The 283,913-nt window shown below is 48.5% G+C and overlaps 5 protein-coding genes, 1 long non-coding RNA gene and 3 other non-coding genes across 19 annotated transcripts; 7 read left to right on the forward strand and 2 right to left on the reverse strand.

Annotated features, from left to right (window-relative positions):
• The first annotated feature begins 10,514 nt into the window (after positions 1–10,514).
• Positions 10,515–44,357, forward strand: ARFGEF2 (ADP ribosylation factor guanine nucleotide exchange factor 2). Of its 3 annotated transcripts, none has more exons than XM_030963277.1 (39): positions 10,515–10,767; positions 15,993–16,023; positions 16,836–16,959; positions 17,573–17,719; positions 18,551–18,730; positions 19,151–19,373; positions 20,020–20,091; positions 20,360–20,508; positions 20,889–21,019; positions 21,552–21,786; positions 22,049–22,148; positions 22,371–22,510; positions 22,999–23,107; positions 23,619–23,820; positions 24,548–24,659; positions 25,236–25,441; positions 26,313–26,397; positions 26,489–26,660; positions 27,779–27,930; positions 28,118–28,246; positions 28,578–28,736; positions 29,842–29,989; positions 30,827–30,926; positions 31,688–31,728; positions 31,799–31,968; positions 32,585–32,736; positions 32,887–33,059; positions 33,468–33,628; positions 34,478–34,608; positions 34,717–34,846; positions 35,289–35,424; positions 36,248–36,386; positions 36,529–36,583; positions 36,834–36,948; positions 37,219–37,349; positions 38,356–38,524; positions 38,912–39,050; positions 40,113–40,230; positions 40,908–44,357. In XM_030963277.1, exons 1-39 carry the CDS (start codon positions 10,629–10,631, stop codon positions 41,082–41,084), a joined length of 5,382 nt encoding a protein of 1,793 aa, XP_030819137.1. In that variant the 5' UTR covers positions 10,515–10,628; the 3' UTR covers positions 41,085–44,357. The 3 variants fall into 3 exon arrangements, with proteins under 3 accessions (XP_030819137.1, XP_030819139.1, XP_030819138.1); XM_030963279.1 differs by having other exon boundaries at positions 36,834–36,933; XM_030963278.1 differs by having other exon boundaries at positions 19,157–19,373.
• A 459-nt stretch (positions 44,358–44,816) lies between these two features.
• Positions 44,817–65,533, forward strand: CSE1L (chromosome segregation 1 like). Its single transcript, XM_030963337.1, has 25 exons — positions 44,817–44,933; positions 47,052–47,147; positions 47,688–47,830; positions 48,826–48,927; positions 49,338–49,483; positions 49,774–49,864; positions 50,129–50,236; positions 51,129–51,221; positions 52,457–52,624; positions 52,719–52,848; positions 53,528–53,593; positions 55,132–55,334; positions 56,334–56,418; positions 57,148–57,209; positions 57,960–58,096; positions 58,254–58,357; positions 58,966–59,063; positions 59,923–60,073; positions 60,565–60,773; positions 61,284–61,381; positions 61,589–61,674; positions 62,758–62,839; positions 63,277–63,423; positions 64,230–64,461; positions 65,005–65,533. Exons 1-25 carry the CDS (start codon positions 44,828–44,830, stop codon positions 65,092–65,094), a joined length of 3,033 nt encoding a protein of 1,010 aa, XP_030819197.1. The 5' UTR covers positions 44,817–44,827; the 3' UTR covers positions 65,095–65,533.
• A 1,121-nt stretch (positions 65,534–66,654) lies between these two features.
• Positions 66,655–94,944, forward strand: STAU1 (staufen double-stranded RNA binding protein 1). Of its 7 annotated transcripts, none has more exons than XM_030963206.1 (16): positions 66,671–66,792; positions 71,300–71,366; positions 74,714–74,990; positions 75,784–75,908; positions 76,654–76,810; positions 77,676–77,814; positions 78,506–78,671; positions 83,463–83,561; positions 84,910–85,140; positions 85,693–85,836; positions 87,455–87,601; positions 88,410–88,482; positions 89,855–90,222; positions 90,939–91,061; positions 92,396–92,481; positions 93,153–94,944. In XM_030963206.1, the coding sequence occupies exons 3-16, from the start codon at positions 74,798–74,800 to the stop codon at positions 93,238–93,240; spliced, it is 2,139 nt and encodes a 712-aa protein (XP_030819066.1). In that variant the 5' UTR covers positions 66,671–66,792; positions 71,300–71,366; positions 74,714–74,797; the 3' UTR covers positions 93,241–94,944. The 7 variants fall into 7 exon arrangements, with proteins under 7 accessions (XP_030819072.1, XP_030819069.1, XP_030819068.1 ...); XM_030963207.1 differs by lacking the exon at positions 71,300–71,366 and adding an exon at positions 67,677–67,730 and having other exon boundaries at positions 66,738–66,792; XM_030963212.1 differs by lacking the exon at positions 71,300–71,366 and having other exon boundaries at positions 66,655–66,792.
• A 3,090-nt stretch (positions 94,945–98,034) lies between these two features.
• Positions 98,035–101,811, forward strand: LOC115911962. Of its 3 annotated transcripts, XR_004061326.1 has the most exons (5): positions 98,035–98,050; positions 98,439–98,549; positions 99,320–99,455; positions 100,250–100,386; positions 101,260–101,811. It is a non-coding gene; the product is annotated as an uncharacterized LOC115911962 (long non-coding RNA). The 3 variants fall into 3 exon arrangements; XR_004061327.1 differs by lacking the exon at positions 98,035–98,050 and having other exon boundaries at positions 98,057–98,549; positions 99,320–99,468; XR_004061325.1 differs by lacking the exon at positions 98,035–98,050 and having other exon boundaries at positions 98,057–98,549.
• Positions 98,286–98,370, forward strand: LOC115912192. The gene has a single exon (XR_004061336.1). It is a non-coding gene; the product is annotated as a small nucleolar SNORD12/SNORD106 (small nucleolar RNA).
• Positions 99,130–99,220, forward strand: LOC115912190. The gene has a single exon (XR_004061334.1). It is a non-coding gene; the product is annotated as a small nucleolar SNORD12/SNORD106 (small nucleolar RNA).
• LOC115912191 lies at positions 100,088–100,178 on the forward strand. The gene has a single exon (XR_004061335.1). It is a non-coding gene; the product is annotated as a small nucleolar SNORD12/SNORD106 (small nucleolar RNA).
• Positions 101,812–121,512: 19,701 nt separating the features above from the next.
• Positions 121,513–215,745, reverse strand: KCNB1 (potassium voltage-gated channel subfamily B member 1). The gene is made up of 3 exons (XM_030963276.1): positions 215,678–215,745; positions 214,180–214,842; positions 121,513–123,713 (listed from the first exon to the last, which is right to left on the reverse strand). Exons 2-3 carry the CDS (start codon positions 214,744–214,746, stop codon positions 121,692–121,694), a joined length of 2,589 nt encoding a protein of 862 aa, XP_030819136.1. The 5' UTR covers positions 214,747–214,842; positions 215,678–215,745; the 3' UTR covers positions 121,513–121,691.
• Positions 215,746–234,705: 18,960 nt separating this feature from the next.
• B4GALT5 (beta-1,4-galactosyltransferase 5) lies at positions 234,706–266,194 on the reverse strand. The gene is made up of 9 exons (XM_030963533.1): positions 266,064–266,194; positions 244,354–244,488; positions 241,816–241,929; positions 240,951–241,075; positions 240,445–240,561; positions 239,567–239,754; positions 239,228–239,350; positions 238,756–238,857; positions 234,706–237,643 (listed from the first exon to the last, which is right to left on the reverse strand). The coding sequence occupies exons 1-9, from the start codon at positions 266,188–266,190 to the stop codon at positions 237,496–237,498; spliced, it is 1,179 nt and encodes a 392-aa protein (XP_030819393.1). The 5' UTR covers positions 266,191–266,194; the 3' UTR covers positions 234,706–237,495.
• Between the last annotated feature and the right edge of the window lie 17,719 nt (positions 266,195–283,913).

A 283,913-nucleotide genomic window follows, 5' to 3' on the forward strand; every position in this document is an offset into this window, starting at 1 on the left:
ATCAAAGCTACGCCCCCACCCTGTGGCTGAGTGAGAAAGTTGTTAGTTTTAAAGCTGTTAATTTGCTATATCTGTCTCCTGTGTTTTCCTCAAAAATCCTCTAAGAATTTCATTTCCATAGCAAGTGCTGAGACAGGAGCCTATCACAGCCTAAGTAGAATGTTTACCAATGCGATGCCTCCACCGCTGGAGGACAATTGCCTTTTTGTCACCATGGTGTACAAGCTACATTGCTTCAAAACACTCCTCTAGCTTTAGTGGCAGTATTGAAAGCATTACTGCGTAAGGATTTTAAAAAGGATGTTACTTGTGACTGGAAATTAAAATTAAAGGAAGATTTTTCACTCTTTTTTATAAAGTGCTTTCCTTTAGCTGTAGGAAAATTCATTTTGGCAAAGTCCAAATTATTGCAGACATGCATGTAATCCTTACTTTTGAATGAATATTCTATTAGTTGCTAATGTAGAGTTTTATTTTAAAGACAAAGAATATGTAATTAGCATATTAAATGAGCATATTTCCTATTGAATCCTCCTTTAACACACAAGGTGTTTGTGTGGAAATGCTGCTGCTGAACAGAGAATAAACCCTGACTCCTGTTTATTGAATGTCAGCAGCTAATTTAAATTCCAACTTTGCATCTGTAGATATACAGAGTAATTCTAGAAACTTCAGTCAAAATAATGTAGTTAATAGAGATTTCCATATGTGTGGTTAAAATCAGGTTCTGGCCTGTGTGCAGCAGACATAAATCAACTTTCATTTGTCCCTGTATAATTCATTGCAGATAACTGATTTTGCTAAAGCCACTGCTGATTTATTCTAGCGAAGAACTAATCCCTTTGATTTCTACAAATTATTAATCTTCAAGCAAGATATATGGAGGTAGTTTGTAGTGAGCTTTGCAAAAATAATTTCTTAGCTTCCGATTCTTCAGGAACCTAGACTGCCAGTGGAGCATTTGCATTTCTCTTTTTAACATCAGCCTAAAAATAGGTTTAAGATAAAGATGCTCAGGTAACTTGACAGCAGAGTGACTTGGAACAAATAGAGGCTTAGAGGGAACATGGTGAACAAAGAAAAAGAACTGCTAGGAAGGGTGGATGAAATTCTCTGTGATTAGAAGATGATATAACACACACATTCAGTTAAACTCTGAAAGCACTTAATTAGACATATGGTGTGTGGTAGAAGGACATAAGTATTACGTCCATTTGAAAACAAGGAAACTGAGATGCCTGGTCTGAAGTGGCTGCACAAGAGTACTGTGAGAATGTGCAAAACAGAGCCCACTCAAAGGGGCCCCCACAATGTCACACGAGTTTTCAGTCAGCAACTCAGATTTTACCTGTGGGGTTGTTAGGCCACCTGTGAGTGGGATGAGACAGCAGTGACTGAGGTTGTGCTTCTCCTTGGCGTCCCTACTTACTTGATAACCCTAATATCCTAGAGAAAACGGAAGGTTAACACCACTTCATGCCATAAAGCATTCTGGATTTGAGAAGAGGGAGATACTATGAACTGTATCATGGCACCTGCACACAAGCTTTTGTAAAATGTTACATTAGTGTCTCACTTGGCAGAGGGACAACACCATGAGAATGGAGAGTTGCAGTCTTCCCATGAGCTCAAGGGAGATGGACAAAACTTTTTGAAAATGTACCTGGTACTGAACTCACTAATTAATTGGAAATGCAGCTTATTTCCTTTTCATAGGTTTCAGATTTGTGTAAAATCCTAAACACATATAATTGGAGAAGAAGCGTGGGTTATTTCATACATTCCGTATTCAAATCAAAACATTCAATTTTGGAAGACACTCTGGGTGAAGGTTGTATTTGCTATTACTCATTCCTCTGATACTTCTTTTCTTTCCACTGTCTGATTCACTTCTTTAATCATATTTCCCCTCTTTTGCTCTTCCTCAATCATACCCACCTACTTAAAACTAATCACATACTAAAAAGTGCATAATTACGTTTTCATTATGTTCTTTCCTGACATAATTTTTGATTATGCAATTAAGGGTTCTCACTGAGCTCTTGAACGGAGAGATTTTTGGTTTAATTAATCAAATGGTCCTTCTCAATTCAGAGTAGCTTTAAGCAGTTTTGTTTTTAAGTCAGGTGCAGAAAGTGTTTATATTACTCCTGACATAATGCTATATGATCTGATCTTTACCCTCTAAAGCCAACAATGGAGAAGCATAGCCTTGACAACAGGCTCAGGTATATTTATCTAAAGAAAAGAAGATATATCAAATTTCAATATGCTTGACGTAGGATGATTTTTAAAAATTTTTCAAATTCTTTTTTCTTCTATTGTAAATTGGAAGTTTGTCAGATTTTTATTAAATAGTCAATTAAACTGGGGTTGTTCCAAGTGACTTTTTCCCCATATGAGACCATTTACAAGTTTGAAACTCCTTTCACTTTTTTCTGACAAATTGACATTCTTACAATTTTTTTTCTTTTGGGAGAGTACTAAAAAAGGCTGCTGGAAGATTTGTAGATTGTATGCAAATAAGTATTTGCCCTGCGCTAATACAATCAAGCAAAGGTTCACTCTCTGTATTTTGTTCTCTGTAAGTACATGAAGTAAAAATAACATGAACAATAGTGCTTGTTTTTGTTTTGTTATAAATTGCTTCTTCCTGACTGCATTTGCATTATTTACTCTGCCAGTACATTGAACAGGAAAAGCCACCTACCTCTGTGTCAGCACAACCGAGGTATAGAAATTGTAATGAGGAGGTGGAGGGTGGAATTCTGTGGCTAGTTCAAAACTTGTGGTGTTTTTACAACTAAAGCTGGAAAGAATCTTCAGCATGGAACAGAGAGCTGAAGATCATAGAAAAAAAGTTTTATGGCTCATAAATAGACCTGGAATACATGGCATCTATCCACCTGCTCTTCTTTTCTCCAGTTCTAGTCTTTGCTTTTCCTGATGCACCTCAGTGGTGTTGATGGTATAGAGCATGATTTTGGGGCAAGGGATTGGCACTAGCTCAGCATCCTTTTGCCAGCTGAAGGGGTTTTGGTCAATTGTTCTCAGCTTAAGATCAGACCATGCCTGAGGGACTGACTGGGCTGGGGCCCACTCCATGTGCTGCGTGAGGAAGAGGAGCAAACATCACAGAACGTGCTGCTGCATCTCCTGCACCTTTGACACTTGGTGTTCCAAATGCAGCTGTGCAGAGGGATTTACTGTCTGCACCTGCAATTTTGGTCAGTTTTTTTTTAATACTGGAGTATATGAGTAAACTAACATGCATTTCTGAGATGATAAGTGAATTCTTCTCCACTAAATACTAAGAGTGATGGAGGTCTGCATTTGATAAACTAAAGATCTTTGCTAAGGATGGGTGGAGCCAGTTTCATATCACGACAGCACAAAATAGAGAGCTTGGTCATAATACATAATTTTGCCATTTATAGGCTCCCTGTGCGTCTTGTATCCAGTATAAAACTCTCTCCATGGTTATTGTAGTGCACACATTTTGTATCTATAAGGCTGAATTCATGTAACCTGGAAACATTTAGTCATTGGTGTAGCTTGGACTGTGTTTTTATTGTTGAATTTAACTGAAGTGTGAGCTATCCTTTTTTCCCTTTCAACATTGCTGCATGTTTTCACCACTTCCTTTGTGACACTGTGGTGAACAGGATCAGGAGCTGATCAGCTGATCCAGCTCAAATTAGCTGGAAGGCAAACAAACAAAAGGTCCTTTTTGAATCAGATTTGCTCCCTGACAAGCTCAGTGTGCAACCCCCAAGAGTTACTGCAGGCATGAGAGGAGGTGTTCAGTTGTGTGGTAAGGGCAGGGATGGGAGAAGGATGGGATTGCCTCCTTTGGCAGTAACTCATCTACAGATCAGTTTAAAGCCATTTGTGAAACTACAGCCTTGTACAATTACCGGCATCAACACTGGATGCAGTCCTTGGAATTATAACCACTTGTTAGACCTTGTGGAACTTCCATGGGCTGTGAGCTCACAGCGTAGGGGAGAAAGATGTTCTAGGAAATCATCACCAGCTCTAACAGAACTACAGCAGTCCCTCTAGGGAAGGGGAATCAGACTTTTTTGTACTACTGATATTTTCAAAACAGGCTTCTTTCTTTTTCCCTGGTTGATCTTTGTGCAGAAACATTAAAAGTGTAGCAATAAAAATGCCATTAAACTAACAGTGTCACTCATTAATCACAGAACATTTTCATTTGAATTACACTGTAAATGCTGTACAAATCTTAACAGAAAGACACTAGCAACACAGTTAGGAGGACGCTCATGTGCTTTGCCATGGAAGATGGAACTGTAGGCTCAATGCTATGCTGAGATTGCTTTTCAGGAGAAAAAGGAAAGATAATTTGATAGCAAATGCTTTGTTTAAACAAAAATTACTTACCAAAGTCATAGGTATCTGTCTCTGGCCTGCACAATGTTTGGCTTTTATTGCTCATAGGGACACCCTGGTGTGAGGTGAGTATAAAGTGTACAGGATTAAGCAGAAGGTTCTTTCCCGTTCTCAGGATGCTTTGAACTGCATTGCACAGACACTTTTACAGCTTTACATCCATTGCTGACCTCCGAGATGTTTTATTACATCAATAGTCCCAAGTGCTCAAATGGACTGCCACAATTCAGACTTTTCTGGGAGTTTTGGAGACTTCTGACAGCAGCTCTGAGCTCTGTCAGTCCCTGGGGAAGGCGGCAAAATGTCTTTTACGATTGCTTTCTCTCAAGCACAAGGAGAGAGAACAGCTCTTTAGAAGGCAGACAAAGCCTTCTCTTGGAGTGGCTGATGCTCTGGACATGGCTTGCACTAGGCCTGTATTGTCATCATTCCAGCACCAAAGCCCCCACAGGGTCCCATGTGTCCTATGCTCCTCTAGAGGGGTAGAAGGCAGTGGTTTGTGTGTGAAGTGTGGGCTTCGGCTGGATTTCTGTCTGGTATTCACCAGGGCAGCAAAGCACGCTTGTGTGAGTGCTCACACAAACATGCCAGCTGCAGTCACTGACCATGCCCGCTTGCTAAAGGCTGGAAAGGGGTGGGTAAGCCAGTCTGAGTCTCCACATTTCATTGGGATGATGATATGGAAATTGTTTTTCTGTTTACTGGCTGAAGAAATTACAGAACCATTTCTGTTTCAAATTGAACATGCTGCCTTAAAACACCAGACCAGGACAGTTAACAGGTTCTTTCCTCTGTGTCAGTTCAATATATTGCAACTCAGTTTTTGCACCTTTGCTTTTTGTAACTTTCCTTAAAATGGTGGCTGGGACTCAAGTGATGAAGTACAGAGACGAAGGGAAACTAGAGCAACAAAATAGTGGTTTTGGAAAGAAGGCCAAAAGATATAATATAAAGATGAGACAGAGATTTTCAAGAAGATTGTGGAAAAGTTTCCATTGACAACAGCATAGAAAAATATTTTTGCACTTTATAATCTTAACCACTCTGGAAGGAGAGAGAAAGGATCAGTTCCACAGACCCAATTTCTACACACACTGTTCAGTTTATTCAATATGTTTCTTCTGATCCAGTAACATTTAGTCTCATAAAGCATTTGGGAAATATTGCAAGGACAAAGAAAGTGAAGCTTAAATAAAATAAGAGTGACTGGATAGCTCACTGGACCTGTTGAGTTATGCATTTTAATTCTAGTCCAATAGGAAGAAGATACAATAAGCCAAACCAAAACAAAGCTCCTTTGTCCCAGTGAAGATTCCTCTGAAGAATACCCAACTGCAACTCAAGAATAAATGAGTTCAGTAATGAGCAGAGAGAGGAAGCCTTTCCTGCTGAGAGGAAAGGAAACAAGCCTTCTTAAATCTGAATCAAGGAGCCAAGGACCTGCCTTTGGGAAAGACATGAAGAGTCCTGCACATACACGAATAAGGTCTATACTGTATGGTAAAGCTAGGGACATTTCTTGATGACACTCTGAGTTTCTTACAAGAAGTTATGAGAAATAAAGATCAGATTAAAGGTCAGAGAGATGGTCACTTATCATTTTAATTCCTCATAGAGTTACTCATATCTTCTGACTGAAGTTACCCTGATCGAAACCCACTAAAATTGAAAACCAGGATCTTCACTAGCTTAGTATTCTGTTTTCTTTGTTTTTACTGAGTACAAGGTTTGTGTCAACAAAATCTACCTCATTATACACTTGCCTTGGTGAAAAGCAGAGTGCTGTGCAAAGCAGGCTGTTCTGTGCGCAGCCACTTCTGCGCCATTCAGATACCCACAACTCTAACTAGCACTTGCTTGTGTGGCAAATAAAGTCTCATTATCACCTCTCAGACAGGAAATTTGCAAGTGAGTGATTATCCAGCCCTGGGTCTTCCACCTCTCCAGCACCTCAGGGTGTGGGAGCTACTCAATTGCATTTGCATCTTTCCAAACAATTACACTTCTCGCTCTGCAGGCAAAAGCAGGAGTTGTCAAAAATATTTTTCCCAACTGCTCCTTCACTTTGGCCGCTATCCTTTAAAAATAAATGCACTTTTTGTTGTTTACAAAACATGTTGTTTCTAATGTTTCTCTGTATTTAGGTAATTGCAGACTTTTGTGGCTTAGATACAGTTCTAAACACTGTAAAAGGAAAATAGCTAGAAATTTTCAAGCCTGAATGTATTAAGCTCTTAAAATGACTGTGTTTAGGACTGCTGCTCATCAGAAACACATCCTGCTATCAGTGAGAGCAGTGGTTGTTCAGTAACATGGGCCATCAAGGCAATAATATTTGAATATGTGAACACTTTGATTTAAAGTCTGATATTCAGATTCTATTGCATCTCTGCTTGTCTGAACAGTTATATTCCTAACACATCCTCTTATGGTTACATATTATTTGTTATCATAGCAAGGAATAGAGGCTGCAGTTCAGCATCGAAGGGTCTGTGTCTGCACAGCACACGTGATTTATTGCGACACCTTCATGTGAGTCTGGTACCACAGCTGATCTCAGGATTGGCTCCTTCTGCCAGGACAAGTGAAAAAAAAATTCTAACTTGGTTTTGATTGAAAGGTCAAAACAAAATTTATTTAATTTAACAAAATTATTCTGTGGGATAAGCGTCTACCTTCTTTGGACAGGCTGCGGATCCTCTGAAATGAAAAAAATGAAAATGCAGATTTGGAGTATAGCCAAAGTATGTATTTCAGATTTTTTTATAAGAAAGTTCAAGTTCTCTTGTGAGAGAGAGAACTGCAAATCTGATCTGTCCTGATGGCTTTATAAGGAAAGAAGAATTTAATTTGCATTTACTTAAAATTGCATAAACCTCACTTATTCAAAATACTGGTATTATCCTTTGTAACTTACTTTAGGGTAAAATATTGGGCTAAAAGGCAAATCCCAGCAGCGAGCAGAAGTGCTGCAGTCAGGTTTGAGAGCTGGGCGGTGGCTGGCAGCAGTGCAGGCAGTGGCAGCAATGCAGGGCTGGCTGAGGTGCAGGGCTGGCAGTGTTGTAGGGCTGGCAGCGGTGCAGGGCTGGCAGTGATGCAGCGCTGGCAGTGATGCAGCGCTGGCTGAGGTGCGGCGCTGGCTGAGGTGCAGGGCTGGCAGAGGTGCAGGGATGGCAGAGGTGCAGGGATGGCAGCAATGCAGCGCTGGCTGAGGTTCAGGGCTGCCTGCAGCAGCTCCTGCCCACCCTGGCCCAGCTCCGTGGACAAACAGCGCCAGTGCCTCTCCTGCCAAGTGATTTTTCTTTTAATCTCATGACATTGCACAGTGCTGTTTCAATATATTGTCTGTTCTTTTTTCACATTACAGAGCTTCTCTGGGCTGGAGTGCAAGTTCTGTGTGAGGCTGCTGGCAGTAAGAGGGTCAGAAGACACAGATGGTCTAAGACTGGGATTTGAAGAAAATAGTGGGAATGAAAGGGAGAGCATTGTCTATACAGATAATGGTGAAATGCCTTGCTAATATCACATAAATACTTGTATAATTACTCACTTAGCAGTTACCTAATTATATTGCTCGCGGTGGGAGAATGCTTTACTATGTGGATTTATTGATTTTAGGGCATGTAGTGTTGAACTGGAAAAAATTAGAGAGTTGAGACAGTGAATCAAATGAGGACCCCCCTGGGAAATCCACTAATAAGTACATTACTGGACAGCAGGAAAAGTGGCTGGAAGCCAGGCAGAATAAATAGAATCAGTCCCAAACGAAATTATTAAAAATAGGCAGAAGAAGGGAAAAGACGTTCTATGCTAATGCTTCACTGGGAACTAAGCTACTATACAGACCAGTGCTGGTTTTCCAAGAATTTTCCTGTCCATTCTGCATCTATTTTTAGACTGTGGTTTCCTTACTAAAACAAGCTATGCAGCAACATACCAGTGGGAAAGGGCTGTGAGGTTAGTCCTGTCAGTCAGTACAGAGCACCTGGCCTCTGGGCAGATATCCAGAGAGCTTCTTGCCAAGGAAGTAGCTTGTACAAACTGTGAACTCTGTCCACCTGTTAGGCATTGTTTGCTCATGATTTATGTCTCGCACTACAGACGCATTTGCCACAATGAGCTATTTACAGCAGTTTAATAGTAATTCTTGTAATTGGCACTGAATCCACTGGCAAGCAGATGCATGCAGATACATGTATATCTTCTCCCTTGGTCTGCCTTCTCTCTCACTGGAAAGGCTTGCTTTCTTTGTTTGCCTGCAGCCAGCGACACACACAATGCAGCTACGCTCTGCAGCATGGTGCTGTGCTCAGTAGCAGCATTGCACTGGGCTGCGTTGCCTTGGAATTAGCCAAATTACTCACATCCTTCCCTCAGAAATCAGCTACTGTAATCCTAAAATACTTTGAGGAAAAGAATATTTGAAAATAGTTGTGAGAATGATATCAACCCCATTACTCTTTCACTGCATTTAGTTACACAGTGATGTCAGTGTAAGGAGAGCACTGAGCAGGCCTAATTAGACTTTAGAACTGTCTGTCTCTGGTGGTTATGTGGGTTGGGAGGCATTGAGGCATTATGCCATGTGCTGGGAAGCCCAGGTGCATTTGGTATTCAGGTGAAAGGAGCCCTTGGCCAAACCTCAGCTAGGGGAGAGTGCCATCCAGCAGCTGTGCTCTTTACTGCCACTGGCAGTCGGAAAGCTCACTGAAACTGAGGCCTGCTACTGACTCTGGGCTCTTTGAAATCCAAACCATAACCTCAGTGTAGCCCTACACCTATGAATTCAGATACTACTCCATGATTTCAAAAACGGGGTTTTGCCTGAGAGAAATTAAAAAAAAAAATCTCTGTTAAACCATCTGTTCAATCTATTTTCTGAAAACTAGCCTGTATCCATTTGCTTCTCTCCTGAGAACTAATCCTGTCCCATGATAAAAACCCTAAAATCAGAACGGATAATTTGGCTGACAATATGTGAAGAGCTCTGCTGCTTAATTAGTTCTGCAATGCTGCTGACAGTAATTACAGCCTCCTTTTGTGTCAATAACTAAGTCAGCAACTCTCAAAAAAGATTCAGGGCCTTATTTGTCTTTTAGTTATGTCACTTCTGCATCCCTGTAATTTCAGTGATAACAGTAGAATTACCCTTGATGTGCAGCAGTGTAAGTGAAAGGAGCATCTAGATGTGTACATTGGAGGTTGGGTTTGCAGTCACATTTCTGACTGGGAGCATATTTAGAAAATATGTGTCTAAAAATACAAGCACTGGTCAATTTTCCCTGGGAAATAATACTAACCTGATGCTTTGCATGGGTGCTCAGAACCTTTGTTAGTGGTTTTGGGGACAAAAATTGCAGTTCTTGATAAATCAACACTAAAAGTTCATTGATGACATTTTAAAGAGTTAGAGTCCTGCTGTTTGAGAAAAAGGAAGCAAAGCTGCAATCTAGAGAACTGAATGTGCTCCTGTATTGTCCATTAGATGTGGCCATGTGGATTTGAAGGAGACCTTTGTGGAACTTCCATGAAGTGACGTCTGTGCGCAGTGGTGGTTAATAGAGCGAGGAGGGTGTCAATGGAGTAAACATGGACACACGTCCTGCTGGCTTTGGAGCCCTGAACTGGATTTCAGCTGCGATGTGCTTTACCTAGGCAAAGGGTAAAGGGAGAAGAGTCAATTAGGTATAAGGTTATTAACGGAGGGTTAATTTCTGTGACTGAAAATTTAATTCTTAGTGAGTCCTCATTAATATATGACTTTGGCTCTTTCAGACGTGCTCTCTCTCCATGCCTCGTTACAGGACTGTGGGAGAATTAACAGGGATAATGCGAATGGCAAGATGCTTAGGTTAGAAGCGTTATTAAGCCGAACATTCCACCAAGGCGGCCTCCCGGGCAGCAATTTACAGCTTTTCTCCAGCATGACGGGCCCGGCCCTCAGCCCCAGGCTCCGCCCTCAGCCTCGGCCCAGCCCTTAGCCCCGCCGTCTGCCCCGCCCTCATCTCAGCCCCTCGCCCCACCCTCGGCTCCGCCCCTCGCCCCGCCCCCACACGCGCAGCCCTGTGGGCGGGGCCAGGGCCGGGTCGAGTCACGTGACGGTGCCAACATGGCGGCGCCGTGGCGGCGGCGCGGCCGCTGAGGGAGGCGCGTCCCTTCCGGGTGGTGCCGCGGGCCCGAGCGCCCGCCCGGCTCTTGGTCCCGGCCTCGTCATGCAGCCACCGGCTCACGAGCAGGACGCCCGCACTAAGAGCATGTTCGTGTCGCGGGCCCTGGAGAAGATCCTGGCGGAGAAGGAGGCGAAGCGGCCCCCGCACGGGCAGCTGCGGAGAGCCTGCCAGGTGGCGCTGGGTGAGTCGGCCCGGCCCGGCCCGGCCCGCACAGGGCACGCGGGGCGCGGCGGTGGAAGGGGCCCAGCCCTCCGGCACATGTCCCCTCCAGCTCGCGTCCGGGCAGGGTGCGGGAGATCCTCTCGGGACCTTGGAGCGGAGGGAGAGTTCTCCGTCCAGTACAGGACGTGCAAATACGAGGGGAAACCCCCCAAATACCTGTTTTAATAAGTTCTGGTCTTGGTGTGAAACAGGAGGGACTTGGTCTTGCCACTTCGGTTTTGAGAAAATTAATTGCAGCTTTTGGACTAGGAAACAAAGAGTTTTTAAGGCCCTCGACTTACGGAGTCCCAGAGCTTCTCGGGATGTTAAATCTGACCTCTGATCTCCAGGTCGCTTTCGGACTGGCTAAGGGCTGTTAGCATTGTGGCCAAGTACACGTAATACCTGTGATGTTTTCAGAGCTGGCAGCGCTTTTTGTGAAGTTGGTGGGCTGGTCTTGAAATCTGCAAGTACAAGCTTATGTAAAGGTCTCTGTGGTAAAAGTTCTGACAACATACGATGTGTCACAGAGAGGGAAAAGATAAACTGAGGAGAATAGTAGAGCTCTGCAGCTGGAGTTCTCCGTGGCCCTTTCTTAATTTGCAAAAGTGATATTTCTCTTTCAGCTTTGGTTGCTTCCCATCAATATTTTCCTTTGAATTGGGAACATTTAGTGTATCCAAGACAAGAAAAGACAGGTTGGGTATGTAAGGAGGCTGGGCAGGTGCAAGTTCTGACCCAGGCAGAGTGAGCTTAAAGAAATGCTGTCATTTTTATCTTCCTTCCAGCAGTCTTTACTGCCAGAGATCTGTAGGAGCTACCTGTGGTGTAAACACGTATGCCCCAGCAGTTAGAGACTGCTTTTCCTAATGAGTTCCTTTTCCTGATCTCTTCCTCAGCTGCCCCCACATGCACTGAACCCATTTACCGGGCTGAGAACCTGTTTTGCTGCTATATAAATGTATCTAGAGGCTGAGAAAGGGAACTTCCTTGTAAGATGCCTGGTGAAGGCCGGTGCTTGCTGAGGCATTGCAGGCGGTGATCTTGGGAGGAGTGTTGTGCAGCAGGAGTGCTGGCACCTGCCACTTGGGTTATGGCTGTGCCTGCGTGTTCTAAGGTGCAGCCTGTGGGAGGGGAGCTAATGCTTCTCAGGGTGGACAGAATAAACCTGCTTTGAGAAGGAGTCTGTGGGCTTTCCTGGACTAAAGCAGAGGTCAGCATAAAGAGATAACCTTATGTTGACCAACTGTTAGGGGCCTGAATGACTGTATGGGAGGATCTCTATGGTGAATATTACTTGATTATTTTAGGTTGCTAACAGGAATGGGGTTTCTTTTATTTACATGTGATTTTTCCCCCAAACTTTATTCTATTTTGATTAAGCTTTTTTTTTTCTTTTCTCGAGTGAAAAAATCAGTTTTATTTCCATATACTTAATTTTAATTAAGCATATACTTTGTATTAACTAAGACTATGACAGTTCCAAAAGTGTCAACTTAATTTTCAAGCTCTGTGCAATAGTAAATATGTGAGGAAGTGTGGGAAGAATGTTACTGGCAGTCTGAAGAATTCAGGCCAAACTTTGTAACCTGCAGAAACTGTCAGGAATGAAAGAAGCTTCAATGTTGTGAATAATAATAAAAAGTCCAGTTAGCACTGAATAAAAACAATTCTGTTTGAAAGAAATGTAGTTACTTTATGAAAGTGGTCATTGTGTCAGCTGTTGTCTGCTGCACTTTTCTCCAAGTAATACTTCAGATAATCAATTTCTACTTACTAAATCCCTTTTGCTGTGCAGTCTTCTCTATGCAGCGGTGTTTTTATTGGAGCCTTGTGGCATTGTACCCCTTATAAACCAGGCAACACAGGCATGGAGCATGTGTAGCTGATATCTGCTCCTGGGACGAGGGAATCGAAGATGATTTTTTTTTTCCAAATAGGGAGAAATGGGTGTATTCTACAGGTGCCTAATAGAAATGAACCAGTTTTTATGGCTTCTGCTATGGTGTTACTGCAGTAGTGTTTCTATTGCTTACCTATGCTTTACATTTGTTGTTTGGTGAGAGAGAAAGAAGTTTCTAACTGTGGGAATGATGCTCTTGTTTTCTTACATGAGTTCTGTATTAATTTGTACATGTAGCTCCTGAGAATTTAGGTAAATTACTATGGAATGTTGTTGTCTCTCTTGTGTAGGAAATATAGGTATTCTTTAATTCTAATTTTAATCTGCTTTAATTTTTCTAAATTTAAATTCTTCTTACCCTTTTTTCCCTGTAATTCGATCCTTTCACTGGGCTAATACTGATCAATTTTGGACTACAAAATACACATGACCTTGTAGAAATCAGAAGTAACATAGGTGCAAACAGGACAGAAACACAAGTGTGGAGGAAAAGGAACAAAACCACTTCACAGTGGTGTTTTTTTGCTTCTTTCCATGCCCTCCTTTGAAATACACAGTGTTAATGTTAAGTAAGCAGAGTTTGAATAGATTCCTTCATTCAGTCTCTTGCTTCATCAGTAGGTGTAACGGTTGTCTCCTGCAGTTGTAGTGCCAGTAAGCCCCAGGAGAGATTGGGAGAAATTGAGGGTTTTAAACAAAGAAGCTGTTCTGTTCTGCTCTGCTTTAGAAAACCCTGTTTTAAAGAAAGTTTGTTTTTGACAGACTATTTTATTGTATAAAATAGTTTACATGAAGCTCCACATACACATGATTCTTAATAAACCTCCTGAAATTATCCTGAAAAATTTGCAGTGGAATACTGACAGTCTGTATCCCAGCCGTTCATAATTCTGCACCTGGGTCACTCGCATAAACTATTACTCCTGCCCTACTGGGACTGTTTTTAATGACATACTGTGCAGCCACCCCGGTTCTGCAGCCTTCTCTGATAGCCTAGGCAGCTCCACATACAGATCTTCAAGCTTTGTGAACAACAGAATTTGTTTAGTTAGCTTGTTAACAAGTTAAAATCTTTTCAGCCCTGCCTTCACTTAGGAGTCTGGTTGTTAGTTTAGGAAGTCTCTGTGTATAAATGACAAATGTCCAAAATAAGCTGTGTTTCTTTGTTTGGCCTCTTGTCCAGCATGTTCAGAGAGCGCTGGGCAGAGAGCAGACTGCAGCTTGCCCTGGCCCTTTTCTGAAGGGCTCTGCACAGCCTCTTGTGATCCATACCTGTTGGGCTTTGCATTGAGTCCAAGACAGGCTGGGCTTGGGCAATGCGGTTGGCTTTACTGTCCCGGGGGAGGGAAGTTCTGGCTGCTCCTCCATGTGTTTGTGTTGGCCCTGCTGCCTGCTGCTCGGACCATGGCCCATGTCCTTGTGCCAGCACAAGCCATTTTTTGCCCAGGGGCTTGCTTGCTGTCACTGACACAAACCTGAGTCTAAGGCCACAGAGCAGGCATTGAGCTGCAGGCAGACAACAAATGTCCTCTGGTTTAATGTGTAGTTTTCAATACAAGTGAACTGAACCTATCCATAGAGAAAGGCAGCTACGCAATGTCAGCTTTATCCTGCTTTTATGGCCAGAAACTCTGGAAGAAATTGCTGCAAGGCCATTCTTGTTCCAGTTATGTTGCCTGGTAGGAATGCTGCTGGGTTTCTGTTAGATGGGCAGCGCAGGGATTGAAGATGTCTCTGACTGAAGGAGGCACCGTGGGAGAGACAGGGAGCTCTGGTACCTAAAGCACCAAGTGAAGGGTCAGCATTGTGCTGGCATGACCAGATGTTGACCAATATTGGGACTGTGTTCTGTAGCTACAGGAGGGAGCTGAGCTGTGCCCCTTACTCCTGTGACTGGAGAAAAAACAGCACCAGTGGCGGGCAGTTTCTGGAAGCTGGCTGTGTTTGGTTAGAGCTTGGCTGTTCTTGGCAGCAGACTTCAATTAGGCAACTATTTCTGTTTCACTCACTTGTGATGGTCAGACCACTAAATGAGTACTTCAGACGTGGAGGTTTTCAAACTGTTTTGGTGCAATCAGTAGCAGAAGTATACCTGCAGCTTCCTTTTGTCCTTTCATTTATTCTTTTCTGCCAGTATTATCTATCAAAATACTGTTGTGGTGAAGATGTTTTCACACAGCTTTAGAAAAGCTTTTATTATAATAAAACTGTGGGGAACTTGGTCAGGCCTTGGTTAGATCTTTTTTGTTGCTGTTTATAGAGTACTTCTGAGAGTTAAACTGTTGTTGCTCTAATATGGGATATTATTCTTGCATTATTTTTCCAGTGAAAGATCTATGACAAGTATCAGTAAAGATGGGCATGATCATGTCTCCTTAAGGCTATAATCTGTATGAATCTTTCAATTCAACATCTTTTTTACTTTGCAAAGCAATCAGTGGGTGGGGGGAAATGATCTCCTTGAAAGAAAGAGAAACTTAGTGGAAATTTTTGCATTAGAAAAGTTTCTTCATTAAGGAAAAGCTCTGTACACCTTAGTTGTACAGGGTGTCTGAAATACAGCATTAATTATGCTTTTGCTGACCCTGGAATCCTGCTGTACTTGGGATTGTAGCTATAGCTAAAATATGCCTTTCTCTGCCAAGACTTGGAGGCAGGACTAAGCGTTTCAAAGGTGTAAAGCTACCCAGAAGACTCAGTGTTTTAAGCAGCAGTTGCTGCATGCTATGGGAATGTGCCATGCTAAGAGCAAGGCACATCAAAACAGGGGCACAATACATTGGTGGGTCACATATGTTCTCAGTAGCTCTTTGGATTGTATGATGCTAAAGGTGGGGAAGGTAATTAAATCAAAAGGCCTGAATTGAAATTATGCTGAACTGAATTTCTTACTAGTCACTTGATTGGTAGGCCAGCTGGATCCTGGAATTAAAAACACAGTGATTTAAGAAGTGATGCTGTGCAAGATTTATGTTGTCTGTTAGGCACAGAAAACCTTGGTCATTTCTTACCAACAGCCTCCATTCTGTTGTCTCTTCTCCAGTTGAAGCCTAAAGCATCAGGGGATGGTGGTGCTGGCTTTGGGCTGTCACAGAGCTGCAAAGTTCCTACTGATCCTGCAGCTCCCAGGCCTCAGTGCTTGCACCTTTCAATAACTGGTGAAACTGTGATCTCTGAAGCCGAGGTGTTACAGGAATGGACTAGCAAATACTGAAGTGTGAAACTGGATTTAAACATCTTAGCTTTATTACCATGTTATTGATAATGATAACTAAGGCTTGCATTTTTTTTCTCTCTTCCAGATGAAATAAAAAGTGAGCTGGAAAAGCAACGGTAAATTATTAATTACTCTAAACAGAAGGGTGTGAAAAGAGCAAATGGAATAATTTTGGGGAAGTGTAAGAGTGTGTATGCATTATAGCAGTGAGTTTGTGAATACCCAGACCCACCTTTCTGCCAAGAGCATGTGGCCTCGCCTGTGTGTTTCACTTACACAATGTTTGTGGCTGTGGGTACTCAAGCCATAACTGCCTATGAATTTCACCAGGAAAATATTGTGAAATTTCTAAAAGGTGCTGTTTTTTTCGTTCCTTTTACTGGACTCAATAGCCTGATAGGAAGTTATGGGGAGCAGTACATACCCTCTGTTTGATAGCATGTGCTCTTTATTACCTAGATCAAGAAGACCAATTTAAGTATTGCTGCAATAAAAGTTTTAAAAAAGTTTTCCAGCACTGTGCTATAATTGAAAAAGAGCAAATGGGTCTCCAGATGTGTTTCTGTTTGCTTAGTGTTCTGCTTATGGGCACTGTTTAATCCATTTTGAATAACATGGGTAGATATATGAGTTGTGTAGGAGTTTTCCAGTATTTCAGATAGTGGGACAGTGTTGGATTATAGTGAAGGAAGAGTTAAGCTGAAAAAGATATGAAAAAGATCAGATAGAACATAAATAAATGTAAAATGGGTTTTGTGTGATTTTTAAAGAAAATTGATCATTGTTTAAGAAAGTATATGCAAAAAAGCTGCAGTACATTTGTATGCTGCTGTGCATTATTTAGCTTTAAATTCAGAAAAAGGAGAAAGTGTAGTTTACTGTGATATACATGCTCAGAAAAATTAATAACTCTTTGTATCTAACCTAGAGAAGGCACTGCTGCTCCACCAAAAGCAAATTTCATTGAAGCAGATAAATATTTCCTTCCATTTGAGCTGGCCTGCCAGTCAAAGTCTCCACGCATCGTCAGTACTTCCCTGGATTGTTTACAGGTAAGTGTTGTGGGTAAGCTTCGTCAGAGTGAGATGGAGAAAGCTGCAGTGACCAGATCTGGCACACGGCTACTGCAGCGAGGAGCGGCCCTGCCCCGGGGTGACAGCAGGCAGGCCCTGTCCCCCAGGGTGACAGCAGGCAGGTCCCTGTCCCTGAGGGTTGCACCAGGCAGGCCCTGCCTGGGGTCACACTCGGCTGGGCACAGGGAGGAGTGTGGCTGCCCTGCTGTAGCCCCTTTGCTGGGGCTTGGGGATCTTTACACCAGGCATAAAGGTGCTTCATCTGTTGTGCTCCACAAGAAGTGTTACCAAGAGGTTTCTTGTGGCGCTGATGTGACAGAGGAAGTCACACTCTGGTGTTAAAATTTTTTTCTCTGGTTATGGTATGAAGAAATGGCCCAAGTTGAAAAAGCTTTTCTGTCACACTAAAATCTGTTTTGCCCACATATATGAGCAGTCAAAGTATTTGCTTGCCAGACTGTAGATAGTGTTAAATTTTTACATTAAAACTGGTTAAGTGAGGTATGCTATCTAAACACACCTTTTTATGCTGTGCTAAACTGTGTTTTTCTTAGCAATATATGGTCATCTAAGCTGCATTCTTTCTGTCTAGAAACTCATTGCTTATGGGCACATCACTGGCAATGCTCCGGACAGCGGAGCTCCCGGAAAGCGACTGATTGACCGAATAGTGGAAACCATTTGCAATTGCTTTCAGGGTCCTCAAACAGATGAAGGAGTGCAACTGCAGATAATTAAGGTATTTTATTCAAATCATTTTGGTGCAGCATTCATTTGCTTTCTCTCTCTTTCATTTTGTAACTAAAAAAAAAAAGACAAAATATTACTGAGGGCTCATTTGCTCCATTTCTTACATTGTCCTATGTGTCACTGCTTTCAGGGAGGCTGTCACCAGGGCAGAATTGGTGAGGAAAATGTACTTCCTGTTGGGAAAGCAGAATGTAAAGGAATATTTTAAAAATGTTCTTTCTGAGATAAACCATCTCTCAGACAAGTTGGTGCTCCTCTTAGAGGCTCGCTATGCCTACCTCCATCAGGCCAGGGAATTGCTTTCAGCCCGATAGCAGGCCCTGGAACTGGGATGCAGTGCCATGGAATGCTGTTGAAGCCCGTCTGCTCCCCTGGCCATTTTGCCAGTGTATTTTCTCAACAAGGCGTAGTAATGTCCGTCAGTAGTGTGTATTCTGGTTCTGAAATCTTCTTGGGCTACTGTAGCTGAGGTTGTAAGTTTGTGAACCTTCTAGTAATCCAACTTGACGTTAGTGTAGGCCTCTTGGCTCTTGTGTGGAAATGAAGCTATGGAATTTAGTAAATTTTTTTGGAGGTGGAGTATCTCCCTTGGTGGAAATTTAGTTTTGATAAGACCCTCTAAGAGCAGCTCAGGAGAGAGCAGAGATGTGGAAGTCCTTTTGAACTTTCTTTGATTTGAAATGTTGTTGCTTGTGAAGCCTAAAAAAAAAGATATCTGTGTTTCGTAGCAAACCCAGTGATTATTCTGGAAGACATGCATGAGGAGCATTGCTGCCTACTTGCTTAGGTTTCATTTTTGCTGTGTTATGGACTTTTCTAGGCTCTTCTCACTGCAGTAACATCTCCATATATAGAAATCCATGAAGGAACAATTCTTCAAACTGTTAGAACCTGCTACAACATCTATCTAGCCAGTAAAAATCTTATTAACCAGACAACTGCCAAAGCTACCCTTACACAGATGTTAAATGTAATTTTTACACGGATGGAAAATCAAGCTGTAAGTAGCTATTACTTTGTCTCATCTCAAATGTTTAGGCTTGAAAATGACTGAAAACTTTTTTACTATTATTGTTTTTAATGAATCTGTCATAGTAGTTGCATATCTGTAGATTTGTCACGTTAGAAAACCTGTCAAATTGTGCAGTGAGGCATACTGACTGAGTTGGAAATAAAAGGTGACATGCTCTGCTGATAACAAGGTTTCGCACCATAGCTTCTGCCAAATGGCATTGGATAAACAAATGATGCTTTTCAAATAAACTTGAAGTGTGTCTTTTTAATCTTATTGGCCAAGTGATTGTAGTTTCACTGTTTCCTGCTAAGACTTGAGTTCACAAAGGAACATCGGTCATCATAGACAGGATTTCCCTCAGTGTATTCTGTGCTTAGATGAACCTTTCCATGTGTGTTTTCCAAGTTGCAGGAGTCCAGAGAAGCAGAGCGAACGCAGAAGCCGCAGTCCCCCGCGGTGGCAGGGCCGCGGTCCCCACGGCCGGGGCAGCGGCAGCACTGCTTCTGGGGAGGCAGAGCTGGCACCGCTGGCACCGTGCTGGCCAACGGGGAGCCCGGCCCTGGAGAGCCCGGCCCTGGAGAGCCCGGCCGCGGGGAACTGCAGCAGGCCCCCACCCTGCTGGCGGCAGGTGAGTGCAACATGGGGTCTGTTGCTTTCACTCCCAGCCAGCTTGTTGGGAAGTGCTCTTTGAGGCCCCTTCGAGGAGCAGTGGTGGGGTGACTGGCTCCCTTGGCTCCCTTGGCTTTCCTTTGTAGACTTCCAGAGCATGCTGCCATCCTCAGCTTGTGTCTGCACTATAACTGCTGCAGGAAGGTTCCTGTTCTCCCTAGAATTCCAGTTAAACCATGTGTACTTTAGAGGATTGTAATGGAATTTGACTTGAACAGGTTGACAAAGGGAAAGGAAAGGAAGAGAATTGTCATGGTATGTGGGATGTGACAGAGCCGCTCTCAGGTAATTGAAGTCCTGTGGTAAAAATGGTGCATATTATGAAGACCATATCATCAGCACATACTGCATCTTAATTAGAAATGTTTGTAACAGTTGATAAATAAAAATGACAAAACAACTGCATTAAAAATATCAGTGCTTTGATTCAAACAGCATAAAGAACATCAATGAGTATTTTTTAATGACTTCTCGCAATTATTTTCAATGAGAGCTGCTGAAGGAAACTGATAATTTTTTATGCTTCTGCCTTTGTCATGTTTTTCCTTTTAGTCTTCTTCCTAAAGAAAAATACTAAATTAAAAATTCTCTCTGTGTTTCATTAGAGGAAACGATTGATGGAGGAAAGGAAATGGTTCAAGGCATCTTGGAAGATGTGGTGGATTCAGCTGTGAAAGGTAGTAAAGTCTTCTAAAGTAAAATAGTTCCATATGTATTGATTATAGAAGCATGGAAGTAATTTTTGTTACTAAGTATCTTAACAAGAACACCCACTAAGGCAGCAAGAACAGGTTTTGATTGTATCACAATATTCTTTTGCTGATAGCTGAGAAACTTTCTAGTTTGCCAGTGCTACTTCTCTGCCACTCGGTAGTAAAGCTTCACAAAGTCATGGGATAGAAAACTCTTGCATGATTTTAATCATCTTTCCATTTTCCCCTTTAGTGGCTGAAGAAAAGCAGGTAACAGAACCTGTCAAGGCTCTGCCTGTGTTAGAGACTGCGGATACTCTTCTTTGTGGCTCTAGCAATGAAAATGTACAAACAAATGGGATTCCAGATGATGGGCAGTCTGTTTCCTCCACTGATAATCTGGTAAATAATTGCACTGGATGCCAATATACATCTACGAAACAAGAAATGTTTTTATTGTGACAACTAATAGAGTGAGATTTGGCAGAAGAAAGGGACAGAAACTCTAATGTATGTGTCCTACTCAGATTCAAAAAGGAAGCAGCAGCTGCAATTTAAGCATATATTGAAAATACCTGTCCTAAAATTTAATATATTAGTTGTATTATAATACAGAGTGGAGACAGAGACAAAGGGTCAGTCAACATGTGTGAAAAGATCCAGATCCCTTGTAATCCTGTTTAGGTTTAGTTTAAACTGTAGCTGATTCTCAGAGGAGCTGTGAAATCTCGTAATTGCTCTTTGTCTCACTGAGGGTCTGTGTTGTGTTTCTTATTTTCAAGGAAACAGATGTATCTGGATATCAAGCTGCTGCCAGATTTTCCCATGTTCTACAAAAGGATGCCTTCCTTGTGTTCAGGTCATTGTGCAAGCTCTCCATGAAACCGCTGGGGGAAGGACCACCTGATCCCAAGTAATGTGACAGGATTTATTATTGTGTCCTCTCCTGGTAGCTTTTAGAGACAGTTAAGTTGCTGCTGTATAGTTAAGCAGGTGTTAAGCAGGTGTTCAAAATCCACTTGTCAGGCCCTTGGTTTAGTTAGCTTGATGAATCTAGGATTTAAATACTTTAAATTATTAAAAATTCAGTACTTGAGATTTTTGGTTTTTGTATAATAGGCTTATTAATCTTACCAGTTGGAGTGGCCTTGACTATAGTATTTGTGAAGCTTTTGGTGGGAGAGTGGGGAAGTGCTTAAGAAGAACTGAGCTGCATTTATTAGGCTAGTCTAAGATGTTAATATTACTGAAAAAATTTCAAATTTGGATGGTAGAAGTTCAAAATTCACTTGGCTGATTTCCACCCTCTTGCCTCCTGCATTTAAATGAATCAAAATAGCAGTCATTTCTTCCTTATGTAGAAGAAATGTGCTACAGTGCTAATGTTGAATGTAAGTATATACTAAGAAAATATAGAAATACATTTAATGTTGAATTTTTTCTAGATCACATGAATTGCGTTCCAAGGTTGTGTCTCTCCAGCTGCTTCTCTCAGTGCTGCAGAATGCTGGTCTGGTTTTCAGGACACATGAAATGTTCATCAATGCAATCAAGCAATATCTTTGTGTAGCATTATCTAAAAATGGAGTCTCTTCTGTTCCTGATGTGTTTGAGCTCTCTCTTGCCATCTTCCTCACACTGCTTTCAAATTTTAAGACCCATTTAAAAATGCAGATTGAGGTGAGAGACTTTTATTCTATAAGTTGCATATGCTCTAGTTCTCAAAATACTGTTCTCAAGTTAAAAAGACAGCTAGAACTTCCATTTTAATGTCTTAGTTTGGTTTGCTTACAAAACTAATATATTACTACTGTATCCAAATTCTAATATGCATGAAATATTACTCTTGAAGAGAAATTACTGAACAGAAATTAAGCTGTACTTTTGATGTGGTTCTAACAAGTTTCAGATTATCAAGTCCTTAATCTTATTTATTTTGCAGGTATTCTTCAAAGAGATCTTCCTGAATATTCTAGAGACTTCTTCAAGTTCCTTTGAACACAAATGGATGGTGATTCAGACTTTAACTAGAATTTGTGCAGGTATTTCCACTGTGTAAAAGAATCACTTCTTCTGGCAGCAGATGAACATTATTTTGCAAAGAAATGTCACGTATCGTGTTTAAGTATGAAAATTTGAATTTGATCCTAGAGTGCTTGGGTTAAATGTCTGGATTCATCTGCAGTGCCTGCTCCAGCTGGCTGATTCCTTTTAAAAATTCTATTGACCAGAATCCTAATACTTCCATTTCCTTTTCTTTTCAGATGCCCAGTGTGTAGTGGATATATATGTTAACTATGATTGTGATTTAAATGCTGCTAATATATTTGAACGTCTTGTAAATGATTTATCCAAAATTGCACAGGGACGAAGTGGGCATGAGTTGGGAATGACACCTTTACAGGTAAGGAAAAGAGCTTTGAAGATAAGGTACTATTGTTTCATAAACAGTGTTATCTTTGCATTGTTACAAATACTTCCAGAGGTTCATGTTTTCCGTAACCTACTGATGTTACTTACTTTTTATTAGTTTAATAATTTGCAATTGGATGCTGAAGCAGTGCCATTAATTACTTGGTGATTTTGCTGCCTGTTTGCACTGTGAGACCAGGCTGCTTCTGGTCTCTTTAGTTTGACTGCCAAGGGAGAGAGAGCCAAATGAGCCTTCCTCTTCCTCAGTTAAATTTCTTTCTTTCTGAAGCTCATACACCAGTGGTACTGTCTGTGGGGTTTGCTTTACACAGACTTTATGCTATATCTCCACCATAAGCATTTTATTTTTAAGATTATACTTTTCCAGTCCTTAGAGGGAGACTATTGTAGAGACTGTTCAGCATGGTTTGTTTGTTTGATTTTTCTTTTTTTATTTTATTCTTCTTCTTCATGTTTTAGGAACTAAGCCTGAGGAAAAAAGGACTTGAATGTTTGGTTTCTATTTTAAAATGTATGGTAGAATGGAGCAAAGACCTTTATGTGAACCCCAATCATCAGACTAGCTTGGGTAAGATTGCTTCTGTATGGAGAGACTGATTTGTTTAATCAGTTCATTCTTGTGTTTGTTCACTGTTTGGAAGCTATTCAGAAGTGTGGGTGCCAGGTTTGTACCTTAACAGTTTGTTTACACAAGTGAGGTATTTTACAAACAGCTGTTAGTGCTGTTGCAGTAACTGATTCTCCAAGTGTCTGTTTTGAATAACCAGGTTCTGTGGATGAGATTTAGCCAGGCCCTTGTCTCCTATAAAGGCTGATGTAGAGCAAGACATGCAACCAGTCTTGGAGTTACTAAGTTGAAGTACATGAATTTCTCCATAGATGCTGCTGGATTTCTGCCTTTTGTTGGATTATTTTGGACTTCCATCAATAGAGCATCTTCATGTAGTATAGTGCAGCCTGCCAAAAAGTATACATGATAAAATAAAAATATTAACTCATAGATATCTACTTAAAAGTTCTGTAACTAAAAGCTCTTGACTGAACAAGGATAAGTTAAGTCTCACCTTGTTTGTAAATAGGTTCATATAAACCATCTGAACAGGAAATGGCTGAAGGTAAATGCCTGGACACTGGAGGGAGACGGAGTAGTGTCAGTTCCTTGGACTCCACTGTGTCGTCGGGAGTCGGAAGTGTTGGTACCCAGACTGCTGTCCCAGATGATCCAGAGCAATTTGAAGTCATCAAGCAACAAAAGGAAATAATTGAACATGGGATAGAACTGTAAGCCCAGTATGACAGGAAAACAAAAGTTCACTTTAAATAAAATGTATTGTTTCTTATGGTCTCACAGTCACACCTGTAGGGACACTTACAAATTGATGTTAATGCTCAAGACTGTTGCCTGCTGTTGTGAAAAAACAGTGGTGGAGGCTGTTGTAGTTAAAAGGAGTTTCATAAAATTCTGGGTGGAGTGGAAGGGGTTTTCACAGCTTTCCTTTTTACTGGCTCAGCTCCACAAGAGTGTGTACGTCTAGAGAGAAGTTGGTTTGAGGGTCACAGTTGTCTTGCAGCTCTTACATGATTTGTTGTCCTTTATTGAAATAGAGTATGAAGAATTAAATTATTGTGCAGCTATGCTTTGCTTGTCTTTCATTAATTTGAAGGTCTGCATGTCTGTAAATGCTAGAGAAAAGTCTTGAACAGCAACATTTTAAACATTTAATGTAGAGTGTCAAATTTTTCATGTTCAAAAAGGTGAGTTTTGTGGTTTTTCAGCAATAATTTCTAAGGTTATCAGCAACTCAGTGTACCTTATGAGGTGGAGCCTATGGTGTGATACAGGTAATAGATTTGTTGCACATTCTTTAACTTTTTTCCTAACCAGAAAGAAAAGATGTGGAGCTACAGCACAGAATCTTTGATTTATGAGGACTCTGTAAAACTCAAATTTTATAGGCTGTTATATTTTTAATTGTATGTCAATTTCCCCGTGTTTTTGTCTGAATAGGTTTAATAAAAAGCCAAAGAGAGGAATACAGTATCTACAGGAGCAGGGAATGCTTGGCACTACAACAGAGCACCTGGCACAATTCTTGCACCAAGAGGAACGCCTCTGCTCTGTAAGATTACATGCAGCACATTTATACCCTTGCCCCTGTACCTTCAGCCCTGCCCCTGGTATCTGTGTGCCCCTGCTCTGGAGTTCATATCTTAGAGAAATGAGCGTGCAAGGCTCCTCATGGACATACCTAATGCTGCAGCTACCTGCTGTTTACTTGCTGTCCCAGGCTACTCAGTAAAGTACTGTGTTATAGTAAAGTTCTGGAGGGTTCTCCATCAATGGAATGTGCATTTTGTCTGTCCCTGGAGGCTGGAGGGAAACAGAGCAATGTCCAGAGCAAGGGAGGATCGTGTGCTGCAGTGGCAAAGCATTCTCTGCTGTGTGTGCAGCTGGGCACAGTTCAGCTTTCCTTGGCACTGCAGTAATGCAGATCTTGCCTTTGGCAGTGAGGGAGGCAGGAATATGCAGACTGAGGGGGCATATCTGGGACCCCTGTCCCTCCCTTGGCTGCTCTGCCCATGCGGCAGCGTGTCAGCTTTATGGAGCTGACTGCTGTGCAACTCTTGGCATAGAAGCCCTCTTGCAGAGCTGGCACTTGGATTGCGCAGTAATAACTGTCTCTTGTGTTTTTTAGACTCAAGTAGGGGAATTTCTTGGGGAAAGCAGCAAGTTTAACAAGGAAGTGATGTATGCCTATGTAGACCAGCTTGATTTCTGTGGAAAAGACTTTGTCTCTGCTCTGCGTATATTTCTGGAAGGTTTTCGTCTGCCAGGTGAAGCCCAGAAGATTGATAGATTAATGGAGAAGTTTGCTGCTAGATATATTGAGTGCAACCAACGGTAATTCAAACCCTTTCTATCAGATCAGTGCCCAAAGAACATTCCCTGGCTGTACTGTTGTGTGGCCCTTAGGGGCAGGGGATTGATTAAGCCCGTACCAGGCCAGGAACTTTTGCAGGCTTGTGTGAGGAGGAGATCTTGCTGCTGATATTGGATAGGAAGGATACTGATGCTGTCATTTCTTTAAATCCCAAGTACTTGCTAAAAGGAATTACTGGAAAAGGAAAGCCCTAAGTACGTTAAAATCCAACAGCTAATACAGAGACAATTTTAGACGAATGTAGATCAGGCAAGTATAAAAAACTGTATTAAGCAGTAGAAATGGCTAGAATTAAAAAAAATTCATGACAAAAACAACTAATAGCATGTTACAGTGCTTTTGCTTGCCTGTTAGATGTGGAACAAAATGTGTATGTGTTATTTGATATCAAATAGGCAAAGTTGCTATTGTTCCTAGTGCAATCAACACTGAAGTTTAGTCAGGCTTAATTAGTTCCCTTTCCTTAGTCCAGTTGGTGTATCAGTGGGTTGGTTTTATATCAATCTTTATGAAACTCTGTGAATAAAAAATAAGCTGTCATTTAACTTCTTTAAGATTATACATTACTGTTCTTTGGGTAATCGTTAGGGAATGTACTTGAAAATCTCAGTCTAGTTTTCAATATTGCAAAGATGATGCACTTCCCCACCCTTTTTATTTGTGTTTTAAACTGCTAGGGCTTTGATGCATTTCTAATGGTTAGCTTCAGGCTTTGTTGGCTCTTTGGTTGAGTCCATAGCACTTCTGGGTATTTTTCTTATGTATGGAACTAGAGCTAATGGATTGAGGAACTGGGAGTCTATAAAACTGTTTTGTTTTTTCCTCCCTCAGGCAAACACTATTTGCTAGTGCAGACACTGCCTATGTTTTGGCATACTCCATTATAATGCTGACTACAGACTTGCACAGTCCACAGGTAAAAATTTTAAAAATCCAGACTTAGAGGAGTACAAAGGTCCCTGGAATTTGCATTCAAAATCTGATATCCAACTTATTCCTTCTTACAGGTAAAAAATAAAATGACCAAGGAGCAATACATTAAAATGAATCGAGGAATCAATGACAGTAAAGACCTGCCAGAAGAGTATTTATCCACAATCTATGAAGAAATAGAAGGAAAGAAAATTGCGATGAAAGAGACAAAAGAATATGCAATTACAACCAAGTGTAGTAAACCAAGTAAGAAGGAACTAGAAACTGGGAAGACCACAGTGCTCTTGAACTGTGGCAGGAACTAAGGGATGGCACAGTGGTGTGCAGAGTCCTCGTGAAAATGCCTTGGGGCAATACATAAAGTACATTTGGAATGGTTGATAGAGGTATATGGAACAAAGCCGGCTCAGTTACAATTTAACACTGCCTTCCGTGGTGGGAAGAGCTGTGTTGGTGCCTCTGGCACCACTGCAGAGCAGCACTAGAAACCAGATCTCTTGGGCTTTTTAAACACGAGTGTGAGGAATAACTCGAGAGGGAAATTACTTTGAAATTAACTTGTTTTTGTGTGCTAGACTATGAGCAAGGGCTTGATTTGGGCTGGTTTTTTGTCTTTCTCCATAGCTCAGTGGCTGGGAGGTGTCATAGTCCTTGTAGTAGCGTTTGAAAACCAGAGAGATTGGAGAGTTTGTCGTAATCTATAGTCACCTCTCCTTATACAGACCAAATGAGGGCTTCTTTGTGTAGCATGCAGTAGAAACCAGTATCCCCAGCTGTACCCTACTTTTACTCAGAATAACTGGTACTAATTTAATTCAAATTTGTAAATTCTGAATCTTCAGCATAGTGGTTTTCCCAGTATTTTTATGCTGTTTGCAGGTATTCTCAATCAAAATAGGAACAAAATTAATTTGCTTGAAAATGGAAGTTGCACCCTGTAGTATAAGGGTAAAAAAGCACTAAGTTATTAATTTATTTGCCATGGTGATGAGGGCTTGTTTTGTTTTGGGGATGTGAGCTTAAGAAGACGTAGGGTTTTCCATCCACTTTTACAGGCAGAATGACTTAATAGAGTATGCACCTCTGACTTGGAGCAGTTAGATAATAGCATGTGTTATATAGTAAAGGGCTGAATTAGTTGTTTTGCACAGAATAACGTCTTAAGTATGGGTGTGGTTTTTAGTGCTGGATTTCCTTGCTTGCAGCCTGGGGCAGCCTCCTGACTTCGAAGATTTTGCAAGATTTCTGTCTTTAGATTTTATTTGCAATACCTTTATTTAACATTTTGTGATGCTCAGTGTGAAGAGAAGGAATATGCTCTTGTAAGAAAAGCAAGCAATGTCTGTGTGTGGTGTTCCCCTTAGGTGTAGCTAATGAGAAGCAGCGGAGGTTGTTGTACAACTTGGAAATGGAACAAATGGCAAAGACAGCCAAAGCCCTCATGGAGGCAGTGAGCCATGCAAAGGCACCTTTCACCAGTGCCACTCACCTGGATCATGTCAGACCCATGTTCAAAGTGAGTGTCAGGTTCTCACTGTATCTTTGTTGTGAAGAGTTTAAAGCATGGGAAAAAGAGTGGAAAATGACTTTGAAAAGTTTACTAATGAAACACATGGACTCTTTGGATATATTTGGCTTCAGTAACCAGTGTTTTGGGCTAAAGCTGTAAGAGACCTCTGAATTTAGTTTCTTCCTCTGTTTAGCTTGTCTGGACTCCACTGCTGGCAGCTTACAGTGTTGGCTTGCAGAACTGTGATGACCCAGAAGTTGCGTCGCTGTGTTTGGAAGGAATACGCTGTGCCATCAGAATAGCCTGTATCTTTGGAATGCAGGTTGGTGCCAGACTTAGCCTGGGACTCGCTGAGGGCCATGTGGGCTCTGGGAGGCAGGTGAAGAATTACAAACAGCTTATGCATAGAAGATGAAGTGTCTCATCTGCTTCCTTGAAATGGTAAAAGGTCTTGATGTAATCAAGCATTTCTTCAACTCTGCTTTTCTTGCTGAATCTTCTATTAAGAGCGTTTGCTGACTGGCATCCTACTCTTGTTCAGCTGGAAAGTGCTCTGACCGTGCCAGCTATCCATAGAAGAAAAATTTGTAGTCAAGTTGCTTTCTCTGGTTCTTTGGGGACTTGATTTTCGTGCTTGTTTCTCTCCCTTGTAGCTTGAACGAGATGCTTATGTACAGGCCCTTGCTCGTTTTTCCTTGTTGACTGCCAGTTCCAGCATTACAGAAATGAAACAGAAGAACATTGATACCATTAAGACACTCATTACAGTTGCTCACACAGATGGCAACTATCTTGGCAATTCTTGGCATGAGGTAAATCTTTATTAGTTTAAATAGTGAACATGGTGTCATATTTTTTCTTCTACTATCAGCTCCCAGAACTTACTCAAAAATCTGAAGAAAGTGCATTATATTGTTAAGTTTTTGTGGTTTTTTTCTAATATGTAGATAAAAATAATGCACTGCATTTTTTTTGAAGACCCTGTGGATACTGTGTGACAATATTGTAATTTTTACGGCTGCATTTGATATAGGATTTAAATTATACAAAAAAATCTCATTTGGCTTCAGAAAATTTCTCATATAAACTATTGTATTCTTACTCATGGAAACAAAGATATTCTAGTTTACAGGTCCAGACTTGTCTGTGCAATGTTTGACAACATTTACATCATAAGCACATGAAAAATTAGGGCTAAAATACTTTGGTGGATGATTGGTAAAAATTAGCTATCAGGATTATATGCATTTTCTTAAAGCCTATTTTCCAAGAGCAATTTTATCAGCTCTAAGTCTGTGCTGTTGGTAAAAGGAGCATTTCTGCTGCATTATGTTCTCTGGCTCTAGTCTTGGACTACATGATATGAGCCAAAATGTACTAGAGCTGACAGATGCCTCAGACCTGGCTCACAGCACATTCTCCTGAGTGCTTGTGCTAGCCAGCGGATGTGGCTGTGGGAGAGGAAGAAGGAGGCAAGCACAGCTTTGGCATTTAAACTCTCTAGGTTGGAATGTTGTCACTCAAGTTGTGATAGCTGCAATGTTTCAGTCTTTTCATCTCTAGGACAATGTAGTCTCTAGAAGATCAGCTCCAGTTTTTTTATAGTCTTGAAAGTTGATGGTGTAAAAATAATGAAAAGGTATCCTTTAGTAGTTAGAGATCCAAGTTAGATTTTGGAGCACTGTTTATTTTATTCTTGTATTGGAATGATTCATGGTGGCTGATAGTATTGAATGCAATCAACTTAATTTTCAGTTTTATTAGTAATGTTTTAGCTCCATCAAAGCTCTTATAACGCAGTGCTGTTTGAATGGTTGGAGAACCTAGGAAGATCGTAAATATTAAACACAAATATATGTTAAGAATAAAAAGATGGTGGTGTGCAGAAACACAATGTTAAATTTCTTTTGGTTTCAGATCTTGAAATGTATTAGCCAGCTGGAACTGGCACAGCTCATAGGAACTGGTGTGAAAACTCGGTATTTGTCTGGCTCTGGGCGTGAGAGGGAAGGCAGCATTAAGAGCTATGCCTCTGCAGGAGAAGAGTTTATGAGCCTGGGATTAGGTGAGATTATTAATCCCGAACTTCACAAAACTGCACATACAAGTGGAGTAAGGATGTTAAAGAATCCTCAGTGTTATAACATACTTGAATATATTTACTTGCTTCCAGGGGAAGCTGTATTGGATTAATGAAACTGTGTATTCTAATATGTGTTTATTATTACCAAATCTGTTGTAACTGTAGAATTGGGTTAAGCTATTTAATAACTACGCCACATTTATTTGTTGGAATATGTTGTTGTCAAAACTGTTTTGCTGTACGAACTCATGGTTTTGTTAAAAGTATTAATTAATAGAAAAAAAAAGCCATTTATTTTTAGGAATTAATAGATGTTTCAGTTGGTTTTCCAAAGGAGTTTCATATCTTTACATGTTGGGCTTTCTGTTCCAGTTTGTGTTGTTTCTGCAGTGTGTACAAGAAACAAATCGTAGATTTTTGTCTTAAATTAGAGGGACAAGGCAAGTTGCATTAATCTTTGTAAAACCACTAAGGGAACAAATTAATTTTTTTAAAAACTTTGGAGTGGATGCTATAATGATGATTACAATCAATACAGAACTGTGTTCAGCATTAACTATTTGTAGCTGACTTAGAGTTCATCTTTTAAAATAGTATTTTATCTGTTCCAATTTTATTAACAATATCATATCACCTTAATTTAATAAATATGATATTTAGCTGTGTAATAATCTGGCAACAGCACTATCTGCTCCATATAAATTACATGGTAGCTAGAAGCAGTAGTCACTTCTCCTTGTCTACTTGTTTGATGTTGGAGTTAATATAAAGTCATTATTTCCTAATGGCAAATACTTTTTTTAAATGAATTTATGGCAGGGAACCTCGTTGGGAGTGGGGCTGACAAACGGCACATGGCGAGCATCCAGGAGTCTGTGGGGGAGACCAGCTCGCAGAGTGTGGTGGTAGCAGTAGACAGGTACTGACAATGTCGCCTCTGCACTCTTACCTAAACCATCATCTTTGTCATCTGCCTTTCTGAAATGTTGTCTAAAGACATGCTTCTCTCCTAAACTATTTGTTGGAATGGGAGTTCTTAGTAACCACTGGTGCAATGGTGCAAGTCTGCACAGTCATATATTCAGACTTGCAGTGTTTATTCTAACCATGGACATGTCTCTTACCACATCAAAGTCCAGGACATTCGGCAATGTTCTCCGCTTTATCAGTGTTCTATATGGACCACTATCAGCAGTCTGAACTCCTCTACAGCTGAAGGGCAAGAAGGGACAAGAGTGCATCCATAGTCTTTCTCCTGTCTGTTTTGACAGCCACAGCCAACTGTATTCTTAGAGGATATTAAGATCAAAGGTGGCTGATAACCAGTAAAGTCTTGTAGCAAAGCTTTCTGTCTGTTTATTGTCCCCATGAAATTTAACATGCTGTCACCCAAATGAGTGTTCCAGTATAATTTGGCCTGGGTAAACTTGTGAGCCTGTGCCTGTTGCTGCAGTGGGGTAGGAGCATGGTAGGCTGTGACTTGGTGCAGGAAAGAGGATGCTTAGACTAAGGAAAGATGCATGTACTGCTGCCAAGGAGCAAGAATACAAGAGGTGCAGAGTTCATGGCATGGAGAACTGTGAAGTACATCCAGATGTGCTGACCTTTTGCTGCAGCTCTGAGCTGTAACCGATTCTTGCGGATGTGCAGCTGAAACTCCAACTCCTGTATTTGTTGTAGGATATTCACGGGCTCCACAAGGCTGGACGGGAATGCCATAGGTACGTATGGTGTGTTCCAGGGCCCCTGGCACAGGAGCAGCCTGGCTCACTGCAGGCTTCTCCCGTGCAGTTGACTTTGTGCGGTGGCTGTGTGCTGTGTCCATGGACGAGCTGGCGTCCCCGCACCACCCACGCATGTTCAGCCTGCAGAAGATCGTGGAGATCTCCTATTACAACATGAACCGCATCAGGCTGCAGTGGTCGAGGATTTGGCATGTGATTGGAGATCACTTCAATAAGGTACTCTTTAAACTAATATTACACAATATGCATAAGTAGTGGGACTTCTTTAATCAGCTTTCTGTGTTGTTAGTGGTTTGAACTCTGATATTGAAAAAAATTCCATTTGAGGCACCTAAAAGAAGCACCTACTTAAAAATCTAAAGTGTACAAATATAAATGTTTATAGGAAGGATCTTTAATTATATACTCGTCATTATATCATTTGGTATTTTTGTAATTTGTCTTTTTCTTCAGATAAAATGCCAAGTTAGTTTTCCTCTGAAATGTACACAAGTGATCCTTGAATAACAGTTGTTTTCCTTGGGAAATTGAATCATGTTAGGATGAGATTTTTAACCAAAGATTCAATTTATTTCATTGTACTGTGTTTTAATTTTAGCACCTAGCTGGCTATTACAATTCTGCTTGATGCATTCAAAATCCGTGGGTCTGTTTAGATGGATGTAATGAGAGAAATTCCCCTTCAACAAGAACCCCTTCTTTCCCAAGCATCAGAATACTAGAATGTGCTAGCAGTGTTTAGTGGGCTGAGATGGAACTTGAGTGACGAATTTGTTACTCATATAAATGACACATTAATTGATAAGTGTTTGAAAATATGCTTTTCTTCTAGGTTGGGTGTAACCCCAATGAAGATGTTGCCATCTTTGCTGTAGACTCATTAAGGCAGCTGTCAATGAAATTTCTTGAGAAGGGAGAGTTAGCCAACTTCCGCTTCCAGAAAGACTTCCTAAGGCCTTTTGAGCATATTATGAAGAAAAACAGGTGTGAGGCACTGCAATTTCTGCTTTAGCTTTAGTCCCACTTAAGGATGTCACTTGGTATGGGTCATGGTCATGTACAGGGAAGTGGGGGAGTTACTTTGTGCAAGTGTAAAGTAGTCTTGCATTCTTTTCTCTTCTTTTTTTTTTTAAGATCTCCGACTATTCGAGACATGGTGATCCGCTGTATTGCTCAGATGGTGAACTCTCAAGCTGGTAACATTCGTTCTGGCTGGAAAAATATCTTTGCTGTCTTTCATCAAGCAGCATCAGACCACGATGGGAATATCGTAGAGCTGGCCTTTCAGACTACAGCACACATAGTTAGTAAGTAATGCTTGACAGATGCATGCACCAAAATTAGCCTGGCTGCTGTGAGTCAGCTTCAAAAGGCTCATCTGAATAAGGCTTTTGTATTTCCAGGCAAGTAGACATGCAACCTTGCAGACTGTTTAAACTCTGCAGCTGAGTCAGACCCTTTAAGTCTCTGGAATGCTATGGACAGGACAAACTAGATACAGCTATTCTGCTGTAGAACTTAGGAATGTGGTTAGTGAGGTGGGACAGGGAAGAATGCAGAAGAGGGCAAAGAACCATATTTAATGTAGAAGATCTGGCTCTTTTGTGTTTGTCTGATCCATAGCAGTATGCCATGGGTGACGTGTCTAGATTGATGCAGTTTATCTATGGATTTTAATATCAGTAATTTTTAAAAAGTGTATTTGTTCTTCACAGCAAATATTTTTCAGCAGCATTTTCCAGCAGCAATTGACTCATTTCAAGATGCAGTAAAATGCCTCTCTGAGTTTGCCTGTAATGTTGCCTTCCCGGATACCAGCATGGAAGCCATCAGGCTTATTCGCTATTGTGCAAAATATGTCTCAGAAAGACCACAGGTATATTTGAATTTTTACCCCTGCTGCATTTTCATACTCTCTTCTACTGTTAGATGGAGATCAATTACTAAGAAAGGGCTTTCATACTCAAACTTCAATTGCAAGTGTTTGTATTCAAAGCTTATTTGCATTAAGGAGAAATTTTGGTAATATGTAAGCAGTAAACTAGGGCTAGTTAAGTAATGTTAAGTCTTGTAAGTCCAAATGGGAAATAACTAAATTAAATAATCTTTGGGTTTTTTTTGTTTTGTTTTGTGTGGGTTTTTTTGTTTGTTTTTTTTTTTTTTCTTGTGGTGTTAAGATGACTTGGAAAGCAGTGCTTCCTGTTCTGTCACCCTAGTTATGTCTAGTGCAGTTGGTTACAAATGTGTATTCTTCTCCATCAGTCTGTTGTGTGAATACTGAATGTAATAATCACTGGCTAGGGAGAGCCTGGAGTTACATTGCAGTTGCATGTCCCCAGTGCACACTGCATTCAGTGTACCAAAGACTTGTAGAACTGGTTTCTGCCAATTTTAGATTTCCTTTTTATGAGTATTGATATAACAGTTGTCTGTCACTGTTAAAGTAGCTTTCTAAGAAGTCCAAACCTCAGCAACTTGTAAGGCCTTTATCCGGACTGAAGTAAAAATGAATTGAAGTATTTATTTCCATATATTATTTTCTAGTATTTTTGCAAATAATTACATCTCAGAGCTATACTTCTGTTTTGCAGAATTTGAGTGTTACAGTACGAACTAAGCTAACTTTCCAAGTTTCTCTGTACCACTGGTAGTATCTAAATTTGTTACATATAAAGATTTTTAAGATAATTTTTTCTTTAAATCTTTTTTCCTACTGATCTTCAAGGTATTAAGAGAATACACAAGTGATGACATGAATGTGGCTCCTGGGGACAGAGTATGGGTCAGAGGATGGTTTCCTATTTTGTTTGAACTTTCTTGTATCATCAATCGTTGCAAGCTAGATGTTCGTACAAGGTAATAATGCTTTTCTTTTTTTCGTTTTATCTTTTAATTCATGTAGTGAAGATATCACAGGAATACATTTTAACATCTGTTCCTATGCTTGTTTGGGTTTGTTTATAGAGGCTTAACAGTGATGTTTGAAATCATGAAGAGTTACGGGCATACCTTTGAAAAGCACTGGTGGCAAGACCTGTTTAGAATTGTGTTTCGGATTTTTGATAATATGAAACTCCCTGAGCAACAAACGGAGGTAAAACCAAAAATAAAACCCCAAAAAGCAAGCATTCCCTAGAGTTCTCTTTTTAAGAACTTGCATGTCTGAGTCAGCAGTTTCTATTGACATCGGATATGGCCACCCCATACTGCCCCAGACTTAACTAAACACATTCTGTATTCCTTCGAATTCTGTGGCATGAATGAAACTTTCCACAGTCTAGTGACCTGTGTGTGTGTCCATGTGATTATTTTCAAGAAGAATATTCTTCTTCTGTTGTAAACATGTACAATTTTCTGACCATTGTTCATGTGGCCAGCTGAGTGCTTCTGATAAGACATCTGTGGTCATGAGGTTTTAGTTCTGAGTTCTCCTCTCCTCAGAGCTGTGTCTTTTGTTGACCAGCCATGTATAAGCCAAGTGTTGTAATCATGCAAGAATCCCCATAAAACCAAAGACTTTTCATTTTCTGTCCCAGAAATCAGAGTGGATGACCACGACATGCAACCACGCCCTTTATGCCATCTGTGATGTGTTCACACAGTTCTATGAAGCTTTGCACGAGATCCTTCTTCCTGACATACTTGCACAGTTACACTGGTGTGTAAAACAAGGTACCTTATTTACCTGTATCTTTTGAATAAATGTAGTTTTAAATGGTCATTACTTAAGGGGAAGGTTAGCTGAATTTTGGAAGAATAAAAGTTCCCATTAGGACAATATGTTTTGCAGTAGATTGATGCAGTATCTTGAATATTTGAGCATCAATCTTTTTATTGAGTTAGGCAACTTTTTTGTTACTGTGTCCATAAGGGACTCATGGTGTTACTGTGACACAGCAAAAGCTTTTGGAGAATGGGTCAATCTTCTGAACCTTCTGCCCACAAACTTTTGTAGTTTGACTGCAGCGATACATTACCTCCTTTATTTACACATAGAGATACATGCATGCATTCTGATTTTTTTCTTTTTTATTATTTGCTGGCACCTGCTTCTTCCCCCTTCTCCCAGCCAACGAGTACTTCTAAATACAGCTTTGTAAAGAACATGTTTTCTTTCTGGCTCCAAGTCTTACACATGAAATCCTGCATCTTACTACCATGGAATATTGGGGGCCGATCTTGAAGTAAATCATAAGTTTCCGATTGCTGCTTTTCCTTCCTTTTTCTCACTCTATGCTTCCCTTCTGCTTCTGCCCTGTCTTTTGTTTTCCCTAGTTGTATTTCCATCTCATGAAGGCTATTTTGAAAGTCTTTTTTTTATTCAGTAGGTTCTTCAGCTTCATATTGTTGTAACATATTGTATAGGTAAGGTTTGAGCCAAGAGACTCTGCATTTCACAGTATTGGTAAAAAAATTTAATGGAGCAGTAATAGGGAATACTTAATTTTTCCTTGATATTGTAGAAGTTGATAAATATGGAACATTTCTTTTACAGATAATGAGCAGTTGGCACGATCAGGTACAAACTGCCTAGAAAACCTGGTAATACTCAATGGACAGAAATTCAGCCCTGAAGTCTGGGGCCAGACATGCAATTGTATGCTAGAAATCTTCAAAACAACTATTCCTCATGTGTAAGTTCGTAAGTTTAATTCTTATATTGATACCCAATTCTAAAGCAACAATATTTACCTTTTTTTTTTTGGCTTTTTTCTGTTTTTTTTGATTTTTGTTTGATGCTTTTTGTTGTTGTTTTGTTTCTTTAACTCTTTGAAGCTTGCTGACATGGAAGCCTGTAGGAATGGAGGAAGATTCATCTGAAAAACACTTGGTAAGAGTTAACTCAGGGTGATAAACTGACTTGAAGGGTTTTGTGTTAGGTTAGCTTTTGAAATTTTTTGTAGTCAATATAGTTGTCAAGGAATTGATAGTAGATTGTGTTTGGTGTTACTGTAAAAAATGATGTAAAGAATGGATGCAGAAAACCTTTGAATCTAGGATTAGAGAAGTCCTCTGAAAAGTGATAGCTGGTTGGGAGTTAGTGTTTCAGATTGTTGGAATTGCTCTGCACTCTCTTCTAGGATTTGGACCTAGATCACCAGTCTTTAAGCAGCATGGATAAAAATGCTTCTGAAAGAGGACAAAGCCAATATTCAAATCCAACAGATGAGAGCTGGAAAGGTGGGCCTTACACAAGTAAGGAAAACATACAAGCTTTTTCAATGCACCTTTATAGCCAGTCTTAATTCACTTCTGCAGCTCTCTACAGAAAGTTTTGGGGCAGTTAAACTTGGGATAAGTCTTTGCAATTTGTGATTATGTCTTGCAGTGAGATTTTCTCTTTAGAAGATAATTCACAGCATTACTAAATACCAAATTATTAAGGGGAATGTCATATTTTGCTAGTTTACTGTAAGTGAATAATCATTAATTGCTTCTGAAACTTGTGTTGCTCCATTTCATTAGACCAGAAACTATTTGCTGGCCTCCTGATCAAGTGTGTGGTACAGCTGGAGTTGATACAGACCATTGACAACATAGTGTTCTATCCAGCAACAAGCAAGAAGGAAGATGCTGAGCACATGGCTGCAGCTCAGGTACCATCAGACTTACTTGTAACCTTGTGGTGACAGTAAAGTACAGACTATGGAACACTCTGACATGTTCACAAAATAGTCTGCTCCTGACTTTTAGCATTACCCTGAATGTGTGTGTAAACTACTTTTAAGTTGTGATTTTTTTATCTGCCTCCAGTGTTGCCTGGTGCTCTGCCTGTTGTAGTATTCTATTACCTTACTTTTTATTATCAATGTAATAGATTATAGTTGTTTTATCATGAATACATACTATCAAAAATTGTTTTTGTTTGTTTGGGGAAAGCATTCTTTTCTGCTCATTAGACTGAGTGTCTTCATTTAGCCACAGCTGAAGCTCCGCTCAGTCTCTGGATATTTGCACTGGAAGTTGAACTTCAGCAAGGTCAATGGTCAAGATTTCATTCATTGCTGGCTTCAGAGATGTCCCTGTCCCTGAAAGTTCTGATTCTGGGTAGTAGTGCACAGTAGCTCTGGCTTTACTGTTAATAAAGCTATAAGCTGGAAGTTCTGGCTAGGGCATTCAGGTAGTGTTTTGGGGATGGTATAGTTAAATTCCTATTGAAATTAGCTAAAAATATTGACCAATTTAATTAAATTTGACATGAGCCAAAGCTGAGGAATTTCTACACTAGGCAGCATTTAAACCCACACTGTTTTTGTTGTTCATTTTGATGTTTTTAGAATTTAACAGACCTACTCAGTCAGCTTGTAGAGAAGAGGAAATGTTCTGTTCTGTATTGCTGTGACTGGAATGTTTCAATAAGGGAGTTGTTCCCTCACTCTTGAGTCTTATTTTCATATCAGTAACTAGGATAGATCATAACTTCTCTCTTCTTAAGTACTCCACTAAGAGGAATACGACTCTGATCTTTGACAGGACCACCCTGCTGTGTTGTGCTGCACTAATACTTCATTGCATCTATAAATGGAATTAGAGTTACTGGAGTTTACAGCATGTGCTCTCGCTCGCTCTCTCTCTCTCTGTCCCTCTCCCCCTGCTCTTTAGCGAGACACATTGGATGCAGTTATCCACATTGACACAGAAGACCAAGGAATGTATAAATATATGTCTTCACATCACCTTTTTAAGTTACTGGATTGTCTGCAAGAGTCTCACTCATTTTCAAAAGCCTTTAATTCAAATTATGAGCAACGAACTGTGTTATGGAGAGCAGGTGAGGTTTTTATTTTTATTTGATAAAAATGCTGAACTACACTTCTAACTTTAAGTATCATGACACAGCAATGTGCCATTGCAATCTAGAGTTTATTGGACAGTTGCATGCTTTTATTGCTTGTCTCCTTCCTGGTGACTTGAATAATTCTGTTTGCTAAATTATATGCTTTTTTTTGGTTAAAGTAGAGCTGCACAGCTGGTACTGCTGTAGTTAAGTATCTTTATAAATAAATCAGAACTCAATCAAAATCAAGGAGGAGGAAATACTGTTTGGACAAGAAGTCATTACTGGTCACTAATGCAGATATTATTGATAAAATTTATTTTTGGCTAGTAATGCCAGCTTTGGATGATCCCTCTTGTCCTGTGTGGGGCTGATTTCTAGGGTTCAAGGGTAAATCAAAACCCAATCTCCTAAAACAAGAGACCAGCAGCCTGGCATGCTGCCTGAGGATCCTGTTCCGGATGTACATGGATGAGAGCCGGCAGGAGGCCTGGGACGCGGTCCAGCGGCGGCTGCTCAGGTAGGACAGCCCTGCCCTGCCTGGGGGGACAGCCCTGCCCTGCCTGGGGGGGACAGCCCTGCCCTGCCTGGGGGGGACAGCCCTGCCCTGCCTGGGGGGACAGCCCTGCCCTGCTGGGGGGGACAGCCCTGCCGGGGCATGTGGCCACTCTGAGTTCACTTAGCAGTAAGGAAGCAATCTACCTATAATAGATGAAGCACCTTCTTGCCTGACATAGGCTTTTCTTTGTGGAAGTGCTGGTGTCTAAATAGCTTTCCCAGCTCAGTACATAGTGATAGAGGTATAATAGGATACGCTAATTGAAAAAGAGTGCAGTATAAGCTGCTGTACACCTGGAATTTAAACAAATGTAGAAAGTAGTTCTAAATTAATATAAAAAGATATTTGGGTGAGTTGGTACATAAAAGTTGAAAGTACTAGTTTCTTATCAAATGTGGAGATCTCCCAACTTGCTCTTGGTACTAATCAATGGATTCTGATCTACCATCACCTATGGACATGTTAATCTGCTTAGTCCTTCTTTAACTTTTTTAGAGTGTCCTAAAAATAACCATAGTAAGTCGTACAGTTTGTACCTTGTGTTGACAATCTGCAGCAGGGACCAAAAATTTATTAATACAATAATAATTCTTCCTTAATGTATGATGCTGAGCCGTCCAGATCTTTTTTAAACCAGTCCAGATTGGAGGGAGAGCTCTCTCGTGGTTCTGTTGCCTAAGCTGTCCCAATGTCAGGGTCAGGAAATAATGTTTGCAGGTTGAAAGTGACAGCACTTCAATTACAAAATGTTTATCAGGCAGATTAATTTTCCTTTTCCTTCTCTGTCACCAAGTATTTCCATTCAGTTACATGAAAAGTATTTCATTTCAGTCATCTGGAACAATTCCTGTACCAGAAAAAGGAAATTTGTGTAGTTAAAGTTGTTGCATGTGATTGAAAACTTTCCCATGGAAGTGCATCTTGCTTGAAAACAAAGTACACTGAGTGGACAAACAGATCATGTAATCAAAAACTTTACAAGGGTTTTCTTTATGGTTTGTGTGAACTGTGCCATCTCTGCAGTGTGTGCAGTGAAGCCCTGGCGTATTTTATTACTGTCAACTCGGAAAGCCACAGAGAAGCCTGGACCAATCTCCTGCTGTTGCTTTTAACAAAAACACTAAAAATCAGTGATGATAAGGTAAGAAGGGGCTGGAAGTCATGTCTGCTTTTGGGTATGTTTTTCATTCTTGCTTCAGCCTGAGTTCAGTCTTTATTTCCATCCAGGTTAGAGGTGGGCCGTTCCTCACAGTGAGTGCTCTCCTTGCAATACAGCAGTGGCAGCTCCACTGTCTGCAGGCATTCTGCATTGTGGAAATGGGGCTGCATCCGTGCAATTCCCAGTTGTGTAGGAATGCGGATAGAATTACTGAACATTGTGCTTTTTCATATAAAAGCACAATGAGTGTGCAGTAAGGGAGAGGCTTATGCTGTATTACAGCCGCACAGGAATGGTAAGGGTGAATTTCATGCCTGTAAAATTGGAATTCCAGTTTCCTTGGCCGCCTTGGCAAGAATAATTTTCACGATCTTGGCCCTTTGGAGGAAAACCAAATATTCATGTTGCTACAAATAGACTCTGGTACTACCTCTTGGCTGAGAAGTCACAAAACCCTGACTCTGTTTAGGGGGTAACACCAGAGCATGCCCTGTGTGTGCTGCTGCTGCAAACAACACGGAGCTCGGTGCCCTTGGGCCATTGGGAGGGCTTGGGTGAGACCTGGTGTTTTAACAAATTGCTGTAGCCATGAATGTGTCAACATTTTTTATTTTGCTGTAGCAGTCGAGAATGACATCCTGTTTCTGTGTCTTGGCCAGTTCAGGGCACACGCTTCCACATATTACCCGTACCTGTGTGAGATCATGCAGTTCGACCTGATCCCCGAGCTGCGGGCGGTGCTGCGCAAGTTCTTCCTGCGCATCGGGCTGGTGTTCAACATCTGCATCACGGGCGAGCAGGCACGCACAGCTGGCATGAGCCTGCCTTCCTGGTAGCTCCCAGTGAGGCTGTTACACCGGCCTGTATGTAAAGCTGTGTCCAGAGATGGATTGAAGTGGATGGGAAAAAACGGGACCCTGGTGTATCACCACAGGAGCAAGTTATTCTTACCACAATGACATTTGGGAACGAGGAAAATAATCCTGTTCTGTCCATCTTACAGAAGTGTCAGCAGTTTTGTTTAAATTATTGCTTACAGAGTCAATATAGTAGGCGTGCAGTCTCTTTGTTTCAATGCTAATCATTTGTATGATCCAGTATGTCTCTTCTAGTCTTTTATGCACTGCTCAGTCTTTCATCCCAGCTAGAGCTGATAAATCAGCTGGATATCTCCACAGACATTATGCCCCTTGGAACTAATGACTGTATTTGTGTAGACTTGTGGTGTTGGCAAATGTTCATAATAAACTTGACTGTGGTGGCCAGTGACTACCCGAAATCCCTCTGGGTTTTCCTTTGTGTCCTGGACCAGGCCAGGCAGGGCACTGGGCTGTTGAAGTGAACAGCCTGGAAGATATTCAGAGAAGGTTTTCCTCCTGTTTAGCAAATGACTTAATTTTTTTTTAATATCAGTACTACATCTTCTGAGACTTATTTTTAGTTTTATGGAAGATTTACATCAGAAGCACCAATAGCATCTACTCCTTTAGCTTATTAGGCTTCTGTTAAAGGCAATTTAAGAAAATGAAAAGGCATTCCTTTTCCTTTCATATATTGGCAGATCATAGAGCATACACAGGAACATCAAAAACAAGGCTCAGAAGAAATAAACCTACCTTTTTGACCCTTGAATATAATTTAGCAGTAATGGTGATTGATTAGCAAAAAGTCCAATCCTTAACACAACTTTGCCTCCTTTTACTACAGATCTGCAAGTTCTGATTTGTCATTTTGTGCAAATGAGTTTTGTTCTCAACTCTTAGTTCCTAGTGGCATCTAAAAACCCTGAATTTCCAGAAAACTGCTCTAGCAAAATTAAACAAGTTCATTCACGTGCTCTAAGGTAACAACACAATTCTGTGCTTTGAAGGCTTTCTGTGAAGCAAAATGTGACATGACACCACAGCTTTGTTTGCCCAAGAGAATTTTCTTTCCTTGAAATGCATCACGTTTCTGTAACAATGTTTCTATGACAGGATGCTGTCTTGACCTTTGAAATAATTTTAAATTTCAAGTTTCAAAACTTAGTTCTAAGCCAGGAAAGTATGGCAGGATGAGAAGTTGCACTTCCTAAAATAATGCAAAGTAGTATTAACTGCTGTGCTATCCAGAGCAGCAAACTCAAAATATTAACAGTATTGAAAGAAAAAAACAAACCAACAAACAGCAACAACAACCTACCTACTTGGGTGGAACTAAGTGTATAATATTACTTTGTTTTTTGAGTTGAGTTTCCTGGTAGGATGGACTCAGGTGAGGTTGTCTTTGGATATGCTGCTCTGAGCTGCTGGGAATGTGCTGTCTTTGGAGGGGTTTTTTTGTTTGTTTGTTTGTTATGGTTGTTGTTTTTTGTTTGGTTTGTTTTTTGTGATCTTTTTTCCAGAGGGTTTTTATGGTGCTCCCTCCTTAATACATCAGTTTGTCCTGTGTAAGCATTGTTTGGGAAAGGTTTTACAGCCAGTAGTAGTGACAAAGCGTTCACAATTTATTTTCACTTTTTATTTTTAACCAAAGAAGAATGGTAGTTGTGGTTCTTTGACTTTTAAATGTCCACTAGGTTAAATCTGTACACTGCTGTTTAGTAGAAGGGAGTGAATGGCTATATATGAAAATAGGAGAAGACTGAAAAATAAGCAATGCTGGTATTTAACTTGCTGCATTTGAAATATCCTTTTGTGTTGCATCTCGTGTAGCTGCTCGTTCCCTGGGAATGTCACTGCATTGGGTACTGCAGAAAATGAAGTATTTATTTTAATTCTATTTAAATCTGTAATAATATGCTATTCCTTTTCTTCTGGTTGTAGGTAGTCCTAAGGAAAATATTTGAACCATTATTTTTCAGATTTGGAATGTGTCACTGCCTCATGGAATGTGTTCCCTCATGTCCCGTCAGACACACCTGGCCCAGCTGCATGTGTCACAGGTTTGAAAGCCCTACAGTCGTGTCTTGAAAAAAGTCTCAATTTTGAGGTCTTAAATGACTTCACAGTTGCTTCATGGGCTTTCTTTAGTGTAAGGGGCAGCATTTGTAGTTTCTGTCTGCACGTAGGATAAGGATATTTAATCCATGCTTCTTTTCAGCCTTTGGTCTGAGACTGTTCTCTTTAAGAAAAGCTTTTGTTGTATTTATACCAGTTACAAACTGCTGAAGTTGGATATGTGATATCCAACCATCCCAGGGTCTGCAGAGCATGAAGGAGAAAGGGGCCTGGGATGCAACTGCATTGTCAGAGTCCAACCCTGTCCCGTTCCTGCAGGCCCTGTCCCCAGCACAGCAATAATCAAATAATCAGGGGGTGCTCAGCTTCTTCCACAGCACTCGTGGGTTTTCCTCAGAGAGTCAGGAAGGGCCAAACCCACCTCCATGCCAGCACAGCTCAGCCCTCACAGCTGGCTCTTCGGAGAGCAGGACTGTGCAGTACAAGGTGGCAGAGCAGTCACCCCTCAGACAGGCTGAGCAACAGAGGGATGTGCAGCTCACCCACCTGTAATGGCAGAAATCCTGCAGACTCCATTGCTTTGGTGTTATGAGTCATTTCAGGCCTCCCGAGGGAAGGGAGGAGGAGAGGATGCTAACAAGGAAAACCCTAAACCCTCCCTTTTGTGGTGATTAAAACCTCCCTTCATGTTGCCTCTGTTGTGTCCTACTGTCCAGGAAAAAGTTGTTTTTACAGCAGTTTGTTATCCATGTCTGGTACCTCACATTCTAAACTGCAAACAGAACAATCTAAACCAATGTCCACTACTACAACCAACACCCCCTCAGGTTTTAGCTCAGTCTTAATATTCAGGAAAAAGATTAAAAATAGTAACTCTGTCAAAAGTGCATCTCCCTTTAATCTGTGACTTCAGTTTGTTCAGCACCTTTGTTTAAAACGTATGTTTTCACATATTTAAAATGCCTGAGTTTTAATATCTCTGTATTAAGTGCATTTACTATCAATAATTTAAAGACTATTCCTTGCGAATGGATGTATAGAGTTCTGGGAGAATACCAAAATTATATAATATGAAAAACTATGTAAAGTTTTCTACATGAAAATACAATGTACAATAGTTATAATATTCCATGCTTTAATCAAGTGATAAATCAATAAAGTTTTACGAAGTGTTCCATTTTTGTTCAGGTGCTTCCTTAAGCGGCTCAGAGGCTTCGGCGCCACTCGAGCTTCTCTGCAGGGTTGGGGGGTTCCGGTTCGTGTTTTATACCGCACGCTCCGTCCTCGTCGCTGTTCCGCCGCGGGGCCAGGCCCGTTCCCTTGACAGTGCAGGCGCTCGGATCGGGCCCCGCTCGCCCCCGTCCCGGGGCTCCGGCCCGGCCCCGCAGTCCCCGGCCCCGCTCGCCCCCGTCCCGGCGCTCCGGCCCGGCCCCGCAGTCCCCGGCCCCGCTCGCCCCCGTCCGGGGCTCGGGGCGGGGGAGGCCGCCGCGCTACGAGAGGCGCCGCGGGGCCTTGTGGGAAGGGCCCAGCCATTGGCCGCCGCCCATTGAGCGCGGCGCGGATTGGCTGCCGGCGGCGCGCCCGGGGTCGACGCGGGCGCTGATTGGCCGGACCGCAGCGCGGTGTCACCGCCCCGCGCGATGCGGTCACGCAGCCGCCGCCGCGCCCTCGCCCGGCGGTTTGAATGTGAAGCTCAGCCGGAGCGCTCGGGCGCCGCCGCCGCTGCCGCCGGGGGGGAGCCGCCAGGTAAGGCCGGGACGCGCTGCCCCGCAGGGCGATAGGGCTGGGGCGGCCCCGTGCCCCGGCGGCACCGCGGCCGCCCGCGCGCCAACTCCGCGCTGCGCTCGGCGCTGGGCCCGCGGCGCGGCCACAGGCGCAGCGCACCATGCTGGGCCCTTCCGCCCGCCTCTCGCGGCCTGCGATTGGTCCAAGGCCGCTGGGCCTGTACAGCCCGCGCCCCTCATTGGCTGCGGCAGCTGTCAGTCCGGGCTGCCGCGAGGGGAGGGACCGAGTTAGTCTGAGGGGTCTGGGGCCGCCCGGAGTCTCGCCCGCCCCCGGACCCGGCCTGGCCCGGCGCGGCGCTCTCCTCGCCGCAGGAGGCTGCCCGAGTGGAGCAGGCGCGGTCCGGCGCCGGGACGGAAGGAGCCGCCCCCGACCCTTCCGCGTGTGAACGGCCCGGCGGGCCGCGGGAGGGCGCGGGGCCGGTCCCCGCCGCGGAGTCGCGGGCTGCTCCGGCACGGCCTGGCCCCGCGGTTCGCGGGCGGGAGCGCGGGGCCTGTCCCGCTGCTGCCGGCCCTGGCGCTGCTGTCCCAGGCCCGCGCTTTGGGGAAGAGGGAAATGCCCCCGGGGTCCTCAGAGCGCTGCCAGGATGGCTTTTCCCGTCGGATCTGGCTCCTGAACGTTGTTCGGCGCTGGGAGGTGTTCGAGCAGTGCTGGATGAGGGTTGCACTTGGGTGAAGCGCTTCCCGGTCCGAGCCCCAGGGGCACGGCCGCGTTCTGCTAGGTTTGGGTTTCTTTGTAAGTGAGCTGCATTAATTTGACTAAAGTTGGTGATTTGTTAAGCACACTTTATGAGTTTTCTGAGGCCTTTTCTCCAGACACATGGTACAGCCCAACACAAAGCATCATATCACTCCAGCTAAAGTACCACCAATGTTTTTCATACTGGAAAACAAATATGAAGAGCTAGAGGAAGAGAAGGAGATAAGCATGTGTAGGTAACAGGTCAAAATATATTGGTGGGTGTGAATTGGTGAACAAGACTATGGACAAGTAAACCCCAAAAGCACAGGGGAACATGGGAGAGAACTGTTCAGGTAGATTTTTACTTCTTGCAAAATATGTTAGGATCTGATTTGCTTATTAACATTAATTTAATTTAAGAGGATACTGCTGCTGTCTTTTAAAATTATATAGATGCCATAACTGACATAAAAAATGCGTTATTAAAACTCACTGCCTTTGCAAGCATGCTTACACAGAACTGTTTCTTGTGCTGGTGATCAGCACGGGACAGGTAAATTTCAGTCAATTTTACTAAATAGAAACTCCAGAGGAAAAATCGAAACATTTGTTTCCTGATAACCTTTGTAGGGAGTGAACTGTGCTGCTGGTGGTGGGAAGGACGGGCAGGATTGATGATGATGTCCAGAGGAGCATCTCCATTAAAGCACATCTTAACTGTCATTGTATTGCTGTAATTTTAATTATTCCAGTGCAGGTGTGAAGTAAATATAAAAATATGTGTGGGAGAATTACTAGAGAGGAGCGATATGGACTTATTGCAGAATTATTCTGTAAAAAGTGTTGCATTTAAATTAGCCTCCACCCTAGTCTGAACTAATTTTACAGGAAGGATAAACTAACTGGCTTTGAACAGTCTTTTGTCTCTTTTTAAAAGAAATATTTTCTTTTGAGATTTTTCTTTTATAAGGAGGTTTTGATTTTTTGTAAAAGCTTTGACTCTTCAACACCCTTTGAATTGTTTTGTTTACGATTATGTAGGGCAGGACTGTTCAGCTGTTTCAGTCAGGAGCAGTTTCTGGGGCTGGCAGCAGAACAAAAGCAGAGCCAAATTCCTGTTGTCCTGAAAGGGCAGGACATCATCTTTTGGCTGTACCTGTTCGTGTCTGTGGGATGCGTAAGCCTTTTCTGGACTTTGGGGTCCATAAACCAGACACTAGCAGCTGCCTGTAGCTTGAGAGCTGGGATGTTTGCTGTGCCTGGTGCACCCGGTTGGCACTGTGCTTGTGAGCTATTGTCCCAAAGAGCTGCTGTTGCTTCTGTGGGATCTGGTTTTAGATGGGTGGCTTTGGGATAGATTTTCTGATCTCTGGTTGTAACAAAACTACTTGTGGGTTTTAGGTTCTGCCAAAATGGAGCTCAGTGATGCCAATTTACAAACTTTAACTGAATATCTAAAGAAAACACTAGATCCAGATCCTGCCATAAGGCGTCCTGGTAAGTGATTCTCATGATTGAGAACAAAAAAAGTTCTGTTTCTTTTTGTCTCTCCTGTCTCTGTGTAGCAAACTGCAGTGGATATTTATGCAATAACCTCTTTACAGAACTTCTCAGTATCCTTTTAAAATGAAACCCAGAAAAAACTAATGAAGGGTAGATATAAATAGAAATAATTTTATCTGCTTTTTGTGATTTTGTTTTTCTGTATTCTTGCTTTTTTTTTTTTTGCACTGTTGTTATTTGAAACAGTGCTGCTGTTCCCAACAAGTGAGGATGTACTTCTCTTAGGTTGTGGCTTTTCCAAGGGTGAGGAGGCAGTATTTCCTCATCCTGCTGGGGATCCAGAGCTGTTGTTGACAGCAGGAGCGCTGAGGAGCTGGGGAGCAAAGAAGCTGCGATAACTTTTGTCAGACATGTTCCTGTGAAGCTCTGGGAAGTGTTTGTGTTGGGTATTTTAAACAGACATTTGAGGAATCATAGGATTCCCATTAGAGAAAGCAACTGAGCTTTTGCTAACCGCAGTGTATTCCCTTACAGCGGAAAAGTTCCTTGAATCTGTGGAAGGAAGCCAGAACTATCCGCTGTTACTCTTAACGCTGCTGGAGAAATCACAGGAAAATGTCATCAAAGTTTGTGCATCTGTAACGTTCAAGAATTATATTAAAAGGAACTGGAGAATTGTAGGTATTCTAGTGAGGATGTGTTAAGAACTAATTATCCTTTTAAGGTACAATAAGCAGATCCACATCCCACCCAACTCAGTGTCATCTGTGAACCTACTGAGGGAGCCCTTGATCCTCTCATCCAGATCATGAGTAAAGATATTAATCAGTACTGGCCCCAGTACTGAGCCTGGGGGAACCCCATTTGTGACTGATGGTATAGATAAGCATACGTTGAACTTTTGAAATTGCTAACTTTTGATTTAAGTGTGTGGAAAGATGGTAAAAGGGGTGTGAGAAGGGTAGTGGTACCATCAGGTTTAAGGTATCTCCAGATTGAGTGTCTCCCCAGAGGTACTTTTCTCTTTTAATTGCTGGATGATTTCTAGGTCTCTGAACTTCAGTGCTGTCATTACAGATAATGTGACTGGGCTGGGACAAGCCACCTCATTATTTTATTTTTTTAGTAGCAGCTTTGCAATTTTCTACCACTCTGCACTGCTGACTGACTGGACTTGGAGCTGATTGGTCTTTTGAACTGGTTAGATAACTTAAAGTCAATGTTAGGGTTTTGACTGTGTAACTTGCACCTTCATGTACGGTCTCTAGAAAGGATGGCTCGAGACAGCTCACACAAAATCAGTTTGTGGGGTTGGCAGAGGTGCTGTTTGGTGTGGTGGAAGAGGAGACTGGGTTAAATGTGGGGATTTTATTGCCATGTGCACCCACCTTCCCTGCTGCTCAATTGCTGACCTGAAAAGTTACCTTTAGGGAAGAGAAAAAAATTTCTTCAAAGTTTTACAGAAGGATATTATTTCTTTCAGCTTTTTTCAGATACTGCTGTTCCAGATTCATTGAAGGCAGTGTCTCTAACAGGTTTGCTTCTTAGGTTCTTCAGCATGGTAATAGTTACATAAATCAGTATAAACAGTTGGTCTCTGAAATGCTGATTATCTCTCATTGCCTGGAGAATGCCCATATGCCCATAACTTAATTTATTGTTTTCATTTTAGGTTGAGGATGAACCAAACAAAATATGTGAATCGGACAGAATAGCCATTAAAGCCAACATAGTGCCCTTGATGCTTAGCAGCCCAGAACAAATTCAAAAGCAGGTAATATGTCATTCCTGGTTGTATCCATGAAACTTCGGGAATATTCTAAGCATGTCTAGAGGCTATGGTTATTGGCAGAGCTCAGTTCCCTTACCAGTGAGCTCAACCTTATCCAAATAACTTTGAGGATATTGTTACAGGTATTTCTACCTACTTTAACATTTCTTTAATATGATTATTGTGTAATCTTATAGCTAAGTTCTAACATTAGGCAGTTAAACAGCAATTCTAGAAGGTAAGATTGTATAAGCTTAAGGTGAGATTTTTGTATTTGTGTGGAAAGTAGTAGATAATTTAATCCAGTGATTTTTGAATCGGACGAGAATAACCAGGATTTTCTGGGGTGTTGGCAGCATCTGGCACAACTGCTGCGTGCTGCTTCTGTCAGTGAAGCTCCGTTTCTGTTGCAGTTAAGTGATGCCATCAGTATTATTGGGCGGGAAGACTTCCCTCAGAAGTGGCCAGACCTGCTGACAGAAATGGTGAATCGCTTCCAGAGCGGAGATTTCCACGTCATCAATGGGGTTCTGCGCACCGCTCACTCTCTATTTAAAAGGTACTGCAAATAAGGGTGTTTGTGTATGGATGGTAAAAGTTCTGTTCAGCTGGCATGTTTTAGACTTCATTTTGGACATTTACAGAAGTCTATAGTTGTGACTTCTACATACATCTTTTAAGTAGTTATCAAATTGTACTCCCGGCAGGGTTTTGAATCATGTTGCTTAGTTCTTGTTTACTTTACAGTATTTTTTCCAAGGTTCAGCACAAAACAAAATTCTGTGTGAATTAATTTGGTAATAAATGTAAACTATTCTATTTTTCATGTGTTTCTCTCTTACTTGTCAGGTACCGCCATGAATTTAAGTCAAATGAATTATGGACAGAGATCAAGCTTGTTCTTGATGCCTTTGCTCTTCCCTTGACAAATCTCTTTAAGGTATTTCTTGTTGAGTCATTTCTAAAACAAGTTTCATGTTCTGAATTGCTTGCTGTGGATACCTCTAATATTAAAACTCAAGAATTGTTGTTCAAAACTCTTAAAGGGGTTTAAATTCAAGGCATGAAATGAGACCTAACAAGACTGATAAGAGGATGAAAAATAACCATATATTCTGGTTTAAAAAAAAAACATTCCGTGACACTTTTCAATATTTTTTGTTGGTGTGGGTTTTGTACTTGACAATCTTGCGTCTTTTTCTAGGCAACTATTGAACTTTGCAGCACGCATGCAAATGATGCCAGTGCCCTGAAGGTTCTCTTTTCTTCTCTCATTCTAATTGCGAAGCTGTTCTACAGTTTAAATTTTCAGGTGAATCTCCTTGTTCTTGGGATAGTTTTGCTTTGTTCTGAGGAATCTGGTACTATAGAAATTATTTGAGGCGGCCTTTAAGGCCATGCTTTATGGCAAAAAAAAAAATCACCCGTGCATCTGCTGAAGTAAAAGTACAGTGAGGAAGGGTTATTTAAGACGTTAGCTTGGGCCTTTGTAAGCAAAAGTTCAAGAGAGTCTGAGCTGGCACTGCTTCAAGGAGGTGTTGTGTGGGGCCTCTGAGTAGGAGCTGGGAGAGGCAGGAGGCCAGTGCCTGAGTTTCTATTCACTGTACTCCCTTTATAAATGTGCTTTTTCTGGCAGGAGCTGGTTGTGTAGGTAGGAGTCCATTACGTGTAGCTCTGTGGCACTGTAGGAGCAGTAATTCTGGGAGCACTGTGGGCTGTCTGGGTTTGAAATCAGATCTACATTTTGGACATTACTACGTGTGCTCTATGGGAAATGGTAAAGCTCCCTTGCTGAGGTGACATTTATTTAGTGTCTCAACATGAACGCAAGCCTGTGAAGTGTGATTGTGCCTGGATTCCTTGGGCTGCTCTTCCATAGGGGGCAGAAGAATCAGCTGGAGTTAAAAAAGACTTGCACTCTCTTGTTCTGAAAGTGAGAGGTGATAAGGCTCATTCATTATAAAAATGTGAGCTGTTTAGAGTCTAAGCAACTAGTTTATTTGGAACTAGTTGTACTCCAGGGCTCTGCCAGAAGAGTTTTTGTTTGGGAGGAGGGAGGGGCACTGTTTCAATTTGAAGATTGTTTTCCACAGGTTACTGTCTCTCAGTAGATTATAAGGTGAATGCACTACTTCCAGTGTAGGTATGTTATCTAAGCAGTGCAGCCAGAAATTAAAATGTAGATATATGCTTTTCTTTCACAGGATCTTCCTGAGTTTTTTGAAGATAACATGGAAACATGGATGACAAACTTTCATAGCCTTTTAACTTTAGATAATAAACTCTTGCAGACTGATGTAAGTACTGCATAAACCACCTGGTTTGCATCTGTAGGGGAGAGGGTGGATTGACAGCTTAGGTCTAATTCTGAACAATGCAGTGTTTTTTTGTGGGGCAAGGAGTGGAATGACTGCAAGAAAATGGAGTTTAGGAGAAGTTGCTCCACTGTCTAAGGAATTTGAGGTTCAGTTCTTCAAGCTATATGACAGTTACAGGTGTACCCAGCTGTGCGCAGAAATCAAATTACCAGTAGTCATCACTGAGTTGATTCTTTTAAGAACGGCTGCTGTAGTGACCTGACCATTAGCATCACAGGGCTCAGGTTTTCTGTATCTGTCAGCTGGTTCTAGAAAACAGGGTATCTTAAAGAACTTGAAACAATTGAACATAGAGGGCAGGGCATCTCTTCAGTACTTCAGTATTTGCTGTCTTGGTCTAGTTAACGAATCAGTAATTTCACTGGTGAAAGCTGATACCAGGTCAGCAAAGCTCCAGTTGTTTTTGTGCGTGTTTTCTGCATTTTAAGTGGTGATGTCTTCCATCATCACATCATCACAGCACAATAGTTTGCCACTTGGTGGATCCAAAACAACTCTATAAATTTCTTGACAACACATAGGGAGGCATATTGAGTGTATGTTGTGCTCTAGTTACCCTTCTGCTAAAAGAAGCTTTGGTGCTCTTTTGTCTTGTGTCTGTGGGCCACTCCCAGCACAAGCACTGATGCAGCTGAACTGGGACAGGCAGTAAAGCTGAAAAGTTAGGGTGGAGGGAAGAGGGGCAGACAGAACTGGGGTGGTGTTTGGTTGAGTTGTTTTTTTTAATTCCAGTTCAATTTCCCAGTTCACATTGTGGCTCCATGAACATCTGTGATCTGGGGAAAGGGAAGGAACTTCTACAGCTACTCCAATTAAAGAATCATGATGTAGTGGCTTCTAAGTGTATTTTTCATTGCCTTGTGTTGTCTTTTTTGTATTACATTTGTAAATTAATTTTGTGTGAATTACTGTGCCTGTTTTCAAGTACACAGTACCTGATATGAAATGTAGGTATGATTTCTAACTTGAAAAGCAGTTTGGGTACAGATCAGCAAAATACAGTAGTTCTAGGGACAGTGAGAGGGATTTCTTTCACCTGTTTAGGACATGGTAAAATGGTGATGTAAATATTTAATGTAAATACATTGATATATCTAATGTTTAAGTAGTGTTGATATTTGGATGTTTAAGTTCTTAGTTTTGTTTTATGTGAGGATGAAGAGGAAGCTGGATTGCTGGAGCTCTTGAAATCACAAATTTGTGATAATGCTGCTTTATATGCTCAAAAATATGATGAAGAATTCCAGCCCTACCTGCCACGTTTTGTAACAGCAATCTGGAATCTGTTAGTCACAACTGGCCAGGAAGTGAAGTATGACTTGGTGAGTTGCTAAAATCTGATCTTGTCAAGTTTTATAATAAATCATAAATGATTCAGTCGTGGTAAAGTTTTGCCTTCTGTTTGTGGTGCTGTAGCTGGTCAGTAACGCGATCCAGTTTCTGGCCTCAGTTTGCGAGAGACCACATTACAAGCATCTGTTTGAAGACCAGAATACATTGACGAGCATCTGTGAAAAAGTTATTGTTCCCAATATGGAATTTAGAGGTAATTTTTTGAGACTTAAATTTTGAAAAACTTAACAAAAATCTAACTAATTATCATGACATGTTGCTTTGCAGGACTAAGAATTGAGGATTCCCTCTTGTGTACCTTAGTGCTAGATTCAAACCCAAGTTTCTGCAGCAGATTGCTGTCCTGTGGGCTTTGTAGAGTTGTATGAATATACCTAACTTTTCATGTTGAAATCCCAGTGGAGGAAGTCTAGGTCATGTGCCACCAATACATTTCTACAATTAAAGTGAGTATCTGAGTAATTCAAGGAGCCTAAATAGGCAGGAATGCAGGAATATCAGGCCTACCAAATGTTTAGTTCTCCAGGTTTTGATGATCATACTGATCCTATATTTAAAATACAGTGAAAATATATTGCAGTGATAAGAAGCTTCTCTCTCTTAAGTCTATGACCCTGAAAGCCTCTTCAAATACACCTGGTGTTGAATATGTGTTGAGGTTTTTCTTAGAATTAATATATCAGCCCATGAGTATGAAAGACTAATTTGTGGGACAGAAGCTAAACAGAATAATCTGGCTGGATATTTCTCGTTAGTTAATGTTATAGAAAGGTCCTTGGAAAAAATAACAAGTTGATAATGAATATACCGTTTTACTATAAAAACCAGAGATTTCACTACTTCAACTTCCGTTTTGTATTTTGTATTTTCAGCGGCTGATGAAGAAGCATTTGAAGATAATTCTGAAGAGTATATAAGAAGGGATTTGGAAGGATCTGGTAATCCACAGATTTATACTAAGAATACTTGGTCTTTAAATATAGCTCTAAAGAGCTGAAGCAATTTACTGAAGCTTTTATAACTTCATTTTGAAATTGAGAAGGTTTCCACACACCATCCCCAGCTGGATTTTATCCCTTCTGTGATCAAGCCTACTGTCACAATAAGTTTGTCACAGTGTCTGTCTGGTTTGAACAATGTTTTTATAGGGCTTTTTCCTTAATTGGATTGGTATGTCTTCTGCACTGCCAACAGTCTCATTTCAGCAAGGACAGCCTATAAGTCAATGCTGAGTAGTAGCCAGTTGTGTATTTAGTTCCTATGTATGGAGTTGTAAGTAACAGGGAGAGACTCTTGATGTTGAGGCTGAAATTCTGCCTGGGGTTGCGCACAAGCTGTGCTTGGGCCAGCTGGCCAGCAGCCAGGCTGGGACGTGGCATGTGTTCAAAGCAGTGCCTGCCCTGGGACACAGCTGTGCCAGCCCAGCTGCTGGAGTGCTGGGGGAGGCTGTGCTCTGCAGCCAGGCCAGAGCCTGAGTGAGCCAAACCTGGCTCTGTGTGACAGGGCTGCACCACCAGCAGTTCACTGACAGCACTTTGGAACTGATGGCATTTTGTAATAGATTGAAGAGATTACTGTATGCTTGCAGTGGAGGAGAAAACTGGAGGAAACATTTTTGAACTTTTTTCAGGAAAACATCATTCTTATCCAGGATTGGCTGCATTTTAGGTATTTGTGAAGTTTTTTACGAAAATGTACTGTCAGATGTGGTGGGCCAATAGCTGGCTTGTGCTCCAGCCTGCTGCAGTCTGATGGAGGCAAGAGAAAGAGGGGTGAAAGTGAGAAGACTCATGGATAAAGACAGTTCAGGCGAAAGAAAGAGTAAGGAAAGGGAAGAGAAGTTAGTGACTCACCATTGCCCACAGGCAGACTTTTGCCCAGACTGTCCCTGAGCAATGGCTACTTCCCCCAGAGCCGCCCTCCTCGGTTTTTATTGTTGAACATGTCATACAGCTTGGAATGTCCTGCTGGTCAGTTTGGATTAGCTACCCAGGTTGTCCCCTCCCAGCTCCTTGCCTGCCCTAAACTACTTGCTGGGAAGGCAAAGCAGGAGGAAGAGGAAGCCCTGATACTGTGACAGTGCTCTTCAGCAGCAGCCAAACCCTGGGTGTTACCAGCAGCTTCAGTCATTGGTGCAAACACAGCACCAAATGGGCCACCAGGGCAAAAATGAGCTCCCTCGCAGCCAGAGCCAGTACCTTTTGGGTGCCTGATGTCCAGGCAGTACCAGCCCCCCTGCATGCCTGCTGCCACTGCTCGGGGGCAGGTGTCCCTTCTCCTTGGTGTACAAGTAGTCCAGTTGTGACAGTAAATAAAAGGCTTACCGGTGTTCTTACACAGCAGTGTGGAAGGTTGCAATAATTAACATGGGGTGTGGCTGTAACTTGAGAAGCTGTTACTGTTTTGATTATTTTGTTTATTAATATGAAAAGCTGTCTGCTTTCTCGTATCCTAAGAGTCTTTGGTTCTCATGCAGATATTGACACCAGGCGCAGAGCAGCTTGTGATCTGGTCAGAGGCTTGTGCAAGTTTTTTGAAGGACCTGTAACAGGGATTTTTTCTGGATATGTTAATTCTATGCTGCAAGAGTATGCAAAGAATCCATCTGTTAACTGGAAGCACAAAGATGCAGCTATTTACCTTGTAACATCTTTGGCATCCAAAGCTCAGACACAGAAGGTACTTGTACATTTTATTCATTGCAACCTGGCTGCATTCAGATATTACAGTGCATATGAGGCCTGCTGTTCATTTCAGCTGCTTCAGAAAGGGAATAACTGTGTGGAGTAGTTCATGTTGATGAGATGAAAAGCTGCCTTTTAAATGATCCTATCACAGTTGGTGCCATCTGACCTTCAGGCAGGTGGGGCACAGTGTGGCCCTGTGGCTGGCCTGACTGGCATGTGGGATCCAGCCAGACAAAGAAACAAAACTGCCTCAGCTCTGGAGCCTCTGAGCTCTGAGTAGTCCTGAGGCACTCTGGAAGCCATGGAAGGCAAATAGAGCCTTACAGAAGATGATCAGACGTGTTAAGCAGACTAAAAGGAATTTAAATGACTCTTGGAGTTCTTAAAATTTCCCAATATTTTCTGCTACTTGAATGTTGGATTTGTGAATGACATGTGAATGCTAATGATGGCTGGAAGCGGATCTCATTACTTGCTGATAGGGTGGAGACACTGAGGAAGCACAGCTGGGCTAACCTGTATTTGGAAACAGGAGCATTGTATTGAATGTCCTATGAAACAAGTTTAGATGTACTACTAGATATTTTAAATGCTGTTACTGTTCAAATCTCAGTGTCTTTACAAGACAGATTTGAGGCAAACATAGTAAAATGTGTACATCATTTCATGCAATTTTGCTGAAAGTTCTCAGCAAATTTTGCTGAAGCCATATGTATACTGCTGCCCAGCAGTTGTTAGTGATGTGTAACGGGAACCAGTCTGGTAGCATTTGGGAAACTACAAAGTTTGTTTCTTTTTCTATGCTATTTAATGGCAAATATGGACTAATTTTGAATACTTCATTGAAAAATCTCCATCTAAAAATCCTGGTTTAAAAAAAGGTTGCGTTTTTTGTAAGAGAAAACTAATAGTAATTTTTTAAAATTAGTAAGAAAACTAGCAGCTTATATGTCAGCATATAAAAATAAGAGTTGTTTTTTACTTCTTCCAGCATGGCATAACACAGGCCAATGAGCTTGTTAATCTGACAGAATTCTTTGTGAATCACATTCAACCTGACTTAAAGTCTGCTACTGGTAAGTTAATTTTGGTAGGGCGTTTTTGTGATGTATCATAACCCTGACAGTGACCATTGTTTGTGAAGTCTCAAGCACTCCTTTATCAGCAGAATCTCTGAGATGGGCTCTTAACACCTGGCACAGAGTAATTCATTTTTGTTTGGCCAGCAGTGAAGGAGCTCTTAGGGCAAGGTGGATTGGCACCTTACTACCTGCTCCCTGCAAGTTCAGGGCATGTATACACATGGTTGCTGTCAGCTACGTGCTTAAACTTGTTGAATCAAAGTAATTTGATTTCAGTATTTGAGACCTTATGGTAAACTTCTATGCTCTACAAAGCCCTGAGAAGTTAAAATACTGAGGCCCTATTTATGAGGTTGTGGATGTCTAGATTTAAACCCTGTGGTTTATTTTACACTTTAACAATTATCTTACTACAGCTGAAGCATAGTGGGTTGTCTCAAAATGTGTAATTGAAGGCTGCTGAAATTGAAACCAGAAGGTGAATTTCATCTGAGCTGGACTGTAGTTTTAATGGTACTGGGATGTGATTTGTACCTAAAACTGATATTCTAACAGTGCCCGTACAAAAGTGCAGGAACTAAGAAATGTAGAAAAACATTGTATTATTTTCTACAGGGGAAAATTATTATGTAGTGTCAAGTGTCACTTGTATATATAGTACATGTTCAGTAATCACATTTGTATGAGGAGTATCAACGAAGTTTGCATATTTTTCTATTTCAGTGAATGAATTCCCTGTGCTAAAAGCAGATGGTATCAAATATATCATGATTTTTAGAAACCAAGTAAGTTTTTCTTTCACTCTTATGGAAAAACATATTGTAGGTTGTTGCTTTATACTTGCCAAGCCTAATTTATCGCACTTGGCCATATGCTAACTCAACAGGTGCTTGATAGTCATATACAACACTTCATGCTGAATTTTTAGTTTAGAAAGTAAATGATATTGTTATAAATATCCAATTAACATGTAGTCTATATGCTGTCCATATGCTGTGGGAACACTGAATATCTTAGCTGCTTAATTCTGTGACACACTCAGACGTTTCCAAGTCAGTGTTAGTCCAAATACCCTTGATTGCTTGTATCATTGCAGTAGTTGTTACAGAGTACGGCAGTTTTGTCCTCAATCTTTTCTGATTCATGAGATAGGGTGAGAAAATATGTTGCATATTATTCTAAATTCTGGATTACCTTTATTAATTTCTTATGAAATATATGTGATATTGTTTTTTTTAAACCTTGATATTTTTAATTACCTATTAAGACAAAGTAAAATGGAAAGGGAAATATACATTAGGGTTGTCTGCACTTACTGCTAATCCAATGTACCACTGGTGTTCAGGGGCAGTATATGAGCTATGACAGAAGTAGGTACCTCCTGGTTGTCAAGATGTGAAGGAGTAACAGGAGGAGCCTCCCAAGATACCTCCCTCTGCCAAGCTTTGTGTGTCACTGATGAGCTTGGCTGTGCTCTAGAGTTGAACCATCTGTATTTTTTAGCATACTTACGATTTGTTGCTATACTTTTGTAGGTACCAAAAGAACAACTGCTGGTGTCTATTCCCCTCTTAATCAATCATCTCCAAGCAGAAAGTATTGTGGTCCATACCTATGCAGCCCATGCTCTTGAAAGACTGTTTACCATGAGAGGGACAAATAATGCTACTCTGTAAGTTTCCAAGCAGAAATAAATTCATTGCTAATAGATTTTGCATATTAAGGATGAGAAATATCTGTAGGACATCCTTTGAGTCATATACAATGGTATTGTATAAGGCTTGAAGTTTGTGACTCTCATCATTAAAGAGCTGTGTTTCATTTAACAGCATTACAGCTGCAGAAATGGCACCGTTTGTAGAAGTGCTGTTAACAAACCTTTTCAAAGCTCTGACACTTCCTGGCTCATCTGAAAATGAATACATTATGAAAGGTAAATGCCTAATGAGTCCTGCAATATAAGAATAACTTGGTTAACTTGAGGTAAAGGCTTACAGTTACAGGTTCCTGACATTTTTATTTGCAAAACCTATTTTATGCAAATGTGTTGAAGAGCTGCAGTTACTTATCAAGCTGTGTCAAGTCATCTTCAACTAAACTTAGGGTACCAAAGAGAAACACTAAACATAATGGTACTAAGTTATTTCTCAAATGGTAGTCTTGTAGTCAGGACAACTCCCTGGACAGTGTCAGGGGAAGATCTGAGCAGTCTGGTCATGGGGGGGACATGTGGTCATGGCTAGTGAAAAGATAGATCTGATCATGGCTAAGGAGATGCTGAGGTCTGAGACTTGCCCAGGACAAGTGATGGCCTCTGTAAAGTTACTTGATCTCCTATGTTCATCTCTAGAATGAGAATAAGGAGGGTTTGTTTCATGCTTTGTCACGATTACAGATGGAATGTTCTTGCAGCAGGTGCTCTTTGTTCTGTACCTAATTTCTTGGGATCCTATTTTAACAGTAAAAGGTGAAGGATCTAGGCATATGTTGAGTGGCAGTGTATTTTGTCTTCAGAAGCTAAAATTTTCCATTTCTTTGCAGCCATCATGAGGAGTTTTTCTCTGCTGCAGGAGTCCATAATTCCATACATCCCTTCTGTCATCACCCAGCTCACACAGAAACTGCTGGCTGTCAGTAAGGTAAAGGAACCGAGCAAAAGGGTCACCTTTTACCTTTTAGAGCAGTCTTGCTGAGGACTTATGTCCTGTTGGTGGTGTTCTGTTAGAATACTCTAAATAGTTCCATATTTTCTGATGCAACTAATTTGAAACAGCATTCCAGTGAGGTACTGACTTCCTTTTAGAACATATTCTCAGATCATTCTTCTGGCTCTCATCTGAAATTTAGAAGCAGCATATGAAGAGCAGCATACAGCTCTTTCTGCAATGCTAGTTTGTTGTAGTATAAATGCTTGCTTGTGCAGAGGCCACCAGTACAATAATTGGTTTTATCACAACTCCTGTATTCTTTGCTCATGAAACTTCTGAAGCTAATAATAATTGGCATTGAAGTGTGGGATTGAATTAAATAAATTGCCCTTCTGCTTTTGGTGGGTAAAATTCTCTTAGGTTTTTATTTAGACTTGTCAAATTCTTAACCATTGACAATAGGGAATACCTTAGAATACCTTCATTGATTGTACAGAAAACTACTCTGTACAGTTTAAACTCAGATGCAGCTTATAAGGAGTATTCAATAGAGAATTGACTGGACACTTGAAAGATGGGAAAATAATCTTTTTCTGGTTTTTGTTCTGTGATATTTTAACTGTTTGGTAGTTTATATAGAGCTTCTGAAAAACACTTGTTACAAAAAAACCCTCACCTTTATGGAATTAATTTCAGAACCAATTTATGTATATTAATGCATAAGTTACAAGTATCCCTACTCTGAAATGCTACTTTATTTAGTCTTCAGTTGAAAAAAATATATATTTAGCGAAATAAGTGACTTGTCTGCAAGTTTGGGTTGATTTATCTGTTTATAACTTGTTTTCAGAATCCCAGCAAACCTCACTTTAACCATTATATGTTTGAGTCAATCTGCTTGTCGATAAGGATAACGTGCAAGGCAAACCCAGAGGCAGTGGGGAGCTTTGAGGAGGCTTTGTTCCTGGTGTTCACAGAGATCCTGCAGAATGATGTGCAAGGTAAGGACAATCAGTGAGTGCCTGTGCTCTCTCCACTGGGGTTGGCTTCTAGGATTTACCTTATGGCACGCTTTTTGTAGCACAGGAAATTCAAGGGGAGAAACAATATTTTTACAGTCTAAAAGTGTTTTGATTGTTCCATAGGGTACGTCAACAGCATTCACTTATTTTAAATTGCATTCTTAAAATATCTAGCAATCACTACTCCAAAGCCTCTTAATATTATTCTTAATTCTATTGCCTTTTTTCTAGTAGTTTGTTTTTTATGCTCTGAAACATTAATGGGTAGAGGAAATGGAAAGTGTATAGATGCAAAGCTTGCTAATTTTTGGAATAATTACATTTGGGAAGGTATGTTTCTTCAGAGTTTTATTTATTGAAATCTTAGTGATAATATCAAAATTGTGGGTTCAATCCATAGTTATGTGGTTTCTGGGAACTGACAGTGACCATGTTGTCTGACTTTGTAAATGTTATCGTTTCTCTTCCAGAGTTCATTCCCTATGTGTTTCAAGTGATGTCACTACTTCTAGAAATGCATAAAAATGAAATCCCATCATCTTATATGGCATTGTTTCCCCATCTGCTCCAGCCAGTTCTCTGGGAAAGGACAGGAAACATTCCCCCTCTGGTCAGGCTCCTGCAGGCTTACCTGGAGCGGGGTGCCAGCACCATCGCCAGTGCTGCCGCCGACAAAATCGTGAGTTCTGGGGCAGAGTCACAGTTTGGCCTGGAGACATGGTGATCTGAGGTTCCAGATTGTGAGGAACTCCAGCAAACAGCTGGATTTGTGCAGAGTTTGGTGCTTACTTACAAAGACAGACTAATACTCTGAATGTAGCTTTTTCGGTTCTTTTCTATTACATGGATAAGGTGAATTGTAGGCTGTTCTGCTTTTGTCAGCTGAGATGAAAAATTCCTGCTTTTAGTTCTTGCAAGCAGGTAAGTTTCCACAGTTTTCCTGTCTTGTTTGCCTCATGTTAAACATGTGCATAATGAGAACTCTCAGGTTCTGTTCAGAACAGTCTTGAGAAGAGTGAGAAGAAGCCAAAATGTGTCTTCCTTGGCCTGAACCATAAAAATTGAATCCTGGCTTAGGTTATGAAGGCTTTTGCCTTGGTGTATGCCTTAAATGGTAATGGTCAATTTTCTGGTAGGGTCACATATGAAGAAGTGTGGTCTAATGATTTTATATTTCCTTTTCTTGCAGCCTGGATTGTTAGGTGTGTTCCAGAAGCTGATTGCCTCTAAAGCTAATGATCATCAAGGGTTCTATCTTCTAAACAGTATCATTGAGCATATGCCTCCGTGAGTATGAGCTGAAATTACATTTAAAGCTAACTTCTGTAGGCTTTAATTATGAAGTGTGTGAACATGCCCAATACTAATTTTTAACAACTGAAAACATCACATTTTTCAGTCAGATAGATTTGAACAGTCCTATATATGTTTTCTGTGAAGTGACATTAGTAAAATCCCAGTGTGAATTGAATAACTATCCTTTTAAATTTCCAGTGAATCAGTTGACCAGTACAGGAAACAGATCTTCATTCTGCTATTCCAAAGACTTCAAAATTCCAAAACAACAAAGTTCATCAAAAGTAAGTTCCTCACTGTGTGGAAAGCTCTGGTGACAGCAGCAGTTCAGAGGTGCAGCTGTGCAGAACAAGAGTCCTGTCGTGCCCCGCGGATACGCGCACGGAGGGACTGTGCTGACTCTTGGGACTTGTGCAAATTATTTGTCATAAAGAGGGGTGTATGGGGCAGTCACCATAGCAGGTGACACTTACTTCATGAAAGTGAGGGAATGGAATTAAAATAATGAACAAGACTTGGGTATTTCTCTTCCTTTCCGAGTGTCTGGTGTCGTTATTGAAAATGTCTCCATTTAATCTCCAACCAATAGCAGCAGACTTTTCCTCTCATGCAGCACAGCAATACTGACCACACGTCCTGTAGTTACCTGTAGTTGTGTGTTAGTGCTGTGAAATATTCCATGCTTGTGTCATTTTGGCTTTAGTATGACTAAATTTATTGATAAGGTTTTATGTTAAACTGGCAAAGCTGTGACAGATAATTGCAGTACACATTCTGGTTATTCATGCTGTCGCAAGAAGATTGCCATAGTTAATAAATTATTTTCATGATACTGTTGCTACCCAAATTATGCAGTGTCCATTACTTAGCCCTATAAAATCTGGTTAATGCCATCTGATAGGAACAAGAATGATAAATTTGCTTATAATGGTCTTCCACAAATAAAGCTGAAGTGGTGCTTTTGGTATACTGCACCCTATGCAAAGGGGCTCATACCTCACCTCAGAGTCTGCATTGTGTGAAGTTTTCTGCTAAAAGTAAAGTTTTTGGAAGAGTTTCTTTGGTTCCTGATCTGAAAAAAAAAATTTGCAAATGGGTTTTCAAACGCCTTTTTATAACTGCTATAAGGGGAAAAAGGAATAACTCTTGTCTTGTTGTACCACCTTGTTTTTGTGTTGTGGTATGTAAAAAGCTGAGTTTTTACACAAATTTCAAGGCAGCAAGTTCACGTACTTCACTTAAACTGAACATGTATAAAGACTGCCATTTCTATCCCCTTGAAAAACCTGGCATATATTTTGCTGCTGACTCTAAAGCTATTCTTTTGTTTTCATGTTAAGTTTTACTTTGTCTTTTTCTTGTTGCAGGTTTCCTTGTCTTCATTAACTTGTATTGTGTAAGATATGGGGCATTAGCTCTGCAAGAAATATTTGACAGCATACAGCCAAAGTTAGTATGTTTTGTTTGTTTGGATTATATTTAATATGGCTGTGTTATTTTTATCTTTTGAAGAAAGAAAGAGTTGTCTGTTTAGCTAGACTATCAGACTACATTTATCACTAATTTGAGTGGTCAAATGTTTCTCTTAATGTGGTTCATTTATTTGTCTAGAAAGTTGTCTTTTTTTCTGAATTTCTGACCACAGTTCCTCACTGATAATTCAGTGAAGTTACTAATGTAAGAAGGTTATAAAAAGGAAAGATTGATGCTTTTAGTTGTTATCATTTGTGAAAAGTTTGTATGTACAAATGGCTACTACAACAGGGCAGCATCTTAACAAATTATCTGGTTTCTATTCCCTAGTGATTCATATTGTTTCTGATTCTCTTTTGTCACTATAAGGCTGATGAGGCTTTCTAATACTTTTTCTCTCAATGCCACCATAGGATGTTTGGAATGGTGTTGGAGAAAATTATAATTCCTGAAATCCAGAAAGTGTCTGGACAAGTTGAAAAGAAAATCTGTGCTGTTGGCATTACAAAAATATTAACAGAATGTCCTCCCATGATGGACACAGAGTACACCAAACTGTGGTAGGTACCACACTTCTTCAGGATGTGCTAGTGAGGCTGTTGGAGTTACTGAAAATGGGAGCTCAGACCAAAATACATCCTTGTAGGAAATTCCTTGGTGATCTCCTCAGACCCACAGGGCTGTTTTAGGCCTTTCATCCTGCTTCTGTTTCTCAGCAAATAAACTGTATTTTCAGAGAGGATGACCGAAGTGGTTTGAGATGTTTTTGATGGAGGTAGCAGATTTGGCTAGTTGGACCTGCATTTAGGGAAATACACTGCTTTCCTCCAGCTTGTATTCTTTCTGAAAAGCTAGGCCCAGTTTTGACTTACAGGTCTTCTAGTCAGGAGACCTGAGCATATTTATAACCTGGCAGAGAAACTGTAATATCTTAGCTTGAGAGTGGAATTCTGGGGAAAGCCAGCAGGGAAGTTTGATTGCCAACCAGTGCAGCAGTCCAGCATGCCTGGTAGTTTGAATTTGATGACAATCACTGGATCCCATACTAGATCCCCGAACTAGAACTTTGTTTTTAATATGCTCAGAGAAAAGTTGTGATCTGGAAAATCATTGCTCTTTTCAGGTTTCACGACAATTTGAGCTGATAAATACCTACATTGCTCATGCTGTTGGTAGGAGTACCCACATTATGCCTGTAAAATATTCAGACCCACAATTCTTCTGGTCCAGCACACCTTGGGCATTTACAATTTCAGTAGCCAATCAAGTACCTGCAAAGGCTAAATTATAAGGGGTTCCAAATAACTTGAGCCTGTCCTAACATATTCTAAGCACTCCAATTTTGCCCTCCCCTCTTTGCTCCCAGGATTCCTTTGCTGCAGGCCCTCATTGGCCTCTTTGAGTTGCCTGAGGATGACACAATCCCTGACGAGGAACACTTCATTGACATAGAAGATACTCCAGGCTATCAGACTGCATTCTCCCAGCTAGCCTTTGCTGGGAAGAAAGAACACGATCCTGTAGGTCAAATGGTGAACAATCCTAGAATCCATCTGGCACAGTCTCTCCACAAACTGTCTACAGCGTGCCCAGGCAGGGTAGGTGACTTGTGCACTTGCATGCTGATGCTGCATTGTGCACAGAGGAAATGCCTTTGTGAGAATGGGTCTGTTTGCTGATGTTTGATAATCAGCAAAATGAAGTAGGTCATAACTAGAATGCAAGATCGTGCCTGTGTTTTATTCTTCATTGGAATAATGAAGCTTTCGTAAGGTTTTTCCTTAGGATCCTTAGAAAGGCTTTATTTTCACAGCACATAATTTTGCAATGAGCTTAAATGTGCCATTTTTAAAAAGAAAATTTACACACTTGATGGTCTATAACTCATATGTGTCTTGAGTTTGATTGGTTGCATGCATTTGTCGAATTCAGGCAGCTCATTTAAAATTAGACAAAGTGAGTGTACAATTAACTCTTTTAGTCCACAGCATGTTTGTTTTCCCTGAGATTTTGATAAGTAAAGGCTGCCTGCTGCTTTCCCCATGGGTGACTGCTGCTCTGTGTCTGGCTTCGTACTGCGGGTGAGGGCAGCTGGGGGTTCACTTTGCACTCACTGACACCTCTGCTCCCCTGTACCTCAGGTTCTGTCCATGCTGAGCACCAGCCTGAACGCAGAAGCATTGCAGTATCTCCAAGGATACCTCCAGGCTGCGAGTGTCAGTCTGCTCTGAGCTGCAGAGGCTCCACAAGCAAGATCAAAAGCTGGTTTGTTATGCAGAAGGTCGACACTGACGTTTTTATAGCAGAGCTCAGACAAAATGAAAAAGCTGCTTGAAATTGTATTGCAGATTCCATCTTGTAAAAGATAGGTGTGGCTTTAAGCTGAGAGTGAAGAATTTGATGGTTTGTGTACTCATAGATAAAGGTGGCTAACTTCCATTCCCAGTTAATTTCAAAGGGAATAGTCATAGCGGTTTTGTTACGGGATTGATTTGAAATCTGCATCTGCATTGTTTGGATAATATTTGGAAATGTGTGGAGAGCCCTGGCTGTAGAAACTCACTTCAGTCACTAAAATTCCTTTTCATTTTAATGTTGTCCTTTGTATTTCTTTTGTCTTTCCTTAAACTTTATCTGAATTGTGAATAAATAAGAAGTACTTGTTTAAAATGCCTGTCACTGTGGTCTTACTGTTTCAGAAGAATATAGTTGTTTTAAAAAAAGATGTTTTACACTTAGAATAGAATATGAAATAGTGGGACTGTGAGGGCTTTTCTTTACATAATAGTTTAGGTGCATTGTAGGATCATACAGAGCAAATGTAAAACTTCGGGAGAAGAGCAGAGCTGCTGTCACTCTGGCTGCTCACCAGCAGGCACAGGTGCTCTGGAACAGGTCCTGTCAGTGGCAGGCCCTGAGGGCAGGTGTCTTCCCTGGGAGCAGGCATCAGGCTGCAGGTGGGATTTTCCTGCTCTGTTGAAGCTGAAACAGTGACCTTGGAGGTAGGTGTGACTCGGGTGTTCTCATCAAGGCACTGATGAGGCCTGGGGCCGTCGGGCACGCTCCTGCTCGCGGCTCTTGGAGTGAGCCGGTAATGCCTGAGCCTGTGTTCTCAGGGGGCACCCGGCTGCCAGGCCGGGCTTTCGGAGGCACAGCTCGAGTCCCGGAGTGCTCCTGCCAGCTGTGTGCAGCTGTGCACCCGGGGCTGGAGCCTGCTGGGCCGCGTCTGTCCACTGGCTCCGGCAGCTCTACCGGGACTACGTGGGATTACTTGTGGGTCTTTCCCACCCGTGGTTTGAAATGTGAGGTTTTGGTTAAATGCTCATCTGTGGGTGCGTTGGTGACATCCGCGCTCCCTCCAGCGCTGGCCCCGCTGGGTGACCGCCCCGGCAGCGGCTGCGCCCGCTCGCCTCACGTTTCTTTTCCCGGAACGCACAGATGCGAGGAGAACACCAGTCTGATGGAGCGCGGCCGCTCTCCGGGCGGGCACCGGGCCGGGCGGGGCCGGAACGGACGGGGCCGGTACGGACGGGGCGAGGCCGGAAGCGACGGTGACGCAGCGGCGCCGCTTGACCCCCGGCTCCGCGCAGGGCACGCCGGGAGTTGTAGTTTCTATCTCCCCCATCTCTCTCTGCAGCTCGCGCGGAGCACGCTGGGACTCGTAGTCGCCGCGGAGGAGGCGGTGCTCCCGGCAAGGCGGCGCGTCCATTGGCCAGGAGCGGGGTGAGGGGCGGGGTCTCTGGGGGCTCGCTTGCTTCCGATTGGCTGTGCGGAGGCCCGGCCCCCGGCGCGTTGCCGTCAGTTCCGGCGGGCCGCACCGCCCCGCTCATTCTCTTTGGTGTTTGCCCTGTGCCGCCCCGCCGGTCCCGCCCGGCCCATGGACTGAGCGACCCCCCGCCCGCCCCGGCCCGGAGCCGAGCCCAGCGCAGGTGAGGGGGCGCGGGCGGCCCGAGCCTGGCAGGGCCAAGGGCGGGGGCGGCGGGGCCTGGCGGGCCCGCTCCGGGCCGGAGCCGGGGCTGGGGCCGGGGCCGTGGGGAGGGGCGGCCCGGAACGCCCTGCGCGTCCGGGGCTCGCCCTGTGCCCATTCCCGGCCCGGGGCTCATCCCGCGCACGGCCGGGCTGTGCCCGCTTCTGCGGGGCCGGGAGACCGCCCCGGCGGGAGCGGGGACCGGACCGCGATGGGCCCGGCACTGGCGCCCGCGGCCCCGACCTGCGGGGAAGTGTCGGGGCTGGCGGCGCTGCCGCCGCCGGGCGGGCCGTGACAGCGGCGCTCCGCGCCTCCCGCAGCGGTGGCAGCGCTCTCGGGGGCGGGAGGTGCTCGCTGCCCTCCGCCCGCCGTCCCCGGTGCGGCTCCGGGGCGGCAGCGGCGGCTCCCGGCGCAGGGGCCGGGGCAGCGGAGCCCGTTCGGCTGCCGGGCCCCGGGACGCGGCTGCGGCCGCGCCCGCCGAGTGTCCAGAGCCCAGCGCCCAGAGCCCACCATCCTCCCGGGCCGAGGCGGCGGTACCGAAGTGCCGAGCCAGCCGGCCGGGGCCGCAGCGGGGACAGCGCCAGCCCCTCCTGGCACGGCTGAACGGGCAACCCCGGCTTTCCCCTCGCTCCCAGCGGCGCTGGCAGCCGGCGCTCTCCAGGATCACTTGTGCCTGTTTTTCCCGGGGTGTAAAGCAACAAGTCCCGTGTACGGCTTCCCCGGCTGCTGTCTGGCTGCAGGCAGCGCAGTTTTGGGCTGTCTGTCCGGGGATGCTGGACCTCGAAGTGCCAGAGCCGTTTTTATGATGTATTCATCTGCTGGGTATTGTTGTTGTTACTTTTCCAGCAGGTTTAGGGCGGACCTGGGAGGAACATCCTTTGGAATGTCAGTGAAGGCTAGGTGTGTATATATATGCATATAGACACATATATTAGTGAACTAAAATATCTGAATGAAGTCTGTGGTCTGCTTTTGGAATGGTATATTTATAAAATCTTGTTTCTTCTAACTAGAACGTGCAAGTGTACTGCACAGTTCCCTTGCTCAAAGTGGAGACAATGTTTTGAGTTTGTTTTTTTAAAACTAGTGGACATGAAAATTTGAGTTCTGATTATGCAGCTATGGGTGCGTTGTAATAAAGTGATTTCTGCTTTGTCTGTTGATTATTTCATACGTGCAACAAATGTGTATTCTGACTTTTACAGAGATTCACTCAAGGTCTGTCACATCTTGATGAGAATGTAAAAAGCCCAGGGGCTGAATCTTTTACTATATTTTCTATTTCCTGAAGTTGTATCACAAACTTATTTCCAAGCTGTTCTAAAAGGATGCGTGCAAGAAACAATTCCTTTTTATGTTGTTATTTTAAGCAGCCATTCTGTTCAGAGTTTTTCATAACATCATGAATCATTTTTGCACTATCAGTAAAGTCAGTCAAAATGTGTTTTGTAGCATCATTATTCATAGGTTGAAATAAATTTGAAGTGATATATGACTGTACAAAGTCAGAGCAAAGCTGGAAATTGCTTTGTGCCTTTCCGATCTTCCTGAAGAGCAGCAGCTTTATTTTGGAGACAAGTGAACATTCCAAAAGCCCTTTTCCTGGCTCCTTTGGCCAGGCTCTTTGCCAGTGTTGGTTATTTCACTAGAGGTGCTACAGATGCCCCAGGACAGTGCAGGAGATCTGGGCATGCTGGCTCTCAGCAGTGTCTGTGGGTTCTGTGACCTGTTCTGCTGCAGGGAAAAAGCCAAAACCCGTGAACTGTTTTGTCACAACACTAATTGAGCTAGAAGTATCAGTTAGGTGTTTATTCACTATATCACTTTCTGGTTTGTCAGTTTGCTTTGTTTGGAACTGTCTGGTTTATGTGTATGTTTGGTAGGTCCCTCTTTTCATTCAGCTGTTACTTTCAAGTTTTAGCTTTTCTTCTCTTATTAATAATCCATATCTTGGCTCCCACACTACTTTGCATAACATTTCGTGTTTGTGCCCTTACCAAAAAGGGCAGCATCTTTTTCTACAGTGTTACTTTTGGGAAGGACCCTGTCTTGCAGAAATGTTGCAGAAGATTTATCTAAGAAGAAAACATTGTTCACCCAATATTTTACATTTTGTGCAGATAGCTTAATTCTGTAAAATGTAGTCATTGTTTATCAATTTATAGTGAGACTTTCCAGTTGTAAATAGATGCTGTTAAACACTGTTGCAGCAGCTTGAGAATTTTATGCTGTATGTTACAAAGCTCCCCTAATGTGGGTTTTTCAAAGGTATTTTAGGTAACAGCATCTCAACAAATCTCCTAGAGTTTGTGGATATTTATTTTTTGTGCCTCACAATAGTTGATGGCTGTATCTGGCATTTGTCCTGCTTCTGGGGCTGCTCTGCCAGGTGCTGGTGGAGCAGAGGGGGGAGTGTGTGCTCCCAGGGTGGGAATGGGGACACGGCTGGTTCCTAGCAAGGGCCACAAGGAGAGTGCCAGGATCTGCAGGCTCCCGAGGCTGCCCCTGCTGAGGAGCAGGGCGCCTTTCTGAGTGCTGGTCCTGACAGGGAGGGAGGCTGTCCCTGCCGGGGTTCAGTCTCTTGTATTTGCAGGTGGCTCTCGGAGCTGAGGGCCAGCCTGTGGCAGGACCCACGTGCCGTGCTGTGCTGCCAGGCTGTTGTCTGACAGCAGCCAGGCCCTGGTGTCCCTGGATAAGAGGCAGGAGCGTGCTGGGCCAGGTGCACAGGGGTGTGAGCAGCGCCGGGAACGCAGCCCCAGAGGCTCTGTCCAGCCTCTGCAGAGGCAGGTGCGCCAGGGTGACAGCCCCCAGGGTGTGACAGGTGTGACAGGGACTTGCAGCTTGCCCCAGTGGGGGAACCCTCTGCCACCAGAGCAGGACACTTCAGGGTGGCTGCCAGGAACGCTTTTCTTGATGCGTTTTAAGCCCATTGCCTCTCGTTCTGTCACTTTAACCATAAAGAACACATTGTTCTTTTCCACTCCAAAATCCTTTCAAGTAGGTGAACTGCTGGTTCTCAGGCCCCAGCCAGCCCTCTCCTCTTCAGAACACACAAGTTCAGGTATTTTAGCACTTTTCCTGTAGGTTATATTTCTCTGAAGGGAGTGTTTTGGGCTTTTCCTCCTTTGCTTCTGCCTGGAGCCTGGTCCCCAGTGGGTGCAGGGCTCCAGCTGAGGGCTCAGTGTCTGAGTGCAGAGCAGGACTAGTGCAGCCCTCGCTCGGGCTGGTTCTTACTGCTGCATCTCAGGATGGGGAGGGCTGGCAGCGTCAGCTTGTGCTAGGAAGTGCTCTTGGTTGTAACTCTTCTCCACTCTGCTGGTGCCCATCAGTGGTGTCTGTGCCATGGTGACCAGCGGGCAGTGTCTGCACAGCCCCTTGGGCTTGTTCTGCTGAGGTGGAGGGGTTCGTTCTTGGCAGGGCTACCAGGAATGGCTGGGGGAGAAAATTCTCTTGTCTTTGTGCAACTTGGTCTTGACCCTGCCTGCAAATATGATGCATTTCCTTGTTTTTCAGATGCTTAGTTTAGCCTCCAGAAAACCCTGTAGAAGAGGAGTTGAGCTGAGTGTAATCCTCTTGTGTTCCCTCTTCACTCTCCTGTTGGTAAACACCAGGTGTGCTGCCAGCCTGGTTCAGGCTCTGCATCCTCCTTGGTCCAGCAGCAGAACTGCTCACAGTCCTAGGAGTCAACCTGAGAGTTTGAAATGCCTGTCTGAAGTAAATTCAGGAGCTCTGTCCTCTTCTAACCCGGATCAAGATTGGGCTCTCCCCCATTTTGTGGCTGGGAATGGTGTTGCTGGCATCTGCAGGCAGTTGGCTTAGGCATGGAAAAGGAGGATTAAACACTTTGTGCTATATTTGTAAGCAGAATAAAATAGGTTTTGATTTCCATTTAGAACAGTCCTTGCAGTGACAGGTTTCATATGCAGCACTGAGATAATTTTGTTCTGAAATGGTTTTAGCCTATTTGTGAGTGAAATCACTAGATTGGAAATGTAGCCAAAAGGTAGAATTTTTATCATTTTCTGCGATTAGTAACTACCAGAGTTTCTCAGTTTGTGGCTTGCTTTTGGTTTAGCTTTGTGAATGAAAGTCTGAGTCTAATTTTGGGAGCTGATCTCTAGGGCTCTTAGGAAGAACTTCACTACAGAAAGGAAACCCCACTACAGAAGGAAAATTGGCAAGTGACTCTTGTAATTCTGCAAATAGCACTATTGTGAGATTCCACTGCTTGGGTGAGAAACAAACATCACTTGGGGCTGGGAAAAGAGCAAGGAAGATTCTTGGATCAGGTTGGAAATTCTGCTTGGAAAAACAGCTGAGTTGAACAGTTTGTCAGTGGTAATGGAAGGGTCATACAAGTCCTCGTGATCAAATAGATGAGGCAAACTCAGTGCAGGGTGAGAGATTCTCTACACAAGATTTTTTTGTGCCTTTAGGAAGCAAAATGCTAACTCTGTTTTTTCTTTTAGGCATTCTCCATCATAAATATCATATTTAGAACTAAATACAAATCTTCACTCTCTGGATCTCCTAAAGGTACTGGAAACTTACTTAAAACATTAAAGTTTCTTACCTTTCTATTTGCATCATATTAAAAAAATGACAAGTTGTGGTAAAATATGATTATCCATAGGAAATATTTGATTTTTGTTTGGTCCTCTGTCTTCTGTCTGCAACTCTCGTGTGAATTATAACACAAAAAGTCCCCAAGAAAACTTTAATCTAAAAATGTTACATTCTTTTACATATGAAGATCTTAATATATTTTTGGCTGAGTGGACTGGCCGTGCTCCCAATATTCGTTAATTTCTTTGGTTACCCTTAGTGACACCTGAACTTTGCATTTTAATGTGTTCAGAATTTCTGGGAATGTTCTAGGCATTGATCCACCAAAAGAAAATAAAAATCTGAAAGCAAGTGCTGAGCAGTCCTCTGTCGTCTGGCGATCCGTGAAGTTTAGTATTGCCCTCAGGTCTCCGAGTTGTTTGACGGCAGCCGCCCCGGGGCGGGGATCACCTTCTAGTGCAACACTGTTGTGGTAACCCTGCACAAACTCTTGTATGAGGTAGCGAAAAGTAACAGTGGGAAAGGCGCAGTTCTGTAATTAGCTGCTGGCTCGGGTTGTGAGAGTAAAACGTTTGTTCTTTCAAACAAGAAAGATGTTTGGATACCTTGGATATCTGAGTGGGCTTTAGTTCTAGCAATGCCTTGAGTATTGAGTAGGGATCACTTGGACCAGGAGGTGTTTTGAAAAGTTTGAAGTATCTAACCTCTGATTTACATGGAAAAATGCCCTGAAATTCTGGCATCGTTGTTCCTCTGTCCACTGAAACAGCCTTTATGACTTGTTAGCTTCAACTTTCTCAATTATGGTGCTTTTTTCTTGGATAGTTAGAATTTTAGCCTGTTATAGGGTAAAGAGCATATTTCTTTGTAAAAGCACTGTAAACCCTTTGAGAATCCCCAAATAACCTATAGTTAAATGTGCAATGATGGACAGTGAGTTCTTTTACCTGAACGAAATACTTCCCACAAATGAGCTAAAGCACTGTCACCTGCACAGGTAGCTGTGAATGCAAGCACAAATTCCAGTTTGTTTTGTCAGGCTGTTTTTTGAAGGCGCTTGTCTCAGGTGGTGGGATGTGTGCTGGAGTCCCCAGAGGTGTCTGTGTTCAGGGGCTGCGTTGTGTGCAGAGGAGCTGTGCTGGGGAGAGCTGGGCCCTGCCTGAGATCTGCCGGGAGCTCCTGGGGCTGGGCTGGCCTTGCCGGGGCCCCCTTGCTGGGCAGCAGAGCCCCGGGCGTGCCCTGCTCCTCGCTGCCCTCAGCACTGCGCTGCTCTGTCTGGGGCGCACACCTGGCTCCCTAACACCAGGCCATGGCAGCCGTGTGAAAGGTCGGGCTTTACAAGCAAACTGCTTGTAGAAGTTTTCTGAAAACAATATCAAGCTTCCTTTCCAGCATGATCTCAAACATCCTGATGTTTCTGACATCAAAATAACTTTTGCTGTTGTCCTCTTAAAACGGGTGGCTGAATACTGTAACTTCAGTTCCTTAGAAAGACATTGCATTTCAGCAGGAAAGGAGTGTTTGCTTTTCTCATTGCAAGATTTCATTGCATTTCTTTTTCTGCAAGACTTTGGTAGAGTCTTTGCCAGGCAATTACTATTGTTGTGTTATATCTGAAAATTTTCAGTGATTCTAGTGATGCTCTTGGGAAAGAAATATAGTGATTGTAATGTTATTACCCTGGAGTCTTTTTCTAAATACTTTTCTTCTTTGTCTTACAATTTCTTAGATGTCCTTTAGAGAGATTCTCTAATGCCACTCTCACAGTTACAATGCACTCCATGTGTAACTGCTGCAAATTCAGTAGTCAAATATAGGATTTGTTTTGAGTATAATCTGCATACATGTCTCCTGGACTAATGAGACCTGAACTATTTTTGCTCTCTAGTAAAAACAAAGTTATCCAGGTGGTAGTATGATAAGTCTGGCATGTTTATGATGTTTTTTTTCCAAAGTAAAAATATTCTAGATGGTAGATTTCGTGGTGTATCTGTTGTTTCCCAATACTTTCTTGCCTCTTATTTAATAGATAATTAAATCTTTCTGTCCATGAATGTATTAATCTAGGTTCTCCTTTTAGGCTTGTTTTGTCAGTAACTAGCTAAAAACTTCTCTCTGACTCATTGCTGCTCCTCTCACATTTGGAAATCCATTCACAGGTTCAGAATTTGAAGCTCACAGAGCACTAGTGGAGTTGTGTTGCTGCTAATAGCCCCCTGGTGGTGGCTGGGGCAGTGATTTCTCCTTTTCACCTATGAGTTAGGAAAGAATAAACCTTTGTTTGCTGCCCTAATCAGACCTGTAGGTGACTGGTGTGTGTGTGCATGTGTGAGCGCCTTGGTGTGTAAAATGGATTTACTTGGTTGTAGAATGTATTTTTAATAAATAAATTGATACGTGGCTTGTAAGCGGATATGGACAGCTGACCTGTTTGTGTCTATTTAGGTTCCACTGGCTGAACACAAAGATAATTTTGCATCTATGTGTAAGAGAAATCTAATACTAATTTGTCAGCACAGGGAAGATCTGTCACAGCACTGCGCATGGGCTGGGGCACTGCTGTGCTCCCAGGGGGTTTAAATGGCCATAGGTGCCCGTGAGCACTTCCCACACTTGCTTATAGTGCTGCAGAGCCAAGTGACTCTAAATTGATGCTTGAACTATGATTGAGACATGCCCTGACTTAAATCGAAGTAACCTTCAGGATACATGTAGCTGATACGTCTGTGAACTCTTACACACCTGCTTTTCCCAGCCAGAGCTACTTCAGCATTTCCCACTGGACTCCAGCTTTTTACCCTCATCAGCAGCGTGGAATTCTTGATGACCCTGGGAGAAACTCTATGATATAATAATAAAGGATGTATTCTCTACATAGTTTTTTCGTAAAGGCTGCATTTATTTCTTGCCCTCCAAGCGAAAAAGTTTAACTTCAAATGGTAGAATGCATGAAATGTAACTTGTCCGTGGAAGTTGCTCTTTGTTCAGTGTATAACCAGTGGCTCTGGGTGTAAATAACAGGATTTGCTTCTTAAGTGGATTCAGTCGTGGGGAAAGGAGATGGACAGTAATGAACAAGCATAAATAAAGCTTCTGTACTACTCTTCTGTGAATGAAAGAAGTGTGAAACACGATGGGGCGTACGGGTGGAACTGTGCTGTGCAAACTGATGTGTGAGTGACTAACTGGACGAAATGGGAACAATGGCTGCTTGGTTGAACACTTTTTCCCTTTTTGCTGATGGAGGAATCATTTCAGTAGGTTGTTAGAGAATGCTAAATATTTAGTATAATCTATTTTTCATCTTTGCATTTTAGGTCAGCAATTTGGCTTCAAAAATTGGAGTTTGTCTGCGTTCAAAGCTGTTTGCCTACAGTAATCTGCTCTGGTTGGAAGTGAACATGTCTCAAGTTCAGATTCAGAATCCTTCTGCTGCCCTTGCAGGGAGCCAAATACTGAATAAAAACCCATCTCTTTCACAGCCTTTGAGTATTCCTTCTACTACCAGTTCTTTGCCCTCTGAAAATGCAGGCAGACCTATCCAGAACTCTGCTTTGCCCTCTGCTTCAGTTACATCCACCAATGCAGCTGCAGGTAAGAGAGAGGGTCAGTAAATATATATTTTTAATGCTTATGGTTTGGCATGATATGTTCCTGATGTCTTGCACCTACATGTAATTTAAAGTAATATTTATCCAACTGCAGTAGTTCCCTATGGAATGAAATCTGTTGGAGACAGGTAGAAGCATACTTTTACATAAAGTTCCAGCAATTACTTGGTATGTTTGTAATAGCAAAGAATATTTTAAATTGTATTTCATTAAATTTTTGAAACATTACTATCAATCTTTTCTACCAGTAGCTTGTTTTAAATATGAAAAAATGTTGTTTGAAATAGTTTGTTTAATTCTGTTCTCTTTAGTTCTTTTATGACCAGTTTAATAATAAATATATTATGCTATCAAAATGCAACAGAACAAATAAAGGGTAATAAAAATAGCTAATAGGGGAAAAATAGGAGAAGGGAAATAAAATTAATGGAGTTTTTGAAATTATTCAAAGCAAGTGATAGTGAGGAATACTTGGAAGATTTGTTCCTTGACACATACTAGATAAGATGTGAGCTGTTTGCAGGAGTCTTCTAGCTTCATGCTTCTGGCTTGCGTTAGAACCATGACTGTAAATGATAGTGCTTTTTAGGCATGAGCATTGCTAGGAAAACCCAAAGTTCAATAGATTGTTAGCAGTTTGGCCAGTGAGCAAAGCTGTCTATTCCAGCATTGCAGACAACTAGATGCTAAGCCACTGAGATTTCTTTTTTTAATTAAAATTTGTAGTAAAGTTCACAGTTATCAGTTCATTTATCGGATCTTATGTCACCTTTCAGCTCCTTCAAACATGGCAAACCCCAAAGAGAAAACCCCCATGTGTCTTGTGAATGAATTAGCCCGTTTCAACAAGATTCAGCCCGAGTATAAGCTTCTGAGCGAGCAAGGTCCAGCTCATTCTAAGGTAAATGTTCATACCAGTTTCTTACTGCCGCTGCTCATCTCCTTCACCTTCAGGAGTGGGAAGGCGATGTGTGGGATTTTGGTGCAAGATAATCCAGACTAGTGGAGAGGAAAGGGAAGCCCCCCACAGCATCAGTGGTAGGGAAGTGTGAAGCTGGTACCTGGGAAGTAAAAAGTTGAGTTCCAAAAAATGTCACATGAGCTTCAAGGTGTGAAGGAGTTGACATTTACAAAAAGTATTGGAATAACATTCAGAACATCTGTACAATTGTGTTTCATTGATCTGTGGGCATGTAGAAGCTTTTATGGTACATTGTGAACTTAACTTTCTTCAAACTGATGAAAAATATCTTAAATAAACCTTTTAGAGGATTAAAGCAAGAATGGAGTTATGTGTTACAGAGAAGGGTGAGTTTCCAGTCTGCTGTTCAGTGACATGGGCACAGCAGCTCTCCTGGGGCTGTCACCTCTCCCCACACTGCTTCGAGTGTTTATCCTGTCAGATCTCATGCAGGATACTTGCCAGCTACAATTGTTGTGAAATTCTTAGTTCAGTAATCAGGAAAATCCTGTTGATGTCCAAAGTGATGGAAGTCTGGAGATGACATGGGAGTTAAGGAGAGCTTGGATTACTGTTTTCTCAACTTGTGCATCACTGAAAGACTCGTTGTTTTGTATAAGAGAGTCTGATAAACTACATAAATTCTGAAGAAGCCTTTTACAAAATACCTGTTTGTGGTTTTGAGGTGTTTACAGTGCAGCTGACTCTTGGGGACCAGCATTGGGAAGCTGAAGGAACTAGTATTAAAAAAGCGCAACATGCAGCAGCTGCCAAAGCTTTGGAAGGGACAAAATTCCCTAAACCTACAGCTCGTCCATCTCGTACTGAAGGCAAGAATCCAGGTATATGCCACAACAAACTGATTTAAAATAATCATACATAGAGAGAATACACCTTTCTGCTTTTGGTATGTATTGAAGTTATATAAAGATGAATTAAAACTGTGATTCTGCCTGTTTAACAATGGCAGTTGTCAGCTAGCAAGTACTTATTTTGTCTGTGCATCTGTTCCATAGGTCATTTTCTTTTGGCAATTACTTCAGCTGATTTCTGAGCCAGTGAGACCTGTGGTAGAAAAAATGACACTTACTGAGTGTTCTTTCTCCAGTCAGAATTGACTAGGAGTCAGTTCTTCATGCCCACAGTACCAGAGAGAAATGTTTTAGCCTTCAGTAGCAATTTACATGCCTTTTGACAAGGCCAGTTGCAATTTGAAAACGAAAAGTCATAGAAACCCTTCTAGGTCACTGAGGACAGAGAAATGTTTGATCATTTGCAGTAAGCAGGAGACACAGAAGGGATATAGCATGTCTGGTAACTTAAAAGTATATTTGGAGAAATTTCTTCACTGCAGAAAATTCTTCTTCTGCACTTTGTTAGATACACTGTAAACGTAGGTAAATTAGCAGCTTCAGAAATTAAAAGCAAAATTATAGAACCCTCCAAAACAAATCCAATAAGAGCTCCCAGCAAATCCACTTTTTTGTAACAGCATTTGTCACAACTCTACTAGGCTGCTTTAATGTGCATCATATAGACTTACTCTCTTCTTGTTCATTAGCAGTTCTGTTTGGAATTCAGTCATTTAAGATGCTGCATGTGCAAAAGTTGAGCTCATTTTTCCCTGCTGTGAGCCAGCAATAAGAGTTTAAGTTGTCTCAGTTCCTTGTGACAGATGGACAACCCTTTCTATTCCTTTTTCTCTAGACAGTGTAACCCCCACAGTGGAGTTGAATGCCCTTTGCATGAAGCTGGGGAAGAAGCCCATGTACAAACCCATCGACCCTTACACGGGGATGAGATCCACCTACAGCTACACCATGCGAGGTGGCACCTACCCCCCACGGTAGGTGTTGGCTCGGGGTGCAGCTCCCCCGAGCACCCCTGCCTTGCTGCTGCCTTCTGGAAACTGCCCGTGTCCCCTTCCAGGGACACTCCCCTCCTGAGGCAGGAGCTTTGGAGAATTGTACACCAGTATCTGTAACTTGCCTTATTTCCAGGGCTTTATTTCTTTGGGGTGGGGCAAGGCAGCTGGACTGAAAGTTGAAGTGTTTTTGAGAGTATTCAGGTATAGCCAGCTTCATTGAGCAAATAGCTAAATATATAGATAGCTAAGTATTAGGTAAATATTTCTTGCATTTCCTTTCTGTGTAAAAGCAAAAGTGAAGAAAACAGATTGATGCTGCTTCTTCTGAAACTATTTAAATTAAAGTTGCAGTTTAAAGAATTTTATGTAGGCATAGGAACTTAAAATTCAAAACTTCCTGGATTGCCAAGTCCGTAGAAGTGTGGTTATGTTCTCTTGGTGTAGCACTTGGTCAGAAATGTGTTCTTGTTGTAAAGCAAGGAATGTCAATATTTGTTTCAAAGGTAGCTCACTAAATTCTTTTAGGCTCTAAATTAAAATCTGGTTCTTTAAAACTAGTGCTTCAGTGCTGGTGTGGTTACTGATATCCAAGAGATTGACCCACGTCTGACTTAGATGTCTGTTTGCTTTGTAGGCCAAGTCATTTACTTGTTCCCCTCTCTCTTTGCAGGTACTTTTACCCATTTCCTGTTGGGCCTTTACTTTATCAAGTGGAGCTTTCAATTGGAGGGCAGCAGTTTCATGGGAAGGGAAGAACAAGACAAGCTGCTAAGCATGATGCAGCTGCTAAAGCTCTGAAAGTTCTGCAGAATGAGCCCTTGCCTGAGAAACCAGAGGTGGGAATTAATCTTAAGTGTTGTAAGCATAAATTGCTAGAATAAACTGGGATATTTTTTTCCTTGTTGAGGAGACAGTTGGGAAATCTAATTCTGTGTAGCAGTGGTGACTTACTTGTGTCAATAGAAACACTTTGATGCAAAAGCATAAGTTTCTATGGAACTACCATTTTCCCAGATGAAGTGATGTTAATTTTTTTGCTGTCATATTTTTCCACAGCAATGCTGTAGACCTCTGTCAGATATGAGCACTGGAAGCATAGATAGGAATTAATGTCTTACCAGGTACAGATCATACACAAACTTCTGAAGAAGTGCATAAATGGGCAACATAAAACTCAGGCATGGATTTACTTCCTAGGACAAATTCCTGCATGATTTTGGAAAGAACCATGGAAATTCTAGAAGAGCAGGAAATGCATAGATATAGTAGACTCAGACACACATTTTGATAGGAATATAAGAGGTCAATTTCTATCCCTTCATATATTTATGGCTGCCCAGCACTTTCCATTCCAGTACCATTATTGTGTTTTTCGTGCTTTTTTGTTGAGTGGCTTTAGGTAGAAGGTCTCACTGTGAGCACAGGAGTTGCTTTGCTGCTGGGCTGGCCGGGAGCCTGCACCACCTCATGTGTGTTGGCTGCTTTGGGCAAGGACAGAACTGTAACTTGCAATCTGGGGAGTGTGAGAGCTTGCTGGATATGGAGTCTGTCTGTGTGCTGAGAAAGAAGGGAAATGAAGAATTGGACAAGAAGGTAACAAAGGGTCTCAGACTGAGAAAAAAAATCACTGGGAGCTACCAGGAATGGCAGAGCAAGAGGTTTGAAGAAACATGAATCCAAGGGACATTGAGTTAAAACTTGTGTGTGGGAGTGAGCATTGCCCAGGCGATTGGGCAAAAGCACTGGACCTGACAGTTCAGGGCAGAGGCTTGGGAGGCACTGATGAAGGTGCTTCAGGTAAGGGAAAGCTCTCCTGGAGGAATGCAGACTGAAAGATGGACCTCCTAGGGATTACAGATGCAGTTGGCAAAAGGGCATGATGCTGGGAACAGGAGCTGGGACTTGGGCTGAGCCCTGCCCTGAAATCTGAGCTGGTGGCTGGCACAGTGTGGGCAGGGGCCAGCTGGTCATCATGCAGCAGAGGCCAAAGCAGAGGAGGATGTTCCCCTTCAGTTCTGGGAACCCCAGATTCTGGAATGTTGTTCTGTGACAGTGGTGCAGAACATCCCCTTTTCGTGCCCACCCTTGTAACAGATGAGCTGCTCTCGTGGGCCCTTTTTCCCCTCAGGGAGCACAGACCCAGGGAGAGCAGCTCTGCAGGGCTCACATGTCACTGAATTATTCTCTGTTCACTCTTCTAGGAATGCTTCAGTCCAGGTCACTTTCTGAAAATACATAGAATTGTGGAGTTGGATAGCGTGAGGTCTTGAGAACAAACTGCAGTTGTTGTAGGATATCTCATTCTGTGTGAGGGGTGTAAATGCAGAGGTAGAGGAAGTAAATGAGGCAAAAGACTGCAAGAAGGGAGAATTATTTTATTAATAAAACAGGATCTGAATGGTGTCTTGACCTTGAGAAAACTGCATTTGTCATTTTATTTTTCAATTTAAATTTGACTTGTCTGTAGAAGGAACAGTAGGAAATACAGCTTAGGGAAAGGAGAGTGGGCCTTGGAACATGCTGTGCTGGTTTATAGTAAGTACTTGGATAATCAAGTTTTCATTTAAAGTTTGGTACTTAAATTCATTGATATTTGAGGCTTTCAACTGTTGTAGTTTTAGGAGTGTCTGAGGGAATTGTTTCTGTAGCAGCATTTCACCATAGCCAAGAGGAAGGTAGAATAAGGATGGTTGTGGTGCTGAGTGAATCCTGTTCATTCCTGCATCCAGTGAGGCAAGGGCCAGAAGGGATACAAGAGTGTGAGGTCATGAGAGGTACTGTTGAAAATGCCTGTATACAACAGAGGCAAATGAAGATTTCAGAAGCAGACATAGTCCTGATACTTCCTAACAGTCGTTTGATGTTGCCAGTAATTTTTAAAAAATGTAGTTATTTTGGTGTATCCCATTTGATTGTATTCTTATGTAAACAATATTCTGATGTTTGAACTCACATGTTTTAAGGGGGAGTAATTTTGTACATTTTCTTATTATTTGGGGGAATATTTTACAAGTTTTTGTTTTTGTGGAATTTTACTCTTGTTTTTTAAATTGGAAAATATTTGGTGCATAATAACAGTTGGGCATAGTGATCTTAAAGATCTTTTTCAAGGTAAATGATTCTGTGATTCTAAGAAGAAATCATTGAGTAAAATGATTAGACTTTAAGGGAAAGAATGACCATTTCCCACACCTTTTCAGGTGCAAATCTAGGAGCAAGTGGCAGGAAAAAACATGTAATAATGTTGGCTCTTGGACTCAAGCCCTGCCTGAAGAGCTGAGCTGAGTGTTGGAGCATTGAGGGGAAGCTGTGGTGGGAGAGCTCACAGGGACCTTCAGTGTGGCTGGGGTTGGATGTGCTGCTGAAGGAGCAGGGTGGGTTACTCAGCATATTCAAAGACAGATGATAAAACATTGACTTAAAGCTTAGGGAACACGGAGAGCTGGGCTTCCTAGCACGGTTCTTAGGCAGGAATTCTAATTTTGCCTCAAAATTTGCTTCTGTGTTTGTTGCCAGCTCACTTGGTAAATATCAACTGCTCTTTATACCCTTAATGTGGAAGGACAGGCTCAGACTGATGGCTGTGGTTAGTCACTGCAGTGCTGGGCAGCAGCTCCTCGGTGTTCAGCATTTGCTCACAAGCAGCCTTGAGGAAGGGAGGGAACTGGAAGGAGTTCCTGGAAGAGGGCAAGTCCCTCGTAATGGAGTACAGGACTTGTGGAAGTTGCTTGAACAACGTGATGAGAGCTAAGAATGGCAAATGCTTTGGGGTCTCATTCAGATTTAGAGGCACATAATTCTTGGAGAGTTTAGTCAATGCAAACAGGCAAAATACCTCAAAAGCAAACTTATGCATCATCTGCCTTGAAGTGTGCAGGGAAAGGGGGAGAGTGTGTGTGTATGATTATTTTTGATTTATAAAGTAAACTGATCCAGAACTCAAGTAGAGTCAAAATAATCAGTAAAATAGTTGTAGTCTGTTAAGGGTTATTTTGCTAAGAATTCACTCTTTTTAGATAAAGGTATTGAGGAAAAGAACCTTCATTTTGCACTACGCTCACAGACCTGGAATGCACATACACTGCAACAGAGCAGATAATTCCATTCTATTTATTTGTATTATCTTGAGAAGAGGATATTGAGTGGGAAAATTTAATCCAATAAAGAGAATCATAGTCATCCTCACAAAGAAAAATGTAGGAGTTTGAAACTCTAGAATCTGTCTGAAATTACAAGGAGAGGAAAAGTGCTTGTAATCGAAGTTGTTGTGGCAGTGTTGATGAGCGAGGGCAGGGACAGACCCTTCCTGGCTGTGCTGGAGTGAATGTGGCCTTAGGAGTTCACATGTTCCTCCTGGGAATATGCTGCTGTTCTTTGGAGCTTGGCGCTGGGGTTTGGCAGACGATGGTGGAGACCTTAGGGGGCTGTACTGGATCGGGGTTTGCCCGGTGTGGAGCAGATCAGGGCTCTGGGACAGTCTTGCCAGGAGCTGCCCTGCCCTGCCACAGCACCACAGGGCCAGGGCTGGGCCCAGACTCCAGCCTGGTGGACAGGGGCAGCCCAGGAGAACAGTGGGAGGAGTGAAAACTTGAGATTAATTTTGTCAACTATTTTTTATCTAAAATGGGAAAAGCCTGTCTTAACTGGTGGGATAAAAAAATCCTTTGTGTTTTAAACTAACCTGTTAGTAGCAGGCATGGGGGATGCTCGCTGCCATCCAACAAGTTTTAATTTATGAAAGTTCTCTAGCTCAACTCCCCTGATGCTGCTCCAATAAGATACTTAAATCATTTTTATTACCTGGTTGCATAACTAGTATTGTGGCATGATATAATCAGTGATATTGTTCATCTTTATCATAATCTTTCCAATATCACTGCTGGACACCTAAAATTTCTCTGTTGCTCTTGACATGCCTTAGCTCATGTTGGTGCCAGCATCAGTGAAGACACTTCTGGAATCCCAGTCAAAGTTTTACCTGGAGATATGTAGACATGCCTGTAGGAAAGCCTCACTGGCAGTGTTGTCTCAGCAGGTTTGAGTTCTCAGAGATGGTCAGCATTTGATTTAGGGCAAGTTCCTGATAGGATATTCTTGACATGAGAAAGCAAAGCTGTAGATGGAGCACTTACAAGGGAGCATGTGAAAAGACACAACTGTGCCAGGGGCTCGTCAGCCATCCCTCATTCACATTGGTCCCACTCTCAGAATCTTTATTTTTCCTACCCTTTCTCTTACCTGATCCTGTCTTAGTGCTTTTGGTGCAAATGTCCAATCAGTATATGAAAATTGTATTTCATAAAGGTACTTCCATTTGGAAATCAGTGCATTTAGCACTTCAATTTCATTTTCTATAAATGCATTTTTAAACCTATTGGCCCTTATTCCATTTGTTCTTTCTTGTAATGAGCACATGAAAATATGGAGGTTTGAAAGCTTTTACACATACACCTTAATGAGCTTTTTAAGATTCAGTTCTGTAGTATGTGGGCTGCTTTTCTCCACATTCATGTAACATGACAGTAAGGGTTAGAGTATTTAAAATTTGGAGAGTTCAGTAAAGTGGTTGAATGGATAAAATTCAATTTAATAGGATCTTTATTTTAAATAGAGTATGCTTCTTTTAGGTTAACGGAAAAGAACCAGATGATGAAAATCTCAATAAATCTGAAATAAGCCAAGTTTTTGAGATTGCACTTAAAAGGAACTTGCCTGTGAATTTTGAGGTATGTTTACTTTACAAGCTCTAGATTTGTTTTTATTAGACTATTAAGGGTATGCATTAAGTTGAGTCTCTCCTAGATAACCCAAACAACTGACTTTTAACACGTCTTGTTAGTTGTGAATACACTTTAACCTTTGACAGTCACCCTGATTGTCTTGGAGTTTATATGGTAAAGGAAAGAAAAAGGAAAAGTTCACCTGTTCACAAATTCATGCCCTGAAATGATCACATGGAGTGAACAGCTACGCTGTGGTTGTCCGTGCAATCTTTTTTCCAAGCTTTTTGAGAAAAGCTTATTACAGTGAAGAACCAAAGCACAACCCTGAATTAATTATTAGAACATGGAAGTGCAGAGTTGAGACAAAAGAGTAGAGCTCACTCTGAAAGACACATATGGAAGTATTTGCTTAATTAAGCACTGATCTGGACTACCCATGAGTGCAGAATCTCACAAGTAGGTTTCTTTTCTTGCCATGAGGTGACCTCATGTGCGCCTGACTTTCCTTTCCCTTTGGCCTGGCTGCTTGCTGCCTTTTTGCCCTTCTTGATCATTTCAGTTATCTTAAATTAGGAGTTTCCACAGGAGCATCTCTGTTTCACTAAAATATTAATTTCTCATGTTGCTTTTCTGAGCTGGCAAAGTAACATTTAATCCAATCATCTGAATTGTTATAGTAAGAAAATGCTATTGTGTGTAACTAAATTGCTTCTGAAACTGTTTTATGAAATTTTGCATGAAACTTACAATTATTGCAGATTAGCCTGAGTATCACTGGTAAAAATACACTGTCGCACAAAGCCAATTGTGGGTGGAAGCTCTTAAAATTAATTCTTACTTCTTGACTTTATGGATATTTTGGAGTATGATGTGTTATGAATGGAGTTAAAAGCCTAAATCTGTAGTGGGCATCTGTCTCTTAGATGTCTTCTGGTTTCTTCAGAACTTCAGAGTTCAGAAATCAGAATTTCTGGACTAAAATGCTAAATCCCAAAGAGTTGATTTCTCTGTAATGTTTTATTGCTGTACCATGATATATTTAATGAGGTGCTGTTAACTGTGGGGAAGTACACACTGGTGAAATACAGCAGTCCTATTTTTATACTGAAACATTAAATGAGTAAATTAAATAAGATGGGTTAATGACTTGTGTAAATACTGTTTACTGCTTGCTGCATCTGATGTTTTAAAAATATATGCTTAGTTGGGTGGGAATATGTTATTAGAATATGTTTTACTTTTTGGATTGTATGAGAATCTAAAATCTCTTTATCCTTAGTTCTTGAGAGAAGTTTGCTATAAACCATGTGCCCTGCCATTTTTAATAAGTGTTTATCACGCTTTCACTCAGTTTTTCCCTCTGAAACAGGTGACCAAGGAAAGTGGTCCTCCCCACATGAAGAGTTTTGTAACCAAGGTATCAGTTGGAGAATTTATGGGTGAAGGTGAAGGAAAGAGCAAGAAGATCTCAAAGAAAAATGCTGCAATAGCAGTCCTAGAAGAACTGAAAAAATTGCCACCGCTTCCTACAGTTGAGAAAATGAAACCACGAATCAAAAAGAAAACAAAATCAATAGTGAAGGTAAGGGGGAAAAGATTGGAAATTTTACTGCGCAAATAATCATCAGAGAGCCTTTTCTGAGTCAGTTATAAACACTCTTCAGCTGCTCAGCCTTTACCAGCCCTCTGGTGCAACAAATGAGCTGGTACTTTGCTCCCACTCTAATGGGGTTCTGACACCACTTTTATAGCAATTATCAGTAAATTCAGGATGAAAGAGAAACCTTATAAAGGAAAGAGCAGCACATAAAAATCAAGCTCTGACTTTCAAGCCTCAGACCTTACAGCTTCGGGTTTTGCTTGTACAAATTCTCCTGCAAGCTTGTCCCTCCTAATATAGCAGGATTAGAATTTGTAAAGCTATTAGCAGGGTAGGTTACGTGTGGTCAAGTGTGACAGTGGAGCCAAATAAATTCAGTATTTCTCCTTGGCTGTGACAGTGTTTCATTAAGCAACTTTTATTTCAATATTTTTAAAATCTAGAGATGAATTAATTCAGAGGCATGCTGCATTCTGTCTATTAAACCGAATATTCATAAAGTTTGGCTTATTTCCTAAACACTGTTCTACATAGCTGCAAACAAGTCCAGAATACGGTCAAGGAATGAATCCCATTAGCAGACTTGCCCAGATACAGCAGGCCAAGAAGGAGAAGGAGCCCGAGTACATGCTCATCACAGAACGTGGGCTGCCCAGGCGCAGGGAGTTCGTCATGCAGGTGGGTGTGATGGCACACGGCTGGAGGTGTGGCTGTGACCCTGTGACAGTGGCACACAGCTGGAGGTGTGGCTGTGGCCATGGCACACAGCTGGAGCTGTGGCTGTGACCCTGCAACTGTGGCACACAGCTGGAGCTGTGGCTGTGGCCCTGTGACAGTGGCACACAGCTGGAGGTGTGGCTGTGGCCCTGTGACAGTGGCACACAGCTGGAGGTGTGGCTGTGGCCATGGCACACAGCTGGAGCTGTGGCTGTGACCCTGTGACCGTGGCACACAGCTGGAGGTGTGGCTGTGGCCCTGTGACAGTGGCACACAGCTGGAGCTGTGGCTGTGACCCTGTGACCGTGGCACACAGCTGGAGCTGTGGCTGTGACCCTGCAACTGTGGCACACAGCTGGAGCTGTGGCTGTGGCCCTGTGACAGTGGCACACAGCTGGAGCTGTGGCTGTGGCCCTGTGACAGTGGCACACAGCTGGAGGTGTGGCTGTGACCCTGTGACAGTGGCACACAGCTGGAGCTGTGGCTGTGGCCGTGGCACACAGCTGGAGCTGTGGCTGTGGCCATGGCACACAGCTGGAGCTGTGGCTGTGACCCTGTGACAGTGGCACACAGCTGGAGCTGTGGCTGTGGCCCTGTGACTGTGGCACAGAGCTGGAGGGTGGCTGTGACCCTGTGACAGTGGCACAGAGCTGGAGGTGTGGCTGTGGCCCTGTGACAGTGGCACAGAGCTGGAGGTGTGGCTGTGGCCCTGTGACAGTGGCACAGAGCTGGAGCTGTGGCTGTGACCCTGCAACTGTGGCACAGAGCTGGAGCTGTGGCTGTGGCCCTGTGACAGTGGCACACAGCTGGAGCTGTGGCTGTGGCCCTGTGACTGTGGCACAGAGCTGGAGGTGTGGCTGTGACCCTGTGACTGTGGCACACAGCTGGAGGTGTGGCTGTGGCCCTGTGACAGTGGCACACAGCTGGAGGTGTGGCTGTGGCCATGCCACACCGCTGGAGGTGTGGCTGTGGCCCTGTGACAGTGGCACACAGCTGGAAGTGTGGCTGTGGCCATGCCACACCGCTGGAGGTGTGGCTGTGGCCCTGTGACTGTGGCACACAGCTGGAGGTGTGGCTGGCACCTCATTTTTTTTTCTTATGGCAGTCAGGTTGTCAGGATGATATACAGGCTTAACATATTTCCATGACATGATTTAACAAAATATCTAACGGGCTACATTCACAGAAGATAAAGGTTCAAGAAAATTGATCTGAGTAATTAAAAAAAAAATTGCACAGGGCACCAGTAGTCTATGTTGTAACTGCCTAATATTTTAATTAACAGGAGTATTAATACTCTGCTAAGAAGCACTAAGCTGCTTGTATTTTGGAATGTAGGATTTATTAACACTAACCTGGGTTCCCAAGGTGAGATGATGAAATACAATTATTTGTGTGACTTCTGTTTGGGTTTTTTGTGCTTGAAGGCCAGTGATTATTGATAATAAATGACAGCTTGCTCAGAACAATGATCACTTGAACTATTTTGTGACTCATGGCATGCTGGAGGCACAGATCACTAATAAGGGAATCCCAATACTACTGCTTAAGAATTGAATTTTCTTCCTCTTCTGTCCAGGTGAAAGTTGGTGTACACACAGCTGAAGGAATGGGCACGAACAAAAAGGTTGCTAAACGTAATGCAGCGGAAAATATGTTGGAAATTTTAGGTTTCAAAGTCCCTCAACCTCAGCCTCCAAAACCAGCATTAAAGACAGAAGAGAAGGTGAGTCTTGAGGAAGCAGCAGCTGGTTAATGCTGCAGCAAAGGCTGAGCTGAGCAGAAGCAGCTTTGCAAGGCAGTAGCAGGATAGGTAGTTCATTCTCTCTGCCCTAGCTAGAAAACAATTGTATTGAGGGGACTGCTCTCTGAAAAAATATTAAATATCCAGTGTTTTGGATACATTAAGCATTTGGGTTTTCAGGTAAATGAAAGTCTCATCAGAAGGATAAATTAATGTATTTGTGCTTTATGAAATGTCTCAGAACCTATGATAATCGATGTGTTGGTCTTAGAAGCTTGCAGACCTGTAGGTTACAGTCCTCTGCTAGCAATGGTTTTACACAGCCTTGTCCCAGTTGCAGTGAAAAGTTTGTTCCAGGTCTCTCTGAGGGAAGGAGCCTTCTGTGTTCTGCTGGTGATTCAGCAGATGCTACCAGAGAGCTCAAACAGCAAATCCAGGGTTGCTTTTCTCCTTTTCGTGCGTGTGCTCATTGGTGTGTGGTGTGCTCCCCTCAGCAGTACCAGTGACTAATGGCAGTTAAACTGGCCTTATTCTGGTATCTGGTTCTGAGTAGCTGTGTTCCTAATACCACTTCTCTGAGATTTGGTAGTTTTAGGCCTTTAGTGAATAAGAATCACTGAACTTCTCTTTTTTTGATAGCAATGTAGTTATTGATGTTTTAGAATAATAACTTTTTCAGTAAAATTTTGGCTGATCAGATCACCTGCATCTTGAAAACTTTAGAATTTGGGGGAGAAAAAAGTTTAAAAGGGATATTGTGTGTTTGAGTTCTTTTTCTTTTATTTTTAAGACCCCAGTGAAGAAACCAGGTGATGGAAGAAAAGTAACCTTCTTTGAGCCGGGCTCTGAAGAGACTTCAGCTAGTGAGTAACCTGGTGAAAGCAGCAGGGCCCAGCTGGGGGTGTCAGCTCTGTTCCCAGTCCCTTCAGCAGTGCCATCTAGCACTCTGGGATGAGCAGAGCTGTGCAGCTGCTGCCTTGCAAACCAAATGGAGCCCTTGGAAAGGTTTGGTTCAAACCCCAAAGAGCTTATTCCTCCCAAGGCCCCTGTTCCTGGCGTGAAGATGAGAAAGGGTGTCGGTACTGACTGGTCAGCCTCAGGCAGAGTTGGAGAGGGAAGGAATGGCCTTGTCCAGAACCACCTCAGTCTGTGCCGGGTCTCTGGTGGCTGAGAGCAGGAGCTGTGCCTGCCCTTGTTTCAGGCAGTGAATAGTTGTGATGGTCACACCCAGGGTGGCAGGCTGGAATCAAAACACCTCAAACCTGGCCACACTGTACACAGACATTGCTTTCTGGAATGTCATCTGGTGGGAGGAATCATTATGGAAAGTTTGTCTATCACCACAGATTGCTGTTCTGGAGAGCGTATTTCAGGTACTTTATGTGTTTCAGTATTACTTTGCTATTTAAATTATAGTAAGTTGGAATTGACATGGACTTTAGTATTGTTTTACTGCATCCAGAAGATTTTAGGTAAACTTCCTGACTTCCTATTCAGATTTTGCTGTTCCTGTTTTCTTCCATTTACAAATTTTGGCTTTCATCCTTAGACTTAAAACAGCTCAGTCCTGCAGAACTTCATTAATCTGTTCTGCCATAAAAATGACTCCTTTGGTTTATTTTGGTGGCCCTATCTTCCCCACCTTTCTTGAGCACACCTGTGCAAGTTTCAGCCATAACTCTGTGTGAATTCCCCTTAAAAAGCTGTTCTTATCCCTCTTTAACTTATACCATAATGTCAGCAAATTGCTGTCAATTGACTGTGGCTGGACATTTGCTGTAAATAGTCTTGCCTCTTTGTGCTAACATTCCATTTTACCTTTCCTACCTGCTTGTTCTCACTATATACAGTTTAAACTTTGTGGACTGTCACTCTCTTTACATCCTTAATGGTGGCTCTGGCCATTCTGTGGTTTCATTATTTGCTCCTACAGTTTAAATGATGGAATAGAAAATTCTGAAAGCAAAAGATATATTTAGAATATGGTTGCAACTGAGGTGTCTGTAAGCTTGACTGACCTGGAGAAGCTCCTCCTGGAGGTAAAGGTGCTCCCTTTGGCAGAAGCAGCTGTTGCACTGAGTCAGTAATTCAGTAAGAAAACTCTGTCTCGATGATGCTGAAGCTCTGACCCTCCAAAGGCTGATTGAGCCTACCAAGTTTGTTAGTATGTCAAAAGTAATTTGAAATGAATTATTATTTTCCAAAGTGACTTTTGGTGCCTGTGTGTGCCTGCAGGAGGACTCTCAAACAGCAGCTCTTCAGTGTGCACCTCTCTCCTCCCAGGTAATAAAGAAGATGAGTTCAGGATGCCTTATCTCAGCCATCAGCAGCTTCCTGCTGGCATTCTTCCCATGGTCCCTGAGGTTGCACAGGCTGTAGGAGCCAATCAAGGACACCACACCAAAGAGTTCAGTCGGGCAGCTCCCAACCCCGCCAAGGCCACGGTGACGGCCATGATCGCCCGGGAGCTGCTCTACGGGGGCACCTCTCCCACTGCCGAGACCATCCTGAAGAGCAGCAGCTCCTCAGGACACTTCCCCCACGGGCCTCTGACCAGGCCCTCCGAGCAGCTGGACTATCTTTCCAACGTCCAAGGAATCCAGGTAGATGTTCAATTTCACGGCACTTCTTCCAAAGCTATTGTTCAAAAGCTTTTTAGTTCTGTTGGTGAGAGATGAGTTCTGAGCCTGCTGAAATGCATGTAACCATTTCGCTTTACCTACGACACGTGCCAAATTTTACATCTTTTTAAATTTAATTTTCAAGTGTGCATTTCTGTACCATTCTCAGCCCCAATTCACTGCTACTGTGAGGTCTTGGAAGAACAAAATTAAAGCAGCATTTTCTGAAAATTGTCCCAGTGTAGGAAGACATTGTGGACTTGAACTTAGCTGATGTGAAATCAGATTTTTTCACTAATCTGTCATACATTAACATTTGCTGTAAGCTCTGCATTTTCTCACATTCACTCCCTTTAAGGGGAATTGCATTAAGTTCCTGTATTCATATGACAGATGAGCTCAGTGGATCAAAAAACATAATACAGAAATTTGAAATGCAGTTAGCAGTGATCAGAATAAAGGTTCCAGTAACAATCTTTATGAAGGAGCCACTCACATTCAGGAGCCCTGCCAAGCTCTTTTGAGTACTAAAAAACATTGTAAGTGAGGTTAAACTTTAAATGGAGGGGTTCTACTGGCTAAGAGAATGATGAGAAGAAAGGCTAAGTGTCATATATGGGCAAATAATCTGTAGCAGTTGTGATATACTTCCAGTACTTGGTTAACTGAAAAGAAGTAAATCCTTCTCTTTTCTTCAGGTTGAATATAAGGACTTTCCAAAAAATAACAAGAATGAGTTTGTATCTCTTATAAACTGTTCCTCTCAGCCACCACTGATCAGTCATGGGATTGGAAAGGATGTGGAGTCCTGCCATGACATGGTATGATGAACATTGCTGAAATGCTGCTCTTGGGCCTTCCCTGAGGGGACACCAAGGTTTTATATCAGTGATGGGAGCAATTAAATGTTCTACGGTTCCCTGGCTAATTTTTGTCTAATATTTCACAGGTTGCAGAAATAATGATTAACAATAACAGAATGTAATCTAAATAATGCTTAATATGCTAAACATTTGATCACAGTTTTAGTCTACAAAAAGCACATTTGCTTTGTCTTGATAGTATTTGCATGAGCCCATGACAGTAAATGCACAAAAAGGAATGTATAAACCTAACAGCTTATTTCCTTATTATATCAGAATGGGCTGATGTTTCATTGGGAGCTGTGATACTTGGGCACAGGTTCCCAGACTTGCAGTGGAAGTGGAATTCCCCTATGGAAGAAATGCAGTTCAGCACTGGATAGTAAAAGACACTCTAAATCTGTTCAGCTCCCTTTATAAAAAGGATTTTTTTATTACCAGTGGCTGAAATATTTCTTTGTGACAGAATGAGCCTGCTAAAGTGAAACCTGCAGGGGACTTTGGCTCTAAAAGACTTTAGGTGAAGCTGATAGGATGTTCTCAGTCTCCTCCCATTCAGAGGAATTGTTCTTGTTCTTTTGGTCTCCAGAGGTGATCTGAGTGTGGCAGCCTGAAGGAGTCATTTGCAGTGTTTGAAAACCCTTAGGAAAACTTGGTTCTGCTGATTTTTATACTAAAAATTGTTGCAGTGCTTTCCTAATGGACACTGTGAGCCCCCTCCTCAGTTCAGGTTTCAGCTGTCACTAAGGCACGTGCCAGAGTCAGGGGTATGCTGGAAAGCTGCACCTGAAATTGGTCTGAATGAAGTGGGGAAAAAGAAGTCAGTTCTCAGGGGAGGTGACTGACCTTGGCCTGAGCTGTGTCACACTGACGCTGCTAAACTGTCACGTGGGCCCCTCCTATTTTGTATTTTTGATTCTTGTGTAACTTGTTTTCTTTTTTGGAAAAGGATGCTGGTTCTGTGTATTCTTCTGTCCTTTGTCTTAAGCTCTGCACAGTTTGAGCTGTTACTAATTTAGTGTCTCTTTTCTTACTGTTTCTAGTCCTGGTGTGTTAGTTTTCCCCCAGCACTGAAACAAGTGCAGTGGGAATCCCCAGTCACAGCACCATCCAATTGTTTAATGAAGATGAAATTCTACACCTTTGCATTTTCCACCATAACTATGGAACTTTAAAAAATTCTTTAAAAATATTGCCAAAATAAGAACATTTGTTTGGGTTAAGTGAGTGCTTTCACTAAATTACTGAACTGTCTGGAGGCTGAATTGCTGAGTGCTCTCTCTTCTCTTTAGGCTGCATTGAATATTTTAAAGTTGCTGTCTGAGTTGGACCAACAAACCACAGAGATGCCAAGGACAGGAAATGGACCAATGTCTGTGTGAGTGGTTCCCATCGATGTCCCTTGCACTGATGCAAATTAACCCTGCGAGAGTTTTTAGACAAATAACGTGAGGGGTTTGATTTGCCAGAAAGGTTGAAATGCCAAGGGCTGTTTGCCTTCCAGCAGGAGCAGAGGGAGGGTTGGATGGTCAGTCCTGTCACTTTCACGTGTCAGAGGCAAAGCAGTGAGCAGGAGTGAGTGGGTGAAGTGTGCTGGCTGTGGTGTGACCCCAGCCCTGTGTGACAGCTCTGGGCCCCAGCAGCTCTGGCCTCCCTCAGCTCAGCTGCCCCTTCCCATTTCTCTGTAAGGAGTGTGACTCTGCAGTGGCCTCGGGGTTCCAAATGCTCCTCTCTCTCTCCTGCAATCTTGTGTGTCACAGGTAAAGGGGTATGCAGGGGTCAAAGCTCATTTTCAGCAGAAACATGGAGAAGTGCAAATTATTCTCTTGGCTGGGTTTGGAAGGAGAGAAAGTTGAGCCTCTCATTGAGATAATAAGCTCTCAAATTAACAGTGGTGAGATTAACAAAGTGCTAATTGATTAAAAATCAGGGCAGTTATATGGTAACAAATTGTTAAATGCACATCAAATTATTTGTATCCAATTTAAAGTATCTTATTTGTGGAAATAGCGTTTTGTCTCCTAAGTAACAGGTGTTTTCTCATTTTAGATGTGTGAAACAAGAAATGGAAAGTGACCCTCTCCTCAAACCGGCGAGCGCAAACCCTTTGGGACAAACACTGGACAGCACTGCCTGAAACAGGCTCTTGACTGAACCCAAACCTGAAAGCACCAGAGAAAATCAAATGCTTCCTCTTAATGTAACCTAACTGTTGGAGTGCTACAGTCTCTACAACCTACTGTAGTGTCTAAATCATAACTGTTGCTTTTTCTTCAAACAGTGATACATTTTTAGTTTCATTATGTTGTTTTGATTGAAATGACACTATACATTTTTCATTTAAAAGTTTCTTAATTGTATCTAGAACCATAGCACAGTTTAGAAACTTTGTCTTCTGAGACTGACATGTTACCTGTGAACTAACTTGGGAAGATCATATCCATGTATGTGGTTATTTTGGTTTTATTGGAATAGCAGCGTTTCACTGGAAACAGGCTGTGTCCCACCATTTTAAAAAGCCCCATATTTTTGCAAACCAGCCCTAATTATCTAATGGTTGAATGAATTTAAACACTTTAGGAATTTTAAACTTGGTTTGATCATTTTTGGTTAATTTCTAGTTTTCTTGAGTGTGGGGTAGGGGAACTTGAATGCGACGTGACTTTCAGTGATCTCTGAGCTGTGTTTTAGGGACTGTGTGTTGGTGGCTCACAGCTCACTACAGTACAGGATATGATCTCAATGTAGTGCATATAAAACTGCAGATTGATTTTCCTTGAGTGCTTTATACTGTTTAATTACATCTCCATGTAGGGCTGAAAAAAATTACCTATGTTTATATATAACTGTGTTGCTTTTGATGTTGTGTTCTTGCGCACGGTCGGTGCGCGCTGAGGTTTGCATTGGTCCAGGTACAGCACGATAGCCGCGCGAGTTCAGTACTGCTTCCGTTCATTGTTTACGCTGGAATTTTTTCTCCCCATGGAATGTAAGTAAAACGTAGTGTTTGTCACCAATAAATGGTAATACTAAATTTTTTTGGTTAGTTTATTCCTGTACACCACCACAGGGGCTGCTTTTTTATAGATTTGTAATGCTTGTGCTCTAGTCTGGGCAGTGTGTTGAGCTGTGGAGTAACTTCCAGTGGTTCTCGAGTGCATAGAGAATGTTCTATGTTCTGTGCTGTGCAGAGCAAGGGAATGCAAAGTAACGTGGGTACAGTTTGTTATTTGTGCCACAGTGTTAGTGCAGCTGTATTAATGGGAGCTCAGACTGGACTTTAAAGTGAAACTTAAAAGTTCTCTTAAATGAGGAACCTGGCACAGCCAGTGGATGGGACTTCCTCAAAGTAGAGACTTTAACTCTGTTTCCTTGTTTGCTTGTGAGCTGAGCCACAGCCTTGCGTTGCCTCAGCGATGCTGGGGGCAGTGCTGCAGAGCAGAGCTTGGCTCCTGCAGCAGCGCTGGCCCCAGCACTGGCCCCGCAGGCTGACACGTGTCTGTGTCTCGTCCAGTGTGAGCTACGGTCAGTGTTTACTTACCTGTGACCTGCAGGAGCAGTTCCTACACCTGTGTGCAGCGCCCACGGGAACTTCTGCCACAGAGGGCAGTTCCTGCAGGTGCTGTCTCAGAGCTAAATGTCTTGGCCATTTCATTTGCATCATCCAAAGCAATCGGGCCACAGGAACTGAAGACCAGATTGCATTGAATCACGTTGGGTGTGATCATTATAAGCTAAAAAGCCCCAAACATTGTAAAGGTTTTTTTGGTTTTAATTTTTTTTTTTACATTTGTAGAACTAAAATGCTGTACATTTAAAAATTAAAAGAAACTTGCTAGGCTGAGGCTTTGTATTGCAAATTTTTCCAACTCAGAAACTCCTTACTAAACCACTCCTATTGGAAAACAGGGAGTGCACTGACAGCAGTGGGCCCAGGTTCTCCCTACCTTCATCTGCTGCACTTGACTTTTCTCCTCGGATGGGACTAGAGCCTGCTCTTGGAACTCTTCTGCAGCAGTCACTTGTGGCTAATGCTGTGTTTTATAGGAACCTGGATTAAGGCACTTTGGCACAGGGAGCTGTTCAGTGCTGTTAAACACCCTGATCCCCTCTTGGGCCTGTGTAAGAGAAGTGTCTCCTCTCCCAGACCTTGCTGCAATCACAGCCTCCTGGTGGGACACTCCATGGCACCGTGTGGATTCTGGGTAAGCTGACGTGAGCTCTGGATAAAAGAGGGGCTTTGCCTGACTACTACAGTCCCTTGCTTTTCCTGTTGTCTCCTCTGTGCCTGATGCAGCAAAGGCAGAAGACACAGCTGAAACAGTGCTCTTGTTTCTCCTCAGAATTGCCCCCTCATTGCCCCAGCCTTTTAACCTTGCAGCCATTCTGCACGCAGAGCTGCCCGGGGCAGGGCAGGGAGGGCTGCGCTCACCATCTTCCACTCCTGGATTCAGAGCCTGAAGGCCTGATTCCCCAAGGAAGAAATATGACCTTGTGATCCATCAGTCTTGGTTTCAAGATAAAGATCTGAAAGAATTTCTGCCAATTTTTTTGGGAATATTGGCCTGCAAGATAGCTAAAATGCACCTTTTAATTCTTATAAAAGGCTCTGTAGGAGAGCTGAAAGGGAAGCAGCCTGGAGCCTGTGAATTTTGCGTTTGGGATTTTTCCTATTCTAAAAGAACAGCGTGTGTGATTTGGCAGAAGCTCATGAAGCTGTTTTTCCAGCCCCCATCAGTGTGCTGACTGTTTTATTTTGACTATCACAGTGAAGCTGCTGACCCAACAGTTCAGGGAGATCTTTTAATGGCTTTCTTGATGCCTTTTTTTAAAATAAAGTCTATTTGCTGGAAAATCACAATATGTATTACAAATGTCAAGAATATTGTAGGCATCTGGTGCTGGTTTAGATTGTGTTGGGAAAGCAGAGGTTTTATCCCTACCAAAGTTTAGATTTCTTCATAGTCAGTTCTGGTTTTAAAAGAACCCTGAACATAAAAATGTAGCAGTTAAGGGGATGGCACATGAAACATTTGTTTAGCAATTCAAGAACAGTTCATCTTTTCCCGTCTCCCCTGCTCAGAGAAAAGAATAGTTTGGTGCTGACACTCATGAGCTGGCACATGGGAGATGCTGACAGAATCCCTGCGAGGGCTGGCAGAGAATACAAATAAATTCTTCGGGGCTGTGGTACTTTAAAAAGAAATAAATGTGTCTGTCAGCCATTTACCCTAACCCTGGGCATGCCTGTGGGCTGGGCAGGGCACGGGAGTGTCCCCTGATGTCCTGGGATGGGCTGTGGGGCACCAGAGCTCCTGCTGCGCTGCAGGGGAACAAGGAGGAGAACTGGGAATGGAGACTTTTGCTGCCTTTTGAGAACTTCCTCAGTCCAACGAGCCTGAGCTGAAGAACTAATTTAGCTAAAGATATTTTCCACCTGGTTTTGCCAAGGAGAATAAAACCCAAACATAAAATTGAATAAATGTAATACTAAGTTCTGCTGCAGCTGTTGACTATCTCAGACCTCCCCACTTTCCCTTCCTTGCCAAGCTAGGCAGCACAAATCACATTTACAGTTCCTTTTGGGTTGTGCATGTGACAGGGGTTTGCAGTGTAACAAGATTAGTTTTCCCTGTAATCCTCTTAAAATGTCCTTCCTTTGATTGTCTTTTCATCTTTTGGTGTTCTGGTACTTGGATTAACAGCACTGAGATTTATTCCACAAGTCCTGTTTGATAAGCTGCTTTCAAAAATTATTTGCCTACAAACACACTTAATTTGGAAAAATCATTTTAACAGGAGCTGAATTAAGCAGTGTGTATTTTACAAACAGAAAAAAAGCAAAGCATGGAGCCATGACAGGATTCTGAGCCAGTCTGGACCAGAGCTTCTTCCTGCAGGACACAGCTCTTCCTCTCCTGCGTTTAGTCCCAGATGCTGTAAAGGCTTCTGGCTTTGTTCCTCTCCCTTTCCGTGCCCCTGCTCCATTTCAACCCCACTCTTCCGCTGCTGTTACTCCAGACAGAAGTTGGTGCCTTCCCCGGGCGGGCGCAGCCCGGGCTCGGGCAGCGCGGTTGGCTGCACACGCCGCTGCCTCGGGGAACACCTGCAGTGTTCAGGGCCGGCATGCGGCACGGCTCCCCCGGGGCCGCGGGACTGCGCTCACACCCCCTTCCCAAGGCGAATTTTTAGCTATAAAAGTCACAGCTCACTTGGTGCTTGGGTTACAAACTGGGCTGCTTTCATTCAAGACACATCCTTTGCTTTCTATTTCATTTCTCACGTTAGTCAGTGGCAGACGATTTAACGCAACATAATTTACCTGTCTAAAGTACCTGCAGACAGGGGCAGGTCCCCCGACACAGCCCCAAGCCGAGCGCGGGCGCGCCCACCGCGCTGCCGCGGCTGCGGGCTGGCAGCCATGGGGAGCACGGCCGTGATGGACGTAGGCGCTGCAGCGGCCGTGCCTTCGGGCAAGGCAGAGTATCTCTTAACTTGTTTTTTATTTTATTTTGTAAAAGAAAATTAAGTGTCCAAAGCCACGCTCGGCGATCCCAAAGGATACCAAACGTACCGATACCTCGGGTTCCGCTGCTCGCCCCGCTCCGCCTGCCCCGGCCGCCTTGACCCGCCCGCAGCGCGGCCAGGCCTGGCCACGCGGCGCAGCGCCCGCCCCGCGCGGCACCGCGAAATGGCGGCGCCTCCCGCCCCCTCCCGCGGCTCCGAGCTCGCCACAGCGCTGGGCGGGCGCACGGGCACCCGGCCCCTCGCCGTGAGCCGGCCCCTGCTCCTGACGTCGCAGCAGCGGCTCCGCAAGGCACCGCCCGGCATGGCGGCGATGGCGGCGCCTTAGCGCGGGCAGCGGGGCGGGCCTGGGGCGGGGCCTGCGGAGCCCATAAATTCCCTCGCGCGGCTCTCCGCGGCCTCTTGCTCTTGGGTCGGCCGAGGTGGGTGCAGGTGCTGCGGGCAGGGAGCGTTCGGGAATCCCCCCTGCCCCTTCCCTAGGAGTGGGCCGGGCCTCTGCGGGCGGCCGGAGGCGTCTCTGTGCCCGCCTGTCGGCCGGGGCAGCGCCGCGCCGTGTGACCGCCGCGCTCCCGCTGGGCCCCGGGTCCGACCGCAAGGGCGCCTGAGCGGGCTCCGGCCGCGCTCCCGCCGAGCTCACTCGGAGCTGCCCGGGCGCTCGCTGGTGGAGGTGATGACTCTTTCCCCGTCAGAGCGGCAGTGTTGACTATTGCTGTCCAAGCCAGGTCGTGTCTGATGTACCAGCGAAGCGGCCGCGGGCCGGCGCTGACCGTCCGCTGCTCCCGGTGCTTATTGTGCTTTGTTTCTCCGTAGGACGGCGGAGCCCAGGGCGCCTGCGGGAGCCCCGTGCCCGGAGCCAGGCCGGCGATGAGGGCACTTCCCCGGCGTGCGCCGGCAGGCGCGAGCCTCTGCCGGGGCCAGGCGGTAAGTCTGCGAAATAGCTGTTCCGAACCGAATTAAGCCCGTACGTGTTTATATTTGCTCTTCCAAAGGAGTTACTGAGTTACATGGGCCGCGTGTTGCCAGTGTCACTGTAGGGAGCAGGTGTGGGTCCCTCCCGCAGGAGCCCCGCGGCAGGGGCTGCAGGGCCCCGGACGGGCGGTGGTGCCGGCCCGGGGGCTGTGCGGGCCCTTCCTGCGCGGGCACCGCACGGTCCCGGTGCTCATGGCCTGGGCAGCACGGCGCCTGCCGGCGGGGAACGGGAGCCCCACGTGGACACCAGGCCTGGGGCTGCCAAAGGCAGTAATAATCTGTTAATCTCTTCCTGACGCCTCTTTCTGTTAAATGACTTGGCTGTCTTGAACTCTGCTCTAGAACACCCATACATTGCTGTTCTCCGTTTTTTGGGACTATTTCCCTGTCCTCTGTACTTGTAGAACATGCCAACCAGCCACATTTTGGGGGAAGAATTTACATTAACTCCCTCATTGCCTATAGTTCTGACAGGCAATGTGGGAGTGTGGCACAGCTGCTGTGGGTGTGCAGCCACAGCTCCCAGGGACTTGCTGGTGTAAGTGATGACTGATTTTTTTCCCCATCAGAGCGACAGTGTTGATTACTTGCTGTTCAAGCCAGATCGTGTCTGATGCACCAGCAGGGAATTGCTGTTGTGATCCACACCCTATATTAACAAATGCCCAAAATTTTGAAATCGGGGCCCCGATGCTGACAGTTCCCTTTGGCTTTACCCCCAGGGCACTGAAGGCAAAAAGTGGGGAGTTGAGCCTTGGGGAGACCTGAAGTTCAGGCTCCAGCCGACAGTGAAGAGGTGTGTGATGTGAGCAATTGTCTTGGTTTGCTCTACCGTGCCTGAATCTCTAGCAAATAATGGTAAGCCTTTGAAGTAAGTGTGAATCACATTTAATTAAATTTACAAAGGAGAAGGGAGGGGGGGAAAGGGGAAGAAATACCTTTCTGCAAGGGAGTTGCTTCCAGTTTATCCCTACAGACTGTACTGATAAGCATTAGCCTAGGTATTGTAGAAGTGAGAGTACAGGGATTTTCCTCCTGCAGAAGCATTGCTTTGAGGTCCTTTGGGCCTCCCATTCCATCATGTCCAAAGTGAATGGCAGCCAGCAGGCCAGGAAGCTGCAAGCTGCCCCTGTGTGAGCTGAGCTGGAACAGCGTGGTAGCTTACAGCTCTGTCCTGTGTGCTTCCCTGCTGCATTGTGTTCAGAGGGCTCATTTTAAGGGCACTGTGCATGGACACCCCTGGGTGATGGGCAGCCCCAAGCAGCTGCCCCACTAAGGAGCAGGAACCACTCTGGCTGAAGCTGTCCCTGTGGGAGGTGCTGCTGGCAGGGCTCTTGTGCCCTGACCCTTGCTGGCCAGGCTAAGGGAGTGCAGAGGACTGCCAGTGTGGGCATGGCTCTGCTATTAGCTCATAGTGCCTGTGGCTCTGCCAGGGATGTGGCAGTGTGGCACAGCTGCTGTGGGTGTGCAGCCACAGCTCCCAGGGACTTGCTGGTGTAAGTGATGACTGATTTTTTTCCCCATCAGAGCGACAGTGTTGATTACTTGCTGTTCAAGCCAGATCGTGTCTGATGCACCAGCAGGGAATTGCTGTTGTGTCCCACACGCTGACAGGGTCTGGTGCTGACAGTTCCCTTTGGCTTTACCCCCAGGGCACTGTGAAGGCAGAAGTGGGGAGTTGAGCCTTGGGGAGACCTGAAGTTCAGGCTCCAGCTGACAAGGAAGAGGTGGGGATGAGGACATTGTCTGGTTTGCTCCACCATGTGTGCCCCTTTGTCAAGGCGGAATGGTAAGTCTTTAATTCACCTGTGTTCACTGGGTTTAATAAAGAAAAAGGGAAAGAATACCTTTTTCCAAGGAAGTTCAAGTTTCCTGCAGGGAAGTTCCTGTTAAAGTTTTTTCCAAAGATTTCAAATTCAGGGCAGTGAGGTCTGAAAGATTTCAATTCAACTTCAAGGGCATAAATGTAATGTTTTTGTCTTCTCTTGTTTAAGCAGTGTTAAAACAAGGTACTTCTTGCACAGTCTGGGAACTTTTGTTCTTTATAGTTTTTGGGTTCACTCCCTCCAGTGGGAGGTTCTCACTGTCTTGAGAAGTGGATGAAAGTCATGCTTTCAGCACTGTGTCTGTTTGCCAAGAGAGGGATTGCTTTTGGTGTTCTTTTTGTTACTTGAAGATAAACTATGTAACATCTGAAAATCTGTCTGGTTAACACTTCACTAATTTTTTGAGAAAGTGTGGGTAACAGAACTTCATCAGATCATCAGCTGTTGCCACTGGCTTGTCCAGTTCCAGCCATATGTTGCTGTTAAGAGCAGCTGCTCTGTCTCCAAGGAGGCTGAAGTTTCCCAAGAGCAGGATTGTGCCCTCTCTCAGCAAAAGGATGCAAGTACTCAGTTCAAATGGTGGAGCTGGTTGAGCTGACTGAATGTTTCTCTGGCACTCTCTGCCCTGTTAGTTCCTGTCAAGTCCTGCCCTGAAAGCTCCTACAGTGCAGTTTGAGTTCATCCTGTTTGGAGTGCTTGGCAAGGAGGAAACTCCTTCTCTTTAGAGAGCAGCTGTTGTCTAGTGGTTTTTATGGGGCCTGGAGTGGATTTGAAAGCTGTATATTTGCTGTTTGTGGTACTGTGGATAGACAGAATGTTCTCTGTTTTCTTGACAGTTTGGGATTTACAAAAAGGTGTCCTGGGCCCTGCTGGAGTTTGAGTGTTCTGCTTAAGAAGATGGATGGTTCTGCTGCTCCCATGCTGCTGCCTGGGATCCTCATTCAAGCCACAGCATTCCCATACCCTGCAATAGCTGACCTCTCAAAGCCATCAGGAGTGATGGATTTGTGTCCTGCCAGCTTAGACAGAGGGTGTTACATTTTCTGTCACCTGGGTCCAAGGCATGTAACTGGAATGGATTCTGGAACTTGCTGCATGTTTAATGCAGTTGGATGCTTTTGTCTGCAGGGGCTGCATTCCCTGCCTGGCGCAGATCATGTTATCCTGCCATAGCATGCAAGGAAAGGAAGCCTTTCCTGGGAGTAGCTGTCAGTTATTGGGAGGATGGATAGGAGGGGAGTCAGGGCTTGGTTCTCCCCTGCCATCCAGAAAGCTGCAGTGGTGTGTATGGCAGCCTGTGAAGTGGCCAAGGCGCGTCTGGGGTGCTGCAGCACAGTGTGTTTCTGTACTGTTGGAAGCCTGGTTTTAATAAAAATCTTGAGTAATGGGTTGGTTTGGCTGGTAACTGAAATTCTCTTGACCCACATTTAACAGCTCATTCCGTGGATCTCGTGGTGGTTTGGGGAGTTGGAGAGCACAGCGCACCAGTGTGCTGCTGTGAGTGGTGCTGGAGCTGCCTGCTGCCTCAAGCCGAGAGGTATCTCATGGCAACGGAGCTCCACATACCCTGGAGCAGGAGTGCTTGGCTGAGGCTGTGGCTGCTGCTGTGCTGCAGGTCTGGGGAGAGGTGCAGTCTGCTCATCTGTGTAAATTAATCAGTTTCAGTGGTTCTGGGGTGGGGCTTGAGGAGTCTGAGCTGAGAGTGGGCTTTGGCATGTATGCTTAGTGGGAAACAGCAATGATGGAAAATCTGCTACTATTCAACATTCAAAGCAGTCTTCAATTAAATTGAGTAGAGATTTTTCTTATTCAATTAATGTAAGCAGCCTGATCTCTTAAAACTGCTTACTGATGAGGGACCAGAACTGCTGCTAATACAATTACTTTCATTAATGTAATGAGTAGACCTACCAGCAGACATTCTGTAGGAGGAGAGAGTGCTTGTCCAGTGGGAGCTGGAGAGACATGCAGCTGAAACCTGTTCTTGGCATGTTCCATTGCCTCTGCAAGAGCAGTTGCTCAGGTCAGGTTTCAAGCTCTGCTGCTATTGCATGTATGCATCGGGATGATACTTGAAACTGTTGGTAGATTACTAATCCACCCTGGTTGGTACATTACTAATCCCAGGCAACCCCTGAATGCTGCAGGGATGGTTTGGGTACACGGGGGCGCCTGGGGGCAGGGTTTGATCACCTGGGGGCACCTGGGGCCGGGGTTTTGGGCACCTGCAGCGCTGCTGCGGCCCGCAGGGGGCGCCGTGCCCGGCCCGCAGGGGGCGCCGTGCTGCCGCTGCTGACCCTCAGGGCGCCGGCCCGCGGGCACCCGGAGCGCCCCCGACCGGCCGCGGTGTCCCCGGAGCCCCCCCGACCCGCCGCGGTGTCCCCGGAGCCCCCCCGACCCGCCGCGGTGTCCCCGGAGCCCCCGACCCGCCGCGGTGTCCCCAGAGCCCCCCAGATCTGCCGTGGTGTCCCCGGCCCCCACCGGTCCAGCCCCCCCGCATGGTGTCATTTCTCCCGGGCCCCCGACCGGCCGCGGTGTCCCCAGAGCCACCCCGACCCGCTGCGGTGTCCCCAGAGCTCCCCAGACCCGCTGCGGTGTCCCCAGAGCCCCCCAGATCTGCCGTGGTGTCCCCAGAGCCCCCCAGACCCGCTGTGGTGTCCCCAGAGCACCCAGACCTGCTGCGGTGTTCCCAGAGCCCCCAGAACAGCTGTGACAGAACCTCTTGGGGTGTGGGGAGCTGGTACAGACACTGCTTGGGCTGTAGCAGCCATGGGGGACAGACAACCCTGTTAGAAAATCTCTTACTACAGTGCTTTGGTAAGAGGTGGGGATGAGGAGGTTTAACTCTGAATTTAAAGCAGCCTGACTTTCAGTAGCCCTGGCCAGCTCCCGAGTTTGTGTGCTGGATGGTTTGAATGCGGGGATGGAGCTCAGGTGTGCTCTGTATGAAGGCTGGCCTGCAGCTGCTCCTGTGCCAGGAGGGCTCCCTCCAGCACAGCCACACTGTGCGTGCTCTGAGGGCTCTGCAGGGCTGGGGCCAGGCCCAGCTCTCCCCTCCATCAGCTGTCAAGAAACAGATCTTGCTGTTGGTACTTGTGTAACTTTCTAAACTGAAGCCTGGAGTCACTCACTGGGCTGGTATGTTTAAGCAAATGTTTACTTTTCTCAAACAGATCTGTTTCTTGCTGCCATGAGCATTTAGAGAAAAATAGCACAGATTATTTCTCTGTCTGGTGTTGCTTTTAATAGAAATTTTCATACATAGGGAGAGTTTTAACATTTGTATTCCCAAAGACCCAGGCATATTTTGGCTGTATGGTGATTATTATATTCTTTTTAGACCCATGTGTTAGCTGCTGCATTAGTTTATAGCAAAGCACAGCCCATTACTAATTGCTGCTTCTAATTGCTGTGTTACTTCCTCTCTGTTCAGTGATAAGATTATATGACACATCAGCTGTGTCATGCTGACATTACCTTATATTCTGCTTACTAATATTAATACTTTCTATAAAGGAAAATAAAGAAGACTGGAGATATTCTCCCAATGTCTGTCTGTCTGATTAATCTGTGTAGTGCCATCTCTTTAGCTTCTTAACCTAATTTGTTCCAGACAGGAACTCTATGCAGTGTGAGATTGAGGTCATTCTGTTTGTCACACCCGGGTGAGTGGCTGGGCTGGCTCCAGGAGAGTTTTAATGCCCAGCTCCAACTCTAGTCTGGAACTGGATCACAAACCCCTCTAATGACCATGCTGAAGGTCTTGCAGGGAGACACCAAGGGGCACTGTGGATTTGTGCTGCAGATGCTGAGGTGTGTGGGGAGCCAGGAGAGCTCTGGAAGCACCTGAAGCCTTTGGCCAGTGCAGTAGGGATTTGAGAGCAAGGCTTTGTACAGGCTGTCTGTGAATTAAAGACTCACAGGGGTTGATATCATCCCAGAGGAGGAAGATTTTAAGGAAAAAACCAAAAGGTCTTGTATTTCACTGTGTAACATAACCTGTCATTAACCTGTGGCCTGCTCAGGAACATTTGCTGGTGTGTGAGTAGAGGGGTGTGATCCCCGGAGATGGGTTGGGAATAAATCACAGGAGCATGTCTTTTTGTCCAGCTGAAAGCCAATTTCATTTCTCAGTGGTCTGTAATTAGAGTAGCATTTTGTCACTGGAAAGTTTTCTTTGTCCTGCAGAAGCCCCTTATTGAGCCATCGGCTCCTAAAGAAGGCAGGTGGTTATTTCAGAATGGAAACAGCTACTGAAAAAGCTTTTCATTTTCAAAATCTAACCAAACTGTTGATCATGGGAAACCCTGCTTTTACCACATTCTTCCAGAATTGAGTACTGAAGCTACAAAGGATGCAGCTTTTGTGTAGTAGTTTTTAAAAACTAGTCTTCCACACGGATTTTCTTTGCTGCTGCCTCATCCCTGAGAGCTGATAACAAATGGTCTTATCAAGAGCTACTGTTGGTGGCATGGTAGGACTGCCAGGCCTTTCCTTCTTTCACTGTGGCCTGGAGATGCAGGAGTATGAAAGATTTAGCCCCCAAGGGACTGTCACAGCAGCCCTGTTTCTGCACAGACTGTCACTTGATGACACAAAACATTGCAAATCTCTGCATCAGCACATCCTAAAAAGGGCTGTGCAGTGTGCTGGCTTCACCTCCACACCTTGTGTGACTGTACAAACAGATCCTGTTGGTAAATTCCTGGGGGAAGTGTGTGAGAGAGAGCAGGAGTGAGCCTTTTGAGTAGAAGGTAATGAAGTTGTCAGATCCCTTTCCCTGCAAATGAAAATCAGCTGATGATGGTGACACATACTGGGTCCTGCCTGTTTCCCTTTAGGAGTTTTATCACCATTCATCATTATGATCTCCATAATTTCTACTACCTGGGTTTTGGAAAAAATGAAACTTTGGAAATCCAAAGCAAAATGCTGCTGAAAAATGGCTTTGTACTGTAAACAAGCAGGGCAGCCCCGCCTGGGGGAGAGGCTGCTCTGGAGGATGAGCCGTTCCCATGACAACGCTGAAAACCTCCACCGCTGGGTAGCAGCAGCAAGGTCTCCCACAGCGAGACCAAAGCAGGAGCTGGGGCCATCCCCAGAGCTGCCGGGGGCTGCCAGGGCGCAGCGCTGCCCGTGGTGCCCAGGCTGCTCCCCCGGCACCCGCCTGGCTCCGCACAGAACCGCACATAACACGCAGCACCCCCAGTCGGATTTATGCAAAAGCAGAATTAAGCTCAACTGATGTTCCTACACCTCCTCCTGCTCTCCAGCTGAGGATCTCAATTTTTAATGATGGAAAGTCAAGCAAAAAAACCAGATCCTTTTACAGCCTGCTGAAGAACCCATGTGATTTTCTTTTGTAGAGAAACCTTTCACTGACATGGGATGGAGAAAGAGAGAGGCCATGGGGGAATTGTGCTTTTCCTCACCCTAACCCTGTAATGTCCAGCCTGGGACTAAGCAGTTTTCTTTTGCATTTGAAGCAGGTGGTGTTTAAAGACCATTTTTTACATGGTATCTTCATAGGCCCATCAGCTCCCTGAGTGTCCTGGTATGTGGGATTGCATTCATCTGAAGAATGAGGATCTGCTTCCTTCCATAAGGAAAGAGCCCTGCCACATTTAGAAACAAAAGATAAAATATGCCCAGAAATGGAGCCAAAGGTAAAGAAAAAGAACAACAAAAAATTTAATTTTCTTAAAGAGCTGTGTTGTTCTAATGACAAACTGTTCCTTTTGCGAGTTGAGCATATTCTGCTGGAATGGCAGGAGTTAGCAATACTTCTCCATAACTGAGACCATTCTGTTATCTCTAGCTTTCCAAACATTTTTTGTCCTTTATTCTTAATTTTGAGTATTTTGAGTCTTTAAGTATTAAGATCACTGACTCTCTCTTCTTTTTTTTCCTTTTTTTTCCTTTTTTTTTCCTTTTTTTTTTTTTTTTCTGTTTTTTTTTTAAGAACACTCATCCTCCAAAAGGTTTTAGTAGCAAATGTTCATTATTACTACCTGGGCTTATCTGAAAGTGTCAATAATTTGATATTGGGCTCAGCACTTTGATGTCTCACAAGCAGTGCCAGCTGCAGCAGGGTGGCGAGGCTGGGACCCTGCTGCCGTGTTTGGCTCCCGGCCTCTTACAAACTGCAGCTCTTCTCTGTTTCACCTTCTCAGCTGTCATCCCTCACCATTCCTGTGCAGGGCCCCTCAGGAAGATGCTCTGGATGCTCATCCTGTCCTGCATTTACGTGCAGCGAGCAGCTCCTCCAGCCTCTCCCCTGATCTCATTAAAGCTCTGGTTTCAGCAGTTGGGGATTTGTAATTTTTTTTTGTTGTTGTTGCTGCTACTGCTGGTTTTCTGCATCACCACTCATTCTTATAATTAAAGTGACAGCTCTTGAACTAGTGTGTCAAAACAGCATGATTTAGTCAGAAAAGTACTGGGAAGATCATCTCTAATCAGACAACAGTGATTCATGTTTAACTAGGTAAAGGCAAACCCTGGATGCTGCTGGCGCCTGGAGGAGCCTCCCCAAGGACAGGGTGTTGGTAGCAGCTTGCACACCCGGGCCCCGCTGCTGGGGTTTATGGTGGAAACTGTTTAACATGGTCTGTGCTTGTGTCAGGGCTGCAGCTGACAGCTCCAAACCTTAGCAAAGCTTTTCAGGCCGATTTTCTAGAAACTGTAAGGAAAAAACCAAAAAAGAAATATAAAGGAAATTATTTTGGTTTGAAAATCAATTTATATTTCCCAGTCGGCTGGACATTCCTTGTTTACAGAAGTCCAAGCTCTTTGTTCCCTGTTCTCTTGGCATCACAAACCAGGTATGCCAGTCCTGAAGGAATCTCAGTGCAGAAATGTCAAGTGTGGGTGATGTTTGCAGCCACAGGAATGTGCATCTCCCCTGTGGTGTGTGGGGCAAGAGGGGCACAGGGCTGGGTGAGCATCCTGAGAGCTTCTGACTCTCTGCTGGCTCCTACTCCCAAGCTTTATCTTGGCCAAGTTCTCACCCTTCCTCCTGCTTTTTCTGCTCTGTGCTCTGCTGGCTGCAGTCCCTGGGGCTGTAGATACCCAGTACATGCACATCTATATGTGTGTCATTGCTGTTTGTGTAAATGCCCTGTGGCCCCATGACAGCTGCACATGGGCAGGCCTTTAAATCAGTCCTGATTACAGTGGCTGCTCTCCAGCATCCTGGGCTGTAGTGTACAAGCATCCTGGATTAATGGCAATATTTTTATATTGCCTTAAATAAACTTCCATTCTTGACCAGAGTGTTGTACTTCATTACACGGGAATGTTAAATGCAGTATTTATCTGCAGAGCTATGCAATCTTACAATAACAATATTTGACGCTGCTTAGATTAAAGGGCTCTGGTTTCAAGGGCAGAAAGGATTTCTAGCTGGAAGGAACCAGCCCTTCAGTGCTTAGGTACCACCTAGCAGGAACCTGAGCTTCCAGTTCATTTTCCAGGGAAGTTTCCAGCACTGAAGTCACTGACCTTTGTGAGAGGATCACTGCAGTGACAGACTGGTGCTGGTCCAGCAGGCACCTCCTGTGCTGCTCCTGCTTCTGAGACAATGTGCTCTCCACACTAGGGACAGGATCTTTGATTTCAGCACAGGTGACCTGAGCTGAGAAACAGGAGTGACTGGGAGTGTGCTGCCCTGTGAAGGTCACTGAATTGGGAGTTTGGGCCTCAGGTGCAACAGCTGGGATAGTGCAGTGGCTCCAGGAGTGGCTTTGGGCAGCCTAAGTGCTGCTAGGATCTCTGCCAGGATGGAGGTGAGTATACATGACACACTTGTGAATTGTTCAAAGAACTTAGTGGGTGGGAGAGGAAAGAAAAGGGATGGTGAGGGTGCCTTTTTCCCCTGTGCTCTCATACAGTGGAAAGCTGATGACTGGGAGCTATTGAAATGCTTATAATTGTCCCATTAGAGACAGAAAATGTAATTAAAAGGGGTAGCAATCTCTCTCCAAATTCCAAACATTGCAGTCTATCTTTGAAAGCAATTTTGGCTATTAGCACAGGTGGTAAAGTCCCAGCAATTGAACCCAATCTAATTGCTGTGTCAAACCACCAAGGAGAAAAAATGAGTTCCCTTCCAGATGCCACCAGACACATGTGCTGGGTGGGGAGGGGGCACAGGCAGCCCAGGCAGGAGCCCCTGGGGTGGGCGCCCCAGGGAGGAGCAGAGGGCTCTGTCTGTGCCGGGGGCTCTGCAGGAGCAGCCCCCAGTGGGGCTGTCTGCAGGTGGCATCGAGAGCTCTGACTGCTGTGCTCGAGCAGCTCAGCCAAGTGCTCTCCCAGACAACAAGCAAATCACTCACATGTTCTTCAGGTTTTGCTCAGATGTTGAAGTTTCAATTCCTCATGCCGGGAAAAAGAGCATTCCTTAAATTTGCCAGCAAAGCTGAGATGTGTGTAAGTGGGACAGCTGGCAGTCAGTGCCACCCTTCCCTCCCAGGCCACAGGAGTGCCTGGGCAGCTGGGCCCCTTCTGTGCAGAACCAGGGCGTTCATCCGGGCTGCAGTGGGCAGCCAGGGTAGGTGCAGTTAGTTCTGAGCTTTCGGTGCTCTTCACAACTTTCCAAAAGGCCTTCAATTCTTCAGAGCCTTACAGAGATTACAATAAATTTAGTTTTGTATTTCTCAGACATTATGAGGTTGACCTAAATATTCGGCACGTGAAGCTTGACTTCAACACCTCATGTATTTCCTTTCAGAGAAAATCTGCAAAACTCTGTTCTCTTGCTCTCCCATTGAGTTGTATGTATTGCTTTTCTTCTGGGACCAAAATGAAAAGGACTGAAGCGCAGAGAAAGAAAATCTTCCTGGGTCTTCCTTACCCCATGAAAATGGAGCTGTAAGCATTACTGGGGGTGGAAGCAGTGGCTCTCCCCGTCCCCCTGGCTCAGTGCTGCCCGTGTGTCTCTGCTGGGAGAGTCTGATCCCACCAGTCCCCGTGTCTCTGACACGTCCTGCTGCTCCTCTGCCAGGTGGGGCTGGGGAACCTGCCCCGAACACCACGAGTGAGGAATGAGGAATGGTGGAAGCGAGCAGCTTATGGCAGCTCAGAGTTCACCTGTGTCTCCACAGTCTCCAAGACCTCCTGTCTCAGCTCTGCAGCCTGGAGAGTGCTGAAGGGGATGGAAAGGAAGCAATCCACAAGGAAAGTAAAACAGCTAAATTTTTGTTTCATTTCCCAAGAAATAAGAGAAGATTTTTGCAGCTAATGAATTATTTCTGAAAACACTAGTATGAGCTGCAGGCAACATTAGCGTCAAGTTTCCCAATGAGCAAGAATCACTTATGTACCACTTTAAAATTCTAATGTATTTTCATTTGCCGTAGCTCAACTCTAACATGACTGGAGGTCTGGAAAGAGGCCAGAAGAAGTTGCCATGTTTCCAACAGATTATTGTCTCCTCAGATGAAGCAGTGGAAAGCAGTTCCTGGATCCAATTGAAGCCTGGGGCTATCAATTATCTCAGCAGAGAGGCTCCAGAGCCCCTCGTTAGCGCTGGGGATGGGCAATTTCAGCTAAGCAGAAAAATTGGTTGTGTCAGAGGTTAAATAGCTCTGCTGCTGCTTAAAACCAGGTTTGCTCTGGACTTCAGAGGCACTGGGGTTTCTGCCTCCTTTTCAAAGAAACCCTATGGCAAATCTGGAGTCAAACCCCAGCCAGGAATGGGGGCTGGAATGCAGAAACCCACAGCCCATGACCCCCTCCTGTCCCACCTCCCACCCTGAGCTGAGCCTGGGGCACAGGCAGAGGGAAGGTGCTGCTCTGCAGAGCCTCCAGGGCTGGGTGGCTTGCCATGGCACTGCTCAGTGACTGAGGGATGTGTCATCTGAGAGAAAAAGAGGAACAGATGGCAGAGGGAGTTACAGTGGGAGGAAAACCCAATTAGAAGTCCCAGCATGGTTTGTGTTGGGGATATGGATCTTATACCTTCAGTAACAGCCAGGGAAGGAGAGATACCAGGCTTTGTCACCCATGGTGGAGAAAATTCTTGTTCCAGGCAGAGAATGATATGAAAAAAACTTTGGTAAAGCTTCTGGGAGATTCTTCTCTGAAGGGAGAGTGAGTGAGGGAGATACACAATAGGCGAGATGGACTTAGCATGTCCAGTGTGTGGGCTCAGTATTCCCACAGAGGTTTTTTAGCTTCCCCCCCTGGAAGAACGTTTAATAGTTAAAAGAGCAGCCTGAGATTTGGAAGTCTGGGAATATCCCAGATATTCCCCAGGGAATACCCCTGGGAATATCCCCAGCCCCTCCTGGCAAAAGCACCTTGGCATCAGTCTTGGAGGGAGAGGGACTGGGCAAGAAAGAGTGAGAGATTTCTGGTTTTATTCCCTAAAAAAAGGGCTACAGAATGAAATAAAAATAATAATTCCTGAATAACATGAGATATGGGAGGATTAATGTATTTTTGCTCATTCTTTCTCACTCTTGTTTTTTTCCATTAAATTGGTGCTACACTCTTAATTACCTTGCTGGATACACCATGTAGGTCTCAGATCACTGACTAATGTTAATAAATTTTTCTTATGAAACAGGTATGTGTTTTCTGAGGGGTGTTCAGGAGCAAAGGGCCAGGGCTAAATACACCAGCAGAGCTCAGGCACTCCCAGGCCTCCTGGTCAATGACCAAGGCAGCCTGGAAACTCACAAAGCAGCCCTGGTGGAAAGGACTGCCCGTCCTAAAAGCTTTTTGTTCTCTACAAAGAAGTCCTAGAAATGCACTTTGGTGAGTTTATTCTGGAACCCATGAGAGTATCAGTTGCACAAACTTTTCCTCATGTAGGCATATATTAATAAAACTGCAACACAGTATGGGGTCTTGCTGCCCTGGACATCCTCTTTAAATACCTCAGTGTCTATAAAACCTTCCTGCAGCTCGGGGTATGGCCCAGCACCTCCCATTCCAGCTTCCAGCCATCCACCCTGACACCAGAATAGCAAAAGTATTTACTTGGGAAAAGCACTTACAAGATCCTTCCTTCACTTTCCCTTCAGTTCTGTTACATAAATTCTGTATTTCCCGGAATAGAGGCTCTGAACTGCTGAACTCAGTCTGAAAGCAACCCAGATAACGAGCTCATTTACATTAATAAGAAATCAGCTGTTCCTTTTTGCTGGATTCCCAGGGGAGCAGCTGGTGGTCTGCTTTTTCCACGCAGCCATTCTCCTCCATATTGAAATGCCTCAGAAGCATTTGTTTGTCTGAAAATGTTACTGGAAACCAAAACAGCTGATGTGAAAAGCAAACAGAGAAAGCCATGGATTGTTCTGGTCAATTAGACCTTTGGAAAGTGGTGAAATACTTTGTATATTTATTCGATAGCTGTATTCAAGCCTCGTGGCTCTTAACTTACATTTTCTCATGCCTGGATCAATCTTCATCTCACTGTCCCCAAGCACTTGCCTCTCCACTGTTCAGGACAGTGCTAAAAGCTGCATCACTGTGTCGTTCATTTGAAGCCTAATTATCATTAAGGCATGAAAACAGCATTTTACATTATGTAATTTTGGGTTTGCACATAGACCTATTCATTTTAGCTTCAATTGTTACTGACCATGTCTGCTTGCATTGGAAAAATGGTACTGGGTATAGCAAAGTGTAAACCATTAGTTTATTTTTTTTTTAATTTAAATCTATTTTCTAGTGATTTGGATATATCTTTTATATATCTATAGATAGGTATCTATAAACCAAATAGATATATAAATAAATGTATGTAGATCTATAGATACAAATAAAAGGATAAAATTCTAAAAAATTCTATTAGCAATGTGGATTAATTGTTTAATTATATAAGGATTAAACTCAATGATGCAGTGTTGCGCATATTTGCTTTTATTTTTCAGGACTCAGGTTAATGCTCAGTACTTGTGTTTCCAGCCAGAAACCACAAACTTTCATTGCTGTGACCCATTAGTCTCAGCTTGTGCCTGGATGGTTGAAAATGATACTCTGGGGCAAAGTTACCTCTAAATGCTCTTGCTTGCTGAATAATAATGATGCTGCATCTCTTAGTAGCCAATTTCCTTACAGAAAGTAAGAGGGAAGGTACGTAAGTAGAAAGAGGCTGTATGGAAGAATCTAATTCATATTTTATAAATACCTTGTAAATTATTTATATTATTACTTTCTCTTCTGAAATTATCAAAATGTACTGAAAAGCTGACCCTTTCTTCATGTTTATCTGTGCTGAAATGCCTGAAGAGCCTCTCTGGGTTTGGTTCCTCAGGATGATGTTAGCTGGGACTGGAACATCCCAGAGAGGGCTGTGCTGCATTTCCAGCCCCACTTCCAGCCCTGCATGCCAAGCGAAACTCTGGAAAAGCTCTGCTGGGTTTATTGAAGCAAGAATTAGCAGTATGCCAGTTCAGTGCCCATTTCTGGGATCCCTCTCCCCGCGGGTGATGGGAGGAGCCCAGCAGGGCTGGGGGAGCTCCCTGGGCCAGGTGTGCACCCCCTCCCAGAGGGTTTGGCTTATTGCCCTTTGCGATTGCTGGCTGTCTCCTGGCCCGGTGTGAGGCAGACATCACCTCGCTCTGGCTGCTCAAATTACAGATATTGTGGGTTTGTAGGTGGTCTAGAGGATGGTGTGCAACAAAAAGCACAAAAAGCTTCCTAGCTCAGCCTAAATATGAACAATCAAAGGAAAATCCATTCAGGTGGTAAGGAAGAGCTGGTGAGGTTATTTCTGATGGTGCCAGAGAGAACAGGTGCCTGAGGATGTGGGCTGCAGCAGGAGGAGAGGAGTGAGATTTTTGGCCAGTGTATGTGACCATGAAACAGAGCAATAAAGGCTTTAGGTTTTTCCATTCCTTTTTATTTATTTCTGTAGGCTGTAGTAAGGGACCATTGCTTTAAAACCCTTAGACATTTGGACATATTTTACAAGACAGAACAGTTTCTGAATGTCACACATTGATCACAGTTTCATACTATTACATGCATATAAAGACACGGATTTTTTTAATAATCTGTTTTACAGAAACAACTGGAGAGGTCAATAAACTCCAACAAAGAATGACTAAATCAAAGTTACAAAAAATGTAAGACTCTAAGTACACTAGTATATGGCTAATGTTGCTGTAATCACCCCAAAGTGCCAGGGCATTGAAACATTTCTTAAAAGGGAAGAAAACATCTGCTGGTGCATTGGACCAATATAAAGGAGTGAATTCCAATATAACCCAATGAAAAGATTGTGCAAGACATGCAGGATCTGCTGGGCACGAGCACTGCTGTCCCTTACAGCCACTCTGAGCTGGGCTCCCCACTGATTCCCCACTGCACAGGTTAAAAAATAACTCTGTGCAAGGCAATGGAGACCCCGGTCCCAGGCTGCCCTTCCTGGGGCGCAGTCAGGTTTGGTTTCCAGCTATAAAAGCAATTTGATCTAAATGTACCAGCCGAGCCACAGGAAACATATTTTCCAGTTTTTATTTGCCATTAAGTATCACTTTCTTTTTCAAAAGGACTCCCCAGCTTTCCCGTCCCTGGGCAGCCCTGGCAGGTCCGGGCTCGGGGCTGTCCCTGGAGGGACCCGGGCTGTCCCTGGAGGGACCCGGGCTGTCCCCGGAGGGACCGGGGCTGTCCCTGGAGGGACCCGGGCTGTCCCTGGAGGGACCCGGGCTGTCCCGGGCTCGGGGCTGTCCCTGGAGGGACCCGGGCTGTCCCCGGAGGGACCGGGGCTGTCCCTGGAGGGACCCGGGCTGTCCCTGGAGGGACCCGGGCTGTCCCGGGCTCGGGGCTGTCCCCGGAGGGACCGGGGCTGTCCCTGGAGGGACCCGGGCTGTCCCGGCCCCGGCCGTGGTGCCAGCGCAGCCCTGGGCACGGGCCATGGCCGAGCAGCACCCGCCCGGTGCTTATGCTTCCTCTTGCTCCCAAACTGCTCCACTGGCCTGATGAGAGAGCAGGGTTCTGCTGCAGGAGGTGGGGGTGTGTTTTTTCAATGCTAATCTAGTTGGAAAGCAGTTTGGCTGGTAGCTGTGGTTGGCCTTTCTGAGTACAGTATCATGGCTTCAAAATTCAAAGTAAAATGCAGATGCTGCTCCCCCACCCTCCCCACAAACACTCCAGTGGGGAATGGTTCAATGCAAAAGTGATTTTCTACATTGACCATCAAAAAGCCCGAGAACGGGAAAAAAATGTTCTTCACAAGCCAACAAAACTGACATAAACAAAATAAATCCCAGGGGTTGTGGGAGCCTACGTGTGGCAGATAGTCTGTGGAGGCAGTAAAACATAACAGGAAGAAGAGTCATAAATGGCAGAGCTCCTAAATGAAAAATACAGACTAGAGAAGAACAGATGAATGTCCTTAAATGCAGATTACCAACAGGACCAGAGGTTGTGCACAACTCAAAGTGACCCACGGCCCCCCTGCCCACCGTGTCCCCCAGGTCAGCAGGGGCTGAGGGCAGACAGGGCTGCTGTGGGGCTGGGGCCCTGCTGCAGGGACAGCCCCTGCCGCTGGGACATCACTTGTGGGTCCCCAGAGAGTGAAGAGCCCTGGAGGGGCTCTCAGCCAGTCTGGAATGACTGCCACCCCCTTGCCTGAAGGATTCACCCCTTTCCCAGCCTTTTTCACTGCCTTCTGTTTCACTGCCTCTGTTTCCCATCCCTCACCCCGCTGGTTTCCAAGGAGGTGCTGTGGGCAGACACCTCCAGCCCTGAGGCCATACAAAGCTTTTAATTTTCCATTAGCTGTTAGAGATATGGGTTCAGATTCTTCACTGATCTACAGGGAGTACAGCTCCATTGGCCTCAATGGGCTTTAATTTACAGCAGCAAAGAATTTGGCATTTCATATAAATTTGGCTCCCTGGCTTTCATGAGGCTCTAATTTTGAGGGATCTTTGCCTGGAGTTCAGCCTTATTATTAATTTTTGAAGGTAGTGTCACTGTAGTCTTGGAAAGACCCCTTTAAAAATAAAGGTAAATCCTGTTCAGTCCTACAGACCTTCAACAGTATTACTTCTAGTTAAAATGAAGGAAGATTTTGCTTTCTCTTCTAAGCCTCTAAGACTGAACACTTCTTGTTTTGAAGTGAAGCAATGAAGCCAGAATCAAGCTAAGCAAAATTTTGAGTAGTATTTACAGATATGAACACTTGTGGCACCCAACCATTGGTGTCAAAGGACACTTATTGTGGCTTAGGTAACACCAGCAAGGAATGGGATTCACATCCTGGATGCAGACTTTCCTTTTCCTAATGTTTCCTCTGCCTGGCCAAGACCAAGTTTCAGTGCAGGAGCCTAAATGTGACCAGCATGGGGTGTGAGATGCATGCTGGAAAATGAACATCTCTCCTTCCAGGGGCTGGCTGCTGTTTGGGCCGTTCCTGTCCCGGTGTGGGAGGGCACAGTTAGCACTGGTCTGGCTGGAAGATTTCTATGGTTTTGTTGACTATGATCTAACAAACTTGCTGACATGGAACGTGCCTTTTGACGGGATTTATGTGATCACTGACAATAGATATGGCAGCCTATTGCATTAGTTATTTCCTAAGAAAGAAAAATCCCACTCAGCTTTAATACCTTCATTTGTGAACAGGTCTTGCTGATAATCACGTGCTAAACTGGCTCTTTCATTTGAGGGATACTGTCTGAAACACCTTTCCAAACACCTTTCCAAATTACATTCAGGTTAATTGGCTATTATAGTGGACATGTAAGAAAATCTCACAAACAAACCAAAGGAAATGGAACCAAATTCCATCTTTGGCAAAAGCGTGGTCACTGACCCAACTGCTGGGCTGAATCAGAAGGAGATGTCTGTGCAGAGCCAGAGTGGCTCTGGAGCTCTTCATCGTGCTGACCTTCAACAGGCCATGAGATGGCTTCAGGATGAACATTCATCTCCTGGACTTTTTACTAAATTTCTCTGAATATAGCTGTGAGGTCAGCTACAAAGGAGCAAAGAAGATTATTACATAAGCAGGTACATGGACAGATTTTACCATAATTAATCAAAACCTGGTCCTTTTCTGAATGGTTATGTTTCTCATTCTCCACATTTTTTTCTCATTTCCTGATTTTCTCTGGGACCAAAACCCAGTGGGAAATGAAAGTCTGGACACTTCTGTTTTAATCCAGGAAAAACTTCCCTAAAGGTGCCTGAGCATTGTCAGGTCACTGCCTTGAATAAGAGCCTAGATTTTGATGTTTATCCCAACTCCATCATGTCACTATTAGGACAATTAGATTCAAAACCTGTCTCTTCTTTCTGTTCTTAATCGATGTAAATCTGGAGAAACTGCAGCCAGGGGTGTTGGGTGACCTCTCCCCTCTGTCACCAAGGGCAGAGCCTGGCCTGCTCCACGTTTCTCAGCAGGAACATCTCAGTTCCCACAGCCAGTTCCTGGTTAAAGTACCACAAACAGGAAAATACGAAAACATGACAACATCAGACAAACCCCATGACCTTTCACAGATGCACTTCCAGGAGAAATGTTGCAGGTCTTCATCAGAAAAAAAAAAAAGAAAATAACAACAAAAAGGTTGGGGGATCAGCTGTGTAAATGAACACTGAGAGAGCATCTAATATATTATTCTGTAATACAAAAAGAAGAAATCTGACTTGATTGCCCTATTATAAATTTGCTAAAAATACAGTTATATATTTATATTTATATATATATATATATATATATATATAATTTTTTAAATCTGAACAGAAAAATAGACTACTCTGGAATGCATGAAAGTCACATGACTTTTCCATACATCAGATACTTATAAAGCCAACACAATGGCAAGCAGGAGGTACAGAGGTAACTGGAACATCTGTACTTTATTCAAGAACTATTTAAAGCCATATTCTCCCCAGATGGGTGACCCAAATGAACCCAAGGCAGCACTTGTTCTGTGCAGAGGTGCCTGGCCCAGCAGGGAGGGGCTGCCTGGGAGCCCCAGGGAAGCCCTGATGAGGGAAATCCAGGGATGCCTGGCTGTGCTGGGCAGGAGGGAGCCCTGGCTGCTTCACTCAGCTTTGCTCTGGGATGAGGTGTTCTGTGGCGCTCACAGCAGAGAGAACGTGGCTTTACAGACCTTGTCTTTGTGATGAGTTTTACATAACCTTGTTATTTACTATAAACTGTACCGGTCATAATTCTGTCAAGACATAAATATACAGTAGGTACAAATATTAACAATACATTACAATTTTACAGAAGAGAAGACTGTTTTCCTTAGAAATGTGTTTCTTATTAGCTGCAAGGGAAGAAAAGGCTACAGTTTATCACAGCCATAGTTGCCAAACAACCTGACCGCCTCAGATGTGTTTCTCATGACTCGCCCAGGCAGAAACTCCCCGGCATGTTCAGGAAGGGAATGTGCATTCCACGGATTTCTTTTCCTCTCTCTTGCCTTTTTTTTTTTTTTTTTTTTTTCTTCTACCTTTTTTTTGACTCTCAAACCTTTCAGAAAAATGTGGATTTCACAGGAGACTCTTTTGTTTTGGGTTGGGGTTTTTTCCATAAGTGTGCTTAGGTGAAGTTTTTAAGAAAAGGCACTGAGAAATCTACTGCAAAGTCACTGCTTTTTTCCTCTGTTCAAGGCTAAAACTCAAATAATCTTTAGCCTCCTGGTTTAGAAAACTGCACTCTCTCCTTCCACATATATATATACACACATATATATATATGTGTGTATATTTGTGTGTGTGTTCTATATATATATTTGTAGGTATGCGTTAAAAGTGATGTTGATGCCGTAAGATACAAGCAAGTGCAGACATCACACGTCCAGAGAGAGTCCTTGCAGGTATGATGTCTTCTGCAGCAGCAGGTGAGGCTCTGTCAGCTTGCTTGATACTTGGTGCACAGTAAATTTGCAGACCTGAATTCCAAACATCAGTGATTAAACCACCCCCTCTAGCTCAGTGCAAGAGATGTTGCCTGTTTTCCCCAACCACTATGAACTTTGGGAAACACGTATCAAACAAACAAAAATTAAATTGTCTTTCTAGGATCTATAGGATTTGGTGAGCGTTATGTTTTCCAAGCACTGCCTTTCCTTTGCAATGAGTACAGATTTAGTCTACCATAGCTTTAAGTTAGAGTAGATTTCCCAGTGCTTACATTATATATATGTGTATTATGCACACACACACATATATAGATACATACTTCATATTCAGACTTTATTTCATTAAAATAAATTAAACATATTTCCTTTTTAATTGGGCACAAAATGAGAGCTACATCTTTGTACATAAATAAGAAAGAAATGCTCTTCAAGCATATTATATGCTTAATTTTAAATTATTTGCTTTCTATAAGAAATCTATAGGACTTTGGCTATTCAGACTTAAAAGGAAGATTTTTTTAAAATTATACTTTTGAATTTGACTTTCAAAAGTGACTCAGTAAAATGCTACTTTAAAGGTAGGACTAAATAGATGACATAAGGTGTGTGCCATGAGCGATCGCGCGAAGGCAGACAGAGGGCCTTTGGTTACAAGGAGAGTTGCACCAGTTGACTATCAGATAAAAAATGATAGAATTGTTGATCTATACATTTTTGTCAGTGCCATCTATAAACCAAATACATCAATTTGGATGAGAGTGTGGTAAATACTACACTATATGGCTATATTTAAATACTTTCACTTTCGTGATATGTAAAATATGACTTTTTTTCCACATGAAAGCATCAGCTCTAAAAATATTTAACTTGGAAATCACTATTACTTTATAAAAAAAAATTCCCTGATTTTTCTTCATTTTACATTTGTGCTGATGGCAGACATGACTGATCACTGAAACACAGAGATTATATTATAACTGTTCTCTTTAATATTTCTTGTTTCCGCTCTGCGGCCTCAGGAAGCTGCAGAATAAATCAGTATTTAAAGCTTATCTGTTGGAAGGTTATTTTCACTTTTTCGACTCAATCTCAGCCAGTATCTCAGCAATACGTCGGTTCCTCTAAGTACACTTGTATTCGCTATGGCCAAATCCTGCCGTGCCTGCCCCGCGGAGCAGCGCGGGAGCGGCGCTCGGGGCTGCGGGAGCGGAGCGGGGCGAGCGGGGCTCGGAACGCGGGGGCTGCGCTCGGCACCGCCCGGCACCGCCCGCTGCCCTCGGCCCGGGCTGGGCCCGGCTCCTGCCCCGCCGCAACACCCGGGCGGCTCCGGGAGGGTCCCTCGGCCGGGCCGGGCCGGCGGAGCTGAGCGGAGCGGAGCGGAGCAGAGTCAGCTCCGTGCCAAGGGGCACAGCTCCTGCCAAGGGGCACAGCTCCGTGCCAAGGGGCACAGCTCCGGGCACAGCTCCGGGCACAGCTCCTGCCAAGGGGCACAGCTCCGGGCACAATTCCGGGCACAGCTCCGGGCACAGCTCCTGCCAAGGGGCACAGCTCCGGGCACAGCTCCGGGCACAACTCCGGGCACAGCTCCGTGCCAAGGAGACGCCGGGCAAATCCATCCTTACAACCCGCCCTAGCTCCTGAAACAGAAATGTGCTTATTGCTTTTGTCCGTACATGCTGCATTCACTATTACGGGTTACAGACAGTGCTGCACGGCCGGGACGGACACACGGCTACATTCAGGACTAACCAACACTTGTTTTTTACAATAGGAAGGAACAAAATGCAGGGGATCGAGTGGCTTCGGGGGGTCCTCCTCCCACGTGTGCCCCTCTGCTCCCACGTCCCGTGTCTCAGCTCATCCCGGACCCGCTGCCTGCAGATTGCTACACCCCGGCAGGACCTCAGGCCAGGTCAGGAAACGCTCAGTGACGGAGTCATTTACAACTGAGTTTTAGAACAGTAGAAACAGAGAACAACATAAAAGGTTACCATCACAGTTATCACAGGACAAGTTGTGACTTGCTACAGGCCTGTAACAAATCACAGTCACAACAAGAGGCACAAATTAAAGTAGTGCTTGGTTAAAGTGCTTGATTGTTACACTCTGCTATCCTACTCCAGCATTGCAACAACGACAACAAAAAGTCAACATAAAGTGCTTTTCCCCCCCACCCCGAGATTAAAAACCAAAGACAAATTATTTCCTACGCAATTTGACATAACTTTATTGAAACAATAATATTTTAAAAACCTAGGCTGGTGGCTGCTAGTTCTGTTCACTTTAAATGGTCAGATCTCTTTTTTTTCCCCCTTTCCTCTTTATTTTCTTGTTTCATCTAAAAATGACTGGATGTTATTAAAACGTCAGGCCTGATTCTCCTGCCTCTCACGGCTGCTTCGTGCCACGGCCCTTCAGGAGCCTCTGCTGCCTGACCTCGTGGCGACAGGGAGCACAGCCAGGCCTGGCACGGGTCACTACCGAATCCCTCTTTTTGCATATTTATGTAACACTTGCATATCTTTCACTGCGCTGCTCGGGCGCAAAAAGCTCCGGACCAGCCTGCTCCTCTCCCGGCCCCGGGCGGGCTCGGCCGTGCCTGGCACGGGCAGGGCGGGCACGGCTCCTCCCGGGCGGGCACGGCTCCTCCCGGGCAGGACTCCTGCTTCTGCATGGCTCCTGCGGCCCTCCCGGGCCACGCTGGCCCTGGGGCAGGCACCGGCTTCTAGGCGAGGGCAAGTGCAAGTCTCACTATGTCCTAGGGCATGTTTGAAATTAGATACAAGTGGTGCAACTCACCCTGCTAATATTTCAAAAGAAAACATCAGGTCCTACAGGATATCAGATTGTTAAACACACAAAGAGCATTTTAAGAATTGGTTTCTCTAGACCGTTAATTGTTTCAAATGCTTTTTGCTTGGATTTTCCAATAATGTAAGTGTTCCCTGTTACCTTTAAACATAATATCCATCAGAGAAAGCTGTAGATGGGGAGCCGCTGCCCTGAAGCAGTGAGCATTGTGTTTTTGAAAGCTTTATACCAACCCCAGCAATTTATTCCAGAGTTCAAATCTGGCTGCCTTGGCATCCTTTATGGAACTAATGCAAATCAGATGTTAATATTTCCAAAAGGAGCTCCAGCATTCAAGGGGAATGGATGGATATTTGGTCACATTGGCTTCACTGGACAACATGAAAGGAGATCAATGTGTGATCATGATTTGCAATAATTTTTTTGACTGATGTGGGCAATGTCTTTAGAGTTGTTTCAGAGAAGGACATTTTCACAAACCCACACTGGACCTCCCCCAGACTTTTAGAAACAGGTGGCTTGTTTCAGCCAAGTTCATGCCATGCAGAAGCTCTTTTGTTTGTGTTGCCTGTGAAGATATTCCTCTAAATTCTCAGTAAGTTCTTTCAGACCCCACCTCAGATGCTTTGATCATGTGTGTTAGCATGTCCTCCGCTGCCTGGTAATACATGGACTTCTGGGGAAATGTGATTTTCTAGTCTGACAGTCTCCTGATTGCCCTGGGTTCTTCCAGTGATACCTTCCATAGAGTAAATGCAGTTCTGCCCTATCAGCTTAGGGGAGGTGGGTAAAGCAGCAGCTTCTAGATGGTTCTTCTCTGTTCTATAAACATGGTCCTTTTGCTTTAGATAGCCACTGCTTGCAACACTGTACTTGGGACTTGCATTTCCAGGAGGACTTGAGTCATACATCAGCTGACCTTCATCATCAGTGTCAGCATCGATGTATTTGTGTATACCAGCATCGTGGAAGTTGAAAGCTATGGCTGCCTGGGACTCTGGTGACTTTGGGGGGGTTCTCGCGCTTGCAGTTGTGTAGATTGACGTTTCTGGGCTCATGAGAGACCTGTCAGAGAGTAAGGAAGTGTCTGTGGCAGCAGCAGCAGCTCCCCGGCTCTTGAGAGGGTCTGGGTATGTTCTCAGTACATTTGATGCTGGTACGAATGTGCTGGTGTCCTCTTCCATGAAGTTGACTTTGAGAGATCTTAGTTTTAAAGGGTTACTGGCCTTAATGGAGCTTTTGGGACTTTCAATGAAGAAAGCAGAGCGGTGGCTGCTTTCGGAGCTGGGGTTCATGTCCACGTACCTGGCAGTGCTGCCCTCGGGCCTGCCCTGCTCCTGGGGGATGCCGATGCCCCCCTTGCAGGGCAGGGCGGTGAGCGGGCTGTGCGGGAAGCGCGCGGGGTCGGGGAACTCGGCGGCGCAGCTGATGAAGCTGTCGATGCTGGACATGCTCCTCATGTCCACGATGCCATCCGTGCGCGTCGCCAGCAGCGGCACCATGGGGCCTGGAAGGGTTTCCATTTCCAGCTCTTCCTTTTGCTTTCCAGCTTGACTCGACTCTTTAGTGATAAGGTTTGGCTGGGACTGAGTCTTTGCCATTTTGTTGTACATGTCCTCGAGCTGTTGGACGTTCAGGTGTTGGGGACTTGAAGATGACCTGGCTTTTTCTGGGGATCCTTGTTCCTTAGTTTCAAAAGATTTACTAGAACTAGTTTCAGAGAGTGTTCTCTTGGTCCATTTCCATTTGCTTGGAGATAAATGATTGTCCTGAACTTTATCCTTTTTGGCTATGCTTTCTCCATTCTTTTCAACCACAATGTCCATGAGTTCTATGCTACGGGCAAATGCATCCTTCATGTTCATGGAAACAATACTGCCATTTCTTTTTGCTCTTTCAAGAGCTTCCCTGCGCTTAATGGCTTTCTCCTGCCTCTTCTGCTCTTTGTAAAACTCTGAGAAGTTATTGACAATAATTGGGATGGGAAGAGCTATCACCAGCACACCAGCGATGCAGCACAGTCCTCCTACTATTTTACCCAAAAGAGTTTTGGGGTAAATGTCTCCATAGCCTACTGTTGTCATGGTGATTGTTGCCCACCAGAAAGAAGCTGGAATGCTCTTGAATTTTGTATCATCCTCATCCTTTTCTGCAAAAAACACTAAACTGGAGAAGATCATAATGCCCATAGCCAGAAACAAGATGAGTAATCCAAGTTCATTGTAACTCCTCCTCAGTGTAAACCCCAAGGACTGCAAACCCGTGGAGTGCCGGGCCAGTTTTAGAATCCGGAGTATCCTCATGATCCGAAATATTTGGACCACTCTTCGTACATTTTGGAACTGAAGTACACTTTTATTGGATTCTGTGAGGAAGATAGTAACATAGTAGGGTAAGATAGCCAGCAAATCTATAGCGTTCAGCGGGCCTTTGAAAAACTTCCATTTCTTCGGGGAGGAGAGGAAGCGCAGGAGGTATTCCATGGTAAACCACGCAATGCACACCGCTTCCACGTGGGCCAGCTGGGGGTTATCTGTGGTCTGCCCAAATTCATCCATGCCTTGTAGCTCAGGAAGTGTGTTAAGGGACAAGGCAATTGTAGATAGCACAATAAACATTATGGAAATGATTGCCAAAATCTGGAAAGGAAAGAGAAAACAGTGAATTAATCTCAGAATACATGAGGCTGTCTCTTGCTGCCGTTACCACATGGCTGCATTTTCACTCACACGTTGCAAGACCCATTTTGCTCAGAGCACACAAGTCAGATAACCAATGCATCCTGAGCTGAGTTTATTTTGGAAGCTGTTTTAGTTATGGCAGTTGCATAAAGGAGATAAAGCCTCTACTTTGACTCCTGTGCTTTCATCTCTGTGCAGTCAAGGAACACGTAAGGAACAGCTAGGATGCCAGGAGGGCTGTGAAGCAGCAGGAGCTTTGGATTAACTACTAATTAGGTGCCCAACAAGGCCCATCTGGACAACAAGCTCTGAAATTTAAGCAAGAAGGAATGCAATTGTGAATACATGATTTGATCAGAGCGATGTCCTCCATTTAATGAATGGTTACTGCTGTAATTTGGGGTGCTGATGGCTAATTACAGAGATGTGTGTGCAATTCTACTACATAGCATACAAATAATACACTCTTGTTTAATGACTCATCTCTAATTCAGTTCTTGATGGTTGTGAAAAACATGGAAACTTCACTAAGCTTTCTAAGCCATTTTGAGTTTTCTGGAGGAGAGAGCAAGCATCTGAGCAAACCAAATTGGACAGCATTGAGACAGCCAAGGCAGGGCAGATCCAGTCACTGGGGGCCTCACACATCTCAAACTCAAGAGAATAAAATGTAAATCAAGTGTCTCATGGTGAAGTGTGGGGATATTTAGATGTTAATTACTTCTTCATGGTGGCTTGTTTCAAAAACCATCTCCTGGAGACCAGGCGCTACCCCTGAGAAGCAGAGAGCCTGATTTGCTTTCCTAGAAGGTTCTTTTGGTGGTTTTGCTGTCACTTTGTTTTCAACCCACCATTTCTGAAGGTGTTTGGGATATTTGCAATGGTAATTTCAATTAGTTTTGCTTGGCTTTATCTCTGCCCACTATACACAGAAGGGCTTATTTGTAGGCTTAAATGTGTGTACCTGTTGGGTTTTATCTCCTTCACTTTCAGTGTAAATATTAACACTCCATCTTTATGCAGTGAATGGCATCCAGCAGCAGTAATTGGTGTCAAACCTTCTGCTTCCTTTGATATACCTTCCTGCTTTGAAGATCAAGGCAATGCCAGATGAATATAAATAAATTAACTGGAGATCTAAGGGTAAAATTTGATTTTGGTTTAGGAGATTTAGCCACAAAGCTAGGCAATGAACAGAGACAGACATTTATCATTTCTCCCACAAGCTGCAGCAAGATGTCACTTGTGCTCCCAAGACACAGATTTTCCCCCTTACTCATCTCCTGCAACCACATCTTTGGGAATCTTCTCAGGCTAAGAAAAACTTCTAAATGTGAGTTGATTGTCCTCAGTTATTCAAGGCGCTTTTCAATTGGAAAGCACATAAAACTGCGATGGAGTATCTCCAGCAGTGTTTAGAACATCCTTCTCCTTCTGTAAGAGATACCTTGTCCTGGTAGCATCTACCATCCACTAAAAGCCACCCACGGAGCAGTTGTGCACAGAAAACTGGATCCAGCTGCTGCTGTCAGGCTTTAGCACTGTTCAGTTGCACAGGGCTCTGTCCCAAAGTATTTACAGTCTGGGATTTCAGATTATAGAAATCACCATCTGTCTCTCTAATAAGGTTTCCCATCTTGGCTGTACTGAACCTCTAGCTTGGCAGCTCTTGTATTTTCCACTGTCAGTAACGAGAGACAGAAAGCTGGAGGGAAAGGAGGCCTCTAGGGATGCTCTGCATCACAGGCAGCCTTTTCATTCCATTCCTGGCCTTTCCTCCTCCCTTTAGTCTTACAGGTTCACTTCTCTTTAACAAGAAAAGCCAGTGGGGCCGATTTTGACTTGAGCAGAAACAATCCCTCGGCAGTGCACGAGGCTCCAGCTCTTACAAAACTGGAAATCTCTTTTCCAGTCATGTAGAAAAGCACCTGTGGTCCCTGTTCCAGAGCACTGGCCCCAAATGTCGCTGCTTCTCCAGCTGCTCACAGCTGCATGAGATGGAAGGAAGCGTGGGACAGAGCCTCCTCCTGTGGCACTGACCTCCATGGTTCCTTACAGGGCATTAAACACAGCCTTGGGCTCATGAGAACTTTGGATGGGCAATCAAAGAGCTGAAGCTGAACAGGCTCAGGCACAGCAAGGTCCCTGGAGCTCAGGCTTGGACTGGCAGAAGGGACAGGGATGGGAAAGTTCAGCATCAGAGGCCTGTTGGATTTTGTGAGTGCTGCTGAAATGTCCATGTTCCCACTCACGCAGCAAGCTGTCCCTGTCCCAGGTCTGGCTCTGGCATAGCTGGCACATGTGGGCTGCTTATTGGGATCAGGGAAGGCACCTTCAGCATCCCTGCAGGAGCATCCAGAGCCGCTGACTTGGATGTCCTGTAAAATGCAGAACTAAAATTGGAAAAGCTTGCAGCCTAAAATTCAGAAGCAGAGGAAAAAATCAGGAGTCACCAGTAGCTAAAATGAGTGACATGAGGACACATTTGTGACACAGGCAGTCCCTGCACCATGGAGCCACAGCTGTGATGAGTGCTCTCCAGTGTGCTCACGCTGGCTCCAGAGCTGAGCACAGCCCAGGCTGGGCAGGCACCCTCAGCAGAGCAGCACAGATCCTCCTGCAGCTGCTCCTGAAGCTGACAGGGGTTAGGCTGGGCTTTCCCCACGCCACGTTCAGACCATTCCCACTAACAGCGTGCATGACAGAAGCTCTGCAGTCCCCTTCCTCTTTGCTTCTCCGTATTTACTCTTCATTTCACCTGTGGCAATACACCATAATCTGTGAAAATCCCCTCAGGTACTTTACCAGGTTGCTTGCAGAAGGTATTGGAAGGAGTCCTGATGATGGCCCTGGCTTGTGGCGCAAGGATGGGCAGGATTTCAGGAAAAAACTTCTCCACTAATTGGCTGTTTCAAAATGGTTTTGGTGGAGTGAATCTCTGGATTGCTGTTATGGTCCCCTTGTGGAAGCTAAATAACCCAAGAACAGGCAGGGCAGGGTTTTGGATGAATTTAAAGCAGTTGCCTCGAAGTGATTAGCATGATTGTACACACACGCTGGTTATTACACATGCAAATGAGACAAGCAGGCTCATTTTGGGAGCAAGTGTAGCCAGTTTGTGCAACTGCTCTTTCCTGAGGCAAGATGGATGTGCCATGCTGGGAAGCCTTTAATCCCCACCTCCTCCAACCCCCAAAGCTGGGCTGGCCACCTGCACCCGGCACCTTTCAGGAAATAACCACCCGCCCTGGGGCTGGCCCTGCTTGCTGCGGGAGAGCGGCCCCAGAGATTGCTCAGGGTCTGTGCTCCTCCCGGGGGAAGGGGGCAGGAGGCTGCTCAGGAGTTTCCATCTCTGTCTGTGCAGGAGCAGTGTGTGTGCCCACCCTGCAGGTGGCACAGAGAGGGGCAGCAGGGACCGACCCAGCATCGAGGTTTGCTGACATTTATGGCTTGGTTGTTTTCTTTGCACTGCTAAAAACCCTAGCAGAGATAAAGGCATAAGACTGGAGACTTTCAAGGCCATTAAAATTTATGAGAACTGGCTGTCCCAATCCCATAGATGGCTCTAAAATCTCAGGGTAAGCAGATCTGAGATCTCTCTGCTCGTGGCAACATGCCCTATACTTTTTCTGTCTTCATACTTGGTAATGAAGCTGATATAGCAAGGAGAAGAGGTGGTGTGTGGGAGAGAGTAGGAGGGTGTTTGAATATAGATTCGATATTCTTGGAAATACGATGAGGAAATTGTTATGTAATCAAGAAGTTCAGTAATGGTTTTGTCTAATGTGCTTTTTTAGCTCCACCAAGGCCTGCAGAACTAATCTGGCATCAGGACCAGGTTTCATTCATATGCTCCATTTACCAAGGGATTTTTCCTGCAGCCCCTCAGCTTTCCCAAGCTGCATACACTTTGAGTCAGACTGTCCAGCTCCATCCCGCCACGCCTGTGCCAGCCTCTGTCTCCCCAGGCTCTGAGAAACAGAGCACGGTGTATTTTCAGCAATATCCCACGTGCTGCACAGTGCAGAAACAGATGGAGAGTTCCTTAGTCTCCTCCCTACTTGATTCTGCACAGGAATAACATCTCCTGCTCACAGCAGCTATACATGTCTGTGGTATTTATTGACAGGGACTTGTTTTAGGAAACATCTCTTCACTAGAAAATGCCTAATTATTCATAAACTGAAAGGGTTTGCAGAACACAGTCACTTCTGATCTTCTGATGTCAAGATTCTGACCACTGGGCTTGCAGGATGTCTTTTCTAGAAAATGCTGAAGCCATAATGAAAGGTCACACTTGCTTCTTGCATCATGGCAAGTTCAGGCCAAAGTGGGGGCTATGGCTGCAAGGGAAGTACAGAGAACCTTTAATCTGCTTTTTTCACGTGGAAGGATGTTAAGATGTAAGACCTTGAATCTCCAAACCCCTTAAGTCCTGCTGGTTCCTGCTCAGGAGTTTTCCCTGACCTGGCACTTTCCATGCCCCTTGGAAGTGCTGCCCCCATGGGGTCCCTGGGAGCCCTCTGCTCCAGGAGCCCTGAGCTCTGGAGAGGCCCTGCACAGCCAGCCCAGCTCCCTGGGTGCCCCTGCACACACACTGAGCTCCTGAGTGCCCCTGCACACACACTGAGCTCCCTGGGTGCCCCTGCACACACACTGAGCTCCCTGGGTGCCCCTGCACACACACTGAGCTCCTGAGTGCCCCTGCACAGCCAGCCCAGCTCCCTGGGTGCCCCTGCACACACACTGAGCTCCCTGAGTGCCCCTGCACACACACTGAGCTCCTGAGTGCCCCTGCACACACACTGAGCTCCCTGAGTGCCCCTGCACAGCCAGCCCAGCTCCCTGGGTGCCCCTGCACACACACTGAGCTCCCTGAGTGCCCCTGCACAGCCAGCCCAGCTCCCTGGGTGCCCCTGCACACCCAGCCCAGCTCCCTGAGTGCCCCTGCACACACACTGAGCTCCCTGAGTGCCCCTGCACACACACTGAGCTCCTGAGTGCCCCTGCACACCCAGCCCAGCTCCCTGAGTGCCCCTGCACAGCCAGCCCAGCTCCCTGAGTGCCCCTGCACACACACTGAGCTCCCTGGGTGCCCCTGCACACACACTGAGCTCCTGAGTGCCCCTGCACAGCCAGCCCAGCTCCCTGAGTGCCCCTGCACACACACTGAGCTCCCTGAGTGCCCCTGCACACACACTGAGCTCCTGAGTGCCCCTGCACACACACTGAGCTCCTGAGTGCCCCTGCACACACACTGAGCTCCCTGAGTGCCCCTGCACACCCAGCCCAGCTCCCTGAGTGCCCCTGCACAGCCAGCCCAGCTCCCTGAGTGCCCCTGCACACACACTGAGCTCCCTGGGTGCCCCTGCACACACACTGAGCTCCTGAGTGCCCCTGCACACACACTGAGCTCCTGAGTGCCCCTGCACACCCAGCCCAGCTCCCTGAGTGCCCCTGCACACACACTGAGCTCCCTGGGTGCCCCTGCACACACCGTCCCTGAGTGCCCCTGCACAGCCAGCCCAGCTCCCTGAGTGCCCCTGCACACACACTGAGCTCCTGAGTGCCCCTGCACACACACTGAGCTCCCTGAGGACACACAACCTGTAGGAAGGCAAACCCCTGCACTCCTCTTTAGGCACTACTGCACAGCATAACCTCCATAAAACCAGAATCAAGATAAAGTCACTTGTGTTTTGTTTTGGAAACATATGAGATCTTAATTTTGACATTTGCCTGGAAAAGCCAAGATTGAATAATGTTTAATTATTTGATTTCAATTACAGCTGTAATAAGTTTATCTGTTGAGAGAGCAAGTCTATTTAGTTAAAAGAGGATACTTGTGCTGATCCTATGTCAATGCCAGGGAGCTGCAGCTACAGCTGCTGACTCAGGGGTGGCGGGCAGAGAGTCGCCCTGAGGCAGAGCTGGCTGTAAACTCTTTAATACTCTTAAGAACACGTTTAGTTGTCAGAGAGCTATCAAACCCCATCAAATGATAAATGGTGTCAGTCTTCTTTCAGAGAAAAGCCCAGATGTAAATGGTGCGCTGGAGAAGAACATTATAGATGAATGAATATACTGAAAAGGCAAACTTGAAAAACACACACTGCCTTTAGACATCAGCACAGTGACAGTTCTCAGGAGAGGATGAGAGGGAAGCATCTGTCCTATTTCTGCTGCTGCAAGCATGGGGGAAGTCAAAAAAGAAAACAAATGAATGGCACATGGAAGCTGAAGTTTCCCGTTTTCCTCCTGGCCTTGCCTTGTGCCCAGGATGATGCAACCCCCGTCAGCAGCACCACTGGGAGACATCCCAGTCCCTACAGCCCTGGTCAGACCCAAAGCGAGCCCTCCCTGCAGCCCAGCCCAGCCCAGCCCTGCTGCATCCTCCGGCAGAGCCGGGGCCAACTCCACATCAACCCCTTCCCTCGAGCTGACTCTCCTGCCTCACCCTGCTCACACCTTCCCACCCTCTGCTGTGCACAATGCTGCTCTTGGAGAGGCTGGGAGGGCAGCGTGGTGCTGCACGGCCCGGCCCCTCCCTGGAGGAGAGCTGCACACACAGAGCCGGGCGCAGACTGCCCCCAGGGCCGGAGCATCCCGCCTGCTCTGCACCCCTGTGCCCCTGCACCCCTGCAGCTCCCGCACCCCTGCAGCTGTCACTGGGGCCAGGCTCCCCACCCCTGCACGGACAGAACCTCCCCCCGGCATGGGCTCCCCTCTCAGGTGCATCTCCCTTTCCCACCATCTGCCTTGCATTCAAGCAGACAGAGGTTTGGACTCAGAAAAAGCAAAAAAATAAAGCAAAAATATAAAGCAAAAAGAAGCCTGCCTTCCACCTCAGCACAGGTGAGTGCCTGAGAGCAGCTCTTGAAGATTCTTTGGGATCGTACCCTGCACCAGGGAGAGACAATGCTCGTGATGCACTCCCACCATGCGAGCAGTCTGCTCAGCCTCAGACACTATTTACAGGGGATGCTGAGCTCCAAGTGTTGGTGTTTGCAGGAGTAGTTGTGGGTGGGTTTTTTTTTAATGGTTAAATTCAGTCAGGAATGTGCCAAGATAGCATGAAATCAACTAAATGTAATTAAGCAAAAAACTATTAGCTTGATTGCTAAACCAGTCTTCCTCTCATGAATATGCATGAGAATAATTGATATTAATTCTTTTCAAATCTGAAGCACATTAGTCCTGCATATTATAGTGTAGAGTTCTTTGGAAGACTAAACCAGTTCCACTGCTGCTTTCTCACCAAAAGGCATAATTAGTCCTGCTGCAGGGAGATTTACCGAGTCATTGATACCATCCTGAGTTGCCACATAGAGAGGAAATTAGAACAGAGCTCAAGTGATGTTTTGCCTGCAAAAAACAATGACCTGTTTAACATTTCTTCCAGAAATGTGTTAGGAAAAGTGGCAAATCCATTTAGCAGCATCAGCCACACTAATGGCATTGGGAAGAGACAGGGAAGCCTGCAGGAGCAGTAAATCCCTGAGGAGAGAAAGGCAGGGGCAAAATCCTCTCCTGTTGAATGAGCCTGATACCAGCAGGGCCCTGTCAGCTGTGTGTCCAGGTGTCCATGTGTCCAGGTATCCATGTGTCCAGGTATCCATGTGTCCGGTGTCCAGGTGTCCCTGGGCTGTTCCCAAGGGCTGCCTTCAGCTCCCTCAGCTGCTGCTGCCCCTGGGCTCCTGCTGCAGCTCTTGGGGCTCCTCCACTGCATTTCAGAGGGCTTTTTTTTTTTGTTTTTTCAACTGATGCCTGGAATAAGGGCATAAAATTTAGTCTGAGGCATTTCTGCTGCCTCACAGGCTGTCCTTGGGGTGCAGCCTCCAACCAGGGCTTGCCTGGACACTCAGCCTGATCCAAGAGGAGCTTTGGTGGCACCTCCTGCACTGATGGCAAAACCTTGGGCTCACACAAGGGATTACAGCTGCTACCCTTGCAGTGCCCTGCAAAGAAATTGAATATTAACATTCTTCTTTTTTTTTCAAAAGAGACTCATGAAGCTTCTGCAGGTGATGGGAAGCAGACTGGCAGGATCACTCCAAGCTCTCAGCACCTTCCCAGCTCCCAGTTCTTTATTCTGCTAAAATCTTTTCTTTCTTGTCAGCTTCTCAGCTCTCCACCATGCCCAGAGCCCTCCTCCTGTCTGGCAGGCAGACCTCGTGTCAGACAAAGGACTTTGATGCAGGAGCCCACCTTCCCAAGCCAGGGTTCCCAAGGCTTTTCTCTAGAGCAGAGCATGGAACCCTCGCTGACAGCGTTGGCACAACGTGATTGAAGTGTTTTAATCTCAAGCACAGATGGTTCTTCCCTTTATAAGCACCAAACACTGGATTAGATGTCACATATTTAATAAATAGCAACAATTGTATACAAACTGTTTACAAAAGCTGCTAAAAACTAATCCTTGGCAACAAATCACTCATATTAGCATGGGGCCATAGCAAGTGGTAAGTAGTGCCAGTGGACAGCAAATCTGTGTGAACATAAAAGGCAGTTCTACATCAGCAGTTCAATAAGAGAGTTTGATCTTGCCTCACTATGAGAGTTTTGATGCATTCTTGCTATAAATACAGAAGATGAAACAGAACTGTGGAGATGTATACTTGGTTCTTTGTAGGGATGCCTTTTCTTCTTCCTTCTTTTTTTTCTTTTTTGTTTGTTTGTTTATTGTTGTGTTGCTTTTGAGGTTTTTTTAAATTCAATTTGAGCTCAGAAAATGCTCAAACTCTTTGAAGTGTTCTCTGGTAGTCTGGGAATATTCACTCCATGCTTGCTGACTTTGGACACGGACACGAGAACAAAGCCCAGGGGATAAACTAACACCAGCTTGGGCAGCCCTTGGCTCTCCCACCAAAAGCTTTGCCAGCCTTTCCTGCATCCCTGCATCCCAGCAGCCCCACACAGCCCAGGCACCACAGCACCTGCCTCTCCCAGAGCAGCCCCTCCTGCTCTCCCCCCCTGAAAAGTGCCTCTACAGAAGGAAAAGAACCATAAAGCCCCACTGGCCATTGTGATAGGGAGCAGAGCTGGGGTTTGTTTTGTTTCTTGGAGGGGTTGGGCTGTTTGATTTTTAGTGGTTGGCTTAGTGATATTTTGCACTTTCCCCTAATAAAAGTTGCCTGGAACTGTTTGGAAAATGCAGGTGTGCTGCCTTCTGGTGAAGGGTTATTGCAGAGAGGGGAGGGGAAGAGAAAGGCTTCCTGTAAGTGGCAGCTGAACAGCGCCAGGTGGTATATCTGATTTTAATCCAAGTGGAGAATAGCAAAGAGCAGCATTGAACATTAAGGGAAATTATACACCTCACTGGATTTTAGCGCATTTTTCAGTTACTTTTGGTTGTTTTTTTTAAATTCAGGGTTTCTGTGTTAATAGAGGACGGTGTCACACTGTACACTGGGTGGTAGAAATTAATCTTGTCATGAATGTACTTCTCTGAAGGGCTGAGCCCTCCTGAGCCCTTAATTTGAGCTGATCGGACTGGCTCATTATCATAGCAGCAGATATTGGAACAGCAAAGCCGAACCTCACTTGCACTTGCACGCAGGACCCAGCATCTCTCAATGGCAGCACTTGTGACAGTCACCTGCTGCGTGACTGGGCTGGAAAAGAGGCACAGGGTGAGCCCAGCACAGGCAGAAACCCACTGCTGAGGGGGAAAACAAGTCCAGGCCAAACTGGGAGCTGTTTAAAGAAGGCAAAGTAACAAGGGAAAAACCACTCAGCATGCCAGGGAAAGAAGTTTATAAGAATTATCAAGGGATCTAGGGATAACCTTTGCAGGGCTGCAGTCTGGCAGGGATGTGAATGAGCATCCCTGGCAGATGAGGGCTCTCTCTCCATGTGTTACATGGAATGAGGAATGAGCTGGCAATTCCCACGGCGTCCTGAGCGGCCAGACTGCTCAGAGCAGCTCATATTGGCAAATTGTTTTCCTTTATTTCCTGGAAAGAAACAGGAGTCCTAAGGGCAGTGGCACTGGGGCCATGTGTCCCAATTAACCTGCTGCAGGTTGTGTCAGTCTGCTCTCTCCTGCAGGCCCCGGCCCCACGGGCTCAGAGCGTGCCTGTTCCCATGGCCACTCTCCCCTGGGAGACAAAGAGGAAGGAGAAAATGTGCTGCTTTCTATTTATGAATGTCCTGCCTTTCCTGCAGCCAGGCAGAAGGGTCTGACTTCTTTCCACTCTCTCTCTCTTTCCCATTTCTCTGTCAATTGATTGCTCACTGCCAGAGGGCATTATTGGCTTCAAAAGCTTCATTTTCTACTTCCTGAGCTGCTCATCTTCTCCTGGCTCATTGCTGTTACTGGAGGTCAGATCCAATCCCAGAGTCTTTAGGCTGTTTTGGATTTGACCTTGAGAACTTCTTTTGCTCACCCCACCACATGAAACAATCCTTTGATCATTGTAGGCATGTACTTAAAAAAACAAAATCCAGTGGGCAGAGATTATTGAATCATATCAGCGGTGAGTGGAAATAAGCTGGAACCAAACCACCCCCAGCCAGGGTTAAAGAACAGCACTGCCTGGGGCACCCCTGCTCTGGGGTGCTGGGGCCTGTGGCACACACCAAAAACTTGCTTCAGTTCTGTAACTGAGCAGCAACTGTGCTCTGGTCCCAGCTTTTCCTGTGCTTACATTCAAGGGTTGTAAGATGCAGTTGTGCAAATTACATGAAAATTACAGCCTGTTCCTGAAGCATTTCCACCTGGAATGGAAATTCCTAAACTGTAACTTTCAGCAGTGGCCACTGAAAGCACAAGGCAAAAAAAAAAGATGGGAGTAGTGAATCCTGAACTTTAGTGCCATGCTGGCCAACATCATCTGGCCTGGCTGGGGAACCACAGAAAAGATGGTGGTAAAAATGCAGTGGTAAAAATGCCTCACAGAAAACATTTTTCTTAACTAAGCTCTTATATACTGTTCCCGGCAGTACCCTAGAGAATCAGCTTGCTTTGCAAAGTTTCACGAGATTCCAATCTTTGACATGAGGTTTCTGCTGTCCTCTGGGCAAAAGCATCTCGATCAGACTATTGAGTAGGGGTGGGTTTGCTCAGGAAGGGGCTCCTTAGCTCAGCACTCCCAGGAGCAGACCCTGCTCCCGCAGCAGCACGCTGGGCTCAGGCTGGGGTGAATTCACTGGGGTGGACGAGCCAGACATGGAGCTGCTGCTGCAGCAGCTAAGCTTGCCTGGCTCTGGGCAAGCTGGATGTCGAACCAGACACACTGGAGCATTTTGGCTGGCATCCGGCTCTTGGAGGTGTGAAGAGGTACTTGGCTGTACTAGAGCTGCCGTGTAAGAGGTGATACTGTTGAAAACAAATAAAACCCCCCACACTTTGTCAGCAGGGCAGGAGGGGGAGGGATGGGTCCTGTTTAGAGATGTCTTAATCAAATCCGTCCCCTTCTACTCCTCTAGGTTTTGCTCCAAAATCCAGTTAAACCACAAACCTACTAAAGATCCCAGTTACCAAAGAGAGGAGTAATGAAGATACAAAGGAAGAAAATTAGTGGCAAAGCTGTGCTCCTGGATTGTCGCAGTTCTCCATGGGAGAGCACTGAGTTCCTGACAATTTACCTTTCAAATCTCTGAAATAAAACAACTCTTGAAAATTGCCAAAACATTATTAACACAAACAGCAACAAACAGCAGGGTGGCTTTGTCAGGTGACAGCTGAGGCTGCCAAGAGCAGTGGCTGGGGCCACGCTGGGTGGGGTTGGCTCCATGTGCAGGGGGCACAATGTGGGACCCTCCCTGTGCCCAGCAGTGGGAGCCCATCAGTCCTCACATGCTGGGTGTGCTGCTGCTGCTGCAGCCTGAGCAGAACTCACTCAAATGGGATTGCCAAAGACTGGAATACAGGGTGTAGTGGGTGTCCTCTCAGTGCCACCTCCTGCGAAACCTCCCCTCTCTGCACCAAAATTAATTCCCAAAGAAATGAGCTCAAAACTAGTGTGGGACCATGCTCAGCCCCTGTGAAAGGCAGCCTGGGAGAAGGGCCCTGGAGTGCACCTTGCAGGGCTCACCTTTCTCTTCCAAGACTTCTCCCTGCAGATTTGGATGTTCACCAGAATCCCACTTGGATCTTGTATCCCCTTCCAAACTTGCTGGTTGCAGAAAACAATTGCAGCCAATTTCCTTTTATGCAAATATGGTGGAAGATGTAAAAGAAGTGGGAAATTTGGAGGGGATTGGACAGTTTCTCATACAAAAATATAAGTGTTATTGTTAAAAAAAAATTACCTTGAAGAAAAAAGTAGCAATCACCAAGTCTCTGTGTTTGCAGTGCAGTGACTGTGATGCCTAAAGATTTTTTAGCTTTTTATATATTTTCATATATTTGTAGCCTTGTAGATTTTTAATCTATAGTTGTCTGGTTTCTAGTAATTTTCCTGACTTTTCTCACAATAAACTAACCCTGACTAACACATTCTTTAAAATCTGTTTATTCTTATTCTTAAGAAGATAATTTCTAACAATCTTGTTTTTCACCAGAACTTAAAAGACATAAAACACACTGGGGCAAAGAAGCCCCTGGACCAACTCCAAGGGGCTGACCCAAGGATGGGTCACTGGGTCAGCTGATCTGCTATTGGATGTACCTGCTAGATAAACTAATTAATTAACCTTATAAAAATTGTAGAAATCCTTTCTCACATGTGCACAGGGCCGTATTTGTGCACCCGAAAGCTTTCACTAAAGAGCTGCTTTTCGTATTGTCACTCTTAATACTGTTTGGAAAGTTTTGTGTTTTTATTCCAGGCAACAGCTGCTGCTTTGAAATCAGGCTCTGGCAGATGTTATTTTGGGGTATTTAAGCCAGGCTCTTGCTGTCACCATCTCAATGTTCTTGGCTTTGTTACTGTTTCTCTGTGTTATTATTCTGAAGAAAATAACTCTGTTTGTGTTCTTTTTCTGGCAAGGAAGGGCCGTGCCAGCCCCAAGTGGATGGAGCCCAGGTGGCGGCTCAGTGCTGAGTCCCTTCCTGCTGCCCAGGCAGGTGGTGTCACCGGGATTTCCCTGCCTGGCACTGGGGTTTGTGCCTCTGCTGCTGCCTCAGGGAGCTCCTGGGCTGAGCTGCAGCCCTGCGGCCCAGCCCTGCCCCAAGGGCTGCCCTGCCTGGGCGTGAGGCTGCGGCAGGTGAAAGGGATGCACAGCCCACCTGGCCATGCCCTGCCCTGTGCCCACCTCCACAGGGGTCTGTGGCACCTGGAGTTCACAGAAAAGCCCAGTCCCTGTTACACACCCAAAGCTGAACTCCTGCCCCTTGACTGTGAGCCCATCCCGGGCACTGCTGCACAGGGCTGGTGCCAGCACACCCAGCAGCACCTGGCTGTCCTGAGCAAGGCCCGGAACCCACCTGGCTCCACCAACTGTGCTGAATCCACCTGGTGGCAGCCTGGAGGGAGCCATGCCCACCTCCTGCCCTGCTTTCGAGGGTTGATTGGTCCCCTGCTGCTGCAGTAAAGGTTGGAGCTGTGACAGTCTCTTGCTGTCCTTAACTGTCCCCAGAAAAACCCCACCCACGAGGTACACAGGTAAAGACCAGCCAAGGCTTCAATGCCTATATTTAAAAGGGAGACCCCAGTTTGGGAAGCATTTTTGGGGGCCAATCTGTAATTTGAAGGAGTTTAAACATATTTTAAAGTCATCCTGTAAAACACTGTGATGCCAAGCAAGAGCTTTGGGTTAAATTACACCTGCACAAAAATCCCAGAGTGTAGAGGCAGCTGTGGAGCCCTGAGTGTGGCAGCCCCGCCGGGTGACACCGCAGCAGGGCAATCCAACCCTGGCAAAGCCGCGCTCCGAGCCGTGCCTGCCCTGCCCCGGGCTCCCCGTGCCCGCCCTGCCCCGCACGGGGCACGACCCCGGACTCGTTTTCCCAGGGAACAGCCTCAGCTGTGGCTGCTTGCTGCGGGAGGTTTCTGGGCTACTTCTCTTCCCCGTTCAGGCTGCACCGAAAAATAAACACAGAAACTCTGCACAATGTTTCTTGACACAAAGCCACAGCTCTGCTGTTGCTTGTGACAGTGCCACCATAAAATATATGATACTTGTGCTCTCCATTCTGATATCCCCAGCTTGAGGCTTAAAAGTTTACTTATTCCCCCTTTCTCAGCCCTCTACCATCATCTTCTATGGAGCCAGGAGTATAAAAACACTAAGCCTCATTGCTAATTGCCTAAGCAAACGATTTAATCAGTGATGTAAAAGGAGTGACAAGCCTGTAGGATGGAAAAAATGCCAGATAGACAGTAAGACTAATGAGGTAATGTGTAAACCCAGGCATTTTCTAACAGATGGGAAATGGCAGAGTTGACATGTATATTATTAAAAAGGACGTAAAAACATAGACCAAACAATAGTCCGGGTTGGCCATAGCTTGATTTACGTAGTGGAAACATTTTTTCTTCTGAAGGCAAAGGCAAGAAACGTGGAAGGCTTTGTAGTGGAGTCACAGCATCGTGAGTGGAGATGCAATGCCTGTATCCAAACACAGCTGGGAGCTCTGCAGCTCTGGGCTGAGGCTGCCAAGATTTCCTGGGCTCTGCGAGAGAAACGAGCACCACTGTCCCCACGGGAAAGGGGAGCTGGACTCCCTGAGACAGCTCGGGGACAGCCTGGGGACAGCTCAGAGGACAGCTCGGCGTGGCGCGGGTGCCGGCAGGGCTGGGGAGGAGAGGAGAGCTCAGGGACAGGAGCACGGCTCGCTATGGGATGGCCAATGAGGCGAGTCTGTGTTTTTGCCTGCCTGCTTTTACCGGAGAACCCCTTGGAAATTCCTGGTGGTGAAATGCAGAAAACCATAAAGCAAAACCCTGAGTCATCTGTCTCAAACTGTCATAGCAGCTTCCCCTGTCAATCCACATGACCCACTCAATTCTCATCCATTTTCTCCATTTTGGGGGAGTTGTGAAAAATAACTACAACCATTCCAAGTGATTGGTTATAACATATGCTCAAGTGCATATGCAGTGATTTGGCCCAATTCTCCTAAGGCTGTACCACATCTTAGGCTTTATATAATCCAGACAAGAGCACCAGACACAATCAGGGGACCTGGTCTGCCCTCACACTGTGGTGCCCCGGGCAGACAGGCCCCAGCCCAGCGCTCTGCAGCAGCTCAGACAGGGGAAAAAATAATATAAAAAAAGAACGTAGTTACTAATGTCATTTTCCATTGAGATAGTGCATGAAATCAATCTATCATGCTAAATCTGCAAGTTCCAAACTGTATACATAAGGTATATTAAGGGATTTGGAAAGATTAAGACTAGCTCCTACCCGTCTGTGTGTGTATAAGCACCGATTGTTTTATCTGTGAATTACCTGCTGCTGCAGAAAAGGAAGGATAAGGAAATCAGCCTCGTGGGGACCAGCATCAGAGGGAATGCTCGCTCAGAGCTGGGCTCTGCCTCTGCTCCCAGGGTAACATGAAACAACCCCCGAGCAGTGCCAGGAGCCCGAGAGGAGCCCGTGTGTGGGGCTGGGCTGCCCGAGCCCGGCTCCGTGCCCAGCCGCTGGTGTCCCTGCTAACCAAGTGCTCCCGACATCTGGAACAGCTGCCTCCAAAAATCACCGACCACTAACGTGTTAAAAATACAGCATTGATAAAATCCAGCATCCAAATGCCACAGTGGCTGGGGTCAGTGGGAAGAAGCCCCTTGCTCAGAGCGGGAGGGATCCCAGCGTGGCCTTCGAGGCAGAAATTCCCTATGGAGCACCTGGGACAGGCTGAGCAGGGCTCAGGACTTGGTGCTGCAGGGGCTGGCTGCGGCTGTCAGTGGCAAACCCTGGTGTGACAGAACATGTGCTGTCCCCCAGGGCTCACCTGGGCTGGCTGGGGCTCAGGACACCCTTCCCAGCACTCACAGCCTGCGTAACTGCGGGTTATAAAAAGCATCCTCTGAAACGATTTTCCTTCTGGGTAAAGGCCCATTACCAGGACTTCCTGGCTTAGGCAGCTGCATATAGCAGCAGTAATCCTATTATGCTTATCCTAAACTGTCCTCCACCGAGCAGCGGAGTGAACTTTACAGAACACTAGGAGCCTAATTAGGCCTCCAAGCCTGCTGCGAGCAGCTCAGTTCTGCCTCTGTGCAGCCGCAGGGTCAGCTATGATAGAAAACACAAACACCTGTCCCACATGCACCCCTGGCTGTCCCCTGGCTTCAGTCAGCTGGCTCGAGTAAATGCACCGAGTTCTTTGCAGGAAGAGCTGTCCTGCTAATTCTTTATGACAGAGCCCAAGCCCATGCCCACACACCTGTGGCAGTAACTCTGCCCTGCAATTGGCTGTGCCCAGGCTGAAAGCTGCTCTCACACTCCTGCATTTTGTTGCATGGCTGTGAGGAGAAAGAAACCTGGTGCTGATCAGTGAGGCCGTGAGCCTGGCCCTTCTGGAGAGGCTGTGCAAAGCAGCAGCAGCATTACACCTACAGCCAGTACCAGACAGCTGGGGTGCAGCAGCCCTGGTGCCTGAACAGCTGCCCCAGGCTGTGCCACAGTGCCAAGACAGCCTGGAACGGCCTAGCTGCTTCATTCCAGCTGCATGAGGCTGGATGACAACAGCCATGTTTCTCCCAAAAGCTTTTCACACCTGACAGTCTTTGGATGACTCCAGAAAAAGCTGAATATCATGGAGCTTTCCTGGGCAGAAACCAAAGGGATGATCAAGGAGAGAGCAGCTGCAGCTGGAGAGGGCTAAATGGATGATTATCCTGAAAGCCTAACATCGCTAACTAATGTCTTAAACATTGCTTTAAAAACCCCAACACAGCTCTCAGCCCTGCACACAGCACACGTCCTCCTGCAGTGTCATCCTGTGTGATGCATGCCCAGGCCTGGACAGGACCAGCCCCGACCCGAGGATGTCACAGCACGTTTGCAGCACAGCATGAGGTGCTGGCATCACCCTGTGCATGGCCAGCATGCCTTAACTCCTAACCACCACTAAACATGGATTTCTGCGACTTTTTCAGAGCTTCCTTGTGCCTTTTCCTAATGGAGGGCACATCTGACATGTAGCTCTAGAAATTAATATCTTCAAATGCTTGCTTTTTTTGGTGTAACAGACTGAGACAGGCTAAATATTTGTGCTCTTGTCTTGGCTGGCTGGTAACCCAGATACCATTAGTGCAGCACAACTGGGTCATGAGAATTAATATTAGCATCTGCGTTAGCTGCTTTATTTACAGCACTGTAGCTGTCAGGAGTTGTGGTGGCTTAAAAGGAACATGGTTTATTCACGCTGACACCAGCAGTGGAATAGCTGGACAAAGGCTGGCTGGCTCCTTGGGACCAGGCTGGGCCCGAGGCAAGCACAGAGCCAGGCTGGCAAATGCTCTGTGGGCAGGCTGGGGTGAGGGCACAGCTGGTGCCAGCTACAGGGGCCAGCAAACGCCTTGGCTGGCAGCACAGCCCAGCCCAGCCCAGCCACTGCTCCTCTGTACGGCCCCACACCAGAGGCAGTTTCCAGAAGAGCACAGGATGGAAGGACCCTTGGGTTATGGTTAAGTTATAAAAACTCTGATCACTGTTCCAATATAATTAAGGAATTAATTAAGTTCCCAGCTCAGTAATTATGGAAGCTGCAGCCCCATGAAGAGGCAGCACAGGTTCCCGTGGGCCGGGCAGTGGTCAGTGGGTGGGAGCACCCCACAGGTCCTGCTTGGAGCAGGGGAAGGGCTCAGAGGGGGCTGCTGAGGGCAGTCAGCCTGGCAGGGCAATGGGCACACAGCCTGGCAGGGCTCTGGCCACATACACAGCCTGGCAGGGCCCTGGGCACACACACACAGTCTGGCCCTGGCACACACCTGGCAGGGGCCCTGCACACAGCCTGGCACCGGCACATACACAGCCTGGCAGGGCCCTGGGCACACACATGCCTGGCAGGGCAGGCTCTGGGCACATACACAGCCTGGCAGGGCCCTGGGCACACACATAGCCTGGCAGGGCCCTGGGCACACAGCCTGGCAGGGCTCTGGGCACATACACAGCCTGGCAGGGCCCTGGGCACACACATAGCCTGGCAGGGCTCTGGGCACATACACAATGGCACACACACCCTGGCAGGCCCGGGCACACAGCCTGGCAGGGCCCTGGGCACACAGCCTGGCAGGGCCCTGGGCACATACACAGCCTGGCAGGGCCCTGGGCACACACACAGCCTGGCAGGGCCATGGGCACACAGCCTGGCAGGGCTCTGGGCACATACACAGCCTGGCAGGGCCCTGGGCACACACTCTGGCAGGGCCATAAGCACACACACAGCCTGGCAGGGCTCTGGGCACATACACAGCCTGGCAGGGCCCTGAGCACACACACAGCCTGGCAGGGCGGCACACAGCTGGCAGGGCCCCTGGCACACACACCTGGCAGGGCCCCTCTGGGCCACACACACACAGCCTGGCAGGGCTCTGGGCACACAGTCTGGCAGGGCCATAAGCACACACACAGCCTGGCAGGGCCCTGGCACACAGCCTGGCAGGGCTCTGGGCACATACATAGCCTGGCAGGGCCCTGGGCACACACATAGCCTGGCAGGGCTCTGGGCACATACACACCTGATGACATAACTGGCAGGGCCCTGGGCACACACACAGCCTGGCAGGGCTCTGGGCACACAGCCTGGCAGGGCTCTGGGCACACACACAGCCTGGCAGGGCTCTGGCACACAGCCTGGCAGGGCTCTGGGCACATACACAGCCTGGCAGGGCTCTGGGCACACAGCCTGGCAGGGCTCTGGGCACATACACAGCCTGGCAGGGCCCTGGGCACACACACAGCCTGGTACACACCCTGGGCACACACACAGCCTGGCAGGGCCCTGGGCACACACACAGCCTGGCAGGGCTCTGGGCACACAGTCTGGCAGGGCCATAAGCACACACACAGCCTGGCAGGGCCCTGGCACACAGCCTGGCAGGGCCCTGGGCAGGACCTGCACCCGGAATGCAGCTGCCTGCCTGCTGGACAGTCCAGGGCTCGCTGCACTAACCAAAGCATCCTCCCATGGGTGAAATCCTCACATGCCTCTTATACTCCTGTCTCAGTTGATGTATGGATAAATTCTTAGGCCATTATACCACATCAAAGGCAACATCTATTTTTTAAAATGGGGAATCTGGCGGTCCCAGAGCCAGAGGTATTGTTCTCTGTTGGATTTGGATACATCAGATGCTGAGTTTCTTTTTTCCTTCAAGACACACAATTAGCCATCTGGAAGCTTCATCAACACACCAAAACAGCAGCTATAATTGCGCTTATTAAATGAGAGTCTAAATCTGTCCCAGAGAAAGCAAAACTCTCCCTAGCACATGAACCCACGGTGAGTGTGACCTCCCTAACCAGCAGTACCTGGTGAGAAGGGAAGCTGTGCCTGAAGCATGAAATTCAGGGTGAGAGGGACCAGCCCTCTGCTCTCAGCTTTGCCAGCTGCTGTTCATGGCACAGACCCACCTCCAGCCTGAGCACAAACATTCCCAAACTGCAAAATCCAGCAAAACCCAGCGACTTTCTCAGTGTATTTTACATGGCAAGGTAATGCCAGTCCTTGGAATTCTACTGGCCTGCTTAGGCTGGGGATGAGCAGAGAGAGGTGGGAGCAACAGGACGTTCCCCCAGCAGGTGACTGTGTCCTCAGGAGCACCACAGGGGCAGCACAGCAGGGTCTGCACCTGGCTTGGCAAACACCCAGTGCCAACCATGCCCTGCCTGTTCCGCCACCTCATCCCTGCTCATTCTGCAAACCTCGATCCTAAAGATCCCATTGTGCACATCCAGCGTCAGGAATTTGTCCCTGGAGGTTCTGATCATGTGTGGTAGTGGGCAATAGCTATTTGCATATAATCAAGTATGATTAACCTTGAGAATACATTACTGGCACCTCAACTCTCCAGAAACCCCACCCCAGCCCCTCAAATCCTGCTCACAGCAAACTGGATTTCCTTGACCAAGAAGGGTTTCCAGAGAACAGGGTGATGCTTCACTGTGCCCCTTCTCACCAGCACTTGCAAATCCCTCCTAAGGATTACACACAATTCCTCCCAGCAGTAAAAGCTCCAGGAGTACAATGCAGAAGTATTTGGAATACTTGAAAATACAAACAAATGCTGCTCCTGGATCTGAAGAATGAGTTGGAGCTGTTTTGTTGCTCTCTGCATTGCTGTTGTGGGGCCAAGAGCTTGGTGCAGGGGCTGCTCTCCTCATGCAGAGGTTCATGGGAAGGAAATGCAAGGAGAACAGACAATATATGAAGAATTGGTAGAAAAAAAGAGTTGCTTTGACTGGTTATTTCTCACAGAGAGCTCTGAGCTTCTGCTGGCTTTAATTTTGCTAACTGTACTTTTTAATTTTGGCAAGGATGCCTGGAGCCCAGGAAAGGAATGCACTGTATATATAATTATAAATCAAAATATAATATAATATAATACAATAAGTAAAATGAACACTGAAAAATACCACTCATTAGCTGCATATGACATCTACCTAAGTGTTCCAGGCTGTGAGTCACCACTTGAATTAAAGAGGCGCAGCAGGGTGGTGGAGGGCCAGCCCTGCACAGGCACTCGGGCTCTGGCTCCCCTGGCACCCACCTCGTGTAGAAGTGAAATCCAAGCCCAGCTCAGCGTCCCCCAGGGCCCTGAGCTCGGCGCCATCCCAGCTGTACCTCCTGTGTTTTATAGGCAAAGAGTTAAACGCCTGAGGAATGGGATCCCAGAGCCGAGACCAGCCCCAGGCGGCAGGAGCAGCCCGGGGCTGGGGCAGAGCTAAACGTCACCGTAAAAGGCAGGCATGGAACCTCCAGGAGATGGACACCTACACCAGGGCAGGCCTTTCCCATAGGAAAAAAGGGAGGACGAGAGGTTGTTGCCATGCCCTGAGGGCTGGAGCACATGTTTGTGACTAGAGGAGCCGGTCCAAGCTCTAATCCCTGCCCTGCCAGGCTGGAGCAAACCTTGCAGGGAGAGAAAGGATCTGACAGTGCTGCTGAGCTTCAGTGCTGGGCATGGGAGGCTGTGAGGAGCAGAAAGAGCTGGTGAAATTGGTGTTTTTAAGTGACCACTTAATCATAGAATATTCTGAGTTGGCAGGCACCCACCAGGATCATTGAAGTGCAACTCCTGGCCCTGCACAGGACAGCCCCAGCAATCCCACCGAGTGTGATCAAGGATTTAGCGAACGGAAAGGGGAGGGTGAGAGGGACAAGGATGCAAATTCAACAGGTCTCTGCTGCCGACCTTAATGCCCTGAACGAAAGATCAAATGTGCATGGAGACAACAAGCAGGAGGATGGGTGTAAGAAGAAAACCACCCTGTGTGCAGTGACACAAACACCTGTGCACACACAGCCCTGCACCCTGGGCTGCCATGCCCAGGCCAAGCCACCAGCCACAGCAGGACCTTCCCTGAGCCCCTGCTCCTGCTGCTCCTGGATTTCCAAAAAACAGCAGTGCCAAATAATTTAGTGCTGCTTCTCTGCAAGATGTCAGGATCCCATAATAATAAGTCATGATGATTTCACAGCAGCTTTAAGCCAGTTTCCATCCTGCTGCCAAAGCCATGTGTCCTTGGCTTTAAACTGCTCTCTCCCCACTGGAATTCAGCCACCTCTGCACTGGGACACACTGGGATTTTAATCCTCTAATTGACAGCATCAATCCTGGCCTTAGGGGCTTTCCTGGGAGCGAGGAACATGCTGCAGCATCCTTCAGTTCTGTTCTCAGACAGTCAAATATTTCCAGCAAGCTGTTAATCTTTGAGAAGTGAACTGGGCTTTGGTCATCATTACTTAAATGGAGTGGATGGCAGGAGGTAGGTCCTGAAACCCCAATAAAAACCCCAGCCAAAAGGTGTGAATATTTCATTCCTCTTCTAGAACAGCAGGAATGTCACAGGATGTGACAATGCGGATGGCCTGCTGGCTTGCAGCTCTGGCTGGCCAAAGCAAGGCAAAAAAGCCTTTATTACACCTTTTTCTTCACAGGATTCCAGAAAAGCTCTTGGTCTTTTTGAAACATCAGCAACAACCTGAGAAGACTGGGAACATTTCCCTTGCAGGGTTTTAGTTCCTAATGTACTTTATGTTTGTGATGCCTGGGATGGAATGACAATGATTAAAGCCCATAAATCGAGGCTCCCAACACCTTGTGTGTGGTTTCAGTCAAGCAGATTTGTTTACAGCATATTAAGGGCACTGGGAGGTTTGAGCATTTTTACCAGCTGTTCCTTGTGATTTTTTGGCAGCTCTCAGGATGTCATTGTCATTCCCAGCATATCTCTGGGTGGCTCTCAGAAGCCAGGGAATGGCAGCCAGGCACTCAAGCACCCCAGAGGTTCACTGTGCCCTGCACTCTCTGCTGTCTCTGGGAAAGGAAAATCCCCCCATCTGCTGTGCCTTGGAGCCTGAGGGATCAGCACCTCTCATTGAATGCAAGATGCAAAGACAGAAAGGAAGAGCCCTTTTAAAATAATTATTTTAGCCCTTTCAGAGCTTCTCACTAGAAGCATTTGAGTTGCTGAAACAAAAAGGTATTAACTGTGACGCTGAGAATGGAGGCCCTTGCTCTCAGGCTGAACCCAGACAGGGATTTTCCAGAGGATCTCACAGCACACCTGGTTCAGGTGATTGTCCCCTACAGTGACTCTTTCTGATCTTTGGATCCACATCTGCTTTCCTCAGCAGGAAATTAACTGCTGTGCTTGGTGGCTGCTCCTTCATCTGGTGAGGGATGGATCTTCATGGTAAGACCTTCAAGATATACAGGCCATAATTTGGGTGTTTCCCTTTCTTGCACACGAAATTAATTTTTGATTTGCTCCTGCTACAGAGCTTTTTTGTGGTTTGTTAATGTATTTTCTTTCTTCATTGGTAATGCTCCAAGTGACTGTGATACATTTGCCTGTGAACTCCGGCAATATAGAGCAGATTTTGTCCTGGGACAAGGCTCACTCACTTCATGCAAGGAATTAACTCAGATACCGCTGATGCCCATGTTGATGCACTACCTGCCCTCGACACTTTCAAACATGATTACAGGCAGAAGGGCCCTTTGCAGGGCCCTCAGGATAACCAGAGATTGACGGGCTTTACTGTGTGCACAGACCAAGCTTATCTCAGCCACAATTCAGGCTGATGAAACAATCAGTCCCACTACTTCACAGAACAGGCTTTTAAACCCCTGTCATTAGAAAGGTTAAAGAAAGCTGCAGTCTCTCAGCTCTTCCCAATGCAAAACAGAGCACAAATTAGTATAAATCAGCACCTCATCACAACTGTAATTTGCATTTACACTGCTAAAGAGTTGAAGAGAAACCTGCATTGAGACTGAGAACATCAGTGTGCACAGTGACACAGGAACCAAATGGCAAAGGGCCTGGGCATGGCAGGGTGGGAATGAGGGAAAGCCTGGGGAGAGTCAGTCCCAGAGGGGAGGAATAGCACTCACTGTTAAAGCACACTAACTGAATTAGGTAGTCTGGGTCCTTTTGGATTTGTTCTATGACCTTGGGTAAATAATTTATTCTCTTTGTGCACAGTTTCTTCATCTGTAAAAGAAGGTTAATAGCTACAGCTCAGAAAGGTTGGCTTTTCCTGGCTTAAGTGAAGGTATGTGTCAGGGCAGACTTTGGCAGATGAGCTAAGAGACACCACAGAGGTAAAAAGTGTAAATAATTACTATTTCTTTTACCTGAGGTAGGTGTCAACCACAGACGTGTCAATGGTGCAGCACTGGCCAGAAGAGTTGCCTGTCATGGGAGCAGGATGAGTTGCCAGTCCAAGAAGAATAACAGAATATTGTATTTTCTCTAGGTTATCTCCAACCTAACTGTAAATTTACAACAGAAAACTGTTGGTTTTCTCCAACCTAATGTACAGTAGATGTACTAGCTTGGAATCTTGTGAGCTGGCTGAGGGCCATACAAAAATCCCTCATACAGGGTAGTTTGGATGTGACCACGTTTCAAAGGCTTTCTAGAGAAGTTGTCATTCCTAGTGCACAACACTCCTCCCTACAGAACCTTCCTGTCTGCTTTGGGTACCTAAAATGGATTTTTGGGGTCCATAACTAACCATTTTTATTGCACTCTGGAGTAACTGCGAGCATCTCGCAGTGGAATAATCACAACAACATTCAGTGACTTGATCAGCACAGCAGCTGACAGAGCTGACAGCATGGTCTGAGCAAAGTGCAGATTTCTGTGAATAGCCAGCATCCACCAAGACACTCCAGTAGAGAATTTATCTCCCAATAATCAGAAACCCTTTAAAGTCAAGCTATAATGCTGACGGTCTGTGTAACTTTATATTTACTTGTTTCCAGCAATATTGGTAATGTACAGAGCCTCCTTCATGGTAAGTGCCCACAGAACACTACAAAATCCCTGTGCTGCTCTCCCTGCTATTTGTTAGTGGTGTGAAAATGCAGACCCAGCTGGTTCTCAGTGTCTCAGTGTCTCAGAGCTGGCCTGGATCCCTGTGAAGTCTCTGACTTCCACCTCAGTGCACAGCAAAGAGGAAATCCAAGAGCAGTAATGCTGCTGTGGCATCAGCCTCTGGCAGCCTGTGTCTCACCAAGGGGCACGTGGGGACACTGCACATGGAGCAGGGGGCGCAGAGCAGGGTCTGGCAGGGCAGGGCCCCGCAATGTCAGCGCTGCTTTGCTCCCTGTGTGCCCCTCTGTGCCCCACCAGGCTGCAGGCCAGGCACTGCCAAGGTCAATAATAAACCAGCCTGGACTGCAGATGGCTTCTCCTGGTCATACAACCGCAAACAGCATCCATGTAATTGTATTGAACTGCTTGGATTTCTATATCTTTTATAAAAAGAAGCCATGTGTGCATATAAGGGAGCTCACATTTTAGGAGTTTCCTATTATAGATGTCATTCCCAATGGTTAACTCATCCAAGTGTGACTCGAGTAGCCCACATCATCAATATTAAATGTGACATTTACTATCAAGAGCAAAGTTTTGGGGCTGCTGCCAGCCCCACTCACAGAGCTGTAAATATTTTGATCACCGAGCAGCAGGAGAAGGAGCTCAGCCCTCGCTCATGGTGACACTGGCAGGAGCTCAGGGTGTTTGCACAGAGCCCCGAGGGCTCAGCTGGGCAGCCTTGCCAGGAGCCTCCCCATCTGGGCCAAGGCCCTGAGTGACCCTGTGCCCAGGCTGGTCCCTGCTCTGCTGGACGAGGGACAGGCACACGGAGATGGACATGGATGGACGTGGATGGACATGGATGGACGTGGATGGACATGGATGGACATGGACGGACATGGATGGAGATGGACGGACATGGACGGACATGGATGGACATGGATGGACATGGATGGACATGGATGGACATAGACAGACATGGATGGACATGGACGGACGTGGATGGACATGGATGGACATGGATGGACATGGATGGACATGGATGGACATGGACGGATATGGATGGAGATTTTTTTGTGAACGTGCCCCAAAACTACATATGGTGAAGAAGTCTGCAAGGTCTCATTACTAAGGAATGGAGAAGTATAATAAAAACTGCAAATACCAAACAGCTTCATTACTTCCATTATCATCTTTTGTCTTTAATTGTATGTATCAAATTTTAATAAAGAAACTTCATGTCCCTGTGAGCTAGATCTTACTGAGAGAGGCTTTCATTGGCTGCAGGAACACAGCCAGGCTAGCTGGGCCATGCAGACAGAGAACAAGGTGGAGCAGGATGGAGCATCTTAGTTGTTGTGGTCTGCACGAGGAACAGAAGGACTTGTTAAAGCTCACTCGGTGTCAGTGAATGTTATTAGCCCTCCTACACCAGGGGGATTTTACTGCTCCTCCAAATAATGACAAACGGTGCAGCTGGACAGAGATGAGCTATTCACTCCCGTGATAATTGCTGCACAATGACACCAAAGAAGCATTCACCAAAAACTTCCCTGGTTAATGATGTTTAATTCATTATTAAATGCAGCTCATTAGTGTTGGAAATAAGGTCATTTAGCAGCCATCAGCTTTGCTAATATTGCTGAATGTCTTGCAGTGGTCAGACAGCAGGGGGGAAGGCAAGTTTTAAAAATATATTTTCTCTTCAGAATAAAAATAAGAAAAAAATTCTGCCAGTGTTTAGTAATGAAATAATGCCTAATATCACCTGAATCTCTTGCTTCTCTGTACAATCAGAATAGTCAGTTGTTTGCTCCTGGAACTAACATCTCCTTTACATGGGATTTTAAAGGTGAATTTCAGTGCAATAAAATCACAAACAGATGTGCTAAGGGTAGTGCCTCCCTTCTCTCTCCCTGCTCTCCCTTGCTGGGGATGGCTCTGAGCCCTCTCAGCTCCTGGGTGCTGCAGCTGCCCAGGCAGGCAGCACCTGGAACGCCAGAAATGCAGATAAAACCAACAAACCAACCACCAGCCACAGCACAGCAGAGTCAAACAGACTTCACATCAAACTGAATCAAATAAGGAAAGAGATCCAGTGGTTTGCAATGCACAGTTCCCAAAGCAGCCGCCCAGGAGCACCAGAGGCAGCAGGCAGTGATTGCTGGTTTCACCAGTGGGATGGGGCACATCAGACTGCTCAGACAAGCAGAGTACTGCAGGCTGAGGGAGCTGAGGTGCCAATTTCCTCCAAGAAGATATCTCAGCACTAATTCACATCTTTTGAGCTAAAAAAAATGTACAGGGTAATGTCAGGTTATAAAACAGGCCCTTGACTTGCCCTGGTTTAATTAAGATAATGAGAAGTGTAGGATGATGAGCTATGGTTCCAGACAGCAGGAAAAAAGGATGAAGAGCAATTACATTTGGAACAGAGAAGAATCTATGGAGCTATAAGCTGAGGAACAGTCTGTGACAAAGGGTATGTCTGCAGGAGATTTATTGGTACTGAAAATAGAGCAGGGCAGGACTGGGTGACTGGAGAAGTTTGGTGAAGCAGAGGCTTCTGCACTTGGAAGGCAGAGCCAGCAGTGCCTGACAGGTGGAGGAAAAAAGAGCTGGCAGCTCTCACACGGTCCCTCAGAGACAGTCAGGGACAGGTCTGTGCAGCAGGGCTGCCCCAGAGCTTCCCCAGAGCTTCCCCAGGCCCAGGACAGCCCCAGCACAGCCCTGGCTGCCCCAGAGCTTCCCCAGGACTGCCCTGGCTGCCAGGCAGGGAAGCCTGAGCACACACGGTGTGTTGAGCACTCCCAGCAGGCTCTGACAAACAGCCTGAGCATGTGTTTAAGTCTCACAGATTTCAGTGGGACTTGTGTGGACCCAAGCTGAAGCATCTGTTCCATCACTCTGCTGAATGGAGCTCAGCCACTCCCAGCACCCAGACATACACAAGAACATTTCTTCCTTGATGCAAAATGCTGGGAAATCCTGAATAAAGCTGGTCTTACTGTGAGACACTATTGTCTCTGCTAGCTCTGGATCAAGCCCAGAAGAGGTTCAGTACTGTGTAGTTTAAATGCAGTCTGTCCCCCCCAGTGCATTGCCCCATGCCTTTGCCCCAGCTCAGAGCCCACCATGACAGAACTTGGGTGAAGGTGTGAGAGAACCCAGGGCTCTTTGCTGATGCTTTCCTAATTGCAATTACTCAAATGATGTAGTAACACCTCCCCCATCCCCCAGAGCCGGTGTGCCTGAATTTACCATTCTGCAGCAAACATCTTCTCCTGTACCATCATTTCCACTCACTGCCTGCAGAAGGAGACCCCTAAGCCACAGATCTGCCCTGACTCTGCTCAGCTTGGAAAACAGCTGGAAACTGCACTCCAGGAAATCAGGATCACATGCTGCACTGGGACAGAGGGGAGACTCCAAACGGGTCTTTATGTGCATGCTGCATAATTCACCAGCACCACAATTAATCCAGATCATGTAGTTTTACAAGAAGTGCTTCTGCAGAGTAATTTAGCTTATGAGAGAGCAAACTGGGTTCAACTTCAGCATTAAAAGAGCAGTCAGAGAAACAGCTGGGAACAACGGGTGTGAAGAGGAGAGTTGAGAGAAGTGACAGTTGATCAATATTGGGGTGATATGAGACTTATGATATACCTCCTTAATAAATATACATTTAATTTCTGATCTACTGCATCAAACCCACTTGTCTGGCACTGCATTGTATTACATTTCTGTGCTGTTTTTATAGGTTGAGTCCCAAGAACCATAATTTATTGACACTACTTTATAAATCTTTAAAGGGGCAAGAGAGACTGACTTAATCAGAACGAATCGTTTCCCTTCTGTTTGGACTAGTTTAAAATCAGTTGCTTGCTACTTGATACAATTTAAATGACTAATTATGACTTGATTTTCTCCCCTCCCTATCCCTTTGAATCATAATCAGTGCTTTCAGCTAATGAATTTACCATTCTCAGAGCACTATTAAAGAAAGACTTGGTCTTCTTCATGAATAGTCTAATTTATGCAAGCTCCCCATCGACTTCAGAGAGCCGAGTGATTAATTCACAAATAATTTATCCGACAAATGTTGCTTCCCCTCTCCCCCTCGCCACCCTTGCAAACTGCCTGTGGGTGAATGCAAAATTTCTCAATTATTCATTATTCAGAATTCTTGCGGGCTTTTCCCCAGTAAATATGTTTTGCTCTAACCATTGAGTATCTGCAATGCATGTGAGCACACTTTGTGAAGCCACGTGGCCTCATTTCATCCCACAGCCAGGATGGCTTCCACACCCAGCCAGCGAGAAGCAACGGGGAATGTTACTTCTGTTCTGACACACAAAATTACAGCTAATTCTGTATTATCTTCAATTATTTATCTATAGGCCCACTTTGAAGTATTTTAGGCAAGAGTTACATAAGAGGAAAGTATTGTTATTCCTTCACGTGCCCTCCTTTTCCCGGGATGAGCTCCTGGCTCCGGCGTGGGCAGCTCCAGGTGCTGCTCCGGGGGCTCGGGGTGGATCTGTGGGAGAGCCCCCGGCAGGAGGGGGGTCCCTGTGGGCTGCCCCTGCCTGCCCACAGCTGCCCCTGCCTGCCCTCACTGGTGCACAGCTGCTCCTGCCTCTCCTGGTCTGACAGTGAATTCCAGGCAGCCACTCACTCCACTCTTTACGGGGAAGGTTTTTCCACTTTTTGGACTTAATATTAAACATAAATGGAATTGATTTATGTGCAGAGAAGAAGCTCCTCAGTGAAGGAAAACAACCAAGGTTTGCCAGAGAACATGTGATGTCTCTCCTCCAGCAAGGGGCTTCTGTAGAAAACCCTTCACTGGAGAAGTGCTCGAGGCTGATGGAGCTTCATCTGATTTAAATGAAATAGCTCCCTCGCTTGCCCTCTGACCTGCTGGTTGTCATGGAAAATAGACAGATGAAACCAGAAAGAATTTGAAGGAGAACTTACCCAAACTGAAACTGTAGCCCTGGAGCCTTGTTTGTCAGCCTGTTTCTGCAGCGGCCCCGCTGTTAAATCACTGAGCAGTGACACTCATTAAGCACACATTACAAATTGAGCTGAGGGAGGGCAGGTGAGCAGAGGCAGCCTGTCCAGGAGCCCCCTGGTCCCTCAGGGCTCTGCCCTGCATGCAGCCCAGCATGTCCCAGCCTGCTGGGAAGGGAAGCTGGCACTGCTGCCTGCATCTCCACAGAGCTGCTCTGACCCCTGCTCCTGCACAGGCAGCGGGGACAGTGGGCAGGCACCAGCACCGGACCAGGGCAGGGGGCAGGAAGGGGGTCTGCAGGGCTTGTACACGTGTATTGTATGGGGCTGGGGGCTTCCTGCTCCATTTTATGGCCCCTCTGACCCTATCTCACTTAGCAACACTGGGGGGGAAGAAAAGAAAAGCAGGTATCTATGATGCATAAATAACCTCGTTGCCATGACAGCAGCAGTATCTGCAAGCACCATCAGTATTGAGAGCTTTTAGGTAAATGAGACCTGACACCCTGCTCACAAAATGAAACTCCTGGGTTCAGCAAGTGAAAAAGAAGTCATCTGCCAAAGGGCAAAGGGCTGGGTAGAAGTGGTTTGGTTTTTAAAGAGATTTTTGAGCACAACAGATTTTCCATCACCATGCCTTTGTAAGGAAACCTTACAAGGTGTGTGAGTGCAGGCTGGGCAGTGGCACAGGCAGGATGTCACAGCAGGGATGCAGCAGATGCAGCACCGTCAGGTCACCCCTTGAGGCCCTGATGGCCTGGGCACTGGACACTGGACACTGCGTGTCCATCCTGCCCGTGGCTGCTGTGACACCGGGCACTCACCGAGGGGCTGCTGCCTCTGAAGGATTTTACACACTTCCCAAGTGCCCTTTTCATTTTCATAATTGAACAATGAACAGTGACACACTCACTGCAGGGAGAGCCAAACTGTGAGCATGGACATGGGGAGGGCAGGTTTGTTCTGTGCCAACAGAGAAGGGCCCAATGCATTATCCCAGTGCTCTAATAATTCTTCATCATCCTCATCATCATCATCATCATCATCATCATCATCATCATCAATCTCCCAAGGCAGTCCAAACCAGTGAAGCCTCTCAATTTTCCCCTTTTTGTTTGCAGTGAGCTGCCTCTTGCTTTTCAAGACCCCTTGGAAAAGAGAAAGGGAGTGCAAGGAGCAGATGGGGTCACTGACACTTTGTGATGGAGACTGGCCTTTTCAGAATATTCACCTTTGAGAGACAAGGGAAATGCAGGGTGGGCGCTCTGGCTTGGCTTTGTGTGTGTGCTGTATCAAACTCTGAGCCTCAAGAAACCAAGCCAGACCAAGAGAACAGAAGCTCTGTTGTCTGCTGCACAGCCCGGCTGGATCCCGGTGCCCTCTTTGCCTTGAGGACCCTGCCTTTTTAAAGTCGAAGGAGTGACAGTCTTGGATGAGGCATTTCCAGCCAGTGGAGATCCTTTTCCTGCTCAAGTGACCAATCAGCACCCTAACACCTCTGGGGTCAGGTTTCCCCTGCCTTCCCTGTCTTCAAACACATGCCTAAGCAGCTTAATGTCCCAGGTAATTACTTCAGGAGAGCTGATCTGCTATTCCACACTGGCAGCAATAGGCCTGGCATCAACCAAAACCGGGGAAAATCTGTCTCATAGATGAAATGCAAGGCAGCAAGGACAGAGCAGACCAGCAGCTCCCCTCACCTTTAAGCACTATTTCGGTGACTTTTTCCTCAGAGCATTTTTGGAATATGATCAGCAAGTATTTGGTACCATTGAGGGGGTTAGTTTTATCCCAAAAATGTATTGCTCAGTCTTAGGCCTGTGCTTCTGGAAAAAGCTGTCTGTATTAGGGGATCGCTGCCATGCCTCCCCTGCTCCTGCTCTCCCCTCCCATGGCTCTTTCCACATCCATCCTGTCCAGCCTGATGGTGAGCTGGGCCAGTGCCTGCTTCCAAGCTTATTTTTAAAAACTGTTTTGCTCTGCATGATTACTGGTGCCAATGCAAACCTCTGCTGGTCCCAGATGGAAAAGAGAGGCCAAGAGGTCACTCCTGCTGCAGATGCACCCCAGCCCCTTCCTGCACTCCCAGAAAAGCCTTTGCAGGGGTGCCCATGAGCTGAGCCCTAAAAGTGACACCTCTCATGTGAACTAATGACTCCAAATTTTCCATGCAGAGTACTCCAAGAGAAAATTTCCCTCACTGGCTGCTACTGCTCTCCAAGGAACCACTCCAAAAGTGTTCTCTGTATATCCCACTTTGGGAATTACTAGTGTAACTAGTCTGTATTTTCCCCAGGGAAAAAGCAGAGGTTTTTTCTGAAACATTTTTTCTTCTTACTGGAAAAAGCTTCACTACTGGAGTTTTAAACATAAGTTGTAAATCATTCTTTTAGATCATTAACTCTTCCTTGGCTCTTTTAATTTTTTCCACCGTCTCTTAAAGACATGCAGGTGCTGGAGGAGGGGAGGTGGGCAAGAGGAAGCCTCTGGAAGGAGCTTGTGGAGGGAACAGGAATGCACCTGTTGGTATGAGGCCCTGATGGCCTTTTTGGCCCCTTTTTTGAAAGGCAGGGGGGGTCCAGATGTAATGTCAACCTGTGATTTGCAGCTTGTATCTTCTCATTCAATTTTACCAAAAACCAGCACTCCCTACGTGCTCCAGGCACAGCCCTTGTCAGCCCCAGGGGCTGGTGGGGCTGCAGGACTCTGGGCAGCACAGAGCGAACAGCATCACCCCAGCTGTACCGGGCACTCAGACCCACAGCCATGGGGTGTCCCACACACTCCTTCTCCTTTTGGAGGACAGATGCAGACTCATGAACTACTGAGGAAACCATCTACATTCACCTACCGAAGACAGAAGTAAGTACACGACAAAGGGGAAATATCCAGCCTGCTTTTCCCAAAATCTCCTTGCACAGTAACCTTGTTACAGCCAGACAAGTGACCAGTGCTGGCCTTGTTCAGGTTTCTCAGCAAGTGTAAGAAGATTACTATATACATCTTATTTCTGTGGTGATAAGCAGCTTAGACAATATGACTAAGGGTCACTCCACACAATAGTCTGTGGAATTATGATAATTTTCTGGTGGGCAATGAAGTGAGCTGAAGGTTTCCAGCATGCAGCCTCAGGGCTTTGCATTAACCAAGCAGCTCCATGCTAAGACTGGAGCTTGTCAAGAGCTGGTTTTTTTGTTTCCCTTAGGAAGTAAGGACATTTTGACATTTAGTGCATGACAACATCTCTGAAAATATGTTTCAGATAAATAAGAACAATTTGAGAATAATGAAAAAGTTTGTTCCAATCATGATCTTAAGAAACAGTGTGTGATAGAAAATAGGATAAACCTTGGAAAGAAAAGTAATTCTAAAACCAAAGCAAAGTCGGAGCACCTCAACTCCACAGAACAGTATCCCCCTTGCTGTTTTCTTCCACACCTCCACTGGAATCTCCTCTGCAGGACAGGCAGGCAGCACGCCCCATGTGTGGGTAAGAGCCCAGCTCAGGTCTGGAGCTACAGACAGCACACTCGCACTGGGAAGGGGACGGTGTCTTTGAGAGGGAGCAGGAAAGGGGAAAGGAGATCATGTTTGCTCAATGCTCTTATCTGAGGCAAACCCTTAATAGGGATTGGGATGAGCCTGGATAGAGGGAGGGCTCCTGTGATATGGGGGAGAGCTGGGACAGGTGGGGGTGAGTGTGGGGGCTCAGCTGGCCTGGGAGGTGCTGACAGACTGTCCCCAGTGGAGGGACAGTGCTGACAGAGGTGCTGACAGACTGTCCCCAGTGCACAGCAGCACAAGGGCACCTGCCGTGCCAGGCTGCCCCTGCCAGCCAGCACTGCCCAGCTGACAGTGCTGGTCAGTGCTGGTCGCGGCCCCAGCCCTGCAGAAAGGCTTGGAACCCTGACTGGGCTAATAATGACAAATACTGCCCGGGGCAAGGGGAGCAGGGCGTCCTCATGAACCCAAACCCCAAAGACAAGGACACGATGTGGCCAGACTCCTCTGGCACCTTCCTGCTCTCCCACCAGGACCCCCAGTTCTCACCACTGCTGGGCCTCCAGTGTCTGAGTTCTTGTGGCTCTAAAGGTTTCGGGACAATATGTGAAAATTCAGTCTTTTTTGATGAAGAGAAATCCTCTCTCCATTCTCTGAAGAAAGGGAAGCCAGATGTCTACAAGGTTTATAGTATTTGATGTACTATAAAGAGAGGCCAAGAAATACAGGAGGTCTGGAAAACACCTCCACCAACAAAGTGTTTTCCTTACAACCCCAGCACGGACAGCAGTGGGCACGTGGGAAACGTGCAGGCTGCCCTGCAGAGAAGCAGACTGCAAACACAGCCCTGAGCTCGGGGCAGGGCTGCCAGGGCACCCTCTGGGGCGGCTTCTGTGCCCAGCCAGGAGTTATTCCTCACCTCAGCAAAGGCAGAGCTGCCTCTTGCCAAGCTCGATGCTGGGAAAAGCCACACCATGTGTGACCCAAGGAAGAGCTGCTCGGCAGCACTGCCAGTGGGGCACAAATGGGAACTGCTGCCTGGCCCTGTTCACTTGCCAAGAATGAAAATGGGGATTAAGGATAGAAAACTCACTAGGGATTAGCACTACAAAAATACCTGTGGTATTTGGGGTGTATTGGGCTGTGCTGGGCTGTGCTGGGCTGTGCTGCTTTGCCAGGGGTGGTGAGGGGCAGTGGCAGAGCACAGAGTGGGGCTCCATCCCCTGTACTCAGGCTCTGACACTGATTCCAGCCCCTCTGTGTTTCCACCCATCCTGAGGAAGCTGCTGTGCTGACTGGAGGCCAAATATAGCAGGAAACATCAGTTGTGACAGAAGTTCCTCTCTGAGGGCTTGGAGAACTCAGAAGTGCCATTATTTCCTGCATTTAAAATGACTGGTAATCAAAAGCCTTGTTTGGGAAGCCCCATTTGTGCCTCACACAAGTCTAGGCTCTGATGTATACTAAAATCTCACATTAATTATGCATGAAATGTACAGCTTTGGCTTTTAGGGACAGAGGAAACAGTTTTGTCTTGGGAATAACAGAATTATTTTGGCCTGGAGTCAAGAACACGCAGCCCATTTTTTGTTCATTTCATTTGGTTTTGGGTTCCTTTCTAAGTGTAGGCAGCTATTTGGAAAGGGCCTGTTTCCTACAGAAAAGAAAGGTATTGTGTTCTCTGCACATTCTTTCAATGCACCATTTCAAACCCTGAGCAGGCAGTGCCTGCTGGTTTGCCTGGCCCCAGGGCTGGCAGTGACCTCAGGGGACTCCCCTGTCCTGGGCTGTGTCCCAGCCCTCTACACCTGAGCATCCAGCTGGGAATGCTCCAGCACCCCGGGGCACGGAGCAGTTCATGGGCAGGGGGCTGAGAGCCTGAGCAGGGACTGCAGGGCACAGAGGGGATCCCAGTGGGACGGGCTCGGAGCTCTGGGTGTGCCCAGCCAGGGGTGGCACCCAGGGGCACCCAGGGACACCCAGGGACACCCAGGGACACCCAGGGGCATTCAGGGACACCCAGGGACACCCAGGGGGCACCCAGGGACCCAGGGGCACCCAGGGGCACCCAGGGGCACCAAGGGGCACTCAGGGGCACCCAGGGACACCCAGGGGCACCCAGGGGCACCCAGGGGCACCAAGGGGCACTCAGGGGCACCCAGGGACACCCAGGGGCACCCAGGGACACCCAGGGACACCCAGGGACACCCAGGGGCACCCAGGGGCACCCAGGGGCATTCAGGGATACCCAGGGACACCCAGGGCCCTCTCAGACATGGGGCTCACACAGGCTGGGCCTCCCCCACTCTCTGGGGAGGGGATTGGGGAACATCCCAGCAGCTGGCACAGCCCAGGCTGGACTGCTCCCTTCCCCAGCTCCAGGCTCGGCCATTCCCTGGGCTCTGCTGGCACGGGGCACACAGGGGCGCCTCTCCTGGCCAGGTGAGAGGCCAGGGGGGCTGCAGCAGCCCCCTGCTCAGCAGGAGCACCCAGAGCTGCCCATCTCCAGACTGTGCTCCAAGGAAGAACAAACAATGCAGAGCTGCCATGATATATTTAACGATGAGTCATCCTCTAAAAAATTATCAGCTGTGAAAGGCTTTCACCACTCTGGGAATAATGCAATGATGTATTTCATGTGAATCAGTGCGCAGCGTATCCATGGCAACCTCATCCTTGCAGTTTGCCAACAGTTGGGGTAACCGGCCTGGAAGAGTTGCAGAAAATAAACCTGCATATTATGGGGTTTTAAAGGAAAAATCAGCCTGGTTTTGAATTACAAGTGGCTTGTCTGTGGCTCAGCTTAGGCTGGCTTGTTTGGCCCATTGTGGGACCCCTGGCGGGTCCCTCGCAGGGGTGACCCCCTCCCAGAGCCCCCGTGCCACAGCCACGGGCAGGGCAGGGCCATGGAGCTGGGCCAGGGGAGCTGCTGGGCTCAGCAGCCTGGGCACAGCCCCTGCCCTGCCCCGGGCACAGCCGGGCAGAGCCCCAGGGCACCGAGCAGCGCTCCTGCCCCGGGGAGCTCCCAGGCAGCTGCAATGCTCCGGAAAGGTGCCCTGTGGAAAACTGCTGCCAGAAATGTCAGGGCAAGGCACAGAAATCCCCTGTGTGCGCAGCCTGTTCTGAGCAGCCTCTTGCACTACGCAGGAGCTGAATTTTGAAAACCATACGCAAAGCATTGTGGAAAGCCTCAAAGGAAAAACAGATTCCAATCTGCTCTTTGCTCTGGCACAGGTGTCAGACTCTCCCTGGTTCAGCAATGTGGGTCCTATAGAAAGTGAAAAAAATGCAATTTTTCTGTGTGGTAGCAGGATTTTCATGAAGCTGCCTGAACACAGCAGCTCCTGGAGGAGAGCCTTGGTTTGTTTGGCACTTGCTGGGTCAGCCTGGGGTCTGTGTCTGCCCCGAGGAAAGAGAAGCAGAGAAGGGCAGGGCTCTCCAGGGACTGGGAGGGCTGGTTTGATGCACATCACTGGGCACCACCAGGCTGCCCGTGGTGTGCCAGCTGCAAACTCAGACCAGGAGTGCTCAGGAAGGGGGAGAGCAGCAGAGCTCATCCCCCCTGAGCCTCAGTCCACTCCTGTGCTCTGGAGCCCTGGGAATAGATGAGCTCTGCCCAGATGCCCAATGGGTTTGATGGCTGGAGTGTGGAGCTTGAAACCCGGCCTGAAGCAGCATAAAACAGAAATACTCCCTCAGTGCTAGGAGGTGAGTAACTCTAGCCCATCTTTATTTTCTCTGAAGCATTATGAAAGATTAAACACTCCAAGAAAATGGCATCCATTCACAGCATGCCAAGGCCACTGGCATGCTGATAAAAATTCTAATTGCAAGAGGGTAAATATCAATCTCTCTGACTCATGCTACAGAAGATGCTGAAATGGCACTCTTGTTCTCCTCTCTCAAGCATTCCGTCACAACAATTGTCCCTTCATGATAACATCCATAAAGCTCATGCAGTTCTTGATAGGCTTTCTAATTTCACTGAACAAATCATTTCTATTTCCCTATTAAAAATAAGGAAAAACAAACAGGGAAAGGAAGAAAAATGGAAGAGAAGAAAAGAGGGAGAAAACTGGGTAAAGAAGGGTTAGGAGGAGAAACAGTTTGGCTTCTGCCAACCTAAGATTTTTCACTGTTCTAAAGAATTAGAACCAAATATTTATCCATTTCCCCACGCTCCACCTCTCCAAAAGCTCCCCATGCCTTGTGGCCCAGGCCAGCCTGGCTGCCATGCCCAGCAGGGACTGGCACCATCTCCTGTCCCAGCGTGGGACACAGGACACTTGTCTGCAAGCCCTGCTCAGGAGATCAGTCCTTCTGCCGTGGGGAGAGTTCCCAGGAAGGTTGGATATATCCCAAAGCCCAGCAAACCCAGGGAAGTGAATTTACGGATGGATCCATTATCATATTAATCCCCTGAGTAGCTCCCAGACAGCAGGACTGTGCCTTGGCCCAGCCCCAGAGCTCCTGAGCCCGTCCCTGCTGTCAGCAGCGCTGCCTTGGCCTCGCCGGGAGCAGACAGTACAGCCTCAGGAACAAACGTGAGCAAAATCTCATTTTCTGCTGGAGCAGCCTGAGCTGTAAATCAGCAGCTGAGTTTCTGACGGTTTGGTAGGGTGTGTTGGCACTGGCCAGGACACAAGTGCTGTGCAAGCCCTGGTCAGTGCCTGTGGCAGGTGACAGGACCTGCAGGGACAGGAGAGAGGGATGGGCACAGGTACCAGCCCTGGGACACTCCTGCATGGGCAGCTCCCAAAACTTTGTGCTTTTTGTACCCAGAAAACCATAATGTGTGCCCTTCTTACCTGGCCTTACTACAGACCCAGCTGGGCCCCCACACCCGGCTGTGCAGGGACAGCAGCAGGGACTGAGCTGCTGTGTCTGCCACATCCCATGGATGTGACTTTGTCACTCCTTCTGGCAGCTGACTCGAGAACTCTGACTCCCAAAGAAGTGTCTCACCCTTCTCCATCTCATTTCTGCTTGGTTTCTGTCCGTGTCTGCTCTGTGCAGGCCATTGCAGCCAGGGCTGGACTGTGCCTGCCAGCTGGGCTGGGCTGGGCTGATGACCACCAGAAACACCAAAATCCTTCAAATCACCAGGCTCTGCAAAGCCCTGCTGGCCTCCAGCACCCTGCAGCCCTGCAATGCCAGCCATGTCCAAGAGGACACGTTTTCCTTACCCACATTTGCCAGGAACCCTTTGACAGACTTCTCTGAAGTAAAAATAAACCCTGGTGGATTAGGCAGGCCTGGACACAAACTCCTGTGGAGCAATAAAACCTCCCTGTCCTCTTCTGCAGAGGCACTGCCCTTCTGCTGGCAGTACAGATGTGCATGCCAGGAACAAGATCAACAGATTTCTAGCATGGCAGAATGAACAGAAACTTCTTTGAGAGAGAAAAAGGGATGCATGTTTTCTGAGCCTCAGTCTGCCATCAGGTTGGCCAGCACAGTTGATATCAGCAACAAAATAGGATCGGACTGGTTTTAAGGAGCCCACATGGCACACTGTGGTGCAGGACTGGGACCTGCAATGCTATTTTCAGGGCTGTGTTCTCTTCCTATTCATACATTGCTGGATCTGCAGCAGCAAGCCACAGAGGGGAGGTTAAAAATACCTTCTCTGAACACATAGCCCCAAACAGGGGAGACTGACTTTCAGCCTATTGAGATAAGCAAATTGAATCTGCCATTCTGATAACATTATTTCCAAAAGGTAAGTTTTCCTCTGGAAGTTGCCACCCTATTAATATCTTATGTCCAGGTCTTACCTTTCATCACTTGTATTTTGCATCACCAAGTGGCATCTCTGGTGGAGACAAACTGACCATTGATCACACCATATTGTCCAGAGGGCAAATGGCTTTAGCAATGTTCTATTAATAAAGACTCCATTACTCTTTATTGCCTGCTTCCTTCTAGGTACCCTGAGACCTGGATTTGCACCTTGGCTGAGAGCAGAGTCCTCGTGTCCTCAGCTCCCAGCTGGAGTCAACCCTGAGGAACCCCAGCCTCCCATCAAAGAACTGCAATGTAATTTTACAGAAGAGCTCAACAAGGTGCTTTCACTGTGTTGCCGTAGGGCTGCAAAAGACAGTTATGGCTCAATTCCAAATTCTCGCTTCTTTATCCCTCTGATTTTGTTTGTGTCCTGGGCTGTGTATGCAGCAGCACGTACTTGTGGGGTTTTAAGGGTGGTTTTTGCAATCATTCTTTGCAACCAGTTTCTCCTATGGACCAGCTGAGAATGGCTGACCTGAGTATGCTCTGGAGGAAAACAGCCTGGGCATCCTCTCCCTGGTCCTCACTGTCACCAAAAGTCAAAACTCTCACAACATCTCAAAACCCCCTACTGCTGAAGGTCTGGCAGCTAAAGAAACATCCATTTCCTCAAAAACCAACCTATGAAATGAATCATTTTGATAGGTGTCAGGATAACATTGTCCTATTTTGTAGGAATTCATGTTCTGAAATGAGTTGAGCTACAGACAAAGTAAGTAGAAAAGCAGAAAGATATGTGAACACAAATTTACATAGTTGGTATGACAACAGGGATGTTTTGTTCAGATAAGACTGAAAGGCCTTGAGGGGAGAATGAAAGAACATGTACACTCAAAAAAATTGCAAATCTGGAATGGCTTCCCCAAGATAGACAAGAATTTATTAATAATTTCCTTCAGAGAGAAGATAAGGCTGGCACACAGGAGAATTAACCTGAGACTCGTCAGTTTTCCATGAGCTGAGGCCAAGCAGTGAACAAACCTCCAGTTACATCAGAGCTGCAGCTGGGAGGGATGGTTAGTTATTAATTGTTAATTGTAGGAACATTTCCTCTGCCTTTCCTAACAAAGTTCAGTGTGTTTGAGAGATAAAGAGCTGCAGCCCTTCTGGCTTTGAGTGTACCTGCCAGGAACCTCCAGGAATCCCCGTTTCTGTGGGTGAAGCCCTGCAGGTCTGCTGTCCCTCACAGAAAGGCACAAACTGGGGGAACTCTGCAGCCAAGAGTCGTGGCCACCCTGGTAGTGTAAGACAAAAGCTGGCCCCCGGTTTTGTCACTTACAGAGGATTTTTGTTTCAGAGCTCCTGCAGGAACAAAGCGCCAGGACTGCCTGGAGCAGCTGCTGCTTCCCCACGTGGTACTTGCATGATGGAGAAAACCCTATTCCTTCCCGGGGAGCTTGTGCCGGGGGCTGTGGGGATGGTGGGTGGTGGAAAACGCCACCAGAGCAAGTCTGTGCTATTCCCAGCTGCAGCAAAACAGACATGGAAGCAAATGCTGCCTTTCCTCCCCGAACTGCAGAGCTTTCCAGCCGAGTCCTTCCTCTGCCGGCCAGCGTGGCTGTAAGGTCGCTGTCCCCTCTCCCCTGAAGCCTGCTGGAGCTGCTGTGAGCAGTGCCAGGGCTGTTTGCCCCTGTTCCCTGCACGGATGCACAGGGACGGGGCAGAGGCTGTCCCTGAGCCAGGGAACCTGCCCATCCCAGGGGCTGTGCAAGGAGGCAGCGGCCAGGGGAGGTTACTGGGGACATGTGGAGCATGGCAAGTGGAAATAATGGCACAGATGGGCTCAACGTGAACCATGAGCAGCCAGTGGCAGCACTGGAGATACCTCTCCAAGGTAATTCAGTTTTTCCATGCACAGTAAAGGACAAAACCACAGGTAGATTCTGATAAGCCCCACCAGGGCTCCTCCCAAAGGCACTTCTGATGGAGGAAGATGGACAAGCTGCAATGGAGAGTGAACATTTCCCACTCTGTTATCCCCTGATTTTATGCACAACAAGGAGCTTTCAATTCTCCAAACTTAACAAGTATGACTGGTTTTGTCTCCAATTTAGCAATGTCAATCAGAAAAATCTGTTTTGTGGAAACTTGTGATAGTCTGGAGAGCTGTCATTGTGTTTTCTTTGGAGCAACAGAAAAGAGAGCATGAGATAATGGACTTTGATAATGTTGAATTGTTTCAGTTTGAGGAATTACGATGCTTTGTGCTAAAACTACAAAGTCATAATCCACTATAAAAAATTAAACAGCTACTGTACCTTATACTCTTATACATTCCCATTTTAGAACTTGTATTTTCATCTGCCTCAGAAGCCAAAATGACACAAATTGATATGATCAAATCAAAGTGAAACATTTTTACCTCAACAAAATGAAACACCTTTGATGCAATTGAAACTAAACAAGAAAGTCAAAATGATTTGACATTTCCCATCAGAACTTGGTACTGACACACTTCTGTGAGACCTTTCTGACGTGAGGATTTGGGAGGCCCCGTGCCCCTCCAGCAAAGCCTCCCTTCCCGTGTGCTGCCTTCATCTACATCATCTTACACTTGCTTCAGAAAGAACTTACCAACTCTTGTATGAGAAAGAATGTTATGCTTTGTAAAATCCTATAGAAATTTTTATGAGAGACCTAAGAGAGGGAACAAGAACTGCGTATTCCATGTGATACATTCAGTATCTGAGAAGTATCTTAATAAAGTTAGAAAACAAGTTAACACAGTACAAAAATCTTAAAAGTCTTTCAGTCCAGGCCTTCCTCAAACAGGCCAGTCCAGGTGGAATAAAAAGAGGAATTAGTTGTAAAAGTCATTAGTATGTGATTTATTCCAAAATGCTCAATATTTCTAGGTCTGCCCTTCAATATTCTAGGGAGGAGAAATCTTAAACTCTGATTTTTGTGTTTTGACTTCAGGGAGCTCCTGTTTACAGAGCGGTGTCTGAGTCAGCCAGTTATTTAACTATCACAACAGAGACATCAGCTGAGGCTCAGTTAAGCTGTTTCTCTACCTTTGTAACCCGAGAGCCTCCCTCTGGCTCCGGGGCTTTTCTCTATCTGGCTGCTAAAGAAACCTGCTCAAAAATACTGCACTGTGCCCCTTCCAGCCAATTCCCTCACAGAGGGGAGAGGAAAACTCATTTACACAGATTCTTTCCCAGAGGACAAGGATTCTCTGCCTGTCCCGAGGCAGCAGTGGGGTCGGGGCACGGCAGGGCCAGCCTGGACAGCCCCTGCATCCCCCCTGCATCCCCTGCATCCCCCTGGGCATCCCCCTGCATCCCCTGGGCATCCCCCTGCATCCCCCTGGGCATCCCCCTGCATCCCCTGGGCATCCCCCTGCATCCTCCTGCATCCCCCTGCATCCCCCTGGGCATCCCCCTGCATCCCCTGGGCATCCCCCTGCATCCTCCTGCATCCCCCTGCATCCCCCTGGGCATCCCCCTGGGCATCCCCCTGGGCATCCCCCTGCATCCCCTGGGCATCCCCTGGGCATCCCCCTGCATCCTCCTGCATCCCTCAGGCATCCCGCAGGCATCCCCCAGGTATCTCCCTGCATCCCCCTGCATCCTTTCCTCTCAACCCGAGGTGCATCTCGGCCTGTGAGACCCTCGGGTTTGATGTGGTTTGCAGTATTTCAATGGGTTACAGCTCAAATGTGCTGCTCTGAGGAAAGCAGAGCACTGCCTGACAGATTCATTGGAGCTTTTACTTCAAACACTTCTCAGGATAAACTCACAGCACAGGGTTGAGTTATTCAACTGCAAACACACTCACAGAAAGAGCCTACAAACATAAAATAGCTCTGGAGCTAATCCCTTCCCCAGGGTGTGGTCTTGGTCTTGGAGACAGCCCTTGGAAGGGCCTGAAGAGGGTCCCATCCTTCCCCACATCTCTTTTTGTGTCCCCTTGCTCCAGTTACCCCTTGGGGTCAGCGCACACTGAAAGCTCAGGAAAGCTCATGCCCTTTGTGCCCTGCTCTGCACAGGTGTGTGGCACCGACAGCTTTGCTGTGCCTGGCGCCTCCTCAGCTCGTTGCCTTCTCCCATCTCACCTGCCCTCTGCCAGGCAACCTGACCAAACAGGGGTTTGTTTTGTTCCTCCAAATCATATTCCTTATTTGAAGAGATGGTTTTGGACAAATTTACTAAAATTGTGGTGATCTATGGGACAGCTTTCTAAAAGCAACTGTTAAATGCTGGCTCCAAACCATTCATGGGAGCTGAAAGCAAATTCATTGCACAGCTTGGGACACGGTCTGAAGAGATTCCCTTACCATTTCCATGGGACCAAGAGGGACTGACTGTGCTGCAGCCAACAGAAACAGGGGAGAGCAAATAGATGTAAGAGCGAGGTCAGAGCCAGCCTTTAAATCGTTAAATAGCAAACCATGCTGCCTTCATTATTTCATTTAATGACACATGAACTATGGAGGTGTGGGAGTAGAAAATTAATATCTGGAAAAGCCAAGACTTGGATGAAAACATTTTATCAGACAAAGATCCTTTTCCTTTCTTTAAAAAGGCCAAAAAAAGAAGAGGGAAATATCCAGAATAATTAGCCCAAATTAACACCATTAATCCTGAGCAGAAAAAGACACTTGCTCTTCCTGGATCCCTGGAGTGGGATGAGAACACTTTATCCTATGCAGTGTTGTGATCTCCCTTGTTTACTTGTTGCATATTGTGGGCTCCTCTTCCAACAAGCAGCAGCCATTGCCAGTCCTTCAGCAGAGCCCAGCCTCAGTGCTCAGCTCATATTCATCACTGTTTCAGAGCCAAAATGCTGAAAATAATCTACCACTCAAACTTACTATTATCTGGACTGCCAAAGCCAGCTGGTCCTGCTGCATAGGTTCCCCTCTCAAAGGAAACATACTATTTCCCCCAGCCTTGGGTCTCCTCTCACACACTGGTGGAAGCAGAACAGCCCTTCTGAAGCCAGTGGAGCTGCAGAGATGCGAGCTTGAGGCATGTGAGAGGCATTTATTGCTGTTGTGTTGTCCCTGTTGCCATAACTCCCCCCAGCCCCTCCACCAAGCGCGTGCTCCTGTTGTACTGGGAGCTGTACAGCGTGTAATCCTGGCAGCACTTGGACTCAAAACAAGCCTGTTGTGTTTTCTCTCTGCTGAGGAGCCACCTGCGCTGGTGCATCTCAGGAGCAGCTGCAGTGCTGGGGCAGAGCCTGGAGGGTTCAGATCCCTGTGAGGGCCAGCCCAGCATCACCCCCCTGCCCTCCTGCCCCTGCTCTGCTCCCTGCACCCCTCAGGTGATGTTCTTTCCACTGGCTGGAGGCCGTGCCAGCCCTCCTGGTGTTTGGGAACACCCTCAGAGGGTGCTGCCAAGGATCCAGACCTGCCCTTCACATCAGCAACAGCAGCAGGAGGGAACAGTGCTGGCCTGTGCTTTCCCCAGGGCTCTGCAGCATCTTCAGTGCTTTTATTATCCACAGTACCCACACTGAAGACAAGCCTAAGCCATGCTGTGGTCCCCATGGAAACAGGTCCAGAGAGCTCTGGTTGACTATTAATCAAGGTATATAAATGCCCTTTCTCTCCCAAAGGTCCTGAGGAAATGTGTCCTGTTAGAAGCCTCGGGAACAGAGAGACGAGCAGCAGGACACACACCTGGGACAGCATAGCTGGGGCTGGCATGGGGCTTCACCTGCTTTACCTGTAGGAAAATGGAAAGGAGCAAACCTGTTCCAATCTTTAGCATGTTTCCACCCTTTTTATCCCACAATTAAATTGTTCAGAGACATGAAGTCACACTTTGTGTCCTTGGTCTCGGTGCCTGAAGGCCAGTGGTGGCATTTTCAGGGATGGTATTTGGGATGACAAAGTGCTTGCAAGCAGGGGTGAATCATTTCCCCAAGGACACCCTCACACTTGTGTTTGGGAGAAGAAAATGTTCTGCCTTTGGCCTTGACAGCCTTTTAGCACGTCCCAGGTCCACCCACGCTGGTCACACACGGTGCGGTCCCTGCTCAGCCCAGCCAGCACAGAGCAAACACAAAGCTCAGCACCAAACTGCCACGGACCAGGGGCTCTGGGCACGTGTGAGACATCCTGGCAGCACAGCCCAGGAGGGCCTCGAGAAAGCTCAGACCCTTTTCCTTCGGAGCAGAGGACAGTCACTATGGGACTGTGCTGGCAGGAAACGTGTGCCCGCTCCGTCACCCTTGCCTGGTTCTCAGACTAAATTTGCACTGGAGAGTGATGGAAAATTTATGTCTATATCAGAAAATAAGAAAAAAATCATACAAGCAGGATAATCTAAATTTCTGATCTCTATAGTTTCAAAATATTGTTGTAATATAAAAAGGTTAATTTTAAATATTAAATTTTAGCATTAATTAGCTGAAGTTTTCTTGTAAAAGCTGTTTTGAATAAGGCATCAGAAAATAATTTCAAAGCTTCTCTTAATCTCCTGCTTTAAATTTGTTTCAAAGGGAGCCCTGCAAACTGTCATTTTCCTGTATCAACTTCAGCTTCAACAGCCATCTTCCAACAAAAATATTTTGCCAGAAAGTTCCCAAACAGCATTTCTACAGCATCACATTGTTCCTAGATCTTAAAATAGGAGACGTAGGGTTATCAATCCCGACGTCTTGGCCATAAACACATTTTTTCTTAAAGGGGAAGCAGGGTGGTGAGCACTTCCACCAGCAGGCCTGGCTCCCCAGCTGGTCCTGAGGGGCACTTGGTGCCTGCTCCACAGGAGCGCTCCAGGCTGGGAGCTGGCAGGGCCAGCACCACTGGAGACAGAGCTGGGGGCCCTTGGCCATGCCCTCCCTCCAGCCCGGTGTCTTGGCAGAGCTGAGCTTCCTCTGCAGCCTGGCACCCCGGTTCCCTGAGCAGAGCACCCCTTGTGTCCCCGTGCCGTGCGACAGGGACCTGTGGCACCCCTCTCACCTGCTCTGCTAAAAATGAAACCTGTAGCTGGCACAGGGAGCTGGCACCAGGGCCTGCACAAACAATGGAACTGAGCCTTGATCCAAAAAAACTTCTCTCCAAGTCTTCCCAGATACAAGAGTGTCTTCATGGAGTCATTACGCATTCTTTAAGCAATGACACTGAAAATGAGACCATGACAAATGAGAATGAAAATCAGCCAATTCTAAAGAGTTACACGCTCCCTCACTGAGTTCAGAGCGGCTGCTCAGAGGACACACACTGATCCTGTTCCCATCCTCCAGGCAAACCCAAACAGGAATTGCTTGTCGTCTGACAAGCGACTCTGTTTTGCACAGTTTCCAGGTAAAGTCTGAGTTAGAGGCATTTTTACAAAGAAAAGAAAAGAAAAGGCCCATCATCTTCTGTGCCACAGATGGAAAGCTGAGTGGTTTTGTGAGCACAAGATCAGGGTCAGAACAGGTCTGAGTTTTCTGTTTCCAGTCACAAGCTTTACAAAATAACTGTGCCAGCAACTCCCACAACTTTCTTTGCATGGAAAGGGCAGTGACCTCCTGGCCAGCCAAAAAAGGAAAATAACCAAGGTCCTTCTGACCTCCTTCCTTTCTTGCAGAAGAAGAAAGGCTGGGAGAGGAGATGGACCCACAGTGACTGGGGGACATTTGGGATGCCCTGTTACCCTCCTTCCTGGATTCTGCCAGGCTCCAGCTTTTCACAGCAGCTTCAGCACAAAGCAAAATACAGGAGCTAATCCTCAGAGGCAGCAGCTGAAATAACTGCAGGTCAGGCAGCCAGATCCTGCTGGGTATGTTTGAGTCTTTCAGAGAATTATGAAGTTTTTCATAGAAAGAAAAGGTTATGTTTGAGCTCCTGTCTTGGTCAGAATTAAGGTGTCCTGGTCCCTCCTCTGCTCTGCCCTGGAGGGAGCCACAGTTGAGCCCATATGCCAAGAAACAACAAAATATTTTGTTGGACTAATAGATTTGGGCTGTTAGGCATTTGCGTAGGAATTAGGGCCATTAGAGCCTTTCAAAACTGGACTTAAAATTTGTTTTATCCTTACTGAACCAGAAAGCCTCTGGAATCATCATGAGAACAAATCCCACAGAGGCTGGCTATTTTCCACATCACTGCTTTATCCCTTGGGCATTAGCACTTCTGAAAATTCATGGGAAAACACAGACATGAGACTGCTTTGGGCAAAAATCCCTGGCCTTACAGAAAATACAGTGGTGAATGAAGATTTCAACATAAAATTAATGGCCTGAGAATATTTTCTACTTCTACTTATCTATCTTGTCATAATGATGAATTTGTGGAACTAATAAAGACAGTGGATAAATGGTTAATGTTCCCTTGCAGATGGTCACAGTTTATTACTATTATTACTATATTATTATCATAATGATTTGGAGACTGGCAGGGAGAACCCGACCAGCAGTGCAAAATGTCTTGGAGGTGAATGTCACTTTTAGCTCCTCCAGAACTGTCCCTTCTTTAGAGCTCTCTAACAGTAACTGCTGCACAACAGCCTCTCCAAAAATGTATCCGTATCATTTGCCTGTGTTTCCTCAAGGGAACAAAGGTAGGAATTTCTGCAGACAGCTTCCCTTCTGAGCAGGCACAGGCCCACAGGCTCTTGCCAGGGCACACGGGCAAGGTGTGGTGGTGCTTTTCAACCCTATACACCCGGAAGGAAGAGCCTTTTGTGACCTAACTTTAAATGGGAGGCAGAACTAAAATGTTTCATAGCAGCAAAGTTTCCTGGACTCGCTTCTAGCTGAGGAGCCTTCCAGAGCACAGCTCAGCTGTCCTTCCCAAAATACAACATGTACTGAGCACTCTCTGCTGTGCCTGAACAGCTCTACTGCTCCACTTTTCTCTTCAAAACCATGCATATTCTATGGTTGTTTTTCTTTAAATAGTCTGGTCTGGCCTGGCAGGAATGAAAGGCACAGAGGAACAGGCCAGTTCTCTGCTCATCTTTTTGCTGTGCATAATTATGGATGTGGTCCAATCTCCCACTGAGAGAGTGGGAATCGTTCAGGTTAGGAAAAACCAGGGCCAGGATGTGAGTTTCACACCTGAGGGAACAGCTGCGCAGAGCTGAATCAAGCCTTGATCTTGAGTCTCTCAGATCAAGGCCTGGCTGACAGCATCTCCTTCCCTGCTTTGTCCTGTTCCCCCACCAGCTTTGCTTACTCAACTTTGAGCAAATTGAGACAAGTTCAGCCAAAAGAGTTGCATTGGGAAGGCTCTGTGTATTCCCAAGCAGGCAGACAGGAGTGGTTTCCACTGCTGCTGACAGCCAGAGGAGCACAGGGAGCTGAGAGCTGCCAGCAGCTGAGAGCAGCAGGGCCCAGGAGAGCCACGAGTGCCAGAGATGGGCTGGACCTGAGCTGATCCCAGCACAGCAAGCACATCCACAGAAAGGCTCTTTGACACTGCAGCCCTAGCTCCTCCGGCTCCATTCCCATCCCAGGGAACCCAAATGGTTTTACTGGGACCCCTCTCTGCTGGAGAAGGGCTGCCTGTGTCCCAGCCCATGGACCTGCCCTGCACCACCCATCCATGACACTGGGTGTGTTGGCTGTGTTGTCCCCAGGACATCGTTTGTTACACAAAACAAGAAATAAAATTCCAAACAAAATAAAACAAAGCTGATTTGCATTACTGCAGAGATTTTAATTTGGTGGGATTGCCTCCTACTACTGACCATAAAATGTTACATTAAAATCAAATGATATTACAGGGGCATGTTGCAGAGTAAGAGCATGAGATTAAAAGCCAGCTGTAATTTTAGCAGTCTTGTCTGTAACCCCTCGGACTCTGGATGAGGATGATGAGCATGTTTTACAGACATGTTTTACTGGCTATAATTTATAGCCTGAAGCACTATTGTCTTTTTATGAAAAGAACAATTCTGTTTTCCAGTGAGCAAACAGCTCTCCAGAAGGCACCCAAGTCCTCCAGAGAGAGGCAAAGGCAACAAAACGTTTAAGGCAGAATACAGAATTTACTGCTGGACCAACAGAGACTATATATAACCTCTTTTGCCAGTGACCTTCCCTGAACAGCACCAACGAGAGATCCCAGCCTGACAATGAGACACCGCAATCTGGCAATCTGCTGCTTGGTGTGCAGTGTCTGAGGGGACAGCAGACTCCCTTTTCCAGTGAAAAGGGACGTGTTCTGTGCCAAGCCCGGCTCTGAGCTGCCCTGCAGGGCAGCAGCGCTCACTGCCCTCACCCAGCTGCAAATGGCACAGCTGCAGAGCTGCTGCCCTCCTCCTCCTCCCCCTTTGCCCCAGCACATCCTTCAGCCCCACGGAGAGCTCGCTCTCCACCCTGTTCCCCACACGAGTCTTGGGGGACAAGGTGGAGGCCAGGCTGTCACACAGGCTGTGACCGTGGGGTGACACAGGAGCCCTGAGGGATCCTTGCTGTGGCTCTAAGTGACAGCACTGAGCAGCAGCACTGAAAGAAAACTGAATTTTGCAGAAGCAAACCCAACCTCTTGTGCTCCCCAGTAAAAATGGATTTGTTGCACATCAGTTATCCAGCACTAATCAGCCATCTGAGCTCTAACTAATAAAGAGGGGAAAAACGTTCATTTCAAACATGCCTATTTCCCAAAAATGTACCCAATTTATGCACATTTAATTACTGCAGTTGCAGAATAAAATAGCCTTTGCCTGTATGTTCCCAGTAATTGCACATGGTCATTAGCATAGTCTATGCATTAAAGAACATCTTAATATTTAGTGGTAAAAATAGTAACAGCTCTGTAGATGGTATAAATGAATGGCTCTAAAGTTCTCACAGTTTACTTCCAGTAAGGTTTGCTCTGTAATTTTTAACCAATCAACATATTTTTGGTCGACAAATGTGAGCTGATATGGATCATGTTGCCTTGTGAGGCTGAAAATAGACTTTGCAAATATGTTTCAGGCTGCGGAGGTGGCTCAGGCAAGAGAAGCAGAAGACGAGGAGAGAAAAGATGGACACGTTTTGGATCCCAAGGCTGGATTAGAGTCTGTCTCATCTGTCTGTGCTCATTAATCAGTCCAGAAAGAAAACACTGATCCTTTTCACAGAGGGGAGTGACAGTGCTTCCCCTGCCCAGGGAGGACAGGGCAGAAACACAGCAGGACACAGCACCTCGTGTGTCCCACGGGGCCACCCCCAGGGCAAAGAGCAGCATCAGTGCTCAGGTTCCACTTTCTCATGGAGCCTGCAGGATTCGCCAGGTTGCATTGACTTTAAAAAAAAAATAAAATTTAGAGACATGTAGGGTGAAATAGAATTTGACAGAAGTGCTTTTTCCTTTCCACTCCTATTCTGCACATATAAAAATTGCAGAGAAGGGCATTGGTGAGGTTACACACACACACAAAAACCAGGCTTAGTCAGACTTTCTGCAGTCTGGGTCAGCACGATCCTTGCCCCCAGTCCAGCCTGGGGCACTGTGGAGAGGCTGGGATGTCTGTGTGCATGAAGAGGGTGCAGAGCCCAAATGCCGCCCCTGCCCTGCACACAGCTCAGCTGAACCCCACAGGCTCAGAAAATCTGGTGTTTAAGGCACCCATATCTCAAACATTCTGCTCGTAAAATTTAAGATTCACAGCAGCCCTAATATTCATTGAACCCACAGAGAAACTGGAAGTTTGATTGGGTTTTAGTTGGAAGACAGTTTTATGATGTAAAACCAAATGCTTAATATTTTGTCATACTCCAACTTTTTGTTTCTTCTAAAGAATAAGAGAGGCTTCATTCACTTGCTCATTCATTTCAGGAAAAACAATATTTGAGAACTCCGAAAAACGTTCAAGAGCAACTTATATGAAGATCTGTAACAGCTGGAGTGGAACCATCACTTGTTCAAAACTAAAATTTGCTACAACTGTATGATTTTATATCTGGCAAAATATAGTAAAATCATTGCATAATAAATTACTTACAACTGACCTATTTTTATTTAGAGCAAGCAGAGAAAAAAAAAGTATCTGCAAATGAGCTGGAGGAGGAGGGGCTCAGAGAGCATCTCCAGGAGCTCCAGGGATCAAAGCCCATTGAAGAAGAGATGCAAGGAGAGTCAGTCTGTGTCTCTGGGATGGAGACAGCCCCCTCTCTCAGAAGAAAGAGTACCCGAGGATCCAACTGGACAGAATGTGCATGAAAAATACCTAATTGAGCATGATTTGCATGGCTGTGTTCCCCACAGCTTTGATTTGTTAAAATTTCAGTGGATGGCTTCCAGCTCCTGGTCCATGGGGCCATAAGGGAAAAGGCAATTTCATGGGGCTGCAAGAACTCCCAAAAGGGCCTGGCCCCTTGGCAGGACACAGGATGAAGGAGGAGGGAGCTGCTGGTGAAGCAAGGCAGCTCAATGCCTTGTGTCAGCCCCAGGTGCCCAGGGAAGGGCTGCAGGGTGCCCGGGGCAGAAAACGTGACCAAGAGAGCAGACAGCTTGCACTGAAGTCCCCAGTGCATTCGCGCACAGCTACTGCAGAGCAATGTGTTTATTCTCCTATGGTTTAGATTAGTTATAAAGTACCCATCCAATTTGCCCCTGAAATGATGCAGAGGCAAGTGAGCTGAAATAGGTTCTGGAGCTGTCTGCTGGTGACATCCATGCATGTTTCTAAGTTTTATGATCTTACCCAACACACACAGTTCTGTGCCTAAAGGACACAGCGAATCATGTTCTCAAAGAAAGCAGCAATTCTCTGCCTTTCTCCTGTTACTCAAACTAATGTAGACACTAAATGAACTTCTGTCAAATACCTCAAAATATCTGTTACATACCAGAACCCACTGCTGCCTTTTAGCTTGGCTCTTCTCAAAAATCAAAGGTGTAGTCTTAATTTCATTAAAGCTGAGGCAAAATACCCAGTTTGGAGACTGGTGTTACAACCTTTGCACTTAGTCTGCCAAAGTGATAGGAACGGATACGATAGGAGAGGAGCAGAAGAAATATATTCTGATGGGAAATGCTCTTTTTCAAATAATTAAATTCTCCAAGTTAAATTGTATCCAATCACTGTCCATTGAAAAAAGCCCCATCTGTTTTATGGTTGCAGCTCATTCCTCCCATGCCCTCAATTCTATTTATGAATGCTTTTTAGAAAACCCTTTTCCCATTAAAGCAGTGTAGTGCTGATTTTTTTTCTGAATGACAATGGAAACGCATAAAGGGGGAAGGAGGGGAAGTAGGGAAAGGCATTTCCATTTCCACAGTGCCCTGTGCTCCCCTGCTCTGGGGTGCTGGGGGTCACGCCGGGGCAGAGCAAGCAGCAAACCTGCACAACAAAACCAGGGACGTGGCATGAGCTGCTGTGTGTGACTGGAGGCGACACAGGGCGTCACAGGAGTGCTGTATCCAGCAGACAGGGAAGGGAAATAACAAGAGACACTTCACAGCTGTCCGGGCTGAGGTTTGCAGGCACAGCCACTCGAGCATTGCAGGGGCAGAAACTTTTCCTCAGGTCTCGTACAGAGCATGGATCCTTCTATTAATGGCAAAACTGCACCAGAATTAGACACATTCTTCTCTGGAGCTTCTTTCTGCTCCTGTGTATTTATAGCCTCTTTCAATCCAGATAACGTGGCTGACAAAGCAGGATTGATTTGATTAGCATGTAAATAAAGCCTCATTGCTGCTCCTAGCTTGTCTGTCATGGTTATGTTTTGATGGGATTTCTGTCTGCCTTTTCTATTTACATCTGCTTCTTAGAATCTTAGAACCATTTAGGGTGGAAAAGACCTCTAAGATCATCAAGTCCAATTATTAACCTGGCACTGTCAGGGCCACCACTAACCCATGTCCCCAAGTGTCACATCTACACAGTTTTCAAATCCCTCCACTGCTCGCTCTGCAAACACAGTGGAAAGGGTTCATAAGTTTAACCAATGTCTCTCTAAAACAAATCCAACAGAGCTGTGCTTTCAGATGGAAACCACCTCAGATGCACTCACTCACTTTTGTGCCCACTCTGGGCTGTGGAAATTAACGGGATGTTAATTTGTGACCAGAGGCAGAGCATTGCCAGTGGGGCTGCTCCCTGTCCAGTGCAGGATGCAGGAGCTGTGCCCTGGCTCCTTCTGGCAGGTTAGTGCTCCAGCCAGGGCAGGATTCAGCACAGAGGCTCTGCAGCTCAAGCCCTTAGAAACTCTGCATGTTGACAAATTTTATTATGAGATAAATCACAATATATCCGATTAATCTCCCTGTTTGTGGCAGCAGGGTTAGACTGCAGGCTGACAGCCTGCATGCTTGGATTATATTATCCAAAGGAAGCACCGGCCAAAGACTGCCTAATGTCATTTTCCCTCATTAGGAGGTTATTAGTGATTGCACTCGCAGTGCTGCGTCCCGAACGCTCGGCAGTATTTCGGGGCATGGCATTTTCCACTCTCATTTAGAGGCAAAGGGAAGTGATAAAAGTTCACCCTCATGAATGCCTGGGAAGGGAAGTGTTCATCCCTGCCTGGCTCCCTGAATCAGGGCTCCGTGGCCATTGGGTGGCAGGACACGAGCAGGACACCATCACCAGGGATGTGCCTGGGCTGGGCTGGGGCACTGAACCCACCGTGGCTCCATGGCCAGAACAGCTCCGAGAGCACAGGGGGCTCTCCTGTGGGACTAGGTGTGAGCACCGCACCTGCACGGCTCACACAGGCTGTGCCCAGCTGTGCCAGGGCTGTGCCAGCTGTGCCCGGTTGTACCTGGCTGTGTCTGGTTCTGTTCCACTGTGCCAGGGCTGTGCCCAGCTGTGCCCAGCTGTGTCCCCCCTGCTCCACTGGGCACAGCTCTGGCACAGCCCTGGCACAGCCCAGCACGGTCCCAGCACGGCCCCGGGAGCAGCTCCGTCCGGGCCCGACAGAGCCGTGCGGGCACAGAGCCACAATTGCCAGCCGCAGGAAATCCGGGTTATTACAGGTTTAGATAATAAAATCCTCCTGCCTTGGAGAGAAAAAGCTCCAAACGCTGACATTTCCTACGGAATGAAGTTCAAGGAACAGCTGACTCACTGAAATGCTGTGCTTTAAGCAGATTGGTATGCATGATATGAATATTAACTATAATAAGGAAATTACAGTTAAATACAATATCCGTATTTAACATAAAATTAAACAAAACAAGACCATCAGTTCATTTGGGCTATTCCAGTGGGGAATTCAGACTAAATTAACACAGCCCACAAAGCATCTTAATTTGAAGATGTGACTGAAATGTTGTGGTTCTGTTGGCAGATTTCTTAACAAAACCAAAGTTTCTAGCTAAGTTATGTGGCTTCAACAATAAACCCCTTTTTCCTGGGGCACAGTTCTACCCTAATAAAACCCTGGACAAGATTCGAGCATCTCCAAGATGCAGGACTGTTCCCAATTGGTGGGAACACAGTCCCTGCTCCCATTTTGTGCTCCCACAGCCTCCTGCTTCCATGAAAACATGGAGCAAAACACCATATTTAAGCAGACATTATCCAATTTCTGTTCAGAATAATTTCTTCTCTCTTCTCAGGGGACGGACACCTCCAATGGGTTGGGTGTTCTGAATCCCTCCTTGCAAGAGGCAGCTCCTCCCTGAGCAGCCATCTGCCGGGGCTGCTGCACTCAGACAGCGCGGGGCACGAACCAGGACAGCCGCCCTCGGGGCGGGCACGCCTCTGCCTCCCTTATAACATACCACCTATTTTTATCCGTTACAGAGAGCTAAAAAAAAGGTTTGGTGGTTTTTTATAAGAAGCACTCCAGAGAAAAAGAGACTGCACTGAAACCTTCGGTGATTTCTGAGCAGTTCATCTCGCACGCACACCCTTGGTACCCCCAGCCCCTTCCCCTGCCCTCCCGCTCTGAGCAGGGACAGGACGGGAAGGGCCGGGGGTTCTGTGCCCCTCCGGGCTGCTCCAGCCACCGTCAGCCGTGTGCCCCAGTGCTGCTTGCCATTTTTGGCAGTCAGGCCCAGAAATATGCAGCAGACATAAATAATTCCTTTTTCGCAGCCGGTCAAGAGGACGGAGCGCTGGCTCGGAGCGGCGGGGCTGGGCGGGCAGGGCACCCCGGGCACACCAAGCACAGCAGGGCTGGCTGAGCCCCCTGCCCACCCCTTCCCGGATGGAGGAAAGGAGAACGAGCCACAGAACGTGCCCTTGGAGAGTGAATTCCTCTTGCCTCGATCCAACATGTGCCATGTACCTGCCATCCACCTGGGGTGGGTTCTCCACAGCTGCTGCCTGCCAGGAGGCTGAACTGGAGATCACAGGCAGAGAGAGACGCCCTTGCCAGGGAAACAACCGCTCCTGTTACCTCTTACAGCATGGCTGAGTCCCACTGGGACATCAGAAGTGTCACTGTCCCTCTGCAAGGTGCACTGTCCCTGTCCAAGGCTGCTGACATGAGGCACGCTGCCTCCCCAGCTGGGAGGACAGGGGGTCTGGAAGCTTTGGCTCCCCTCCCCACCCTGGGGTCCCTCAGCCCAGAAAGTCTGTGATCACCATGGCAGGACCCTGCAGTGCCATCAGACCTGGGCTCACAGTGGGAAATCAGCCTGAATATCTGAGCAGGGTCTCTGACACTGACCAAGTCTCATGTGCAGGAACAACCTCCCCCCTTGCAGCACCCTGTGACTTCATCAGCTGCCAAAGAGCCTGGCCAGCAGAGTCCTTAGCACTGAGACAGCTGCTTCACGCCACTATTTACTTCAGCTGTCCACATGCAAGGAGAAAAAAAACAATCCTGAAATATTTTCCTGGTGCCCTGAAAACAAAACACTCCAGAGTTTGGCACCACACGCTGATCCTCAGTAGGTGGAGATTTGTGTTGACTCCAGCTGAGCTCTGCTCTTTGACATCAGCACCAGAACTGGCCTGCGTCTGCAAATACCCTGCTTATGCAATGCCACTAAGTGCATTGCCTTGCTGCTGCTCCCCAGCTCATAAATCCAGCCTGCTCTGGCCCTGGAGCTCCAGGGCTGCTCCACGGGACTGGGACGTGCTGGAGAACTGCACTGGTTCTGCTCTGCCCCTCAGTGCCGGGGCGTTGGCAGCTGGCAGTCCTGACAGGTTGCCCCAGGGATAAAGATGTGCCCTTCCTCTATGGGAGGACCTGGAAGGGTTTCCACATCCCACCCTGCAGCCCCTGGAGAGCTGCTCCTCTGCCTGCCGAGGCACTGAGCTCGATGCCAAAGGCCCTTCCAGCTGCAAAGACGGAAAACTCACTGCTTATTCACTGTGGGTGAAAAAATGTCTGCCGGAGGGCCCAGTTAAATGGGTAATGAGGGGATAAAAGGGCTGCAGCAGCCCCAGCAAATGTGTTTCATGCTCAGTGCTTCCCTTTCCCATTGTAACCTGCTGGCGCTGGGTGCCCGTGGCACTGACAGAGGCTCCACTGCCCTGCAGCCCCTGGGGACAGCTGGCAGGGGAGGGATGCACACAGGGATGCTCACAGGGATGCTTACAGGGATGCACACAGGGATGCACACAGGTATGCACACAGGGATGCTCACAGGGATGCACACAGGTATGCACACAGGGATGCACACAGGGATGCACACAGGGATGCTTACAGGGATGCACACAGGGATGCACACAGGGATGCACACAGGGATGCTCACAGGGATGCACACAGGGATGCACACAGGGATGCTCACAGGGATGCTCACAGGGATGCACACAGGGATGCTCACAGGGATGCACACAGGGATGCTCACAGGGATGCTCACAGGGACACTCACAGGGATGCACACAGGGATGCTCACAGGGATGCACACAGGGATGCTCACAGGGATGCACACAGGGATGCACACAGGGATGCACACAGGGATGCTCACAGGGATGCACACAGGGATGCACACAGGGATGCACACAGGGATGCACACAGGGATGCTCACAGGGATGCACACAGGGATGCACACAGGGATGCACACAGGGATGCACACAGGGATGCTCACAGGGACACTCACAGGGATGCTCACAGGGACGCTCACAGGGATGCACACAGGGATGCACACAGGGATGCTCACAGGGATGCTCACAGGGATGCACACAGGGATGCACACAGGGATGCACACAGGGATGCTCACAGGGATGCACACAGGGATGCTCACAGGGATGCTCACAGGGATGCACACAGGAATGCACACAGGGACACTCACAGGGATGCTCACAGGGACGCTCACAGGGATGCACACAGGGATGCACACAGGGATGCACACAGGGATGCTCACAGGGATGCTCACAGCCCCATCACCTCCCCACACACCGGGTGCCCCTCTGTGGTCCAGCCCAGCCTCTCTCCAAAGGCAGAAGGGGTGTCTGCCTCCCCAGCCCTGCCAGGCTCCTCCAAATGCTGGAGCTGGCAGATCACCACCACCAAAACAGGGCCCACTAATGGCCCTGCAGGCTTTGCAGGCTCCAAACGAGGGGGTGTCTGGATTTTCCTCCTCGTGCTTTTAAAGTGTCCCCAGCCACAGCTTGCAGCTCCAGCAGGGGGAAGGAGCTGCCATGGAAACCTCCAAATGCCCTTTGCTGGCAGCGGCTCCAGAGCAGTCCCTCTCCAAGACACACCACCGGGAAATTACCACTGCTATCGCTGCTGGGAGCTTCTGTGTGCCTGCAATGTTGAGATAAATGGTTTGGGAACCTGTGGAGTAAATTCACTGCAAATGAGACTGGGCACAAAAGCATCGTAAGCCAGAGATTCAAAGAAATCCAGATATTCACCACTATATTTCAATCTTGTCCTGCACTAACAAGTTTCCTTCAATGACATTTGCTGCCACAAAGGCACTTCCTGGTGCTATGAGACTTCCAAGGGAAAAAAAGAAATATTTCCATTTCTTTCAGGATTCAAATCATCTCCCACCCACGTCTCTCTTTGATCAGGCATGGCAGAGCACTGCCACAAGCCATGAGTCCTCAGCTGGATGAGGCTGACAGAGGCAGGAGAGTGTGGTGAGAAATGCTGAGCTGCAGCACAGGGGTGGGACAGGAGCACTCAAAGCCTGGAGCTTCTCTGGTGCTGCTGACAGTGCACCACCACTGCTCACAGGGCCTGGTGAGCATCCCAAAACTGGGTGCCACAGAAACCCCATGTGCTGCCCAGACTCACTGAAAATTCAGCTGTTACTGATGCAGCTTGAAGTCTCCTGGCCCAGAGATGTTATCTAAGGAAAATCAGCAGATTGAACTGCCTGAGGTCCTGCATAGAGCCACCATCAGTGCACATCTCTTGGCACCCAGGAGCCTTTCAGAGCCTGCCCAGGGCAGGGACCCGGGCTGGCAGGAGGCTGCTGACAGCAGAGGTGCCCTCCTGGCTCCTCAGCTCCTGCTCTGGACACACAACAGCTCCCTGGAGATGTGGCAAAGGGGTTCAGAAAGGCAAACACCCAAAGTTTCCTGAGTCCTGGGACAGCCTCCCAGCACGAGTCTCTGCTGTGAAGGCCATGCTCTCATACCAACCGCCCCAACTTTTACACTGAATTTCTCAGCATATTTGTTGTTTTAATAAGTTGTGCAGAGGCCTGAAGCAAGGACAGTTGATAAGATCTGTGCGAGTTTACTGAAGCAGACATCAAGGGAAATTTTGACAGACTGATAAGCAACCAAACATAATTCTTGCCACAAGAGTTACCCGACAGTTTAAAGATTAATGAACAGTAGCAGCCCTGTGAACAAGGCTGCAGAGCTGCTCTGCTCTTCCAGAAGACACCATGCCTCATCCCAGACATGCCCAGCCTCAAAAACAGGGGCAGAGGTGGGGAGGAAGTACCAGCTACAGAAGGACTGCACAAAACATTCATCACTGGGGTCCTTCAGCTTAGTATTCAGGTCATTTGACTTGCCTTGATGAGAGGCAGAGGAGTTCACAAGCCAGCTAGAAATTATTTCAACCAAACAATGCATGAGTGTTGCCAGGGCACACTGCAGACAAAGCTGAGAGGCAGAGGAGAGGAGAGGGCCGCTGCTCATTTGTGTGAGCACAGGAGGTCAGTCTGGATTTCAGCCCCTGACCCCTCAGCCTTCCCCATTTCCCTTCAGCCCAAGAGGGGCTGTTCAATCCCCATTTCACTCCTGGCCATCAGAGGGAAGGGTCCTGCAGCAGCAATGCAGCCTGGGGCACCCCTGCCATCCATTCCTTTGTTCACTTGTTGTGCCTGGCTAATCTGTCTTTAATCACTTTAAATTATCCAGCATTCAAAGGAGATGCCATTTATAGGCTCTAATTGCCAAGCTCCTACCAGTTCCTGTTGCTGCAAAGCTCTTGTGCTGTCAGTCAGAGATGGTCCCTTGCTGCAAGATAACAACATGAAATTTCACTACACACAAGGAGAGACCTTGTACAAGACTGGCATCTAATTACCAGGAAGAATCTAGAAGTTGCTAATATCTTTATCAAAACAAGTATGTTGGACATACAGAATAACCAAGGCGTAGGGCCCAGGTTTGTCCCAGTGCTCCCTGGCACTTCATTTAATTATCCTGAGTGTGCAAGTCCTGGAAACCCCCTCAGCTACAAGGCTTTGTTCCCCATGCTGTACCCGAGGAAAGCAATGAGCAGCATCTTCCTTCCCCCCCCCTGCAGCCAGCACTCAGCCCAAAAGCTCCTGGTGGCCTCTCAGGGCAGGGCAGAGCAGGGTGACCCTGTCCAGCTGTCTGTCCTTCCCCATGCCGGCTGCAGCACAGCAGAGAGTGGAGCAGGGGGGCCCTGCCCTCCCTCCCAGCTCCTGAGGGCTGCTCAGGGCTCAGGTGCCCTGCCAGGAGAGGGATGTCCCTGTGCCCTGCCAGGACAGGGATGTCCCTGTGCCCCTGCCAGGACAGGGATGTCCCTGTGCCCCTGCCAGGAGGGGGATGTCCCTGTCCCCTGCCAGGAGGGGGATGTCCCTGTGCCCTGCCAGGAGGGGGATGTCCCTGTGCCCTGCCAGGAGAGGGATGTCCCTGTGCCCTGCACATCCCACACACTCCTGACTCACAGGGCAGACGCAGCAAATGTGCTCTGGGCTGACCAAAGGCCAAGTCACTTGGGAAGCCCCTGTGGGCCCCTGGAAACATCAGGAGTTCAGGTGGGTTTGCATTTCTCCCTCTTTCTTACTCCCCAGCCTCGGTTCCATGGATGTCTGTGCAGCTCTGCAGCACCAGCAGAGCCAGCCCATCGCTGGTTGGGAACAGTTCCAGTGCTCTGAGCTCCCAAAGACTGCTTGCATGGAGATACTCTGACCTCTCTTCAAGGCCTCTGTGGGCTCACATAAATAAAATTGCAACAAATTCCTGGTCTGGAGTTAGCTGGGCTCATTTCAGCCAGGATCTGGTTGCTCTTTGCCTGTTTCCCTTTGCTTTTGTAGGTGCTTTTCTATTCCCCTCCCTTCCCCTGCAGCTGCCCTTGGCCAGCGAGCTCTGCCATGGCCAGAGAAATGCCAAAGGTCCTCTGAGCTGTTATCCTAGAGCCAAAGGTCCTGTGGCTCTCCAGTCCGTGCTCAGCTGCCCTCAGCACAGACTCAGCTCTGCCTGCAAGACTTCTTGCAGCCTCTCTGGGAATCTTCCAGATGCTCCTTTCACTTATTTTTTCTTTTTTTTTCCTTTTTTCTTTTTTCTTTTTTTGAAGCCTACAGCTCTTTATTAGAATTTGCTCTAATCTTATTTTAATTCCTTCTGCAAAGTCTCTTGCTGCCTTAGATCTACTTTAATTCCTTTTGCAAGATCTCCACCTCTTGTTTTATGTCTCCATTTAAAGTCTTTTGGCCTAAGGTCCTGGGTTCTGTGCATGGCTTGGGTATTTGCTCCATCAGATCCAGCAGCAATTCCAGCTCACAGCTTGCTCCTTTGAAAGCAGCTCCTGCTCCTGATAGCCAGACTTATCCCTGTTTGATCTGGATCAAAGTTTGGGGCCCCACTAAGATGACCCAATTAATAGGAAAAACTGACAAAACACTTAGGCATTTCTCTGATGAAATCCTACTTATTCATGCAGATTGAACAGCCCTGGTTCCCTGAAAAAGAACAGGAGTGAGGTTTCCTTTCTCACAGCTCCAGGCATGCATCAAACAAGACTCAGTCTCCCTAACAGCTCCTTTTAAACTTTCCTGGGATAACCCCCAGGACGCCCCTCCTGATTTATTCCCTTCCCCGTCTCTGCTTCTGCATTCTTTATTCTCCTCTTGCCCAGCTTGATGAAAATTCATCAAACAGCTGCTGGAGGTCTTTTCCTCAAGCTGCGCCAGGGAGCAGACAGAAGGAAAGGGGCAGCATTTCAGAGGCAGAAAACCAAGGGTCAGCTCCTACTGACCCTGCAGCTCCCACCAGTGCAGGCTGGGTGAGTCACTTCTTCCCTTTGAATTGCCTCCTCCCGTCTCAGAAATGAGGACATGACAACGTTTGAGAAAATGCTGCTCTGGTTTGGACAGAAACTGCAGAGTTTGTAAAGGAACAGCCTCCTCAGAGTGTGCAGGCAGCTGTGCCAGAGACGTCCCTGCCCTGCACACACGAGGCCATTCCCACATCCTCGGGGCATCTCTCTAGAGGCAGGATCTCCAAATAACATCCCAGGCTGCCTCAACCCCCCGGGGAGCAACTGCAGGGGGAGTTCAGCCATCCTGCAACTGCCTGGACTTACGGAGGGGAAGGAAGGAAGGGAGAGAGCAGCTTGTTTTTCTGCTGTCAGCTTTTGGGAGTGAACTAGCAGCAATAAGAATTGCACTGGCAGACAGAAAGACAAGTTTTCACTGGTGGTAAGACCTTAAAAGACAATTGTTTATTTAAACTAACTCAAGGCCACAGAGATGCCCGGTTTGAGAGAACTCATTTTTTTCCCTTCAAAATTGTGCATCTGAAGTTGCTCACAAGACGAAGGAGGCTGGTATGTGCATGTGGCTCCTGCTGATGGTGGGAGGGCAAAAGAGGGCTGGGAAAGATGCTGGAGCCTGAGGAAAAGCAGAAGCTTTCTGTGAAAGAGTACAGACTGGGCAGCACAGAAAGGTCAGCCCTCCCACCCAGCAGGAGCAAAGCTCAGAGGCAGCCAGAGGATTTCACAATCTCATCTTCTAGTTTCGGGAAAAAAAGTTCGATTTCTGTCCTTTGAGTAGTGAGGGTTTAAGTGCTGGGTTTTCCTAAATGCCACAGTGCATTTCCTTCCAGGAGGCTGGGCATGGCCAGGGTGAGCTGGGAGCACAGCACAGTCCTTGGCAGGGTGGCTGAGCAACCCTGGGCTCACCATCCTTGTGAGCCCAGAGCTGTCACACCTGGGCTGTGTCCTGGCAGGGCTCCCCCTCCCCTGCACCTGCCAGGGGTCTCTGAGGGGCCACATCACTGCCCTGGGTGCTGGGCATGGGCACATCACTGCCCCTGAGTGCTGGGGCATGGGCACATCACTGCCCTGGGTGCTGGGCATGGGCACATCACTGCCCCTGAGTGCTGAGCATGGGCACATCACTGCCCCTGAGTGCTGGGGCACGGGCACATCACTGCCCCTGAGTGCTGGGGCACAGGCACATCACTGCCCTGAGTGCTGGGCACGGGCACATCACTGCCCCTGAGTGCTGGGCACGGGCACATCACTGCCCTGAGTGCTGGGCACAGGCACATCATTGCCCTGGGCGCTGGGGCACAGGCACATCACTGCCCTGAGTGCTGGGCACAGGCACATCACTGCCCTGGGTGCTGGGCATGGGCACATCACTGCCCCTGGGTGCTGGGGCACAGGCACATCACTGCCCTGGGTGCTGGGCATGGGCACATCACTGCCCTGGGTGCTGCACAGCAGGAAAACCAGCCTGCCCGAGCTCTTCTTCCTTTGCTAAGGCCACACTGGGACAAACTGGTGGTGGCCGTTTGCCTCTGGGATGTGACTGCCCACGTGGATTCCTCCTGCAAGTGCTCCATTAACCTTTCACAGCTTGATGCTGTTTTGGAAGAGGCAAACCATCACCACACCTGCAAACCTGGCGTCTCCATGGCTGAAAGGGGGAGATTTGGGGAAGAAAAGAGGTTTGAGCCCTTTTTATGGAAGAAGCTGCCTGCAGTGTTGGAATTTGAAGGTATCTGGAGAGAGCTTGGAAAGCAAGATCTTGATTGTGAACATAACTGAAGTCGCATTTTGTAATTGCAAAGACAAAACTGGCAAAGCTCTTTGGATTTATGGCTACTGGAAACCACCTTCCAGCTATTTTCTAAATTGGTTCTCTCCAAACTCAAAAGAAAGCTCTAAAGCTCTGTCTCTGCAGAGATTTTTCTAAAGAAGAAAAGCACAGTTCTCGGGATTTAAATTTGATTTGTTTTCTCAGAGATTGGGTGATTTTTTTTTCCAGTACAACAGAAATTGACTGATGTAAGTATCATGGGAAATGGAAAATGTTTTGTAAGAGTTAACTCATTATTTTCCTAAGCTTTCCTTCATGGATTTATATGCTTGGGACCATGCGCTTAACAGACCCATGACTTACTCACTTTTCAGAGTCTTTGCAGATAAAACACCTTTTCAGTTTGGCCCTTGCATGACACACAGTGAAAAGCCTTGAGAACTGTCCTGAACGCAGCAGTGTGAGCAGATGGGAGCCCAGAGCCCTGCCCAGAGGCAGCGTGTGCTGCCCTGCCTGGAGACCTTCTGCCTCTGCTTTGGAGTCTGCAGCTCCCACCCCACAGCCTCTGTGGATTCGCACTGGGAAGGAGGTGATCAATCCTCCTGGCACTGGGCTGCTGCTCCAAGCACACCAGTCAAAGGCAGAGAAGATCCAGTGACAGATTCCCAGCCATTGGATCGTGATTGGAGTGATAATTAAAAATTATGGAGCAATGCAATGCCAGAGATATTGCATATGCTTTCAGGATAAAGCTGAACGGCTCCAAACTGGAAATTGTGCTGTTTTCTCTTGCCAGAAAACGTTTACAATTTTGAACCCATCTTTTATGCTGACTGGTCAAATATCCATATCCACATAAATCTGCATTTGCAGTCCCAGACAGTCTCTGAGCTGAACTGCAGCAACAGTGGGTGAACACAGCCCAGAGGTGGGAGATGGTCAGCAGGCTTTTGATGGCTATAAATACAGGTATTGTGCATGTACCTGCTCAATATATATATATATATATATATATATATATATATATATATATATATATATTATATATATATCTATATGCAGACTTTCGGCCCTACGTAATGAACCAGCTCAAAACAATCCCCTGTCCAGTGCAGTCTGGAGACACTAAAGCCTTCTACGTGCCACATCCCAGCCTGGAAACCACAACTGTTTCATTTTCCAGCTCTAACAGTCCTGACCTCTCCCAGCCTTTCTTACACTCCCGAGACTCATACTTTTCTCAGGATCACAGCGAGCTTGTGTTTGTCATTCTCATGTGATTAATAAATTATGCTCTACAGATATCTAAGCAGCTCATGTTTATTTTTCTGTCAATAGAAAGAGAATGTTTATTTGATCTGGGAGCACTATTTTCCATTGTCTGAATTTAAACTTCAAAACAAAAACTTGAGATATTAGGCGATTTATGAACCTCGGCTAAAAATAGCTCAGTCCATTCTCCTCAGTGAATCTCCCATTTTGCTCTTAGCAGCATCCCAGCAAAGTGATGGGGAAGGAGGAATGGAAGTCCTGGCTCCTGGCAAATGCTCAGACCTTGAACACAGACCTGTGACCTGCCCCAGCACTTCTGTGACCAGACCCTGCATGGGTGGGACCTCCCCGCACTGAGCAAGGCTCCAGCTCTGAGCCCCAAGGAACATGAACAGGTTTTGTTCAGGTTATAAAGACTCACAGCTTTAGCTCTTGGATTCTTATTCCCTCAGCTGCGGCATCGAATGTGTGGATACCTCTTAATTCAATCTCCACCTCTGGAGAACAAGTCCTGAACTTCACTTACTATGTGGCTTCCTCCCTTCATGAACCTGTGTGGTACCCTGAGGAAAGTTTGTTCAATCCTGGGATCTCAGAGCAGAGGGAGGAACAGGCATACAAGGCACTGGAGTACAATTCCCATGAATCCCTGCAAAAGCATTTCCAAATAATTTCAGGAGTTTGGGAAAAAAAAAAAAAAAGAAATCCAAACGATCTACAGGGGGAAAAACCCCAAATGAACCCACTCCCAGAAACCAACCCAAAGCTGTTGTTTTGCTGAAATACAGTTTTAAGTTGGAAAGCAGCTTTGCAGCTGCTGCAGCTGTAGCAGCCGTGCTCCCAGGGCTGGGGCAGGCCGGGAGGACGATGAGCCGCAGAGGGCTGAGACACGGTCCCTGTGCCGTGCGGGACTCGGTCCCTGTGCCGTGCGGGGCAGAGCACGGTCCCTGTGCCGTGCGGGACTCGGTCCCTGTGCCGTGCGGGGCAGAGCACGGTCCCTGTGCTGTGCGGGACACAGTCCCTGTGCCGTGCGGGGCTCGGTCCCTGTGCCGTGCGGGGCTCGGGCGGCACCTGCCAAGGGCCACCTTGCCGGGCACTCCAGAGCCAGAGCCCGGGCTTCTCGTCCTGCCCCGGGAAGGCGCTGGGAGCCATGTGCGAGGCAAGCCCCGGCGCGGGGCGGCTGCGGAGCGTGGTTCCCACCTCTATATAAAGTGATTTCCTGCCGTGCCGGCGCGGGGGCGGGAGCGCAATGGAATGGATGTTTTCCGTCAGGGATGACAGCCGGGCGGAGCGGCGCTCCCGGCCGCGATGGCAGGGCCGGCAGGGAAGGGAAGGCTCGGGCCGGGAAGGGAAGGCTCGGGCCGGGAAGGGAAGGCACGGGCCGGGAAGGGAAGGCTCGGGCCGGGAAGCGAAGGCACGGGCCGGGAAGCGAAGGCACGGGCCGGGAAGGGAAGGCACGGGCCGGGAAGCGAAGGCACGGGCCGGGAAGGGAAGGCTCGGGCCGGGAAGCGAAGGCTCGGGCCGGGAAGGGAAGGCTCGGGCCGGGAAGGGAAGGCTCGGGCCGGGAAGGGAAGGCTCGGGCCGGGGTGGGAAGGCTCGGGCCGGGAAGGGAAGGCTCGGGCCGGGAAGGGAAGGCTCGGGCCGGGAAGGGAAGGCTCGGGCCGGGGTGGGAAGGCTCGGGCCGGGAAGGGAAGGCTCGGGCCGGGAAGGGAAGGCTCGGGCCGGGCTGCTGCAGCGTCCCTCGGCAGGCGCTGTGCTCCCCCCCGCCCCTGGCTGCTCGCTCCTTCCCGAGCCGCTCGCAGCGGTGAAACGGCCAAAGCCGGCCCGGGGCAGGGCTGGGCTGTGCCCGGAGCGCCGGGAAACATCAGCACCCGCCGGCACCCAGCCCGTGTCCCAGGACAGCCCTCCGGATAAAGAGCAAAACACAACTGCTACCTACAGGGCGAGGAAGGACTCGGAGGCTGCAGCTTATGGGACAAAGCAAACGAGCCAGGCTGCGGGCAGAGCCGAAAGCCTGGAGAACAAACCTCAGCCATCCTGCACAGCAGGCTCAAATTCAGCAGCTGGGTCCCCCAAAAATCACTCAGTTTGCTTGGGTGCCCAGCAGGGGCAAACAGGCCCCTGTTTCCTCCTGCAGGGATGCTCATCCATGGATGACCTGTCTCAGGGGGGCAGTTGGTGGCTCCCACACTTCTCCCTCCAAAAATCCACCAACACCAGCTCCATTTGCCTGCTCCATGCCAGCTGTGCTGCGACAGGGTTTCCTCCCACAGAGATGGAACAGGAACCTGTCCCCTGTCCCCACCCCACTGTGCAGTGGCAGGGCAGATCCCATGTGGGGAGGGAGTTACACGTCAGGGCTGTCTGCATCATCCCTCTCCAGTAACTCACTGGGGTGGGCAACCCGAGCTCATGATCTCTTTCAATCCCTAATTTCCAGAATACATCAGAAAACTATAATTAAGGAGCCCACCCCTTCTGGTGGAAGTCTGCTTGTGTCAACAGAGAGACGGGAGTATTTAGCAGACTTCTTTTTCCATCCTGCTAATTTTAGGCCCTTATATAACATTTCTTTCAATACAACCCAGTTTCTGTAGCCCACTGAAGGAATGGCACTTCTCATTTGTCTTACACCAGTGCCTAAAATACTCCCCAGAGCTGGAGGGCTGGCTCTGTGCTCCCCAGCACGCATGGGTCCAGCTGTGCCCACCACACCATGATGTTGAAATAGCCCAGAACACAGAGGGACAGACACACAGGGCCAAGAGAGGGGCTGTGCTGTGCAGCAGCAGCACAGGATGGAATAAAAGCCAGTTGCCCCTGTCCCACCCCAGCTCCAGGTGTCCAGCAGAGAGGAGGGCTGAGGAGGTGACGCCTGACACACTAAGCTCCACATGGTGATGCTCCAGCTCTCATCCCTCACTGCAGATTCCCTCAGCCCCTTCCTGCGCTGTCATCTTTGATGAGAAGCAGTTCTTACCTTCCTAAGTAAACCTCAAAGTTTGTGATGCTCCAGAGCACATCAAAAATACATCAAAATAACTCAAACTCCCTTTGACGGACCACATAAAGTTAGCAATTTGCATTTCAAAGCCACGGTAAGCATGGAAGGCAAAAGCAAACAAGGCAGCAGCAGACACCCAGACCTGTCAATTATCCCACTGGCTTTTTTGCACAAGGCTGGGAGAGCTGCAGAAATAACGGCCTGGGGCCAAGCTCATCCCTGCCCTGGCGCTGCTGAACTCAGGGCCTCCACACGTGTAGACAAGATTTGGCTTTTCTACACACTTTTGGTGTGGAAAGGCTGCTTATCAGCACCCCACTGCGGGGCAGCCTCGGCACACAGGGGTGTAGCACAGCTGACAGGTCACGGGGGATCCAGCCAGTGAGCTGGTTCAGAAGGAAGGAGTTTTCACTACTACTGAGGGGAAAAAAAGGAGTTGGAGTTGCCTGAGAGCACAGCCACGGAGATGGCACGGAAATGGGAGGTGTGAACAAGTGTCAGCAGAGCAGCGAGGTGCGGTGGTTCCCCGCGGGAGCAGCTCCTCCCACGCCGCTCCTGCCCTCCCTCCCCAGCTCAGCCCGGGCACCAGAGCCACGGCTCTGCCCTTCCCTCTGCACCCAGCCTCACCTCCCAGCCTCGTACCCACCAAAGATTTCTGGGGAAGCTTTGGATAAATAACGAGCACCTGATTTCACTTTACAGTGATTAATCTAGGGGAAAATGCACTAATTTGCCAGTGCTGGGAGCATTTATCTTTTCCTCAGAAAGAAGTTTTTGCTATGAAAGAGTCATGGTAAGCCAATAAAACCTAAACCCCTCTATCCATCTTACACCAGTAGCTGGTTTTAGCGACAATGTGGAAAGGGAATATTTTCTCTGCAGCACAGTGGTGTGGTACCATCCCCTATCCAGGAAAGCAGAAGCTTTTTCTCCTTCCCAGCATCTCCTATGAAGATTCAGAAGAAAACAAATGGTATTCTGCAGCCTTTGTGGGCGACTCCTGCCTTTCCCTGCCCTTCTCATTCCCTCAGAAGCAGGAGTCGAGCCTTTGGGCCAGGATGCTGTGCAGCACCTCGCTAACACAGCAGGCTCCTGGCCCAGCACTGGACCTCCCAAGCACTACCCTAATATAAATAAATATGATTCATAAAGTCTAACCTCAAATCTGGCAACTGATCCTCTGAACAAAGCTGGTGAGTCAAGCTCTGAAGAGGTGGAACCAGCCACAGCCTTCATGATCGTGTTAGTCAGCATAAGGAGACCATTGCAACTGCTCTGACGTGTGAGCTCAGCACAGCTGATGTAAGCCTTGGCAGAAAGGCATTTGCATCATAGCCTTGAACTGCTGGACTGTCTCACTGAAAATCACACCAAAGAATGTGTTTTTTTCCAGCTAGCCAAGCTCTGGCACGGCTGTGCCAGACCCTGAGCTGGCATCAGTCAGCACAGGCTGTGCACACAGCGGGCTGGGAGCGCTCACAGCTGGGACACTGCACCACAGGAGAGCAAGGAAAGGGAAAGGGGGTCCCACGGGATGGCCCTGGCACCTCCAGGCCAGAACTGGAGCGAGGGACAAAGGGGCTGCCTGGCACAACCCCTGTGCTGAGGGGAAACCCCTCTGCTGGCCCGGGCTGGGCCGGGCAGGCAATGATGGAGATGAACGGGGGATAAAGGCAGGAGCAGAGACAGGAGAGCTGTCGCTGCAGCTCCGAGGGAGGCCCCGCCGCTGTCACACAGGCTGTCACACCGTTTAACGCCCTGCACCCGCTGGGCCTTGGGTGACTGGCACTGGGATGTTCCACTCCAGCGAGCCGTGGCTGCTGGCGTGGGAGCGCTGCCCGGCACGGAGCGCTCCGACCGGGAGGGGACAGGGACAGGGACAGCGCTGGGCACGGCACACAGAGCCGGGAAGGGACACGGGGACAGGGACAGCGCTGGGCACGGCACACAGCACCGGGAGGGGACAGGGACAGGGACAGCGCTGGGCACGGCACACAGAGCCGGGCCGGCAGTCTCAGTCCCATTCAGGCGTGCTCCGGGGGCCGTGCCGCGGGGATTGGCTTTGGGGCCAGGAGCAGCAGAGCTCCGGGAGCCGGGACGGGACACCCCGGCAGGCCGGAGCCGTCCCGGAGCCGCCGGCGCAGGAGCTGCCGTGCTTTGTGTCTCAGCTGAGGTTCTTATTGTGACAAGTGAATCACCAGGAATGAAGCTAACAAAGATAGCGTGGTAAACTTAACAGAAAAATTATATCCCTCTGAATGTGTGTTGTATTTTGAGAATAAACTGAGGAACAAGGCATTCCTCAGTTTAATCCATCACCTGGGTTTGCCTGGCGTAAAAATACAAACCCTACAAACAAGCGTTGTTTTTTCATTTCCATTAAACTTGTCTTTGTGAGAGTTGAGGCTGAGACCGTCCTTGTTAACCTCAGAAATGTTCAGAAGTACAGACTGACTGTGGGCTCTTGGTTCTCTGCCTTTTCAGATTGCTCTGTTGGGAAGGACCAAAGGGCCAGACTGATGCCAGCAAGCTGGCACTGCCCCATCACCCCTCATCTGCTGCTCACTTACCAAGTGCAGATCCTGAATTTTCAGTGAGGATATTACAAGGGGGACCCCGACTCTGGTGGTGTTGCTGAAGGATGGAGCATTAAGGTCCTCCTCTGTCCTGCTCTCAGGGAAAATGGGACTCAGCAAGTCTGCCGGCACATTTCTGATGCTGCACATACCTGTGTCAACTGCAGGCAGCATCTGTGCCTTGCAGAAAAAGCCTGCTGAAATCCAAATTCCACATGAGGAAGTCTGAGATGCTGTGGAAATCTACACAGAGTTGTTCTGAAACCAGAACTCCAGACTGGCAAGGACACGGCTCAACAAGGCTGTCCTAGCCATAATTACTCCATTTCTAACAAAAACTTCCAAACACGATAGGACTGAAGTGAACCATTTAGCCACATAATCTGTTTAAGCTGTTTTCTAACACCTTCACTGGGGACTCGGCCTCCCCTGGCCAGCGCACACAGGGAACCAAACCCACCCTCCACTGAGGAACCAGGTTCACACTCAGCCAGAGCTGGTGGGAAAGCAAACCCACCTGCCCTCAGTTTGTAGGGAACATTGTCACGTTCCCCCTTTCCCACCCATGGGGAGCTGTGAAACCCAGGCTCTGTATGCTGGGGCCCCATGGGTTCCTGAGGGAAAACAGCACACTGATGGGAAAAGGCTGAAAAAATGATTGCAGGGGAGCAGAACAGAAAAAGGCCAATTTCATGGGGAATATTTCTGATTTCAGGTCGTGGCTGCACAGTTCAGGGAGAGCGGATGGGGCACCTTATGGGACGTGCCAGATGTCCCTTGCACTTCCCTGCACTGAGGGAGATAAATGCAACCCAGAGCTGCCTTCCAGCCTCACTGCACCTTCATCCTCCCAGTTAATATTTAGAGAGCTCAATATTTGTGCAGTGTTGTGCAAGGGGAGGAACACAAACAGAATGTCCGTGGGGCATCCAGGAGAGCAGCACCTCCCTGCCATGGGGCACCACTGTCACAGGGAAGGAGAGAACCATCAGAGGCAGAGTTTTAGCCCTGGGCATTTAATTCAGGCTCCATGTGCAAGTGTGGCTGCGGAGATAAAGGGCAGCCAGGATAAATCCCAGAGCACAGTGCCTGAACTGCCAAAACAGAGTTAAAATACTGCCACGTTCTCAGAACTGAAATACCTGGAAATCCGGCCAAGAAACCAGACTTTAGGGAAAGATCAAAGGATAAGTACATCTCACCAACATGTTTCCCTTTTTTTTTCTTTAACTGTGATGAGATTTGCAGGAGTAGGGATGGGTTTTCAGAGGAGAGCAGGCTGCCCCTCCTGGGGCGCTGCCCTGCGGGAGCTGCATTAGCTCGGGCTCCGGGAGTAGCCCTGCCATGACTCATTCTTTCCACTCCCCATAATCCCTCTCAGTAGGGTACAGACTTAAGAGTTTTCCTCTGACTTCTGGCTTCTATTTTGTTTTAATTTATGCACCTGCTTTGGAAGAGCCTTTCAAAAATCTGACAGTGGAGAAAAAAGGAGCCTGTTCTATCTGTCTGACGGACAGGCTGAAAAAATACCCCAGCACAGTGAAATTCTGCATTACCAGGAAAATAACATCTGCATCTACAGCTTTCTACAGGCTGTTAGTAACAAAAACTGAGCCACTAGAAACCCTTTGTCAGAACAAGGGCAGAGCTTAAGTGAAGGAATAAGCAGTTCAACTGAGTCAGAAGTGTGTGGCTGACACAAGACAGAGCAAAAGTCTTTCCAAAAACACACACCAATGAGTTATGCACAAGCCCATGCTCAGGGGCCCAGATCCCATGTCTGGCTCCCAGTGAAACCAGCAGCAGCCATGCTGGCTCCCACATGCTTCCCCAGCCTCCAGAGCCAGGCACGAGGCAGCGGCTACTTCTGTAAAAGGACTTCTTTTTATGGGTTTTGGAAAGGTCAATAAATAAAATCTAGGTTTTGACATGCCAGCTATTTTAGGAAAAGTGACTTATTTCCATTGTCCCTGGGTCTGAAACAGGGAGCACCACGGCTTCAAAGCCACTCTGCAGCTGCAGCTTTATACACAATGCCAGACCGTGTCACCGCTGCCACTCAGAGCCTGCAGGTGCCACGGGACCTTCCCATCCTGGGCAGCCCCAGGCCCACAGCCAATGTGGCTTTGCCTCGCAGCCCCTCTGCAGCCTGCCCTCAGCACAGCCCGTGCCCCTGGGCCTCCTGCAGCCCCAGGTCCCGTGGCTGCCCTCCCTGGCACCCCAGGGCACAGAGCATCCCTGCCTGCTGCGCTCCACTCCCAGCTCTGCTCTGCTCCTCACTGCCCAGGGGAAAACACAGCCTGCACCCTGCTCCTCCTCCTCTGTGGCTCCTCTGAAAGCAGAGTTCCTCTCAAAGGGCAGATTTCATTGCTCACATCCACACCAAAGAGCTGCCAAGGGCAGCTGTCCTGCTGTGTCCCCCTGGCTGTCCTCTCTGCTGAGGGACATCCCCAGAGCACTGCCCAGTGCCCCCCTTCCAATAAAATCCTGCCATATGACCTTTCCTGCCTCTCCCAGAAGACAAAACCGTAATGAGGAAGATTTCCTTGAGTGACTGTTTATTTAGCACCATTTTACAGCTCTGTTGGCCTAAGGTGTGTATTTTTAGTGTCTCGGATTGCTTCTTCCATCTCGAGAAATAACAGTGAGTGCACAACATGTGCTGGAAAAACAAACACTTTTACTGCTGGCTTTCTGGAAGCTTTTGGTAAATAGCTGCACCTGGTTCCAAGTGTACTTTGTTCTGAGGTGCTGGCAGTACCTGCCTGATGCCATGCTCCCTGAGGTTGTTAATTAAGAACCTCGTGCTTTATTGGTGCTTGCAGCTGGGGCTCTGTTGTGAACGTATGAATGAATGGCGCCCCTAGAGAATATTATTATTTCTCCTGGAATCCAAATTGAAGAAATATGTGAGTAATAGAGGCAGACGCTCTTAAAACTGCTCAGTTTATCCGATCCATTTCTAGAAAGTCGTATTATCCAGCTGAGAGTACATCAATGATGCAAAATTGCCAAGGTGGTGAGCTATTTCAGGATATTCCAAACCCAAGCAATAACATCTTGGTACTCCTGTGATGGAGTTATTGAGTGCTAATCCTTCTGCACAGCCCTGTCCTGCAGTCAATGAGCAGCTCTCCTCTGGGAAGCTCAGGAGCCTTTAGCATCTCTCATCTTGATGACTCCAAACCTCTCTTTAATGGTGCGAGCCCCAGGAATGGTTTGCACCAACATGAGAGTATGAAATTCTAAGAGTTCCTTTCCCAGGAACCTCCCTGAATCTTAATAATGGGAAGGGACAAGAGGGCAGTGGGAAGAGTTTGAGAAGCCTCTGGTCTGCACTGAAGGTGGATCCCTCAGGTAACACCTCCACGTTACCTCTGACCTTCACCGTTGTTAGTGCTGCTAACATAAACACCTTACTCCACACAAACCTCCTTGTATCATTCAACAAATCTAAAGAGAGCAAATTTGACAGTTAAAGCACTTTTACAGCCTTCCCCCAGCAGTGGGGGAAGCATTTGCTCAGAAATCTCAACTACAACCCTGCTCTTATCTCAATATTTAGACTGGTTTGGTCATTTTGAATGTAGTGTGCATTGCTCACCTCAGGCAGCAAATAACCTGCCCTCCCAGCACACTCTGTGCCCCTCTCCAGAGGCTTAGGAGCCTTGCTGCCTGTGTGGGACCATGCAGTGACCCCAGACTGCTCTGGGACCCCGGTGAGGAGCCCTCGTGGGACAGGAGAGAGCCTGGTGCTTTTCCTGCAGCACAGTCAAGCTGGAGGCTCAGTTCAAACACTGCAGAAATGCTGGCACTGTGGGGAGGCTCTGGGGATGAAGATGGGGAGGCACCATCAGTGCAGAGCCTCCTCAGGCCTGTCCCAGACACAGAGTGCTGCTCATGGGCACGGCACTCCAGAGCGTCCCAGCGCCCACCTGCCTCTTGCCACCGCCCCTGAAACCTCACAAACCACCAGAGAGTTCTGTGAGGAGCAGGGGAAGTACAAACCAGACCAGAACACAAGCCCTGGCATTAATGATGCTACACCATCAACTGCTGAACCCAAAGAAACTATTTTTATTTCCTTTTTTTTATCCTGAAGGTATCGGGCAATCCCATGGCAACCAGCCTTTCAGAGTGGCTGTCATTTGGTCAATACAGCTTAAGTCATCAATCAGAAAACCAGGTCCTTTCACCTAATGTGCTTCTTCACAAAGAAGGAATTTGGCCAGTACAATGCTGTAAAACTGCCCCTGGCTGAGTTATTTTGGGATGATGTGCAGTGGGTCACAGAGCACAGAGCCCCTTGCTGCATGAGACTTTCATGCAGCCCCAGGGAGTGCCTCAGTCACAGACACAGCACAGCCTGTGCAGCCCAGTCTCCATGGCTTCAAACACACAGCTGAGCATTAAACTGCCCCCCCCCCCCACAAACACCACCTGGGGAGGCCCTGAAGGCTGCTGCAGGTAGAGCCAAGCCCTGGCTCCCCCCAGCCCCCCGTGTACCCAGGAAACCTCAGCAAGGGCCCACGGAGCCCTTCTCCCTGCCCGAGGAGTGCAGCCCCTGGCTGTTGGGAAAACAACATAATTGCACCCCGAGCACCGAGTCCAAGGAAACCACATCGATTGTGTTGTTAAGGACTGTGTTTCTAGGATTGCTGGTTGACCAGCACGGTGTTTTCCAAACGAGACAGAACGGGCAGAGAAATCTCATTAATGACAGGACAAACAACCCAGCAATGCAAGAGGGCTTGCTTCAAACTCAGATCCTGACAGAGACAGACTTTAATGTGCCAGCATCTTCTGCTCATCCCTTGCCAGACAGTCGTGAATGGCACGAGGTCATTGGTCATTAATTAGAGACAAATTTTATATTGTGACCCTGCCAACAGAGGCTGAGGGCTCACAATGCCCAAACTCCCCCACACACGAGCACTGTGAGAAAAAGGAGGGACTCACTCCAAGGGTGATAATGAGAATGGATTTCATATGGGAATGGGTGCCCAAGATGAAAATCTGCGCTCAGTTCCAGTGCTGGGAATGGCACTGCAATGACCCATAAAATGGGTCAGTTTCTCTACCCTCTCTGCATTTTTCTTTAAGTCCTTCATTACTTTTCAATGTTTTTGAAGCGTCCAAGAGATGACCTGAGAGCAAAGGCTGAAAAATGCAATTCTGGGCAGCTTGGAGGGGTGGTACCTCCTGCGCTCACCTCTGGGTGGGAGCACCTGGAGGAGGAGAGCAAAGGACACCAACGCTGCTCCAGGAAAAGCCATAAGAGAAGAAAATAAAAGGGTGGCTTCACCAAGCATTTCAGGACAGGAGGTAAATACTGAGGGAACATGATCCACCCTCATCTGGTCTCCTGCCAGGCTGGGGCAGGCACAAATGGGACCCTGCTGGCCCCACTGCTGCTAGGAGGGATTACTGGGGATGAATCCTGTGACACCTCGGTTTCTGTGGCCATTGCAGACCCCAGGCAGCGTCAGCAGACACCCAGCTCCTCCCTGGCACAGATCCCCCGCAGCAGAGCCCAGCACAGCTTTACTCAGCTTTGGGGGGACACACAGACCCTATGGGAGCACTCACTGAGTGAAGCCTACGTGGACACGTCTGGCTGAATTAATTAGACCGGAATAAATAAGCAGCAGGGAAATTGTGTTCAAAGCTTTGGTGCAGGTATTTGCAGCTGAACACAACCGCAGCCTCACACAAACCTGGCACAGAGAGCAGAGAGCTGGGGACCACTGCTCAGTGTCCACAGATGTGGTTTCTGCAGCGACCTCTCCATCTCCGGGTAGGCAGGAGCCACGGCAAGCACTGGCTGTGTTTGTGATCATCGCTGCCCAGAGGCTCAGTGCCAGCTACCTGGAGGCTCTGCACGTGCTGCTCTCCCAAATTTGGCTATTCACTGTCCCTCAGTTCCACACAGCCCGCAGGGCCATGGCTTTCCAGCACAGCCTCCCCAGGAAAGTCTCTCCCAGCAGACAGCAGACTCTCGTGCTTGCAGTCTAACACACAAGCATGCACAAGGACACTGTCCAGAAGGAAAACAGAGCCCAGGTTGCACATTAATTACTGCTGGCACAAAGCCCAGGCAAGGTTGCTGCTCCACAGTCAGGCTATAAATCTGTCCAAATAGGATTCTGACCACGTCTGCCTTGTTTACATTACTAAATTTTATGGCCATGTGATTCTTCACCTGGAGAGGAGGAGCACCCTTGCACAGCCAGTTAAGGGCTGAGATTTATGGGCTGCTGAGCAGGGCCTGGCTGCTCCCTGGCTGGGCAGGGCCCGTGGCTGCAGGGCTCCCTGGGACCCCCCCAGCCCTGCCCAAGCTCCTGGAGAAGCTTTATGCCTTTGCTTTCCCCAGCAGGAGCTTCAAGCCCCCTCCAGGCTGTGGAGATATCCAAGCTCCGGCAGGGACTCCCAGCCTCTGTCCTGGCTGCCATGGCCAGCTCTCAGACCCTTTCTGCTGTCAGAGGGGCCTTGCTCTTCACTTTGGGAGGATATTTCCCAAGGAGGTCAAAAAGAAGTTCACCCCCCTCTCTTGCAATGAGACTGGCTCTGCAATGTCAGTAGGAGAGAAAATCAAATGCTGCTTTCACCAGGGATGGGGAAAGACTTGAGCTGAATGTGTGGTGGCAGACTGATTGCTGAATTAGAGAAAAGACCACGTTTCCTTCCCTGTGTCAGGCCTTTCTCACAGCTCCTGGGCCCAGCACTGTCACAGGCACAAAAAGCAGATGACAAGAGAGTGTCCAAACAGACAGGAACATAAAATAAAATTTGGATTGTTAAACATCTGTTCCGCAGAAACAATTCTCTGTAGGCTTCTTGGATGTTGCAGATGTCACATTAACCTGAAGCACTCAAAAAATTTAACTGGAGAAGGAAAATGTCCCTATTTTTATAGAAACTTCATCAGCACATGTTCCTGGCCTCTTCAGTGAAATAGGTCTTTAACTGCTCCCTCTTTGCTACATGCTTAATGTTAGAAGCTGCTTAAGGCTTGTTGACTTTGAGGAGATCACTCAAATACTGAGCTTTGTGTGTTCTGAAGTTGCCCACTCTGAGCAAGGGTTTCATTTTGCCCCCAGGCAGGTCCAGCTGGATCAGAGCCCTGTGTGTGCCCAGGGGCAGACAGGGGGGATCAGCTCTGTCTGACACGACTGAAGAGGAAGCTTTGAAAAAGGGTGAGGAAAGGCATCTTCCACCGCTTGTTATTGCACAAACATACAGCTCCAAAAATCTTCATTCTGTCCTGTGTCCCAAAGGAAAACATTTGAAATAATCCATATTCATTGGAGTTTTAATCCCTCGCAAAGCAGAATTCAGCAGGCAGCTAATGAAGAAGTCAATTATGCAGCACTTCACACAAAGAGCAAACCAGAACAGGTGCAAAGGCTGGAGCCTTGCCACAGTTGCTCTGTTCTTTGGCACAGGGATTGGTGCTTTGCTTAAAACACTCTCACACATCCCAACAGTTTAGGGACTCAGCCTGAGAGGAAAAGCAGCGACATTTAAGATTGGTCATTGGCTGCTGACCACCTAGGATACTAAATCAGAAAGGAGACAGCCAAACTCAGCTTTATTGTGTTCCTTCTGAGGGACACAGGCAGAAACGGGGCAGTGCCAGCAGGGCAGCGAGCACACAGGCTGGGCTTGGTTTACCCCTCGAATCAGAGCTCTGATGTACAAGTACAAGGCAAAGGAGTGGTGCTCAAAGGACTTCTGTCCAACCAGACAAGCATGGGAGAAGCAAAGACAGATTTTCAATCCCTCAAAAGCAAAGAGAGATTTTTGCAGATTTTGGTCAGAGGTGCAAGAGACTAAAAATCCCCTCTTGGTGCAGGAAACTCCGAGCAAAGCCACGGCCCAGAGGTGCCAGGAGCAGCCAAGGCCCTGCCATGGGCTGTCCCTGTGCCCTCCCTCACTCTGGGGAGCACAGACCACAGCAGCGCCATGGAGCTCAGTTCAAGCGCCCCTCCATGCCTGGAACACCCCTCCCGGTGCTCCCCAGCCCTGCTGGACCCAGACCCAGCCCGGGGGCTCTAAGCTGGCTCAGGCACGTCCCTTGCCCTGGGCACACAGGCCAGGCTGCCCATGGCATCTGCAATCGGCCAGACTCATCCCACACCTTCCTTCCCACAGCAGCTTGGGCTTTCTCTGTAAAACATATTTATTACTCGTTTTGGGGTAGCATACACGAGCTGTGAGTCAGGACCCTGTGGTACTTAGTGCTACATAAACACAGAACAAAAAGACAGAACTTCCTACAAAGAGTTTATGGATTAAATTAATTACATCTATAACTCCTGGAAGTGGCACTGCCATGCTCAAGTTATCTGGACCATGAAGCAAATTTTCCAGAAGACAGTGCAAACTAAGATGTATTTCACAGCCACTTTACAGAAGCTCTTAAGAGCATCTTTAAAAATAACTATTAAGTCAAGTGGGTTTCATTCCTGGCCATTCATTCATAGCCAGAAACTTCATCAAATGTGTTCTTTAGCTTGATGAACATGCAAAAATAATGCAATTGCATTATGAACACTGCCCCAGTGTTCAGCAGAGAGAAAAGAGAGGCCAAAGACCCCTCTGCTGAGACCTGATGCACTTGCCTAGCAGGATGGAAATCTGATATTTGTGCAGGCATGTGCTGGAGCTTTGGCCAGGGCTGCAGATGTTAAATGAGACCCTTCCCTGGGATTGCAGGAAGTCTAAAGTTACACCTATAGAATAACACTGTGTGTAAACACAGACAGAGAGAGCCCAAACACAGCAGTTATCAAAATGCACTCTGACACCTGATGTGCTCTAGAATGCAGCACATCTTATGTTTGGGGGAAATATCTCAAATATCTCCTGATTAGGACAGCTCAAAGTGTCCTGCCCTGCTGAGCCAGGCAGGAACCTGGAGTCAGGAAGGGTGAGAGCACACACAACAAGTGCTGGGTCTGTCAGCACCTTGGGTGGCATGAAGAATGCACGAGGATTTTGGCCCTCAAAAACTCCCTTTGCCAACACCTGCTTTGGCCAAGGCAGGGTACCAGGGCTCTGACCAGTAGGAATCAATCATAATTCCTAGACTACACTTTGTCTGCCTCAAATTTACCTTAAGGATCCAATATACCGGGAGTTACCAAACCCATCTCTTCATCAAAATAAACCAGAAGTAAATGCCAGTCACGTCACTTGACATCTCCTCCTTGAGGAGAAATTAGAGTTGATGTACCTGAGAGCTCTCGTGGTGCCACAGGGTGTTCAGCACTCCTGGGAAACTGAGCCCAGGCAAATCCTGGCAGCCCCCAACACCAACAGCCCCTCTCTGAGTGCCCCCCAAACCCGGCAGGTGCTTCCCAGGGCAGCCCCAGCCCAGCTGCCCCGCAGGAACAGGCAGCACCTTCCCAAGACAGGCTCCTCTCAGCTGAGCTCTGCAGAACCTGCTGAGGTCAACCAGACTCTGATTGACCTGGGGAGATCAGAGGCAAAGAAAAATAACTGTGTGTGACTGCCCCGAGTTTAACTCAGCTGCAGCTGCACGCTGAGCGGGCATTTGCTGGCAGAACATAAGTGCTCATTTACTTTTCATCTCTGTTCTACCCTAACAGAAACTGTTCCTCAGGGATGCCAGCCAAGGTATTGAGACAGAGGTGCTCAGGCAGCTCAGGCCAAAGGCTGAGAGGAAAGAACTGGGGTGAGCTTTGCAACCCAGCTCTGCAGGGCTCCCTGAAGCTCTTCTCTGAGCAGAAGAGAAGGAACAACATTATGTGGGGACACCACGAAACCTGTGACATCCCCTGGTGGTCAGCTGGGGGTTAAGGAGACCCTTTGTGGGACACTGCATGCTCCTGCTGGGCCCCTTGAGGGTAACAGAGGCTCTCCTGGAGCAAGGATCAGTCAATCCCATGCTGAGGCAGCTTCAGAGAGAGCTGACAATGCTGCCACCAGCCCTGCTGCTCTCAACCAGGGCACAGGGTCTGCTGCCAATCACAATTTCCTCTCGCCAGCAGAGAAAATTCTGCATTGGTCAAGAAAATCCCTTATCTGCTGTGCCCAGCCCGTGTCCACCGCCCCAGAGCTGCAGAGGGAACAGCACTGAGGCACTGCAGGGAGACTGCTGGATTCACACAAACCCAGCACAAAGTCCTGCTCCAGCCTGCCTTGCCTCCCCACACCAGCTGCGCTCCCGCTGTCTCTGGGAGATTTCCTCATTCAGTGTCTTCTGCACTGTCATATTTCAGTGCAGATTGATAGCAAGAGTTACTGCACCAGGCAGGCGTGAGGATTACTTAATTAATGTTTGTGAAGCACTTTTAGATCCTCACATGAAAGCAGCTAGGAAACGCAACATGAAATTATTATGTATTATTAATAAACTTCTGGCACATTAACAGGAGGGAAGACAACGCTTCTCTTTTTTTATCCTTTTATTTTCTAAAAAGATTCAACTTTTATGCCATGAAGGACAGATTTCCCAAAAATTCACGAGTAAGTAAACAAGGAGTGAAAGCTCCCTGTTCCACCAGGAGGGCAGACAGCAAACACTGCCTGAGCAAGTGAGTTCCACTCCCCATCAGCCCCGACACTTGGGAATGCATGGTTTGTGAGAGTGGCCAGCTATGGAGAAGTGCAGGGATGTTGCAGACATTGCTAACAGTGGAAGTGGTCAAATGCACCAATTACAAGGAGCAGAGAGGTTGTTTGATGTGTGGTCACTATGGTTGACAAAAGCACGCCCTGCAGAAGCAGTGAAGTGTGCAGAGCAAGAGATGGACATCTTCAAACAAACAGAAGAACCACAGCTGTGTGAACCAAGATTTTCAGAGCTGAGACTGTGCCAGACACAAGCCTGATTCCCAGAAATACACAGAAACCCAATCTCAGATGGATTCCTGGGCTGTTCCACAGAAGGGGTCAGCTCTCACGGATTCCAGCTGCTGCTTGAACATTTATGGCTGGGATCCAGCTGCACCAGGGAAAAGGGGGCCCAGAGATTGGGGGTGAGTTACAGCGCTGCCCCTTCCTCCATCACAGACCCCGAGAAGCCTCTGCAGCCTCTCCAAATAAACCAGGACACCCACACTGCTCCACCTGGCAGGGCAGCTGGGAGGACAAACACACCAGGATGGACAGACAGCAAACCATGGCAGAGAAGGACAGGAGAAGAGCAGACAGGGATACAGAAGGGTCCTCAGGGAGCCAAGCTGCTGCTCCTGGTGTGCCTCTACACCTTTCCATCCCTGTCTGTGCTGCCATTGGATGCTATTGAACCCCCCAAGCAAAGCTCAGCTGGCACATGGGAAAGATTCCTTGCCATGGGAAGGGTATTTACTGTAGTTCCTGCCCCTAGGAAGATTTTAAGTGGTGACACTACAACAGACCTCTTTGCTCACACCTTCAATTTATTCTTTTAGCAAAATGAGGGGGGTTTTAAGAGATACCCACAAGGAATGTTGAATCTGAACATTTGGTAAGCATAATCATGCTTTAGAAGCATTTTGCCTATCGGTACCAATGAGAAAGCATTTCTGGTGTTTATGCTGTTTATGTACTGCAAATGAGATTTACAGCTCCATTTTGTTCAAAAATGAACTAGAGCAAATGGACTTAAATAAAATAAAACAAACTAATCAGTGCTTTTGGCTAGAGACCCTGCACAAATCCTAGTCCAAACAGTATTGAGTAAGTTCAACTCATAATAACAGGAACTGATTATATACAGCAGAAAAAAAAACTTTCAAATAAATTGTTCCTTCAATTTGCTTTGACTGTTCACCAGCTTTTGTTAGGGACACAGATTTTTAATCAGATTAGACAGAAACCTGATGGATGTTATCAATGTTAGTTGAACACCAACAAGTGCTTGGTTTTGGCTTTGCTGTTCATTTTTCTTGCCCAAGCACAGAGCCAAGAGCCCGAGTGCTGAGCTAAGGCCACCTTCCCCCACTGCAGTGCCAGCAGCTCAGGGAAGGGTCACAAATCATCCACAGCCCTGGAGCAATGGTCCACATCACTGGACCAGAATAACTGCAAACCTCAGCACAACCCCACGGGAATCACAATAGGAACAGGGAAAGGGGGAACACACCAAAAACTGCAAATCCATCTTCAAGGCCAGGCTGGAAGGAGCTCCCAGGCTGCCCAAGCCATGCTCTGAGCTCTGTTCCTACCAAGGCGGCAGTGGGGTGTCCGAGGAGACACTGCTCCAGCTGAGCAACACTTGGGTCACTCATTGCATTTGCTGTGCTCAAAGCAGAGCTGCTTGCACAGATTAGCTCTTCATTGAAAACAAATAACTTCCTCTTAGAGGTTGTTTGGTGAAAAGGAATGCCCCTGTGGACGGGCAGGTTTAGTGTATGTTCGTGCACCCCAATGTACAGTGTAGCAGTTATGTGTGGTGACTTATCCGAGCATTTCACACCACAGGTTTTTCTGTGTGCTAGGCTGACATCTGCACTCCCTTGCTGCTCAAAACACTTCAGCAGCATCCCCTCCCTGGAGCCAGGGCTGCCTGGAAACACCCCAGGACAGACCTTCTGCTTTTAGACCTAGCAGAGGAAAACCTGCTACTCTTCTGTAACCACTCATCCCCCAAACCTGACCGAGGCTTCCAGCACTTTCCCCTGCAGGCTGGGCTCCTTTCAGTGGGAATGCTTAAACAAGTGGGCTGTTTCCTCTCTCCATGCCCTGGATACACTGTCTGAGGGCTGCCAGCCCCTGCCCTCTGTAGGATCTCATGGTGAGCAGCGCAGGGACCACGGGAGGCTCATCCAGACCATGGAAATGTCCTGGTGACACCGCAGGCTGGGAAGGCAGGGTCCCCCCAGCCTTCCCCACTGACCTTGGGCAATGGTCACCTCCTCACCTTAAGATGGGGATAATACACATATCACAGGTTTGTCCTGGCCTTCACTAATCCATCTTTTCAAAGCACTTTGAGAGCTTTGCTTGATGAGCACAGACATTATAATACTCATCTGTTCCAAATACATTCACTGGGAGTTTTACCCTCCACAGATCAGGACTGGGGCTGCTGGTGTTACTGGGGACCTAGAAAATAAATCTGCTTGGCAATCCAGTGCCTGGGGAGGGCCATAGCCAGGCACCAAGGCACAGTGCTTACCTCAGCCCTCTTCCAGGCTGTCCCTACAGTAAAGGGCAGAATTTCTCACTAGAAATCACAACAAGACCTCACCAAGGCATTCTGGTAAACATGTTCAGCAGGTGCCAGGCTGTGTAGGAGACAGGAGAGGCCTCAAGAGAAGCTAGGGCAGTGGGGAAAAGCAGAGAGCAGGCCAGCTCAGGGGGAAGCTCTCTACAAGGTTTAGAATTGCTGTACAGGGGTACTGGGAATGCCAGGAGGGAAACACGAGGGGCTGAGCTCCGGTGAGGCCAGCCCAAGGATGGAGAGTGCCAGGGCTGAAGCAGCTTGGGCAGGCCCGGAGGCACTGGGGCATGGGCAGGGGGTGCCACCAGCCCCTCAGTGCCTGGCTCAGCAGCGTGGAGCCCCTTCAGCCCCAGAGCCCACCCAGCCCTGGGGCACCCAGGACACCAAACTGACCCAGCAGGGAGCTGAGCCTCCAGCTGATCTAGGAGCCAAACCTCACACCTCCCATCACGCCTGATCCTCACCTGCCTTGGCATGACAACGTGGATGTAGGGAGGAGGCTCACCCCGATGCCTTGCTCACACACAGCAGCCCCACTGTGCTGCTGCCAGGCCTCTCCACAGAGTAAATCACTGTGGCTGTGTTTATTGTAAGAACTAAGTGATCAGCTGTGAACTTTCTTTGACATAAATATTTTGCCATTAGCAATGACAAATAGCAACGCTCATGTTGTAAAAGTAACATTGGGTTACTCCTCTCCATGGGGGCATTCACATCATGAGAAATCAGAAGGAAATTGTGATTGGAGAAACGGGCAGAAGGAAGACTGCAACAGCAAGGATATTTATCCGCTGTGTGAGAAGAGTCAAGAGAGGAATGGATTTTTCCATGGAGCTCTGGAGTGCCTCTGCAGAGCCAGCTCTGGGCACTGTGGAGGTCAGCACAGGGCAGGGCCTGCCCCCCGTGCAGGAGCTTTACACAGGTACCTGCCAAAGCCGCACCTGCACATTGGGCACATCACACCACACCAGCACAGCCCAGGGGGGCTGGGCCCAGCACCTATCTCCTGAGTCCCATTATTACTAAACCTGTGCAGTTACAGCTGAACAAAACAGGAATTTTCCATTGTTGCAACATTTTCTACTTTTTGACTGGCGATGTTGGCACCTCAAACCCTGTCTGCTCTCAGGCTGAACAGGATGGGAGAACACTGAGCAGCGAGGGGAATTAATTTCTCAGAGATTTTTTCCAAAGGTACAAATGAGAGCTGGTGCTTTAAAAATAGCAGCAACTATACTTCTATAGCACACGTCCCCCAAGGAATTCAGCCCAAGCATGTGAGCGTCTCACTTCCCTCCAGAGGCAGGCAGGCTCTCATGGATGTGGATGCTCAGGCAGGACCACAAGCCCCCTCCAGGCTCCCCTAGCAGGGAGTTACAGAGAAGTTAAAAATCCAGCAGTGTGCCAACACACACGTGTTCATGCACACTGGTACTCCCTGGACTGGATGGTGACTGCATCAAACGGAACACAAGGCCCAGCAGCAATTAACTTTCCTTTGATAGAATTCTCTAGAAAGCACAGAGCTGCAGGCCTGGATGGGAAACAGCTGAGCCCAAACCATCCTCAGTAAGGAGTGCCAGGCAACAGCCTGCCTGGATCCAGGGGCTGGAACAGCAGCTCTGGGAGAGCATGTCCTGGGGCAGGCGAGGATCCCACCCGGAGAGCTCAGAACCAGCTTCTCCCTGGGACGTGCATCCCATGCAGGAGGCAAGGCCATGTCACAGGGACTCCCAGCAAGTCTCTTCAGAGCCAGGAAAGAGCCACAGGACACAACTGCCAAGCTGGCAGTTTTACCAGGGTGTGGCTGGGGCTTTTCTGCCCCAGCTGGGGATTTGTGGGGGCTGTAATGGAGAGGAGTCCTGGGAGCTGGCAGCACAGCAGCGCACTCTGGGCAGGCCCACGGGGAGACAGAGGACATTGCAGGGACCTAAACATAGGAATTAGGGCTCCCCAGACAAAAGATCTAAGTCCACTGGAAGGACAAGACCCAGAAAGCAGCTGCAGGACGAAAAGAGATTGATCCAGAACAGAAATCACTTGTGTCCACAGGACAGGGCTGTGCTAGAAGCCCAGAGATAAGCCACAGACCAAAGTGGCAAATCCCTGAACCCAGGGGACAGGCTTTGGAATGAGGCTCTGCTCTTGAGGATCTCTGAAGATATGAGTTCATTTTGGATGAAGGCAAAAACCTCCTATATATAGCAAAAAAGCCAAGGCAGTAGCTGCATCACACTAAAAATAGTTACGGATGGAGGCAAAATATGGGCAATCTGCCTCTAATAGTCAAAGTCAGCATGTGCCCTGAGCTGGGACCCTTGGAGACAGACAGGACACAGCCAAGATGTGACCCCTGCGATTCAGGAGAGGGGTTTCCTCTGCCAAATGCTAAATTCAGGCAGGTTTAGAGATGAATGAAAACTGCACACCATAAGGGAGGGCCAGGAATAGAAAGCCCATGTGGGGGAAGAACGCTCTAGATGTAGCAAACGCATCTCCAAGAGGCTTTTATCATTCTTATTTTGTCACTACTATCAACAATAATAAGAAAAGAGCTTACAGAGCATCCTCCCCAGTCCCTAGGCAATGCATCCAGAGATTAGCAGCAGAGAGCAGTGGGCAGCAGAGAAAAGCTGTTCAAGGAATGTAGAGGCATGCATAATGAGATTACCGAACTGGAGTTGCATGTTTTCAAGGATAAATGTGATATTATTGCACTGGCAAAGGCATAGCAGGAGCAGGGGAAAAGATGAGAAATAGCCTGTCAGAAGGGAGGGATCACTGCAGCTGAGCTCCCAACAGGACAGGGACAAGTGGGAAGTGGAGGCAGCGAGGAGGAAAGGAAGTGCACATCCTACTTGACATGCAGATATGCAGAGAAGCTTTTTGCAAAGTGGGTGATGTCATCGTGTTTTTCTCAGCCTTCAGGACAGCAAGAGAAAAATAGATGAAACCAGCACATGCAGAGGAGTCTGTAAGACGAGCAGACTTCCCCCCCACACCCCATGCAACACTAATTGCTCAAATATTGATCGGAGAAATCATTTGTAAGGACTAAAGGAGGAAAAGAAATACTTTCCTCTAAAGAAGCAAAAAGGGCAATGTTCCTGCAGAGCTGCTGGAAAGGTCCAGGCAATCGGAGAATTTCCAGAACCATAGATGCTAACCTAAGATGTTGAGCTTGTCTAATTTGTTATTTGTTTATACTGGGGAGCTCCAACAACTGCAGTCTTTTCTTTTTCAGGACAGCACATGAAGCCTAGTTGGAATTACAGCTAGGCTGGTTCTCCCAAGGGCCAGGCAGGTGAGTGACCCACGGATCCTAAGTAGCCTTGGTTAGGGGAAAGCAGCAGCTGCAGAGGGGACTTTGGCAAGGCAGGACTGGTGGCTGGGCTGAGGGTGACAGCAACCAGCTGCCCAAGCTGAGCCTTGGCAAGGGAAGGAGCAATTAGGATCAAAACCCAAACCAGAATGCTGGAGCTGTCTAACCACTGCTGCCCTGGCATGGACACTACGCCCGAGGAAAAGCAGCAGCTCTGCCTGGCTTCTGGAGAGCTGCTTTGCTTTCCTGACAAAAGGAAAGCTGCCATGCAACAAAGTGTGAGAGCTACTCCAGAAAATATCTGCACCTCGTCAGCTTCTAGAGTAAACCATGACAGAAACGAGCACCAGAGTCCTCTGTGGTTAAAAATGGATGTTGTGAGTACACCAAAGCACATGAAGAATACTATTTAAAAAACAAAACCAAGAATCAACCACCAAACTATTAAGATAGACTGGGAGAATGATAAAAATAAGCATGAACATGCAAAAACAGTGAGTGCAGGAAGAGGGGAAAGCATCCACAAAGCCTGCAGTGAATGTTTGTCAGGGATATGCAGGCAAATAACCACAGGAAATGGGAGAATCAGGTCCTTTAAAATATATGCTAAGGTTAGAAGGAGATGAACACAGTTTTATTTAATAACTGCCTGATATTTCTTTCAATTTGACAGCGGCCAAGCCCCTGGAGTGCTGCATTCTGTGCCCAGGGGTTTCCCTCTGGGCAGGTGAGTGCAGGGAGCACAGAGCATGCCAGCCCAGGGCACGGGGCTGAACTGAAACCCCTTTGGGCACGGGGGGCTGCTCCTGGTCTGCCCTGGCTGAGCTGGAGCCGTGCTGGGGGTCTGGGATCACCCAGAGGGGCCGGGCTGTGCCAGGGACAGCAGCACACGGGGTGACAGCAGGGGGACAGCCCAGGGACAGCAGCACACGGGGTGACAGCAGGGGGACTGTGGGACAGCCCAGGGACAGCAGCACACGGGGTGACAGCAGGGGGACTGTGGGACAGCCCAGGGACAGCAGCACACGGGGTGGCAGCAGGGGGACAGCCCAGGGACAGCAGCACACGGGGTGGCAGCAGGGGGACTGTGGGACAGCCCAGGGACAGCAGCACACGGGGTGACAGCAGGGGGACAGCCCAGGGACAGCAGCACACGGGGTGGCAGCAGGGGGACTGTGGGACAGCCCAGGGACAGCAGCACACGGGGTGGCAGCAGGGGGACTGTGGGACAGCCCAGGGACAGCAGCACACGGGGTGACAGCAGGGGGACAGCCCAGGGACAGCAGCACACGCGGTGGCAGCAGGGGGACTGTGGGACAGCCCAGGGACAGCAGCACACGGGGTGACAGCAGGGGGACAGCCGAGGGACAGCAGCACACGGGGTGGCAGCAGGGGGACTGTGGGACAGCCCAGGGACAGCAGCACACGGGGTGACAGCAGGGGGACTGTGGGACAGCCCAGGGACAGCAGCACACGGGGGGACAGCAGGGGGACTGTGGGACAGCCCAGGGACAGCAGCACACGGGGGGACAGCAGGGGGACTGTGGGACAGCCCAGGGACAGCAGCACACGGGGTGACAGCAGGGGGACAGCCCCAGAGCCTCCTCTGCCAACCTGGGCCCTCTCAGGGAGTGGGAATGGGGAAATGCAGGAGGGCTCTCTCCAGTCACAGACAGGGCAAAGCCTCACACATCAATTAGACCCTGCTTGCCACGATGGTTGGTTTAAAAGCCAGACAGAGTAATCAGAAGATGCAGGTAAATCTCCAGGGGATAAGAAAGCAACAAAAACTAAGGTCTGGGGGATTCTTCTTCTCTTATTTCAATGCTATCTTACAACCTGGGGTATGCCACATATTGTCCCATTTAAATAAATAAAGAAGAAAAGAAAATCCATAAAAAACAAAACCAACAAAAAGCATCCAAGAAAGAAAAAAAGGCAAACCCAAATCCCTGAAAACCAAGCAAATAAAAAAACAAGCCTGTTTAACTGGTCCCAGTATAACCCAGGAGTAATCTGATATGAAGGGGTGAGGTGCAGTGCTGTGCAGAAAAGGTTAAAATGCAGCCAATGCTGACAGCCAAAGACCCTGGTTTGGCCTGGGGGGAGAACCTGCACCTCTACCCATTTTCTGGACTTCTTAAAGAGAACATGAAGGTATCTTGTATCTGTTGCACGGAAAACCCTTTGCACTGAGTGGAACAAGTCTGAAGAGAAAAAATAAACAAGAGTAGTTCAGATTTCCCCAACAGTGGTTTTAGGACCTTGCGTGACATTAAACCTCACAAGAGTTTACTTTGTTCCTTTCCATAGGAACACTCTGAGCTCCCAAGGCTGGCAAAGCAGAGGGAGCCTGGCTGAGGAGAGGCGGCAGGAGCTCCCCTGGCCTGCGCACGGGCGCTGCGCTGAGCAGGCAGCTGGGGAGGGCTGGCCAGGAGCTGCCAGGCAGGGGCTCAGCCTGCCAGGGAGCCCGGCCCAGCTGCGCAGGGCAGGCAAAGGTCAGGCTGCCAGTGCCTTCCCCGTGTCCTTCCACCACAGGCTGAAGGGTCAGCCCAACCTATTCAATGCGTGGACTGAACTCTCGGGCAGGTGATCAAAGCTAAGGGCATCCTCTGGCACGGGGGAAAGGCAGCCCAGCAGCAGGGAGCAAATCGGATAAAGAACAGGCTTAGCAGGGCTGCTGTCCCTGCCTGCTAAGCTAATTGTTCATCAGGCCTGCTCGCCCTGCTAACACACGTGGTGAGTGGGAACCTGTGTTTGGGAGCTGCTGCAATATCTGAGGTCTGAGAACACACAGCATCGCTTCCATTGCAGTAACGAAGGCACAGAATGGCAGCTTCAAATGCTAAGGGTAATGATGCATTACAATTCCCTCTCAATTAATCCAGAGCCTGCAATGCCGGGTGCACTTACTCTGAGAATTTTCTCAGAAAATGAAGCTAGAGTATTTCATTTATAAATCAGAAAAGACACTTATTTGGCAAGAATGACCCTTGCTCATATACAATAAATCATGAACATCAACAGTCTCTAATGGATTTTGAGTCAGTGCCACAGACAGCAAAGCCTGGGGCCTGTGTTTCAGGATTCCAGGACTGTGCCAAAGGAGCCTTATAAATTATTAATGTGTTCATCACGGTGTCATCTGTGCCACTGGAGAGACAGAGGCACTCTGGGGCTCTGTTTGACATTAAAAAAAGTGATAATGGCAGACCATGCCCCCCCTCCCCATGCCAGGCTGAGCCAGTCCACACCTCATGAAATCCCTTCCCCAAAGTTTCATACACGCTCTTGGTTCACAATGTGCAGCATTTTGAGAAGAGAAAAAAAGAGGTAAAGAAGTCTGTTTTCACAAGTAGCCCATCCAAGCCAGACTTCTAAGGGATGGAGCCAAGGTCTGTGTTTGCAGATGTTTGTACAGAGAGTACAGAGGCATTACAGAGGCAACCAGGGCTTCTTGTGACTTCTCTGCCATACAGTGAGGACGTGGGTATATAGAAAATTCAACTTTTGGTCCCTACTGCTCAGTCTCTCATGCTTTTCAGTTATTCATCCCACAGTTTTCAACCTCTCCCCCTTCACTTTTGTCCCCATGGTTACTGAATCACTGTGTTCGCAGAGATTTTCCTCACTAAAGAAAATGTGACTAACATGAGGCAGCTAAATTATCAGAGCCAACTCTGACATTGGTTTCTCCCAACATGGATCTTATCTTCAAAATGCCTTCAAGTAGATCTGTCCACTGGAACCAACTTCAGAGTAAGCAGCACTTCAGATATTGACAGAACTGCATCACTTGCACAGGGAAGAGTTTAAAAAGGCTGGAATCGGGCAAAGGATGAAATTCAAACACCAGCTTTAGCAGACACACACTCTAGGAGTGTGTGATACAAATAACTAGGAGACACATTTTGCTACAAAAAAAATTCAATTAAGCCCTGGAATGGAAGGCATTTTTTCCTCACTGCACCTGGGTCTAGGAGTTCAAGCAGAAGTGGCTTCTTGAAAGCCAATTTGGTTAGGCAGCAGAAGACTCACACGTTTTAGGCCCAAAGAAATCTCTTTTACAAACTGCACCGACACAGGCCAGTGGGTAACAAGTCTAAAACATCCAGCCACAGCAGTCTTTGCATGCTGAGCCACTGCTCAGAGGAGCTTCTCCCACACTGAACAGCCCAGGCTGCCCCAGAGATGCTCAAATCACATCCCTTCCAAACTACCAAAAAACCACCCAAAAACCATTGAAATTCATTTGTATATGAGAGGCCTTCCTCTCCTTCACTCACAGCATCCACCCAGCCACAAGTGCCCAGACAGCAAAGCAAGGGCAGCTCCTCAGGGAGCATCACCAGTCAGGAGCCAGTAGACAACGGAGATGTGGAACGCTTACCTTGGCCGCTACAGAGGAGTTGGGCTTCTCCAGGAGGTCCCAGAGCTTTTTCCTTTTCTCAGCACAGCAAGTGTTATCGAATTCCTCCCCTTCCCTTTCCCTCAGCGTCTCCGCTTCTCTCTTCAGCTCCTCGTTCATCTGCTCTTTCTTCTGGTGGTAGCGGGCCTGGCAGCAGGACTCCAGGTAGATCTCGTCCACCCCCCAGTAGTCCAGCTCCTGGCTGAAGGACAAGGCGCACATCTCCTCCATCATGTGCAGCTTGCCGGTGCGATAGAAGTTCAAGATCGAGGTGAATGCCCCGGGGTGCCTGTCGAAGAAGTACTCGTTCTCCTCCAGGTTGTAGTCGTCGCAGATCTCCATGAGGGAGTCGTGCGTGTTGCAGTCTCTGAGCTTACCCAGCCTGGTCCGCGGCAACCTGTCCAAGGTCCGCCAGAGAACCTCGTGGGCCAGCCCCCCCACGTTGAGCTTGACCCTCCGGGAGCAGGCCTTGCTCCTGACGATCTCGGTGGGGTCCGGAGGCAAAGAGGTAGTAGAGCGAGATCCATGCTTATTCATCCCCAGAGGCATCGCGGGTCCCGCTCGGGCTGGACGCGGCTCGGTGCGGCGCGGGGCAGGGCGCGGGGCCGGCGCTGCTCACCTCTCGCTGCCCTCCATGCCCCGGAGCTGCAAGAGAGGCCGCGCGTGGGTCCCCGCCCGCCGCCCCCGCCGCGCCCGCGGGCGGGGAGCGGGGCCGCCAATGGCGGGGGGCGGCGGCGCTGTCCGCCCGCCGGTGCTGAACCGCGCCCGGCCCGCTCCACGTGCGGCCGCCGCTGCCGCCGAGCTCCCCCGGGCGGCGGCCGGGTCCCCCGCCCCGGCGGGCTGCGGAGCCGGGCACGGCCCCGGGAGCCGCTCCGGGCGCGGGGCTGCCCCGAGCAGCGCTCGGCGATGCGCCCCGAGAGGCGCCGGGCCCCGGCCGGGGTGCGCTGGAACCGGGCTGCCATCGCGGAGCGCCCGGCCCCGCCGGTCCCCACACTCAGCCCGAGCGGCCCCCGGGGCTGCCCCCGGCCCTGCCCGGCCGTGCAGGCTGCGGAGGCTTTTAGTAACTCCAGCCTTAGAGATTTCCCGAGGAAAGAGGGAAATGGGAGGATTTACAGCCACTCTAACGACGCGCTCTGCCTCTCTGGGCTGCCCAGGGACGCCCCCCAAGCCCCCCACACCGGCCTCTGCATAACCGGGAAAGCAATGAAAACGGGAATAAGGAAAAACCCCGAGCCTGTCTTAGGGAGCCGGGTGGCTCCTGACAGCGCCGAGCACTGTTGCTTACACAAGATGGCACGAAGAGAAGCCCCGGCGCAGACAGGAGCGGCTCCCCCGCGCACAGCCCGCACAGCTCGGGGCTCGGCCCCGTCCCCGCCGACCCAGCTCCCCCAGCCCCAGGAGCGGAGCCCCGCCGCTGCCTCCGGCCGCCGCCCGCGGGGAGAGGCTGGCGTGGCCCGGCCCGAGCCCAGCCCTCACCTACCTCCTCCTGCGGGCTCCCGGCGAGGCGGTGCGGGGCGTGCGGGGCCGAGGGCGGCTACATCCTGCGGCGGGGCGGGCGGCAGGGGCGGCCCCGCTCGCATCCCCCCCGGGCAGCCTCGGGGCGGAGGGATGGCGGCGGCGCTCCTGGCTGTCCGCGGAGCCCAGGGGGAGGGGAAGGGAAGCGAGGTAAATGGGCTCCTTCGGCAGGAAGCTTTCCAAGGCCTTCCCTCGGCTGCGGCTCCTCGCTCCTACCCGCGGCCGGCGCCGGAGCCGAGTCTGCGCCCGCCGCCCGTCCCCGGGCACACGCGGAGCGGAGCCCCGGCGCTGCCGGCCGCTGCCTCGGCTCGGCGATCAACAAGTGCAGCCCGCGGCTCCGGCGCGGCCGTGCGCGGCTGTCCCGCGCGGGGCGGAGGGCTCGGGGCCGGGGCCGGGCAGCTCCACCGTGAGCCGGAGCCCAGCATTGCAGCGGGGCCGCCCCGCTCCGCTCCCGGGCCCTCCCTGCGCCCGCGGGGCCGCTCCGCAGCTCCGGGGCCGGCGGCCGGGAGAGCGGGAGCGGCGGCGAGCGGCCAGGAAAGCGAGGAGCTGAGAGCCCCGGCAGGGCCCCGCCGCCTGCCAGGCGGTTCCGAGCCGAGCCCGGAGCAGCGGAGCTCAGGGAGCTTGCTCATCACCCCGGGCGGGAGGGCGAACCGGGCCCGCGCCCCCACCCCGCTGCCCCTCGTCGGAGGAAGGAGCCCGCAACGATGGTCGCAGATATTTGCAGAAACAGATAGGAGGAATAGCAATGGATCTCTTCTGCCGATTAGAACTATAAATACAACGTAAAGCAGCATTTACTAACCTGAAAACACAGCAGAAATAGAGAAAACGTTGACTTTCCGGGCAACAGCGCAGCAATCGAAGTATTCCTCTGCCAGGCTGTCCCTCTTGTCTCCTTCCTTCACTCCCACCAGGGAAAATGGCCCTCAGCAACAGCCTGGAGAGCCATCAGCACCAATTAGTATCGCTTAATGCAATTCACCTGTTTGGACTGGTGTACCAGGGTACGCAGTTGTGCCCTTCTCTTGCCTTGATTGCTCGTGGCTCCTGGACTCCAGTGACAGTTCCTGAAACTGGAGGCCGGTGTCTGATTTTATGTGCTTAATTAGGGAAAATGACCCCCAGTGCTGCTTTCCCCCATTACCTATGCTTCTCTCGCCCGTGCCTGGCTCCTGATGCCCAGTGTTCTCAATGTCAGTGCTAGACTACTAGATTTGGTGTTTGAATGCCTATATCTTCCTGAGAGGAGGCTTTCTGAAATCCCAAACAGTGCTTTTGTTCAGTACTTCACACAACTGTGTATCAGCTGTATATTTAGGAACTTCTTACAAGGAGCTGGTCACTACCTTCCTTTTGGAGAAGAGGAAATTAAGATATAGAAAAGCAAGATCACCCAGAAAGGGGTGGAAGGAAGAATTTGGAATAAAACGTGTTGGCCAGCTTAATCCCAGCCCAGGGACCCTCCAGTGAAGCTCCTCCTAACCCATGAATACTTCCAATGCAGGACAGACATTAGGGCAATATTGAGAGCACTTCAGCTCTCCTGTTGCTTTGTCATCATTTCACCTCCCCACCCAACTTTACTCCCCTTACAACAGAGACAAAACCCCTGATCAGGGCTAGGAAGCTCGGTCTGTTAATGATTATAAAATGCTTTGAAACTTGCAGCTGGCAGGTGCCACAGGAGAGCAAGGTTTGTCAGCACTGACCTCCTGGGCGCATTATCTCCCCCCCGTGATGCTGGGAGGGAAAATGACACGTAGCCTAGTGCAGGGAGATGCGTCAGAGTCACCAGTAAATCACTGGGGGAGAGGCACCTTGGCTTTCTAGCAGGGCATTTGTACCTTCCTGCATCGTGCAGGCTCCCTGCCGCTGCCGCTCTGTGCTCTGCCCGGGGGCTGGAGGGGCAGCCCTGGGGCAGGGGCAGCACAGGCTCCTCCAGAGCTCCCCTTCCCCACTGCTCCTCTGGCTGCTGCTGGAAACGGCTCTGAGGGAGCTGGGAGAGGCAGCCCTGCCCAGGGCAGTCCCTCCAGCTGGCTCTGCCTGGGGTGATCCACGAGTCTGGGGGGAGGAGAGGATGTTTCCACCCCCAGGACATCTGTTCCCTGCAGCATTTCTTGTCCCACACGAAGAGTTTGTCAGCGAGGGGCAGTGCAGGCCTGGAGATGCAGAAATGTGCATCCCGCTCGCTCTCCTCCAAGGTTATTTCACCCACTCTTGGTTTGGATACACATTTCAATTGATATTTTTGTACTCTGAGCTTTGCAAACTCAATTTATGGTTTGTTATTTCCCCAGCCTGTGGAGCCGGCCAAATGTTTGGATGCAGTTTGTGCAAACCCCGTTTCTCTCGGGTATTACAGCAGTTATTGACAAGGAAACACCTCAAACCCCGAGCACCTCCCAGGAAATATGCAGAGCACAGCAAAGATATGTTCTCCTGGGCCGGCATTCAGTGGCATAGACATATGTGGATTTCACTGCCGGGCAGAGCAGGTCTGTAAGGCAGTGCTTGTTGAGCTACAACATGAGAGGGAAATAGGCCGAGCCTAAATGTGGAAATAAATATCCCTCTGCTGATCTGCAGTGACTCCTCTGCCTGCATAAGGAAAGCATCATATCTTCCCAACCACCTGCACTATGGCACAGTCTGGCATCTTCCTGTCCGTCCTGTGAAGCAAGAGGGAAGGCTGCTTCACTTCATTTCACTGCTGGCAGGAAAACCAAGGGCTGTGAGGAAAGGAAGGCTCCTGGTCCCTCTGCAAAGCAGGGCCCAGCCCTGTCACAGCGACGGTGTGTGGGACACAGGGTCTCCCCAGAGAGGGGAGCAGCAGCTTTGGGGGCCCCCAGGTTTGGCTGGTCCCCACTGCTGAGTTTCACACTCTGAAAGGAGCTCTGAGGTAACAATAACCCATACTGCTCTTGCAGCCCAAGGGCCCTGTACTTGTCCTTGGGAGTGGGAAAGGCAACCACGCACAATAAACTGCCTCTGTTGCACAGTGCTTCCTATTATGTCCCTTTAAGACTTCCCTCAGTTTCCTGGGATTTTCTTTCCAGACTGGAAACACTTTAGGTACAATGGAGATTTTCTTTTATAGCCCAAAATTCTTTCCCTTAAATGGGAAAAAAAAATATCAGGTTCTTTGGCAGAGATTCATAACAAGTGTTGAAAAGTGCAAAAAGAACTGAGATAGATAGTGCTTGTGCTACTGAGAGCCCAGGAGCATGGAAATACTGGAATACCAGGGGGAAATGCTGGAAGCAGACAGCAAAATGTGATCCAAAAATGAACCTTAAAGAAAGACAAAGAGTTGAAGTTTTCAGCCTGTCTAAACTTTTTGGATGCATTTTGAAGTCCCAGGGGTGGCCCAAGGCCCCTCGGCCCAGGCTGGCTTCCCTCCCTGCTGCTGCCCGAGGAGGGGCTGGCGGAGCTGCAGCCCTGCTCGCCTGGCAGCACTCCGCAGGAGGGCAGGAAGCACTCCAGGTTATCAGAGAAGCTTCTGGTTCAGGTTCCCACCGAGCACACTCGGGGCCATCCCCTGGGGTGCTCTGCCCTTCTCAGGATGTGCATTTCCCTCTGTCCGTCTGTCCAGTCTGTCTGTGCTCACTGACCACAGGCACTGCCCTGGCTCCTCCTCCCAGGGATGGCTCTGGCACACCCACCTCTCCTCTTTTCTTGATGAGGATGACTCTGGGGGGCACGGGAAGCTATGGAAGCACCAGCCTATCTCCTAAGGTGTGTGAAACATCCCCTCCTGGCTGTGTCTGCCTTGTTCACGTCAGGTTTGAGACCAAATACAATTGCTTTGGGAAGGAAAAATACAGAGTTCCGAAAAATACAGATTGGGAAGGAAAAAACCAAATTTCTGCTGGTTGAGGAATGAAAAGCCCCCAGTGGGTTGATTTGTCCCTGTCACCCCTCTGCTTGGGAACTTGCAAAAGGACCTGAGAAATTTTCTCATGCCTATCAACAGTGTAGGCCAAATGCTTGGGAGAGCCAGGCTCCAGGACCTGGAGGCAGCAGCATTCCCAGGGATTCATAGGCAGGAGGCCCTGCCTGCTCTCAGTCATCACAGCAGGGCAAGAGGAGTCAGGTCCCCTCCCTGAAGGGCTTTCCCCTGAGCCTGGGAGCTGAGCTCCCCGAGGTGGCAATGAGGGAGCTGTGACCTGAACGTGCTCCTGCTGGGACTGATTCCTGTGGGGAGCTGTGACCTGAACGTGCTCCTTCTGGGACTGACTCCTGTGCACCCCCTGATTCCCACCCCTGCCCTATGGTCTGCCCAGCTCCTCTTTGACAAACACAGGCTCAGGGCTCGGCCCTAGAGGCAAAGCAAACACTGAACTCAGCCACACTAAATCTGCTTCGTGGTCCAAGGCTGGAAAAATGCCATCAGTTGAATGTCCTGGAGCACAGAGAGTTTCCTGAGAACAAAAATTGCTCTGCTCTTGCATGTGTGGATCCTAAAAGTGGATATGCAGTCAGAGAGCAATCTCACATGGTTCCTGGGAAGAAAGTATAATATTCCCTTTCAGCCTGAGAGATGGGCGCCATGGGATGGGGGATGAATGAGCAGCTAAATGTACTTTAAATCTGAAGAGATGTCCATTAGTGATTCCTGCCAAGACTGTTTGCCTTGACCCTGTTACCACGGACAGAGGCTGTTGCCACCAGTGGGAGAAGCTTTCATGAGAACTGCACATCGAGGTGAGACCCAAGCTGATGGGAGTTTCCAACAGGTTAAGCTTTTTATGGGAAATTGCTAGAAAATAGGCAGGCCTTGAAAGAAGTTTCACAAGAGCAGCCCTTTTTTCTTGGCCACTGCCTGATCTGAATTGCCCCAAGCCTTGAATAAACTCTCTCCTTCTCCCCTCCTTCATGCCATTCCAACAGTAAAAGCTGGAGCTGCTTTGGGGCTGGGAACCCTCATACCATGGGCTGTGAAGGGACACGGTGATGAGGGAGTCAGATTGAATTTCCAGCAACTACTTAATGTTCCTTCAGTGCTGAGGAAGCCCAGCTTCCCTGGGGACAGGGACGGGCATCTCCTGCACCAGTGGGGCCGGCTCCTTTGATCTCAGTGACATCCAGTCACAGCACAGGAATGGCACACATTGTCTCTGGGCAGGGCCACTCCCAGCCTTTTTGGGGTTGTTTTGTGTCTGTAACTTGTCTTTAATAAACTACATTTTAATTTGGAGGATTACGAAGATCATTTTAAAGCAGCTTATCTAACACTCTGTTCTCCCTCCCTGTTTCTCCCCAGAGTGTTTGTGGGTGATGCAGAGGCTGCAATGAGCCTTTCTTGGAGGCTGTCTGGGATTAAAGTCCTTCACATGGGGCAGCACTACTCTGCACGAATTTCAATGAGCGCTTCCAAAATGTCCTTTTGGCTGGGGGGAGCAGATCCAGCCCCAGCAAACCAGAAAGGACAAAGGGGAGGTGGTTGAGAGCCCTGCAAACCCCAGGGAAAGCACGGCTCCAGGGCTGGGGCAGCAGCACAGCACGGCTGGGAACAACCAGCAACACAGCAAGGAGCAGCCTGGGGCTGACCAGCAGGAACAGTGGGCGATGGAGCCATCTGAGGATCACATCTCCTGGCTTGTCTGGCCCCTCTTTAAGGTGCCAGTGACATTTTTCTTTCCCCTTGGGATTCGCAGCCTGAGACCCCTCCTAAAGGCTGCTCTGTGTGCTGCATCTTCCAGGGCATTTCTTAGTGTCCACTTTGTTTTTCAAACAGCAGCAGCTGGAAAAGGTTGGTAAAAGCAGATTTTAATTTGTTTTTCAGAAATAGCCCCACAATGAGCTCTTGTCCAGAGAGCAGAGACCCCTGCTCAAGTCCTCCAGCTGAGCCCCCTCCCTGTCCTCAGCTGCTTTTGCTTTAGGCACCAAAATTCCCAACAGCCTTGCAACAAAACCTTTACCCCAGCACCTGAGCCAGTCATCCCCTGCCCTGCTGAGACTCATTTTCTGGCATGACTAAACATCTAAAAAAGGTCAACAGCTAAGAAATTTCTATCCTCTCTGAATTCCAGCATTGGAGTGCTCTAAAAAGCATTTTCTGTCCAAACTCCTCATTATAACACAGAATTCTGGTGAACATGTTGTTTTCTGCAAAAAGCAGTTGCAGTGCAGCTCTTCAGCAAAGCACATGGGGCTCCTTCTCTGCAAAGGGCAAGGGATGTGGCAGGGCAGCCCTGGCAATCCTGCTCTGCACTCCTGCCAGCTCTGCGGGGTTCAGCAGGTCCCAGACCCACCGGGGAGGACAGAAATTCCTTTGAGCAGATGAAAAATGGGGTCTGGCCAAGCTGCCGTGGCTCTGCAGCCCCCAGCCAGCTGCCCTTCCAATCTCTGCTGCCTGGGGAGGAGAAGGGTCCCGAGGGAAGGGCAGAAAGAGCCCAGGCTCAGGAACCCCCTGGGGCCCTGCAGGGGATGGGGCACCCACAGGGCAGGGGCACACGGGGCAGGGGCACAAGGGGCTGCAGGATGGGGCACACGGGGCAGGGGCACACGAGGCAGGGGCACACGGGGCTGCAGGATGGGGCACAAGGGGCAGGGGCACACGAGGCAGGGGCACACGGGGCAGGGGCACAAGGGGCAGGGGCACACGGGGCAGGGGCACACGGGGCAGGGGCACACGGGGCAAGGGGACACGGGGCAGGGGCACACGGGGGCAGGGGCACACGAGGCAGGGGCACACGAGGCAGGGGCACACGGGGCAGGGGCACACAGGGCTGCAGGATGGGGCACACGGGGCAGGGGCACACACGGCAGGGGCACACGGGGCAGGGGCACACAGGGCTGCAGGATGGGGTACATGGGGCAGGGGCACACGGGGCTGCAGGATGGGGCACACGGGGCAGGGGCACACGAGGCAGGGGCACACGGGGCTGCAGGGGGCACACGGGGCAGGGGCACACAGGGGGCAGGGCACGGGCAGGGGGCACATGGGGCAGGGGCACACGGGGCAAGGGGACACGGGGCAGGGGCACACGGGGCAGGGGCACACGAGGCAGGGGCACACGAGGCAGGGGCACACGGGGCAGGGGCACACAGGGGCTGCAGGATGGGGCACACGGGGCAGGGGCACACGGCAGGGGCACACGGGGCAGGGGCACACAGGGCTGCAGGATGGGGTACATGGGGCAGGGGCACACACGGCAGGGGCCACGCGGGGCACACGGCAGGGGCACAAAGGGCAGGCACACGGGGCAGGGGCACACAGGGCTGCAGGATGGGGTACATGGGGCAGGGGCACACGGGGCAGGGGCAGCCAGGCCAGCAGGACTGAGTCCCCAGCCCACAGCACAGAGCGTGGCTCAGGGGCACACATGGCCACGGCCCTCAGGAACTGGGCACCTCCTGTCCCCATGGCCCCCCTGTCACCCACACTGCAAGCTTCTGACCCTGGCCTGGCCCTGGCACAGAGAGGTTTCTCTCCCTTCTTCCCAGCCTTTATGTTCTGTCGTTCCAGTAACCAAAGTAACACCAATAAAAATCTCTATTATGACAATTCTGAGGAATCTTTGTATTTTAAGAGAGTTGTCAGGTACCTAACAACAATACAAAGATTCCTCAGGATTGTCATAATAGAGATTTTTATTTTAGAAGAGTTATCAGCTACCTACCTTTGTCTTTTTCCATTCATTAAATATTAACAACATAATTAACAACAGCCAACGTAATGCAAAATTTAAAAGGCCCTCAATTCAAGCTGTTAAGCCCCATTAAATCAGGAAATCCCAGCAAACTCCCAAACTTGACAATAACCATCATGTTTGAAAAGCAAGCAGCCATTTCAGTATTTGCCAGCTGTTCTCCAAAATGCTTTGATGGCCCTTCAGGTTCAAGCTCAGCCTGCACTTTCAGCTGACCCCGCCGCTCCTGTTGGTCCTGTTCCCACTTCCAGAGGGGAGGAGGAAGGGAGCTGGATGGCAGCTGCGTGGAGGCTGATGTGGGCTGAGCGAATCCCAGGGGCTGAGCTTCTGGGAATGAGCCACCTCTGGGAGTGAATGCCCGTGGTCCCAGCAGCTGCTTTTCCATCTACAGCAGCTAATAGCCCCCAGAACTCCTGCAGGCAAGGGAATTCAATGAAGATGCATTGTAAGAAGTCAGACTCAACAATGTGAACAACAGGTCTCAATATCTGTTCTTAAAGCATCTGTCTTTGTGGATTTCAATTTAGTAAACAAAAAAAGAACAGTTCAATTTTGCAAAAAAAAAAAAAAATTGACTAAAACTAGGGTTTCCCTGTGGAAAAAGTTTAATTAGGATAGGAACAAGCACAAACAAGCAGCATTGTCTGGGGAGCCACCCAGGAACTTCAGTGGTTTGCTTTACAAGTCTTTGCAGTGCCATTTGAAACCAAACCTCCCAATCCTTTGCTTAATCAGGAGAAATGTGATGCTCCATCCCTAATATGGACTAAAGTACATTTAAGGGGTGACTTTGTAGGTACAAACAAATCCTTTGGCCTGCTCGCAGTTTCCAGGTTTGAGTTCAGTGTTCCTGGATCCAGGAGGAGAAGGAGGAGGCTGTGTCCCTCCCTCTGTGTCCCTCTCTCCGTGTCCCTCCCTCTGTGTCCCTCTCTCTGTGTCCCTCTCTCCCAAAGAGCAGGAGGCCGTGTCAGCCCTGGGAAGCTGCAGCCAGAGCAGAGGAACCTCCCAGCCAGTGCCCTGCAGGATGCCCCTGTGCACCCCCACAATCAACCCCGGGACCCCAGTCCCCAGTGCCTCTGTGGCCCTGGAACGGATCCGTGTGCAGAGTTAATTGTAAATTGCAACCTTTGCATTCTGACAGTTGTTTTCCCTTGAAACATCTCCAGGATGAGCTGTCCAGGGCTCAGCTGCTGGGAATGACTGCAGGGCACACACAGCCCCCCTCAGACCCTTGACACAGCCTCAAAGCTGCAGTCCCACAGCTACAAAACTGATATAAACAATATAAATAAAGGGTGGGCTGGACTGCGGCTCCTTCCACCAATTCATCGCCCCAGTGCATTGGTTGGGTTAAAAAGCAACAATTCTCGAGAAAGAGAGAGGTGGGAGATGACATCCGGTGATGGAAAGCAAGTCCTTGCTGTTTCACTCAATGTTCAATTGATAGTGAGCCCGATGCCATTTTTTGGGCTGTGATATCCCAAAGTGGTATCTTTCCTTCTCAAACTCCAGGACTTATGGCCGAATATCTTTCAAATCTGGTTCAGAAGAGGTCAACAGAAGGAAAAAGCCTCTGAGGGGATAAAGGAGTCAGTCAGAAGAGCTGCCTCCTATTGCTGCACTGGGGCACCTGCCTGACCTGCCCAGGGTGTTCTGTATTCTGTTACTTGTGCCTCTGCCAAAGCTAAAAATGCTCAGGTTGGAATTTTCCACCATTTGTGGGTCTCTAGAAGGAATGAAAGGCCATTTCAGGAAAGTTAGCTACTTTCAATGACTCAACCAGGAGAAAATTACACAATATTAAGAGGAATAAGATGTTATTGGAGATGGTAAAGAATAAGGTTTCATCTGACATTTGCAGGTTCCACTTCTGTCTAGATTAACAAGGGACAGGAATTAGGATTTTATGAGAAAACCTTAATTTTAGCATTTCATACCAACCAGCAGCTTTGTCTTGCAACCCAAGTATCCTTCTTACAATCTAGCAGAATTAAATTACTTCAACTACAGCACCATAATGAAACCAACAGAGCAGAGCCAGGATTCTGGGAGATCTCCCACTGTATTGCACCAATAAATAATTCCTGCAGTTTAGGGCTCTTCCTGATCCATGGTATAAACCCCAATTTTTAATTAAATAGATAAACAAGAACGTCTAAAACCATCTACACAATTTGCTGGGCAATAAACACAAACATAACAGATGGTTTTGCAGTGAAATCATACACTGGAGATACCAAAGGCACACGGTAGATTTTCCACGTGATGACCTTTCTCTCAGGCTAAGGGGCTTCAGCTGGGTTTGGGACCATCCCTGGGATGAAATGGGGACCATCCCTGGGCTGGATTCAGGACCATCCCTGGGGTGAAATGGGGACAATCCCTGGACTGCATTCAGGACCATCCCTGGGCTGGATTCAGGACCATCCCTGATCTGGGTTTGGGACCATCCCTGGGCTGGATTCGGGACCGTCCCTGGGCTGGATTCGGGACCATCCCTGGGCTGGATTGGGGACCATCCCTGGACTGCATTCAGGACCATCTCTGGGCTGGATTCGGGACCATCCCTGGGCTGGATTCGGGACCATCCCTGCCAGGACAGCTGCACTGTGCCTGGCTGCATTCGGTACCCTCCCACCCCACCGCTGCCCCAGCAGTTGGATGTTTTCCGCTCCTCCAGGGGATCTCTTTTTTCAGCCCAGCCTCCCCGGGGATGTTCCCTGGGCCAGAGCAGAATTTGGGCCCCACGCAGCCAAGCTGTGGAGGGAACAGAGCCCCAGGGTCATGGTCAGTGTTCTCCTGACCCCACACAGCACACGCTGCTCTAGGGGTGCCCCCATTTCTGGCCTTTGCGGTTCCACAGGGGGCAGCAAGGGGGGAGCAAAGCCCGCTTGCTCTGTGCTGCAGGAGGAAGGACTGAGCGGGGCTGTGGGGTAAAACCGGCTCTATATTTAAGGGCTGCACTGGGTTGTTATGGCAACAGGAATTCCAGCCACCACCGCGGGCTGCTCCGACGCCTCCCTGCCATCCTCTGCAGAGCCCAACTTTGCATCACGCCGCAGCTCCTGCCGAACGCTTGGGCTGAAGGGGAGGGGGAAAATGTGCAACTCATCTTCTCCCAGAGAGCCTTTTCCTCGGGAGTGGAAAGCAAATGAGAACGGCTCTAATGACTGCCTGTGGATACAGCACCAAGCCCAGCTGCAGCAGCAGCAGGGCTCAGACCAGAACCCAAACCAAACCCAGCTGCAGCAGCAGGGCTCAGACCAGAACCCAAACCAAGCCCAGCTGCAGCAGCAGGAAGGCTCAGACCAGAACCCAAACCAAACCCAGCTGCAGCAGCAGGAAGGCTCAGACCCTCCCAGCTCTGGGGCTCACAGGGACTGGGAGCTCCAGCACGGCAAACCCAGCTGGTGTGGGTGTCCCCAGGGGACAAACACAGGGCTGCCGCTGTGTCCTGAGGGTGGGGATGCCCCTGCTGCCACAGCTCAGCAGACAGAGCCGGGCTCACAAACACCAGCAACCACCGCGGGGCTGCTTCCCCTCGCTCGGTTCCTTCTGTCTGACTGGTGAAATCTGCATTTCATCCACACATCCATCTATGCACTTATATGGTCCTCATCTCCACCGTGTCCAAATCTCAAGGGCTACCAGGACATTGTTTGCTTTTTTTTCACAGCTATCATGCTGGAATTCATAAACAGAAAAGCCGTATGTGAGACACATGCCCTGCTACCACAGCCTGGGCTGAGCCCTGCGGCCAAGTTTGGGCACTGCTCATCCAGGGAGCCAGGCCCCAACTGGCCAGAGCCCAGAGGGCAGCAAAAGGAGTGACCAGAGTTGTGGAAAACAGCCTCTGAGGAGAGGTGGAGGAAAATGGTCAGCTCATGGAAACAGAAGGCAGAGCAGAGATGGGGGGACAGTTTTCTATTCATAAAAGGCTTCTGTAGAAGACAGCAATGGTTTGTGTTCCTTGTCTGCTGGGAATTGGACAAAATACAGTGGGATGGGAGAATTGGGGTGACTGTTGGGAAAAAACGGGTAAAGTCCTGGGGTAGTGTGCCCAAGGAGAATAGGGAGAGGAGACATCATTAGGGCTTTCAAGAAAAAGATCCTTGAGCATCTGTCAGGATGGTCTAGACATATTGATCCTGGCTTGGTGCAGGAGGATGGATATGGGTACATCTCCATCTCCCTTCCTGCCACGCTGTGATTGCTCTGTGAGAACCTCATGTGTGCATTACAGTTACACACTCCTGGAGCAGTGGGGTCATCTTGGTTGCAGTGCCCAGAATTGGGGCTGGCATTTCAGAAGGTACCAAAGGTTCTCAGCGTCACCAGGGCCCACCTCCTGTCTCACACTCAGCAGTTCTCAGCCTGGCCACACCACCCTGGGAGCTCAGTGTCACAGCAGCAGCACTCAAGGGGTCTCTGCTCCACTTCTCAGTGATTCTCCTTCACCTTTGACTAGCAAATCCTGTTATTAATCTATTGACCCCTCCTCTCAGAAATGGCAGCAATGCAACAACACCTTCCTGCAGCCCATCAGTTCCTGGTTTCCAAAGCTGCTTCTGCTAAATGGCTCTTGCCTGTTCTGGAACTAACAGAACATTAACATGTCAGTCAGTCCCGATGGGGTGACTGCTGAGCAGCAGGACAGCTTGAATCCCACCTGATTTGAATGGCAAATATTAAAAAAAAATTAAAATTGATAACTGAAAAGAAGAGAAAAAGAAGAGTTGCTGGTAACCAAAAGGGACAGCAGAGGAGCACCAGCCCAGAACCACTGCATCATCCAGCTACACCCACACATCAGCCTTGCAGCCTGTCCTCTGCTTCAGTCACTGCTTCTCACTCACCTTGAACCGCCGCCACGGCTGGGGGAACTTCAGAGAAATAGGAGAAGCCAGAAGAACACGAGGCCTACATTACCCTAAAAATAAACACCTGAAAGGCCCCAGAGCTATTCAGAGGTGAGGAGCTGGAGTGAGCAGAGCCCCCACAAAGCAGCCCCTGGGTCAGTGACAGCACCACCCTGGTGACAAATGCCCGGGGTGACAGGAGCCCCATCCTGGCTCCCACATGGCTCCAAGGCCTTCAGGGGGTGGAGAAAGGGCAGCAAGACCACCACCACTGCAATGTAAGGCTGGAGGAAAAGCAGCCCATCAGCGGTGCAGCAAGGGATCAGATGGACCAGCTTGGGTATTTTTGTTCTTGGTAATAAATAAATAAATAAAATTGTGATGATTAAGTGGAAGCAAAATAGCCCTGTTATTGATACAAGTGCCTTTGCAGTACATTAAACCCAAGTAATTTAAAGACCAGAGCACTTCATATAAATAATTAATTATTTTTTGGTTAGCACGATGCCACTGTAGCTGCCCAAATTTTCAAAGAGGGGGTTGCTTTTTAATTAGAATATGGTCATTACAAATGCACGTGGGTCTTTAATCATTCATGTTGGAAACAAGCTGACTTGGTCATGCATCAGAGAGAATAAAGCAGCTCTTATCTCTCTCTAGATCACACCCAGCAAACCTCAGGGCCACAAATAAGTGAGGAAGTCTGCCCTGTGGCAGGAGTGTGTTTTCACCCCTGTGCAGCCCTGGGAAGAAGCATTTGCTGAGCCAGACTAAGAGAATAAAGTGCTGGAGAGCCAGTGCCATGCAGAATCAGCCTGGCCCAGCAGCAGCCTCAGGCAGGTTCTCCCCAGCAAACAGGGACGTTATGAAGGTGGACAGCCAGAGTGCAGGTGATTTCTTTTAAGGGTTTAATTGCTTCCTTGCTAATAACCCTGCAGGGAACCATCCTCTCCCTCCTTTTCCAGACCTCTGGCTCGGTGGAGAGTCAGTCCCAGCTGGTTTGTGGGGCCGGGCCCAGGCAAGGACAGTGCCCAGGAACCCCAGCCCTGAGCAGCAGATACTGAGGGTGTCTCCCTGCTGCTTTGCTGCTCTGCCTTCTCGGATGGAGCTTTCCAGAGATGCCTCCTTCTTCCCGCAGGCAAACAGAAGCAAAATTCGGGAGCTGCCATGAAGCCTTGCTGCAGTCACCTTGCAGGGGTTTGCCCAAATCACGGCCCCACAGCTCAGACAGAGCCTGGGCAGGCGCGGGGCAGCAGCGGCGGCTCAGCCCATGCCAGCAGTGCCATCCATTGCCGGCAGTGCCATCCATTGCCAGCAGTGCCATCCATTGCCAGCAGTGCCATCCATTGCCGGCAGTGCCATCCATTGCCAGCAGTGCCATCCATTGCCAGCAGTGCCATCCATTGCCGGCAGTGCCATCCATTGCCAGCAGTGCCATCCATTGCCGGCAGTGCCATCCATTGCCGGCAGTGCCATCCATTGCCAGCAGTGCCTGCCATCCATTGCCGGCAGTGCCATCTATTGCCGGCAGTGCCATCCATTGCCGGAAGTGCCATCCATTGCCAGCAGTGCCTGCCATCCATTGCCGGCAGTGCCATCCATTGCCAGCAGTGCCATCCATTGCCGGCAGTGCCATCCATTGCCGGCAGTGCCATCTATTGCCAGCAGTGCCTGCCATCCATTGTCGGCAGTGCCATCCATTGCCGGCAGTGCCATCCATTGTCGGCAGTGCCATCTATTGCCGGCAGTGCCATCCATTGCCGGCAGTGCCATCCATTGTCGGCAGTGCCATCCATTGCCGGCAGTGCCTGCCATCCATTGCCGGCAGTGCCATCCATTGCCGGCAGTGCCATCCATTGCCGGCAGTGCCATCCATTGCCGGAAGTGCCATCCATTGTCGGCAGTGCCATCCATTGCCGGAAGTGCCATCCATTGTCGGCAGTGCCATCTATTGCCGGCAGTGCCATCCATTGCCGGAAGTGCCATCCATTGTCGGCAGTGCATTGCCGGTGCCATCCATTGCCAGCAGTGCCATCCATTGCCAGCAGTGCCATCTATTGCCGGCAGTGCCATCCATTGCCGTGCTCAGCCCATGCCAGCAGTGCCATCCATTGTCGGCAGTGCCATCCATTGCCAGCAGTGCCATCTATTGCCGTGTCCGGCTCTGCTGCACTGAGCCAGCCCAGGGCACCAGGCAGGGAGGGAAAAGGCCAATTCCCACCTGGAGCAGGGGACACTTCCCTGCTAACCCACACACTGCTCTACTTCGCTAAAAAAGCAGAGAGCTTTTTAAATATCTGTGTGTTAGACCATGCTAATATCAAACCCTGTGATATCTGAGAGCCGAGTTCCCCATCTCCGCAGGGATCATCTCCAAGTCCAACTCCCTCAGGTCCCAGCAGGAGGAACCATTGTCCCTGGGCCGCTGGAAAGCAGCCAGGAAAACGGGGCTCGGTGAGTCCTCCCAGCCTGCTGAGCTGGGGCTGTCAGCATCCTGGACGTGTCAGGGGCTGCTGCAGCCACCCTGGGGGCTCTGCAGGGCCCGACACACGCCAGGCAAACACCATTCTCAAGGTATCTTAAAGAAAAGAGAACAAAACCCCCAAAGCCAGCAACGAAACAGCAGCTGAGCTCCAGAAGCCTGAGCCAGCTCGCCCTGCCAAGGGCTGCTGGGCACTGTGAGGCTCCATCCTCCCCCAGAGCCCCCCAGGCACTGGCAGGGGCAACTGGGGCTGTGCAGCCTCCTCACCCTGCCCCAGCGGGCCCTGGGGATGCCACTGAACAAAGAAAAACATTCCACTTCTTCACTTTAGCCAAACATTTCAGCAGCTTGTCTCTTCCCTCACACATCTTGCAATACTTTGTCATCATAAATTGCCTCTGGTTTATGTTAACTAAAACCCTCTCTTGTTCAGTATCTGGTTTGAAAAATGTTGGCAATAAGCATGAGTTCAGAGCAGATTTATATCCACAGACCCTGTGGAGCACTGGGATGAGTTTCCCAGAACACGAACCCAAGTTTACCAAATAAGAACATGAGAAACCCAAAGAGCTCATTCACATCATCCAGCTCACACATGGCAGGTCCACGAGGGCAGCGGGAATCCGACAGCATAAACCACAGGCAGACATTGCAGTGCCCGTGGATATGGAAGAGAAACAGGGACTGCAGTGTCTCAGGAGGAGAGAGAGCTTGAAAGGTCTGCAGGATCAAGTTTAAACATTCACCACATCCTGAACCGCACCTGGTGCGACACAGGAGATGCTTCCAGGGGAGCAGCTGCTGCCAGTGGCTTGCACAGGGTTTGGGAGCAGGGATGAGTGAGTGAAGCCTTCAAGACACCTTGATTTTCCAAGAGACACATAGCTCCCAATAAACTTCCCACTGTGGAAAAAACCTCTAAAGATAGAGCCGTGGGATGTGCAGAAACACCTGTCTCCTTTTCCAAATGCCTTCCCAGATTGCCCCAGCTTACATCCTAACCTCCTTCTGTGCAGTCCAACACCTGGCTTTTGGGCCAAACAGGCAGGGAAGAAAAATAGGGCAGCTCAAAAATGTTCAAGCTTAAAAAAAATTAAAAAATATATATACACCTTATTTTTTCTTTAAAACAAAGCTTTGACATTGTTTAAAAGAAGAAAAATGTTGACAAATAATAATTGAGAAAAGGACTAAAGAGAAGAGGAAAATAACTCAAACACAAAACATAATTTTTGAATCTCAGGACAGATCTGAGCTCACTGCAGCTCAGAACTTTGCCTGGTTTTGTCAGGGGGCAAGAAAATCCCCAGCAGACCCAGACCTGCTCTGTGGAAGGGCAGTGAGGAGGGGGATCTTTACTGGGGAAGTGAATTAAACAGCTGGAAACCAGTTAGAATGGTTTCTTCTTGGTAGAAGGTGACGGCTGTAGGAGCAGGGATAACTCACCCCGGAGACGGGCATGGTCACAAGGCTGCCTGGGAGCGCCTCCAAGGCCAAGAAGCCAAAGCCCCCAGCCGCCTCCCCTGGCACGTGGGGGCTGCGCTTCCCTCTGCGCTCGACTTCTCTGAAAAACCGGGATTTCTCCCCCTCCGGCAAGAACGGGACCCCGTTCTCCCCAAGCAAGGAGAAATTCCGTGCTCTCCAGGAGAGGGCCGGTGCTGCCGTGTGCCGGTGGGGACACGGCGCGGCAGCCCCGCAGGTGGGGACATGGGGCACGGGACACGGGACACGGGGACAGGGGACACGGAGACACGGGACACGGGGACAGGGGACACGGAGACACGGGACACGGGGACAGGGGGACAGGGGGACACGGGACACGCGTGGCAGCCCCGCAGCCGGGCCGGGGCCGGGGCCGCTCCTCCCGGCGCCACCAGAGATCGCTGTGGGAGCGCGCGCCGCCGGCCCGGCCCCAAAGCCCGGCCCCAAAGCCCGGCCCAGCCCCAAAGCCCGGCCCCAAAGCCCGGCCCCAAAGCCCGGCCCAGCCCCAAAGCCCGGCCCCAAAGCCCGGCCCGGCCCCGCTGCCGGGCGCGCGGTTCCGATGGCACCGAACCTCCAGCCCACCTGCGGCTTGTTGAGCTGAGCCGGCTGCGGCTCCGGGGATCCGGGGCTCCCCTCCTCCGGCCGCTCCGGCCGGCTTGGGGCTGAGCCCTTTCCGCTCGCCCCAGGTCCCGGTCGCTCGCCAGCCGCGGCCGGGCAGCCCCAGCGCAGCCCCTCCGGCGGAGCGGGGCTCGCACCAGGCTCCGAACGCCTCCGGCAGCCACGCGGACCGAGCCTGGCCGGGGCTCCCCCCGCGAAGGTGGCCCGGGCTCAGGAAACTGCCCCCAGGCACAGCCCGAGCTCCCTCCAGGCCCGGTGCCGGACGGTCACTGCCCATTGTGCCGCCGTAACGCCCGACCGTGGCTGATTTACCGCCCGACCGTGGCTCATTTACCACCCGGCAGGCTCTAAGCCCCCACGGGAACGAGCTCTGTTGGGCACGGCGTCCCTGTCACCCCTCTGCGCCCCAGGACTGGCTGCTGGCCCGGCCGTGTCCAGGCCGCTCCGCTCACAGGTTGTTTTGGCCGCAGCCGGCTCTCAGCTGGGAATGAATGCGCTTTGTCAGGCGCAGGGCTGCGCCCAGGCTCAGCGGTCAGCCCTGAGCCCTGTGCTGGAGGCAGCTACTGATAACAAAGCCCGACACACAGGTACCCGGGGTGGATCCGGGAGTGTCACCCCAATAATTGGCATTAATAATGCCATTAGCCGCTCTAATGCCATGGAGGGCAGCAGCGCGGGGGTGAGGGTGGGGAGGCGCACGGCACCTGTCACAAGGTGACCAGTGCGTTCATGGCCACCAGAACGTGCCGCGCAGGTGAGCAGGTGGCCCCGGCCGTGCGGCTGGTTCCGCAAGAGGGTCCCGAAGGTGCCCCCGCAGCCGCGGCCCTCGGACTGTCCCTGGGGCTCGGCCGAGTGTCCGGGCATCCTGTGGCCCTCCCGGCTGACCAGCCCGGCCTGTTTGGCTCGGCCACCGCGGCCCATCCGCATCCCCGCCAGCGCCAGGGGTGGCATCCACGCCAGCGGGGCGAGGGACCAGCCGAGCCCCGCTGCCCACGGGGAGAGCTCTGGCTCCTTCCCTCGGCACAGCCCACCCAAATGGGCTCTGCTCCCCGCTCCTGTGTTTGCTGCTGGCCCCAGCGAGGGGGTCCCGCGCACCCCCTGGGACACGGGCTGGGGCTTCCCTGCCCTTCTCGTTCTCCCCGCACAGGACCAATCCCAGCCCTCGGCAGGGGCATCCATCTCCCCAGCCGCCGCGGGGGCCGCACGGGCAGAGAAACCCCCGCGGCTGGGTACCCCTGGAGCACCACGGGCGTTCCCCAGCAGGTCAGGAGCCCCGGGGCTCGCACCCTCCCTCCCTCCGTCCCGCGGGCGCCGGGGCAGGGCTGGAAGGAGCCCGACACCCCCCGGCTCAGCCCAGCGCCGCGGGTGGGAGGAAGCTTCCCAGAAGACGGAGAGCTAAAAAAAGGCAAGGCTTGGAGCAACCCGGGGCTGCCAGCTATTTATTCTAGCATGCCTGTATGCTGCAGAGCAGGAGAAAGATATTTTAAAGCTGCTGCAAGGAAGCTCGTCTGTCTGCCTGGGTTTGTTCTCCAAAAATTCAATTACCAACAGTCCCCAGCACGAGTCCTGCACCACCTTCAGCCAAGTGCCTTCCTGACATCCTAAGGCAGCCAGCCCCTCCATCAGAACTACACTGAAGCAGATGCTTGGAAAAAAGGCTTAGGCACCAACACATCAGGAAGTTTGGGGAGCATTCACATCTCACACTCAATTTATTTCTGGCCAGTCCTAATTAAAAAAATTCTTACCAGCTTTTAGCATCAAGGGCTCACCCTTACTGACTCAAACTCTCATTGACACTTACCCCTCTGGGCTTACAAACCTTGCCTCCTACTAAAAAAGCACACCCCAGCCTCCTGTTAAAAAAAAATTAAAAAGCAAAGCACTGCAATCTCTGTTCTTGGATATGTATTTTTTACTGAAAAAATCATTCATAAATTAACAAATACAAAAATGTACAAACACATGGGTAAATAAATGTAATGACACAAAGGATTGCTTTGCTGAGAAGTGTGTGTGTGTTGTAAAACACTAATCTTCAGTGCAAAAACGTCCCCCTGGCACCTCTTAAAAACATAACAGTAAGCTCAAAAGCCATGATGATGGAAAGCTGCTTGAGAGTTTAAAGCCACTTCTGATGGTGAGGGGCCTGAAGTGCACGGCCGATGCTCAGACAGTACCTCCCTTAGAGAAGCAGAGCTTTATGGAGAATTAACTGTCAATAAATAGTTTTGCAAATAAAACCCACATGGCTCATTTAAAAAAAATAAATCAGCATCGCCCAGGACCTGCCCTCCAGCAGGGCTGAGTGACGGCGCTGACGTGGAAGGGGCAAACGAGTGGCCTTGTCGAACTTCAGCTGCCAGAATATGTACAAGTTCTCCTTAATACAAGAATTTTTACACCATAACAGCACATGCGCTTGACAGTATGTTTTTAACAGTTACATTTACTATACAGTATTTGACATAGCTGATAAGATTAACAGTGCACATTTTCAGATAATCCACATTTTAAAAAGGGAAAAAAAACTGAACATGGTTAGAAGGAAGGATGGGATGCTGCTGGGGATGGACCCTTCTGTGCCAACCGCAGAGTGCAGTTCTGAGCAGAGGTAACGGCTTTTGTTCCACACCAGGTGCGCCGGGTGTCAGGGACATGGAAGGCTGAGGATCCCAACTAAGGTAGTTCAACACTTACACACACATGCATGATTCCGGGGTAGTGAACTTGGACTAGTTGAAATACATTCCTTGTTTGAAGCACCATTAAACAAAGACAGGTTTCTAGCAAGGTCTCAAGATGAAAGAAAATAGGGGAAGGGCAACGCGGGTTCAACACCCGGAAAGGGTCCACGTGAATTACAGATCAAGACTCCAAAGCAAAAGTCTTTATTGCTGTATGCGCCAGAAAAAGCAAATCCTCACCTCTGCCTATAAATAACCAGGCTGAATCCCCTCGGGAAGCGAGTTTAAAGCACATGTAAGTTCAGAGACTTTAAAACTTAGTTACAAACTCATCAGCGCTTTTCAAGGGCAGGCTCGCTGTCCTCTCATACTGGCTGATAAGATCTACACAAAACTTGTGTTTTCTAAACTAACGTTTTCTGGATACAGGTTAGGAATGCCCTGGGCAGTCACACCCACCACAGATGCGTATGGGGATCATACGTCCACAGAACTGAGGAAACAGTGTAAACCATGAGAAGTTAAGGAAACCGAAGGCAAACAATGCAATGAAAAGAGTTGAAGTCCTTCAGAGGTCAAGTACCCGCCCTTGTTGTGTGGAAATACAAACTAAAACCAACACCCAATGTATTTACTTTTAAGTCAGAGGTCCAGTGAAAGTGGTGGTGTCAGTGCTGTGTAAGGGCTGGACTGTGTCCGTGGGGACAGAGCCCAAGGTCCGGCCTGCCCACAGTGGCTGTGAAGGAAAGAGGGATGACATTGGGTGGCTGGATGGGCTGCCAGCTCTGGCTCCCAGTGCTCATATTTTCATGTGTCCTTCATGTCTCTCACTGAGCTGGGACCCCGTCCCACGGCTGTGCCCATGCCAGTGCTGCCAGGTACCGAGGGGGACAGCACAAGGTGCTGCCTGCCCCTGACAGCACCTCTGTGCCGCTGGATTTACACAATAAATACAAACTTAACCAACCTCCCCAAGCATTCCAGCACGTTCCAGAGTGAGGGCAAGCGCTGCTGTGGGGAGGGCTCACGTGGGAGCAGTGGCTCCATCCCAGCCCCCCGGCCTCAGCCCTGCTGTCAGTGGGACAGAGCCACAGCCTCGGGACTGCCTTCCACAGGGCTTTTGGACTCATTTGCACATCACGCTGCAAAAGTGACAGAAAAGGGAGCGTTTGTAATAAATATTCCCATTTCCTCACCCTCCCTGAACAAGCCAGCCCTGTGGTTTCTGGAATGAGTGATGACCCGGCTGTATTTCTCACTCACTGCACTGGAAGGTTCTGGGCCCTGGCCCACAAACATTTCTGCAAATGCCCAGCTGGGATCATGCGAGCAGGATCACTGGCTTAAAAGGGACCCCCTTGCACAAGTACAGTGATGCTCACACAAGTGTTTTCAGAACTCAGGACTAAAATGAGTGACTGTATGTAAACCTCTCGCTTGGACTTGAGCCATAGGAGAAAAATAAAAAGGGGCGATTTACACAGCATATTTACACTTACACTTCTTTAAGAAGCGATTCTGTTGTATGTACTTCAAGCAGGTCATTTAAAAAACTGCACAGACATAGAAGAATGGCATCAGAAATCGTCTGATCTCCCACCAGGGCAGTTGCCACCCAAATTGCTCGTGACGTTCACTGTCAAGAAGCCAGAGTCCCTCAGCTGAGCCGCTTCCCGGAGGAGAAAGCACATCCCAGGAGAGTGCCAGTGCCAGAGATTGCTAGAGGAGGAATGTGGAGACGAGAGCAGCAGGTCGAACTGTTGTCCTGAAACCCAGAAAGCAAGTGGCAGAAAAAATAAAGAGACTGCTGAGCTCGCTGCCCAGGTATTGGTCTGGATTGGTACAGCTAGGGCAATTTGTGCGTGCACTTTCAGCCTCATTCTCCAAAATACTGTGATCCTTCATTCGACAAAGTGTTGCTTGTCCTCAATAACCCTTGGAAAAGAAAGTCTAGCATGGTGCTTTCTTGGTGGAGGGCAGAGCAAAGTTATTTTCTGCTCTTAATATTCGGTCACCAGAGCCAGCTCCGGTGTCAGGTTAACAGTGATGTTCTTATACAAGGCGTCATATGTGACGTTTGGAAAGTAGTTCAAGTTATTGAGGCCGTCCAGGGCTTGCCTTTCCTTTGACTTCCTCAGCAAGGCGTACCTGTGCAACGAGAACCAGAGGCCAGAGTCACTTCCACGGATCTCACAGCACCTGCAAACTCCCCCACGGCCACCAGAACAGCTTTCAAAGAGCCAGGCCCAGGAGCAGCTACAAAACAATGAACTTCTGAGTCCTTAATAAAGGCAACCATCACATTTAAATACCCTGTGTTAGTAAATATCAGAAAAGTCCATCCCTTGATAAAGGGCAAAATGCTCACTGTGCCACCAGCAAGCACTCAGCTGCCAAAACAACCTGTGGCACCTGCCCAAAGCCTGCAGGTCCCACCCCCAGGAGGGGGCTCAGCCTGGGGGTCCTGCTGAGCCCACCCTCCACACCACCCCAGAGGCACAGCTGAGGGGGGATGTGGTCCTTGACACCTTTATGAAACCAGACATGAACAAGAACAGAACTAAATGGCTTTAGTCTGAGGGACGGGGGCGAGGAAGTAAAACCAGCAGAATGGTGATACAGGGAAGGAAACTGCAGCTGGTGCACAAAACCAGCCTCAAACACACTGAGAGGCAGCTGGAGGAAATAGAAAGGGGAGGACTGGGAGAGGAAAATAGGCAGAAATATGTCAGCAGGACAGTGACTCCCTTCAGCACAGTGCTGGGGGCCTGGAGGCCCCAGGGCGAGTGGGAGCTGGGCTGAGACCCGGGCACAGAGAAGGGACCAGGGAAAGGCTGTGCCATGGGGCAGGAGAAGGTGCTGGGTGAGAACAAAGAGGGTAGTACCAGGAACCAGAGCTCAGTCCCATGGCATTGTCAGCCCGCCATGCTTCACTGGTTTGACTAAATATGGTTTTTTAAACCAAAGCAACTTCTCTTTTTCAAGAGTGAAGTAAGAGAAGCATCTCTGACTGGCTGCACTCTGTCCGACAGGGAAATGAAAAGTAGGGCCAAAGATGGAAACTCAAATGGAAACACCCCTAAAAATGAGTCTGTTGCAAAAGAAGACCAGCAGATAGCTCAAATCTCTGCAGCAGCAGCCCACAGCCCCTCTGCAGAACAGAGCTTGCACTGCTTGTCCAGCAGCTGCCCAGCTACAAGTGTTAATTCCTGAAGTTGTTTGTGAAAGATGTATTAGGATTCTTAAAAAAATTTACTTGCCTTCCTAGGAACTGCACTTCTCCCCGATGATGGTGGGGAATTGATTTGTATTTCCCTGTGTCTCCTTCTGGTCGAGTCACCGAGTAGCCTGCATACTGTACTCTGCATTAGAAAGGGGAGAAATAAAATAAAATAAACAAAAAATAATCACCCGTTGTGTTTGCTGTGCTGGCTGTGCTTCAGGGCTGCACTCAGAGCTCCCGGGGCCATGGCTCAGCCTTCCCACCCACAGAGCAGCCACACAAACCTCCCGCTGCCCTGGGCCCAGGCACGTCCCACAGCCCTCAGCAGCACTGTGGGACACGGCACAGAGCCAGGCCTCGGAGTGGGACACTGCACAGTGCCCCTGCCCGGGGTGGCAATTGTCCCCTCTGAGCATCAGTGCCCCTGCCCGGGGTGGCAATTGTCCCCTCTGAGCATCAGTGCCAGGCTCAGCTCACAGAACCACCCCCAGGGCCCATGGAGCCCGTACCTGTTCCAGAGGTCGTCATCCTCGCCACCCCAGCCCCAGAAGGCATTGGGGAACCCGTTGATCTTCTGGAACTGCTCGACAGTGAGGCCACTCACGCCCCCGAAGAACTCGTTGTACGGGAGCCTGAGCAGGAGAGAAGGGTCAGGGCAGAGCCCCCTGCACGGGGCTCTCCCACCTGCCATGGGACAGCCCCAGCCCTGAGGATGCTCTCTGACATTCCCTCTCACGCTCCCTTTGCACAAAGCCTGAGAAAAAACCCAGACTCATTTTCTGAAATAACTGAAATCTAACACTGGGTCCTCAGCAGTTGTGGCAGCAGGGAGGAAGAAGAGTGCTTACAGGTACATGTACTTATCCAGCTTGGCTGCAAAGTGCCTGGGCATCTGCCCACAGCCGTAGTAGTTACGGTCGTTCTCGGGTATGTGGTCCACGTCGTGGAAGATGAGGCAGTCCCAGGCCAAGTCCTTCATTGCTTCCCGAAAGCCAACGTTGAAGAGCATGGCACGGTTGAAGGGTTGGTTTCCAGCCTGGCAGGGAGAAAGTTCCTTCTCAAGAGGAGTCCCTGCAGTTCTTGCTCTGTGTGTGTTCACAGCCCTGCCTAGAAATCTGCAGAGGGCAGCCAGCTCCCATACTGGCACCGTGAAGGAAGTGATGTATTGGAGCAGACCAGCGACATCAACCAACACTGGAATATTCAATTTACAATACAGGAGTAAAAATAAAGATGCCAAAGCCTTGTTGCTCAGACTGTTGGAAAAAACCCCAATTTTGATTAATCTGTTTTAGCTACATCTAAATATGGCGGCACATTTACTGTGTGGATGAAGCCAAACAGCTTAAGTGAGAGGTCCATGTACACGTGAAATGACAGTCGTGTTCTACATGAAATGCCTAACTCTGGTCAGTGCCTAGGGGATGCTGCCTGGAATCACTGCAAGGATATACAAAAAAACTGCAGCATTGTCTGAACTGCAAATACCTGGTCCAAAGCTTTTTTAAAAAAATAACTCCTACAAAACAGAATTAAAAAATAAAACAACAACCCAAATCCCCAATTTCTGTTTTTCATATAAAACCAGTAACTTCTGGGCACCAGTAATCTCTTAGCTGTGCCACTTTTGGACAACTTTCACATTGCAGCATGACCCCTGCACCTGGCACGTCAGAGATGTCACCCGGCAGGGACAGGGCAGAGCTGTGCCTGCCCCCGCTCTCACCTGCTCCACGACGTAGAAGGCGAACTGCAAGCGCTGCCGCTGCAGCATGGGAATGAGGTGTCTGAAGAGGACGGGCAGGTGCTCGTAGCGATTGCGGAATGGGATCAGGATCGCCACCTGACGAGAGGAGAACAGGCCCTGACCCACTGACCGAGCCTGGGCTGGGCTGGGGTTAGAGGAGCAGGAGCAGCACTAACCAAGCACTCCTAGCTCTCCCATGCAGAGCAGCCTGAAACCCTTCCAACTCCCAAAACATGGGTTTCCTGTTCAGTTTCTGAGGAATTGTTACTTTGGAAAAATTCAATGTCACCTTGAGAAGGGAGACCTGCAGTGCTCGCTTGTCCTCCTTGCCCAGCACTGGGGACACTGAAGCAGCCCTTGAGTTCACTATTCCTTCCCTGGGCCCTGCATCCCCACAGTTCAGAGCTCCTCCATCACTGCTCTGAGGACGCAGCACAGCAGAGACGCTCCCATGGACGCCCTCCTGCTGCCCAGCTCCCAGTTACCTTCCAGCGAGGCAGGCAGTCACTCGGCTTCCAGTGCCCTCCCAGCTTGATGGAAGGGTCTTTGGAGAAGAACTGGTGGACGTCCTCCATGGTGATCTCGCTCATATTTACATCAATGGGGCCCTCTGTGGAGTGGGAGAAGCAGAGAGGTGAGGACCTGCCCCAGCACTTTGCTGCATCCCTGTCCTCCACCCCCAGCACTCAGCTTCTTTTCTCCAGCAGCAGCAGAAGCAATCAGGAAATGCTGCTGGTGTAACACCTCAGCCTCCCCAGCCTTTGTGGCTGCTGTTGGATGCAGCTCTCCACGAGAGCCCCATGCCAGGGGTACCCCTCTGCTCCTCCCTGCGTGTTTCCAGCAGACTAAACCCCCCGCCTCAGCAGAGAGCATTCCCCCTTTGGAAACATTTGCCCTCAGAAGCCCAGTTTCCCACCTGAGGGCGGCTGTGGTGAAGCATTTCCCCCAGGGGCCCAGCCCATGTCCCAGAGCAGCCCCGGCACAGCTCGGGGCTGGGGCTGGCAGCACTGCCGAGGCACGGGGAGCCACCCCGCCGCCACTGCCCCTGGAAAAGGGCTGGCAGAGCCTTTCCACCGGCTCCCAGCACACAATCCTCTTTTGTTTGTGTTTGCCAGGCAATGGGCTCCTACTTCAGCGGGGAGACATGCCTCCAGCACAGCAGGGATTAATTCCTGAGGGTGGGTAAACAATGATTTCCCAGGAGGGAGCTGGCTCTGAACAGTGCTCCCATTCATCCCTAGGTGCCTGGCAGGGAAAGGTGCAATGGTGGTGAGACTGGGAACGCCACTGCGTGCCCTCCAAAGCCACGGGCAGCAGGAGAGGGGCACGGGGCGACAGGATGCCACTCACTCATAGAAGGGAGCCTCTCAGGACAGGTATTGTTGGGGAAGTAGGTAAAGTCTTCAGGAAGAAACGTTGTGGCTTGCAGAAAGGTGTCATTGTGACTCAGATCAAGAGGATAATCTGGGGAAAAAAAAAAAAAAAAAAAAGAGAAGCTTTCACCAGAGCTATGGATCTGTTATTTCCAGCCACCTCCCCATGCTACCGTGAGCAGACTCCAAAGTCAACCTCAGCTGAGGATGTCCCCAGTGGAATGTGCTCTAGCTTTGCAACCCAGCTGGGTGCTCATCCCCATCCTGGGACAGGTGCCTGCAGGAGCCCCAGCAGCCTTAGCACCACACCAAAGAAACCTTTCCATTTTCTGGCCAAAGGAGGAATTTTGATCATCATTTTGGGACAGCACGAGGGGATGTGCTCCTCCAGCAGGTCCTTTCCCAACAGGAGAGAGGCAACCCCCAGGCAAGTCCCAATGCCAGCTAGGACTGCCAGCGCAGTATCCTACACAGGGCAATCCTGCCTGGAATCCTCCTCAAAGGATCAATAAAAACTCTCACATTACACACAGACTTCCCTCTGCTTCCTGCCGGGCAAGATCAGAGGAGCCCCCGAGCTCCCCATTCCCCTGTAACACCCTTGAACCTCCCGGGCAGCCCCCAGCCTGCTGCCCCTGAGGATGTCTCAGGGTTTTCCACCTGAACAAGCCGTTTGCTGTGGGTGCTGGTATGTAACATCATGTCAGCAACGTTGTTTATTCACTCGAGTAAACAGTATCCAAACTATCTCAAAACTCAAGATGGGCTGTACACAGAACCTAAGGGCTTCTCAAGTAGGATAGATGTTATTTTGGATGCTTGATACTGTTCCAAATTTCCAGAAGCAATTTTCCCTGTAAACTCCCATTACCAGAGCACGCCCGCAGTACTCAGCCCAGGTCCCTGCCCACAGTGAAGCTCAACTGCTCTGTTTTGCACCAAGGGCTGCCTTTTTTGCTGGGTTTCCTCTCACAGTGGTCACAGGGCCTCTCTGCCCACAGCAGTGAGGGGACAACGCGCTCCCCAGGCAGTGACGCCCACCCAGGCACCCAAAATCCGTCAGGGAGGGAGGGTTCTGAGCCCAGTGTTAGTGCATCCGTGTGGCCACAGCACCAAGTGCCTTCCAGACGTCACCACCACCCATCCTGCGCCCGCCCTGACCTGCCTGCCAGGGAAGGTCGCCCACGGACGGCGCACAGCGCTCGTACGTGCTAAAACTGTCATCGTGGCTGGGGCTCCTGGGGAGGGACAGCGTCCTCACGTGCCTGCGCAGCTGGGACTGACTGGGATGAGGTTCAAGCAAACCCCATATGGCAGCAGCAGCACTGGTGTCACTGGCACTGTGGTCACCAGCTCCCTGCCCGCTGCAGGGGGACACAGGTTCCCGGATCACCTGATGCCCCCAGGCCACAGCCCCAGCAGGATGAAAGCTCTCACCACCTCCAGCAGCAGCAATGGAGCATCTAACCCTCCTGTCTTCAGGGGATCAGCCACTTCCTCACCCTGCCTCTGCTTTACTCGATGTTTCCAGTCTTAAAAATAGCCTGGAGTGGCTGACTTGGTGCAGCACAGGGGTGACCTGGGGTGTTCATCTCCCCCTAAGTCGATAATTCCCCTCCCGTGCCATCCCCAGCCAGGGCACAGCTGAACTGGTGGCTGCACCTCAGCAGGCTGGGCACCAGGACACGGCTCATACTCCTGCTAATGAGAAAATGATCCTGCCTTGTAAAACTCTGTCAGCCCCTGCTGCTGAGCCCCGGCGGGCGAGGAGCCGCGCTCCCCACGCCGGCCTGGTGCCAACAGCCCTGGCGTGTGGGGACGTGCCAGCAGGGAGGGGACAGGCTGGTGTCACCTGCCCAGCAGCAGTGCCTCGCACACAGCCCGGGCAGCTCTGCCCCACACGGAGCACAGCTCGGAGCCCCACTGCTCCTGTGTGAGGATGATGAGGGGCTGGGAGGGCGAGCCGGCGCTCCGCTCCCCACATCCTGCCCAGAGTCCAGCAGATTATTTGTGGCAGATCTCCAGCCAAGTCAGCTCGGTTCATACTCGCACGGGAAGAGTGAAGCTCACGGGCACAGGCTCCTCCACGTGCCCAGAGCCAGGGCTCTGCGCAGGCGCACGCCTGGAAAGGTATTTTTTAAATATGAAACCTGATCCTTGCACTGAATTTGAAAGTGTTTACCCTCAGACTGGTTGAAGCTACAAGTTGAATTCCTGGAAAGCAAAGAGGTTTTCAGCTCAAATCCCATCACTTCAGACCTTTCAAGATTTTCACCCCTTATATGTTAGAAGCATTTGAACTTTACATATATAAATATAATTTTTATATTTTGACAGTATTTATATATATATATGATATTTTTATGTTACATATATATTTTATATTTAAAAATAAAAGCTGCAGACAATTAATCAAAGCTTCTACCCTGCATTTACCAGTGTAAATTAATGCCTTCAACTTAATTTTCAATGAGAATGGGACCTTGAATTAAAATTACAGTTATTCAAGAAGTACCTGAGTCATTCACGCTGCTGTTCCTCTTGGCATAGGCACTGCGGACCACCTGCTCGTACACCTGAGCTCCTATAGTTCGCATGTTCTCACGGATCATGATGCCTTGGGCTTGCATCATGAAGAGGTAGGTGTTCACTGCAAGGAGGAAGAAAAAGGAATATTTCCATCAGCATCAGCTTTTGCAGGGAAAAGAAATCAGGATCTTTTGGAAGCACTCGCAGCCTCCTGCTTGATTTTGGCTGCCAAGCCAGAAGGATCCCTGGGCTGCACGTGCTGCAGCAGAGCAGGGAAGGGCAGGGAATCGGGCAGTGGAGGCGTAGGGCACGTGTGGGAACCCAGCTGGTGACAAGGGGGATGCACCCAGCCAAACCTGACTGCCAGGCTGTGAGACAGCACTGCAGCTTAACCAACAGCACCTTTGGCTGCTTAATTAGGGAGGTTTAATTAGGAAATATCATTATAACAGGAAACCCAGCTGTGTGCCTGGAGAAGGGCAGCTGTTCCAGACTGCAGCACCGAGGGCTGGCACCTGCCTGGCAGAGGCACCACAAAAAGCATCCCCACACCAGGCTCTGAGCCCCCAGCATGTCACACCCCTGGGCAGGCTGCAGCACAAACCCGGCGTCCCCAGGGCAGCTCCCCAGCCACGTTTCTTCCCCCTCTCCTCTCCTGCTGACCCCGTGCCCTGGCACAGCTCAGGCTGAGCCTGATTAGGTTTCAGTTTAAGCTGACACCCAGCTGGCAGCACCAGGCCCCAAAGCAAACAGCAGCAAGCACAGCCCTGTGTCCCCAGCAGCTCCCATGGCACAGCAGGACAGACACCCACGGGGGCAGCAGGACAGCCACCGTGCACAGCACCCCCGCCAGCTTCACTGTGCCAGCCACAGCCCTCTTGGTGGAGTTTGAGGCTTAAGAATGAAGCGGAAAACAAAGAAAATCTTGACATGAAGATACTGAGAAGGGGCAACCTAGAAGGCCTATTCTGCACTAGTAATTAAAAAACCAGGTCAAAAGACACTCCAGGAGAGATAAAGAGGGCACTGGGCCAAGGAAACGACAGAGACCCTGCTCAGAGGAGGGCAGTAGCTGATGCAATGTCACCAGGAAACACCTGTACCAGACAGGTCATTTGTACAGCAGGCATATCACAGCCTGAAACCAGCAGCTACCAGCGCCAGGAAGGCACAGCCATGGCTGGAGTCACCGGGAGCACAGGTTGGATGTGGCAATGCCACCGGAGAGCGGGGTCCCCACCCCGGGGTACACACCCTGCACCCCACAGCCTCCCCCCTTCTGCACCCACACACTCAGGTGGCTCCAGAAAGGCTGCCCAGATACATTTCCCAATCCCAAATGTATTTCGTTCTCACACAGTAAAGTAAATATTTGAAAGGGGGATGGAGCCCCACGTCATGCCCAGTCTGTCTCTGAGCCATGGGGAATCACTGGATTTTCAGAAAGAAGGGGGTCAACTGCATTAAGTACTTGGCAACTAAATGTCTTGAAATGCAATTTTGATTGTCCATTTCCAACCCCGCCCTTCCCACATGTGTACTCTTTGCAGTTGGGGCAGTGATGGCCCCTTAAGCCAGTGGTTACACAGCAATGAGCAGGAGCTGCCTCAGACAAAGCTCAAACCCTCTTGGCTCAGCCACCTGTTCTGGGGCCAGCTCTGCAACCAGAGTGACCGCCAGGTCAGCTGGTGGCAGCTACAGCTTAAACCAGAGTGAGCTCTGGAGCAGTTTCTCAGCAAGGCCCAGCCACAGCCCTGCCTCGGGTGTGCCACGTTAAGGGTTGGTGCTTGGGGCACCTGGTCCCCAAGGCCACGTCCTGCCCAGTGACAGCAGCCACCCTGCTGCTGGCACCAGGCCCTACCAGGAGGCAGCAGCAAGTAGGGCACGCAGCCACGGGCACAGCACCCCTGGAGCCGGGCAGGGCACGCAGCCACGGGCACAGCATCCCTGGAGCCGGGCAGGCACAGCAGGGCACGGACTGAGCGGGACAGCGGCACCGCAGCCCCGGCACCGCCTCCAGCCAGCTCGGACCGCCCTCCCAAAAACACAGAGCCTACTCAAGAGGCAGGCACAGCTTCTCTCCTCAGCACAGAGCAATGGGGGGCTGAGGGCGCTCAGCTGGGCTGCTCTCGGGCCCAGGCTGCTGCAGGAGGGGGCAGCCAGTCCGCATCTTCCAGCGCGCACGGAGCTGGGTCAGCGGTGAAAAACAACTCGCTGATGCTGATCAAGTAATTTCACTTTCTACTTCATTATGCTTCTGCTTGCTGGGTAAAGCAGATCCAGGTTTGGTGAAGCATGAAAGAGCAGGAAAGACAAATCAGCATGCAATCCTGGTGAATTTGAGGAAGAGGGAGGCTTGTCGGGCGCACTGAAAGCGCCGTTGTTCCCTCCGCGGCGCAGACGGAGCCCGGCCCCGCCACAGCCACATGACACGGCTGCAGGGCCGGGCTGCTCCAGCGGCTGCGGGAATCCTGAGCAGACTGTCACAGCATCCCAGGGGAGCAGGCAGCAACAACACCAGCTTTGTGTCGGGCAGCAGTTGCCTTTTCACATATTAACCCCTTTAAGCAGATGATTAGGAGATACCTGGCCAAGGACGGTGCGCCATCAACACGCCAAACACCCAACATCAACAACCCCCCATGACCAGAGCCCCTTCTCCTACCCCCAAAACTGCCTGCATGGGATAAGCTTCACAAACACTGTTTATCCAGAACATGCAATTCTTTCAGGTCAGAAAATCGGATTTAAACCACGTTATTGTAAACATTTCACTTCCTGTGCACACACGGTGCTTAGATTGGCTCCAGGGGCTGCTGTGGCCAGGGCTGGGGCTGCACCAACATTTGAGAATCGCTGTACCGAGCTCAAATCTCACTCCTCCTCCATTTACTGCCCTTTTGATGAGCAAATTAGCCATGTTTTAAATTTATTAAGCCTGACCTGGCTGACCCTACAGAGCCCAGGGCCCCTGTACCCAGAGGCGTTTCCCAGAGCAGATGCCCATCACTCCTGAGCATCCACTGCTGCAGACACAGGCTCGTGGTGGGCTTGGCCTGAACCGTGGTTCAGCCAGAAAGCAATTCTCCCTGCTGTGATATATTGCTAATCTCATCATACAGGATGATCTCCAAAATTACATCGGCCTTCTGCCTTTCTTCCCTGTGAGCATGCGGGGCTGCAGAGCACAGCACGAGTGACAACAGCCCGGCTGCTGCCACTGGGCAGCTGCGCAAGGACAGCATGGGAGAGGGGAGCTGTCCCTTCTCCTATTAATTTCCAGCAAATCCTCACTCCCCACCCAGAAAACAAGCAGAATTTCAGAATCCATTTGCCCAAATAACTGCCTGAAGATTATTCTTGTTGGTTCATTAAAGGACAAGTCCACCCTGCTGTGATTTAAACACATGGAAAACATGAGAGCTTGTCACCAGCAGGAACAGAGGCATGAGGCTGGCCCCCAGGACACGGCACCCCTTGGGATGTTGCACCCTAACCTCTCTGCTCACAAGCAAACTGGGAGAGCAAGTGCTCACTCCAGCCAGGAGTGGATGCAACAACTTCAGCCAGGGAAGTAAAGTCCAATTACATAAATGAGCACTGAAGTCTTCCTGTAATCATTTCTCTGTTAGTATTTTCGGAGCACTTCTAATCAAGAAACAGCTGACTCTCCCATGGAAAATTAGTTTCATCATGATGATACATACTAGAAGAGGCAACAGGGTAATTTGCAGCTTGGGAGCTGATTTGGAAGAGGACTGACTGTGATCTGTGCCAGCCACCGACACGGGACAGGGGCAGGCCTGACACGTCCCACTGCTGACCCTGGCACGGGACCTTCCTGCAGCATCCCATCCTGCAGCTGCAGGGACAGCAGGGTGCCCCGAGCTGGGACACAGCCCTGCAGCCGGGGCAGGAAGAGGGGCCAAGTGCCTCGCAGCAGCTCTGCATGCCTGCAGCAGTATCAGCGCCCAGCACGGCAGCCAGCCTTTCCTGAGGAAGGAGCCAGCCTTCCTCTGCTTTGAGATTTAGGGCTTTCTGTCACATTCAGCGTTTTTCCCACTCATTAGTGCACTCGTGCTGCAGAAGCACAGAGGGGATGTTTGGGTTCATCACGGTCTCACTGCTACGTGCAGCCTTCTCCTGCCAGCACCTGGAGCCCTGTACCAGCAAGGACAACCCCTGCCGGCCCCCAGAGCCCCCATTTCAACCAGCACAGTCACAAACCAACACACCACCAGGGAAACTCCTGCTGAACACTCACCAGATGCCTGGAGCGGGCACAAGGCACCCAGCAGAGCTCGTGGGAACCTCACGTGGGAGATGCAGCAGTGACTGGGAAGGGGTGAGGGTCCCACAGGCAGCAGAGCGGGTGCTCAGGTCACCCTGCAGGGCTGGGGGGTCCTGCCCGCTGCAGACACCTCCCGCAGGGCCCGGAGACAGCAAAACCAGCAGAGTCATGTCTACGCTAAGCCTTTTGCTAAGCTCTCCCCGCAGATCCCCAGCATCAATCCAGCTCCATTAGCATTAGCAATATAAAGGGCTTTAATCAAACTAAGCCTCTAAGGCACTGATAGACAGTTATGATAGTCTTAACTCATAAATAACCCAACTAGGAAAAGTAGCAGCATCCCAGCGTTAATACACCGTGAGACCTCTGTCTCCATTTGCTTTCCAGTGGCACTGTATTCCCCAGACATGCTGAGTGCCAGAACAATTAAATAAGAGGTTCCTATTAGTTTTAGAGAATTTAATATTAATGCCATCACTGTTACTTAGCCCTTTGCCTCTAAATAGCACAGGAAGGAATAATTTGATATATTAAATGGTCTAAGAATTAACAGTGCAGCAGCAGCACTGAGCTGGTAATTACAAACCACTTGTTCCCAAAATTGGCAAGTCGGCAGCTCGCACGTGCACACAGCAAGCAGGAAGATGGGAGGCTAAAGCGACACTCAGTCAAAACCTGAATATGGGAAATTTGTACCAGAACTGTCTTACAGAAAAATGACACCGGGGAAGCCTCAGCAAGGGGAGGAAAATCCATATTATACTAAGAGACTCTATATTTTTCAGGTACACATTTGAGGTGGCATCTTCCATTTGCACTCCCACAGCTGCCTGCACAGAGGTGTTTGTGCCACTGCACTGCTTTATGATACCCAGCAAGGGGAGCACAACATGCTCTGCACGCATGGGAAAGCCCAGAAGGCCAAGGGAGCTCATAAAACACCCACAGCACCAAAGCAGCCGTGGAAGGAGCTCTGCACCCAAGCAGCAGGCAAGGCTGGCAGTGGGGTCAGGCCAGGTGCAGCGCCAACGCGTGCCAACCCAGCTCTGAGCAGAGGGAGAGCCAGGAGCACACAGCTACTGTGCACCAGGGCAGTAATGCAGGCATGGCTGTAAAATCACCCTGGGCTGTGCAAAACCCAAGAGCAATGCAGGTCTCTGCTGCAGCTCCTCTCTGAGGAAGGGCACAGTGACACGTGCAGGCTGGAGCACAGAGCATAACAAGCACTTGCCCAAGTTAAATATTACCCTTCCTCGAGAGATTCAGACTCTCCGGCTTTAATTGCCCTTCAGGAGATGCGATTGCACATGGCTGCATGTCCTGTCTATTTTCCACCCTCCGTGCCCATCTCCAGCCAGTCTGCTCTCCCCATCCTGCTCCCTTCACCAGCATCAGCACAAAGGCTCCCCAGGAGCAGCAGAGATCCGCCGGCAGCACGTTCTGGGCAGGCAGGGCACAAACGCGGCCACCACAAATGAGCAATCAAAGGCTCTTCAGCAGGCGCTGACACCGGCACCGACCCAACCTCGGGGCTGGCAGCACCGGCTGCTGCTGCCACAGCAAACATTTACACTTCCAAACACTTACAGCTCGGCGCTTGTTCCTTTGGTTCATTAGGAGACAAAGGGGTGGGAATTCCTGCCTCCTGGACACCCTCCGAAGGCGTCAGGAATCCCAGGGCCTGAGCCCAGTGCCCATGTAGGATCAGGATGAACAAACAGAGAGAGAGCTTTCGTTAAGAAAAATAATAAATAAGAACTAAGTGAACACTTGGGCAAGCAAGGGAGAGGAAAACCAGAGCCTCCCCAGCGCTGTCCTTGAAGCAGGAGGGCAGGGAAGGACATGGGGACAACTCCTCATCCCCTGGGCCATGGGAACTGGAGCTGCTGCAGGAGACAAAGGAAATCTCTACTGCAGGCAGGCCCTGCCACCAACCTGGGCATCCTGCTCAAACAGGCAGTCATAGGACATGCAGGAAAATGGGGACATGTGGAGTGGCACTGCCGAGGAAATGCAGTCAATAGGGAGTTCACCAGGGCTGTCCTTCACCAGCTGGAAGCAATCTAGAATGCAGTCAGACCACAGCAGAGAACAGGAGACAGGTGGGATTTGGATTTAACATTTCCATACACATCAAACACCAGTTAAATAGATTCTGAAATCATTGATTTGTTAGTCTTCCAAATTAGGAGATTATACCCATTGGAAACTGTCAAAAAACAAGAGCAATGGATCTACTGACTCAGTTCACACACCACAAACTGCACTGTCTGGCCTTTTAACACCCTGACTTGATGGAGAAAAAGAGAACAGGTTCTGTTGTTTTGGCGATTCCCCCCCGCAAAAAAACCACAGACCTGATTTTTCAAGCATGTTTTACAAGTTCAGCGTGGCTGAACAAAAAAGGTTATCACATGCACAGCCTCATGTCTGCTGCAAGGGACCCGTTCCAAGGGGGTCTGAGAGGCTGTTCCAGGTCAGTGCTTTGCCTGTCACACCCGGCTGGCCCGGGCTGCGAGGAGCCGCACACGGGGCAGGGGCTTGCGCCCAGCCGCACACGGGGCAGGGGCTGCGCTCCCCCGGCCGCACACGGGCCAGGGGCTGCGAGGAGCCGCACACGGGGCAGGGCTGCTCTCCCCCGGCCGCACACGGGGCAGGGGCTGCGAGGAGCCGCACACGGGGCAGGGCCCGCCTCCGCTCTCCGCCGCGCCACGGGGGCAGGGGCTGCGAGGAGCCGCACACGGGGCAGGGCCGCTCTCCCCGGCCGCACACGGGGCAGGGGCTGCGAGGAGCCGCACGCGGGGCAGGGCCCCGCTCCGCCGGCCGCACACGGGGCAGGGCGGTGCCGCAGCATCCAGGACAGCGGGCGCTCCCCGCTCCGCTCAGGGAAACCCGCGGCACATCTCCCAGTGCCATTTATGGCTGGAGCACGGTCCAGCATGACCTATTTACATCGTCTGAAAAAACCAGCTCGGGGAAAGCCCTGCTCCCAGGGGACCCGCGCGGGGAGGATCCCAGGGCAGGGATTCTCGCCCCCGAGGAGGGCTGGCCTGTGCCGAGCCTGTCCCTGCCCCCGAGCTCCGCAGGCAGGTGGGGACACCCAGCAGCCGCCAGGGAGGGGCACGGCAGGGGCAGAGTGCGCCACCCCGCCCGGCTCGCCCTGCGCACACCCAGGCACCGCCAGGACTGCCCCGCTCGGCAGGACACGGCCACCTGCAGGAGCTGCGGCCTCTGACCTGGCGTGAACCTGCTGCTTCCACTCGCACCGGGGCTAAACGGCCCCGAGACAGGCCCACCTCTGCAATGCCACGTGGGAGTAAAGCATCCCGAGCTGCCTCAGCCCTGACCGTACAGCGGCTGCTTTGCAGCAAACGCGATTTGCACCATGGAGACCAAGGAGAGATCCCTCAGCAGCAACACCCCGAGATTGTCCCTGCTGTGGTTTCTTTTCTGTACATTGCCAGGTCCTGGGAAAGCAGCCATGCCAGCAGCCAGGGAAGGAGCACAGCCACAGCCCCACCTCCACACCTGCATCTGCCTGGCTTGCCAGCCCTTTCAACTCCTAAAAAATTCTCCAAGCTGGAATTCTTCAATCATGTGGGATGATTATTGTCCGAGATTTTCAAAGGCAGCAGCTCAGAGCTCCCTGCCAAGGGTACTCTCACCATGCAGTGAGTGTACCCATTTAAGACCCACAGCAGCTTGGCCTCCACAGTCAGATTCCAGAGTTGTTCTTGTCTGCAATAATTAAAGGCAACACTGAATGGCCTCTCCAGCTGCTGTGTTTTATTAGAAGCAAAAAAGCTATCAGAGAGAGGGTGCAACTTTGAACTTCCAACACACAGACCTACAGGATTTTGTAAGAGCTCTGATGTCCCAAGACATTTATTAGCTTTGTTGTGAGCTACGCAACCTTGGAACACACAATATTTTTATATGATTTCCTTCCGTCTGACAAGCAAACTGGTAACACAGCTGCTGTAAATAAATTAACTGATTCCATTATCAGTGTAGGGAATGACTTCACCGGAAAAAAAAATCATCCCTCCATCTATGAACTTATTTAACACGTAAGAAACTGCCCATCAAATCCCAGCCTGTGTGACACCTTCCTATGTGTCAGCAGATGAGCAATGCCATGAACAGGGAAAAGAAAAACCCCTTCCTTCCATCACCTGTGCCACCCGTGCCGTTCAGGACCAGACCCTGTGCAGGGCAGGCTGGTGGCTGGCCCCCAGCACTGCCCTTCCCTCCTCCCCAGACACCCCAACCCTCGCCAGCAGCGCGGCCGCGCCGGCGCCAGGCACGGGCAAGCCCTGACCCTTGTCGTGGGCAGGGGGAATTAGAGAGCAGATCCGCACCACCCCGTACCACAGCACCACACCAGCACTGCCATTAAGTTACACATTAATCCCAGATAAGCGGCCACAAGGCTATTGAGCCAGCCAGCCCAGCAAGGGATCAGCGCTTGCACAGCCCCGAGCTGCAGCCGGGGCTCAGGGCCACCACCACTGAGAGGGACAAGGCTCACAGCCCACCAGGCTCACCTGGCTCCATACAAACAGCAACAACCTGAGGCAAGTTCAGCACAGGCTGTCAGTGATCAGGCTGTGGACATAGGGCACAAAAGATCCTGCCTGTCCCTCTGTGGGCAGGAGCAGCCATCACTGCCTCATCCTGCCCTGGCCACCAGCTCTCATCGGGTCTGCAACTGCTTGGGAAGGGATGAGCACAAACAGGGGCACATGAGGGAACAGCAAACATCCTTTTCCTCCTTCCCTCTCTCCCATTGAAACACCTCCTAGCACACAGCAGCAACTTAAGTTTCCTTAAGAGACTTGAGTGTCTGCCAAGGGTTCTGACCCCTCTCCCATTGATACAAGCAACAGGGCAGAGGGGGGAAAAATAATAAACCAATCGATTCCAGCCTGTCTGCAGCCAGAAATGGAGCTCTGCAAACATGAGTCAGACATACGGCTACCTTGGAAAAATTAAACACCTCGGGAATGGGAGGCCCGTGCTCCCAGGTGGAACAGCCAGAGGAGCAGAGCAGGCAGAGAGGGCAGGTCTCCTCTGGGCCAGGGCAGCCCGAGGGGCCTCAGCAAGGAGCTGGCTGAGGCTGGTAACCCACAGACCCTGCCCACAGCCAGCTCCCTCGGCATGGCATGAGTGCACAGCAAAGCAGCAGCCCACCTTCCTCCTCCTCCCTGCCAAGGCACCAGCCATTCCCTCCATCTGGATAACGAGATTTTAGATTACACCCATTTACCCACTCAAGTCACCCAATTTGTGCGGGTTGTGTTTGCTTCCCCAGGCTATTACAGCCAAAGGCCATCCCCTGGCCCCTTTCCCCACGTGGCCCTGTAAATGCCGTGTTGCTCTCTGGCACATCCCGTGGTGTCTGGGGATTTGTGACCCCTCCCCAGCCAGGGGGACACCCCACGTGCAGAGGGAGGCGGCTGGGGAGGGCAGTGTGGGGAAAAGGGTCAGAGTCAGCACCCGCCACGAGCCCTGCTCTGCCCCAGCTTTCTGCAGCAAACCCACCATTGCTGTGCTGACAGGCGTTTTCTCTTGTTTAATTAGGGGAAAGCAGGGTTAACCTAGCGCACGCTGAGGCTGGGCAGCTCCCACCCCCCTCCTGCCACAGCTCCCTCCATCTGCTCCTGCCCCAGGGCCCTTCCCAGCCCCACGCACAGAGGCAGCAGCCCTGGAGCTGCTCACAGGGCCAGGTACCAGCAGAGAGCCTGCTGCTGCAGCCCAGAAACTGCCAGGCCATCCAGGACAGCCCAGGACACCCCAAAGTCAGGCTGAAGGGGTGGCTGCACACTGACAACCCTGCCCAGGCCCTCCAAACACAAAGGGATGCTTGACCAATCCTTTCCTATAGCTCCACACACAACTTAGGCAGGAAGATGCATAATGCATCTGGGCAGAAGGAGAACTGAGGCAGCACCTGATTTGCAGGTTCGATTAGCAGTAATTGAACATGGAACATTTTACACCTGGCTGCCACACAAGATGCTCTGCCAGCCCCACACCAGGGCTCAGGCCACACCCAGGAGAGATGGGGCAGCCAGGACAAGGGGCCCACAGCGCAGGCAGGGTGTGACAGAGCATGTCCCTGCACTTGCTCCAGAGTTATTCCTGCAGCAGGCAAGGAGGCAAAAACAAGGAGGTCTGAGAGGCAGAGGGGAGAGATGCTGCCAAAGTCCCAGGGCTGCTTTATGCAAAAGGAAGGAGCAGTGATGCTGTGGGGAGCACCTGCTGCTGCCTGAGAGCAGCCTGATCCACCTCAAAGCAAAAGCTGCCTGTGCCCCTCCAGCCAAGCCTTTTGGTTGGGGTATTTTCGGTTCTACAGGCCATGCCCACAGTCACAGAGTGGGAGAGCTGTGACCTATGCTTGCCATACTTGCGTCAAATGGCAGCAAGACAGAGCTTGGTTCCTAGAATAAACTTCCCCTTTTCAGAACAAGAGGGTGATTTGAATAACCAGTGTATTTTCAACATCTTGCTCAACTGGACCATCTCAGTGCCCGCAGGTGAAGCGGTGCAGCGCCTGCTCACAGCTCACAGGGCACCCAGAGCACCAACACGCTTCTCATGGCACAAACCCCAGCCCCACAGGAAAGAGACACCACACACCTTGGACAGTGTGCTGGCCCTGCCACGCACAACAGCTCTTAACTGGAAAGTAATTTTAAACTTTTAATACCTGCCTATAGGGACAGCTCTGAACCATGGGCTCCCCCTGCCCAGCCAAGGGCACAGCAAGGAGCGGGTGCCTCTGGGCTGGCAGCAGCAAGGAACACCCTCTGCCTGGCTCTGCCTGGCTCCTCCACAACCAGCACCAGCTCCTGTGCTGCCAGAGCCCGCAGGTCCCAGGGCAATGCTGCACTGGGGCCAGGACAAGGGGAGCAGAGGCCCCTGTGAGCTCCAAGGCTGCTGACAGCCACTGCAGGGAGATGTGGGGCTCCCTGTGTGAGCAATAGGGAGTCTGGTCTCCAGTGCAGAGCCACACAAGCTCACAGGAGTCACAGCTGCTGTTCTAGAAGGTGGAAGCCTGACTGCCAAACAGCAGAGCATCTCACTTAGCTGTCAGCACAAAGCTTTATGTATCTGGAAACATGGTTTCAACCTGAAAGCTAGAAAAGGAAGCCTTTTCCCCCAAATGTTCCATGATGGTCAATGACTAAGAACATTCTCACACTCCTACCTCCCCATCACCTCAGACTTCTCCAATCTGGTTCTGCATTTGGTCACTGCTGCTGTCAAACCTGCCTGCTGAACCTTGGGCTTCTTCGAGAGCACGGCTCGCCACCCAGGCACAGGGCTGAGGCACATTCCCACTCCATAGCTGGTCTCCAGGCTGGCATTTCCAAGGGCTTTGATCCAAATAAGGCAATCAGCTTAGCCCTTGATTAAATACATAGCATAATCCACCTAAATCTTGTTAGCCGAGAAGCAAGTTGCTCGTCTCACCAGTTGTGGGTGGCAGTGCGTGTCCCCGCGGGGCAAGCAGGGCTGTGCCACTGTGAAGGTGTCCCCGGGGCACGTCCTGGGCAGGCAGCAGCACGGGGGCAGCTGCTGACCACAGCAAGGCTGCTCCAGCCAGCCCCTGTGCACTCCCACCCATGGGATCCTCCTGCAAAGCTCCCCTGCAGCATGCAAAAAGCACCCACAGAAGGCACCTGCACCCTGCCAGCTGGCAGGTACAGGGAGGGTGCCCCCAGGGCACCCAACAGCCAGCAAAACCCTTAAAAAAAACCACAAAAAAAAACCAGGAAAAGAGAATTCACTGATCCTGAGAGGGAGCCAGGCTGCAGCAGGGAAGGAGGATGTGCTGCAGCTTTGGGAGAATTTCACACCACAGCAGTTTTTCCTTTCTTGGGAGGAATGAATCAGTAGCCCAGGCCTGTAGAGCCTCAGCAGAACAGGATGGTGCTGAGGGGGAAGCACAGCACAAGGGCCAGGCAGGGGCCTGGCCCAGGTGAGATGCAGGTGTGCAGCCAGGACATCAGCCTCACACCCACAGCTCCAGCCAGTTCCTGCAGCTGAGAGAGCAGGGAAAGGCAGCAGCACTTCCTGCTGCCCCAGACCCTCTGCACTCCCCAGAGCACACAGCACTGCGGGGGCACACGTGCTTGTACCGTCCCCAGCAGCGGGACACCGGGAGAGTGAGTACCCCAGCACCACTGCCACCCTAAGTTGTACTGGGACTGGGGAGATCTGCTCCCGAGACCACAGTGCAGGTGTTACTGAAGTCTTTAGAAGACAAATTCTCCGACAAGTGCTATTGCTCCCTGTTTCCCTCCAGGTTTCGGAGCCAGCAGGTGGGGACTGGCTGTGCATGCAGGCGACCCTCTGGGGGCTGGTCACAGCCTGGTCGGGAGCCCTGCAGATCTCTGTTCCATGCTGCATTAGCAGCTCCAACACTTCCTGCAGCAGCCAGGCACGTTTAACAGCTACTGGAAAGATTTTAAGCTAATTTAACCCATTAAACTAGTTAACACGTTATATGACTTCTGTCATCCCAATTACCCTAAAAAGCCCAGGTATTGATCTTGAGAGGCATGCAGGGAGGAGGAAAAAAAATGTTTAAAAATTAGTAAGAAGGGGAAAAAAAGGAAAAAAAAAGTCTTGGGCACAATCCCCAAACAGTTTCAGGCAGATCAGGAAAATCTTCACAGGATTTCAAACAACAACAACAACAAAAAAGCAGGCAACAGAGGCAATATCTGCTCTCACCAAACACCAGCCAGGAAGGCTGAGCAGAGCTCAGCTCGCCAGTCACCAGCTGGTGTAACAGGAATCAGGTTTTTGGCATGGGGATCCTCCCCCCAAGCCGGGCAGGGGAACAGGCTGCCCGCAGAGGAGCTGGGATGATAAATGACAGCAGTTGAGCACTGCAGGGGCATTTCACCGCTTCAGAGGTTGCTGCTATAACAATCTTCTCTGACTCAGCAGCTGAAAGGGATGCCGGGATGGAAGCACCATAAAAAAAAAAGTCATGCATTATTAATATGGACTCTGGCAGCAAGACATGAGTTGGAAAAACACTGAGGGAGAAAAAAAAATGACTGCAGAATAGGAGCGAGCTGCATGTGTGGAAGCATTTCACATTCCTGCGGGAGTGGGGGCCACCCCGTGCCTCTGCAGGGTCCCCAGCTCCAAGGGAAGCCCGTGTTTGCTGGCAGGAACTCAACATGCGCGGTGTTCTCCCTCAGCCAGGCTGCTGCAGCCCTGTGCAGAGCCCACCCTGAGCCCTGGGCACGGCCTGCACTCATCTCCAGCCACAGCAGCTCCTGGCTTTCCTGCCGAGGCACGCGGCTGCTCCAGCAGCTGATTTTATTTACCTGTGCTCTGTGCACTGCCTGCTGACTCCCCACAGCTTCCCCCGTGCATCCCAGCCCTGCATGGCCAGAGCAGCCGTGCCAGGAGCACCCAGGGCCCCGGGGCACAGCCTGCAGCCTCTGCCAGCCCTGCTGGCACAGAGAGCACAGAGGTAGGCACTGAAATGCCTCCTTTTCCTGCCAGGTAGCGAGGGGAAAAATATCTGTTTGCACTTGACTACCTGGTGCACTGCAGTGTTTGCTTTCCTCTCCTATTCCAGCTGCTTCGTACAGTTTTTTTTGAGGCAATTTATAAACATTAGCATTCATGTAGCCGTCTTCTCCACTTCCCACCCAAAATCCTTGCTCCCCACCTGCTGCTGTGGGACCTCACCATCAATCCAGAGAGTCACAGGCATCCCATGGCCCTCTCCAGCCTGTGCTGCCAGTGCAGGGAGCCCCCAAGCCCCACTCAGGAGCCTCTTGGCAGGCTCTGAGCACAGCTCAGCTCCCAGCCCAGGCCCCAGGCTCTCCAAAGCAAGGGAGGTGCCTAACACAGCACCAGGCTCCAAGAGTCTCCTTGGACAATTTGTATGGCAATAGCATTCAATAAAGCCAATCAATTATTTTGCCATAAAATTCTCCAGACGCACAAGCGAGCACTGGTTGAACTGCTCACAGCACAGCCCAGCCCACAGCAGTGCAGAGGGTGCTCTGCCTGTGTTTCCTTCCCTCCATCATGTGTGCAGTGGCATCCTCCACACAGAAATAGCTCCCAGCCTTCACCTGTCAGGCTAGAAAGGCACCGGGAGGGAGCAGCTTCATAGGAGCTGTCCCACACACAGCCCAACCATCACAGGGGCAGGAAAAGGGGCAGGAAAAGGGGCAGAGGCTCCCACCAAGCAAGGGAGACTGAGGCACAAACCACAGAAAAACCCACAGTCCTATTTGCACTCCCACCCCCTGGGAGCAGCCCCTTCCCTGCCGCAGGAGCTGGGGGCAGCACGCACACCCAGCTGGCTCCCCTGTGCTGAGGGGCTGCCCAGCTCCCCAGCAGCACCTCCAGAGGGGCCCCAGAGGGACAGCCCTGCTCAGGGCAAGGGCTCCAGAGAGCTTTGTGCCAGCCCATGGATGCCACCTGCAACTACAGGCTTACAAAGGCAGAGCCTGTTGGTTTTGCACCTCAAACAAAAACCTAGGAAAATGACCTTTAGGAAGTCACACACAGCATCACCACACGCTCCAGCTAAAGCCCCAGCAAGCAAGCACTGACCCATCACCTCCCCTGCACAGCCAGGAAGGAGACAGGGGCTCAAACCCAGCTCCTCACACCCCTGCAGGCACATCTGTGTGCCTTGAGAAAGCAAAGTGTCCAATAAGGGGCACTGAAGCTTGTGGCATTATCAAAAACACCCACGGTCACTACAAAGCACCATGGATCCCCCAAAAACACCTCCCCCCGGGTCCCTCCTTCACTTTAGCAAGGCCAGCAAGCACCAGGAAATTCCTTCTGCAATGACAAAAGGGCCCCGTGCCCCTGCCCATCACACTCCACACCATATGCAGGGTCCCACAAGGACACCTCCCACCAGGACAAGGGCTACACGTGCCATCCACTGTCACCCCTGGGACCTTTCCAAGCAGCAGATGAGGATGGCCCAGGGCTCTTCTCCTGCCGGGCACTGACATCACCCTCAGCTTTCCAATCCACCTTTCCTTTCAAAATAAGAGCAGCTCCAGGGTAATGCTGAAAGCCCTGGTGGTTTTAATGTTATCTATTCCACATTCCCCGAAAAACCACACCCACCAACATCTCTCAAAAATTTCTGGTTTGGGCTTATCTTGCATTTCAACAGCACAGTCCACTATACATTTCCTCCTCTATCTCTACAAACAGGACTAATCCCCACGGTATTTAGAGCTAGTGCTAGAAAAGCTTCAAACACACATTAACCACCCTAAAGCATCCGTGTTCAAAATGCTGCCAGCCAAAACCACAGCCAGAAGATTCTGAATCCAGTGGAGAAGAAAAAGCCTGTATGGAAATAAACTTTACTAAAATAACCCAGCAAACGTTTTGTCAAAGTAAATACACACATTGTATTGTGACAACGATGTTTTTAAAATAAAGCTGTTGAGGGAAGGCTTTTCTTGCTCTGTCCAGCTGCAGAGCAGCTCCTCTTGCAGAGCCCTCAGCCCTCACAGGGCCCTGCAGAGCCAAGGGCACATCTGCCATGCCACCACCGCTGCTGCCGCCCCTGTGAGGCTCCCCAGAAATTTCGGTTAAGATTAAGTATCTAAGGACTCCACGTGCTTGGATATTTAAATCCACCGATTGTAACAGCATTCAAATGGGATCAAGTGCAAACACACGGCTCCCCACACCGCGCAGCTCCGCTCCTGCACTGGTCCCCGGGGAGGTTCATCGTACCCTGCAGAGCAGATGCCGCCTGAGTTAATGCAATTAATGAGCCCACCTGGAAGAGAGGCAGAGGATCAACTCAGGAAATAAAGCAGCAGTGCCAGAGCCCTTATCTCCACCAGAACCAGCACCACCTGAAGCAGCTGAGCACCTGCTGAAGCCCCGGCCTTCCATGGCCTCCCAAACCCATGAAGACCATTGTCTCCTGGGCTGACAGCATGGGTGCTTTTGCTTTAAGGTCTGCTCTGCCACAGATTATTGAGGCTTTGAAGCACTCAATTCGCTGGAATGAACCAGTACCTGGAAGCTTTTGTGTCTGCCAGTTAGCTTCCACAAGCCAGGCTTCCAGAGATACAGGGATGAAACATGAACTCTACACATAATCTGCAGTTGCAACACCCGGACAGTCACCAGCAAAATAACCCAAACCAGATGTGCCTGACAAACAGCACAGGTGCTTACAGGCAAAGAAAACCCAGTAATTCATGTGCCCTCACAGTAATTTGTTAGCCTTGAGCAAGAGGTGGTCTCTAACCAACATTGCACCACCAGCATCCTGGACACACTGGCCCAGGAGCAGCTGGGTGGAACAGGGCTGCTCCCATCCCAGCCCTGCCTTGTAGGAGCCTCTGTGCTGGAAGAACCTGGTGCTGCCAAAGGAATGTTTCCCACAGCTGCCACCAGTCTCCTCCTGCTCAGAGCACAGGAGATCCCAAGCTCAAGTTCTTGTATCAAGGAGCACTTGAGGATTTCTTACTACCCCAATCACTGTCAGACCCAATGACCGCAACATTCTCTGTGGGATACGCTGTGGAACCAGGCTGCTCCCTCCTCAGGTTGTGAAATGCTGCTTGGCAGATCCTTGGGCAGAGGAGGGTGAAGGAGGGCAGTGCTGCTGTGTTCCACAGTAAGAGACCACACTCCTCATGCTGCCCGGGGAAGACCTGGAGATGAAAGCCAGGGCTAGAACAGCACAAACCTCATTTCATTATTCCAAGCTGGCCCTTCCCCTTCTGTCCCTGCTCAGACAGCATCCAGGCACCCAGCATGCTGCCAGCAAGCCCAGAAGGACACCTGCACCCAGCCCCTGCCTGGCCAAGCCGAGCCATCGTGGCTCACCGGTGTCCTGGGCTGGGCCCCAGCCCCAGTGAGGGCTGCCCCTGGCTCGGGGCTCTGCCCTGCCACCCCCTTCTGCCCAGGCTCCCACAGCAGAGCAAAGCAGCAGCAGCCTGTCCCCCACACCACTGCCCCGCTGGGGCTCCCCAGCCCAGCAGCTCCACTCCCCACAGTGCCATCCCCCCACCTTGGCCATCACTCTTCCTCTGCCCCTCACCACCACGGGCAGCCCAGCCAGTGTCTCCAGCTGGGACAAGCTGGCAGTAACAAAATCTTTTGCCATTTTCTTGCCCAGAACTCCTCTGTGCTAAAATCTGCCAGGCTGATGCATTAAACCACCAAGCGGGATCAGCCACCTTTGGTGGTGATACAATATTGTTCCAAAAGTGACAAATGAGCTGTACCATGGCAGCTGTTGGTCCCCACAGCCCTGCTCTGCTGGTCACCCACACACAGCCTGACAGAACAGTGTTTCAAAGCATTCCTGCCTATCAAAATCAAGTTCTTGCACCATAAATGTAATTCAGGGCTAGTGGTGCTATTTCATGCCCTGTATGACCAGTTGGGAGCAATTCCTGATAAGTTTGGAGGAAGTAAAGGCAGACTGAATTACAGCTCTCTCTCAAAGGTAACAATCTTTCACCTAGTAATTTAAATTCTCTACATTATTTTCCTGCATCAGATCCAACCAAGTATGACTCCTGGAGAAATCAAAATTTAAAAAAATAAAATTAAATAAAGAAGCTCCAACAGCCATTGAGACAACAAAGGAAAAGCCAAGAGCTGCTACCTGAGCATCAGGGAATGCCCCTGCCAGCCGTCCCAGCCGTGCAGCCACCACACTCCACACCAGGACCAAGTCCAAGGTCAGAGATGTTCCCACTATTGCAGTTAGAGGTATCAAGATTAAATGATTTGCAGCTTGAAAAAGCATTATTGCTTTCAGTTGCAGGAGGGAATTCCCTTAATTTCCTAGGTCCTGTTCAAAGAGAATAAAACCAGACACTTGTAGAAAAGCTGTATGAGCCACCACCATGTGAAAACAGGACACGCAGGGACGACCCCACATCCCAGGGATGAATTCAGAGGCAGAGGATAGGATGAAACAGAAACAGCTTCTCCAGGTGTTCCACCTCCAGGTCAGCACACTCTTTGTGCCCACATCATCCCTGCTCCAACACTGGGGTCTGGGCATGGACAGAGTGACTCTGGTGAGCCCGTTTCTCCACACCCCATCTGGGGAAGGTAACAGGCACAGAGGGCAGCTGTCCCAGGAGGGCAAGAGCCTCAGTGCCAAGAACAAGCCCTACAAAATAACCTGTCGAGGTGGCCCCTGACATCCATAACAGGACAAAACTGTTTGCCCAGTGCCAAGCTCTGTTTTTTCTAAGATGAGGCCAGTGTGACTCCTTGCAGCGAAAGCCCAGCCTGCCCCGCAGCCCTGTGCCCTGCTGGTCCCAGGACCTCTGAGCACAGCAGCGAGCACAAGCAGCCTCTCCCCCTGCACGGGCATCCCTTGTACCTGCTGCCTGAGCAGGGCCTGTGTGACAAGGGCAGCTCCTGGAGCCTCCAGCCACCCCAGCCCTGCCGTGCCCTGGCTGCAGAACAATTGGCCACCTCATCCTGCACACAATGGCCACGATGAGACAGACCCACACAGCCACCGGGAGCAGCTGGAGGTCAAGGAGAGCCTGCTGTGCCTATGCCATGGCTGGCTCCTGGCACTTCACCTGCCAAGGTGGGAGCCCAGGGATGGAGCTGCCAGGGTGGTGTGTGGGGAGGACACATGGGAATTGGATGTGAGAGCTGGAAAGGAGGTGGCACTGGCTGTTTACATGGGATCGCTCTGTGCAAATTTGAGGCCACAAGAACAATTCAGTTTCCCAGGAGGAAACCTTGGTGAAGAACACAAACGAGGAGCTACCTTGGGCATCACGGAAGTCCAGGCATGACACAAACGTAAGACCCAAATGCCCTGGACTCCCTGCAGGAGCCAAGCATGGTTATGTGCTGACAGTAAACATAAATTTCTTCCTGCATTTCCATCTGGAGCACACTGCTGGGTTACCTGGGCTGTGAGGAGCCAAGCACCGTGGTCAATCAGGTAGCAGGCCAGCACTGGGCAGGCAGCTCAGAACCCAGGTTGGGGTCCCCTTCCCCATCTCCAAAGGGCACCAGGAGCAGTTATCCAGCTTTTCCAGCTGACAAGCATGCCCGCTCCACACCAATGCGCTGAGACAGCACCCAGAAGTGCAACTGTCCCAGTTTTCTGCTGGCACTGGCGCACAACTGCTTGAACACAACACGCCTCGGCAGTGCCGGTGAAATTTACCCCACAAACGTGAGCCTGGGGACAGAATCCCACCCATGGTGGCAGCACACCCTGCCACAGGACCATGCCCAGGCAGGCTCCAGCCCTGCCACCACCAGCTGCTGACCCACAAGCACAGACCCTTCCCAGCAGCCGGTGGCACCTGGCAGACAAAAGCCCTTCCAGGCTCCAACTGGTTCAAGCTCACTTGCAGCTTCAGGTCCCATTTATTTGGATTTTTTTCTTTTCAACTGAGGTACAATCAAGGAATTAATTAATCACTGGATTAATCAGCCCGTGGTTTAGCCAATGAACTGTGAGTCCTTCTTTGGCCACTTCCCCAGCATTCCCTACAAGGGATGGTCTCAGGACAGAGATTTCCCCAGCCCTTCAGTGGTCACAGAAGAGCAGCCCAGCCCCACTCCATGCACTGAGGCAGCAGCAGGCAGGACAAATGCCCCAGAACTCTCTGCTGACAGCATCTCTCCATCACCTGCATGTGGTTCATTTATTCAAATCCCCAGCTCAGCTCATCTCCTATCACACTCGCTCTTCTCCCAAGCTTCTACTCACCCCTGCAGCCCAAAAACAAACTCCCTCCAAGTGCTGAGAGGATTACCCCAGCCATCCCAGGAATACTGGGCTGGCCTTTCATAAGGAAACATTTTTGGCTAAAAGAGGAAGGAAATAAAAAAAAAAAAAGCAGATCTTCTGTCACCTGATGAGAAGATGACTCAGAACATCACTGACATCCATGGGTGGGTAGGGACAGGGACCACTAACACCTCCTTGCCTCCTCTTCGAGCATCACAGATAGGAAGAACACTGGGTAGGACGTGACCACGTTATCTGAGGTCCACACAGAGAAAATCCTCTTGGCACAGAACTAGCCTTAAATGTATTTATACCCTACACCACCTCTAAGACTGGTGACCACACAGAAGTAACACGAAATTAATCAGAATGCTCGAAAAAAAGGAAAAAAGCCATCCTTACAAGAGAAATTTCCTTCTTAAAGCGCAATTCTACCTGGGCCTGGGTAGCTCATCCACAGCCACACCATTCCCTGTGCCTGCCCCACAAAGGGCTGCAGGATGCACTGGACACAGAGCCACTGGCCCACAGGACAGGATGAGCCAGGCTGTGCTCAGGGAGGGAGCAGGAGGCGGCTGTGCCTCCCGGAGCCTGGGGGCCAGCAGAGCCCTGGGCCACCACGGCAAGGCTCAGCACACACAGCCTCACTTGGGATGTGCCCAGGACACGAGCAGAGCTTCATACACCAGCCAACCCCTACTCAGCCCTGGGAAAGACTCTCAAAGCCCAGAGGCAGCCACGGGACATCATTTGTAAATAAAAACCCACAGAAGTCATCTTGAAAGCACACAGAGATCTCCTTGGGATGTCCAAGATAGGAATGGCATGAGCAATACCAATGACATTTCAAGGAGAAACCCCCTATTTCTTTGGAAAGGGCCGTTTCTATAGAAATAAATTGCTGCCAAAGTTTGGTTGAAGGCCAAACCATGAGCCTTGGCTCCTTGCAGAAGCGAGATACACCGTATGAAGCGAACAGATGCTTTCTGGGCACAAGCCTTCCCGTATCGCAGAGGAGATGGACAGACAGCCCCACCAGCACCGGGTGCTGGCCATATTGACACACGGCTTCTCCAGTTCCCCACGAAGCTATGACACGGAACATAGGGACGAGTACGCTCTCCTTCTAAAATACACACACCTCGTCTTCCCACTTGACAATCAGAGTAGGATTTCCGCGAGGGAGCACGTTCGGATCACAAGCACTTGGACAACACTCCACTACTCCAAAACAAACTCCGGGCGGGCAGCGGGCAGCAGCAGCGGGCTCGCTGCCCCCCGCTCGCCGCTGGCACAGGCGCCGCTCGGCCCCGGCGGCGCGGGGAAGCCGCGGGGAGCGCGGCCGGCGCCTCCCGCCGCCCCGGGGACCCGCAGCCCGGCCCGAGGGGCGCCGGGCACGCCGGGGGCAGCGCCTCCTCCTCCGGCCGCGGCGGGAGATGAGGAGGCGCTGGGCAGCCCCGGGCACCGCGGAGCCGCAGCCGGGGGCGCCGGGCCCGGGCCGCCCCTCGCCTCGCCGGGGATGCCGCGGCCCCCGGGCCGGCCGGGCGCGGATTACTCAGCGTTTCCAGCGGCAGCCGGTGCGCCCGTGCCCCTGCCCGCGCCCCCCCGCCCCGGGCCCCGGCCCGCCGCTTACCGATGCCCGGCGCCACATACACGAAGTAGAGGAAGGAGGAGGAGAGCGAGAAGAGGAAGAGCGCGGCCAGCAGCGAGCGCCGGGGCAGCAGCCGCCAGGCGCCGCGGGGGCCGCGGGGCCACCGCATGGCCGATGCGGCGCCGCCGCCGCCCTGCTGCCGCTCCGCCGCCGCTCACATGCGCCGAGGCCCGGCGGGAGGCGCCGCGCCGGGGCCGCTCCGAGCCGCCGCCCGCGCCCAGCGCCGCCGCATGAATGTGCCGCGGCGGGGCGGGCCGGGGCGGGGCGGCCGGCGGGGCGGGACCGGCTGGAGCCCCCGCCGCACCGACCGGCCGCGGCATGCGCCGCCCCGCGCAGCGCCGGTGGTCCCGGCGCAGCCGGCAGTGACCTCAGCGCACCCGGCCGCGGTCCTGGGGCGCCACTGATGCTCCTGGCACAGCCAGCATCAGCCCCAGGGCGCTGGGCAAGGGCTCTGGGGCCCAGACAATGGCCCTGAGACAGACTGCGATGACCCAGGACACCCAGAGCGGTCAAGGGACACCCAACGATGGCCCAGGACACCCAGAAGCGATCAAGGGACACCCAACGACGGCCCCAAGACACTCAGAAGCGGCCGAGGGCAGCCGGCCGTGGCCTCAGCGAAGCCATCCAGGACACCCAGCCATGGCCCTGGACATTCATCCATGGCTCGGGGCACCCAGCCATGGTCCGGGGCACTCAGCCATGCAGCTGGGACACAGAGCCCCAGGAGAGCAAGGGCTCAGCCCCTGCCCTGCCCCACCGAGCAGCAGGGTCTGTTTGAGCCAGTGCTGGACATTGTGGGGGAAGACACAGCCGGAGGGATGTGATGGACACCGATGTGTGGAAGGGAACAGGGGTGAAGTCATCACAGTCAGTGCAATAATCAGCGCAACCAGCAACCAGCACCCCAGTCAGTTACAGAGTAATTAGGTAGTTTTGCACACATTTGTGGGCAGCTCCCCTGATGTGTGTAGGAGAAGTTGGAAGCAGATATGGAGATGCTTGAAAACGAAAATATGAGAGACCAGAAACACCTTCTTTATCGAGGGAGCCGGAAGTAGCTGCAGAGCAGATGGAGCCCAGCTCAGCCCAGAGAGGACTGGGTTTTGCCTCGTTTATGATTGGAGACTTTGCTCGGGGGAGGCTGGAAGGAGAGACGATTCTTACTTCACCAAAAGATAGTGCTGAGAAGACCAAGCTGAGGCTCCAGGCAGGAAGCAAGGCTGTGGGCCAGACATGACCAGCTGCCACTGGGAGGGCAGCAAAGGCAGCAGCACTCCCAGGAATGATGGGCTGTGGGGTAGGAGATGGGGACGGGCCATACATGCCCTGTATGTCCCTCCAGACACGTGTCCTGGGGCAAGTCTCTCCCAGGCAAGGAGCGAGGCATTGCTCAACCCAAACTCTGACCCCACAACACAGCGACTGGGCTGTGCAGTGCCTTGCACCAGCCCTGTGTCAGCCTGGTGCCAGACACCGGGATAAAGGATTCTCCAGGTACGGCTGTGTGTCACAGCAACCCCTGGAAGGACCAGCCTCCCTTCCAGCCTGGATGCAGTAAGGGCGCACAAAGAAAACAGCTCCCACGTTCAACAAATGGGACACAAGCAAGCTTCTCTTAGATACCGAGTCTCAGTGGAGCAAGGGAATAAAAATAAAGTTAAAAAAGAGGAGAGTTTAGCAGAAAAATAGAAATCCCTCATTAAAAGGTAAAGCATTCATTTCCTTCATGTGCCCAGTCATGGAAGGATGCTGAGGAGGAAAACAGGGATTTCCCTGGAGAGGCCGCATGAGCTGCATTAATTTCAGGAATGAGGAAACTGGTACTTGTTCTTGTTTTCCAGGATTGCTACTCTATCACCCCCTTCATTGAAACAAATTAAATCCTGAGCCCTATTAACTTCTGATAGTCCACAGTACTGCAGCAGAACTGCATGGCCAAGCGGCGGCTGGATTCACTGTTCACAAAATAGCGTTTAGCCAACTCCCAAAAGGATGCCTTGGGCAGGGAAATGCAAGAAGATTTCTTGGTTGGTTTATGATTTGTTTGATGCAGACATGGTCAAAGGTGAGACATCGTCGCAACCAATAATCTAACCTTTAGAATGTATTTAATTAGCAATGACATTGCTGGAGGAGCCACCCAGAAACTGGCTCCCAGGCCTGGGCTGCCGCAATGGGGACTGTCACCGACAAGGGAAGTCAGAGGAGCCTTGGAGCCACACTGGGACATGCCTGCCCTGCTCTGACTCACCTCCCATCTCCCTCTGTCCCCAGGCCTCCGGTCAACCCATTTCACTTTGACCCTTTTATTTTGCTTGGTCTGTTCCCCTCTTGTCCCTCCCTGCCCCTCCACTGCATCCCAGCTAAGGGATTTGGAACATCAGCCAAAGCCACCCTCCCACTCATCACCCTTTTCCAATAAAAAACCAGCACTGATCAGGACGGGAGGTTTCAAAGTCTTGGATCATTCCACAGGTCAGGTTAGGACTCAGGGCGGGAGCGCTGCCAAGTGGGGCTGTCACAGGAGTGCTGGGGAGCCCTGGCTCTGCCCCAGCTCCAGCCTGCACAGGCACCGCAGCCCTGCCAGCTGTGGGAGCAGCAAAGCCCCGCTTTGTGCAGAGTTTAATGAGCCCACGGCGCCTCAGACACTTTAAGGCGGGTTTGTGTGAGCAGCTTTGCCGATGGGCTCAGGGGGAAGGCAAGGTCTCTTAGTGCGGGGCCATGAGCAGGAATGGAGGGACAGGTCCTGCCAGTGCACCTACGCTCCCCAGAAGATGTAGCTGCACCCTTGGAGCATGTATCCACATAAAAGACATTTTGTATCTGGAGGGAGAGCAGTTTTGATGGCTCGGGGGTGCCCCAGGGCTGGCAGTGCTCCAACGGAGGGTACAAACACTGTTGCCCCACGCGGGGTCTGGGGAGGTTGGAGCTGCACTTTGCCCGCAGCAGGGACACAGCCGCTGCAGGGCTGCGTGTGAGGGGCAGCTTCCACTGCCCACCCCAATGAACCCTGGCCATGGCACAGCTGGGCTGAGTCTGGCACATCAGATCCTGCACCCAGCCATGGGAGAGGGAGGCTGGGGCTGCCTGGCACCCTGCACGGAGCAAACCCACCTGCCCAGGAGTACCCTGAGGTCCTCACCCTCAGCTGGGCAATGCCACGTGCTGCCAAGGACCTCCAGGGACACCGAGCTGGGGAGCACTGCCTGGCAGGGTCAGCAGCAAAGCCTTGCTGGAGCTGACCCCAGGGGAGGTAAAAGAACTGCTGTGGAGCACGTAACACTCAGCTTTGGAGTTTGAACCATCATTAAAGGGATGCTCCAATTCAGCTGCACTTCTCTTACTGTCACTTTCCACAGATACTTGATGTGGACTAGATAATCTGGGCAGATGATCTTTGTTCTGCCACTACAGGGAAGGACAGGCCATAGCAAGGATGTTACCACCCCGGCCAGCATTTGGCAGTCTTTTTCATGGACTTTGGGACTTCTGGCACCTTCAGCCCCAATGGCAGAGACTTTCCAGAATAGACTCCATGCTATGATTAAGAAAACGCCTCCATTTATAAAGGTGAGGACAGCCAGCACCCCACCGTGTCAGCCCTCCAGCTGCTCAGCAGTGCAGCTTGCTTCAGCTCTTCCCTGGAGTTTCTGCTGCCAGATGGTTGTGAGGGAAGTGGGAACCTGAGCTGTGTCTCTCAGAGACAGACAGAAACTTGGGGTGGCCTGGATGCTGACCAGCTCCCTCTGTGTTTTACTAAATGTCTCTTTGCAGCACGGGGCTTGCTCCAGCTCCATTTAAAGACAACACAGTGTCATCCCAGGCTCTGAGCAGGAGCAGGACGCAGAGGACGCATGCACAGTAGGAATGTAAATATTTTTTACATGTACACCCACAGCCCCAGTGTATGCAATAAATACTCAGCATATGCTATGCACCAGATCAGACACATAATTATTGATGCAGCAGGTTTTCAGAAAGACACAACAGGGTGTGTACTTAATTTGGCAATAAGAGCATGCCTAAGTGGCCCTGGCATTTTCGGCTGGGTATCAGACCACTGCCACCCACGGATGCAGCTATTTAATCTCACATCTGTGTACCAGCAATGACAGAGAGAAAACCAAAAGCAAGTATTTGTTTGTTAAGATGGGAAAACTCCACTGAATGCTGCAAGGTGCTCCTTGCACACAGGAGTGCTCTAGACCAGTTCTCAGATTATGCCACCCACTACACTTTCTAACAAGGCTATTAGGGCTCTGATCTTAGTAGCACCTGTACCTGCCCCTAGCCATAGGGATGAGTCATTCTGCCAGAGAAAACAAATGTCGCATAGCTCCCAAAAGGAGGCAATATCCACAGAAACACCATATTCACTTGGAAGGTAACTCTCATCAGAGAAATAGGCAAAAATATTTATCTTCTTATGGCACATTGCAGAGATCCAAATTATTTTGTTGCATCAGCCCACCTCTGAAGGTTGATCATCTGACCCAGTCAAAGTGGACTTGTGCAAAGACTCATAAAATGCCTTTGAGATCTAAATATTCTGTCAAGGGAATACAGCAGGCTGTACTTCCCAAAATTCCCCAAGGAAGGAGATTTCAGCTGACGAGATAAAATTATTGTGTAATTCAGTGCAAGTAATTTATCTGGATTTTAAAATACTGTTTCAAATATCCCTGTCACAAGGCTATGGCAATAGCTGAGGTAAACTACTGCCAAACAGCCCAAACTGTCTAAGAGTCAGAAAATAAACAGGCTATTTCCAGTACACCTGGAGGTCAAGAGAAGAATGTCAGAAAGCTCTCCACTGGGGCCAGCCTTGTTTGTGGATTGGATGGAAGAATGCTGCTCTTCCCTGGTCTGTGAAGGATTGCAAGGACATCAGGCAAAACCAGATGAAAAGGCAATGCAGGCAGAGGGGAAACCCTGCCTAACTCCTGCCAGGGAACAGGGATGGAAAAACATCTGCATTATTCAGGAACACAGCTGGATTTCAAAAGTAGCAGTGGAGGAAAGAAAGTGAAGGATGAAATTCTGCCTTTCTTGAAGCCACCTGACTTCACAACTTCACACCACATAGAAATGCAACTGCCTTCCAGAAATCCAGGGACAAGGACACCAGGAACAAAAGAACATTTCAGAGGAAATTGCTTTCTATTAACTCATAATTACATAATGCAAAATTAACTCACAAAGGCCAATAGCTTAATTGGGTTCCCAAGAGGGGAAAACAGTTGTATGGTGAATAAGAACCTTCCACGGTCACATTAAGTACGATGGTTCAAATACAGAATATAAATTCTGCTGTGAAGCAAAAAAAAAGCCCATTTCCTTCAACAGCTACTACAGATGGGGTTTTAACTATTTCTGCTCAATCGCTGACCAGTGGCTCAGGTGACCATACAAAACGGCTCTCTTCTGGATCCCTCCTTGAACTTTCAGCCACACAAAAAATCGTGATTAATCCTGTGAATATATTTGGGTATGTTGCTGGAATAAAGTATGAAGCCTTCCTGCCACCTTAATCTTCTTCTTAACTTGGATTTTGATTAACTGGAATAAATATTTAATTAGAAAGGCGAAGAGATGAACCTCTTGACCACCCAGGCGCTGCCTCTGTTGTCATTGCCCTTTGATGTGCAAGGAAAGGGCTTGTAGGACTTCCTTAAAACATGTGCAGCCTTTCATTTCTCTTAAAATTGTAGCAAGATCAGGCTCTGTTTTTGGATTTATCACTCAGAAGCCGTGCAGTGAACATGACACAGAGTGATTTCTGCTCATCTTGGTCAGATGAGGGAGGGAGGCCTTCCTTGCCCCCCACAGCCAACAGGAGCTGGAGCATTTGTTTTCCAGGTGTCCGTGTCACACGTGTCCCCATGGAAAGCTGGGGCTAGGGAGCTCCCTGCTTGCCTCGAAGCTGCTGGCTCCTGCAGCCCTCCCCAGGCAGTGACAGCCACGAGGAGCTGGCTGCAGGGTCGGGGGCTCCTGGTCATGGCTCTGGGCATTTTCCTCCTGTCAGGGGCTCCTGGCCATGGCTCTGGGTGTTTTCCTCCTGTCAGGGGCTCCTGGCCATGGCTCTGGGTGTTTTCCTCCTGTCAGGGGCTCCTGGCCACGGCTCTGGGTGTTTTCCTCCTGTCAGGGGCTCCTGGCCACGGCTCTGGGCATTTTCCTCTTGTCAGGGGCTCCTGGCCACGGCTCTGAGTGTTTTCCTCCTGTCAGGGGCTCCTGGCCATGGCTCTGGGTGTTTTCCTCCTGTCAGGGGCTCCTGGTCATGGCTCTGGGCATTTTCCTCCTGTCAGGGGCTCCTGGCCACGGCTCTGGGTGTTTTCCTCCTGTCAGGGGCTCCTGGCCATGGCTCTGAGTGTTTTCCTCCTGTCAGGGGCTCCTGGCCATGGCTCTGGGTGTTTTCCTCCTGTCAGGGGCTCCTGGCCATGGCTCTGGGTGTTTTCCTCCCGGCACAGCAGTGATGTGGAGCTGACTGGAGCAGGGTAACATCCACGCCGGGTGAGTTGGGCTGCAGGCAGGCATCCCTGTCCCCTGCTCCCTGCAGTCTGACAGAGCACTCAGGTACCTGCTGAAAAGTCACCGACCTCTGCAGGGGTCAGGCATGTGCTGAATCAAGGCTTGGGAAGCAGCTCAGCCTGTGAGAGATCTGCTGGAGCCAGCACCACCCTTTAGGATTCCCTCTCCTCTGGGCTTAATTACCGCCTGCTTTTGGCACTAGCACCCTTTGTGCCATGTGCTATTACTTTTCCCCGAAGGAGCATTTGCACCTTTGCTGTATTTATTTTATTCTGAGGAAATCCTAATGATTTCCTGTCATACTTGATTCTGATCCTGTTTGCTGTAGGACTCCTGCTATCCTCTATAAATATCTGACTCTCAAATCTTGCAGAAGCGAGCGTGACTGTGAGCAGGAAAGGTGAAGTCAAGCTAAAGAGACCTTCACCAGCTCTAAAAACAGCTGCTGCTCTTGCTGCTGCAGCTGACTTATTCCTCATCTAGAGAACAACAGTTCAGAGCTCAGAATCGTTGTCTTCAATTATTTATTTGGCTGTGCTGGAGGCTGGTGAGGTGCTGTATAATGTTTATTGCATGGAAGTGTTGCTCTGAGGGAGGTTTAATTGCTTTAAATGTGGATGGTGATGAGAACGCCTCGGAAAAGCTATTTGCATACATTTTCTCAAAAGCCAAATGTGTAACTTCCTCCACACTCAGGCAGTCTGAGGCTGCTTCTCTGCATTACCCAGCTTTGCTGGGTGCCTCTACAAAATTAACAACCAGAAATTCCCCAGCACAGAGCAGAAAGGGAAACTCAGGGTTTGAATGTGGGATCATGTGTAACAGCCAAGCCAGCAGGACTGTGAATCCAGGGCTGCAAACTCCGCAGACAGACTGCCCCTGGCCCTCGGGGCTCGATGCTGACAGCACTGAGCACTGCCTGCTCCCAGTCACTGGCTTGACTTGCTGACCGAAAGAAAGTAAATCAGTGATTTCAGCAATACAAGGCCAGTGAGCTGCCACCAAGGGCAGGGCACACACCTGCGCCACGCTGCACCCACACCACCTCTCACACCCTGTCTTCTCAGCACTGATTCTGGAAAATGCTCACCAGAAACATCGCTCCAGTGATCTTCACACAAGGCCATGCATGAATCTCTTGTCCTTTCTCCGGAATTCAAGTGCAAAGCGTCTCTCAAGTGGCCTCGCAGGTTACCCGGCTTCAGTCACAACAATCTGATCTAAACAGATCTTTACTCCATGGAATATCTCACTCTGCAGGGCAGTTCACTTTTCTAATTACTTAATGCTGTCAAATATCAGCTGTTGACATAAGCAGGACCCTGCCTGTAGGAGTGAAATAGGTATTGATTTAATGCCCACACTGCAAGGGATCATAAAGCATCTGGAAACAAGTTATTTCACAACTGCAGCTATCCCTGAAGAGGAGTTTGCTGCCTGCCTGCCTTTGCCCAGATACCCACTCTTTTTCAGCTGCGATGTTGCACTTGGAGAGCAGAGAGATTTACAGCAGCCAGGGGCGTGCAGGCTGGCCAGCAGTGCTGTACAGCAGCCCCAGCCGTGCTGCCACACAGCAAAGTCAGGAGGAACAGTGTTTTTCTGTCTGCTGCATGGTCCATGTGCTGCAAGACCAACACCTTCTGGAAGCACCAGGTTTACCGTGGAGGTGCTGTGCAGCTGTGTGCGTGTGATGGGTCAGCACCTTTCGAGCGTGGTGGATTTGCTGAGCCTGTACAAACCATCTACCCAGAAAAACCACAAAGAAAGGCACCAGCCCTGGTCCCCACACAGGACAGCAGCACTTCTGCTCCCACACAGGGAAAGACGGCAGCTGTGTCAAGGTGGGCTTGAAAGAGGCAGAACATTTCCCAGGGACACCATGGATCCAGTGTGACAGGGTTGTTTGTGCCAGCGGAACAGGAACAGGAGCTGCGGTCCACAGTCAGGCTGACCCTGCTCTGGTATTTCCTCTGGGAATCTCAGAATCTCCACCCAAGCCCACAGCAGGGTCTGCAGCTGACAGGGCAGAATAACCCTGAGATATGGGGCAGGACAGAAAAAGCAGAGCATCACCAGCCAGTACAGCAATGGTGGGAAGCTGTGGTGAAGCAGAATAGGATCACCTAAACTGGAATTTCTCCAGGGCACCAGGGCTCATACTTTCTTCTTATGAACAACCTGAGTGACCACATAAGTGCAGCCTGAAATATTCCAATTGAAAGTCAGGGTGAGTTTTGTAAGAGCAGAAGTGAAGTGATAGTTTTTTTAATGTCTTGCTGTCACCCAATTAAAGCAGTGCAATTCCATGGAATTTAAGTGTCAGCCACACATCCTGAAATACAAGCTGTGGGGCTCATTACAGGGTTTCACAGAGGATAATACTGGCCTGTGATACAGAGGTGGCCAGCGAAGGTCACCTCACTGGCCCTAACTGCTGTGTCCCCAAACAGCCATCACCCCGTGAGTCAGCAGGGTGAGGGTGCTTCCTGCATGACCAGCTGGTTTCAGCCAGGTTCGCAGAGTTTCTCTTCTTATGCAACCTCCATTTGTTATTCACAATGGCCGACTGAGGCAAGTGGTGAGTTTGCTAAGAACGGTGCCTAGTTACAACAACAAACCAGGCTTGGCCTTGCCATCAGCATATTTTTCTCAGACAAACCAAGAAAAATATTTTTTACAGTGCACAGTTCATTGTACACAACCTGGATTTAAGCTGTTTAGTTTGTAAGGGTATTTTAAACTAAACAAACACCTTTTTGTTAACATTTTTCCCTGCTGCTGCAGATTTCTAGGTTTAGAAGAGCATGGATCACTTTGAGCCATCACTGCTTTGCTGGGACAGAGGGATGTGATATTATATATCCCAGCTGAAACTCTGAGGCTATGCAACCCTTTTGCAGACCTGAAATTAATTGGAGTATCAGCAGAAGACCTGGCCCTTGGAGAGCAGGGGGAGCTTCATTTGACCCCAGAGCCAGGAACAGCCATGGGCAGCAGCACTGCAGGAATGGCAATGCACCCACTTCAGCCTGTGTACCTCGGCTGCTCGGATGTGGCAGTGAGAAGGAGCAGCTGCGTCTATCAAAAGAGTCATCTCTTCTTGGAGAGAGAGGAGTATCCAAGGAAAATGGCCTTGCCAAGGAAAGAAATAATTCCCTTGCCCTTGGCATTTGGTATTTTCTCACCAGGCTCTCCTCCTCCAGCGCTGCCAGACTGGCTCTGCCTGGGGACGAGTGGAGTTTCTTCAGTGGCGCTGGTCAGGTGCTGTGGTTTGTAGTTTGGACAAAACCAGCCCTGGTAACACCCCAGTGCTTTACCCACTGTCCAGCAGGGCTGGCACAGCATCAGGGCCTTTTCTTTTCCACATGAAGCCCCCACAGTGAGTAGCCTGGGGAGGTGAGAGACTGGGGGGAGGGGGACACACGGCTGACCCCCTCAGTGACCAAAAGGATATTCCACACAACTGGACATTGTTCTCAGCAATAAAACTCAGGGACAGGATGAGGAAAGAGAGATGTTCAAGGTTATGGTGTTTGTCTTCCCAAGTAACATTTAGGAGCTTCCCTAGGAACGGCCCAACACTTGCCTGCTGATGCAAAGTGGTGACTGAATTCCTTATCCTGCTTTCTGCCTTGTACAGCTCTGCTTCACTTACTAAACTGCCACTGTCCCAACACATTCCTTCTTTCTCACTTTTGTCCTTCTGATCTTCTCCCCCATTTGACTGGAGGGGAGTGAACACCTGCCTGGGTATTTACCAGTCCATCACAGCTAGATAGCTTTCCTTCCATTGTCTTTTCTTTCTTTCACAGTATATCCCCTTTTTCCAATGAGATAGTTATCGCTTGTGCGGCATTAAATCTTTGCTATTGTTGCTTTTCCACTTCACCTCTCTAAAATCTGCATTTGTCCCCTTATCAATACTTCAGGATGCAGGAGCCATGTTCTCTATCCAGGGTAAGACAGGCCACAGGGCCCTGGGAGGGGATGTAGCTCTGTGTCCTGTGGGTCCTGCATGTTGTGTGTCAAAAGTGATTTGTGAAGTAGGTGTGAACAGGAGCTGTGTTTTATCAACAAAGCAATTGCTGTCCTGATGAAGGATTGCAGAGATAACACAAGCAGGAGAACATTCTTTTACTTCTTACACTTCAGAGAATGCCCATAAAGACCACCAGCAGCAGCCTCTGACAGGAAGGAGATGAGAGAGAGTGTGGTGTACCAGGCTGAGCAGAACTTTCAGGTGATTATTTTTCTCTCTGCTCTGACTTTGCTGGGTACTGAACAGAATACTTATATAATTTCAGCTGTGAAGCTTCTCTTTCCCAGCAGAGGCACCATGGACAAGGTAATGGAGCCTCCCAAAAATTCTAGGTCGTCCTGCTTGTATTCCCAACAATCTGCTAAATGGCAGTGGGCAGAGGTGTCTGGCTAGCTGCAGCAAGGGCTCCTGAGCAGAGCGGGCTGGAGGCCAGGCAGACCAGCTGGGAAATATGTGTGCACACTGGCATACACTTTGGAGCGCCACCTCATGTGCCTCCCTGTGTCCCAGCTGCCTCTGCCAGGCCATCCCATTACTGGCAAAGGGCAGAGAAGACAGGCATTCTTCTTGGAAGGGTCCTGCCTTTCCTCCTGTGAGGGCTGGCGATTCTGGAGCCAGCTTGAGAGCAAGATGCTCATGTGAGCGAGAGGTGACAAGTCCTGGGAGTGCCCAGCAGCTCCAGGCTACTGCCGTGAGCAAGAAATGCAGTTGTTTGTACAGTTGCTCTCTTTTCCAATTGCCATTTGTTTGTAGACATGTCACAGCAGATGCACCTCACCAGTACAGCAGATACTTGGACTCATTTGCAGCTGGCACCAGTAAATGTAATCCAGCTAACCAAACACTCTGTTTATCAGAGCTGTCATAAAGATTTGTTAATTCCCATTGACAGAAGGCCTTTCCGGATAGTCTGTAATAAGGAAAGAGGAAGAACTTTTAATTTATAGACGAAAAAGAATGTAATCCAGAGAATACTGAACCCTGCCCTTAACAAACAGGTGTTCAGCATGGGCAGTGGGGAGGTGAGCTGTGCAGGAAGGAAGGCGGGGCTCAGGCAAGGCCCAGCTCTCTGCAGATGGCACTGGGGTTTCACCTCCCGGGTGACGAGTGGCTCCTGTCCGGCAGCAGCTGCCGCCTGCCCACCGAGGGCAGACGTGGGCACAACACTCAGGGCTCCCTGCAGCACATGGGCCCGTGCCCAAGGAATCTGGTGGCAACCAGGTCCTGAACAGAAAAGGAGGTGGCTGTGCTCACAGTCCAGTGAGGACTGGCTGCCAGAGGAAGCTGCAGATACTAGAAGTTTCCATGACTTTTATTGACTGAGGAGCAGCTGGAGAGGCTTTTGGGAGCCAGGCTTACCCTGCCTTTGCCTCCTGAGATGCCTCCTTACAGCCTCTACTGGCTTTGGGTATGGGAAAGGGGGACATTTGGTTGTTTAAATTCTAATTTTGACCCGGCCATAATTGTTTTTTCCATTCTTCATTATTTTAATTTTTTTTCTTAAAAAAAACACACACGCATGCAATGTGCTATCAAATTCTGGGATGCATACACATGCACCAAATACATAAATACACTCCAGAAACCACACCTGGGGCAGGGTGAGCGAGGTTCGAACTTGCAATGCTGGTTTGAAATGAAGCATTGAACAGCCCTTTGAAAAAGAAAGTAGATTGACTTGAGCAAGACATTCAGGAAGAAATGGAAAAGGATGGTACTTAGTCATCACTGCCTTCTCACATCTCATGTCATGAGCATGCAGAAGCCCTTGGCCACTGCTGGGAAGAAGGCTCAGGGCCTGCAGGACTCCCAGGCCTGTGCAGTGTGTCTGTGTCCCTGGGACTGGCAGGAGACAGGAGCGTGGAGCTGCCCTGTGCTGGGCTCCAGCCCGGCTGGCTGGCTGCCTGCAGGGTGCAGAATGGGCAGATAAGGAAGTGGTGTCAGTGAGAGCCATCGCTCACTTTGCCTGTAAACAAACAGAAACCTCTTTACTGGGAGACTGGGGTAAAAAAGTGGGAGCAGGTTTCCCCAGTGCGTTTGGGTTTCAAGATAAAGCATTGGTCAGAAAGCAGGTGGAAGAGACCCTGTGAGACGCTTCCCAGCTCACCCGTTGACTTGCTGTCTGTTCTGGGCCCGTTTCTCCAGCCTCTCTTGCCTCAGTTTAGGCATTTGTAAAACAGCAACAGCCTCCTGCCGAAGCCTGTCACTAAACATGGCCCATTTGTGCTGGGAGAGTCACGTCGTGAGACAGAAGGCCCATCACACACTGCTGGGAGAGAGGACTCGATGAGTCACAGCACAGCACCAGCTCTGAAATTCATGAAATGCCTGAGTTCACAGTCAAAAAAATTCAGTGTTTAAAACAAAAAACAAGAGAGGAAAATTCCCCTGTGTCCTGTCTCTGGGGTAGCACCTCCTGGCCATACCCGTCAGTGTCTGAAGCATGCAGCCAGCAGAGCCTGTCTGTTGGTAAAGCAGCGAGCTCTGTGCATGGGGACAGTCCTGTGGCTGCTGCCTGGCAGAGCAGCTGCTGGTGTGTGGCAGGGCACGAGCCAGCATGAACAAACCTCTGCTGCCAAAAATGAAGACATAAGGCTGGGGTCAGGAGAGCTGCATTTCCCTGAAAAGCAATCAGGGCTGGAGGAGTTGGCACCACTCCTCAGCGTGGTGCTCTTCACCCCATGCCACCCAAGGCAACAGAGGAGCTCAGTCGCCCCAGCCTGCGTACTGAGCCACTCAGCTAGCAGTGCCAGCAGGTGACGTGGCAGTGTCCTTGGGGACACTCCCTCCAGTGCCCTTTGGGTCCCTGTTTCCAAGAGCTGATCCCCTTTGCATTTCAGGTGAATCACAACCTTTGGGGCCTGGCTACAGCAGCACATCTTGCTAAGCACTGGCTGCAGCCACGCAATGTGATTCCCATTGTCACTGCTTCCTCCTGGATAAACTCCAGATCGAGCATGTCAAAACCAGACTAAACATGCAATGAAAAGCAAACAAACCAAGCATCTAATAGTTTCAAACAACAGATAACAAAGCAACAGGAGAGAGATTATCTGTTGAGAACTGGTGCCTGGAATTTGCCTGCCTATGTATTTATTTATGTTTACACATGCAAGTCTGTGTATATATATGCACCCAGGCATATGCCTACCGCACATAGCTAGAGAACAAGAGAATAAAATGTTGTACATGCTAGGGCACTTGAAGAAATGGTAAAACAACTAAGTACAGTGAAGGGTCTAAAAGTGTTTTCAGCATTTCTTAGTCAGCTTAAGAGAATCTCTTATATCTATCCCAAAGCAATAAAGCAAACCACATGCTGATGCTTTCCCTGCCTCCTTAGTGGCAGCAGAACCTTCACCTGTATAATAAAGAAATGTCCTCAGTTTAATAACAAAGATCATTCATCTGCCCTGTGAAAGTACCGCCAGTTCTCTCTTTTTCAGTTTCAGACTGAGAGAGGGGAGTGAGAGGAGATGATCCATTTGTGCAGAGGTTGCTCTCAGGCCAGTGCAGCTCTCCAGCACCCACATCCCAGCCTGCCAAGATCTTCAGCAGCTGTGATGGGTCCAATCCTGGGTGATGCTGAAGCCCCCAAAAGGCAGGTCTTTTGTAAGCCCTGCTGGTACTGTGGTGCCATAGCCATAGGCATCCCCTCCTCACATGCAGCCCACAGATAAGGCCATTTTAAGGCCACTGCTGATCTTGGTGTTCTCAGTATTGCTGATTTTGTCTTTGAAAACACTGGCTCATTTTTGATTTTGGCCTATACTATATTCCATGCCAGAATCAGGATCTGGCTTCAGGTAAGTTTAGAGCTGAATCCCTCTCCACAACCCAGGAAATATTTTATCTTTACTATTAATCCAAGCTTGGAAGGGAACTGATGTATTTAAACACTTGTAGGATAGTTCTACAGTAAATCTGGTTGAAGCACTTCCACCTTCCCTGCATCTGGCAGCCTCCTCCCACTGTTGCTGCACCCCACTGCAGAAGAAGTTCAGCACTGCTCCAGAGAGAATTGACTCAAGGCTGACTTCAACATGCCTGAGATCACTGTGTTTGTAGATAATCTAAGAGGCAAACCTACGTGTCTTCAAGGCCAAAGACTGTCATAAGAGCTAAACCAACTCCCTAGAGGAAATCTGGCATGGCCTTGGCCTTTAGAGCCACAGATTCCACTCCTGAGTGAGAACAAAGTCCTGGGCTGTAAATTAGCACCTTCCCCAACATTTCCAGCACAAAGTTACAGCTGGTCACTAACGCATCTGCGCCTGCCCTCAATGTTCTACACAGCTATCTATTTAGGCTGCTCTGCATAATTTAAGAATTAAAACTAAACACTATGTTACCTACAGCCACATCATCTTAGATGAGCTTAAACAACTGTGAAATTCCTGTGATCTATTAAAAGCAACATTCAGTGCATGCATTAATCAACAGATGCTCAGTAGCTGTGCATCAGAAAACCACAAGTGAGAAGCAGCCTGCGCAGCCTCCTGGTGAAATCATTACTTCCCTTGTGACCAAGTCCTTGAAATACCAAGTGCACCGTGATGCTGGAGCGGTGCTTGCCTTGGTTACCTCAAGGAGCGGCGGTAACTCGGACTGGCCCCTTCTCACTGGAAACAACAGGTCAAACAAGCAGTGGTATTTCCTGCTGATGAGTCAGAGATGAGACATGAAAATCACCATCTCTTGGCACAGAACACTTGAGACCTTATAATTTGGTATCACCTGTGATTACTTCAGCCAGAGTGTGCTGTGCTGAGTGTGTGTGTGCAGCACTGCAGCTCAGTGCGAAGGAGACAGTTCAGAGTAACTCACCAACTGCTACGTGCTGCTTGCTGCAATTTCCTGTTCTCACACAGGAGCCTGACCCAGCAGCCCTTGTTGCCTCCAGCTGCTCTGATGCTCCCTGGGAACCTTGTTCTCCATCTACCTTTTTCCCTTTTCCTGTTTTTTTTTTTTTTTCAGATCCTGGCCTTTGTGAGGTTCAGTCCTGGGTTTGTGTTTATGTTGCCAGGCCTCTGCTTTCCTGGCTAAATCTTCCTCCCTTCCACATGCCTTCCTGAATCCTTCCCATGGCTCCCAAACCCCATCTGTGGTTTCCTTTTGGCCATGGCCAGCAGGCACAGTGAGGACAAGGTCAGTCACCTCCTGAAGACTTACATCTGTACTCATCCCTTTTCTGCACCAGTCCCTCATGATTAAAAACACATGACAGCTAAAAGGCCACTAAAACAAAACAAGCGTGGAGCTTTCTGATCACACCAGTTGAAAGATTCAAGGAACAAAAACAGCCCAAAAAATGACGCTGAGGCCAAGGCCAAAACCAAAAAACCCCAAACCAAACAAAAGCAAAGAAATAGCAAAGAAAAAGCAAACCAGCACAACTTCTGGCCTTCTTTCTTAGGCCAGATGACCTACTCATTATGCCAAACACAACTCATGTGACTAGGAAAGAGAGTTTTAAGACTTTCCTAGTTCTGCACCAGCCTGGTACAGAACTGAGCATTGCTCTGGTGACAAGGGCAGGAGCCCTTTGCCCCTGGTGAAGATCACCAGGACTCCAGGCATGCCCTTTTCCCTGACCAACTGACTTTTCCACCACTGTCTGACTGGATTTGAAACCACCAGGAATGGACACAGCTACTCCTGCCTCAGATCAGTGTGGGCACAGCTGTAAGGGAAGAGGAGCAGGTGTCTGCCATGGCATCAGCTATGAAGTGCAAATAAAGGGCTTCCAGCTGCACAACAGAAAGAGTTCTTCACCCCGAGAGTGGTGCAGCACAAGGACAGGTCTCCCAGAGCAGCTCCATCCATGCTCCATCCATAGAGACATTCCATTCTTTAGACATTTTCAGAATTTCTCTGGACAAGACCCTGACCTGGACAACTCCTCTGACCTTGAAGCTGGACCTGCTGTAAACAGAGGATGGGCTGGAGCTCTCCAGAGGTGCTTTCCATGATATTTTTCTCTGATTTTTAGGAGGACAGGATGATGACCTGCCAAAGAGGACTGGGCTGTACAGCTGGGGAGCTTCTTCCTGTCCTGTGACCCAGAGCATGGGGCATTACTGCATGGAGGAGAGAGGCACATGGCCCCCACTGTCCTTCTCTGACACAATCCCACTGACTCTTGGTCCCTTTCAACAGAACTTCTGTCCTTTTCACTGTGCTTTCCAGAAAAGCAAATAAAAACTCCAAAAGTTATTATGAGCTCAGACCATGCAAGTTTGCAAAAGACTAATTTCTTCTTAGAGGCATTCTCAAAGGAAACACTGATGATTCACCTTTTATGACCAGTTACTTCCAGCCATCCTTGGCAAACTCTGAGTTTTAGTTTTCACAGAAAAAAGGAAGACAGTATTCACAAGGAAATTTCCTGTCTTTCATCAGCTTAAGTGTATCTCATTCTGGATCAAGCTTCATTATTTATGGATGAAGGGTTATTCAAAATCTCTCCAGTATATAATGAAAACTGAGATCAAAAAGCAGAAGTGCCTGGGTTTCTGATGTGTTGGGGGCCTGCAGTCCCACAGTTTCCAAGTGGAGGAAGACGTGCACATCATGGGAAATCAGCTTGCAGCACTTTGCAAAGCACCAGTCTCCTTTTAGCACCTGTGAGCTCTGAGTCACCCCCATGAACTGCGCCCCGGCTGAAGCCATGCACTCTGTCCCCAGTGCCACTGGGATGCAGAGAATGAGTTAAAGCAGATGGGATTAGGAAACTGCAGATCATCGGAAATCAGCCAGTGTGGAAAAAAAACCTTGGTCAGAACTGTGGTAAGACTATCTAAGTAGGTCACAACAAAACCACATCAGATGAGCAAAGGAGGTGTAGGTTCAGTCTGTCAACATGAAACCAGACATTCTCCCGCTCTGCCCTGCCAGTAACCCGGAGAAAAACAGCTACTGTCCTAGTCACTGGTTTTTAAAATTCAGGCATGTTCATACCTATTCAGGTGGCTTTCACTTTTAGGTAAATGAGTGTCAATGTCATAAATCTAAAATTTCATTTGATTAAGTTCACAGCTGATATTTCAGAGGGCCTTTAAAACAATCTGAGGTACTCAATAAGTGTGTTTGCACAGCTCCCCTTTTATTTCCTGAGCTAGTCAGACCAAAAATCAAAGAAATGCATGTGATGCTGTTATACACTGTCCCATGTCCCTGTCAGCCCAGCAAGTTGAACTTGCACTGGATGGATGGATGGATGGATGGATGGATGGATGGATGGATGGATGGATGGATGGATG

The sequence above is a fragment of the Camarhynchus parvulus genome, chromosome 20, assembly GCF_901933205.1.
Source record: "Camarhynchus parvulus chromosome 20, STF_HiC, whole genome shotgun sequence".
NCBI lineage: Eukaryota > Metazoa > Chordata > Aves > Passeriformes > Thraupidae > Camarhynchus > Camarhynchus parvulus.

Bases quoted from the DNA above. Each gene is read 5' to 3' on its own strand.
- ARFGEF2 (XM_030963277.1), top strand. From the start codon at position 10,629: ATGCAGCCACCGGCTCACGAGCAGGACGCCCGCACTAAGAGCATGTTC. The intron at 23,821-24,547 runs GTAAGCCCAGTA...TTGTCTGAATAG, and splicing joins ATTGAACATGGGATAGAACT to GTTTAATAAAAAGCCAAAGA. The intron at 30,927-31,687 runs GTACTGACAATG...TATTTGTTGTAG, and splicing joins GTGGTGGTAGCAGTAGACAG to GATATTCACGGGCTCCACAA.
- CSE1L (XM_030963337.1), top strand. From the start codon at position 44,828: ATGCGGTCACGCAGCCGCCGCCGCGCCCTCGCCCGGCGGTTTGAATGT. The intron at 62,840-63,276 runs GTTAGTATGTTT...ATGCCACCATAG, and splicing joins TTTGACAGCATACAGCCAAA to GATGTTTGGAATGGTGTTGG. The intron at 63,424-64,229 runs GTAGGTACCACA...CTTTGCTCCCAG, and splicing joins ACAGAGTACACCAAACTGTG to GATTCCTTTGCTGCAGGCCC.
- KCNB1 (XM_030963276.1), bottom strand. From the start codon at position 214,746: ATGCCTCTGGGGATGAATAAGCATGGATCTCGCTCTACTACCTCTTTG. The intron at 123,714-214,179 runs GTAAGCGTTCCA...TTTCCTTTCCAG, and splicing joins ACTCCTCTGTAGCGGCCAAG to ATTTTGGCAATCATTTCCAT.
- B4GALT5 (XM_030963533.1), bottom strand. From the start codon at position 266,190: ATGCGGTGGCCCCGCGGCCCCCGCGGCGCCTGGCGGCTGCTGCCCCGG. The intron at 244,489-266,063 runs GTAAGCGGCGGG...TCCTCCTTGCAG, and splicing joins GTATGTGGCGCCGGGCATCG to TGAACACCTACCTCTTCATG. The intron at 237,644-238,755 runs GCAAGTAAATTT...CTCGTTGCACAG, and splicing joins GAAGTGCAGTTCCTAGGAAG to GTACGCCTTGCTGAGGAAGT.
- STAU1 (XM_030963212.1), top strand. From the start codon at position 74,798: ATGTCTCAAGTTCAGATTCAGAATCCTTCTGCTGCCCTTGCAGGGAGC. The intron at 87,602-88,409 runs GTGAGTCTTGAG...TTTATTTTTAAG, and splicing joins CATTAAAGACAGAAGAGAAG to ACCCCAGTGAAGAAACCAGG. The intron at 91,062-92,395 runs GTATGATGAACA...TCTTCTCTTTAG, and splicing joins TGGAGTCCTGCCATGACATG to GCTGCATTGAATATTTTAAA.